The sequence below is a fragment of the Corythoichthys intestinalis genome, chromosome 16 (genome assembly GCF_030265065.1).
Source record: "Corythoichthys intestinalis isolate RoL2023-P3 chromosome 16, ASM3026506v1, whole genome shotgun sequence".
In the NCBI taxonomy this organism is placed as follows: Eukaryota; Metazoa; Chordata; class Actinopteri; order Syngnathiformes; family Syngnathidae; genus Corythoichthys; species Corythoichthys intestinalis.
Genome location: NC_080410.1, coordinates 7,366,682 through 7,627,664, shown reverse-complemented (window position 1 = coordinate 7,627,664; position 260,983 = coordinate 7,366,682). Strand labels below are relative to the sequence as shown.

The following is a 260,983-nucleotide window of genomic DNA, read 5'->3' as shown; positions in this document are numbered from 1 at the left end:
TTTTATTTTTTTTTTATAGCAGTTAGGCTTGAAAAGCTCAGAACTGTCAGACAGGGGGACTTTAGACATGTCTTTAATCGCATCAGGGGCAAGCATCTCACTGACAATGGCTTTGCAGGCAGGTAGTATTGTCTCTATTTGGAATCAGCAAAAAAATTAGCAACAAGGTAACTGGCTATGAGGGCTTGCTCATTTACCTTTGTAGTGTTTCCAAAAAAAGTTGCCTTTTTTCTCTGTTTTAATGGAGGCAAATAAAATAGTCAATTGACTCGTTATGAAACGAGAGCAAATGCAACTGCTCGCGTCACGTTCAAGAACTGCTCGGATTTCTAGCTATCAGCTACCTTGCTGTCCTCAACAATGTGTTGGAATAAAACACGGGGAGGATTGACGGTCTCACATATGGATGAAATGGAAAGGACACTTTCGTGTATATTGACACTTGACGACTCTAATCAAATGACGTTCAGTAGACGTGCTGGGGTCCACATTTTCGCAGGCAGCAAGATGGATAATGGCTAGAATCTGAGCAGTTCTTGAACGCGACACGAGCAGTACATTGCTCATTTGCACACGACCGCAACCTTCCTACGTACCTACGTGCTCCTTTCCTACTGCTACTTGTAACGCGTGGTAGGTAGGATGCGTGCATAAACATGACAAATAGGGGAGAAGCTTCCACTTATGCACATTTATTCACAAAAAAATAATAATAATAAATCCACCTTGACCACTCGTCACTTGGGAGCTCAGCGGTTCGCACACACGCGTTCGCAGATTAACTCCAACATAAACGTAAGCAGCAACAGAAGACTATATTCAATGTAAATAAAGCAGCGCCAACGCGTGGTGGATGTCGGGAGGAACACCATTTAAGGAGGTGACTGTTACAAACTCCGCCCAACGACGTAAAAAAAAAAAAAAAAATGCGATATTGGATAACTTCTCGCGGCACACCTGACGATCTCTCACGGCACACTAGTGTGCCACGGCACACCGGCTGAAAAACACAGCGCTAAATGAAGCTGCGCTAAAGTGAATGTCATGCCATGATTGACCAATACTGATCCAAATATATTGCGCATTGGATTATAAGGCACACTATCGGCTTTCGAAAAAAATTGAAGGCTTTTAGGTGCGCCTTATAGTGCACAAAATACGGTAGTTGAATCGCAGATTGATTTCCTAACCCTTTTGTCGACATATTGTGAGAAATGTTATCGTGAGCCTCGTATCGCAAATCGTATCGGGAGGTACCAAGAGGTTCTCACCCCTATTCTCAATGAGAAAACGCCATGCCAAGGGCTGAATGGTTGCAGCACCAATATTAGCACTTAAAGGGAACCCTAATTACAATGACATGTTGGTTCTGTATGTATATTATATTAATTTGATAATATACGAGCTTTGAAAATAATTTGCAGCTTAATATAGTATTAAACTATTTCGACATAAGTCGCCATTGATGTTTAAGTCATAATGTGGTGACGTAAAATACGCATTAAAAAGGCATATTCAGGCTGCGAAGGCAATTATTCGTTGCTGTGCTTTGTTTTGACACGTGAGAACTAGACCTCCGTGAAGTTGGATCCCCACAACATGCAAATTTATATTAAAATGATGTCAATCGTTTGTTCTGCTATCGCTTTTGAGATGCAGGTCATCCCCGGGTTACGAACGAGTTCCATTTCTACGTAACCCGAATTTCCACGTAAGAAAGAATTAACCCTTTAAGTACCCCCAAAATAACTATCCAAAAAGTCCAAAAGTATTGTCTTTTGTTTAATGGTGAAGGATACACTGCACTCTGGCGGCAGCGTTGGGTCTGGCTGGACTGTCGCCTTGTAGGGCTTAGCAGATTCAAACGTCTGACATGGATAAAGAATAGCTGCACTCTGGTTCAGCCCACATAAGGCTGTAAGTTGTTTCAGCTAATATATGTTTGTGTATGCATTTGTAGTCAAGTTTAGAGCAACAGTTTGTGGAGTTACGTGTGAGCGATTTGCTATGAGAATTGTAATACATTAGCATTTGTAGCATTTAAGATAGTGAAGTTTTGTCAGGCAAATTACCATAATTTAATCTACCTAATTTACATATTGATCAGACTAGATATACATTTGAACACCAATTGTTTTGTATCAAGTGTTCAATCATAAAAATGTGTGTCGTTTTGAACATAAGTGTACATTTGTGTGTTACAGCTTTACAAATTGTCAAAAGTGAATGAAGTGAAAAGCTTCAAAAAGCACAATTGCCTTCTTTGCTGTCTGTAAAGCTAAACAACAACAGAACACACCATATTAATAAAGTGAAATTAAAAAATAAGATACTGTGAGGTACAATCAGGTCCTGTTTATGAGACTGAAAAAAAAAAACACTGGAGAACAAAATGGCGGATGAGGCTCAGGCATCGTAAAGTCAAAATCACGTGAGTCAAGTACATCGTAACCCCGGTACTACTTGTAGTAATTTCATGGGATGACGTCACGCAGCCCCGATTTATTGAAAAATGGACTCAAATGGGTGCCGTTTTTTGTGCTATGTTTCTTGCTAGTTGTTGGTACACTCCCTGTAATTGAGAGAGTTGGTACGCTCCATCAACCGCAGGTTGGATACGGAAAAGCTGTGAGTGACGTCAGCACTCGAAATTAATATCTCAATGCATTTCTATGAAACGATACCAGCACAAACGATTTTTTTTACAGCACAAACATAGCATAAACGAATGGCACCATTTTGGGTTCATTTTGCAATAAATGGGGGGCTGCATGATGTCATCACACAAAATTAATATTTAATACCTATAAAACGATAGCAGCACAAACAAAAATTTTTACAGCACAAACTAAGCATAAACGATTAACGTTACTTTTAGCCATTTTTAATCAAAGTGGGGGGCTGGTTTACCTCAGATTGACCTATAAAAGAATTGTAAATATCTTAAAATGATAGCAACACAAACGAAACGTTTTACAGCACAAACGTAGCACAAACGATTGACATTTTATATGTTGTCTGAAGGGGCACCAATTTCATCAAGGTTAGAATTAGAGAATATTTCACGGTCCACCAGAGGATAGTGTCGACATGTTAAAAAGTCTACTAGGGAGAAATTATACTAGTATTTTGCTGAGACGTTAATGCGGCTCTGTTCTGATCAAAGTGCTGTGCACATATTTCTGTAGGTTCATCTATGTTTTTGTCTCAGTGTGCCAGCCATGTTCCTGTATGCACTTGTGTTATCTTCATTAGTCACGGCTTCACTTGAAAATTAATGTAAGCTATGCTAAGTGCTAAGGTGTGCTACTAGTGTGTTACTTAGATGTTATAGTGACCACTACATTATAACAGAATTCACCTAGGGAACTTGAGTGGGGCATGTTGTGTTCCTGGGGGGAACTATTTAGCTGTGCGCGTTTCCGGCTGAGTCACGAGACATTAGAGAGTTACAAGAGACACGAGCGGCAAAACAACGCGAAGCAGACTCAACAACATCATCCGCTACACTGGTGACCCCGACTTGCCTCATTGAAGTCTCAGAGGCATTTTATGAACACTTTAAGCAATGGCGGACGCTGGTTCGCTGGTTCGCGTACGCGGAAGCGCAGTTCCTCTGTGGTATTACAGACGATACCATGTGCTTCTACCACGTGGTGGCCGCGCTCGGGTACTCGACGGCGGTCAGAGTTCAGCGTTTCATTGCTTTTCCGCCAAAAGAGGAAAAATATGGGGCTCTTAAGGGGGACCTTCTCTGGTGTTTTGAACCGTCGCATGCTTTATCGACTTCAACCAGCGCCCCGGCCGTGCAACCCGACCGCTCCGTTAATTCGTGTTACGCCTGGCGTCCTGTGTGGGTGAATTCTGGGGGGACCTGTGTAGTGACCACTACATTATAACAGAATTCCCCTAGGGAACTTGAGTGGGGCATGTTGTGTTCCTGGGGGGAACAATTTAGCCGTGCGCGTTTCCGGCTGTGTCACGAGACATTAGAGAGTTACGAGAGACTCGAGCGGCCGAACAAGGCAACGCGGACTCAACAACATCATCCGCTCAATGTCATTATTAAAAAATTCTAAATGGACATTGAGAAGCGCATTTCTTCAAGAGTTGGTGAAGGTTTCCAAATATATTTGTTTCCAAAATTGCCCGTAATCAATTTGGTTTTGAACCAAAAAGCCCAAAGTCGAGCTCTGTGAGACTGGTTGACTGGCGCTAACCTACTGGGCTGTTCTACACGAACTTTTTGGGGCATTTATGTCTGCGTTGGCATTGTGAACATTTAGCACAAACACATCATCAAGTGGAATCAACTAAAAATTCCCCCTGCATGTTGTCCACATTTTTACTTTTGTCTTGGTGTGTCTTTTTTTTTCTTTTTTTTTTTTTTTGTCGTTTTGCATTCACTTGAACTGTAAAGGCTGCGAGAGCTCATCACCACAGCCCACCTTAGTGTTTTACGTCACCACATTGCAACTTAACAACGGCGCCTTTTGTAAAAATAAAGTTTTTAACATTTTATTAAACTGAATTATTTTCAAAGGTCTTATATTAACATTAAAATAAAACAGAACCGACATGTCATTTACTCCGAGTTCCCTTTAAAGTCACAAATTTTCTCCAGTCTCAAATAAGCTTCATATATTTTTTCCATAGAGACATTTTAGCACATATTCCATCACCTTTGCCAGGCCAGACAATGACGGTATAAAGTTAGATAATTGCAGAGCGGCGTTTAACCTTCCATCAAGTCTCTATTTATCAACGCAGCTTAGAGATTAAATAGGTAGAGAGATGCACACAGACAACATTCATACTCACACACACACCTCTATGTAATTGTCTTCAATTATCCAAGCATGTGGGAGGAAACCAGAGACGCACTAAGCCAACTTGCTTTCTGCGGAACGCCAATGTTTTGTCACTTTATTTTCACAGGAGAAACTAAATGAAACTATTGAACACAGTTTTGTTTGCTCCACCGTTGTTTGACCTCAAGGGAGAACTAAGTGACAGTTTAAGAACGAGCTGAACATCCTCAAAGACTTGTCACTTGAGGTGCTTTTCCCTCACTCTGTCTGACTGGTTCAGCCAGACATTTTAGCAACAAAATGACACGCCTATGAGGAATTTTCAATTTCTCCAGAACCAGTCAGTGACAATATTGAACACATTGTTCTCAAGGGTTTCACAGTTGAAAATGAGTCCCACTCTGGCCCTGGGTTGGATTGACTATAGTGATGCTTTGAGGTTGACATTTATTCAGGACTTTATATTTAAAGTATGTTGAAGGTGGTTGATATTCTACTTTACAGATTGTTCTGCTTGAGTTGCCATTTTTGTGACTTTAGAATGAGATGAGAGTGATGTATTTAGGGCTGCAGCTATCGATTATTTTGGTAGTTGATTATAGATGAACTAGTTAGTTCGAATAATCGAGTAATCGGATAAACATACAAAAAAAAATTAAAATACCTGAGCCTCGAACGGTATTTAAAAAAAGAAATAAAGAACTATGTACAACAAAAGAACAATTGGCTAAGTTACATAGCAAAAGCAAAATGCTATAAAATACTAATGTTTTGTTTTTTGTTTTCTTAAACAATGCTCTTAAGAAATGGTTGGGACACATATTCCCACAAAAATCGGCTAAATATACCTTTAAACTAAATTAATTAAAAAAAATTTGCGCAAACAAAACTTAGCTTATGTTGGTCTTAACAGGGAGCAGCTGGATTTGGCCATGTAAAATTAAGCAGGATAGAGGGCAGTGTATCCACCCAAATCAATAGAACTAAATGCAAACATTTTCAAAAGCAAACCATTACAACGCCACTTTAATTAAACGAATACTCGAAGCAGCAAAATTTTAATTAGTCTTTTTTTCTAATCGAATACTCGAGTCAATCGGTGAATCGTTGCAGCACTAGATGTATTGTTTTCTTCGTTTTTACAAAATTCATTTCAAAAAGATTTATGCACATATTACACATGCAACTATGGATAAAAGAAACCACGTGAATGTTGGCACTCTCAACTTTTAAAGTGCTGATCTGCATAGTCCTTATTTTCAGGACAAATAAACCCATTGAAGATATCAGTGAAATAGCTGATATTTAATGACTGAAATGTTTCCAGTCCTCAAAAAAATACTTAAATTTCTACCATTCAAGAAAGAAAATACAACTAGTGTCATTGGAGAGCTAGATTTACCTAGATCAGGGGTCGGCAACCCAAAATGTTGAAAGAGCCATATTGGACCATAAAAAAATATATATATATATATGTCTGAGGCCGTAAAAAAATTAAAAGCCTTAAATATACCTAATAATGAAGGCAACACATGCTGTATGTATCTGTATAAGCTATATTAGCCTATTATAAAAATGACTTAAGTCGGCTAAAAATACATAATGAGCCTTCATGATTTAATGTTTATTTTCCCTGCAATGCATCCAACGTACCGCGTGACTACTCTGTTGTATGATGCCACCTCAAGTTTAACTTCATTACGATACTAATGAATTGTTTCATTGCTTTTATGAAATTATAGCAATTCAATAAAGAAATCCGATTTTTGATCAAAAAACAACAAAATGGAACGTTTCATGTATTATTGTCACATGTACTTTAGTCATGATATTGTCTCATGTACTTTAGTGATTATAATAACTAGAAACTGCAATTTCTGGAGAAATTACTCTGGGTCTTTGCTCTGTGGTGATACAGATCTTAACCTCACCCAGTTGGCTTGGGGACATTTCGGGGACAATATCAGGTCACTTCCTGTTGATTTGGGGACATTTTTTTTTTTTTTTTTTTTTGCCATTGAAAATAAATGGGAAAATTTTTGGACGTTCATGGACGTCAATGGCAGCACCCTCCATAAGCGTCAATGGAATTGGGGACATTTGTGGGACACGTCGTATTGATATCTGGTCATTTCCTGTTGATCTGGGGAAATTGTTTTTTTTTTTTTTTTTTTTTTTTTGCCTTTGAAAAAGAATGGGAAAAATTATGGACGTCCATGGACGTCAGTGGTATCGACTTACATAGGTGTCAATGGAATCCAAGTACATTTGCATCAATAGAATGAAAAAACATGATTAAATGCCATTGGAAATGAATGGGAAGTTTGGACGTCCATGGATGTCAATGGCAGCACCCTCCATAAGTGTCAATGGATTGGACATTTGGGGGACACGTCCTATTGATATCTAATCATTTCCCGTTGATTTGTGGACATTTTTTTTTTATCCATTGAAAATAAATGGGAAAAAAAGGGGGGCGCTAAAAAGCTGCATGCGGCCCTCAAAACACGGGCTGCCGACCCCCGACCTATAGTGTTTCACAAAAGTGAGTACACTCCTCGTATTTCTGCAGATATGTAAGTACATCTTTTCATGGGACAACAGAGAAAATGAAACTTTGACACAATAAAATGTAGTCTGTGTGCAGGTTATATAATAAAGTTAATTTATTTTCCCCCTCAAAATAACTCAAAATATAGCCGTTAATATCTAAACCCTGGCAACAAAAGTGAGTACACCCCTATGAAAAAATGCACATCCCTAAATGTCCAAATTGAGTACTGCTTGTCATTTTCCCTCCAAAATGTCATGTGACTCGTTACAGGAGTGCTGTCAGCATTGCTGCAGAGATGAAAGAGGTGGGGGGTCAGCTTGTTAGTGCTCAGACCATATGCCGTGCTCTACATCAAATTGGTGTCCATGGCTGTCACCCCAGGGGGAAGCCTTTTCTGAAGACGTTACATAATTGATGTGCATTTTGCAAATTTCTGGGTGCATTCAATGACAGAACAAAAGCTGTGTAGAGAAATGCACGCTCAACAGAGAGCTCGGCGTTGCTGATATGCTGTACAGATAAGGAGGTCATGAGCCTTGCTGGTTGGCAGTTAAAAGTCCATGATTATTGTTGGCAGTTAAAGTCCATGATTATCTGAGACAAAACTAACTGTCAACGGTTTTCTGTGAAAAACAACTCAGTTTATGGACATGATTGCATTCGGCAAGATGCATACTGACTTCATACTCCACACAAAACGAGAGAAAAAATTGCCCAATGTGTACATTTTTTTTCTTTAATTTGAGTGTTCAGTGTTCAGCACGAATTGCGTCGATAGTTTAGAAGGACAGAATAAGGGGAAGGGAGCATGAATTGTGGTCATTGCGTCTGAAGTTAATGTGTGCCTAGTGGTTGCATTTCCATATGAATGGCTGTTGTCTGTCCGACAACGACTTGCCAGTTCAAAAGCACTTGGGTCATTTTGGCCACCTCTGGGTTTTCTGGGGGAAAGACCATATTGGCCATTATTTTGGACTTGTAGGAGTACCAGAATTCTCTGGGACTTCTAGTGTTAATAAAATACTGCAGGATGATATGCCTATGCATTGAGGTTGCAACCACAAATCGATTAATTGGTTACAGACGAATTTGATAATCAATTTTTGCACCGTTTGGGTCCTTGTTTGTGTGTGATGTGAGGCTGTGCGCGCGCGCGCACCAGTGATTAGGGTGAGAGAGAGAGAGTTCACTGCTGCAATTGCTGCAACTGCTGCTGTTGCTGCTGTTGGGTGGCTAAATCAATCATACTACTAAGTGCCGCGAGTTAGATTGTCTTTTGTGTCGTTAGATCCAGTGTGCTTCTGTCAGAGGTGAGTATATTAAGCCAATTGTATTGTTTGTATTCTTTGTTGATGAGATGTTACTACTTAGCATAGAGTGTTAAGCTAGTTAGCAATTATGCTAATTAGTGTCTTAAGTGCCCATTATTGTGTTTTGGAGAAGCATATTAGCACTTGAGTTATTGTTAGATAGTAAAGTTGTGTCATTTCTTTTTGTAAAGAAACCTCACAAATAACCACCTCATATAACCACTTAGTCTCCTTTCAACACAAACGCAAACTAAATTGTCATACAATAGTGTGCTTTGAAATTGGTTTTGGAATGTACTTGTAAAAGTAATTGAAAAAAGTGGCATTTATTCGAGTAATTAATCGTCCAATTAATCGATTAAAAAAAAATAATAATAATAATAATCGTTTGTTGCAGCCCTGCTATGTATTCATAAAAAAGGCAGAGGCACCAAAAAAATGCTATATTTTAGCTACAACTCAATGTAGTTTAACATGAACACAATGCTTTGATAGAGGGAACTCTTGTGTTGAAGTGTTGAAATAAAATATATATTGGACTTATGTTAGATGACACTGTACCCAAAAAAAAAAAAAATCAATATGTTTGGTGCAGCTGTATTGTACCTAAATGTTAAATACAAGTAATTTTATGTTGTATTTAATATATACACTCACCGGCCACTTTATGAGGTACACCATGCTAGTAACTGGTTGGTCCCCCTTTTGCCTTCAGAACTGCCTCAATTCTTCGTGGCATAGATTCAACAAGGTGCTGGAAACATTCCTCAGAGAGTTTGGTCCATATATATATATATATATATATATATATACATATATGTATGTATGTATGTATGTATGTATGTATGTATGTATGTATGTGTATATATATATATGTATATATATATATATATATATATATATATATATATATATATATATATATATATATATATATATATATATATATATATATATATATATATATATATATATATATATATAAACGATTAAAAAATTTAATCTAGTTAATCATATGTCAACTGTGTGATTAATCATGATTAATCACATTTCCCTCGGGATGAATAAAGTTGCTCTTCAGGAAAAAAAATAAATAGAAAAATACTATAATTGACTTAAAATTTGTCTTAAGATGAAATGTATGATGTGTGAATGAATTAATACTTAACCAAATAGAGTTTTAAAATTTTATTTAACAACTCAGCTCGTATAAAATAAAAAATAAAATAAATTGTCTGTATTATACAGCAAAGCGCTTTAACAGATTAAAGTGCCTCGGACTAACAATGTGGCTCAAGTACCGTTTGGCATTTTACCCAAAATTAACTAACAATATAAAGACCAGACAAGCACAATACAGTAACAATAGCTAGTGTTTCAAAAAATGTGTAGACAACTTGTCTGTTAAATTGAACATTTCACACAAATAAATGCAGCAATTGCAGTTTTACACTAAATGGCCTGAAAGCTGTGTGAGATATAAAAAAATAAACTAAATTTTCACACACTTAACTGAAAAACATTACACTAAACTGTGTGTCAAGGTGTTTAGAAACACTGCTTAAGTTAGCCAGTCATACTCTCTATTTTTTTAACCAACTGCTCAGGCAAACTAGCTTGTTGACATTTTCAGATAACAGAGCAGACCTTTTCTTTTGAACAATGTGCCCTGTCAAAGAAAACAATCTCTCGCAGGGAACGGTTGTGGCAGGTGTGACCAGATACTTTTTTTGCAAGGTGGGCCAGCTTACTCTGGGCACCACTGTGAGCAGATCACTACTGTACTGGACATAAGTCAGTGCTGGCGCTGCCTTGTATCTGCCTAGTAGTTTGTCATTGGTTGTTGTTGTTGTTGTTTGTAGTCATTTGATTTTCAAGGCCCTCGTCTTCGACTATGATAATGGATCTACACTGTACAGTCTCTGGCTACCCAAGTAGCGATAGCAGTAATCAACCTACTTGTTGTCTTTTTGTTGACAAGTCCGAGTGCGCACGCTGCCAGTGTAGCTTGATGACTGCGACTTCTTCCCACAGTGTTAGCGTAATTGCTGAAATGCTTTGCCCGAAGGTGGTACTTTAGGCTGGTTGAGCTTCAATCGAAGGACAGTTCATTACAGCAGTATTTGCACACAACTTTGGTTTTATCCAGATTTCCATTAGGCAGCTTTTTAAAACGGAATTTGCCATGAAGAAGTCTTATGTCATCATCCTCACTCATCGTGGGTGGCTGCATTTTGTCCTGCATTGTCGCATGGAGAATGTAAACATCAGCGTTTGGGACTACCGAAGGCAGTTGTGGCCAAACTTAATATGGAGGAATGGGCCAAAATACCAGCAGCAGTGTGTGAAAAGCTTAAGAAGAGTTACAGAAAACGTTTGGCCTCCGTGATTGCCAACAAAGGGTACATAACAAAGTATTGAGATGAACTTTTGGTATTGACCAAATACTTATTTTCCACCATGATTTGCAAATAAATTATTTAAAAATCAAACAATGTGATTTTCTGGGGTTTTTTCCACATTCTGTGTCTCATGGTTGAGGTTTAACCATGTTGACAATTACAGGCCTCTCTAATATTTTCAAGTGGGAGAACTTGCACAATAAGTGGTTGACTAAATACTTATTTGCCCAACTGTATATGAAAAAATCTCGACCACTCCTTAAAGTCTGCGATTTCTGCATCGTGACCCTTGTTATATTACCATGTTTCACCCATAAAATCCCCCAAAAATCCAGACGTGGCCATTCACAGCTGTGTCTTGACACTCAGTGATACATGCTACATTGAGTTTTTGAATCGAAACAAGGTAAGTACGTGATAATATCTCGTTAAAGTCGTGGCGTCTTTAATTATGCTCTCACGTGCTCTCACCTCCAGTTAGGGTTTTGCGGTTTAATTTTTTGTTTTGTTTTGTTTTGAATGCCCTCCTGTTCAAAATTTTCCTTCCCCCAGAAAATTGAGATTTTAAGCTTTCCAATGATGTATCACACATGCATATCGGACAATTCTGAAAGTTGCCCAAATTGGGCGTCTCAGAGCGGAACTTCAAGTCACCTGAGTGTTTCCTGCCATATGTATAGTATATCATTCATGGTGAAAATCAATAAATAGTTAGGTGAGGGTTAAAAGAATGTTAAAGACATAAAGGGGAGGATTTTTTAGTAGATTTATTCCAAGCATGGTAAATACAACACTTACAGTGGGGCAAATAAGTATTTAGTCAACCACTAATTGTGCAAGTTCTCCCACTTGAAAATATTAGAGAGGCCTGTGATTGTCAACATGGTTAAACCTCAACCATGAGAGACAGAATGTGGAGAGAGAAACAAAAAATCAGAAAATCACATTCCGTGTTGCCCAACGACAGCCCCAAAACATCACTACTCTAGAGGAGATCTGCATGGAGGAATGGGCCAAAATACCAGCAACAGGGGTTTTTTCACATTCTGTCTCTCATGGTTGAGGTTTACCCATGTTGACAAATATAGGCCTCTCTAATATTTTCAAGTGGGAGAACTTGCACAATTAGTGGTTGATTAAATACTTATTTGCCCCACTGTAATGCACCAACTAGTATGATTGAACTTTATTATGAGAACATATTTTTTACACATCTCCACAAATAAACCCTTGATCCCGATGACAAAATTATTTGTGTGGTGCATAGCTCTTTTAAATTAGGGCTAAAAACGCTTTTGTTTAGCACTGCATATCCATAACTGTCTATATATTTCAATCTACCTGCTTTCTATTCCTCTTGTGCTTATCTCCATTGCTGATTTCAATTATTATTATTAGTAGTAGTTTTTGTTCTATTTTTATTTTTGATTTTTATTTTTTTATTTTTTTATTCTGTGATTAAATGCGATCTTTTGTCTTGGTTTTTACGTTGTGTTAATTTAAATGTGATTTTTATGATCCTCATGTGATGTAAAGCACTTTGAATTGCCTTGTGTTGAATTGTGCTATATAAATAAATTTGTCTTGCCTTGCCTTGCCATAGTAAATAAAGACCCCTGGCCTCTTTCCTTTTTTTCTTAATGATACTAGACGATATTTAGCAATCAAATCCTTTGACAAGTTAAAGATAAAATTTGTTTTTCACTATAGAAAGTGAGGTATCCTAAATTCTTCAATATTGACTATGAGTTTTGAATTCATGGACGACTAACTCTCAGCGACAATGAAAGGCACCACGTGCTGACTGGGATCTAAAACGCATGCTTGCCTCTAGGCAGAACAAGCAGGAACGGATTAAATATCTAAGAAGTAGATCTGCCCTTCTTTATCACGTTCAGCCCTGTCAAGAAAATCTTAAATAAGGCTGCTGCGTTAATCCAAAATCCTATTCTAGTTCTGCTAACATCAGCTTTAATGCCTCTTGGACATGGGTGGGAACTCCATTTTAGTTAACATTTCACAAGATATTTTTAAGAAGCAAAAGAGAAAAAGGGGACTGTATGTTGTGCAAGTTGCACTAAAAGTCTTTGCTGCAGAAAAGGATCACACTGACTTGAACTGGGATGTCTCAGTTATGCAAATCTGGATTTGCATGTTTTGGGAACAAGAGGAAGATAAAATGAAGATTAGTGTGTGTTTGTTGCAAAATATAGTGATGAGTTATCATGCACAAACTCATACACACAGAGATTTCTGTCTCTGTGCAAAACCATGGCTCAGTTCCTCATAAAAAACTCGTGACTCGCTTATTAATATGGGAAATTTATACAGATGCAAGATTAAACATTTTAGAAATACTTGACTGGATTTTTGATCCTAGTTAGAGGGGAAATACTTCGCTTTCCCAAGATCACATCATTTTGTTTCTATTATTGTATTAAGGATGTACCGAGAGCAAAATTCTTGGCCGAAACCTAAAACCGAATATTGGAAACAACTGGCCAAAAAAACGAAAGGCTGAAAATTACACATGCATATAATTTTTTTTTTTTTTTTTTAATTTCATTTCATTATTTTCCAATTAATGCCCTTTGCCTTGGCATTGGTTCTACAACCCCGGAGGCCCGAGAAATTTAGTTTGAAAGGTGCCGATTCTGAAACCTCACGGGCGGGGGCGGATCCAAATGGGGTGTAACAATTAAGCCTGAGTTATGCTCCCACATTGCGGTGACGGCGCAGCAACTACGGCGTCATTCGACATTCGATGGATCTCCGGCCAGGTGATGCGTTGCTCTGTAATTCACCGCCAAGCCACTAGAGGGGTGTTGTGTTATGTTTGTTCCGTTTTAGGGCATGCTTGTTGACTTCCTCTTGTCTAGTTTAACGGAGAAAAATAAGCAATGCAAGATGGAACGCTTGAATGTGGAACTTCAGCTCATCAACATTGAATAAATGTTGATCATACACATGTTGAGGCACAGGTGACGCAGAAGACTGGGTGGTCTGTCCAACTTTTGATGCCGCATAGAGAGTTCTAGCCTCGGGTGAAAACCAGCTAGCTGTGGCGGCTAGCTTCAAACTGGTGTCGAGCACTGCGTCCAGCGTTTTGTCCGAGGTCTGCTAAGTCCTCCAGCCCGATTTGTGTTCCGTGTTCTACAACCAGTCAGTGGGAAGCCATAGCAGATTTCTGGCGTCTATGGAACTTCCCAAACTGTGTTGGAATCCTTGATGTTAACGTTATCATAAAGCACCGAGGCACTCTCAATCAGTGTGTGTGAACTGTCTATTGTTGAAAATTAAACATCAAAACAACTCTTTTGACACCAAACCTGTGCTTTATTCTTCATATAGTTGAAGGGTGACACGTAAATTAGTCACAGACTCACAGCAAACATATGTACACAATAAATGATGAAGTGCACCAACACAAAATCCAACAAAAAGTGATAGAAAGCCGACTGGGTCACCGCTTCGTATGGCCACTCGATTCCGAACACATAAGTCTCAGTGGTTCTTCCATTTTTTTAATTCAATCGCTGACCTTGCCATTTGACAGTCTTTATGATGTCTTGATGAGACTTGCTCTTTGATGATACTCCCGTCGGCTTGATCCATGTTTGCGTGTAGAAAAATATTGTTTTACAATGGCGGTGATTTCGCGCTGCCGGAAACAACGGTCTGAGCGGACCAATCACTCTCCATTTCCACCACGTCATATGCGTCGATGTGACGCTAGGGTTTGAAAAATCAATAGGTACACGTCAGGCTACGGCGCAGGGTCGTAAATCGGGTTTTCCTTGACGCCGCAGGTCTGACGCAGAAGCATAACTCGGCCTTTAGTCGATGTGGATCAATACTATATTGATTAGTTAAGCACAATTGAATGTAATTCGATCAAAATGCAAATGATTATAATTTCAATACAGTGGTACCTCGACATACGATCACTTCGACACACGATCTTTTCGACATCCGATGTATAATTTGACTCGCCATTTGTTTCTACATCCGACAACATGCTCGATATATGACGATTTATGATTTATTTATATTTCTTTGTTTTCCCGTAAGACGGATGCATGGCGGATTTTCTCGTGAGAGAAATCAACATAGGTTCCAACAATTTTAGTGCAGGTGGTGAAAAGGTAAAAGGTGAGGCTTACCATTGAAATGAAGGTGGATATTATGAAAAAAAAATATGAGCGTGGGGTGCACATCCGTGAACTGGCTCAACAATACGGCCGTAGACAGTGTATGATCTCGGCAGTCCTCCTCCATTCGCCAGTATTTATAAGGTGACAATTATTATTAATGTAACATCACCAAAAAAATCGCCAGCTTCCTTAGGTTTTTAATCATTTATTCCAAAACTTGTGCAACACAACATGCCTACTGTCAGTCATAGCTGAACATGTAAAGTGAAAGTAAAAAGCCCTCACACATCAGCCACGCGGTGCGTTCAGGTACACCTCGCAATAATACATCTGCCACATTAGAACCAGATTTGTTACATTATTACAGGCACTATTATTATTACTATTATTATATTATCATTCCAAGTTTTATTTTTATTTATTTGTTTTGCTCTGTATAAATACTATTTGGAATAGTACCAGCAGTATTTAGTAAGGATTTAGTGTAGGTTTTTTTAGGCTTCGGAACAAATTCATGGAATTATAATGTATCCTTATGGGAAAATCCTGCTCGACATACGACCATTTCGACTTACAAACAAGGTCCTGGAAAAAATTAACTTCACATGTAGAGATACTACTGTATCTCGTTTTGTCAAAAAGGTTTTCTGCATTAAAAAATTTTGATGTTTCATCAACAAAATTATTATACACATGAGAATTTATATTTTTTTATTTCTTTAGAGAAAATTGGAATTTTTTGTGTTAAAAGTGAGACGTATTAAAAGATTGATGGTACACAAGAAAGCCCGCAAACAGTTTGCTGAAGACATGTCAACAAAGCGCATGGATTATTGGAACCATGTCCTATGGTCTGATGAGACGGGCGGGCTTTCTTGTGTACCGTCTTCAGAAGAGGCTTCCTCCTGGGGTGACAGCCATGCACACCAATTTGATGTAGAGTGCGGCGTATGGTCTGAGCACTAACAGGCTGATTCCCCACCTCTTCAAATCCCTGCAGCAATGTTGAGAGCACTCCTGTAATGAGTCACATGACATTTTGGAGGGAAAATGACAAGCAGTACTCAATTTGGACATTTAGGGATGTACGTAGATTCTAAGGGGTGTACTCACTTTTGTTGCCAGGGGTTTAGATATTAATGGCTATATTTTGAGGGGGAAATAAATTAACTCTATTATAAAAGCTGCACATAGACTACAATTCATTGTGTCAAAGTGTCATTATGTCAGTGTTGTCCCATGAAAAGATATACAGTGGGGCAAATAAGTATTTAGTCAACCACCAATTGTGCAAGTTCTCCTACTTGAAAAGATTAGAAAGGCCTGTAATTATCAACATGGGTAAACCTCAACCATGAGACACAGAATTTGGAAACAAAAAACAGAAAATCACATTGTTTGATTTTTAAATTAGAGTGGAAAATAAGTAATTGGTCACCTACAAACATGCAAGATTTCTGGCTGTCAAAGAGGTCTAACTTCTTCTAACGAGGTCTAACGAAGCGCCACTCGTTACCTGTATTAATGGCACCTGTTTTAACTAATTATTGGTATAAAAAACACCTGTCCACAATCTCAGTCAGCCACACTCCACTATGGCCAAGACCAAAGAGCTGTCGAAGGACTACAGAGACAAAATTGTAGACCTGCACCAGGTTGGGAAGACTGAATCTGCAACAGGTAAAACGTTTGGTGTAAAGATATCAACTGTGGGAGCAATTATTAGAAAATGGAAGACATACAAGATCACTGATAATCTCCCTCGATCTGGGGCTCAATGCAAGGTTTCACCCCGTAGCGTCGAAATGATAACAAGAACGGTGAGCAAAAATCCCAGAATCACACGGGGGGACCTAGTGAATGACCTACAGAGAGCTGGGACCACAGTAACAAAGGCTACGATCAGTAAAACAATGCGCCTCCAGGGACTCAAATCCTGCACTGCCAGACGTGTCCCCCTGCTGATGCCAGTACACATCCAGGCCCGTCTGTCATTCTCTAGAGAGCATTTGGATGATCCAGAAGAGGACTGGGAGAATGTATTATGGTCAGATGAAACCAAAATAGAACTTTTTGGTCGAAACACAGGTTCTCGTGTTTGGAGGAGAAAGAATACTGAATTGCATCCAATGAACACCATACCCACTGTGAAGCATGGGGGTGGAAACATCATGCTTTGGGGCTGTTTTTCTGCAAAGGGACCAGGACGACTGATCTGTGTAAAGGAAAGAATGAATTGGGCCATGTATCGAGAAATTTTGAGTGAAAATCTCCTTCCATCAGCAAGGGCATTGAAGATGAGACGTGGCTGGGTCTTTCAGCATGACAATGATCCCAAACACACAGCCAGGGCAACAAAGGAGTGGCTTTGTAAGAAGCATTTCAAGTTCCTTGAGTGGCCGAGCCAGTCTCCAGATCTCAACCCGATAGAAAATCTATTGAGGGAGTTGAAAGACTGTGTTTCCCAATGACAGCCCCAAAACATCACTGCTCTAGAGGAGATCTGCATGGAGGGATGGGGCAAAATACCAGCAACAGTGTGTGAAAAGCTTCTGAAGAGTTACAGAAAACGTTTGGCCTCCGTTATTGCCAACAAAGGGTACATAACAAAGTATTGAGATGAACTTTTGGTATTGACCAAATACTTATTTACCACCATGATTTGCAAATAAATTCTTTAAAAATCAAAAAATGTGATTTTCTGGGGGGGGGGGGGGGGGGTTCACATTCAGTCTCTCATGGTTGAGGTTTACCCATGTTGACAATTACAGGCCTCTCTAATATTTTCAAGTGGAAGAACTTGCACAATTAGTGTTTAACTAAATACTTATTTGCCCCGCTGTACTTCAATATCTGCAGAAATACGAAGGCTGCACTCACTTTTGTGATACACTGTAAATGTCCTTTCCTGTAAATTTGGGACACTCAAAAAATGGATCTCACGCCTGCAATTGCTAAGCTATAAGAGATCTCGAGATACGTTTGTGTGGAACTGTAGTTCACAACAACAAAAAATTATTTAGTTCTTGCCGAAATTTGTAAAGCTCTTTCCAAGGATATTAAAGTCCCTCCTTCTCCTTAAAATAATACTCGGTGTTTTCTTGTGCAAAAACTGGAATCGAGCGAGAGCCAGGCGAGTGGGCCGAGTTCTAGCGGCGACAAAGCCGAGCCATGTCGCTCCCGGCCAGATTAAACGGCGATTGGCAGAGGGGATGTGGAATCGCAGGAAAAAATGTGACAAAAAGAGGAAGTGGTCGTGTCACGTACAAGTGTTGTACTAAACCACAGCAAATGCACATGTATGCATTTAAATACTATTTGTATAATGTTCACTTGATTAAACTCCAAACTACTCATGCACAGGCTCAAATGCACTGTACTCAATGTGACGCGGGACATCACTTAAGAGCAACTTCAGAATAAGCGTCTAGCAGCGATGAAGCAATTTTTTTTTTTTCCTTCATTTAATCATTTAGATATGTCTTTGATACCTCAAAATACTTCCAAACCGCCGACATGTTGACGGTGAGTCAGTAGTGTTGCTTCTCACCGAGTTTTGATTTCGTCATCACGAGAGAACTACAGTTCTTCACACTTTTCGGTGGTAAACTTAGGGCTTTTAACTAAAGATACACGATAATATCGGTCACCGATAATTATCGGCCGATAATGGCAATTATGACGTCACACAGATAATCCAGATAATAAAAAAATTCAACCGATAATGCAATCCGATAATTATATACTTGATTTTGCCTCCAAATTTGCGCAACCAAAGAATTCAGCACACCGCCTCCTCAACCCCTCCCCTCTCTGAAGCCCCTGAGGGAGGAGGGGTTGAGGAGGCGGAGTTACAAGACAAGAAGTAGTTGAATATTATGGCGGCTGTGACTAAAAAAACGACGCTCTCGCCATCTGCGAAACATGTACCGTATAAGTTCCACGAGGCAGAAAGAACGCGTCCTCATTCAAAACCACTAACCCAGCAGCCATTTAAAAATGCATCATAAAGAATTTTGGAACAAATACGAGGCTGCTGCTAGCAGGAATGCTAAAGCTATTGTAAACACTAAGCTAAACTACAGGGCTTGTGACGATACAGAGTCGGGCTGCTTGGGAATGCAGCCCAAGGCGGGTGGTAAATTCGCATCTAAGGCTAAACACCGGCACTACTGGAGACCGATAGTCGGCAAGTAGCCGTCTTCCGACGGAGCCCGCCGCTCTGGCCAGTCCGGCAGGCCGCCTCGCCATAGTCGGGGCGGGCCGAGCCCGGTTCCCCGGCCTCTGGACCTCCGGCGAACACCCCGGTTTCTCGAGCGTTCCCCCACGGCGTGCGAGCAGAGCCAGGACCCGAATACGCCGCGGCGAACCGGCCAGGGCGGGCGGATTATCCGGTACGAATGTAGCTGCCGCCGCCGAGACGAGACACATGTTTTTTTTTTTTTACCTTAATGACCCGAGAACCAAAGCCCTGGATAAAAGAAATAATGCAGTTTATACGACCACCATTCTTCATGAAAAAGTGATGTCCGGTAAGCAAGCTTGTCATGACGGCACAGTGGTTATAAGATCATTTAAACATGGAGAAAACGAAGTCAGCCAGTCAATAATGCATTCAGAATGTGAAATGACGAGCGGTCAGATGACTTTGTAACGCTGCCTTTATTTTCGGCTTAATAAAACTCAGGCACAAAACAACACGCACGCGGATGCGAGCTCCAACTCCGTCCAAATAGTACTGCCGTGTAGCAGTTTAGCTGCTGTAACGCAAATGTCGTGAAAGCCGCAAATGTAAACAAAGCGCTGCAGAATGGGTACATGACATCTCGCTCTTTTGAGGTAATCATTTTCACAGTGTGCAACAAAGCATATAACATTAGCAATCACTTTTCAAATTATTTAACTTATTTGTCTGCTCAATTACAGTCACAGTAGATAATAAAATTCTTAAATCAATATTCTGTAGCCACAAATATTATTCAAAATCTTTCCTTCTTCAAGTTTTTTTTTTTTTTAGGATTAAGTATAATAATGTATTGCTTAAAACAAGGCTGTTAAGATTATTTTCAGCTAGCTATTTTTCTTCCAAGAAATCTGAGAGAAATACAGTTGAAGCGATCGCAGATAATTTCACTTATTGCCAACAGATTTACACTTAAAACTGACTAGTTTTAAGGAGGTGTGTTTTGCAGCGGATTAATGTTATATATGTTAGGAATGGCTTACTTTTAAACGCATTTTTGTGTAACTTAGGTATTTACTCTGTAATTGTTGCCAAAGGTTTACCATTACACAATGTCAGACAATCTGTCATTATTTAGATGTTTGAATTGACGACTTGTTCATACTTTATGTTGAAAAAAAGAGCAATAAATTATATTTTTGCACAGTAATATTTTCTTTTGTGTATACTTTAAAATTTTACATAAATCTTTTAATAGAATTATCGGCTTGACATTATCGGTTATTGGTTGGAATGAGGAGGAAATTATCGGTTATCGGTATCGGTTGAAAAATGCATTATCGTGCATCACTACTTTTAACCAAAAACCGAAAATGCAATTTTAGCTATTTTGGGCCGAAGGTTTTCACCACCGAATTATCGATCACATCTCTATTGTATACAGTATGTATCTATCATTAAATATGTAGAAAAAACCTGTCACCCCCTGTTAAATATTGACAAAGAATCTTTACTTGCAGGTCTATTGCAAGAAATGTTACTTTTGTGGTAAGAATAAAACTGATAAATCAAGTGATATCACGTCCCGATACTCTGTTGTTAATGTGGCTCCACTTGTCGGATGTCATCTGATTGATTGGGTCTGTATAGCAACAACTAGATCACACTACTTGACGTCCTGTTGTTCCCACTCCCGCCCACAATTTTGTTTTTTTGTCAAGTTGGTCTCAAACAACATTAATAGACAAGTTTCCTGAGTGAAATATGGGCAGCACCATCTTGAAAAATGTCTGCTCCGAACTTCCGGTTTAGAAAGAACACGAATTGCGGTTGAAGTAAGCAATGTGTTGACAAAGTTAAAACTGCAAAATCAAGCTAGAGGAACCCACAGAATCTCCAAAAATGGATTCAGCATGACGTAGATGAAACTGTATGATTCTTCTTATCACTTCGATGATCATTCGTGGACAAAATTATAACAACCTGTTAGCCTGTGTTGACGTGAGGTATAAATTTATACGCTGGCCACTTGAGTGACGAAATGAGGTGAAATTTATTATATTGTTATTATTATTATACCGTTACGCTTTGGAGGCCGGAAATTATGTTACATTTGCCAAATGCAGAAGAGCTGACACGGATTTTGTGGTTACAAAGAAATACTACACGATATGTATATATCAACAAAAATAGTAGGTCGCAAGAAAATATCTGGACGACATGAATGATTCCATTTCTTGTGCAAAACAGGTCAGTAAGTCACAATTTATAAAATTAATGGAAAAATAGCATACGAGAATGTGATATCAGACAGCAGAGCTCCGGAGCCTCGCCAAACTTTCACCCGACATTACAGCCTACAGACAGGCTTTCTCCCGCTGTCCTCGGTAATTCCAGCTTCAATAGCGTATCTTAAACACTGCTGCAGTTAAAAAGCTCATTGTTGGATCTCGGGATCAAGCTGACGGTCCACCGCGAGGCGAGCCACCGCATCCAGCCCCAGCCTCTCGGCCACCCCCGGGTACAATAACATAGTCTTGATATATGTTCATCAACGTACAGTAAGTGTTGCTGTGAGGCACATCAACTTATCTTCCCTTGCCTAACAGTCTTTCCACCTGTAAACAAATGAAAAAAAAAACTAACACTAACACTTACATTAATGCGTTGACATAAGTGTGCCATCTACACGTACTGATTAGCAACAGCCTAGCAGCAGATATAGTAGTTGTAGTAAATAATATTAAAGCTCATCAATAATTAGAATCATCACTGTGATAACAATATCAAAGGAAACAAGGCGTTTCATGCGCAAGATTTTAGCTTTAGTATTTTTTGAGCACCGGACACATGACAATGCAGGGATAGGAAGAACATGCAGTACCTTCCATAACACAGGGGCAACACGGCTACAAAAACACCCGGTCTTTGTGGTGGCACAAGCTTGGTTCCACATCTACCTTCATGAACATATTGTCCTCCCCTGTCGTGATGATGGCAGATGGATACGGTACTTCCAAATTGTCTTTTTTAAGGGATTTTGAGTAGTAATGTTACTCCAGCTCCACTGTTGTTTTGGATGGAAAATTTCTAAAACGGAAGTTGCTTGCAGACAATAAGGAAGTAAAGCGGAAGTACCTCGGAAACTTGAATTCCTCGGAAGTCTTGAATTTCACTTTCCATGAGCTGTAGGAACCCTGTCAATATTTTCCATTTCCACTCATTTTTTCCTATATTACTGATAAATGCAATGCTTTAGCAACTTATTTGCGCATTGCCGCCAACAATTTGGCTTATGGGTGGAGTAGAAGTTCGTCAGCAACAGAAGAATTCAAGAAAAATAATGTTTTTTCAAAAAAATAAATCTGCAAAAGTCCTACTTGCACAGGTGCAAGTAGATGAAAAATTTGTGTCAAATTTTAGGGATGACATGCTCCCAGTTAGGAGCAGTCTGGAGACCTGAATAGAAATAAACTTATTGTTAAAATAACCCTCTGATAGTACAATAAAAAATAATCATTAATATCCTTTGCAGCAGGGCTGTTAAACTGTCAAATACGCAATAAATTGTATGATATCTGGTTTTGGAATCAGTTGCCAGTAAAACATTTTGTTCAACAAATACTTAATTTAACGGTCGATTGGATTTTTTTTTTTTTTTAATTATCTCAAAATTTTTAAAAGTGACAACAATCTGCAGTTATGGTATTTTACCAGGAAACAAAGTTAATGAACATGATTTGTGATTTGGGCCACACAAAATGATGTGGCGTGCCAGATCTGGACCTGGGGCTTTGAGTTTTGACACCTATACTTTATAGACAAGTATGTTTGCGTTTAGCAATGGTTTGCATTACACAGCATATATGCACCTAAAGAAATGGAGGGTGAGTGTAATTTGGGGAAAATTATTAAGTCCATGCCTGCCATTGACAACAATGGGCGTCCAATTCATTTCAACTGGGATAACTGGCTGGGAATGCACAAGTTTCAATGCAATTGACTGCACCAGATGTCCAACGATGACAACCATTCATTCATTCGCCCCTCCCAATCAAAAATGGATTGGAGGTCTAGCGCCGTCAAGGGCAGCCGAAAGGCCATTTTGAGTTTTATGAAAAGCTGGTCTACTGCAAAATTTAGACCAGCTCCCTAAAGCTTGCGTTATCTACAAGCACCACATTCTTGTCTGTGCTGGAGGGCGGGGATCGGTATGTACCGGTATGTATGGTATTTGTGATGAGGGACGAACTGAAAAGAAAACAAAAAAGGAATAAAAGCCATCTGTCGTTGTCGAACGATTTCCAGACCGATAAAGGTTTTGTCAAACCTGTTAAGGCAAGTAGGCAGGGCCATACTATGAGCCTCTGTTCATGTGCAGAGCAAAACACAATTCTCTTAAGTGCAAGAAAAACACATATACAGTATGTGCTCCATGATGTTTTGGCTTTATGAATGATTGGACTGTATTGTAGGGGACACTTCCCCAAATAGGGCACAGCACCCGTTCAAACGCATTTGGATGGCAACCAGCTCGCCTCCCTGAAGCTATTTATATGGAGATGAGAGACTTGGCTTCCCTATCAGGCACAGTGCACTCTCTCATCCACCAATACATACACATAGGAGTGAATGAAAACAAATTTCGACTCAGTAAAGGTGGGGTGTCAAGGGTTGTGTCACACAAAGATAAAGACAAGAACACACAAATTACGCCTTAGGTCTTGGTGTAAAGTCATCCATTCAACCACCCCTCCAAATGATTATCACAAATGATCATTCCTGACATATATTCATCCTTAGGGGGTGATGATACAACAACCACACACACGGATAACACTGCACACAATCATTGTAAACAGTTGTATCCTCTCAAACATGATATGTGTGAGAAGTCTAATCTAGTCTGTGGGTACACCAGGAAGTGTCCTAACGACAACCCCTGTGCCAACTGTGGTCTAGTTTTATTGGCACGTAGAAAATTATGACAATATCATTGAATATGGCCGTGCAAGAAGCTTGAGTTCAGACTACTTGCTGGTGCACTTTGCAGCTTCAACACTAGATGGCGTTAGTCACTTAAACAGTCCCTCTTCATTAGCAGGGGTGAAAGCATTACATTTTGAAATCACGGTATGAACGGTGTAGAATTTCAGTTAAAGAATGAAACTAGTAATAGCAGAGTAGTCCTCACAAGTCTCATTTTAATGTGATGTATAAATAAGTAATAATCTTTAAAATGAATGAAAATAAACCAATTTATGACCACCATTTTAGCAAAAAAGACTATATGGCTTGATAATTCAAACGAACACATATGCACATACATACACAGTGGGGCAAATAAGTATTTAGTTAACCACTAATTGTGCAAGTTCTCCCACTTGAAAATATTAAAGAGACCTGTAATTTTCAACATGGGTACACCTCAACCATGAGAGACAGAATGTGGAAAAAAAAAAAAACAGAAAATCACATTGTTTAATTTTTAAAGAATTTATTTGCAAATCATGGTGGAAAATAAGTATTTGGTCAATACCAAAAGTTCATCTCAATACTTTGTTATGTACCCTTTGTTGGCAATAACAGAGGCCAAACGTTTTCTGTAACTCATCACAAGTTTTTCACACACTGTTGCTGGTATTTTGGCCCATTCCTCCATGCAGATCTCCTCTAGAGCAGTGATGTTTTGGGGCTGTCGTTGGGCAACACAGACTTATTGAGATAAACTTTTGGTATTGACCAAATACTTATTTTTCCACCATGATTTGCAAATAAAATCTTTAAAAATCAAACAATGTGATTTTCTTGTTTTTTTCCACATTCTGTCTCTCATGGTTGAGGTTTACCCATGTTGACAATTATAGGTCTCTTTAATATTTTCAAGTGGGAGAACTTGCACAATTAGTGGTTAACTAAATACTTATTTGCCCCACTGTATATGTATTTTATAGTTGTCCAATAAAAGTATTTTAAAATGATGCCAGATAATATGGACATTGTTTTTTCATTATCTGTCATGTCCACTTCGTGCCTGCCTGTGTTTCTGGTGTTTTGACGCCCCCTACTGGCGCGAGGTGTAATTAGTTCCAACATTTTCTGCTGACATTGGGGCGGTTTACATGCTAACGCTACGAGATTACGACACATTTCATATTGCATTTACAAGGTCCCGTCTCCATTCGAAGGATGTCGCAATTCCACATGAAAATGACATAGTATCCATGCCAGGCCCTAGGGGGCAGTGCAGTTTTACAAGGCGACAGCCAATGATGACTTCCTTGACAACAACCTCTTCAGCCTGGAAGACATCATACCCGCCCACTCGAAGCAATGGTGTCCACGCGTTTTTTTCTTTTGCTTCAAAAGGCACAAAAGCGCGAACATAAAATGTTTAATTTAAAATTATAAAAACAGTAAATTAAAGCAGACGTTCCACCATGTTTGCTGTTTGCAATGTTTAGAAGCAGCAATTGCGTATGCCAAAAATTACGTGCGAGTGCTTACGTCATCGGAGCGTTCCATTCATACGGTTACGGAGCAATCCCCACAACTGAACCGTTCCGCTTTGGAGGCCGGAATCAAAAGTTTGCGTCTTCTACGTCCGTTTTCGCAGTCGCCATTCCGCAACACATTCGTTGAGTCTTTCTGTCGCCGCGTCACCATGTAATCGTTTGTGGATGCGAGCTCATTGCGAATAGAGAGCTAACATCTGCAGCCAATTTACCATAGCAGTTCTTGCCATCTCACCACGTTCTTCCTTTGTTTGATCATAGGTTAAGTCCACGACAGCATGTATCAGTATCGGTATTGGATATTTGGAGTTGGACAACATTGGGATATTGGTTATCGGTTAAAAAGTCATTATCGGACAACTCATATACTGTATATGTGTGTAGAGAGAGATAAAGAAAATGACAAACAGAAAGACAGAGAAACAAATGTTCAGTCGCCCCTACCAGTTAATGGAATTGGTCGTCTAGCCCCGTCAATGGCAGCCAATGAGTTAACATCGACACTGTTCTAGATTAAAATTTGGTCTAGACTAAAATTTTGTTAGCAGCATGTTGGCTCCCTTATCAAATGGTGACATCATCTTAAAAGATATATGTATTCTGGTGGGATCATATCTATAATCTAATAGGAAACCAAGTGTCACGTTACAGCGCCTAACATACATACGTACAGTACATACCAGCTCAAAGTGGGTCCACCTGTGACTGCGTGTGTGCTCAGCGGCACCTGCTGCTAGGTAGGGAAAGAAACTAGAGTGGCAGAAGTCAAGTCTCCAAACATAAGCAGCTACAATAGAAAAAACAACAGAAATAGGAGCTTGATTTTTCGCTAGTTTTTACCAAAACCAAGTGTCACTAGGATGACTATGAAAGTACAGTATTCAGTTCAACTGAAAAAAATTGAATGAATTTTGAAAAATGCCTCCCGCGGATGTGAATACGACAATATTTCTGATTCGCTCATTTCTTGGTCAATCAAAAAGCGTCAAAGAACGCCCGGGCCAGCTAAGCCCCGCCCACTGCCTATAGAACCCCAGCATCCGATGGGCGGGAAAACACAGCCTTTAGCCAATGATTCGTCTCATTTCGCTGTAGTGGAACAATGTACTCTCAACTCAGCAGACTCACAGCCTCCACACCACCATTGGTGAACACAAAACAAGTTTGCTCAAGACATCCATTAGTGTCGAATGAGTCACACTTTAATGAATGTGCTCACACTCACACTGTCCTTTGGGTGATTAGATTTTCAATCAGCCTTCTGATCATATACAGATCACACACGGGTTAGTTCAAATGTGTTCATATCACAGTGGGGGGCACAAGATGTGAAGTTTTAAAAACAACTTCCTGGTGTCTTGGGCACAAGGACATCATTTTCATCATTATGTGCGAGTCCCACACCGATCCCCCCTTAGGCTGATTTAACACCGTCACCCTTATTGTTGTCACGATATTAAAATTTTCATTTCCATATCGATACTCCAAATAATACTCAATGCCATTTTTGATACTACTTAAATCAAACTACAGATACAAAAAATAATACATGTTATTTTTCTCATTAGTGGTATTTATTTTTGACACACACGGAAAAAAACAACAACCTCAAATTGCTCCAACGTCAAAAGGAGCTATTCAAAAACACGCACACAGCAAACTAACGGTGGATTTCGGTTCAAAAAGTATGAAAGCTGTACCACATACAAACAGGAACGATTGTCTCAGGAGTGATCTGTTCGAGGATTCAAGGTATTTATTACATTTTTTGTACCATGCATGCATTTTGAAACATGAAAAAAATGGAGAAATTAGCCACTAAGGCATTGGCATTATAGTTCGCAATGTTTACGTAAAATAAATGTTACCTGCATATTTTTTTTTTTTTTTTTGCTTTTAACCAAAAATCGACCCTTTTACATCCATATCTATAAAGAATTCAGGGATTGAAACACATATTCACAAGAATTTCATGATAAAAAGCTCTTTGTTGTAGTAAGGCGACGCCACAGTGAACTTAAAGACGAGCCGCACATTCGACAAATTTACGTAAAATAAATGGTACCTGCACGGTTTCTTTTGCTTTTAACCAAGAATCGAGATTGTTGGATTGTTTTACGTGAATATATATTTATAGAATTCAGAGATTTAAGCATTTATGCACAAGACATTTCAACATAAAAAGCTCTTTGTTGTAGACTTGTGGTAAGGTGATGCCACAGTGAACTTAAAGACGAGCCGCGCATTCGACATATTTACGTAAAATAAATGCTACCTGTACGTTTTGTTTTGTTTTTGCTTTTAACCAAGAATCGAGACCGTTTTACGTCCATATCTATAAAGAATTCAGGGATTTAAGCATTTGTTCACAAGAATTTTCAACAAAAAAAGCTCTTTGTCTGTGATTCCACTCGACCAGCTTTGACGGCCTCGCCAACAATGCAGGCCCCCTATTTATCGGCCCTGCGTCCTGTGTCCCGTCAATTACATTATGAAGTCTGTGCCCCAAGATTAACAGGAGGTGACCCGAAATGTAAAGGAAGTGACCTAGAATTCTCCAAAATTATCAGAAAGTCACACAAAATCATTGAGAAGTGACCTTGAAAAGCCACAAAATCAACAGCAAGTGCGCCAAAATGTACAGGAAGTCACCCGAAACACTTCACTTCCCATTGTCCGCCACAATTAACTCGTCCAATTCATTTCAACTGGGGGGTCTGGCTGTGAATGCTCGTCTTTCAGTGCCATTGACAGCGCTAGACGTCCAATTCATTTTGACTGGGGGGGGTGAATGAACAAATCGCAGACAATAAGTTAGCAAGGAAGATGCAAAAATATTCTGTACTACTAACAAGAGGAGTGCAAAATCAAATCTACCCATGACAACAAATTTCTAGTGAGCTGTGGTCGTGCAAAAAAATAAATAAAGCAAGTAAGTATCGATACTTTTTCAATTAAATATGTAACCAGATAAAACATGTCAGTTTTCATACTTCAGACCAGTGTTTTTTTTAACCTTTTCTGAGTCACGGCACGTTTTTTTATTGGAAAAAATCTTGCGGCTCACCACAAACCAAAAATGTTCCAAAATTGCTTTCTGTGCAGATTGTTTAATTATCAAAAATTTTTATTTATACTTACTCTGTGTGAAACTTGAGCCTGTTTAGATAAACACAAAGCCAATATCCTGGCAGGAATTGAAGAAGGACACACATGAAGCTCTTCTTCAACAGCTCACAGTCTCTCTGGTATTATTTTTATAGCAGTGAGGCTTGGAAACCCCAGAGTTATCAGACAGGAGGACTTTAGCAATGTCTTTAACCGCATCAGGGCCGAGCATCTCGCTGACAATAGAATTGCAGGCAGATACTATTAATATCTCTGCCACAGTGTGGGACTTTTTAGATTTAGCAACAAGTTCAGCAACAGGGGGACTGACTTTGAGAGCTTTCTCATTTACCTTTGTAGTTTTTCTAAAAAAAAAAAAAAAAAAAAAAAAGTTGCCTGTTTCTCTATGTTTTCACGAAAGCAAACAAAATAGTCCATTGACTTGTTTTGAAACGACGGGCGTTTCGTTTGGAGATGACGTTTAAGCTTGCTTGGCACCAAGGCGCTGTGGGATAGCTACTTGTGTCGCATTCAAAAACTGCTCTGATTTCTAGCCATCAGCCACCTTGCTGTCCTGGACAATGTGTTGGAATAAAACACGAGGGGAGGATTGACAGTCCTCACATATTAATCAAATGGAAAGGACAATTTTGTGTACATCGACACTTGACGAGTCTAATCAAATGATGTATAGTAGACGTGCTGGGGTCAACATTGTCGCGGCAAGCTAGGTGGCTGATGGCTAGAAATCCGTGCAATTCTTGAATGCGACACAAGCAATACCTCGCTCATCTGCACACAACCGAAACCATCTACCTATTCCTCCTTCCTACTGCAACTACTCCTGACAATGTAAAAAAAATAAACAAAAATGTGATATTGGATAATTTCTCGCGGCACACCTTACGATCTCTCACTGCACACTACCATGCCGCAGTACAAAGGTTGAAAAACACAGCTTTAGAGAACCTTGGTCTCTCCATTAACTTACTGTAGTAGGTGCTGGTACTGTTCATGTTCTAACAGATGCAAGAAATATGTTTTTTTTTTACTGAGTACGTGCGAGTCAAAAAATAAACTTTAAAATCACACTATTGCTCTACAAAAATCTGAATGATCTCAGAAATAAACATATTCCAGAGCTTTTAATTCCTTATGAGACATCCGGATGAATTTAAATCAGGCCAGTAAACCTTGACTTGTTCGTCTTACCTTGTGAATTGTCCTATACAAATAGACTCGTCTTGCCATGATTGTGATTCCTGCGCGTGCCATTTTGAAAATAACACAAACGCAGACACCATCGTCACGCAAAGAACGGCTTTGACTTGCAGATGGTGCATTACAACAGCTGGTTTCAAGATGTGACAGGAGCAAAGATCAGCTTGCAAAGAAAGCAGTGAAGCAGCATTAATACAGTAGAACTCTGTAGACACTAATCATTGTGGTGCAACTTGCCATATATAGCTGCGGGGCTTCCACATTTGTACTGTTGGATATGGTTTTATCCCTTGATTTTTAGATGAAGATTGTACATAAGTTTAAAAAAAAAAAAAAAAAAAGCTAAAAGTGGGGAGGATCTTGCAAGATGCAGACTTCAGAAGCCCTCTCCACTCTCCAGAAGCCCAATAACAATCCTGACTATTTGACTTAGATGTTAAAGGAGGGAGACATGGAAAACATGACTGGATAGGTGGCCTCGAAGTCCAGATTTGGTGACCCCTGATCTAGTACAACACTGCTATGAAAACATGTTTTCTGGAGGACATACCTGTTCTGAGGAAGGTGGGACCGTGGGAGGTGAGATCTTTCCAACCTCTGACAAGGAAAAATGCAGGGGTGAAAGTGGGCGGGAACACTCAGAAATGCAGTTCCTTTATAAGATTCATGGCCGGAACGCTGTTCCAGTATACGGTGCTTTGATTCCGAAAATATGACACTGTCAAAACGCTACGTAAAAACAAAAAAATACAAAGCTGCCACACATGCATTTCATCTCCAAGAAGAAAACAATCTACCAACATCAGATTTACATACACAAGTGTTAACAACAAGCATAATAAAGTGCTTGTGTAGGGTAATCCATTTCCACTTATATTTATTATTTATTTTATTCCACGGACGGCATGGAGGTTTCCCCAGCTGCTGCAGTTATCTGAGTCTGACGATGACGAGTCACGTCAATGTGCGAATGCACGCAGCAAAGTAAAACGCCTGGACTCATTTATCCGTTCAATTGGCTGACATACTGACATGTGATCACCAGAGATAGTTAGCTCTGATTGGTTCAAATGTGCATGTTTTCTGAAACAGCAAAAAACAAAGGGCAATGCAACAGAAAATGGATCAAATCTTTGAGAGCAAGGAAAGAGTTAAGGTGGCTTATTTATCATATTTAGTTTTATTTGCTTTGATGGGGAGGTTCAGAACATTTTAGCTGCCAATGTGCACTTTGGACTTGCATTCATGTTAGGCTACTTATTCATTTCCTTATGATTAAAAAGTCAATGTTTGCGCGATCTTCAAAATATATTCAATTTCACTCTGCATTTGTACATATTTTTCTGAATGTACTGTATGTTACTTATATCTTTATTATTAAAAAAACAAAAAGTAAATGTTTACATTATCTTCAATTTTAATATACATCATATGTTCTTAAGTAGTTAAAAGTGAGATTTGGCATTTAGAATGTGAGGAAATGAGGGAAAATAAAAATTAGGAGATGGAGGTTGGGTTATAGCTGTTTTTGGTAACTTTTATTTTGCAAATCATTGAGAAAAAAATTTTTTTTGAATGAAAATCAGTTTTTGTAAGTGTTATAAAAATAATTGACCAAATCAGTTTTCTTTGCATTTCAGTAGTTTTGACCCCCCGCCCAAAAAAAAAAAAAAAAAAAAAATTCTGGCTCCGTGGCGACCTTCACGTCGAGGAGTTCTGGCAAGAAATTCTAACCACTTTCACCCCTGGAAAAATGTCATTGGAACGCCACTCGAACTGGGATGTTCTACTCGCGAGTCCAAATTGCACTCAAGACAACATATTGATGACACAATAATGAAATTAAATTAAGTTCTTTGAGACGCCATGTATGTTTTCCTCATACAGTGAGTTATAAAAGTATCGATTTTTTTTTTTTAATTATTGACTTTCAGCAAGGATGTGACCAAAGAAGGCAGTTTACAGTGTGGGCTATACCTCAGCCGTTGTTTTTCTTCCACTATTTGATCGCTTACGGCAGGGGTCTCCAAACCGGTTCCTCAACGGCTGCTGTGGGTCCTGGTTTTTGTTACAACCGATCAAGTACCAACAGTTTAACCAATGAAGTTTCTGCTAAAACAAGCAGCACCTGACTGCAATCAACTGATTACACTTGTAAGACACCAGATTGGTGCATAGGTGTTGTTTTGTTTTGTTGGAATGAAATCCTGCACCCAATGCGGCCCTATGTGGAATAGTTTGGAGACCACTGGTTTACGGCAAGGCAGGTTTGCAGGAGGTCAAAATTTCTGCGATGGCCAAAATAAAAAACAACTTGTCGCGATCAACTTTGTTGTTTATATTTGCTTTGAATGCTTTGAGGTTGCAAATGGTCCCATCCGAGTGGGATAAGTCTGACTTCCCACCTTCCTGGCATGCAGCATTAGTTCTTCTGTCTCACTGACTTAATGTGAGTCTTTGAAAATGGTACACAATGGAAACTATTAGGTTCTAAAAGGTAGCTTCAAATACAGAGAGCTGAACTTTGCCTTTCTGTGATGGTTTTTCTTCTTTCATGCTTCTTCCCAAGCGCTCCCGCCTCACCAAATTCTTAAATGTTACATTGTGTCATGGCCCTCCCCAGCCTGTTGTGGGTGGTTCCCCAGCAGGCAGAGGTCAGTTTATTTGATTGAAGGCACCTGGGCTTAAAAGGCCTTGGTTCCTTGTCAATCACTCTGCTTTTCCCATCAGGTACCTTGGTTGGTTGTTCATTGGGTGTGTTGGACTTTAGTTATTCACACTTTTGCTGACTTAGACCTCCATTTGCACCCACACTTCATAAACACCATTGACTTTACAGCCATACACAAACACCAGTTATTATGTTGTTTAAGGCTAAGTCTACACTAGGACGGATAATATCCTTAAACGTGTAATTAGTTAAACTATCCAGCATGTTGGCTACAATAATGTACCTCTTCTCCGTGTAAGTTCTTGCACGGAGTAGGTAGCCGGATAATATTACCCGCCACTTGATAAAGACGAGTGTCTCGGTATAACCATTGGATATAAAGGAAGTGACGTCATGTAGCGTGCCATCGCCATTTTTAGTGCAGCATGACTGCATTGTAAACAATCGAGGTGGACAATCAAGACGTGGCTTTCCTGGTCCTCTTTTCTTTTACACAGTCATTGTGTACAACAGGTGTCAGGAATCTATGTCTCACGATTCATGTCTGGCTCTTTTGATGCCTCTCCACCAAAGTGTAATTTTAAATGTGGCATCAGCCGGCTCTCTCGACTTGAACAAGCTGTAATGAGCTGATAATGCCTTCACAAATTTTTCTTGAACCTTCAAACGTACACCGCAATAATATGCTTCAATTTTGTGCCCATTGGTGGTCCTCCCATCGCGGATTACATCTCCCGTGTTAAGTCTCCAATCAGCCAGCAGCGGGGCTGGCCCCTCCCAACTCAATACCGACTGAACTGGAGTATATAAAAATGCGTAGTGGAAAATTAAACCACGAAAAGTGAACTGCCTGGTACCTCAAGTTACAGAGGCGTGAGATCAGTTTCATTTTCATGACACTTTCGCCAGTCAAAGCTGTCGCCACTTTCAGGAGCGCCACTGTTATGCACAAGTCCTCCTGTTTGCAGTTTTCACTTCCAAGAAATATATGCACACTATATGTTTTTATTTGTTATTTTCCAAGTGGTGAGTGCGCAACTGAGCATCGATTGTAACATCTGTCACACTTAGAAGGACATTTATAAACATTACAAAAATAAGAGAAGGCACTCGATTTCGTTGAACAGCTTGCGAGGAGAAGGAGGGAAACTGTACAATGCCGTTCTAGACTACAAAATGAAGTTCCCACAATCGGTCTGAACCTAAGCCCTCCTTCACCTTCCTTTTTATCTGGGATGGCTCTAGCAACAAGAGAGTGTCAAGCTTAAATTTCCAAGTAATGATGTCAGTCTTCCATTGTTGCTTTCTAAATATTTCAATCACAACTCAGCGACTGCTCGGAAAAGTCGAGTGTGCTCTCAGTCCCTTCACTCTAGCTGCTGCGTGATGCGTTCAAATCGGTTCACGAAAAAAAACAGTGATCACAAAATGGAGTTTGCAACACCTGGTCTAGAAGGTATAGTAATTTCGAAATTTCCCACCGGCAAGTAATGAGTTTCCGGTTCGGATGTAAACCGCACGGACGATAACGTAACACATGAGACTGCTCCTTTCTACGCAAGCGTAGTTTGAACAAATGCAGCCCCTTGCAGAAGCGAGGGAGCCTTAAACACACCTTAAACATAGTTTGAACAGGTATAAAAATAGTCGTCAAAATACCACAGAGAAAATTATCTGTCCTAGCGTAGTCTTCTTTTGAATAAATCATTCAAAATGGCCTATACCTGTCTCGGTTTCCCTCACTTTGTCATGTGCCTGGTAGTGTTGGTTTTTTTTTGAGCCCTTTTAATTTTTATCTTAGTCTTTGGGATGTATATATTATAACATGTTTTAGTCTCAAAATGTGTTTGTCTAGTTTTTGTTGATGAAAACTCAAGACCAATTTAGTCTAGTTTTAGTCGACGTTTACTAAAAATGTTTTCGTCTGTAAAATTAGAAAATTTTATTCCAAAAATAAAGGTTTCCAACTATATGGACAACATTGGAAGAAAAGCACATGTTGCAGTGTCTAAAAGGAGCTTGATCAGACACTGCTACGTTGGAGGCTAACTACACATTAAATGTAACACATTGTAAACATGTGACGGAACCTACTGCACCTTTTCGTCTCGATTTCGTCTCGTAAGACGAAAACTGACGGCTTATTATGTTTTAGTCTCCCAAAACACATTTTTAGCTCGTTATTGTCACGTCATGAAAAAAGTGTTCGTTGAGGAAATATTTTCGTTATCGTCATCGTTGACGAAAACGACACTTGTGCCTGGTCTTGTGACAATTTTGCCTGGCACTGCCAGACTGTTTTCCCTGTATTTTTCAAACACTGCGAGTATATTTTGGGACCCAGCCCATTAACGGCCTCTCGAGCACGGGCAAAATCAACCGTCCAACTAGATTCGTTTATTTGCGTGACGTGTTCTTAACGGGCAACGTCACTCTTCCGCGTCGGAAGTCGTCTCCACAACAACACAGATGGCGAAAAGGAGAGTTATGAATATGTTCCAATCCACGGTAAAATCAGTTTTAAATTACCAAAAACATATTGACACAAGTCCATGAAAACAATCTGTCTCGCGGTAGCCATGTTGAATAAACTCCGCTCTCCTCGTATGTTTACTTCCGCGCGCAAGTCCCTTGTCCTGCCCTCGTTGCTTTACTAACGTCACGTCCGCCCATCGCTGATTGGTCCACTACGCTGTCTGTTTGCTGTGGCTTGCTCCGCCCTGGAAATTGTATCCTCTGAATGGTGGCCAGACTCAAGAGAGTCTGGTATACCAGGGTAGTGACAATTGGCCTTGGCAAAATCTTCTACCAGTTGACTGATATGAGTGTTTTTCATTTTTCTTTTATTTTTTAATTTTTTTTGAAGTGCTACAAACATGCGGCCACATACGGCTACTGTAGATATTACATATATGTAGAACTAAATGCAAAATGACAGACGACGGCAGCGTTAGAACATGTATTAGAGAACTAGATGCGAAATGACAGACTCGTTCCGCGTTAGTAAACAGCTGCCATCTTAAAGCAGTAGACTTCTCTTAAAGGCTCTATTGTAGCGAACCTAATTAACTTTTTATTCAAAATACTCCTATATTGGCTAAATCTTGACTTGAATTTATCTTTAAATTATGAAACAGTTTTAAAACTTTGACATGTCAACAGTAGACAGAAGGGAAATTATGGAATAACGGGAGCAATTTTAACAACTTGAACAGTTGATTCACAACATTAAATAAAATGAATGTAGTTTAAAGCTGCTGATACAGAATGGGGACTTGAGTATTTCATTTACTGTTATTAACTGTTAACTTGATACTGAAATAGTAATTTGGTTTAGGCTGAGAGGATTTTTGAACAATTTTGGAACTAATGTACCAAAAAAAAGGTGGGGGTGTATCAATAATCGATTTATAATCGAATCGGAGCCTCTGAATCGTAATCGAATTGTTAGGTGCCCAAAGATTCCCACCTCTAATAAACAGGATTTTCATTATATAATGTACAGTGGGGCAAATAAGTATTTAGTCAACCACTAATTGTGCAAGTTCTCCCACTTGAAAATATTAGAGAGACCTGTAATTGTCAACATGGGTAAACCTCAACCACGAGAGACATAATGTGGAAAAAAGAAAAACAGAAAATCACATTGTTTGATTTTTAAAGAATTTATTTGCAAATCATGGTGGAAAATAGGTATTTGGTGTATACCAAAAGTTCATGTCAATACTTTCTTATGTACCCTTTATTGGCAATAACGGAGGCCAAACATTTTCTGTAACTCTTCACAAGCTTTTCACACACTGTTGCTGGTATTTTGGCCCATTCCTCCATGCAGATCTCCTCTAGAGCAGTGAAGTTTTGGGGCTGTCGTTGGGCAACACGGACTTTCAACTCCCTCCTCACCCCATGGTGAAATGATAACAAGAACGGAGGAGCAAAAATCCCAGAACCACACGGGGGGACCTAGTGAATGACCTACAGAGAGCTGGGACCACAGCAACAAAGGCTACTATCAGTAACACAATGCGCCGCCAGGGACTCAACGTGTCCCCCTGCTGAAGAAAGTACACGTCCAGGCTCGTCTGCGGTTGGCTAGAGAGCATTTGGATGATCCAGAAGAGGACTGGGAGAATGTGTTATGGTCAGATGAAACCAAAAGAGAACTTTTTGGTAGAAAGACAGGTTCTCTTGTTTGGAAGAAAAAGAATACTGAATTGCACCATACCCACTGTGAAGCACGGGGGTGGAAACATTATGCTTTGGGGCTGTTTTTCTGCAAAGGGACCAAGATGACTGATCTGTGTAAAGAAAAGAATGAATGGGGCCATGTATCGAGAGATTCTGAGTGAAGATCTCCTTCCATCAGCAAGGGCCTTGAAGATGAGACGTGGCTGGGTCTTTCAGCATGACAATGATCCCAAACACACAGCCAGGGCTACAAAGGAGTGGCTTCATAAGAAGCATTTCAAGGTCCTGGAGTGGCCTAACCAGTCTCCAGATCTCAACCCCATAGAAAATCTGTGGAGGGAGTTGAAAGTCTTTGTTGCCCAATGACAGCCCCAAAACATCACTGCTCTAGAGGAGATCTGCATGGAGGAATGGGCCAAAATACCAGCAACAGTGTGTAAAAAGCTTGTGAAGAGTTACAGAAAACGTTTGGCCTCCGTTATTGCCAACAAAGGTTACATAACAAAGTATTGAGATTAACTTTTGGTATTGACCAAACACATATTTTCCACCATGATTTGCAAATAAATTATTTAAAAATCAAACAATTCGATTTTCTGTTTGTTTTTTTTCCACATTCTGTCTCTCATGGTTGAGGTTTAACCATGTTGAGAATTACAGGCCTCTCTAATATTTTCAAGTGGGAGAACTTGCACAATTAGTGGTTGACTAAATACTTATTGGCCACACTGTATGTGATTACGTGTACCTAATTTTTTGTCCAGTATGAATACAGAAACAGAACTGACATTCACCAGCACTTTAGACTAGTTTCAGGATGTCGGCCCACATGATAAATCTTAATACATACAGCAAAGTTTCACACTTAAATGAGAGTCATGCAGTCCGCCCCCCTCCACCTCCCCCCTGAAGGGCAGACAAATTCACAAAATACTGTGGAATTTCCGAGACACTGCAAAGGGGATTTGTACGCATGGTCAGATGCACTAACAGCTGATGTCTGCAAAGATAACATCTCATGGCGATAGGGTAGTTGTAGGAGACACATTCATGCAACAGCCTGATTAAGTATTAAACTTGTTGTGATTTTCTACTTATATGGAAAAAAGTATATATTCAGTATGCACTTGCAAGAAAAATTGGGGGAAGGGCATTATTTGCATCCTGATTAGCTTCCACTTCTATTGTCTACAATGTCTTAACAAGGCAATTAATTAAGATACTTTAGAATTAAGGTGGTCTCTCACTCACATCCTCATGCATTTCTAAAAGTGACTAACTGTGGTAGATGTATACTGGGTTGCCACAGAAAAAACAGGTGTGGCATGCAGCTTCTGGAAGAATCCATCTGCGCACATTCAAACAACTGCTTGGGGATGGTAAATAATGTATGAGGAAACGTCCCTTTTGAACAGGCCCCACTATTTCATCCTGACTTTGAGGATGAAGGGACAGGTCACTATACTGATCTCTTAAGAGTCTGAAACCTAAATCACTGCAGCATCATAGACTCTCCTCATAGTACTGGTTTGCTGTATGCTGATCCAACAAGAGCAACAGGCCTACACAGAGGAGAATGACATGTAAACCAATATGAAGCATGCAATTGTAACAGTACGTTAGTTGATAAAACACACTTTTGAAAATCCAATACATTTTGACATTTGAACCCATTACTCCTTTGACTGTGATGCAAGTTCCACAACAAGGCTACAAGTGTAGCTCTTCCATTAATCGATTTTGCACCGAAACCGACTTTTCTGGTTAAAACGATGTCAAAAACGTTCAAATCCATACGTTAGAACACATTTAGGTCTAAGCCGCTGCAGTTTCCTCTGCATTTCCGCTTCCTCCCACAAGAGCTCGCGGTCTTGATAAAAATAAAAGATTTAGCTACAGTGCCTTGCAAAAGTATTCGGCCCCCTTGAACCTTGCAACCTTTCGCCACATTTCAGGCTTCAAACATAAAGATATAAAATTTTAATTTTTTGTCAAGAATCAACAACAAGTGGGACACAATCGTGAAGTGGAACAAAATTTATTGGATAATTTCAACTTTTTTAACAAATAAAAAACTGAAAAGTGGGGTGTGCAATATTATTCGGCCCCTTGCGTTAATACTTTGTAGCGCCACCTTTTGCTCCAATTACAGCTGCAAGTCGCTTGGGGTATGTTTCTATCAGTTTTGCACATTGAGAGACTGACATTCTTGCCCATTCTTCCTCGCAAAACAGCTCGAGCTCAGTGAGGTTGGATGGAGAGTGTTTGTGAACAGCAGTCTTCAGCTCTTTCCACAGATTCTCCATTGGATTCAGGTCTGGACTTTGACTTGGCCATTCTAACACCTGGATACGTTTATTTTTGAACCATTCCATTGTAGATTTGGCTTTATGTTTTGGATCATTGTCCTGTTGGAAGATAAATCTCCGTCCCAGTCTCAGGTCTTGTGCAGATACCAACAGGTTTTCTTCCAGAATGTTCCTGTATTTGGCTGCATCTATCTTCCCGTCAATTTTAACCATCTTCCCTGTCCCTGCTGAAGAAAAGCAGGCCCAAACCATGATGCTGCCACCACCATGTTTGACAGTGGGGAGGTTGTGTTCAGGGTGATGAGCTGTGTTGCTTTTACGCCAAACATATCGTTTTGCATTGTGGCCAAAAAGTTCAATTTTGGTTTCATCTGACCAGAGCACCTTCTTCCACATGTTTGGTGTGTCTCCCAGGTGGCTTGTGGCAAACTTTAAACGAGACTTTTTATGTATATCTTTGAGAAATGGCTTTCTTCTTGCCACTCTTCCATAAAGGCCAGATTTGTGCAATGTACGACTGATTGTTGTCCTATGGACAGACTCTCCCACCTCAGCTGTAGATCTCTGCAGTTCATCCAGAGTGATCATGGGCCTCTTGGCTGCATCTCTGATCAGTTTTCTCCTTGTTTGAGAAGAAAGTTTGGAAGGGCGGCCGGGTCTTGGTAGATTTGCAGTGGTCTGATGCTCCTTCCATTTCAATATGATGGCTAGCACAGTGCTCCTTGAGATGTTTAAAGCTTGGGAAATCTTTTTGTATCCAAATCCGGCTTTAAACTTCTCCACAACAGTATCTCGGACCTGCCTGGTGTGTTCCTTGGTTTTCATAATGCTCTCTGCACTTTAAACAGAACCTTGAGACTATCACAGAGCAGGTGCATTTATACGGAGACTTGATTACACACAAGTGGATTCTATTTATCATCATCGGTCATTTAGGACAACATTGGATCATTCAGAGATCCTCACTGAACTTCTGGAGTGAGTTTGCTGCACTGAAAGTAGAGGGGCCGAATAATATTGCACGCCCCACTTTTCAGTTTTTTATTTGTTAAAAAAGTTTAAATTATCCAATAAATGTTGTTCCACTTCACGATTGTGTCCCACTTGTTGTTGATTCTTGACAAAAAAATTAAATTTCATTTCTTTATGTTTGAAGCCTGAAATGTGGCGAAAGGTTGCAAGATTCAAGGGGGCCGAATACTTTTGCAAGGCACTGTATATGCACATTGTTTATTGGCTCATTCATGTGTTTGACCTGACGTCTTTTGTAAAGATGTGGTGCTCATAAACCTTAGGGATCATTCTTCATTCGTTCTTTCCTTCACTAGCATTAGGGGTGAATATTTGTATTTTTTTCAGTCAAGGTGATTGTCACCTTGCATATTGTTAACCCTTTAAGGCCTGGGCCTATTTTGCCCGATTTTGCATGCCTTTGATTTTGCCTGTATATTTCAAAGAAAAAAATTGGTCACAATAACCTGGTTGGGTCCTTTTTTTTCAGGACACCATAACCTTCATGTCCAAACTGTTGTTTTCTTCACTCACCAATTATAATCAACATTTTGGGCCCAAAAAGACAAAAATAATCCCAAACTTTTTTGTCAAAATTAGTACAGTGTATCACAAAAGTGAGTACACCCCTCACATTTCTGCAGATATTTTAAGTATATCTTTTCATGGGACAACACTGACAAAATGTCACTTTGACACAATGAAAAGTAGTCTGTGTGTTAAGTTAATTTAATTTCCCCTCAAAATAACTCAAAGTATAGCCATTAATATCCAAAACCCTGGCAACAAAAGTGAGTACATCCCTTTGAAAGAACGTACATCCCTAAATGTCCAAATTGAGTACTGCTTGTCATTTTCCCTCCAAAATGTCATGTGACTTGTTACAGGAGTGCTGTCAGCATTACTGCAGAGATTGAAGAGGTGGGGGGTCAGCCTGGTAGTGCTCAGACCATACGCCGCACTCTACATCAAATTGGTGCGCATGGCTGTCACTCCAGGAGCAAGCCTCTTCTGAAGACGGTACACAAGAAAGCCCACCCATCTCATCAGACCATAGGACATGTTTCCAATAATCCATGTGCTTTGTTAACATGTCTTTAGCAAACTGTTTGCGGCCTTTCTTGTGTACCGTCTTCAGAAGAGGCTTGCTCCTGGAGTGACAGCCATGTCTCCATTTTGTTTTGAGTGTTAAAGACTTGTTAACAGATGAATGCGCCAGATTATTCCACTTACTTGAATATTACCATTTGTTCTTATTCAGCTCGTACATCTATTTTAAAAAAAAAAGTGTCATCTTTCACCTGAATCCAGAAAAAAATCCTTTCAAATAATATTTTGAACCATACCTATTTTTGAATATAGAATATTTCTGATAAGTTTTTTTAGGATTAAGTATAATAATTTACTGCTTGAAATAAGGCTGTTAAGCTTATTTTCAGCTAGCTATTTTTCTTCAAGAAATCTGAGGTAAATATACTTGAAGCGCTGGCAGATAATTTCACTTTTTTCCAATAGATTTACACTGAAAACAAGGGAATTTAACTAGTTTTAAGGTGTTTTGCAGTGTAGTAATGTTATATGTTGGCTTACTATTAAAGGCATGTTTGTGCAACTTAGGTATTCACTCTTTAAGTAATTGTTGCCAAAAGTTTACCATTACACAATGTCAGACAATCTGTCTTTATCTAGATGTTGGAATTTACTATTTGTTCACATCTGATGTTGAAAAAAAGAGCAATAAATTATATTTTTGCACAGTAATATTTTCTCTTGTGTACACATTACAATTTTACATAAATCTTTTAATAGAATTATCGGCTTGACATTATCGGTTATTGGTTGGAACGAGGAGGAAATTATTGGTTATCAGTTGAAAAATGTATTATCGTGCATCACTAGTAAAAATGGGCATGGACCTCAACTTCCGCACTTTCAAATGAGACCAACCAAAGGCACGTGGGTGACGTAATTACAGCATGACGAGGCTACAAAGAGAATATGCGTAAACTTGTCGCCGACAACACATCCAGTGTTAAAGGGTTAATATTGAGTGAATGTAATGAAGAAAATGTAAAAAATGACAAAAAAAATTTGGGGAGGGGGGATTTTTTCTTTAATATTTTATGTTTCAGTAGGACCAAGAGTCTGTCGTATAAATAAAATGCACTTAATCCCAAGGGATTGATCTGTTTATTAACAGAATAGAAACATTAGGTTTAAATCAAAGATTCAAAATACTTTGTCATTATTTTTATTTTACAAGAAAAAAAAATCGTAATCGATATCGGAAAATCGGGCTTATTTAACATCTATATGCTTCCCCTAGCTCAGATTATGGAACAGTATGACATCTCCTATCAAACCTATGCAGATGAAACACAACTGTACATTTCTGTGTCTCCATGTGATTATAGTCCCTTAGTCTCCCTGAGTAAATGCATTCATCAAATCAATGAATGGATGTGCCAGAATTTTCTCCAGTTAAATGTGGAGAAGACAGAAGTGATCATTTTTGGGCCAAAGGAAAGGTCAAAGATAAGCAGGCACCTTAGCACACTGTTACAGCTACAAATCAAGTAAGAAACCTTGGCGTAATTATTGACTCAGACCTAAAATTTGATAGCCATCTAAATTCCGTCACTAAATCTGCTTATTACCACCGAAAAAATATAGCCAGAATCATGGGGCTTCTGACTCAACTAGACATGGAAAAACTTATGCATGCATTCATTTTCAGCAGATTGGACTATTGCAATGGTATATTTACAGGTCTGGATAAAAAATCAGTCAGGAAGCTGCAGCTAGTACAGAATGCTGCTGCCAGATTCCTCACAAATGCAAGGAAACTGGACCACATTACACCAGTTTTGAAATTGTTACACTGGCTTCCAGTGAGTCAAAGGATAGACTATAAAATACTACTGCTCTTCTACAAAACACTTAATTGCCTTGGACCAAAATACATGCTTGATTTGTTAGATTCCTATGAAACATCTAGACCCCTAAGGTCGTCTGGAACCTGTCTCCTGTATGTTCCAAGAACAAGAACCAAGCAGGGTGAGGCAGCATTTAGTTATTATGCTCCTCACCTTTGGAACAAGTTACCTGAAGGTCTGAAGTATGCTCAAACTGTTAGCTACTTTAAATCAGGGCTAAAAAAACGCTTTTGTTTAGCACTGCATATCCATAACTGTCTATATACAGTGGGGCAAATAAGTCTTTAGTCAACCACTAATTGTGCAAGTTCTCCCACTTGAAAATATTAGAGAGGCCTGTAGTTGTCAACATGGTTAAACCTCAACCATGAGAGACAGAATTTGGGGAAAAAAATAAAACAGAAAATCACATTGTTTGATTATTAAATAATTTATTAGCAAATCATGTTGGAAAATAAGTATTTGGTCAATACCAAAAGTTCATCTCAATACTTTGTTATGTACCCTTTGTTGGCAATAACGGAGGCCAAACGTCTTCTGTAACTCTTCACAAGCTTTTCACACACTGTTGCTGGTATTTTGGCCCATTCCTCCATGCAGATCTCCTCTAGAGCAGTGATGTTTTGGGGCTGTCGTTGGGCAACATGGACTTTCAACTCCCTCCACAGATTTTCTATGGGGTTGAGATCTGGAGACTGGCTAGGCCACTGCAGGACCTTGAAATGCTTCTTACGAAGCCAATCCTTCGTTGCCCTGGATGTGTGTTTGGGATCATTGTCATGCTGACAGACCCAGCCACGTCTCATCTTCAATGCCCTTGCTGATGGAAGGAGATTTTCACTCAAAATCTCTCGATACACGGCCCCATTCATTCTTTCCTTTCCACAGATCAGGCGTCCTGGTCCCTTTGCAGAAAAACAGCCCCAAAAAATGATGTTTCCACCCCCATGCTTCACAGTGGGTATGGTGTTCTTCGGATGCAATTCAGTATTCTTTCTCCTCCACACACTAGAACCTGTGTTTCTACCAAAATGTTCTATTTTGGTTTCATCCGACCATAACACATTCTCCCAGTCCTCCTCTGGGTCATCCAAATGCTCTCTAGTGAACCGCAGATGGGCCTGGACGTGTACAGGCTTCAGGAGGGGGACACGTCTGGCAGTGCAGGATTTGAGTCCCTGGCGTCGCATTGTGTTAATTGATAGTAGTCTTTGTTACTGTGGTCCCAGCTCTCTGTAGGCCATTCACTAGGTCCCCCCGTGTAGTTCCGGGATTTTTGCTCACCGTTCGTGTTATCATTTTGACACCACGGGGAAAAATCTTGCATGGAGCCCCAGATCGAGGGAGATTATCAGTGGTCTTGTATGTCTTCCATTTTCTAATATTTGCTCCCACAGTTGATTTCTTTACACCAAGCATTTTACCTATTGCAGATTCAGTCTTCCCAGCCTGGTGCAGATCTACAATTTTGTCTCTGGTGTCCTTCGACAGCTCTTTGGTCTTGGCCACATTGGAGTTTGGAGTGTGACTGACTGAGGTTGTGGAGAGATGTCTTTTATACCGATAATTAAAACAGGTGCCATTAATACAGGTAACCAGTGGAGCCTCGTTAGACCTCGTTAGAAGAAGTTAGACCTCTTTGACAGCCAGAAATCTTGTTTGTTTGTAGGTGACCAAATACTTATTTTCCACTCTAATTTGGAAATAAATTCTTTAAAAATCAAACAATGTGATTTTCTGTTTTTTTTTTTTTTTTTTTTTTTTCCACGTTCTGTGTCTCATGGTTGAGGTTTACCCATGGTGACAATTACAGGCCTCTTTAGTCTTTTCAAGTAGGAGAACTTGCACACTTGGTGGTTGACTAAATACTTATTTGGACCACTGTCTTTCAATCTATTTGTTTTTTATTCCTCTTGTGCATTATTATTATTTTTTTTTATATTATTCTATTCCTGATTAAATGTGATTTTTATGTATTTTATTTCCTATTTCGATTGTCTTTGTTTTTGCGTCCTATTGATTTTAATGTGATTTTTATGATCTTCATGTGATGCAAAGCACTTTGAATTCCCTTGTGTTGAATTGTGCTATATAAATAAATTTGCCTCGCCTTGCCTTTGAGAGAAAATAATCGGAAGTTTCTGGTCAGGCAAAATCGAATAGCCCTAGCTACAAGACAGTGATATCACTGCATGCTCCATTGAACAAGCATTTCCTAATAAAGCCTCACGAGACGTCAATGTTTCTTTTAAGTAGACCATGAAGTTATGACGTCCTGAGAATTTTTAGTAGTACTTTACGCAGTCCCCAGACATGCCTTTCCCAATAGTAGTGTACATATTTCAGTGAAAGTGATAAAAATCCAGTGTGCTAATTCTTGGGCTCAGATTTGTTGTTTCCTAATGCTTAAATCTTGTTTACCAGTGTCCTTCATTTACCTGCCTGAAACTAAGTTCTGCTCTCGTGTCTGTGTTTAACGATTTTTGGGCGTCGTCTTTTACCTGGTGTCATTGTTGGAGTCTCATCTCCACCTTCTATTGTTTCCTGTGTTGTTTGTGTCAATATCACTGGCGACTCGACAAAAATGACTGTCAGTTATTTCTCACGTCATGCACTAGCTGAAACCATTCAAACTAACGAGGTCACTTCCTCAGATAAATTCAGACAGACAAAAAAAAGTATCAACTGTACATTACTGCAAAATTCGAACGCTGATAAATTCAATAGAAGACACAGGGGATCTTCCTCGGATAAATTCAGAAGGACAAAAAAGTATCAACTGTACAGTATTCATACCTGTCAAGTTGTACGGTTTCCGCATAATTTGTACAAGTGAGCACTGATTTTTAAATGTGTACGGCGTACGTTCAAAATCTACATCTTTTGTGCATTACGTTTTTTTTTTCACCGTTTGGATTTTTTCACCGTTACGACAATGAGACAATGTGCGTTACTACGCTGGTTGAATGACGCGAGAAAAGTCAGAGACACGGAGACAGAAGAGTGTTTGTTGTGACGCTGTAGCAGACGCGATGCTAGGCTAGATGACTCCAATATTTCCTGACTGTAGCCGACAGCCTACAATCTATGCCTAGATATCACATACATATACTGTAGAACTACATGCAAAATGATAGACTCGGTGGCGTTAGTAAGCAACCGCCATCTTAAAGCAGTAGACTTCTCAGAAAGACTCTGTTGTAGTGAACCTTCCTAGCCAACCTAAATAACTTTTTATCTAAAATACTCTGGCAAAATCTTGACTTGAATCTATCTTTAAACAGCTTTAAAACTTTCACATGTCAAAAGTAGACAGAAGGGAACTAATGAAAAAACGGGAGCAATTTTAACAACTTTAGCAGTCGATTCACAACAGTAAATGACTTCCTAACATAGCAAAGGTTACTATGTTTTTTGTTTTTGTTTTTGTTTTTTTTTTGGGGGGGGGGGGGACAAAAAACACGAAAGGTAACGCCAGTTACTTCGCCAAGTAACTAATTACTCTTACAATCAGGTAACTGAGTTACTAACTCAATTAGTTTTGCGGAGAAGTACATTGTAATTGTAATTAATTACTTTTTTAAAGTAGGATTAACAACACTGGTCATAAAGAGGAAGTCTGCAGAATGAAAAGTGACAAAAGCGGAGATTTTATTCTGCCAATTTGTTGCCGAACACAATTTGCCCGCAACTATTGCTGATCACTTCTCAGAATTAGCAAAAGAAATGTTCCCTGACTCAAAGATTGCATCGGTGAGTGAATTTTATCAATTGACCTTTTTAATTTATAATTGGACGCACAAACGAACTACCTTCAAGTCAAACTGAATTGCGAGCTGAAGTGCCATGAAGTGCAGCCATCAAGATATGAGAGGAATTGCCAAAAGTGCAACATACAATTATAACAAAAGTCATTGTAAAATGTTAGTAATCATGATGTAGCTGAAGATATTGATTGTTCTTTGATTGCATCAGGTTATATGTTACAATATTACCAATAAATTCATATTATTTAAAAAAAAAAAAAAAAAAAAGTTTTATTTTTGTTTCATATTGCACGCTATATACAACGTTGTAAGATTAGTCACCAGTTTGTAAGGACATACGTCACTGTAAGATTGCCAACGGCCTCGGGTTGACAGGTATGAGTATTGCAAAATTCAAACGCTGACAAATTCAATAGAAGACAGAGAAGCACACGTCTGATTCTGTTAAGTCTACATTGCCACCTAGAGGAGAAATGGGCGCTCTGCAACCTTTACACACGTACGTAATTTGTGCAACAAAAAGCCTCTATGAAATACTAGCGCTCTTTATTTGTAAAATGTGGAGGAACATCAATTCACAATTAGCAAAAAATAAATTAATTTAAAAAATAACATTTTAAAACAAAGCAAGATTCCTTTTCAGCACAATTTGAGGAGTTAAAGTGAATATTTAAAAATAAAATTTATTTATTTATGTCGTGTCAACCTTTTGTCTGTGAAACCCTTTAGGATCTTTTGGTAATTTAGAGCTATACAAATAAACATATCATATGACTTTAACCCTTTCATGCAAATGTGATGTTTTTTTCCCCCTAACATTTTATTACATTCATACAGTGAAGACAATACAGTAAGTATTTGAACACCCTGCTGTTTTGCAAATTATCCCCCTTAGAAATCATGGAGGCATCTGAAATTTTCATTATAAGTGCATGTCCACTGTGAGAGAGATAATCTAAAAAGAAAAACCCAGAAATCACAATGTATGATTTTTTTTTTTAAACGATTTATTTTTGTGATACAGCTACAAATAAGTATTTGAACACCTGAGAAAACGAATGTTAATTGGTACTTTATCTGCCTTTTTTTTTTTTTTTTTTTTTTTTTGCAATTACAGAGGTCAAACGTTTCCTGTAGTTTTCCACCAGGTTTGCACACATTGCAGGAGGGATCTTGGCCCACCAATCAATCAGGTTTCTGGGCTGTCGCTGAGAAACACGGAGTTTGAGCTCCCTCCATAGGTTTTCTATTGGGTTTAGGTCTAGAGACCGGCTAGGCCATGCTAGAACCTTGATATGCTTCTTACGGAGCCACTCATTGATTTTCCTGGCTGTGTGCTTCGGGTTATTGTCATGTTGGAAGACCCAGGCATGACCCATCTTCAATGTTCTGACTGAAGGAAGGAAGTTGTTCCCAAAAATCTCACAATTTTGGGGCCCCAGCCATCCTCATTTTAATAGAGTTCACTTGCCCTGTCTAATGCGCAGAAAAACACCCCCAAAGCATGATGCTACCACCAACATGCTTCATAGTAGGGACGGTGTTCTTGAGATAGTACTCATCATTCTTCTTCCTCCAAACACAGTTAGTGGAATTAAGTTCTATTTTACGCTCATCTAACCACAAAACCTGCTCCCATGACTCCTCTGCATTATTCAAGTGGTCATAGGCAAACTTTAGATGTGTTGGTTTAAACAGGAGAACCTTCCGTGCCATGCATGATTTGAAACTTTGACAGACATCTAGTGTATTACCAACAGTAACCTTGGAAACGGTGGTCCCAGCTCTTTTCAGGTCATTGACCAACTCCTGTCATGTAGTTCTGGGCTGATTCCTCACCGTTCTTAGGATCATTGAGACCCCATGAGGTGATATCTTACACTCCGATTGAGATTCACTGTCATGTTTAGCTTCTTCCATTTTCTAATGATTGCTCCAACAGTGGACCTTTTTTCACCAAGCTGCTTGGCAATTGCTCCATAGCCCTTTCCAGCCTTGTGGAGGTGAACAATTTTTAGGTGAACAAACTATCATGCTAGACAGTAAGCAAATGTAGCGGCGGCCTTATGTAAATAAAGAGCTTTTCCCGTTTAAAATTCTTGTAAACGAATGCTTAAATCCCTGAATTCTTTATGGATATGGACGTTAAACAGTCTTGATTCTTGGTTTAAAAAAATAAATAAAAAACGTGCAGTTGCGCCGTGTGCGCTCCTTTCTCTGTTCGTTAATCACTTAAAATATAATCTTTGTTATGTGGTGAACATAGATTGTAGATGTAGTCTGAATCTGTAAATGTGTTTTTCACTGTATTTCCCTTTGTACTTGTAAAAGCATTACACTTAAAACAAATCAGAGCTGAGATTTATTTTTCACCAACATAAAGCTATACTGAACAACAGTAAACAGATCTACTGCATTTAGAATTCCATTACCAACACATGTTATGACAAAATATTGGATGACTTTCCTACTGCATCTGTATATATTATTTTAGGCTTACTATGTTTCTCTTCGAGGAGAGCTGAAATCCAGCATTGTATTCATTGTACAGCATCATATATGCACACACACACACACACACAAATTCAACAACAACAAAATATATATATTTAAAGGGAGTAGTATGCTGAAAATCTAGGAACAAACCTCACTGCACCAGTGAGTTTTGACCTGATTTCTGCGCATTACTCTGTGAGACATCTCCTAAATTATGTATAAAAACTCATGACAAAGACACTAGTCATTCTAATTGTGTTCAGACTGAGGCTAGATTACAGAAGCGAGTGGAATAATTGATCATAGAATACCACAAGTAGTGCAACAACATCTTATCAAGAATATTAATGTATATTTTTCTTATGCAACGCTCTTGTAAATATATCTGGCAGTCAGTTACATCAAGATGCTTGTTGGCTTTCATTTTATTTTTATCTTCTTCTCTAATTGTGCTTATTCCGCTCACATTTCTTAACAATTATATAAAAACATGATTGTAGTGGCAGTCTATGGTAAGTGTATTATATAACTCCAAAACCTCAGAGTAAACCCAGAGAGCAATATTGACTGTTAGCCATCCAGTCGGGAGGGCCCTCGTTCCTTACTTGTGTAACTATGACGCTGCATTTGCATAGATTGCTTGCAATCTTCGTTGAAGGTATTTTTCAAACACCTTTGGTTAAAAGCATTGCATGAAGAACACAAGAATATTAGGGGGGGGCAAATAAAACAAACTTAAGAACATAAATGGAGGATGCAATATTCTGTTCAAGTTGTAACCAGGGGTGGTTGGGAGAAAAGCATTTTAAAATGATATCGGATAATATCAATATCGGTTTTGGGCCAATACACAACCCCTAGCATAAGTATGGAATCACCAGTCTCCGACGAGCACTCACTCAGACATTTTATCATGTAGAACAACTCAGATAAAAAGCTTGAAAAAATAATGAATTAGTTCAAAAGTGCAACTCTTTAGCATTCAGAAACACTAAAAGAAATTAATAAAAAAAACATTGTGGTGGTCAGTAAATGTTACTTTTGTAGAGCAAGTGCAGGGAAATAAATATAGAATCACTCCATTCAGAGGAAAAATATATGGAATCAGGAGAAACAAACAAAGAAATAACAATCAAAACACATCTCTAGTATTTAGTTGCACCACCTCTGGCTTTTATGACAGCTTGCAGTCTCTGAGGCGTGGACTTGATGAGTATTCTTCATCAATTTGGTGCCAACTCTCTTTGATTGCAGTTGCCAGATCATCCTTGCAGGTTGGAGTCTTGCTGTGGACCATTTTTTTCACCACAGGTTTTCAATAGGGTTGAGATCTGGGCTATTTGCAGGCCATGACATTGACTGGATGAGTCTTTCTCCAAGGAATGCTTTAAAAGTTTTAGCTCTATGGCATGATGCATTGTCATCTTGCAAAACGTCATCTTGTGCATTTATTGAACATTTAACCACAGCCATCTCCCCAGTGCCTGTGCCTGACATGCAGCCCCATATTATCAAGGACTGAGGGAATTTGGATGTTTTCATCAGGCAGTCATCTTTGTAAATCTCACTGGAACAGCACCAAACAAAAGTTCCACCATCATCACCTTGAATCTGCATTGGACAAGGTGTCAAGAGTCAAGAATCTGCATTGGACTCGAATATCTTTCTTAACACATCAACAACGATACACGTCGAATTCATTTAGACTGGTAGGACTAGCTCTGAGTGCCGTTGACGGCGATGGACGTCCAGTTTATTTTGACTGTCAGGGGCGAACGAACATTGACTGGATGAGTCTTTCTCCAAGGAATGCTTTAACAGTTTTAGCTCTGTGGCATGATGCATTGTCATCTTGGAAAATGACAAAGATATTTTCAATTAAAGAGATAAGAAAGCTGTCTAAAATTTCAATGTAAACTTCTGCATTTATTGAAGATTTAACCACAGCCACCTCCCCAGTGCCTTTGCCTGACATGCAGCCCCATATCATCAAAGACTGAGGGAATTTTGAAGTTTTCATCAGGCAGTCATCTTTGTAAATCTCACTGGAACAGCACCAAACAAAAGTTCCACCATCATCACCTTGAATCTGCATTGGACAAGGTGTCAAGAGTCAAGAATCTGCATTGAACTCGAATATCTTTCTTAACACATCGACAACGATACACGTCGAATTCATTTAGACTGGAAGGACTATCTCTGAGTGCCGTTGACGGCGTTGGACGTCCAGTTTATTTTGACTGTCAGGGGCGAACGAACATTGACTGGATGAGTCTTTCTCCAAGGAATGCTTTAACAGTTTTAGCTCTGTGGCATGATGCATTGTCATCTTGGAAAATGACAGATATTTTCAATTGAAGAGATAAGAAAGCTGTCTAAAATTTCAATGTAAACTTCTGCATTTATTGAAGATTTAACCACAGCCACCTCCCCAGTGCCTTTGCCTGAAATGCAGGCCCCATATCATCAAGGACTGAGGGAATTTTGAAGTTTTCTTCACGCAGTCATCTTTGTAAATCTCACTGGAACAGCACCAAACAAAAGTTCCAGCATCATCACCTTGTCCAATGCAGATTCTTGACTCATCACTGAAAATAACCTTCATCCAGTCATTCACAGTCCATGATTGCCTCTCCATAGCCCATTGCAGTCTTGTTCTTTTCTGTTTAAGTGTCAATGATGGTTTCTTTTTAGCTTTCCTGTATGAAAATCCCATTTCCCTTAGGCAATTTTGCACAGTTCTATCATATACCTTGACTCTAGCTTCCTCTCATTTCTTCTTCATTTGTCTTGTTGTACATGTTCTATTTTCAAGACATATGCCCTTTAGTTGTTTGTTGTGATGTTTGGATGTCTTCCTCGGTCTACCAGTACGTTTAACTTGAACAACCTTGCCATGCTGTTTGTACTTGGTCCATATTTTTGATACAGCTGTATGTGAACAGCCCACATCTTTGGCAAACATACTGTAGCGTTACCTTCTTCAAGAAGTTTAATAATCCTCTCCTTGGTCTGAACAAACATCTCTCTTGTTGGAGCTATAATTCTTGTGAATCCACTTGGTCTGGCAGCCCTCCAAGGTGTGATAACTGCACTGTTTTTAACTGCTGACTAACGAGCAGATCTAATCTGAGTCAGGGGCCCAATTAAGGAAAGGAAATTGACTGGGTGTGTCTGTATTTTCTGCTCAAAATGGAGTGATTCCATATTTTTTTCTTCAGAAAAGAGTGATTCTATATTTATTTCCCTGCACTTGCTCCATAAAAGTAACATTGACTGACCACCACAATGTATTTTATTCATTTCCTTTAGTGTTTCTGAATGCCAAGGAGTTGCACTTTTGAAATAATTCATTATTTTTTTTTAAAGCTTTTTATCTGAGTTTGTTCTACATAATAAAATGTCTGAGTGAGTGCTCGTCCTAGACTGGTGATTCCATACTTTTTGCTAGGGGTTGTGCATATGGCAGTGCTGTCATGTCCACGTCGTGCCTGCCTGTGTGTTTCTGTTGTTATTACCCCCCTGCTGGCGCTTAGGTGTAATTACATTTGAAAATCTCAACACTTTCTGCTGTCGTAAACATATGTCGACGCGAGCTTATTGCGAATAGAGAGGCCTAATGTAAGACCTTGTCATTACCCGATCGTGATAGGCGACTTGATCGTGACGGATTGCTACTGCGAATGTGCAAACCAACGCCATTTTCTCTTGGAGGATGACAAGAGATATGTATGTGCTAGATTAAAGGATAAAAAAATGTTTTTTTCTTTATGGGGGGATGTTTTTCTTTTTTTTTTTTTTTTAAACCATCCAATGGGGGATATTTGTTTATTTTTTTTAAACCATCCAATGATTATGCCATAGATAGAAGAAAACACCATACTCTGAAGCCTTTGTTCATTTTTGGAATAACACTGTTTCATACATATATCTTATCAAAGACTAAGTAAAAAGGCTAGTTAAGCTATAGATACCTGAAAAACCTTGCATGTTAAACAAAGTCTGTAACATTTAAATAAAGTTTTTGGTTAATTTTTAACAGTGTGATTGGTTTCTAAAAGGTTTCATTGGGGTAAGGGGAGAGGAAGACGGTTAGGTAAATAGGGAAAGCAATTTTTAAATTCTTGAAAGACATTAAGTTGAGGTATAGTAGATTTTAAGGGTGAAGGAATGCAACTGAAAATTGATTATAAGAAGAATTTTAACACGCATGTGCAGTACGGCTACCTAGTTGTGACTGGCTGTTCACGTGACTACGCTACGTCACTTCCCACGTTGGCTTTATGCTGATAAACGCGAAAGATTCAGACATATAAATTAATTATTCTTGAATGTCTGTCATGTGGGTTGAATAATAATGATTTTGTATGTCTGAATTTAACATATAAATCACCTTAGGGACATCGCGATACATAAAAAAAATCTTTTGATTAATGGCGGATTGCAAGCAAATTTCAGGTGCAGTTTAAACAGTCTTCGTCTCCAGTCATCCCAATTAAACCCTTCAGAGATTATCATCCAAAAATAAAAAAGGAAAAAATATTTTAAAATATTTGTTTAATCTTTTGTAATGAAGTGGCGTGGCTCAGTGGTGGAGTAGTTGTCCCCCAACCCAGAGGATGTGGGTTCGATTCTCTCCCCTGATGAACTCGCCTAAGTATTCTTGAGCAAGATACTGAACCCCACATTGCTCCTGGTGCTGCGTCATCAGTAGGTGGATGGCGATGTAGTGTAAAGCGCTTTGAGAGCCTTGAAAGGTGGAAAAACACTATATAACTATAACACCATTTACCATAGTCTATCACATACATATCTATATCTCGCGCCATCCCTCGAGAGAAAAGCCATGAGTCGGTTCGCGCATGCGCAGTAGCAATCCGTCGCGATCTGGTAGCCTGTCACAATTGGGTAGTGACAGAGCCAACGTCTACAGCCAGTGGACAGGCATTGTTTGTAAGTTATATTCTTCCATTGTTTTATATTCAGCAGCATTTTGTAGTATCTTCGAGATGTGTATATTTTGTTCTGTTTGCATTTGTGTTAAATTTGGTGACATTATTTAATTGCTTGCAAGCTGCACTACAAGTTGCTGTTCAAATTGATACGTGGTGAATACTGTACTTTGCTTTATTTGTGACGTTATTTCATATTATTAATACAATGTTTTGTTGTATTTAGTTTTACATCAAAGTATCCATGCTCTTTTCAAGAGAAAGATGACCACAATAAAGCCAAATTTAACTTTACTCCATCGTCCGACTTCTCTTCAGAGCCTGATTTGTTCGCAATCTGTCCATTTCTGTACCGCCACACACATTGAAGACAAAATAACTGCCTAATTGGCACTTTGCGCTTGCACTTGCTCAGAAAAACGGATGTTTTTTACACTATTTTGATTTCAACAATAAAGATAGTGGTGCAATATAGGCCCTTTTTTCATAATTTCAGTTGCAGTTGTTCTTATTTTTCACAGAATGTTTATTTGGAAGACCTTGATGTTGTTACATTTAGCAGCATTAAAGCATTCAGTAGGACACCACAATACAATTAGCCATAATATGGTAAATCCACGACCGCATAAATCAGTATCGGTTTGACCTCGGGATTAGGATTTTTGGTGTTGGACGATATCAGGATATCAGTTAAAAAGTCATTATCGGACAGCTCTAGTCGTAATGCTTATTGTTAAAGAGAAAATTAAAAAATAATAAACAGAGGAGACTGGAATAAAGAGGCTTTTAACTACTATCGCTAGACTGCAATATAAATGTATATTTCAAGTGAAAGCTTTGGAATAAAAGATGTGCAAATATTTCACTGCTTTCCTATGAAGTACTGTTCAGCCAAAAATAACATTTACTTATAACACCTTCCCACCCAAAAACACATTCAACCAAAACCTATCAAGTCCTAAAGTAAAACCCTCACTTTTACGCTTTACTTTTAAAAAATGCTCGCTCACTCACTCACACATAAAAAAAAAAAAACTTCTTATAAGCGCTAAAACCTCTCACTCACACACACACACAAAATGCACCAATGCACCAAAAGAACCCTTCAACTTTGACCTTTTGGGGGGGAGGTTAAAAGGTTTTATACTAGTGTGAGGGGTCTTTTGGGTGAGCGTTTTTCTTTGGTATGTCATTGTTATTTTTGGCCAAATCCTTGTACAGTAGCTATAAAAGGTCTGCACGCCCCTGTTCAAATGCCATACTTGTGTAATTCAAAATGTGAGACAAAGATAAATCATTGGAAAACTTTTACTATCATTGATGTGACCCATACCGGTAATTTAGGAAACACATCGGGGGGGAAACTTTTTGAGAGGAAAAGTAAAAATAAAATGAAATAACAAAGTTCCTCACAAGTGTGCATACAGTCACCTCTTACCTGGGATATGTCTGTGTTCAAAATTGAGCAATAACATTTAAACTCATGTCAGAGGGGGCCTCTGATTTACCACAAATACATTTAAGAATGTTTACAAAGCCTTTCCTGGTCATGCTGGGTTTTTTTTTTTTTTTGGTGGTGGTGGGGGGGGGTTTGATGACAGTGTAGTGCCAAACATGCTATTAGGAATTATAGCTCAAGCTCAAGCAAAATCAACAATGGTTTTATCAGACCCAGAGGTGAGTAGAGTAGCAAAAAATTTTACTCAAGTAAAAGTAGCAGTACTTCTAAATAATATTACTTAAGTAAAAGTAAGTAATTCCAAAATTTACTCAAATGCAAGTAAAAAAGTATTCATTAAAAAGAATAGGTTTATCCGAGGCGCGATTATTGCTAGTTGAAACTCAAGCAATTAGTAACATTGCGAGTAACTGCTTCCATTGTCTGATTTTTTTTTTTTTAATAATAATAATTAATAATAATAATTTTTTTCTTAGCACAACTTCATATATACAAACTGTTATTGTACTGTTCTAGAGCCCTAACCCCAACCTGCTAGCTTATAACCACCAATGGTTACTTTTTTACCTTAAGTACAGATACAGGTGCAAAAAATTACTTAAGAAAAAATGTACTCAAGTAAAAGTACTTGCTTTAAAATGTACAAGTAATAAGTAGAAGTATTTTCTCCCAATGCAAAAATGTAATGAATAAATATATATGGCGGAAAACACAGACAAGACTGAAAAAGCAGTTTCTGCTCTTGCACCCCTCTGTAAAAGAAACTGTTGTATTTTAAGCAGAAACAACTGTTGCGTTTGATAGAACAATATGTCTATTTGCTGCAAAAGCAGATTCATGGTGCATTAAGCCCCCGAACAATTTTTAATTTGTCCGTTTTACCCTGAAAACCCCCGTTTACAGACATCGCGCAACCGCTTTTTTTTCAACCCAGCCATAAAACCAAGGTAATTAATTATACTTATTATTCATATTGTCTGTCATTTTTTAGCTTAGAATCATTAATTGATGTCTAATATTTAGTTTGAAAAAAAAAAAAAAAAAAAAACGATTTAAAAAAATTATTCACTCACGTTTTAAACTTTTAAACAAATTACGTCACAATGAAAACTTTGGCGTCTGTAAAAAAGTCATGGAGATCTACCTCATAACCATCGCTTAATTGCATTACTGTCGCATTTTCCCCGATATGTTAGGTAATAAATAATCGATCCAAACAAGAAATATTAAAAAATAACATTTAAAAGGGCAAATATATGAAAAAGAACATCTGGACCACTCTTTGATGTCTGCGATTTCTACGTCGCGACCCTTGTTATATTCCCACTTTTCACCCCTAAAATCCCAAATAAATCCAGCTATGTCCATTCACAGCTCTGTCTTGACACTCGGTGATACATGAAACATGGAATTTTTGGATCAAAACAAGGAAAGTACGCGATAATATCTCGTTAAAGTCAAGGCGTCTGTAATTCTGCTGCCGCGTGCTCTCACCTCCAGATAGGGTTTTGCTGTTTAATTTTTTTTGTTTGTTTTTTTTAAATGCCCTCCTGTTCAAAATTTTTCTTCCCCCAGAAAATTGAGATTTTAAGCATATCGGACAATTTTGAAATTTGGCCAAATTGGGGGTCTCAGAGCGGAACCTCAAGTCATCTGAGTGTTTTCCGCCGTATATATACACAGTATATATTGCATACATACACACATACATACAGAGATCTGAATCAATGTTAAAAGAACCAGAAAATTCATTGACTGCTCAGTTTTATCTAAAACTGTGCAGAATGGAGAAAAAAAAACGCAATAAAATTTACTGCACTGTGATAAGAAGCTTAACAAGCTCAAAAACTCCAAAATTTAGCTTAATGTCAGATTGCAAGCAACTATCTGGTGCATGTGCAAGAGTGTAAATGACTTATCTGCAGTCGTGCTGCTACACTGTTGGTTTTTATTGGTCAATATCTTGTTCACCTGCCTAATCTTGCTTGTGCTTGTGTTGCTGCCTCGTGCCGTGGAATGTAGTGCATTAAAAGTAAAAAGTACCACTTCATATTTGTACTCAAGTACAGATACACAAAAATGTACATAAGTACAGTAACAAATTAATTCGTTACATTCCACCACTGTTCGGCATCTCTGGCAAAAATAAAGCCAATATGTAGATTCAAGAGGAAGAAATGTAACGGCTAATGAAAATGCACCAAACACGTTGGGAAATGTAAATATTTTTTACAACAGCAGCAAATGAGTTGTGCATTTTAGCAGTCCTATTAATCGTAAAACGTTTTGAGCAATTCTGTTTTATATATCGTGAAAATCAAGCATTGAACAGGGATGTGCAGATTTCTTAGATCTACTATGCATAACTCTTATTCACTCAGACAACACAGAGAGACCGGAACATTAATGTTTGATATTTCAGTTTTGGTGTAATTCTCATTTTGTTTTAATCTGCTGTGTTATGAAATAAAAAATTGCCTGAACTGAGACCTACCATGCAAGCATGTTGATACCGAGCTGCTGCATACCTGTGTGTGGAGGGGTCAGCAGGACCCTTCATGAACAGGATTTGATGAAAGACCAAACAACACTTAAAATCCTCCAAGCAACACTGATTGTACGCCTCTCTAAATGCAACACACCAGACCTTTTGTGAAACCCTGTGCTACTTTCATGCTATCTAAATTACTTTATAATCATTTTGTTGTAGATGTTTCACTTACTAAGGACACATTAGGTGATGATGGCTTCTTAACCAAGGGGAAGAAGTTGAGTACAATCCCCAAATTTAAAAGAAGTTGATATGATGCATGAGAACTTAACATTTGAGGGAACACACTATATGGACAAAGGCATTGCAGCAAGCTTCATAATCACCTGATTAGTTCAAGCAAACCCACAATTATATTATCATTATCATAATAGAATTCACTGCAATCTGTCTGTCGAGCTTTATCAAGAGACTTCAAATTGTCAAACTTGGTGGTCAAGAAATGGCCTCAAAATCACATAACTCTGACATAATATATATGAGACACAAATATTTTTGCCGCCACCAGGCGTCACCATTTCCATGTGACTGGTTATGGTAAAAAAAAAAAAAAAAAAAAAAAAAAAAAAAGGTCCACATTGACTCCATGAAAGATATATTTTGTAGAAGTGATTACTAGAGAAATAGTCAGAAATCTATATAAATAGCTCAAATATAACATTCGCCAAGGAAAATCAAGAGTAACAATCCACAATGCAGTTTGCAGGAGATAAGCAACCCATCCGCCTGTGCTTTTCAAACGCGCACACCAGTCATGTTATCTAACTAACAAGCGGCTGGCTATAAAGATTATTTGTGTGTGGTCATAATGCTACGACCAAGGGGGCGGGACTGAGTGCACAGGTAAGTGTGCTTGTCTAACAGTAATTAGGACATTTCAGTCAATTTGTGCTACTTTGTGTAAACTGTGTGTCTGCATGTGTATTGAAAGGAAGATGGGTGATTAGTTTTTGTTTATTCAACTCAGTCCCAACCACTGTTAACTCTTTCATGCACCAAATACGGTGCTTGCCAAAAGTATTGGCACCCCTGCAATTCTGTCAGATAATGCTAAATTTTTCCCAGAAATTGATTGCAATTACAAATGCTTTGGTAGTAATATCTTCATTTATTTTGCTTGCAATGAAAAAACACAAAAGAGAATGGGGACAAAAAATAATTATCATTTTATACAAAACTCCAAAAATTGGCCGGAGAAAGGTACTGACACCCTTTGAAAGGTCATGTAATGCTTCTCTCATTTGTGTAGTTAACAGCAACGGTTACTTACCTGTGGCACATAACAGGTGGCGGCAGTAACTAAATCACGCTTGCATCCAGTTAAAATGGATTAACGTTGACTCGACCTCCGTCCTGTGTCCATGTGTGTACCACATTGAGCATGGAGAAAAGAAAGAAGACCAAAGAACTGTTTAAGGAGTTGAGAAGCAAAATTGTGAGGCAGCATGGACAATATCAATGCTACAAGTCTTGAATGTTCCTGTGTCTACCATGCGCACTGTCATCAATAAGTGTAAAGCCCCTGGCACTGTGACTAACCACCCTAGATATGGACGATAAAGAAAAATTGACGAGAGATTTCAACAAAAGATTGTGCGGATGGTGGATAAAGAACCTCGACTAACATCCAAACAAGTTCAAGCTGTACTGCAGTCCGAGAGTACAACAGTGTCAACCTGTACTATCTGCCGGCGTCTGAATGAAAAGGGACTCTATTGTAGGATACCCAGGAAGACCCCACTTGTGACCCAGAAACATAAAAAAGCCAGGCTGGAGTTTGCCAAAACTTTCCTGAGAAAGCCAAAAACATTTTGGAAGAATTTTAGAGCTTTTGGGGAAAAGGCATCAACATAAGAGTTTACAGGGGTAAAAAACGAGGCTTTCAAAGAAAAGAACACGGTCCCCAGATTCAAACATGGCGGAGGTTCCCTGATGTTTTGGGTCGCTTTGCTACCTCTGGCACTGGACTCCTTGACTGTGTGCATGGCATTATGTAGTCTAAAAACTACCAACAAATTTTGCAGCATAATGTAGGGCCCAGTGTGAGACAGCTGGTTCTCCCGCAGAGGTCATGGGTCTTCTGGAGAGATCTGAAAATGGCAGTTTGGAGAAGGCACCCTTCAAATCTCAGAGACCTGGAGCAGTTGGCCAAAGAAGACTGGTCTAAAATTCCAGCAGAGCATTGTAGGAAACTCACTGATGGATACCTGAAGCAGTTGTTTACAGATATTTTGTCTAAAGGTTGTGTTACCAAGTATTAGGCTGAGGGTGCCAATACTTTTGTCCGGGCGATTTTTGGAGTTTTGTGTAAAATGATAATATTTTTTTTTTTAAATGTTCCATCCTCTTTTGTGTGTTTTCATTGCAAGAAAAATGAAGATACTGTATTACTACTAAAGGGTGGCAGTGGCGCAGTTGGTAGCATGAGTTGTCCTGGGACCAAAGGGTCAGCGGTTCGATTCCGGGCTATGGCTGCCCACTGGTGAGGTACCCTTGGGCAAGGCACTGAACCCTAATTTGCCCTCAATGGATTGGCAGCGCCTTGCATGGCGGCAGCACCATTGGTGTGTAAATGTGGGCATGAATAGGTAAATGTCTGCTATCGTAAAGTGCTTTGGGCATGGTAACCATATAGATACTATAAGTACGCTATATAAATACTCTCCAAAGCATAATTGCAATCATTTTATGGGAGAGCATTTGAGCATTATCTGACAGAATTTCAATACTTTTGGCCAGCACTGTATGATGATGATGATTTTTTTTTTACCTTTACAGGGCACTTTAACTGCATTGGCTGCCATTTGACTGGGAGGGGCGAATGAATGAATAAACGTCCGTCCCAGTCAAAATGGATTGAACATCTAGTGACGTCAATGCCAGTCAATGAACTAAATGAGTTCCCTGTAAAGGTATTTAGAAAATTCACTTGATTGTTCCTAAAATTTCAATGATTTTCTTTACATACATCACATATAATGACAAGCAGAACAGATGAGCTGTTGCAATGTATAGCAGAATACACAAATACCACTGCTATATGATTTTTGCAATGCAAATTACGTGCCTTGGCCAGGGGCATCGCCAGACATATTTCACTGGTGCCTGTGCCCCGTGATCTGCAGTGCCCCAGTATAAATTTCACTGGTAAAAAAAAAAACTTTGTAGTTTTAAGTCTACATAGCATAATCTACAGCGTTTGCCAATTTAATATTGTCATATTACTCTATTGACACCATATACACAATCTGCACATGGGTCCTTATTATGGTAATTTATTCACGTAAATTTGGCTGACATACGCATATGAGTTGACTCTTCCGTGAAGAACCTTTGGGTGATATGCTGCGTTTATGTGTGTCGGGAGATCTGAATTCCCAAGTTGGAAAATCGTTCTGATGTGTTGTAAAGTCGTAATGTGGGATAAAAACATGATTGGTAGAAATAAGTGTAGCCTATTTTAATGCTCCAATGATACATCACAAGTTGAGTGACTGTTTGGTGCTTTTATAGACACCATGTAACAGAGAAATTTTTTTTCTATTACTCCAACAAGACATGAATGCAGCATCAATATTATGGTGCATGTGCCAATCATACAGTCGACGGAGCAAATTACATCTTCCCATGTGCTTCACAGGTTAGTGCCAGATTAACTGCTCATCCTGTAAAATACTCTGGTCGCAAATTGAAGTAGCAGATTAGCTGCCATCTTTTAGCTAATTGGCTATAAATACAATGACAATTAAATGTGATTTCAGTGAGAGGCTCTCACTCAAGAGCTTTGTTCAATATTGGACCGTGGAAGATTCGAGAACGATTCACAAATTCCGATTATTGAAATATGCCAAGTAAAGCAAAACTAAAACACAGTCAGCGTGGTCTTCGGGACGCAATGAGGAACGGGCCAAGAGTAAACATCATGCTCAACTGATGCCGCTAAATAAAAAAACAATAATACCTGACTGTGGACGACAACCGCCACAAACTACGCCCTCATAATGCTACGGTAGATATCACATGTATAAAACTAGATGCGAAATGACAGACTAAGCGGCCTTAGCACATGCATAGAAAACTACATGCGAAATGACAAACTTGCCGGTGTTAGTAAACAGCCGCCATCATAAAGCAGTAGACTTCTCTAGAAGGCTGTTGTAGCGAACCTTCCGAGCGGACCTAATTAACTTTTTATCTAAAATACTCCTAAATCGGCAAAATCTTGACCTAAATCTATCTTTAAATGATGAAACAGTTTTAAAACTTCCACATGTCGAAAGTAGTTAAAAGGGAAATTACGGAATAACGGGAGCAATTTTAGCATCTTTAATGGTAGATTCACAACATTAATTATTTGAATGTAGTTTAAAGACGCTGATACAGAATGGTGACTTTATTTACTGTTTTGAACTGTTAACTTGATACTGAAATAGTAGTTTATTTAAGCCGAGAGGATATTTGTACGATTTTTGTAACTAATGTACGAAACATTAAAAGCAGCTAATAGCTGGTGGGGCACATCAAAAATCGAATATATGATCGAATTGTAGCCTCTGAATGGTAATCAAATCGTTACGTGCCCCAAGATTCCCACCTCTAATCATTACTGATGCTATTTGGTGATATGACCACAAGGAATACAATCAATCTGTATGAATTAATTGCCTATCTTTGGGAAATAACCTCTAACAATGTTGTTATATGTGCTCATCATTTCCAACTATTTTACAAGCATTTTATTTGTTACTGCAGTCCCTGTAATGAGTTGTTTTTTTTTTGTTTCAAACAGCATTACCCTTGAAAATGGATATTAGGAAGTTATTTGCTCGCAGCAAGGATAAATCAGCATGGAGGAATGAGAGAGGGAAGCTAGTTAATCCACCTAGCCAACATAAACCACTTTTAGGCTACAACCTACCAGTTGAGAAACACTGATTAATTGCATAACAGTTACAGTGATATATCCCCATTTCTATCCAGATAAAGTAGAGCAGCAGACTGTAGGCAAAGGTGAACGAGCGATGGAAGTTGCCAGGTAGCAGACCAACATTGAATAAACCTTGATTTTCATCATGATCTAAATCATCAGTATGGTTGACATAAAAATTTTCGACATCAAGTGACGTAGAAACAACGATGTTTCTATAGTATGTCAGGCAATGGTTGGGTTAACAATGTTTAATCGTTGATGAACTAATGTTGACAAATAGTTGATTTATGATTGACCAGTAAATATGATTGAAAAGTCGTTGAATTATGGATGAGCGGGCGTTTTGGTCGTACATACAAACATAACATTGATTCAGCGTTGTTCCAATATTATTAATAATCGAAATGATGTTTAGGTTTTGTAAGGATTTGAACGTGAAACAACTTTAATTGAGGGTGCAAAAGTGACGTTGATTCAACGATATAAGATCGACAGCGGAATGTTGATCCAACATCTTTTCCAAGTCGGTCTGCTATCTAGAGTTGATGAGCATAAGCAGAGGTGAATTGACTATCAACAAGGGATGTCCCTATTTTAATTCTGAATACTGATGGCTGAAAAACAGAACAAAAAAAGTCCCTTTTTTATGGAAACCTGTATTTGGGTTTGATTATATATAGTTTAAAGCGCTATTTCTGACTTCTTACGATAGATAAGTGCTAAAAAATTGCTCGCTTGCCAGGATTGTATTAGGTCTAGCGATGCCCCTGGCCTTGGCTCAATAAAGGCTGGGAAACATTGGTTCAGTCGCTCCTGTCTGATGACGATGGAAGATCAACAAGATTTGAGTAAAGACAATGTGATTCTATCTATATGTTTAGATCTACTTTGTCCAAGTTTCTTTCCTAAAGCTACACAATGATTAGTCAAATCCCTCTCAGGGATGTCGTACTGCTCTGTCGGAGGCTTCAGCTATTCCCCCGGGAATTTCCCCAGATGGGAAAATGTGCTTGTCTTCGTGCGTGCGGCGCTGATCAGGTCTGACAGCAGAGTGCACAATGTACTCCTCTGCCACGGCAACAATGTGCCAAGCTCCTCATGCACGGTCGCGGACGTACATTGAATTAAAAAACAAATGTGCGTGAGGATCTCACTATGACGTACACAATCTCTGAAGCAGTTACGCTGGGACCGGCCAGCAATAACGGACGACAATCCGTGGCTTGGACACTGAATCCAAAAAGTGGGGAATGGGGGGCTTAAAAAACAGGACAAGTTTTTTCAGTAGAAAAATAGAGGACTTCTCAGAGGATGATTAAATGTCTTTGGCACTTATGAAAACACAGCATATATAAAGCGATCAACATTGAGTGAAAAGGCCAAACTTGAAAGCTCTCCAACCAGAAGATTAACATAATCTGGCTTCATCCATAAATGAGTCTGGCCAGTCCGGGGTGGATTTGAGCCTGAACCGGCCCGTATTCCACCGTCTCTCCGTCCACTGTGATCACACCCTCTGGAGAGATGGGCTCAAGCCGCAAGGCGCGCACCTTCTCGTAAACCAAGTGGGGGCAGCCGCATGCTAAATGCGCTCCCTTCTCCATGGCGAGGAAGAGGCGCAGAAGTGCTGGCCGGGAGATTCCGGCAGTCACGTAAAAGAGGTGTATGATTCCGTCGTCCGCCATGGCTCCGGGGACTGCCCACAAGTCCTCAGCCAGGTGAGACTGGTAGATCGCCAGCACCAAGACAAAGTCCTCCGACTTTACAACAGTCCAGCTTTCTGGAACCGGCTGGTCCAGTCCCGGTAGTAAAGAGTCTACGGGTGCTCGGGTTTTGCCGTCGCTAGAAATTTCGAGTTTTTTGGTGTTAATGGAGGAGTTGCTGATTGTGTTTTGGATGGTGTTTGTGTTGTTGCAATGGTGGTGCACGTTATGTGTTGGAGAGGAGTTTGGGATGAGCTGGCACGGGAGGGAAGAGCACAAAGAGGGGCGCTGTGGCGTGGATGAAAGTTTTGGTTTCTCCTTCACAGGCAGGAACGCCAACCTGCCCTGATAAACTCGAAGACCGGCAAGACGCACCAGGGTGCCCATCAGGAAGCGGATCGCGCCGACATGGCGGTACTTCTCGCTCTCGATGTCCACGTCGGCCACAAAGCCCCAAGCTAAGGACAGGAAGGAAAAGATACGCTGTTTGGACGCCAGGTGGATAGACACCAAGTCCATGGAACCGACCAGGCCCTTGCACAGCATGAAGCCACAACTCAGAAGGAGTTCTTCATTCCATGCAGGGGGGGACCTGAAACACGCAAGACGTTAGTTAGATCGAAAAAAATCGTACCTAATGTGATGAGCAGTATTGTTTTTGGCAGCCCTTTCAATTTTCGTCTTAGTCTTTTGGACGATAATACTTAGTAGTCTTAGTCATATTTTGGTCTCAAAATGTGTTTGTCTTCACTTTGGGGGTTTTTTGACAGAAAATCAAGACTAATTTCTTCTGGTTTTAGTTGACGTTTGCTCAAAATGTTTTTGTCCGTAAAATTGTTTAAAATTACTTTAAAAAATTTAATTAATTAAGGTTTCCAACTATTTCGGTTGACAGACAAGCACATACCGCGGCGTCTAAAAGGACAACGTCAACTTGGTGATAATACACACACTCAGCGGGAAAACAGTACATTATCTTCAATGAATTATACCCATCAGGACGCCACGAACTGTATGTAAAATAAAAAGTACAATAACATTTAGTGTGCGATGATCAGTCAGCACAGACCTTAAAGGCTAAATGCATATTCCCTCTGGCTAAGATAAGAAAACAAATCTTACAGTGTGTGCAAGCCTGCATGGAGACCGGAGACAACTGGTGAGTCGGGGTGGCAGAGCACGTCACATGAGTGACACAACCAGACACTGCTAAGATGTAGGCTAACAACACATTGAAATGTCATACATTGTGAACATGTGACGGAAACTTTGCATTTCCGTCTCATTCTCGTCTCGTCAGACGAAAACTGGCATTTATCCCCTTTTGTTTTTGTCTCCCAAAACCAGTTTTTAGATCGTTATCGTCTCGTCATCCTCATGAAAAACATGTTTGTTGACGAAATATTTCCGTTATCATTATCGTTGATGAAAACAACACGAGTGATGAGACATTTTATTCATCATTTTATTTCCAACTAGAGGATGCAATTTCTGGAGGGATCGTATGGGAATGTTTTGCTCTCTCTCCCATTGGTCACTTCCTATTAATTTCGGTCATTTTCGGGTCACTTCCTTATTAACTTATTGGCTGCCATTGACAGTGCGAGATGTCAAATCCATTTTGACTGAGAGGCGACATTTTTGCCCCTTCACAGTCAAAATGGATTGGACGTCTCACATTCACAGCGAGTCCTCCCAGTTTAAAGGAATTGGATGTCTATGGTTGTCAATGACGGACACTTAGTTAATTTTAGGGTACCGGGCCGCAGAGAAATAAAGAATAATTTATTAACGACCGCAATCTGGCTAGTGCCTCTTGACTAATCCGAGCAGAGATTTGTGTACTACATTGCCCTCTAGTGGTTGGCCGCCATTATGGGGTGTTTGCACACCTATAGTAGCCCACCGCCAGTCAATGTAAACAGTAATGTTAGCTGCTGTGACGGCGACGTCTTTGGGTAGCTTTTTCACTGGGAAAAGGCCACCTGCTGAGCCAGAAGAGTAGCCAACAACCATGTCTATTCTGCATAATATGTGGCTAAAAGCAACGAGGCAACAAAATGAATGCACTGAAAGCATCATACCTCGTGGCCAACCAACCGTATTGCTAAAGCCAAGAAACATTTCACAATTGGAGAAGAACTCATTATGCCTACGACCAAGGATATTTGCTGTCAAGTTTTAGGAGAGCCCACTGTTAAAAAAAGGTTGATTCAGCATATGGTGGGTTACATTTTCCCTGCACCATAGACTCCACTATCAGTTGACAAGACAGCTCCCAAGACAGTGCCACTCCTTCTCGTAGGGGTCTGACCCAGGCAGAACGTTGAGTTGGCTTTCACTGTGATAAACTCAAACACACGCTGCGTTCTAATGCCGGATTTAGGTGGAAACTGGGCCAAGGTTTTACTGCGTACAAGCAGGCAGGAGTGTCTCAAGAGTGATTTGGTTGAGGATTCAAGGTAATTATTATATTAAATAGCACCACGCATTTACTTTGAAATGTTGTGAAAAAAAAAAATCAATGGATAAAATTAGTGTAACTTTGGCTTGAAATATTTACGAAAAATGAATGATAACGGGCCGTTTTTTTTGCTTTTAACCAAGAATCTAGACTGTTTTACGGTCATATCAATAGAACTTCCACAATTTAAGCATTTATTTCCAAGAATTTTCAACTTAAAAAGCTCTTTGTTTCATGACAGCCGCCATGTTGGATTACACAATACTTTTGCTTGAAATATTTACGCAATATGAATGATAACTGCCCGTTTTTTGCTTTTAACCAATAATCTAGACTGTTCTAAGTTCATATCTATAGAAATATCTCGATTTAAGCTTTTATTAACAAGAATTTTCAACTTAAAAAGCTTTTTGTTTTGTGACGGCCGCCATGTTGGATTTTGTATCTCTACACATGACATTTAAGTTGCTATTTCTGGCAAAAACTTATATGATATATTAAATATTGCTATTGATCCTGAAAATAAAGCTGATTATTTCTGCATTTGGTGATTTTTGTGCATCTGACGTAAAATCTGAGAATTTTAAAGCCATTTTAATTTTTGCTATACTTATATAAAAAATAATTGATCAGGATTTTATTATGGAACGACTTTATGCCGCTGCTCATGGAGACTCATATATGCCTAAGGGCGGTACCTGTTTTAGTTTTAGTTCGCTAGTGGCTTTGGTTTTGAAAATATTTGAATTATAAGTTTTTTAAAATAGGCCCCCTACGGATCGGCCCCGTGTCCCGTCAACTGATAGTGAAGTCTATGCTTAAACTTAATGTTTGTTTTTAGCTCTGTCGCGTTATTTCATACTTACTGTAATTTTCTGCCACACATTGCTGCCAGTCTGTGAAAAAAAGGCCCACATCACACAGATCCATGGTGCAAAAAGTCCATGGTTGGGGACTACTGTACTAAACATCACTTCCATATTTTGGGTCACTTTTTGTCCATTTTGGGGCATTCCGGGGTGACCTCCAGTACATTTCAGATCATTTGTTGTTGATTATTGGACATTTCTGTGTCATCTCTTGTATATTTAGGGGTTTAGGGATCATTTTTTTCCCCGTTGGAAATGAATGTAGCCATTAGAAATAAAGGGGGAGGTTCTTGTCAAATTTTAATGGAAGCGTACGGTTTTGGCAATAACTGTATACAACTTTTGTGCGCTTTGAGTTACTGAATGTTTTGATGTGTAATTTATGTGTATCGAATAGCGTTGTTTTCGTCAACGATGACGATAACGAAAATATTTCGTCAGCGAACAATTTTTTCATGACCATGACGTCACGATTATGCCCTGAAAATGTGTCTTGGGAGACTAAAACATAACAACATGGATGCCAGTTGTTGTCTGATAACACGAGAACGAGATGAAAATTCACCATAGTTTTCGTCATAAATTCACAATGTGGGATATTTTCTTATTTAATGTGTAGTTAGCACGCATTTAGCAGTGTTTGGTCGCCCAAATGTTGCTTTAGCCTTTAAAAGGTCTGTGCTGAGTGATTATCACACACTAAACTAACCTGTAGCATTAGCCATAGACTTCATAACCTTCTGACATGACACGGGAAACGGAGCCGATTCGTAGGGGGCCTATTTTCAAAAACTTCGAATTCAAATATTTACAAAACCAAAGCTGCTACTGACCTAAAACCAAAACAGGCACCTAACTTAGCCATATATGAGTCTCCATGAGCAGCAGCATAAAAAAATTCGAAGTCGTTCCCTTATAAAATTCCGATTAATTATTTTTTATAAAAGTATTACACAACTTAAAATGGCTATAATAGTCTCGGATTTTACACTCGATGCACAAAAATCACCAAATGCAGAGATAATCACCTATATTTTGAGAAACAATAGCAATATTTGACATATCATATAAGATTTTGACCAAAATAGCAACTTTTTTTTATTTACTGCAAGTTTTCAACAGCTAATAAATCACTTAATTTAACATAAGAAACTTAATACTAATATTAATAATATGTAGAATCAATTATAAATAATGTGTAAATGGATTATTAATAAATTCTATATACAATCACAACTTATCATAGGATAGCCCTTTATCATTATATATACTGTTAGCAAATGAGGATAGCTGCCGCCTGGCGTAAGAGCTTTTCTGGCGAAAATTCTTGTGAATAAATGCTTAAAGCCACAAATTCTTCATAGATATGTAGGTAAAACAGTGTCGATTCTTGGTTAAAAGCAAAGAAACCGTGTAGTTAGCATTTATTTTACGTATATTGACAAAGTACAATGCTACTATGCTAGCGAATGAGGCTAGCGGCCGCCTGGCATAAACAGAGCTTCTGTGGCAAAAATTCTTGTGAATAAATGCTTAAATCCCCGATTTCTTGGTTAAAAGTAAACTCAGTTACGAAAATTAGCCGCCACTATGTGTAAACAAAGAAGAAAATTCCTGCAAATAAATGCTTCAATCACGCATGCATGGTACAAAAAATATAATATTTACCTTGAATCCTCGAACAAATCACTTCTGAGACAATACTTCCTGTTTGTATGCGGTACAGCTTTTGTAGTTAAATCCAATTGTAAGTAAATCCAAGCTTAAATCCGACATGAGCGTGTGCCGTCTTCGGCTGTTACTAAATGAAGCTCGGCCCCCTCTGATAAGGCGTCGCACAAAGAATGACGAAGTGACACATCAATAGTGATGATGACTATGTATTAGCGTAGCGTTCGCGTTGCCATTAGCGTTAGCGTTAGCATTAGCGTTTAGCGCAGTGACTCGGTGTCTTGGAAAACATTTTACATAAAGTTCGTGGCATCAAGGTGAGTTCAATTAATTGCAAATAATGTGCTGTTTTCCTGCTGAGTGTGAATAATCATCATGAAAATGGTGATGTCCTTGTAGACGTTACAGTTATGTGCTCGACTGTCATGTTCAATCGAAATTGTTAGAAAAATTTTAATTATCTGTTCATGGACTAAAACTTTTGAAGTTTATAGACGAAAACATTTTGAGAATTGTCGACTAAAACTAGACGGAGGTGAAAACATTTTGAAATGACTAAACTATGACTAAGACTAATAGGTGTTTTCTTTCAAAAGACTAAGACGAAAATTTAAAAAACTGCCAAAAACAACATTAGTATCGAATAAAAAATGTAGGACGAGATATATAATATTTTTTTTGTTTTTGCAATGGAGTTTTTGCCGCAGAATTAAACGATAGAAGGAAAATTGCAAAAAAGAGTCAGCGTCGAGTGAATTTTTGGAACATTTCGAAGTTGACGCAGTTAGGATTGGTACGTCAAAGTGTGCTGAAAAAGTAGACAGGAAAAAAAACTAATATTACCGTATTGGCCTGAATAGAAGACGGCCCTGATTAGAAGACGACCCCCTCTTTTTCAAGACTCAAGTTTGAAAAAAGACTTTTTGAACACCAAATTAATTTTTATGCAGAAAATAATTACAGTACATCTGAAACATAATTATAACAATATACTTGAGAGAAAAAGCATGTTATTTTGCCTCATTCAAATCTTAATATCTGAACATTTAAATATGTAAACTAAAGTGCAATCACATTCGTAAATGAATGGCTTCTGGTTTTTGAAACGCTAATAAAGCAATCTATTGTGATAAAACAACAAAATTGCAATAACTGCATTAACCATCAAAGCGAAGTCTAACTGTAACTGTAGTCTTGAAACAAATCTGAATAAGGAAAAACATTCCAATAAAATAATGCAAACTGTTTAAACTTGAGAGTATCTGAGATCCGTCATGACAGAACATCGCTTCAATGTTATCTGGCGCCATCTAGCGTCGTGAATGGGTATAACGTCTAGACCGCGAATATAAGATGACCCCGACTTTCTCAGTCTTATTTCAATGCAAAAAACACCGTCTTATATTCGGGCCTATACGGTATATGTAGGGAGCTCTTATTTGCAAAGCATCCCCTCAACTACGACTCAAACTAAACTCCTTGAGGAGTACGATCTGGGCCATGTAAGTTTAACACCGCCGTACTATTACATCATTCCTTCTAGGTTATCAGCTGCTTCAAGTGACCTCTGCTGCAGTGAACACATTCAGCTTGCTCCTGTGTCTCTCCTCCCTCCTGAGGAATGATGTGCCCAGTCAGCTCAGAGTATGATTACAGAGGAAGGAGATAAATCACTTTTTTTTTCTCTTATGGCTCAGCAAGTATTTTTCTTGGCTCTTCTTTTGCACTCTTAGCCCATGCATTTAAATGACTCATTAATAGACAAACTCACTGAGAGTAGTGGTGGATCGAGGCAGCCAGAGCATTGCCGGAGCCACCCGGCAGAATCCCCAGAGGGGTCTGGATGGCCTCCTGCCAGTCATCACGTTCCATCAGACCATTTATCACCTGAATGAACAATGAGAGAAGCAGACAGGTGCTGAAGACAAATAATATCCAAACATAGACAGAAATGTGTACTAGTTGGTTTTCATCCAAGCACCTCAAAGAGTAGCCCATCTCCCGACATGATAACCAGAGCGTCCCATTGTGACAAGTCTGCCTTTTTCACCAGCTCACGCGCATGGTTCTGATGCTCTGAGTATACACAAACAGAGGAAGACACGTGAGAGAGGAAAAAACAAGAGAAGAACATTTTTATCTCAGAGGGATGGGAAAACAAGACAAACAAAAAATGAGAAAGGCAAGGGCAAAGATAGACACGCTACCATAATGGCCAGGGGGGATTAAGTGTTCATTTTGCCCTTATGAGGCCAGACATGTGACATTAGGCTGCCCAGTGGCTCCTCAGCAGCTTCAAGGCCGCTTAAGTGCTCTGCAAACATCTGCGACCAACTAATGTGTGTGCACACATTGCACTTGCTGGTATGCATGCAGGTATTTAATGTACTGTAATGCAGGTGTTCATGACAACTATGTAACATTCAAAAATGCTTAATGACAAATCTAATCATAAAAAGCATAAATGACTGCTGTTGGAGAGATTTGGAGTCAGAAACATAATCTTTTAACAGCCACCGTATGTTCATTTTGCTGTGTCATTGCAACACTGCAGTGATATTTGCGGGGATGCTTTACAAAGCATTGGTTTCCACTCGGTGATGGTGTAAATATGAGTGTGAATCCGGGGTTGGAACCTCTTGCGATCAGAGGTGGGTATAGTAGCCCAAATTTTTACCTAAATAAGAGTAGCGTTACTTTAAAATAATTAAGGCTGTCAAACGATTAAAAATTTTAATCAAGTTAATCACAGCTTAAAAATTAATTAATCGTAATTAATCGCAATTCAAACCACCTCTAAAATATACCATATTTAAGATGGATATACAGTATACATTCAACATACAGTACATAAGTACTGTATTTGTTTATTATAACAATAAATCCACAAGATGGCATTAACATTATTAACATTCTTTCTGTGAAAGGGATCCATGGATAGAAAGACTTGTAATTCTTAAAGGAGAAATGTGAGTTTGTATATTGTGACTAAATATTGCCATGTAGTGTATTTGTTGAGCTTTCAGTAAATGATACTGTAGCGACTTAACTGTTCTGCCCAAATCCATGATGGGAAGTGGTGCAACCATGACTGTGCGTGGTGGCTGCAAATGCAAATATCTTCTCTGCATTGGGTACAATTCAAGGTGTTAAGAAAAGTATCAATTCTTGTCATTCTTCCCTACGTCGCTTCCTACAATATTTATAGTTGATGTGGGAGAGATGATAAAGCTTTTGCCAATGAAAATCACGGCCTCAATGAATGCTTGTATCTACTCCAGGCTTCACTAAATCCGGACCTTGGAGCCACTTTTCCTGCCATGTTTTCCATGTCTCCTTCCTCCAACACACCTGAATCAAATAATCAAGATCATTATCAGGCTTCTGGAGAGGTTGCTGATGACAAAATCATTTGATTCAGGTGAGTTAGGGGAGAGAGACATGGAAAACATGACAGGATATATGGCATCGAGGTCCAGATTTGGTGAACCCTGATCTACTCCAATCACTTGACGCTGCCGCTTACCTCTGTATATAAGTAAAACAGCGCCATTGTACGCTGTATGCGGCAACGCGTGAGTGGGTCATGTCGCGCACATGTTAATTGTGTTAAATATTTTAACGTGATTAATTTAAAAAATTAATTAGCGCCCATTAACGCGATAAATTTGACAGCTCTAAAAATAATATTACTCAAGTAAAAGTAAAAGTAGTCGTCCAAAAAATGTACTCAAGTGCAAGTAAAAAAGCATTTGGTGAAAAGAATACTCAATGTGTAACATTGTGAGTAACCGCTTAAGATGTTAGAATTTTTTCTTTTTTAAACAATGGTATTTTTTTCCTTAGCAGTTATCTATATAAACTGTTATTAGTATATTGTACTATAACATATTATATAACCACATTAAGTCAAAAAAATAAAAAATAAAACTTTGAATTCCAGCAAGATAAAAAAAAAAAATCCAAAGAGCATGAGTGCCCTCTAGTGGAGAAAACATTTCCAATAATGAACCTAAAAGGATCATATCTTCAGTTTTCCGTGGTTAATCGGTGCCAAATAAAAACTGGGAGAGAGATTAAAATCCGCGCTTTCGAGTCATGTTGACGGCGGCAAATATAGGCCTGTCACGATAACAAATTTTAGTGTGCGATAATTTATCTTAAATTATTGCGATATGCGATATTATTGCCCCCCCAATTTTTTTTTTTTTTAAACCAATTTAAAAATAACACAGTGAGAATACAGTAAATATTAATAGATCAAGAAAAACCCATTTAAATGCGATAAATGTTTACTCTTGAATTCAAAAATACTTTTTAAGAAACAACAACTAAAAACAATAGACCATGCCTCTTTTAAGTAAAAGACAACAATATTAATACCGCACAGAAAGACAGAAGAAATAAAATGTCTTTTTCAAGAAAAAAAAATAAAATTGCACTTAATAACTTAAGCATTTAGGCAAATGAAAACTTTTCCCCTCATAGCTTCTGCTATGGCGTTCCATGTGTAATATTCTGATTGGATGTTTTCCAAGGCACCCTGAAGCACACGCAATAGTAATGTTGTTTTGTTCATGTGACGGAGCAGTGAGAGACACATCCTGCTGAGAGCCACAGGTTGTGGAAGTGTTGTTAGCGCCGTGTGTAAAAAAATGTCAGCACGTCGTGTGTTTGATATCATTGCCAGAAAAACACACATAATAGGACACCATACACCTTCCTTTTTAATGTTGTCCTTGTAATGATGATTTGCTGCATCATAAATCACTTTGTGACTTTCCACCTCCATGCTCAAGCGTTCTTCGTCCATGTTCGCTGGTTAAACCGTGAATAAGCAACTGGGCTGTTGACTACAGGCCCGGCTCCGCCCATTTTGACGGATGCGTCTCCGGCGAAAATAAAAAAATAACCTAAACCATCCAGCGGGCTCCGGCACGCCGGAGATGGTCCGCAGTCAATCCAGAGCACTGACGCGTCCAGTATACGTTGAACAATAGGATATAATGGGAACGGATTGGCTCCGGCGCTATTTTTAGCCGGAGCTGGACCGAACCCGGAACGATGATGCATCTGGTGTATTTGGGCCCTAACAGCAAGTCTGCCGCACGAGCGCACGCACGTGCACGCGAGGCAATAAATCGCAGCGGAAAAATTAGCACCTTCATTTTTATTTACCGTGCTATAAATGTAATAATTGCATATTGCGGTAGGCTTAGTCAAATACTTTTTTTTTTTTTTTTTACGACGCCACATGATTGAACAGGCCAGTGTGATCATATAATGTCCAAGCTTGAGTCTGATTGGAAATGTAATGACTAGTTTAGCCCAAAGTAGTCGAGTAAGAGTAGCGTTTCTTTTTCGCAAATCTACTCGAGTAAAAGTATGGCTAAGTAAAATTATTCTTAGAAGTACATTTTTCTCAAAAGGTTACTCAATTACATGTAACTGAGTAAATGTAACACATTACTACTAGGGTCGGGCATCAATTCAATTTGAACGGTTCCGATTCCACATTTCGATTTCAGTTCCAAACGATTCTCGATTCCGATTCTTTTAAAAGGCAGGGTCGAAAAAATTGCATAGTTTATGTTAATTTCTTAACTTCTCGATTATTTTTTATATTATATCATAACTTTCAATCAATTATGAATTTCTCAGACAGATAGTGTCTCCTGCAGTGGAGAACACATGTTCACTGGGTGTAGGTGAAGCTTGAATGCATAAATATGAGAACGCGAGAAAAAGTCGCAAATATTACATAGGGGTAAGGTAGCTGTGAGCCGCTACGCACTTATACATGCACCTTAGCTGGGAGCTACGACAAAGCATTTGTATAAATTCTTCTATTGATTATAATTTGATGTAGATGAGGCAAAATACTAAGGGTATCCTTATTTGTAAAACCGATTCTAAAACAAAAGAGGCTTTTAATACATTAGATTTTAACGGAAGCCTTAAAGTACGTAGCTGCTTATACAGCTACATTAGCCCGACGTAATAATACGACTTATTCTCGTACTATTCCATCCATCATCTACCGCTTAATCCAGGGTCGAGTCGCAGGGGTAGCAGAAGACAGGCGTAATTTGTTGTTTTACTTACCTGGTTCTGATTGGTTAGGGGACCAGCACGGCACTCAGCTATGCTACTCGGCACTTGTATTCCATGAAGTTGGAGGTGTTCAATCATATTGGTCATGCAGCCACCTTTGCATGATATACCTGTGTTGCAAATGTTGCACTGAGCTGACTTGTCATTTTGTTTTGTGAGGATGAGCCAAACATTTGAGCGCCACCGCAGTGTCCATGGTTGAAATCAAGTTGCAATGCAAAAACACAAACTTCGTGTGTTGGGCAGCTTTTTTTTTCGCCAATCAGGGCATCGAAACTTGGAATCAAAATAAATAAATTTGAACGGGTCCGGGAGAGCCGGAGTGTTAGTCCCGGTTCCCATCGATGCTTGATGCCCAACTCTTACAACCCTCCCACATCAAATGGATTGGACATCTAGTGCTGTCAATGGCAGTCGTTGAGTTAAAGAATAACATTTGTTCTTCCTCTGGCATAGATGCAGTCCCCCACCAATTATCTTATTACTAGTAGATGTCCAATCCATTTGAAGCTGGAGAGTGGCAGCGTTCTTTTGCGGGAGCCCTCCAACTTCAAATGATTGGAAATCTAGCGACCGCCGTGATGTTGGCCCCCTATTAGATGCAAATTTATAGAAAAATCATTCCTTTGTGTTAGGTTTGTGCTTGTTCGTGCTGCTATTGTTTTTGAGAAATTAACATTTCTTTTATAGGTCAATCTGAGGTCAACCAGCCCCCCCATTTTTATTTAAAATGGCTAAAAATTGTGTCCAACTTTGGTGCTACGTTTGTGTTGGTTTGTGCTGTAAAAATTTTCGTTTGTTCTGCTATCGTTTTTGAGATATTGAGATATTAATTTCGAGTGATGACGTCAATCGGAGCGCCTCCATGGCTGCTGACAAAGCGTGCACACTCTCTCAATAACAGAGGGGTGTTTCAACAACTTGCGCAAATATAACACGAACAATGGCACCCCTTCGGGTCCGTTTTGCAGTAAATGGGAGGCTGTGAGTCACGTCATCACTTGAAGTTAATATCTCCAGGACCAAAAAAATTTTCAGCTCAAACCTAGCACAACCGAATGACATAATTTTTATATAAATTTGCGTCTAATCGGGGGCCAACTTCACAGAGATTAGCGCAGCCATTGAGTTAAAAAAGAAATAAAATGTGTTATTTCTCTGGCCAAGATGAACCCTCCCCCCAATTAGTTTATCACTAGTAGACATCTAATCTATTTGAAGCATCCAATCCACTTCAAATGGATTGGATGTCTAGCGCTGTCAATGGCAGCCAATGAGTTAAGCAGTGTCTGACCAATCCATAATACTCCAAATACAGTCCAAATACTGTACGTTTGAGTATCGGCATTGGTCGATACCACACAGCCGGGCATCGGACTCAATATCGGGAGGCAAAAAAGGGTATCGGTGCAACACAAGTGTGTGAGGGTGTGTGAATGGAAGCAGAGCGCTCACAATTGTCAACAATGCAAAAAAGAGTCAGACAAGACAGGAGACAACTAAATTAGCACAAATCGATGTGCTGAAGGTTTGCTTCGGAAGCAGTATTGATCATGGAAAATATTGACACACACAAATGAGAATTCCCCCTCTCTTGTATGTGTGAACAGTATGTCAGGATTCAGTCATGCAATGCTGTGTGCTGTGCTGACAGACATAGCGGCAGAAGGAGTAATGTGTGCTCAGCAGCCAACTCAGCACTTGTGGCCTGCTAGGTCTCAAGATGATGCATTAAGTCCCAGCCACTTCACTATTCAGGAGTGACTGACTAACACGATAACCCCGACCTAAGGGAAGGGACTGCTCAGTAGGGGTGAGAATAAATGCACTTCTTTTGGTGTAAATTCAAATTCAAATGCACTAGGCTCCTGTTATTTGACTGAGGTAGCACAGGACGAAGAGCAGGCTGGCCGCTGTACTGAATGCTTCATACAGTATGCAAGAGGTACATGCATACTCAGGAGGCTGCTTTACTGGTGTTCGTCCTACCTTCAGGCAAAGGCTCTGTTATAGTCTGTAAAGATATACTGTAATTGCAACTCATAGACTGCCACATGAATTTCAAACAGAGCGAAACAAGGCTTGTTCAATAAAAGTTAAGAATAATTAAGAATATATTTTATAACATACAAAACTAGGGTTGTTCCGGTCATGTTTTTTGTCTCCCGATCCGATCCCGATCGTTTTAGTTTGAGTATCTGCCGATCCCGATATTTCCCGATCCGATTGCTTTTTTTTTTGCTCCCGATTCAATTCCAATCATTCCCGATAATTTTTCCCGATCATATACATTTTGGCAATGCATTAAGAAAAAAATGAATAAAACTCAGACGAATATATACATTCAACATACAGTACATGAGTACTGTATTTGTTTAATATGACAATAAATCCTCAAGATGACATTTACATTATTAACATTCTTTCTGTGAGAGGGATCCACGGATAGAAAGACTTGTAATTCTTAAAGGATAAATGTGACTTTGTATATTGTGACTAAATATTGCCATCTAGTGTATTTGTTGAGCTTTCAGTAAATGATACTGTAGCCATTTAACTGTTGTGCCCAAATGCATGATAGGAAGTGCACCCATGACTGTGCGTAGTGGTACCAATTGATATATCTTCTCTGCGTTGGGAAATAACATAGGGTGTTAAGAAAAAGCTCAATTACTACCTTTCTGCCCCACGTTGCTTCCCACGATATTTCTAATTGTGGGGAGAGGGATTGTAAGGCTTTGGCCAATTAAAAAAATGCTCCAAAGGCTACCAAAATTCACATTACTCATTTTACGCTGCCTTTTAGCTCTATATATAGATAAAACGGTGCCATTACAGATTGAACGTGACAATGCGTGAGTGGGTCGTGCAGCGCATGCGTGAATTGCGTTAAATATTTTAACGTGATAATTTTTTTTTAATTAATTACCGCCGTTAACGGGATAAATTTAATAACCCTACCTTAAGCCTAAACCAAAGACTCTGGATGAGTGTAACATATTATGTCTGTAACGTTAAATACAATCAGAAAACGATCTAATTAAAATATAGATATATATATATATGTTTAAAAAAAGGCATGTCCTATGTTTTTTTGCCGATTCCGATACTTTGAAAATGACGTGATCTCTATACACATCTCTATACAAATCAGTCCATAAAGAGGACACAGGACCACAGGGATATTGGTTATAGTGCTCCAACGATTCAGTAATTCGATTATAAATATAATTTTGAGAGGAGTTGTAATGGTGTTTGCATTTAGTTTTATTTATTTGGCTGGAGACACTGCCCTCTAGTGGCAACAGTGAATATGACATAACTCGTCCAACGGCTGAATCCAACTACTCCCTTGTTAAGACCAGTGTTGGGAGTAACGCCGTTATAAATAACGCCGTTACGTAACGGCGTTATTTTTTCAGTAACGGGGTAATCTAACTAATTACTTTTTCCGCCATTACAACGCCGTTACCGTTACTGACGGTTAAAAGCGGTGCGTTACTTACTCTGAATAAATTGAAGAAACTACCAGCCGTGTCGAGTCGACTCTCTGCTCATTTGATTTGTCATCCAAGACTTGGGGTGCGTTCAGGTTCGAGAATAGAGCATGTACTTCTGACTCCAAGCTGTTTGTCCCTGCTCATTCAATTAGACAATGCTTTCCAAAGTTTGGTAACGTTTCTGTGTTTGCTACACCTGATGCTAGCCACGTTCCCATCTCCCACTGTCAGCCAGCAATAATTCTGCTTCCATCTTGAGGATGGCAGACGCTTTGAAGGTGACGTGAATTGTCGGGAAACGAGCCTACCTGAATGCCCCTCGAGAGATGCGATGGAAGTGATTGTGATTGGCTGAGGGTTAGAGTCATGTGTCATGATAAGCCAATCAGAGCCGGTGATTTCACAAGCAAACCAGAACAGCGGGTGCGGCAAACACACACACGCAAAACAGATGCACAGGGTCGGGATGGCAGAGTATTCAGAAGAAAAATTGTCCTTTAAGAGGTGGATATATAGACACTATTTCAAGTTCGTTGAAATTAAAGGAAAGAACCTGCATGTAATGTGTAATTTATGTCCCGGGGCAAAGCTTTTGTCGACATCTGTGGTAAGCAATTCAAATCTGCTGAAGCACCTAACAAGTTAACTACCTGTCTGTTCTTCTCTATTCAACTGACTCGAATACTGCTCAGAAAATTTCAAATTCTTTGACATACAACAAGTTCTTTTTAAAGTAACGGAAATAGTTACTTTCCCTGGTAACCAGTTACTTTTACTATAGAGTAATTGAGTTACTAACTCAGTTAGTTTTTGGAAGAAGTAGTGAGTAATGTAACTAATTACTTTTTTAAAGTAACGTGCCCAACACTGGTTAAGACCAACACAAGATTTTTTTTCTTTGAGCTGATATGTTTGTTATTGCATTCATAATTTAGTTTAGAAGTATATTTAGATTTTTTTGTGGCAATGAGTGTTTGAAGATGTGTTAAGAACGTTGTAAAAAAAATAATAATAATAAGATGTTAGCATTTTATAGCATTTAAGCTGGTGGACGATTGCTATGCTAGTTAGCCAATTGTTCTTTTGTTGTACTTAGATTCTAATTTGTTATACATAATTTTTATACCATTGGAGGCTAAGCTCACGTATTCTAATTTAGTTTTGAATGCATTTATTGCTCTTTTATTGACTCCTTGAGTCATCACCTTATCGTGGTGGAGGGGTTTGCGTGTCCAATTGATCCTAGGAGCTATGTTGTCTAGGGGGCTTTAAGCCCCTGGCAGGGTCACCCATGGCAAACAGGTCCTAGGTGAGGGGCCAGACAAAGAATGGCTCACAAGACCCCTTATGATGGAGAAAATTACAGGATCCAAGTTTCCCTTGCCCGGACGCGGGTTACCGGGGCCCTCCTCTGGAGCCAGGCCTGGGGGTGGGGCTCGAAGGCGAGCGTCTGGTGGCCGGGCCTTTTCCCATGGGGTCCGGCCAGGCACAGCCCGAAAAGGCAACGTGGGTCCGCCTTCCCATGGGCTCACCACCTGTGGGAAGGGCCAAAGGGGTCGGGTGCGTAGCAATTTGGGCGGCAGCCAAAGGCGGGGGCCTTGGCGGTCCGACCCCCGGCTACAGAAGCTAACTCTTGGGACATGGAATGTCACCTCTCTGGTGGGGAAGGAGCCCGAGCTGGTGTGTGAGGCAGAGAAGTTCCAACTAGATATAGTTGGACTCTCCTCCACACACAGTTTGGGTTCCGATACCAGTCCCCTCGAGAGGGGTTGGACCCTCTTCCACTCTGGAGTTGCCCACGGTGAGAGGCGCCGAGCAGGTGTGGGCATACTTATTGCCCCCCGGCTTGGTGCCTGTACGCTGGGGTTTACCCCAGTAGACGAGAGGGTAGCCTCCCTCCGCCTTCGGGTGGGGGGACGGGTCCTGACTGTTGTTTGTGCTTATGCACCAAACAGCAGTTCAGAGTACCCACCCTTTTTGGAGTCCTTGGAGGGTGTGCTGGAGAGTGCCCCCTCTGGGGACTCCCTCGTTCTGCTGGGGGACTTCAACGCTCACGTGGGCAATGACAGTGAGACCTGGAGGGGCGTGATTGGGAGGAACGGCCCCCCCGATCAGAACCCGAGCGGTGTTCTGTTATTGGACTTCTGTGCTCGTCACGGATTGTCCATAACGAACACCATGTTCAAACATAAGGGTGTCCATATGTGCACTTGGCACCAGGACACCCTAGGCCGCAGTTCGATGATCGACTTTGTGATCGTGTCATCGGACTTGCGGCCGCATGTTTTGGACACTCGGGTGAAGAGAGGGGCAGAGCTGTCAACTGATCACCACCTAATGGTGGGGGAAGATGCTGGTCAGACCTGGCAGGCCCAAACGTATTGTGAAGGTCTGCTGGGAACGTCTGGCAGAATCCCCTGTCAGAAAGGGCTTCAACACCCACCTCCGGCAGAACTTCTCCCTTGTCCCGGGGGAGGTGGGGGACATTGAGTCCGAGTGGACCATGTTCCGCACCTCCATTGTTGAGGCGGCCGATCGGAGCTGTGGCCGTAAGGTGGTTGGTGCCTGTCGTGGCTGCAATCCCCAAACCCGCTGGTGGACACCTGGGGTAAGGGATGCCGTCAAGCTGAAGAAGGAGGCCTATCGGGCCTTTTTGGCCTGTGGGACTCCGGAGGCAGCTGACAGGTACCGGCTGACCAAGCGGACTGCGGCTTCGGCGGTCGCCGAGGCAAAAACTCGGACATGGGAGGAGTTCGGTGAGGCCATGGAAAACAACTTCCGGACGGCTTCAAGGAAATTCTGGTCCACCATCCGGCGTCTGAGGAGAGGTGCACCATTAACACTGTGTATAGTGAAGATGGTGTACTGCTGACCTCGACTCGGGACGTCGTGAGTCGGTGGGGAGAATACTTCGAAGCCCTCCTCAATTCCACCGACACGCCTTCCTTTGAGGAAGCAGAGTCTGGGAACTCTGAGGTGGGCTCTTCAATCTCTGGGGTTGAAGTCACTGAGGTGGTTGGTAAGCTCCTCGGTGGCAAGGCCCCGGGGGTAGATGAGATCCGCCCAGAGTTCCTAAAGGCTCTGGATGTTGTAGGGCTGTCATGGCTGACATGCCTCTACAACATCGCGTGGACATCGGGGACAGTGCCTCTGGATTGGCAGACAGGGGTGGTGGTCCCCCTTTTTAAAAAGGGGGACCGGAGAGTGTGTTCCAATTATAGAGGGATCACACTCCTCAGCCTCCCCGGTAAAGTCTATTCAGGGGTGCTGGAGAGGAGGGTCCGTCGGGAAGTCGAATCTCGGATTCAGGAGGAGCAGTGTGGTTTTCGTCCCGGCCGTGGAACAGTGGACCAGCTCTACACCCTCGGCAGGGTCCTCGAGGGTGCATGGGAGTTCGCTCAACCAGTCTACATGTGTTTTGTGGATTTGGAGAAGGCGTTCGACCGTGTGCCTAGGGGAGTCCTGTGGAGGGTGCTCCGGGAGTACGGGGTACCGAGCCCCTTGGTAAGGGCTGTTCGGTCCTTGTACGACCGGTGTCAGAGTCTGGTCCGCATTGCCGGCAGTAAGTCGAATTCGTTCCCAGTGAGGGTTGGACTCCGCCAAGGCTGCCCTTTGTCACCGATTTTGTTCATAATTTTTATGGACAGAATTTCTAGGCGCAGCCGAAGCGTTGAGGGGGTCCGGTTTGGTGGCCTCAGCATCTCATCTCTGCTTTTTGCAGATGATGTGGTGCTGTTGGCTTCATCAAGCCGTGACCTCCAACTCTCACTGGGGCGGTTTGCAGCCGAGTGTGATGCGGTTGGGATGAAGATCAGCACCTCCAAATCCAAGACCATGGTCCTCAGCCGGAAAAGGGTGGCATGCCCTCTCCGGGTCGGGGATGAGATCCTGCCCCAAGTGGAGGAGTTTAAGTATCTTGGGGTCTTGTTTACGAGTGAGGGTAGGAGGGAGCGGGAGATTGACAGGCGGATCGGTGCAGCGTCTGCAGTGATGCGGACTCTGCACCGGTCCGTTGTGGTGAAGAAGGAGCTGAGCCAAAAGGCGAAGCTCTCGATTTACCGGTCGATCTACGTTCCTACCCTCACCTATGGTCACGAGCTGTGGGTCGTGACCGAAAGAACAAGATCCCGGATACAAGCGGCCGAAATGAGTTTCCTCCGCAGGGTGTCCGGGCTCTCCCTTAGAGATCGGGTGAGAAGCTCGGTCATCCGGGAGGGGCTTGGTGTCGAGCCGCTACTCCTCCGCGTTGAGAGGAGCCAGTTGAGGTGGCTCGGGCATCTGGTTCGGATGCCTCCTGGACGCCTCCCTGGAGAGGTGTTCCGGGCATGTCCCACCGGCGGGAGGCCCCGGGGTCGACCCAGGACACGCTGGAGAGACTATGTCGCTCGGCTGGCCTGGGAACGTCTTGGAATCCCGCCGGAGGAGCTGGCTGAAGTGGCTGGGGAGAGGGAAGTTTGGGCTTCCCTGCTGAAGCTGCTGCCCCCGCGACCCGACCCCGGAATAAGCGGAAGATAATGGATGGATGGATGGATGGATGGATGGATGGATGGATGGATGGATGGATGGATGGATGGATGGATGGATGGATGGATGGATGGATGGATGGATGGATGGATGGATGGATGGATGGATGGATGGATGGATGGATGGATGGATGGATGGTTGCGTTTTGTGTAATCACATTTGTGCCGGTGCATAATGACAATAAATTAAAGCCCGTCTTTTGTAACGAATTCTCACAGTTAAACAAGACTGGAAGATGCATATTCAATAAACATTTATATCTTTTATATTTGTGTCTGTTCTATCAGTGGATTTGACATTTATTTTAATCTCTTCGAGTTGGCAGAGAAAAACGCAAGTTTCTTAATGTTTAAATAGTCTACATATTTTTTATGATTATTATAAATGCATTTACACAACGAAATAACAATGGAAACGTTGATTTAATATATTTCTGGTTTGAGAGCAAAGCTCCACATTCATTTACATTCAGCGAGGCCGACACAAGTTTATGTATAGCATTTTCAACAATCAATTTGAAGCGTTTCCATACCCCACTCCTACAACTTTCCGAATCGCACGGCATACAGTGTTACTCAGATATTCAGCATCACCGATGGAATACATATATTGTCCACTGGCGAAAGAGCGCAAGGACAGGCACACAATCTGCGTGGTTGTGAGGGCCTGACTTCGGCAGGTTACATTAGTGACGTCCGCCTCGATCATCTGGCACAGGCAACGAATTCCTTCAGATGAAAATCTATATCTTTCATGTAGAACATCGTCCAGGTACGCCAGCGGAATCTGGCAGTCTCCGAAAACCCGTGCCCTCCATAGAGAGCCCCTCACAATCCGCGCGCCAATGTCGTACGGCTCTTCCAGGTACGCTGTCATTGTCAAGAGGACACATCCACGGAGGAGTGCTGTTTAAATAGAGTGTGGTTAATTGGAATCCTGGGGTTAAACAAGATCTAACTCTGAGACGACCAGGTTTGACGTGTGGCGTGTGTTGCCATGGCAACATTCCCCGGTTTCAACATATCCACCTTTCTAGTCCCGCTGGGCTGATAAATTATGCTGCACGTGATGAAATTACTCTCGAAGTTACCCTGCTAAGCCACAAAACCGGCTTCGTACTACAGGCCACCGTTCTATCACCAAACTGCCAATGGATTCTTCTGATGCTATCAATCACTACCTCTCATTGTCAATAAATTAGGTCCCCCGTTACCCAAGAACCTTAACAAATACAATTATGTTGTTTACAGTCTAAAAATGGGTCATCTTTAATGTAGAGTTGCTTGTTCCAATTAAAATATTTTGTGAAAAAAATGTTGTATTGTCTTCTTGTTGTATGTTGCATTAATATGTTAGCATTGTGAAATGGCCTGAAAAAATAAGTTTTGCCATTATTGCTTTTGATAGAACAAATTTAATTTGCAATACAAACACATTACAGTATGATACATTGAACAATATGGAACTCAAATTTAATTCTGAAAACTATTTTGATAAAAATCTGGCCCAGATTGGGTGACGTGTGACTTATCCGGGCCATACATTAATGCGGTGTCTGCTACTTTGGACCAGTTCCGGCCGAAAATTGGTTGCTGATCCGGCAAGTGACTCCTTACTGAGTTTGGGCAATTATTCAAAAAGACACTGGGGCGGATCCATTTTACTAAGTTGGGCTGAAATGTGTAGTACATCTGGCCAATGTCCTCTCCAGTTATATTTTGCTATCTGGGTCATATTTTTCTATCATTTCCATCTTCATTTCAATGGTAAGTAACTTTTTCCTTTTTTCACCACCTGCACTAACCTCCTTGGAACCCATGCTGATTTCTCTCACAAGAAAATATGCTGTATGTTTGTCTTGCGGGAAAACGAACTGCAGCGCTGTTATAAATCATCGTATTTCGAGCATGTCGTCAGATGTAGACACAAGTGGCGAGTCAAATCCGTAATCGTATTTTGTACTGTACTGCTTTCCTGCTGAGTGTGTATAGTTGGTGTTGTCCTTTTGGATAGACGCTACGATATATGCTTGTCTGTCAATGTTCATTTGAAAAAGTTGGAAACCTTTATTTATGTATTTATGTTTTTTTTTTTTGTTTGTTTTTTTTTTAGTTAAACTTTTATACTTTTACAGACGAAAACATTTTGAGTTAACGTCGACTAAAACTAGACAAAATTTGTCTTGAGTTTTCGTCAACAAAAACTAGACGAAAACACATTTTGAGATGATTAAAATGTGACTGACTAATAAGTATTATCCTTCAAAAGACAAAGACTAAGGTGAAAATTAACAGGGCTGCTAAAAACAACACTGGTTCTTTCAGATTCAGTCTGTCCTTGTTAGCCCCAACTAATTCCAGCCCAATCTACAGAATACCAGATTTTCCATGTATCTCATACATTGTGATAGTGAAGCTTGCTTGCTAAGCTATAAATAGTAAGTATATACTACATGTGTTAGATTCATGTGCTATACGTCAAGGTGAAATGGCTATATTGTTCTTTAACTCATTCACTGCCATTGACCATGACAGACATCTAATCCGTTTCAACTGTGATGCCTGGCATTTACTGATCATGTTTCACTGACATTGACGGCGAGACGTCCAATGCAATTTGTCTGGGAAGGATGGCAGTAATGTGTCACACTGTGCCATCAAATTTTCATAAGAGTTTCTGTCGAGCAACCCACATTTACCAACTCAGTTGATCCTCCTCTCCACAGATGAACTATTTCTTAATAAACCCATCATACTACTTTGCTTTTTTCTTGCTCTCGACCTTTGTTTCAACTGCTGGGGTGATTTAGCTGCACTACCAAATTGCAGTGAGGACAGGCTGCGTATTCTTGCATGTTGAGTGGTTGACACTGTCAAAACAAGGCTATGGTAGTCATAGAGGGTGTGAGAGAGATGCAGCTAGATAGGTTAATGATGCTCACCAGCTCGCCATACATAACGAGAAACGTACTGTTTCTGTGTGTATGCGGGTGTGTGTGAACCTTGATCTTGATACTTATGTCTTCAAAAAATATATGTAAATGCTGTATAACATCTGCAAGAATTTAAGCTTGTTGACACTTGGGCTAATTCTATTTAAAACAGCGTAAGTGGGAGTTTGCGTGCCCCACTTGTCAGTGCAGTGGTCTCATGCTGAGATTAAAAATTTAATTCCTCCTACCCAGGGATGCTTTACTTCTTTGACTTTATGCAAAATGCCCCCCTAACCTCAAACCCCATGTTTAAAAAGGAAAAAAATAACCCATCAAGTTTCTATTACATGTGAGTTTTTTACTCAAATTTATGGTAAAATACTTTACCTCTACTTACGAACATCTCTGCATAAAGAATTTTCAGGTTAAGACACGCTTAACCAATATTGCCTCTTGTTACGAAAGAAATTTCAGTATACGAAAGGCAAAAATACAGTATGGCTGGTACTTGTAGCTCCCAGAGTTTACTGAACGTAACATACTGATGGCTGCTCTGCCATTGGCTGTTACCTAGCGTTCCTCACATCCAATTCGCTAAGAGGGACCTCTACTGTATGTGTGTATCCCAGCGTCCTCTTCATTCACCCCTTGTGTTCCGACAGCTTTACATGAGTGGATTAACTTCTATTCTTTACTCTATTCTTGGTGTTTTACATTATGCACAACTCTCATTTTATGTTCATTGTGCAATAATGTAATTGTAACATGTATTTCTGACATGTTTCAATTAATTTTTATGCATTATAAACGATTTATGTCTGGGGGGCTTGGAACAGATTAGGGCATTTACCCGGACAACGTGTCTCTACTTACAGAAGTTAAGTTACGAAACCACTTCCAGAACCAAGTAATTTCGTAAGTAGAGGTACCACAATATTGTATTTCATATGGAATACACAGAACTGCTGTTTTCCCTCAAATTACTGTTAAAAAGTACAGGGTATAACAAAAGTGAGTACACCCCTCACATTTCTGCAGATGTTTAAGTATATCTTTTCATGGGACAACACTGACAAAATGACACTTTGACACAATGAAAAGTCAGTGTGCAGCTTATATAATAGAGTTCATTTATTTTCCCTCAAAATAACTCAAAATATAGCCATCAATATCTAAACTCCTGGCAACAAAAGTGAGTACACCCCTTAGAAACTACATCCCTAAATGTCCAAATTGAGTACTGCTTGTCATTTTCCCTCCAAAATGTCATGTGACTCGTTAGTGTTACTAGGTCCAGGTGTGGATAGGGGGCAGGTATGTTCAAATTTGTAGTGCAGCTCAGACACTCTCTCATACTGATCAGCCAGGTAGTGCTCAGACCATATGCCGCACTCTACATCAAATTGGTGTGCATGGCTGTCACCCCAGGAGGAAGCCTCTTCTGAAGACGGTACACAAGAAAGCCCGCAAACAGTTTGCTGAAGACATGTCAACAAAGCACATGGATTACTGGAACCATGTCTTATGGTTAGATGAAACGAAGATTCATTTGTTTGGTTCCCATGGTCTCAAGCATGTGTGGCGGCGACCAGTTGAAGAGTACAAAGATAAGTGTGTCATACCTACAGTCAAGCATGGTGGTGGGAATGTCATGGTCTGGGGCTGCATGAGTGCTGCAGGAGTTGGATAGTTACATTCCATTGAGGGAAACATGAACTCCAACATGTTCTGTAAAATACTGCAGCAGAGCATGATCCCCTCCCTCCAGAAACTGGGTCACAGGGCATTGACCCCAAACACACCTCCAAGATGACCACTGCTTTACTTAAGAGGCTGAGAGTAAAGGTGATGGACTGGCCAAGCAAGTCTCCAGACCTGAACCCAATAGAACATCTTTGGGGTATTCTCAACCGGAAGGTGAAGGTGCGCAAAGTCTCAAATATCCGGCAGTTCCGCAACTTAGTCATGGAGGAGTGGAAGAGCATTCCAGTGGCAACCTGTGAAGCGCTGGTCAACTCCATGCCCAGGAGAGTAAAGGCAGTTCTGGATAATAGTGGTAGCCACACAAAATATTGACAGTTGACATGTTCTATTTTAATATTTCTCAAATGGGTGTACTCACTTTTGTTGCCAGGGGTTTAAATATTAATGGCTATATTTTATGTTATTTTGCGGGGGAAATAAATTAACTCTATTATATAAGCTGCACACGGACTACTTTTCATTGTGTCAAAGTGTCTTTTTGTCAGTGTTGTCCTTGAAAAGATATACCGGTACTTAAATATCCGCTGAAATGTGAGGGGTGTACTCACTTTTGTGATACATACCTTGAACATGTCTGATGGTGGTGAGGTCTCTAAATAGACCGATTATCGGCGCCGATATTTGGAAATTTGACATATATCGTATGGGCCTTTTTTTTTTTTTTTTTTTTTTTTTTTAAATCCGACCGGCCGATATGAAAAAAATCCATTTAAAACTGGGTTATTTCGGCATAACATTTTTGCATGATTCAAATTTTTTACACCATTTTTTACACTTTTAATGCAAATGAATATCGACTCCAAAAATCGGTCCCTCTGACTACTAATAATCGGGATCGGTCCTTAAAAACCCATATCGGATGCTCTCGAATGATGCCACAGTGCTCGCTTTCTTGTTCTCCAACTAGTCTTGTTTTCATAATCCTCTACACCAGGGGTCTTTAAACCGGTCCTCGAGGGCCGCTGTGGGTCCTGGTTTTTGTTCATACCGATCAAGCACAATGTGACCACAATGTTAACCAATGTGATTTCTACTAAAACAAGCAGCACCTGATTGCAATCAACTGATTACACTTATAAAACACCAAATTGGTGAAAAGGTGTGGTCTTGTTTTGTTGGAGTTAAATCTTGCACCCACTGCGGCCCTATGTGGAATAGTTTGGAGACAACTGTTCTACACGCACAGCACTTCCACCAACTGTTCTGTAGTATCTCAGTAGTTAGCATGTTTGACTGCCAAGATGAAGGTGTGTGTTTGAATCCTGACTGGAGTGAGGTGTCAGCACCATCATGATTTTAAGTAACAAGATTTTTTTAAATAAAAATAAAAAGTTACCAAAGCACAATAGTGTTTTTACGTTATTTTACACTTTTTCGATTTTCCCAAACCAGTTAAAATATCTTGAAAATTTACAATCTGGGCACTTACAATGCAAATTACCATGCAAACCTGGTGAAAAAGGCATAACGTTTATAAAAATTGTCCAAAAAAAACGCTTTACACCTGTATGCAATGCTTAAAAATCCATGTTCATAGTAGAGAGCATTTGTGCGTGTTAGTGCATGTGTGCACATTGCCGACCTGTGATGACAAGCGTGTAGGGGACTGCAGCTTCATTCAGCATGCCCTGCAGGTGGCCGGTGAAGAGCTGGAGAGCCTGTCCCCTTCCACTGAGAGGGTTCACCAGTATCATGACTCTGCAAGGCCGTCGCACCTCTGAGTTTGTGAGTGAGCCTGAGAGTCAAACAGACATTTCATGAATGGATCTGAATATCTACACTCATTATCAAACATTAGGCATGAAAATGGGTCAGGGGCAGTGTTGTTAATCTTACTTTAAAAAAGTAGTTAATTACAGTTACAAATTACTTCTCCCAAAAAGTAATTGCGTTAGAAACTCAGTTACCTGAATGTAAGAGTAATTAGTCACTTGGCAAAGTAACTGGTGATAATTTTCAATTTTTTTTTTTCTCAAAAAAAAACAACAACAACAAATACGGTCACACAGTGTGAAGTTTAAAGGGTCTTTGGGACAATTGGCCTTAGCCCAATTCTTTACCCTAAACTTAGCTAGACACAGAGGTATTGCGGATATTGCAATAACTAGATAGAAACCTTTGCTATGTGTGGAAGTCATTTAATGTTGTGAATCAACCGTTAAAGTTGTTCAAATTGCTCCCATTATTACATTAGTCTCCTTCTGTCTATTTTCGACATTTTAAAACTGTTTCATCATTTTAAGATAGATTGAAGTCAAGATTTTGCCGTTCAGGAGCATTTTAGATAAAAACACTTAGGTTCACTAGGAAGTTTCTCTACAACAGAGCCTTTCTGAGAGATATACTGCTTTAAGATGGCGGCTGTTTGCTGACACATCTAGTTCTTTATACATGTTGCCAATGCTGCCGTGTCTGTCATTTGTATCTACTTCTATATTATGTGATAACTACCGTAGCATCATGTGGGCCTAGTTTGTAGGCTTTCGGCTACAGTCAGGTATTATTGGAGCCAGCTAGCATCGTGTTTGCAACACCATCACAACTCCCTTACCTCTTCCCCACTCCTGCTCTGCTCTCTCGTCTCCGTGAGTCCGTCTCTCTCAGACTTTTCTCGCGTCATTCAACCAACGTAGTACCGCATGCCTTTCCCGCCTCAGTAACCGTAATGGCATTGCCAAGATGAGAAAAGTAATTAATTAGATTACTCACTTACTCACTACTTAAAAAAATAACGTCGTAAGTAACGCCGTTATATTCTAACGTCGTTATTAACAACACTGGTCAGGGGTTAAAAAGGTGACAAGAGTGTGGAGGAAATATGTTCCAGTACACTCTACAACTAGGGCTGTCCGAAACAACAAATTTTCTCCCGATTAGTCAGCAGACTAGTTTCACGATTAGTCGACTAATCTAATAATTGATTTTCACCTGTTTTTACTAATTTAGCCATGAAATTTTTGATGATGCTTATTAATTCACAAAAACATTTTGGAACACTTAAATTTGTTATCAATGTAGAAATAAACACGTAAATAACAACAATAAATCACAAATAAACAATGAGGTTAAATGCTGATAGCATTAACTAGTGCAAAATAATTGAATGTAAACAGATTCAGAACACTGACTTCGCCTTTCCAACATGATTTAAAACAATTCTTTAAAAAAAATATCTAGCATTAATATTATAGTATACTACTATATATAATAGTTAGTGGTGGGAATCATTGGGCACCTAACGATTCGATTACGATTCAGAGGCAACAATTCGATTATAAATCGATTATTGATGCCCCCTCACCCCACCCCCCAAGTTATTAGCTGCTTTTAATGTTTCGTATATTAGTTCCAAAATTGTTTAAAAAATCCTCTCAGGCTAAACCAAACTACTATTTGAGTATCAAGTTAACAGTTGAAAACAGTAAATAAAATACTCAAGTCCCCATTCTGTATCAGCAGCTTTAAACTACATTCAATTAATTGTGAATCAACCGTTAAAGTTGTTAAAATTAATCCCGTTATTCCATAATTTCCCATCCGTCTACTTTCAACATGTGAAAGTTTTAAAACTGTTTCATCATTTAAAGATAGATTCAAGTCAATATTTTGCCAATTTAGGGGTATTTTAGATAAAAAGTTAATTAGGTTAGCTACAACAGAGCCTTCCAGAGAAGTCCACTGCTTTAAGATGGCAGCTGTTTACTAACGCCGGCAAGTCTGTCATTTCACATCTAGTTCTACATATATGTGATATCTACCGTAGCATTATTGTGGCCGTATGTTTGTAGCAACTAGCAACTGAGTGTTCTTTGTAGCGGCTGTCGGCCGCAATCAAGTATTATTGTTTTTGTTATCTAGCGGCATAATGTTAGCGTCCGCAAAAGCGGAAACAAGATTGGACCTCGAAGCAGACCACAAGCGGGGGATTCGTACAAGGGTTTAATGAGTACAAACCAAAAACAACACGTGGTCACGGAAGATTAGAAAGAACAAAAGGGGTCCATGACAGCAGGTCAACAGAGCTCAATACTACAAACACGAATGTGAACTAAGACGATAGGCAGCGAGCTAAAAAGCCGGAAAAAAACACTCAAATAACTGCACATGGTAGAGTTTACAAACGAGAGCAGCACGCGAACAGAAAAAAACCAATGCAGGGGTGTAACAAGCAAATGTAGCGAGACGATAGTGCTAGATGTAAAATGGCGATCAGCAAGGCAAATATCTCGGCAGCCCTCTCTGAGATCACCTGTGCTTAAATGCTGTGTTGATGAGCCGGCATTGGATTCAGGTGCGACGTCGGGCACACCCCCCACTACCAGGCATGCAACAAAACACAATCTAACCAGCAGATGAATGTGACACATGAGTTGAACATGATATTTACTCTCCGTCCGTTCCTCATTGCATTCCGAAGACGCCGCTGACTGTGTTTTAGTTCCGCTTTGCCTGGTATAATTCAATAATCGGAATTTGGATGTTTGTGAATCGTTCTCGAATCTTCCACGGCCGAATCGCGAATAATCTAAGGATCGGAAATTCCACACGCCTTCTGAAGTATGTGGGATTAACTCCAGAAATCGTTATTCATATGACGAACATGACATGCTTTTATTTTGAAATGTTCACCGGAAGTATGTTTGTTAAACCGCTACACCACTTTACACTCCACAAATAGCGTTTTCTGTCATTGCATGTGGTGTCAGTAATCAATTTTTTTTTTTTTTTTTAAATTTGCAGATGCTGTTAACCAGCTATTTTTCATTTTTGAAGTGTCACCTTTTAACCGCAAGTTTGCGTTTTGGAGAAGACTGCCAATGTTTTATAGCAAGCTGTAGTAGATGGTATTTTTCCCCATTAGCCTCAATGTAGCAATGCCAACATTTACAGTGTTTAATATAGATGTGTTTCCTTATTTTGTATGTCTGAACTTTAATTCAACGGGGTGTTGATGACCAATAAACATCTGTGAAAGGATCTGTTGTCTCATATGCCTTCAGCACGCACGCACAAATGTATGCACGCGCGCGCGGCGATAAAACACATCCATGAAAATTTTTATTTATCGTGCAAAAATGGACTCATTGCATATTGCGACAGGCTTAGCAACTTCAATAAAACAGTTAGTTAGTTAGTTAGTTAGTTAGTTAGTTAGTTAGTTAGTTAGTTAGTTAGTTAGTTAGTTAGTTAGTTAGTTAGTTAGTTAGTTAGTTAGTTAGTTAGTTAGTTAGTTAGTTAGTTAGTTAGTTAGTTAGATGGACGAACGATCTCCCAGCTTGTAATTGTCGCCTGTCATCTTCCAAAATTACAACTGGGTGACGGCGCTTTAGGTGTTTATTCACGGTCGACTTGTAGCCAAGCTTGGCATTGAAGAGACAGGACACAACAGTGTACCCTCCGTTGTTTCGTTGAAATAAGTCAATGTTTCGGCCACTCTGGTGTGCTCTTTTGGCTTTGTGCCACTTTCCCCAATTGCATACCAAGCGTCCGACATTTAAAAAAATCTCCCGACCCTCCCCTTAAAAATTTTCTTCTCGGAGCTATACAATTTACGAAGGTCACCCTTTTTTATTTTAAAACGGCGAATTTTGCTGAAAGGTGAGATATTTTCATGCCTGAAACATGTAATAGAATTATGTTACAGTACCAAGCAGAACAGATAATTCAACACTGGATTTAACAGGAATAGTGTAGAGGGCTCGCCAATATTATTTCTTATGACCAAAAATAGTCACATGCCCGATAAAGGGTAAAGCCGGTCTTGTTGTTTATGTCTGAGGTAAGTGCATTACTGGTGCAAATGGCATTCAGATGTATAAAAAGGTAGAGAAGAGTGAACTGAATGCTTGTGGTGAAAAGAGCAGCAAAGCTTTGGGCACAGAGGTATCCTTTCTCCTCTGAGTTTTGAAGGTGAGCAAGCAAGGAGTCACTCAAATTTGGGAACACAACATGTACAGGGTTGTGTTTCGTGTTGTCTGCTGGCCAACGTTGGAAATGCTCATCGACCCTCAACAGAAATCCAAGAGGTGTCCCAATTATTTTAGAGGAGACAGTCACGGTTTTCTGCTGGCGGTTTCTGTCCTAAAAGTTGTCCTGAATGCTTTGTGTGAGAGTGTAATAGATCCTCCCGAGAATTTTCAAGCTTACTCTGAAGGAACGGAACTCTTTTCGGAGATGCTGTCTCTGCTCTTTCTTCCACAGCGTTGAAAATTCTAAGTGTTGGTATGTCAATGCTGCGCTTTGGAAAATTGAGAAGTAAGAAGTTTATGATCACAACTTGGTTTGGAAGAGCAATCACAGCAGCAAGTCAAAGTTCCAATTTAAATCATAAAAATTGTATTTATCACTATTGATTGTCAAAAATAAATAAATAAATAACAGAATCACAGCCAATTCTCTCCAGCTCATGAGGAAAATGAGTATAGAAATCAAATTGACGGCTATAGGTTTCAGAACATAACCAAATAAATATGGCAGAAAATACTACTTTTTCCCCTCTCCAGATGTCAATTTGCAACATACAAATAAACAGTCGTGGATGAGGTACTCCCCCTTTTTTTTTTTTTTACTTAAGTAAAAGTACAGATACAGGGGCAAAAAAGTTCAAAAGTACTTGCTTTAAAATTTACAAGTAAAAAGTAAGAATTTTCTCCCCATGCAAAAATGTGATACGTATATACATACAGTATACTGTACACAAAGATCTGAGCCAATATTCAAAAAACCAGCAAATTCATTGACAGCTTAATTTGATTTAAAACTGCAGAATGGAAAAAAAACAGCAATAATCTTGACTGCACTGTAAACAGAAGCTTAACGAGTTAAAAAAAAACTCGCAAGCAACTATCAGATGTATACCTCCACCTACTGTACAAGAGTTTTGTCAGGGCAGGCAAGCGGCGTGAACCCAAATGCAAGGAAAGCAGAGACAAGGCACAAAAATGGGCAGCAAAGTACAAACAAAACGACCGGGGGTCAAAAAAGCAGGGGCAAAAAAAAGTCAGGCTAACAAATCAACTCAATGGGAAACAAGGCAGGACGAGGGCAATGGAACAAGCGGGTCTTAAACGATGACATTGACAGGAACAATGTTGCAACAAAGACTCAACAAAAACTGGGAGAATATATACACACGCAGACAAGGGGTAACGAGACAGCGAGGCACAGGTGGGTGACACGGGAGGAAGCAGATTGGAGGATACACAAGGAGCAGGCACAATGAAATCAATGGGCAATCACAGGAAAAAGTCACACTAGGTGGAAACAAACACAAAACCTTACATGTGTGCAGCACCCATCTGAAGGGAGAGACAACGAGAGCGAAAGTCGTATTAGACACATGGCAAAATGGCTTTTGGCATATGGCAAAATGGCTTTTGCTATATAGCAATTTTTTGGAATATGGCAAAATAACTTTTGGCATCTGGCATTTGTTGGGCATATGGCAGGTTTTTTTTTTTTTTTAATAGCATCGGTCAAAATGGCTGTCAATGGCATCGACTTATAAGTGTACCAGTTGAATATCACTGTGCTTCATTTGTAAGTGTATGGTCAAAAATCACAACTACACATGTTCTTCTGCCATTGAAAATAAATGGAAAATTTGGACATACATGGCTGTCAATTGCACTGCTTTACTTGGGTGTGAGTTGAATGTGAATATGCTGTAATGGTAAGTTTATGGTCAAAAATCACAACCACACGTCTTTCTGCCATTGAAAATGATTAGAAATTTTAACTTTCATGGCTGTCAGTGGCATGGACGTGCATGGCCTGCAAAAATACCATATGACCACAAAAAAAAAAAAAAAAAATGCCATATGCCAAAAGCCATCTTGCCATATGCCAAAGAAATTTCATACGCACCATTTTGCCATATGCCAATTACCACTTTTTGTTCTCGGACCTGCTGTCTGAACGGGCGCTGCCCTCACTGTTGGTCCATATCTTGTTCACCTGCCTAATCTTGCCTGTAATCGTGTTTCTGCCTCTAGTGCTTAATTACGGTATAGTTGCACAGTCTTATCGATTGAGCCGAAGGCATGAAAATGAAATTATCCATTCACAATGAGATAAAAACAAACAAACAAAAGTAACGTGTAACGCAGGCGTCAATTTAAAAAGTAGTGGCGTAAAAAATATAGATACACTGCTGGCCAAAAGTATTGGCACTCCAGCAATTCTGTCAGATAATGCTCAATTTCTCCCCAAAAATGATTGCAATTACAAATGCTTTGGTAGTAATATCTTCCTTCATTTCACTTGCAATGATAAAACACAAAAGAGAATGAATTAAAAAATCATTATCATTTTACACAAAACTCCAAAAATGGGCCGGACAAAAGTATTGGCACCCTCAGCCTAATACTTGTTAGCACAACCTTTAGACAATATACAGTAACTGCGGACAACCGCTTCCGGTATTCATCAATGAGTTTCTTACAATGCTTTGCTGAAATTTGAGACCATTCTTCTTTGGCCAACTGCTCCAGGTCTCTGAGATTTGAAGGGTGTCTTCTCCATTTTCAGATCTCTCCGCAGGAGTTCTATGGGATTCAGGTCTGGATTCATTGCTGGCCATTTTAGAAGTCTCCAGTGCTTTCTCTCAAACCATTATCTAGTGCTTTTGGAAGTGTGTTTTGGGTCATTGTCCTGCTGGAAGACCATGACCTCTGAGGGAGACCCAGCTTTCTCACACTGGGCCCTACGTTATGCTGCAAAATTTGTTGATAGTCTTCAGACTTTATAATGCCATGCACACAGTCCAGCAGTCCAGTGCCAGAGGTAGCAAAGCAACCCCAAAACATCAGGGAACCTCCGCCACGTTTGACTGCGGGGACTGTGTTCTTTTCTTTGAAGGACTCGTTTTTTGGGGGGGGGGGGGTTCTTGTAAACTCTATGTTGATGCCTTTCCCCAAAAAGCTCTACTTTTGTCTCATCTGACCAGAGAACATTCTTGCAAAGCCTAACCCTAACCCTTTCTGGCTTTCTCGGGTAAATTTGGAAAACTCCGGCCTGGCTTTTTTATGTCTCTGTGTCAGAAGTCGGGTCTTCCTGGGTATCCTACCATAGAGGTCTTTTCATTCAGACGCCGACAGATAGTACGGGTTGACACTGTTGTACCCTCTGACTGCAGGACAGCTTGCACTTGTTTGGATGTTAGTCAAGGTTCTTTATCCACCATCCGCACAATCTTTCGTTTAAATCTCTCGTCAATTTTTCTTTTCCGTCCACATCTAGGGAGTTTAGCCACAGTGCCATGGGCTATACACTTATTGATGACACTGCACACGGTAGAAACAGGAATATTCAGGTCTTTGGAGATGGACTTGCAGCCTTGAGATTGCCCATGGTTCCTCACAATTTTGCCTCTCAAGTGCTCAGACAGTTCTTAGGTCTTCTTTCTTTTTTCCCTGCTCAATGTGGTACACACAAGGGCACATGACAGTGGTTAAGTCAACTTTAATCCATTTTAATTGGCTGCTAGTGTGATTTAGTTATTGCCACCTCCTGTTATCTGCCACAGGTAAGTAACAGGTGCTGTTAATTACACAAATTAGAGAAGCATCACATGATTTTTCAAAGGGTGCAATACTTTTGTCCGGCCCATTTTAGGAGTTTTGTGTAAAATTATGATGATTTAATTTTTCTTCCATTCTCTTTTGTGTTTTTTCTTTGCAATCAAAATAAATGAAGATATTACTACAAAAAGCATTTGAAACTGCAATCATTTTCAGGGAGAAATTGAGCATCATCTGACAGAATTGCCGGGGTACCAATACTTTTGGTCAGCAGTGTATGTGCTCTAAAATGTAGTGAAGTAAAAGTAAAAAGTACCACTTCATATTTGTACTCACGTAAAGCACAGATACACAAAAATGTACTTAAGTACAGTAACGAAGTAGTTTTACTTCATTACATTCCACCACTAGAAATAAAAAATAATCACAACCTCTGTGAATTATAACACATCTTAAATCTCCCATCTAGCATTAGTCGTCTTGAAGCCAATTACGCGCAATGTGCTTGTGCTGCAGAACTTAGCCCTACATGACCCCACACTGGCAGTGCGGGACAGAGGTGTGATTCCAGCAGGAGAAGTGAGGAGAGGGTGTAAAAACAAACATGCACATGCCCAAACTGTGCCTCCATTCAGCAACACAGGGTTAGCATTGTTTTATTTGTATCAAAGCACAATGTGGCTTTCATTTACAAAAAGCCCCTCCACCCTTCCAGAATATTAGCAACAATGGTAGAAATTGACAGTGAATGAGCTTTTGATCAGCTTTTGCATCGCTCATCCATATATTCGATACCGGTTATCCTGGTCAAGGTCGCTAAAACCAAGTTTATCCCAGCTAACTCTAGGCAAAAGGCAGACGAGACACTGTATAGATTACTAGTTAATCACAAGGCACACGCTATTGTAATCGACAACCATTCACATTTACACTGAACGCATGTAGTCTGCATTGAAGTCAGACGAATGTACATTACACTATTAGTAATGGACAATTATATGGTACAGTGTTGCGAGGGAGCAGAGTGAGAACATGCAAACCACACAGACTGCAAAACTTCAACCTTAGGATTGCGAGACTGACATAATAAGCATTTTAAATATCAAATCCTTCAGCTACCTTTATGTCTCTATTTGCCATCTTACCAAGATGGTGAGAATGTCATTGTTGTATGATTGGGGTGGCGAGGCATAGTGGTAGAGTAGCCATTCCCCAACTCAGAGGTTGTGGGTTCAATTCTTCGCCCTGATGAACTCGTCTAAGTATCCTTGAGCCAGATACTGAACCCCACGTTGCTCCTGATACTGCATAACCAGTAGGTAGATGAGGCTATATTGTGAAGTGCTTTGAGGGCCTTAAAGGTAGAAAGGCGTTATACAACCCCTAGCAAAAAAGTATGGAATCACCAGTCTCGGACGAGCACTCACTCAGACATTTTATCATGTAGAACAAACTCAGGGAAAAAACTTGAAAAAATAATGAATTACTTCAACTTGGATAGTTAGTTCAAGTGCAACTCTTTAGCATTCAGAAGCACTAAAAGAAATGAATAAAGACATTGTGGTGGTGAGTAAATGTTGATTTTATAGAGCAAGTGCTGGGAAATATATATGGAATCACTCAATTCTGAGGAAAAAAATATTGAATCATGAGAAACAAAGAAATAATAATCAAAACACATCTCTAGTATTTAGTAGTACCACTTTTGGCTTTTATGACAGCTTGCAGTCTCTAAGGCATGGACTTGATGAGTATTCTTCATCAAATTGGTGCCAACTCTCTTTGATTGGAGTTGCCAGATCATCCTTGCAGGTCAGAGCCTTGCTGTGGACCATTTTTTTCCAATTTCCACCACAGGTTTTCAATAGGGTTGAGATCTGGGCTATTTGCAGGCCATGACATTGACTGGATGAGTATTTCTCCAAGGAATGCTTTAACAGTTTTAGCTCTGTGGCATGATGCATTGTCATCTTGGAAAATGACAAAAATACTTTCAATTAAAGGGATATGAAAGCTGTCTAAAATTTCAATGTAAACTTGTGCATTTATTGAAGATTTAACCACAGCCATCTCCCCAGTGCCTTTGCCTGACATGCAGCCCCATATCATCAAGGACTGAGGGGATTTTGATGTTTTCTTTAGGCAGTCATCTTAGTAAATCTCACTGGAACGACACCAAACAAAAGTTCCAGCATCATCACTTTGAATCTGAATTGGACAAGGTGTCAAGAGTCAAGAATCTGCATTGGACTGGAAGGTCTTTCTTAACACATCGACAATGGTAGACGTCCAATTAATTTAAACTGGGAGGACTGGCTCTGAGTGCCATTGAAGGTGTTGGACGTCTAATTTATTTTGACTGTGAGAGGCAAAAGAAGATTCATTCATTTTGACCCATTCACATTCAAAATGAATAGGATGTCTAGCGTAGGCAATAGCAGCCAACGAGTTAAAATAGACACTATTTACGTGGAAAGTCTTGGTAGCAGCAGTAACATCTTGTTAAAACGTTATATCAATTCTTGATATATTGTCACACCCCTATGGCTAAAGTAGATTATAAACGCGAAAAAATCGTTCGTGTTTAGTCCAAAAATCGCTTGGTTTTACAGGAGTTACCAGATACCGGATAATTACTACATGAATCAAAAATTCACATTTTAAAATATTTAAGATCAAATCAAGGCTGAAACGTATGGGGAACCAAATTAATGCTTTCTTCTGTTTTCCTAAAGGCTGACTATATCATTACTTTGGTCCTCCCAGTCTATTTACATTTCAAACTTCTGTACTGTCAACAAGAGTGGAGCTGCTGCTCACACTCCATTCATCTGTGTAGTCAAATCCCACTGAGGGTTTACTGTTGATGTGTGGAAAATGAAAACACAGCTTATTGCTGCAGCTAAAATTGTCTAATGAGGTCTCGTACTCCTCCGCCTCAAGAGCTCATTAGCCTTTCATCCTAGATTACAATGAGGTAGTGATTAACATGTAAACCATAGACTTCATAATGTATTGACATGACACATTCCCCATTCACTGCATCACGCCTTCCCAAAGGGGGTCTTCTAACACTCCGCTTCATTTATTAGCAGTCGGTCGCATGCAGCGATCTAACGCCGGATTTAGGTTGAAAAAGTACGAAAGCTGCACAGCATACAAACAGGAAGGAATGTGTCAGGAGTGATTTGTTTGACGATTCAAGGTAATTATTATATTTTTCGTACCATGCATGCATTTTGAAACGTGAAAAAAATCAATGGGAGAAATTAGCCGCTACAGCACTGGCATTATACTTCGCAATGTTTACGTAAAATAAATGCTACCTGCAGTTTTTTTTTTTTTTTGCTGTTAACCAAGAATCCAGACCCTTTCACATCCATATCTATAAGGAATTCAGGGATTTAAGCTTTTATTTACAAGAATTTTGAACGGAAAAAGCTCTTTGTTTACATATGGTGGCCGCTAATCCTTACTGACTAGCCTCATATTTTGCAATATTTACGTAAAATAAATGCTATCTGCATGTTTTTTTTGCTTTTAACCATGAATCGAGACTGCTTTACGTCCATATCTATAACGAATTCAGGGATTTAAGCATTTATTCACAAGAATTTTCAACGGAAATAGCTCTTTGTCTGTGTTTCCACTCGGTCAGCTTTGACAGAGATAGGCCCCCCCTATGAATCGGCCCTGTGTCCCGTCAATACATTATGAAGTCTATGTGTAAACAATATGAAGTTGTTGTTTTTTTAAAACACATCTAATTCCTCATCACCTTCTTTGGAGGAATCCACATTACACTCTGCTATATTATTATAAAGGAACCAACAGGTCGTGACCAAAATTTTCCACTAGATCAGTGCTTCTCAAACAGTGAGCGATGCCAGGGATGGCACATGTGACGACAAATTATGTTAGCATTGCTACATTGAGGCTAATGGAAAAAAAGCCTGATATAAAACATTGGCAGTCTTCTCCACAACGCAAAATTGCAGTTAAAAGGTGACACTTCAAACATGAAAACTGGATAAAAGAATTTGGAAGCCATGCAAACAAAATAAAAAAATCTGTTACTGACACCATGTGCTTGACAAGAGCGAAGTGCACTTTGTTTTGTTTTTTTCAATGAGTGTAAAGCGTATCGTTAGTGGCATAGCAAACGTACTTCCGGTGAACATTTAAAAATAAAAGCACGTCGTGTTCAGATTTCTGGAGGTAATCGCATATACTTCAAATTCTACATTAAAAATAAATTTAAAATGACAACCATTATGAAAAATCTGATTGGAAATGATAATATGACGTAATAAGTGATAATAATTTGTTGCATGCGCACTCTGCAGGACAAGATGACAGTAATTTTTGACTTCAAATTAACACTTTTAGTGGGCTCTAATTGGCAGACAACAAAAATGACATTGGGTTTCTCGCCTATATTATATTCTGCACTTAACTAGCTTTAAAATTACTCATTATGCATAGTGTGTGTGTTTTTTTTTTTTTTTATTAATACACTTTAACCCTTTAAGGTCTGGGCCTATTTTGTCTGATTTTGCATGCCTTTGAAGTTGCCTTTATATTTCAAAGAAAGAATTGTTTACGATGACCTGGTTTGGTCCCTTTTTTTGTGACACCTTGAACTTCATGTCCAAACTGTTGTTTCCTTCACTAACCAATTATAAATCATCATTTTGGGCCCAAAAAGACCAAAAATTCCAAAATCGTTTTGTCAAAATTTTTAATATTGATGTCCAATTGACAACCAAACATGCGTAACGAACCGTTTTGAAACTTTGTAATATTTATTCAACATGTTAGGATGAACATTCAACCAAAAAAATTTAGAATAAATAGTCTTATATTTGACAATTCAACATTTATATACTTTATACATGCTCTAGTCAAAACAGGTTATATACAGCAGACCAAACAGTGAAGAACAGTGAAAAAATATATACCATCTAACACAAAAAGTGTTTAGAGGCCATCTCTTTATGAGTTTAGGTATTGCGGCCCATCACCTGATGAAAACTATGTACACACAATCAAGCTTCTTGAACACACATTTATATACACAAATTGAGAATGCTGATTGTGGGGAAAAAAATATATATATAACATTGGGAAAAAAAGTATTTTCAAAAATATTTACAATAAACAAGTTAAATTTTTGTCAGGCTTGCCACTCTGAAAAGCAGTTTCGTCCTGGAATTAGACACAGGGCTACATCACACAGCTCACACTTCCATGGGGTGTTGGTCCTCTTTCCACCCTTCCATTTTCATTTCACTTTACTTTCATTGTCACTATAAATGTACATGAAAAAAGTCAGTATTTATGAAAATAATAAAGTATAAAATAAAAATATATACAGCAATAAATAATAATGGAAATCTATATGTATGACAATAGAAAGAATACCATAGCTGAATATGTGCTACATCCCTAATCTTCATATAGAAAGTAGAACACCACAAATTATAAATTCCTGCCTGGGATACCCACAGTGCACGTACGACTTTGATCTGATAAGCACATTTTATTATTATATTCACAAACACACACTTATATTGCATCAAAATTAACTTTGTCTTGCAATATAAAAAGAAACTTTCAAAAGAAACTTTTTCATCATAAAAAAAAAAAGAGTGAGTTGGCTTACCTCTGCTCGTCGATGGCGTCACCCACGTGTTCAAATCCGTCACTATCTTCACTCGAGGACTCTTCCGAAGAAGACGATGATGACGAATTTGGACCATCCTCTTCCTCAAGTTGATCAAAAAGCACAATTTCTTGCGCTAAATTTAGTTTTCCGTTCATTGTCAAAGTCACACAAAGTCGCTGCTCGAACCAAACGGCCGTCGCTCGCCACCTCGCTGCTTCAGAACACTCCTCCCCTCTCGTTCGGTAGAACCTCACGCGGCAGTTATATTTATAAACAAAAAAAACGCATTTTGTGCTTCCACTGTGACTTCGAAAGGGTTCGTTTGATTTGTGTTTTTTTCATGGAGCTTCCGTTTTGAAAAAGGACAAGAAATGATGGAAATATAGACATAAACAAATGATCCATGCAGCGTTTTAATGTTTTTTTGAGAGGACAATAAAACTATAAAACTTAAATGACAATATCTCACGTTCTAGTTGGTCGATTGACTTCAAATAATAACGAGAGTAAACCGCAACTTCCGCACTTTAAAACGAGACCAACCAAAGGCATAAGGGTGACGTAATTAAAACGTGAGGGCGCTTCAAAGACGACGTGCGCTGAGGACGCGCCGGCGCGTCCTTCGACTCTCAAGGGTTAATATACAGTGGGGCAAATAAGTAATTAGTCAACCACCAATTGCACAAGGCTGTCAAAGAGGTCTAACTTCTTGTAACGAGGTCTAACTAGGCTCCACTCATTACCTGTATTAATGGCACCTGTTTTAACTCATTAGCCGTATAAAACACACCTGTCCACAATCTCAGTCAGTCACACTTCAAACTCCACTATGGCCAAGACCAAAGAGCTGTCGATGGAAACCAGGGACAAAATTGTTGACCTGCACCAGGCTGGGAAGAATGAATCTGCAATAGGTAAAATGCTTGGTGTAAAGAAATCATTTGTGGGAGCAATTATTAGAAAATGGAAGACATACAAGACCACTAATAATCTCCCTTGATCTGGGGCTCCATGCAAGATCTCACCCCATGGCGTCAAAATGATAACAAGAACGGTGAGCAAAAATCCCAGAACCACACACGGGGACCTAGTGAATGACCTACAGAGAGCTGGGACAACAGTAACAAAGGCTACTATCAGTAACACAATGCGCCGCCAGGGACTGAAATCCTGCACTGCCAGACGTGTCTCCCTGCTGAAGGAAGTACACGTCCAGGCCCGTCTGCGGTAGACAGCATTTGGATGATCCAGAAGAGGACTGGGAGAATGTGTTATGGTCAAATGAAACCAAAATAGAACTTTTTTGGTAGAAACACAGGTTCTTGTGTTTGGAGGAGAAAGAATACTGAATTGCATCCGAAGAACACCATACCCACGGTGAAGCATGGGGGTGGAAACATCATGCCTTGGGGCTGTTTTTCTGCAAAGGGACCAGGACGACTGATCTGTGTAAAGGAAAGAATGAATGGGGCCATGTATCGAGAGATTTTGAGTGAAAATCTCCTTCTATCAGCAAGGGCATTGAAGATGAGACGTGGCTGGGTCTTTCAGCATGACAATGATCCCAAACACACAGCCAGGGCAACAAAGGAGTGGCTTCGTAAGAAGCATTTCAAGGTCCTGGAGTGGCCTAGCCAGTCTCCAGATCCCAAACCCATCTGTGAACATCTGTGGAGGGAGTTGAAAGTCCATTTTGCCCAACGACAGCCCCAAAACACCACTGCTCTAGAGGAGATCTGCATGGACGAATGGACCAAAATACCAGCAACAGTGTGTGAAAAGCTTGTGAAGAGTTACAGAAAACGTTTAGCCTCCGTTATTGCCAATAAAGGGTACATAAAAAAGTATTGAGATGAACTTTTGGTATTGACCAAATACTTATTTTCCACCATGATTTGCAAATAAATTCTTTAAAAATCAAACAATGTGATTTTCTGTTTGGGGTTTTTTCACATTCTGTCTCTCATGGTTGAGGTTTACCCATGTTGACAATTACAGGCCTCTCTAATATTTTCAAGTGGGAGAACTTGCACAATTAGGGGTTGACTAAATACTTATTTGCCCCACTGTAAATCACTAAATTTAAGGAAGACAAAAATCCATCCATATGCAAGCTGTGCAATGCAAAAGAAATACTGCGGAAACACCAAGTTGTTTTTGGTCTTTTGGCCCTGTGGTGGGTGGTATACCTGGATGCTCAAGCTCATTTTTTAATAAGTGTTTGTTATTTACATGCTATACATCCTTTAAGATGTTTGTTGGTTGGTTTGTTTGTTTTTTCATACAACCCCTAGCAAAAAGTATGGAATCACCAGTCTCGAACAAGCACTTACTCAGACATTTTATTATGTAGAACAAACTCAGATAAAAAGTTTGAAAAAATAAGGAATTAGTTCAAAAGTGCAACTCCCTGGCATTCAGAAACACGAAAAGAAATGAATACAAACAATGTGGTGGTCAGTAAATGTTACCTTTATAGAGCAAGTGCAGGGAAATAAATATAGAATCTCTCCAACCACAGCCATCTCACCAGACCCTTTGCCTTACATGCAGCCCCATATCATTAGGACTGAGGGAATTTTGATGTTTTCTTCAGGCAGTCATCTTTGTAAATCTCACTGGAACGGCACCAGACGAAAAGCTCCAGCATCATTACCTTATCCAATGCAGATTCTTGACTCATCACTGAAAATAACCTTCATCCAGTCATTCAGTCCTCTCCTTAGCCCATTGCAATCTCGTTCTTTTCTGTTTAAGTGTCAATGATGGTTTCCTTTTAGCTTTCCTGTATGAAAATCCCATTTCCTTTAGGCGATTTTGCACAGTTCTGTCACATACCTTGACTCCAGCTTCCTTCCATTCCTTCTTCATTTGTCTCGTTGTACAGCTTCTGTTTTCAAGACATATGGCCTTTAGTTGTTTGTCATGACGTTTGGATGTCTACCAATACGTTTAACAACCTTGCCATGCTGTTTGTACTTGGTCCAGATTTTTGATACAGCTGACTGTGTACAGCCCACATCTTTGGCAACCATACGTGTAGCATTACCTTCTTCAAGAAGTTTGTTAATCCTCTCCTTGGTCTCAAGAGACATTTTCTTGTTGAAGCCATGATTCTTGAGAATCCACTTGGTCCAGCCCTCCAAGGTGTGATAACTGCACTGTTTTTAACAGCTGACTAACGAGCAGATCTAATCTGAGGCAGGGACCCAATTAAGAAAAGGAAATTGACTGGGTGTGTCTGTATTTTCTACTCAAAATGGAGTGATTCCATATATTATGTATTATATATTATATTATATATTATATTATATTTACTCTCGGTCCGTTCCCCATTGCGTCCCGAAGACCGTGCTGTGTTTTAGTTCCGCTTTACCTGGTATAATTCAATAACTGGAATTTGGATGTTTGTGAATCGTTCTCGATTCTTCCACGGCCAAATTGTGAATAATCTAAGAATCGGAAATTCCGCACACCTCTAGTAGTTACCCGTAATTTTCAGACTATAAACCGCTGCTTTTTGCCCTCATTTTGAATCCTGCGGCTTATAGTCCAGTGCATCTTATTTGTTGATTTATTTGGGTTAATAGGTAACACTTTATTGGACAGCGGCATCATAAGACCGTCATAATTATGACATGACATTATCATGGGCATTAATGAATGCTGAAAACAAATGTCATTGAGTGTCATCCAGCAAATTATGTCACTAACTCCATTTATGCCCAACTCAGATCTTTTACAGCTGTTCAAAAGGGACATAATTTGGCAGATGACACAAAATGACATCTGTAATAAGCATTCATTAATGCTCATGGCAGTGTCCTGTCATAATTATAATATTATGACAGTCCTATAGCACCACTGTCAAATAAAGTGTTACCAAATTCCATGACTAGCAATGAATGAAACAACTAGAACAGTAACTGAAGAAATAATTAGCACAGAACATGAATTTTGATTTGTTGTTTACATCTGTAGCGCTGCAATACATGCTAGGAGGTATGTTGGATGACAACAGTGTTAACAGCAGGATGCAGCAAAGGTTGACTGTCTCCCTCCAAGAGAACAGTGATGGCCAAATTAAACCTTCTCGAAGCCGCTGTTAAATAAAGTGTTACCGAATTATCTTTTGGTGTAAATATTTCATAATACAGTGAGGACAGCTGCGGCTTATAGTCCAGTGCGGTTTATCTATGATCTAATGCAATTTTTGTGTCAAATTTGGTGGGTGCCGGCTTATAGTCGGGTGCGACTTATAGTGCGAAAATTACGGTATGTACCACTTGTGCACAATGTGCTATATTGTGAGATAATCGTTATCGTGAGCCTTTTATCATGAATTGTATTGGACGGTACCCAGGGGTTCCAACCCCTACTGAATACCCGACAGAGACAATGAAAGTAAAAATACTATGCTTTGCCTACCTTACCTCTACACTAGAATTGTAATGTGAAAATTCCATCACGGAGCTGAAGGATAGAATATGTTGTCAGCATATGCAACAGAGGGGAAGCCAAATCTTCCCAAGAGTTTGAGATGCAACTGATGTCAGGGGTCTTCTAGTGGTGCAATTGTGAGTCACCATATAAGACACAATGCTGTCACTGGAACTCACACATGCATGAGTTATCCTGGGGTTGAAATCTCGGCTCTGGCCATTCTGTGCTGTGTTTTTAATGCTCTTGAAAGGGTATTCAGGGTTTCCCCTACATATTAAATAGTGTAGTGCGGCGCCACACCAAAATAAAAAGCCGCCACGCCTTGCAAATGATTACAAATAAAAACACTTTAATTCATAATTTGGATAATTAAAGTGCTTGTGACACGAAAAAGCATGTTTATTTCATAATACACGCGGTATTTTATGCTCCTGAATGATATGGACCGCTTGGATGTGTGTGGAAGCGATCGCTATATTTATTTAGTTTTTTGAATCCCGCGCCAGGAAAATGAGTGACTTCCGGCTTCGGTCTCGCATTGAGGAGGAGGGCGCTGTGACGTGTACGGTAGAAGACGTCCTCTTCACGCTACAGTGTACTGTTGTGTATGAGGACGAAGGATTCAGCTGATTTTGCGGATTAATACTTTTATTTTTTGCATCACGCCAGCCAAACGGCTGCAGAAAAATCATTCTGTATGAGGGAGAGGCGTATGCGCCTTTTTGGAGTTTCAAAAGGTTCCCATTCACCGTGGATATTTACTGTGGGACCATTGGACTTACAAGGAAGTGAGTAAACATCTTGTTTTGTATTATGTCAAATACGAATACAGTGATTACAAAGTAAACACTATAAAATTCCTTTAAATAAAGGACTACTTACGTTTGATCATTGATAGGCATGTAAAAAGCTATCCTCACGCTCATTAGCAGTTAGCACGTTAGCTACACAACAATTCCAGCCACCCTCCTCCAGGGAACGAACTGTAAATTGCTCTCCGCCGGGCGGTTTGCCGATCCGCAAAGAAACTCGACAACCGGGTCGTCATGTCAAATAATCCAGGCTAGTTATGTGTGATTTTCCACTTCGAAGACTTTGAAACATCCCTCGGTTCGGGTTAGCATGTCGGCTAGCTGTCACTCCTTCTGGTCTGTTTACATTCTCCGAAGCCGGGGAAGGGAAATGGCATATGTCCGATTTAGGTGTCATAAAATATCGTTCGGCAGGTGTGACAGTAAAGGTAAAGTCGACTGTTTTGACCATTATGGAGTAATTTTGCCATGTCGTCTTGAATAAATGGATTTTTATGATTTTATATTCCATTTAGCACAAGTTATTTGTCATGACCATGCCATTTATTTAGCAATTGGGGAAAGTACTTGGGTAAAAAGAATATCCTGTAAAAATATTGAAGTAAAGAGACAGAAACAATGACATTTTGCCGCTCTCTTCGTCGCGTTTTCCTCATTGTGAATAGTTCCCCCTCGACGGGCTGACTGGTCCTTCTCAAGCCATTTATATAGCTATTGGGGAAAAATACTTGGATAAAAAGAATATCCTGTAAAAATATTGAAGTAAAGAGACAGAAACAATGACATTTTGCTGCTCTCTTCGTCGCGTTTTCCTCATTGTGAATAGTTCCCCCTTGACGGGCTGACTGGTCCTTCTCAAGCCATTTATATAGCTATTGGGGAAAATACTTGGATAAAAAGAATATCCTGTAAAAATATTGGGAGTAGAGAGACTGAAAAAAATGACATTTTGCAGCTCTCTTCGTCTCGTTTTCCTCGTTCTGAACAATTCCCCCTCAATGGGCTGAATAGTAAAACCGATGAGCCTAGTCTACCGCTGACGTCATCCACCTGTTGGGGACGCTAAAGCCCTATAATTGTAGGCGTGGCTAACCGGCAGATTAAAAGACTAATTTCTCGTCATCTGCGCTTTGCTAAATTGTTGTATATGGTCGAATCGTCTCAAAATATGATTCTAATTCACATAATAATGCCATTTAAGACTTTTTTTCTGGTGTCGTATGCTCTTTAAACAAGACGTCTAAATGAATGTATAGATCATTATTTACGCACTATTTGCCATAAGTCATCTGAAATAGCACGTACGTCAAATACAAATTGTTTATTTGCACACTTTATTTTGAAAATCAGATCGGTTCTACTACAGTAAACTTTGCGTTGACAGTGCCCATCTCAACAGTGAACTATGAGAGAGATTAGGTCAACTGTACAATGTACAGAACTGTACAATGTAAGGGATGCATGTGTGTCTTCATTTTCTATATCTCTTTTTTTTTGTGTGTGTAGGTGAAGACCCTAAAACATACAGGAAAATCAAGTGCAGGCAAGATGCAAGCTTTGCAAATAGATCTTGGTTATGGTTCCCATAGAAAAAATTTGCTACACATCTGTTGCTTAATGTCGTCTGGTGAGACGAATTTGATAATCTCAATTTTTTTCTCATTCTCTGTTTGTTTCTGAGTTTGTGCTCCCAAGGGTACCCTTAGAAGCAAGTGATGAGTCAAATTGAGCAAAGACATCATTGAGACAAAGGAGATTGATTTGACAAAACCAGATTTGAGCAATATTTGAGAAGAGAAATTCTCTTAATTAAAAATGGAGTTATACCTGTACAGCACCTTTGAGGAACTCAAAGCGCTTTGACACTATATCCTCATCTACCTGCTGGTGACACAACTACGTGGGGTTCAGTGTCTTACTCAAGGATACTTAGATGAATTCATCAGGACAGAGAGTTGAACTCACAACCTCTGGGGTGGGGAAAGACTTCTCTAACACTGAGCCACACACGGGCTCAGATACATTGTGCTCGATGTGACGCGGCACATCAATAGAAAGCAACTTCAGAAACAGCATGTAGCAGCGATGAAGAAAATGTATTATAGTTTGGTTCATTTAATAATTCATATATTTCTTTGATATTTAAAAAAAAAAAAACTTCGCAAATCGCAGACATGTTGCCTGTGAGCCAGTAGTTTTAGCGAGACATCATCAGCCAGCGTGTTGCCTGTTTTGATTCCGTCATCAAAAACAGGATTAAGGTTCTTCACACAAATTTGTGGTAAACTTTCGGTTTTCGAAACCAAAAACCGATAATGCATTTGTAGCGGCCAATAGTTTTCGGCGCCGAATTTTCGGTCACATCTCTAATTTTTACATTGAACAAGATAAACCAAATGAACCAGATGTTATTTAACTATTTGACCAATTATAATGTTTTCTCGGATTTTGGCATGAGATGAATTAAGATGTGATTGGACATGTCAGAGCAGACACTACTCTTTCTTCCAATGAAAGAATCTTGAAAACCCAAAATGAGCAATTGCAGACTGGAAAGAGATCAAATTATAATATAAGGTTGCTCCGGTAGATCATTAAAAGAGGCAACTTTGAGCTAAGTTGAAGAAATAAAATACTTTGCTCATACATATCTTTCACTGAGACATTACTGAGATCGTGACTCCAAGTAAGGAGATAAAATTGAGACACATTTGATATCGACACAAGTACTCATAGTTGTCTCTTGGTGAGATCTTGAAAGGAGACAACTGGGAGACTTTATTGAAAAATCGTGCCAGTAAAACTATTCTCAAGATCTTCTCATGTTATGCTCACTATGAGACTTACTTCTCATGAGACAAATTTAAGAAAACTGAGAAAACCACTCTGGTCTCTATGATTGCTGAATCATTTCTCAGAGATGTAAATGAGACATGAACAAGATCTCATCTTCAATTTTGCTTTGCTATGGGTAGGAGCTCTGCTATTCCCCGGCAATCAGTTCGGGGTGTCCCCTTCTCAGTCCCACCTGGAACTAACTTTAGCGCACCCCAATGAGAATAAGGCTGGGTTCATACTGCAGGACATCTAAGAAGAATGGCAGCGCGCACAGACGCAGCGGCCCGGAGCTCCTTTTACGTCTACACTTTGTTGGTGGTGTTGTGGGTAATTTCACACGGTTTATGCACATTTCAGTACACCAAAGACGAACTCTTACAACTGAGCAGAGATTATCAGCTGTCCGCCGAGAATCTTATCCCCCCAGAGATCGTCAGAACACTCGCGGGGACACCCGCTGCAGCAGGCCAAAGGAGGAGGCGCTGTGAGCGGAGGCAGAAAAGAGGCAAGCGCGGGGGCGTGTGGGCCCGGCTTAAGGCTAGCCCTTTCAAACCACCACTGCCGACCATCTTTCTCTCTAACGCGAGGTCGATCCATCACAAGCTGGATGAGATACGTTTGCAGATGGCGACGCGAAGGACTTTAAACCAATGTTCGTGTCTGATTTTCTCCGAGACCTGGCAAGACAGCTCCATTCCAGACGCGGCTATCGAGCTAACTAGCCGCTCCGCCTACCGAGCCGACAGGACCGCGGACTCTGGTAAAAAGAACGGCGGGGGACTTTGCATATACATTAACAACTCCTGGTGCACTAACGTCATGGTAATGGAGAAACTGTGTAGCCCAGAGGCAGAAGTGTTATTGTTAAAGTGTCGCCCATTCTATCTCCCACGTGAATTCTCGTGTGTTTACATCTGTGCTGTCTACATTCCACCGGATGCTAATGCTAAGCTAGCGTTAGCACAAGTGAGCAGCTGCTGCTACAACAGTCTTGCAGCACATCCAGACTGTGTTTTTATTGCAGCTGGGGACTTTAATCATGCGGATTTAAAATCAGTGCTTCACAAATTCCACCGAAATGTGAAGTGTGCCACCAGAGCAGATAGAACTTTGGACCAGGTGTACACCAACATAGCGGATGCATACAGAGCCCAGGTCTATCCTCACCTGGGTCTGTCAGACCACCTCTCTCTTCTGCTACGCCCACTGTACACACCAAAGATCAAAAGCGCTGGGATTACAGTAAAAACAGTGAGAACCTGGCCAGAGGATGCTGTTCCAATGCTTCAGGACTGTTTCCACCACACTGACTGGGATATATTTAAGGAGAACAACACAGATAATCGCACCACACTGGACAATTACACCTCCACTGTTTTGGATTACATCTGTGTTAGAACCCACTGCAGGCCTGTATGCCTTTTCCTTTTTTTTCCCTCCCAGTCATCAACACTAATTCCACACACCTGTCCTGCACACCTGGTCATTACCTCAGCCTCCCTACATAAGCACCCACAGCCCTCTAAGCCATTGCGAGTTTGTTAGCCCTCACTGCAACTTACGAGCGTTTCTAGTTACCTTGTCTTGCCGGATTTTTGATACACTTTTTGACCTTGTGGATTTTTGCCTATAGCCTGCTCCTCGTCTGTGCCTCTGCCTTTTCTCTGTGACCTGAACCCTGCTACAGGACCGGATCTAGACGCATCCTGCCTGGGCCTTCGCCTTGCTCGTCCCCCCCTGCTCGAATAGCCCTCCGTGCCTCTCCAAGGGCCAAGACTTCTTCCTCTCAGAACCATTGTCAATAAATCTGCTCTGAGCTCTGCATTATTGGGTCCGTTTGTTCTCTGAGCCGTGTCAATCTGCTTCTGTGTGGACAATGTCACATGTTGGAAACAATTCCGTGTGTTTCCTAATACACCACCATGGATGACACACAAGGTAAAACAACTTATACGGGAAAGGGACATTGCATTCTATACTGGGGACCAGGAGGCGTACAGTGCTGCTCCGGCCAATCTCAGGAGGGGCATCAATGCTGCCAAGCACCATCACCGGAGGAGTATTGAGGCCAGGTTTGAGAACACCACAAACCCGAGGCAGATCTGGGAGGGCATCAGGGCCATCACGGACTACAGGAGGAAAACACCACCACCCTCAGCTGATAGTCCCACTCTCGCTGAGGATCTAAACCTCTTTTATGCCCGTTTTAACAGGGACAATACAGACACTGTCCTGCCCCCCCTCCCCTCGTCTGACCCTGCTCCACATTAACACCAGAAAGGCGGCCGGTCCAGATGGAGTACTGGGCCGGGTGCTAAAGGACTGTGCCACGGAGCTGACAGACGTCTTCACCGACATTTTCAACACCTCACTGTCCTCCTCACTGGTCCCTGCCTACTTTAAAGCAGCCACAATTGTCCCTCTCCCAAAACAGTCCAATGTCACATGTCTCAATGATTACAGACCTGTGGCTCTCACCTCCATCCCTGCCAAATGTCTGGAGAGACTGGTCATCAAACACATCAGAGCTGCCTTACCGCCTTCACTGGACCCACACCAATTTGCATACAAAGAGAATCGTTCAATTGAGGACGCCATCGCCACGGTGCTGCACACACTTTTAGTGCACCTGGAGCATAAAAACACCTATGCACGGCTCCTCTTTGTGGACTACAGTTCGGCATTTAACACCATCCGGCCGTTCAAACTCCGGTCCAAACTCCACCTACTGGGCCTCAACACCGCCCTGTGCAATTGGACTGTGGACCTTTTAACCAACCGCACACAGAGTGTCAGAGTGGGCAAAAACACCTCCTCCACTCTCACCATCAACACTGGGGCCCCCCAGGGGTGTGTTCTGAGCCCTCTGCTTTACACACTGTACACTCATGACTGCTCCGCCTCCTCTGAATCCAACCTCATCGTCAAGTTTGCCAATGACACCACAGTGCTCGGACTCATCTCCAACAACGACGAAACAGATTACAGAAGAGAGGTGCAACATCTGGAGTCATGGTGTCACAACAACAGACTGGGCTCATCGGTTTCACTATTCAGCCCATTGAGGGGGAATTATTCAGAACGAGGAAAACGCGACGAAGAGAGCCGCAAAATGTCATTGTTTCAGTCTCTCTACTCCAATATTTTTACAGGATATTCTTTTTATCCAAGTATTTTTCCCCAATAGATATACAGTGCCTTGCAAAAGTATTCGGCCCCCTTGATCCTTGCAACCTTTCGCCACATTTCAGGCTTCAAACATAAAGATTTAAAATTTTAATTTTTTGTCAAGAATCAACAACAAGTGGGACACAATCGTGAAGTGGATATTATTTATTTATTGGATAATTTAAACTTTTTTAACAAATAAAAAACTGAAAAGTGGGGCGTGCAATATTATTCGGCCCCCTTGCGTTAATACTTTGTAGCGCCACCTTTTGCTCCAATTACAGCTGCAAGTCGCTTGGGGTATGTTTCTATCAGTTTTGCACATCGAGAGACTGACATTCTTGCCCATTCTTCCTTGCAAAACAGCTCGAGCTCAGTGAGGTTGGATGGAGAGTGTTTGTGAACAGCAGTCTTCAGCTCTTTCCACAGATTCTCGATTGGATTCAGGTCTGGACTTTGACTTGGCCATTCTAACACCTGGATACGTTTATTTTTGAACCATTCCATTGTAGATTTGGCTTTATGTTTTGGATCATTGTCCTGTTGGAAGATAAATCTCCGTCCCAGTCCCAGGTCTTGTGCAGATACCAACAGGTTTTCTTCCAGAATGTTCCTGTATTTGGCTGCATCCATCTTCCCGTCAATTTTAACTATCTTCCCTGTCCCTGCTGAAGAAAAGCAGGCCCAAACCATGATGCTGCCACCACCATGTTTGACAGTGGGGATGGTGTGTTCAGGGTGATGAGCTGTGTTGCTTTTACGCCAAACATATCGTTTTGCATTGTGGCCAAAAAGTTCAATTTTGGTTTCATCTGACCAGAGCACCTTCTTCCACATGTTTGGTGTGTCTCCCAGGTGGCTTGTGGCAAACTTTAAACGAGACTTTTTATGGATATCTTTGAGAAATGGCTTTCTTCTTGCCACTCTTCCATAAAGGCCAGATTTGTGCAGTGTACGACTGATTGTTGTCCTATGGACAGACTCTCCCACCTCAGCTGTAGATCTCTGCAGTTCATCCAGAGTGATCATGGGCCTCTTGGCTGCATCTCTGATCAGTTTTCTCCTTGTTTGAGAAGAAAGTTTGGAAGGACGGCCGGGTCTTGGTAGATTTGCAGTGGTCTGATGCTCCTTCCATTTCAATATGATGGCTTGCACAGTGCTCCTTGAGATGTTTAAAGCTTGGGAAATCTTTTTGTATCCAAATCCGGCTTTAAACTTCACAACAGCATCTTGGACCTGCCTTGTGTGTTCCTTGGTTTTCATAATGCTCTCTGCACTTTAAACAGAACCCTGAGACTATCACAGAGCAGGTGCATTTATACGGAGACTTGATTACACACCGGTGGATTCTATTTATCATCATCGGTCATTTAGGACAACATTGGATCATTCAGAGATCCTCACTGAACTTCTGGAGTGAGTTTGCTGCGCTGAAAGTAAAGGGGCCGAATAATATTGCACGCCCCACTTTTCAGTGTTTTATTTGTTAAAAAAGTTTAAATTATCCAATAAATGTTGTTCCACTTCACAATTGTGTCCCACTTGTTGTTGATTCTTGACAAAAAAATTGAATTTCATATCTTTATGTTTGAAGCCTGAAATGTGACGAAAGGTTGCAAGATTCAAGGGGGCCGAATACTTTTGCAAGGCACTGTATAAATGGCTTGAAAAGGACCAGTCAGCCCGTCAAAGGGGAACTATTCACAACGAGGAAAACGCGACGAAGAGAGCGGCAAAATGTCAGTCTTTCTGTCTCTTTACTTCAATATTTTTATAGGATATTTTTTTTATCCAAGTATTTTCCCCAATTGCTAAATAAATGGCATGGTCATGACAAATAACAGTCTTGTGCTGAATGGAATATGAAATAATAAAAATGCATTTATTCAGGACGACATGGCAGAATTACTCCATAATGGTCAAAACTGTCGACTTCACCTTTACTGTCGCACCTCCCGAACGATATTTTATGAAACCTAAATCGGACATATGTCATTTCCCTTCCCCGGCTTCGGAGAATGTAAACAAACCAGAAGGCATGACAGCTAGCCAACATGCTAACCCGGACCGAGTGATGTTTAAAAGTCTTCGAAGCGGAAAATCACACATAACTTGCCTGGATTATTTGACATGGCGACCCGGCTGTCGATTGTCTCCGCGGATTGGCAAACCGCCCGGCGGAGAGCAATTTACAGTTCGTTCCCAGAGGAGGGTGGCTGGAGTTGTTGTGCAGCTAACGTGCTGCTGCTAATGAGCATTAGGAGAGCTTTTTACATGCCTATCAATGATCAAACGTAAGTAGTCCTTTATTTAAAGGAAGTTTGTAGTGTTTACTTTGTAATCGCTGTATTCGTATTTGACATAATACAAAACAAGATGTTTACTCACTTCCTCGTAAGTCCAATGGTCCCACAGTAGTAGGGCTTGGCCAATATCCACAGTGAATGGGAACCTTTTGAAACTCCAAAAAGGCGCATACGCCTCTCCCTCATACAGAATGATTTTTCTGCAGCCGTTTGGCTGGCGTGATGCGAAAAATAAACGTACTCATCCGCAAAATCAGCTGAATCCTTCGTCCTCTTACACAACAGTACACTGTAGCGTGAAGAGGACGTCTTCTACCGTACACGTCACAGCGCCCTCCTCCTCAATGCAAGACCGAAGCCGGAAGTCACTCATTTTCATGGCGCGGGATTCAAAAAACTAAATAAAAATAGCGATCGCTTCCACACACATCCAAGCGGTCCATATCATTCAGGGACATAAAATACCGCGTGTATTATGAAATAAAAATGCTTTTTCGTGTCACAGGCACTTTAATGCATGAATCCGATTTTTTTCCCGTGTTTTTCCGATTCGAGTGAGGCATTAACTTGACGGTCTGAACGTGACAAGTCTCACAGAAGTGGACCATTTCAAATCCGATCTGGGTCACTTTCGTATGTGGTTCAAATCTGATCTGGCCCACATTTTCCAGAATGTGGCTGGCGGTCTGAACTGTCAAGTCTCCCAAGTCGGAATTCATGCCGCAACAACATCAGCAAAGAGCGAAAGCAGCAGGCAGGACGTCAGCAATGTAGCTGTGCATTAGCTTCTAGCTTGAACTCTGCTTTTAAGCACAAGGCATGAAAATGGGTCAGGGGTAAAAAAGGTGAGAAAGGTGTGGAGGAAATATTAGTGATGGGACGAAATGGGCCGAGGTTCCGAAGCTTGTGTCGAGTAATGGGAGGGGCGTTTCCACGAAGCTTGTAGCGAGGCGTGCGTCATTTCGGCAAAACCCGGAAATGATGACGTGAGAAGCCTCGCCGGCGGCCGGCTGAATCTCGTGAGCACTTCGGAAGTGATCCGACGTTTGGCGTGCATTGCAAAAACAGGACAGAATACGGTATAAATTGGCTGCAAAACACAATGGCGATCGCCTGTCATCTCACATGTTGTGGATTTTGGGCTCATGTACATGTCACATCTGTGCGCAACAGTGCAACCAGCGCAATCTTTTTTGGAGCCTTGTCCTTTGCTTGCGATGGAACCTGCGCGAAAAAAGCGATCCTCCCCTGTATGGGAACATTTTGATTTGATTGCTGTCAGTAAGGTAAGGGAGGAAAAACTACTTCATATAAATGTGAGTGTGTGTGTACCTATCTGAACCAAACATCAACAGAATGAACAATCCATTAGTGTACTGGGAGGCACAGAAGAAAACCTACCCAAATTTATATAAACTGGCACTCACATTTCTCTGCACCCCAGCTTCATCTGTGCCTTGTGAAAGAATATTTTCTAAAGCTGGTGAAATATTGTCCAAAAAAGAGAAACCGTTTAAAGCCAGCCACTGTGGGAAAGCTATTATTTCTGAATAAAAATGAATAACAAATTACCCTTAGCACTTGTTGTATTTTGTTCACATACTAAATTACTTACACAAGCACATTCATATTAGAGCCTAGTTCGGGCCTAAAAAATCTAGCCCGACCCGACACGGCCCGCTGGTATTGAGGCCCGACCCAGCCCGACCAATTAACTAGATTTGCAGGCCCGAGCCCGAAAAACCCGATTTTTTTTTTTTTTTAAATAATTTAGAGTGACGTGAAAAAATAAAACGCAGCAGCAATTTATTTTCATTTCTTCGAGTTGGCAGAAAAAAACGCACATTTTCTTAATGTTTAAATAGTCTACATATTTTTATGATCATTATAAAAACATTTACACAACGAAATAACGCTGGGAAAGTTTCATATTAAAAAAATGTGGTTTTGCAGACACACAGAGGAGAAGATTCAAAAGGATCACATTTGTGTTGCCTTTGTGTGCATAAATAAAAGTGTCTTTCGTAACGAATTTACAGTTGTCAGAAAAAAATGCAAGTTTACTCAATATCTAAATAGTCTACATATTTTTATGAGAACTATAAAAGCATTTACACAACGAAATAACACTGGGAAAGTTGGTAAATATATTTCTGAGTGTGTGGGATATTGTTCTCACATGGACGCACCACTCTGACAAGGAGAGGGAACAGCAGCAAAAAAAAAAACAAAAAAAAAACTACAAATTGACAAGGCTCAGAGAACAAACGGACCCAATGATGCAGTGCTCAGAGCAGATTTATTAACAAGGGTTCGGAGAGGTAGAAGTCTTGGCCCTTGGAGAGGCACGGAAGGCTGTTCAAGCAGGGGGGGACGAGCAAGGCGAAGGCCCAGGCAGGATGCGTCTAGAGCCGGTCCTGTAGCACGGTTCAGGTCACAGAGAAGAGGCAGAGGCACAGACGAGGAGCAGGCTAGAGGCAAAAATCCACAAGGTCAAAAATTGTATCAAAGGCAGAGGCACAGACGAGGAGCAGGCTAGAGGCAAAAATCCACAAGGTCAAAAATCGTATCAAAAACCGGCAAGACAAGGTAACTAGGAACGCTCGTAAGTTGCAATGAGGGCTAACAAACTCGCAATGGAGCAGAGGGCTGTGTGTGCTTATGTAGGGAGGCTGTGGTAATGACCAGGTGTGCAGGACAGGTGTGTGGAATGAGTGCTGATGACTGAGGGGGAAAAAAAGGAAAAAGTATACAGGCCTGCTGTGGGGCTCTAACAGAACCCCCCCCCTAGGGACGGACTCCGGACGGACCAGGCGCGTCTGGGTGGAGTCGGTGGAAGTCCCGAATGAGGTCCGGGTCCAGGATGTGAGAGGAGGGGACCCACGAACGTTCCTCTGGGCCATAGCCCTCCCAGTCCACGAGGTACTGGAAACCACGCCCCCGCGGTCTGGATTTCAGGAGTCTCGTCACCGTGTAGGCCGGACCGCCGTCTATCAATCGAGGAGGAGGAGGAGGCGGCGTGGGGGGAACCAAAGGACTCACCCTGACCGGTTTGAGTTGCCCAACATGAAAAGTCGGGTGGACCCTCATGGTCTTGGGGAGTCGCAACCGTACAGCCACCGGGTTGATGATTTTGGAGACCGGGAAGGGGCCAACAAACCGGGGAGCCAGTTTGCGGCTCTCAACCCTGAGAGGGAGATGTTTGGTAGAAAGCCACACCTTTTGACCCACCTTGTATGTTGGGTTGCCCGATCGATGGCGATCTGCCATCTTCTTCATACGAGTCGCACTCCTGAGCAGACTGGCTCTGGCTTGGTTCCACACCCTCTTCTTGCGGCGGATCCACAACAAGGCAGAGGGAACTCGGGTGGTTGCCTCAGTCTGTGGGAATAGGGGGGCTGGATACCCAAACACAACATGAAACGGGGAAAAACCAGATGAAGAGCATGGTAGGCAGTTGTGGGCGACTTCGGCCCACATGACGTTTTGGGCCCACGTGGTTGGGTGTTTGGAGACCAAACACCGCAGAGTTGTTTCCAATTCTTGGTTCATTCTCTCCGCTTGCCCGTTGCTTTGAGGATGGAACCCTGACGACAGGCTGACGGTGGCACCAATGAGCCCACAGAACGCCTTCCAGAAACGAGCCACGAATTGTGGCCCTCTATCAGACACTATGTCTGACGGAAAGCCGTGGACCTTAAACACCTCGTCGAGCAGAGCGCTGGCCGTCTCTTTCGCGGTAGGCAGTTTCGGGAAGGTGATGAATCTGACCATCTTAGAAAACCGGTCCACCACCGTCAGAATGGTGGTCTTCCCCTGCGAAGGTGGCAGTCCGGTTATGAAGTCCAATGAGATGTGCGACCAGGGTCGCGTCGGAACAGTCAAGGGGAGCAGCTCGCCCGCAGGTGGCCTCCTAGGTGTCTTGTTGGTGGAACAGACCACACACGCCGCCACATAATCCCCGACGTCGCTCCTCATCTGCGGCCACCAAAATTTCCGGGCCAGGAGAGCAAGGGTGCGTCTGCACCCTGGATGTCCTGCAAAACGGGAAGCATGGCCCCAGTGAATGACCTCCCCCCGGAGGCCCTGTGGCACAAAAAGCAACCCCGCGGGGGTACCAGGTGGGTTGGTCAGTCCCTTGGTGGCCTCTTGGACCTTCTTGACGATCTGCCACTGGAAGCCCCCTGCCAGGCATGATTTTGGAAGGATGGGTTCTGGGTCCTCTTCACGTCCCTCTGAGGGAAACACCCGGGAAAGGGCATCGGGTTTGGCGTTCTTGGAACCGGGTCTGTATGACAAGACAAAATTAAAGCGGGTGAAAAACAAGGACCACCTGGCTTGTCTTGCGTTGAGCCTCTTTGCGGTTCTGAGATGCTCCAAATTCCGGTGGTCGGTCCACACCACAAAAGGCTGATCCGCCCCCTCCAGCCAGTGTCTCCACTCTTCGAGGGCCACCTTAATGGCCAAAAGTTCGCGGTTTCCAACGTCGTAGTTTCTTTCTGCAGATGTGAGTTTCTTTGATAGGAATGCGCATGGGTGTATCTTACCGGTGAGGGGCGAGCGTTGGGATAAGATCGCTCCTACCCCTGAGTCTGAAGCATCAACCTCGACTATAAACTGGAGAGTCGGATCAGGGAACATGAGGATTGGAGCGGAGGTGAAAAGGTGTTTGAGCCTGCAGAAGGCTGCTTCGGCCTTGGAATCCCACTGAAAGCGACACTTGAGGGATGTCAAGGAGTGTAGCGGTGATGCCACCGAACTGAATCCCCTTATGAATCTTCTGTAGAAATTTGCAAATCCTAAAAAACGCTGTACCTCTTTGCGCGAGCTGGGCCTGGGCCATTCATGGACGGCTCGGACCTTTTCTGGGTCCATGCGTATTTCACCTTCAGCGATGACAAAACCTAGGAACTGAACAGACGGCTGGTGAAAAACACATTTTTCTGCTTTAACGAACAGGCTATTTTGTAGTAGCTTTTGTAGGACTGAGCGGACATGAAAAATGTGGGTCTCCAGGTCAGTGGAATAAATCAGAATGTCATCCAAGTAGACGAAAACAAACACATTCAGAAACTCCCTCAAAACATCGTTGACTAGTGCTTGGAAGACAGCTGGGGCATTTGTCAGGCCGAAAGGCATGACCAAATATTCAAAATGGCCTATGGGAGTGTTAAATGCGGTTTTCCACTCATCTCCCTCCCTTATGCGGACAAGGTGGTACGCATTGCGTAAGTCAAGCTTCGTGAAGACCCGCGCACCCTGAAGCATCTCAAAAGCGGAAGACATTAATGGTAGCGGGTACCGATCCCGGATAGTCATTTCATTAAGCCCCCTATAATCAATGCATGGACGGAGGGACTTGTCCTTCTTCTCAACAAAGAAGAATCCTGCGCCTGCAGGAGAGGAGGATCTCCTGATGAGCCCTGATGCCAATGACTCGTTTACATACTTTGTCATAGCCTGGGTTTCCGGGCCTGATAAAGAGTACAGACGACCCCTGGGTGGTATTGAGCCCGGGTGTAGGTTTATGGCGCAATCGTGCGGGCGGTGAGGAGGGAGGCTAGTGGCTTTAGATTTGTTGAACACCTGTTTGAGGTCATGGTAGCAGGCTGGAACCTTATCGAGGGCCGGGAACTCTGCTTGTTCATTTTTCTGTTCGATGAGGGTGGTGGATGCAACCTGGGTCTTCACCAAGCTGTGTGTTATGCAGGTCATGTCACATGACGGGCTCCAGGAGACCACCGTCCCGGTGTCCCAGTCAATGTGGGGGTTGTGTCTCCTCAGCCATGGCAAGCCGAGAACGAGTGGTTCGTGGGGTGAAGCGTAAACATGAAAACTGATACTCTCAATATGACGACCTGGGAATTCCATCTGGATAATGGGTGTGCAGTGTGTTACCCGCCATAGTGGGCTTCCATCCAGAGCCACGGCTTCCAGGGGAGAAGGCATCTTGATGAGCTGCAATCCAAGTTGATTAGCCAGGTCCATGTTTAACAGATTGGTGTCTGACCCCGAGTCGATCAGGGCTTTCTGCTGAAGAGAGAAGACAGGTGAGCTTAAGACCACGATGGGCTGGGCCCGAGAGGTTATGCCCAGAGAGACGGTGCGACTGATGGACACTTTCTGTTTGTGTGCGTAATCTGGCCACTTGTTGGGGCATTTGGCAGCAAAATGCCCAGGTTCCCCACAGTAAAGACAGAGTCTTGCCAACATACGACGACTGCGCTCCTCTGCAGACAACCTAGCTCTGCCGACCTGCATCGGTTCTCCCCGGGTGGGAGATGCGGCCTCCGCGATACCTCGGGGAACTGTGGGTCCAACAGATGGACTGACGAGATGGGGCCTCCACTGGGTATACTGGTCCGACACTTCTATGGCGGTGCCAATGACCTCGTCCAGCGTCGAAAACCGGCACCTGAGCGCTATCTCTCTGCCGATCTCTGGGTTAAGCCCAATTTTAAACGACGAAATTAGGGCCTTGTTGCCCCAGCCGGATTCCACCGCCAGGGAGCGAAACCGGCTGACGTACTCCCTGATGGGTTCTTTGCCTTGCCTCATCCGAAGGAGGAGAGTGCCAGCTTCCTGTTCGCGGAGTGGGTGGTCATAGATCTTTTTCAGCTCTGCTGCCACATGTTCATATGAGGCCAGAAGGGGGGAATTTTGTTCCATTAGGGCAGCGGTCTCAAACCGACTCCACAAAGGGCCGCAGTGGGTCCTGGTTTTTGTTCCAACAGATCCAGCACAAACAGTTCAACCAATGAGATTTCTACTAACATAAGCAGCACCTGATTGCAATCAACTGATTACACTTGTAAGAAACCAGATTGGTGAAAAGGTATTTGTCTCGTTTGGTTGGAATGAAATCCAGTACCCCCTGCGGCCCTTTGAGGACCGGTTTGAGACCACTGCATTAGGGCGTTGAAGTAACCCAGCGGTGCTCCCTCCAGGAGATTGGCTAGAAAGGCAATCTTGGCTGTTTCTTGGGAAAAGCGATGGGGCTGACATACAAAAATAAGCTTCAACTGGTTAAAAAACATTCTGCATGTTTTCGGGTCACCTGAGTATTTCGTGGGTGGTGGGATGTTGGGCTCAGGCCACCCTGGCGTTTCACCTTTGGCAGCGGGTCGGTTGTGAAATGAGGCAGCCATGTGGGAAAGCTGAGACACGCTCTGGGTAAGACGAAACAGGAGCTGCTCGTGCTCGTTTAAACGCTGGCCCTGGTTGTTGACGGCTTGTTCATACAGGGACGAGCCTGCTGGGTCCATGTTATGGCGAGTTTGTTCTGACAAGGCTCAGAGAACAAACGGACCCAATGATGCAGTGCTCAGAGCAGATTTATTAACAAGGGTTCGGAGAGGAAGAAGTCTTGGCCCTTGGAGAGGCACGGAAGGCTGTTCAAGCAGGGGGGGACGAGCAAGGCGAAGGCCCAGGCAGGATGCGTCTAGAGCCGGTCCTGTAGCACGGTTCAGGTCACAGAGAAGAGGCAGAGGCACAGACGAGGAGCAGGCTAGAGGCAAAAATCCACAAGGTCAAAAATTGTATCAAAGGCAGAGGCACAGACGAGGAGCAGGCTAGAGGCAAAAATCCACAAGGTCAAAAATTGTATCAAAGGCAGAGGCACAGACGAGGAGCAGGCTAGAGGCAAAAATCCACAAGGTCAAAAATCGTATCAAAAACCGGCAAGACAAGGTAACTAGGAACGCTCGTAAGTTGCAATGAGGGCTAACAAACTCGCAATGGAGCAGAGGGCTGTGTGTGCTTATGTAGGGAGGCTGTGGTAATGACCAGGTGTGCAGGACAGGTGTGTGGAATGAGTGCTGATGACTGAGGGGGAAAAAAAGGAAAAAGTATACAGGCCTGCTGTGGGGCTCTAACACAAATGCTTTGAAATAACATTCTTTATTGTAATGACAACGATACCAAAAATAAATTATTAAAAAAATACAAATGAAATAAAAGCTTTTAAACTGCGGTCTGGCCTTGACTGCAGTCTGCAACTTGCGGCCTCATGTCCTGCTCTTTATTCCTGTGAAATACGGGAAATAACTACACCGGCTCGGACTAAAAATGGCGATTTGAACAGCAGGATATTATGGCTTACTTACAGTATTTATATTTTTTTGGTCGTCGTCGTGCAGGAATAACATTGCGTCCACTGGCAGGTTGTAGTGACGTTCTCCGCTGATCTATTGTACGGCCTGCAGCGCTGAAAACTCTCTCACTGCTGCTGCTTTGCAACACTTTTTCTTGCCAACTTGGAAAGTTTTTGGTATATATTTGTTGCATTCGACGAAGCCGACACAGTTTTTGTTGCATCTTCCACGATCAATTTAAATTCTTTCCACACCTCACTCCTACCGGCGCATTCTTGCCTCTTCCATTCCCCCGTCTTCAGTTTGGTTTTAACTTCTCGATGATCCATATTGAAAAAGAAGTACCACGAGGATGAGGAGTTGTGGATTTGTGTACACGCGGAAGGCGTCAGAACATGAGAAAATGAAAAAGAGGGTGGTGCCTCGGCCGTGCGCAAGTGCTACAGCGGGAGGACAAGAAGAAAAAGCAGGCGGCGCCCCGGCGATCATGTGCGTGCGTGCACAAGCAAAAGCGCAATACAGAGAGCCTGCTCTCCATTTTTTAAATTTTATTTTTATTTATTTATTTATTTTTAAAATAATTTATTAAGTCCGCCACGGCGGCCCGGCCCGACCCGACCCGACCCGACCCGACCCGACCCGAACGTGAATGCTTAACATTTTGGGCCCGACCCGACCGTCGGGTTCGGGCACATGACTCATTCATTCATCTAACCTCTAATTCATATCTTTGTCTTAAGCAAATAGCCATTGAATTCTTAACAATGTTGACCTCTTGGCCTTCTAGACCACTTGATGGCGCCATAGGGTAAATGAAGCACCATGAAGCTTTGCTACATGTGCAAACCAATTGGCTGCAAAGCTTCATTGCTTAATGAGGCTTCATTTGGCCATCGCTAGGAAATATGTTCCGGTAGGTCTGTCCCAAACAACTAATTTTTTTCCGCTTAGTCAACAGACTATTTTTACGATTAGTCGACTAATAAAAAATTAAATTTTTTTTTTTACTACTAATTTAGCATAATTTTTTTTTGTTAACGCTTATTAATTCACAAAAACACTTCGGAACACTTAAATTCTTGATGAAAGTACAAATACACATGTAAATTAATCACACATAAACAATGAGGTCAAATGTTGATAGCATTTACTAGTGCAAAAGAATGGAATGTAAACAGATTCCGAACACTGACTTCGCCTTTCCAACATGATTCAAAACAATTCTTGAAAAAAAATTATCTAGCTTTATTATTAGTTAGTAGTATTATTATTATAGTATACTACTGTATATAATAGTATTATAATAATTATAATATTAATTGCCAATCATGTTTTTCAAAAAGGGTGTGATTTTAAAGCTATTCTAAGTGTAGAATCTGAATTCTGTAGTATTACTGTATTTACATATTATAGTATTAATTCTGAAGTACAGTATGTGGGATTAACTCCAGAAATCGTTATTTATATGAATGCAACGTGCTTTTATTTTGAAATGTTCACCGGAAGTACATTCGCTAAACCGCCAACGGCTAACAGTTCCACACTCCCCAAAAAAAGCACTTTTCGTCATTAGTTGTAGTGTCACTCATAGATTTTTTTTTCTTTCTTTTCTTTTGTTTGCAAATGCTGTTAACCAGCGATTTTTTAATTTTGAAGTGTCTCCTTCTAAACGCAAGTTTGCGATTTGGAGAAGACTGCCAATGTTTTATAGCAGGTTAATGTAGGTTGTCTGTCTTTTTAGTCTCAATGGAACAATGCTAACGTTTACAGTGTTTAATATACATGTTTCCTTATTTTGTATGTCTGAACTGTAATTCTACGGCGTGTTGATTACAAATAAACATCTGTGAAATGAACTGGAGTCTCACACGTCATCTACACGCACGCACAAATGCACGCACGGGGTGATAACACGCAGCCTTGAAAATTATCGCCCTCTTTTTTATTTACCTTGCGACAAATGGACTCATTGCATATCGCGACAGGCTCAGCAACTTCAATAAAACGTCGTTAGTTAAATGGAATTACAACCCCCCCCCCCCCCCAAACATTTTCTCCTTGGCTCTACACAATTCACGTCGGTCACCCTTTTTGACTTCAAAACGGCGAATTTCGCGGAAAGGTGAGTGATTTTCATGCCTGAAGTCTGCACGAAGTGGGCTTGACCACAGTTATAAAAAAAATTTAAATGAAGAAAAGGATAAGCCTGACAATTTTCGATTTTCATTCTGTCCGCCGAGTGAGCAAACTGACACAGCCACGTCATTTCACGCACACACGTCAAGGCTTGAGTGTGTGCGTGTATGAGTTCTATCAGTCCATATATACTTTGAATATAAGACGGGGATGATTAATGTCTGTTATTTTTTTCCTCTTTTTGGAAATCAAAATCTGATTACCCTGGAATGATATACAGATAGCATGTGTAATTTGTTTTGGTGCTTCTGCGCATGCAGGTCACTTTGCTGAGCGCACCCCGGACTGCGAATTAGTGCGCATGCGTGATACTTGAACGGGCTCAATGGACAAAGGCAGTTTGAACGGGCACGCCAAAAAACCACATATGACAAAAATCGGATTTGTGCATTAAGACCTGCGGTATGAACCTAGCCTAAGAGTAAGAGAAATTGCATGGCTGGGTATTTTTAACCAAGATACAATGGAAAAGTGTTGCTGAATATTTATTCTCAGCAGTCTTGTGCTGCATGCGAACAGTTTACATTACCACCATAGTTTAACATGCCACGCACACATGGTAAAATTTTATGCAGCTTGATTCCATCACTGTCATAGTCTGTTAGCATCCACATGACTGGCCTCAATATTTACATTTAATTCATCCCAGTGAGAACCCGACAGCAGTCAGCGAATGATAAAACCTCTGTGCCAATTGGCATAGCAGTGCTTTCACTATAATCCTTATAATCCTGTTTGAAGAAAATTCCCCCACAATATTTCATTGATTCGAAGCATGGAAGCAGAAATGAATGATATTACTCTACAAGCACCTTCAATTCATTTTCCAACAGGTCAACTGAAAGGTTTTGTTTTTTGTGTGTGTGTGTGTTAGTATACAAGTACAGTAATTAGTAGAGCTGCGACTAACGAACGATAAATGTCACTTTTTTCAATTACCTTCACAATTTAACTTCAAGTTGTCTTAGGCATGTTGTAAGTCACAATGAAGACAAAATGGATGACTATTTCCTTCATAAATAATATTTTATTACAGCTTCCTGACTGAACTGTAGTCTACAACTACTGTTTTAAGTACATAAAACGTTTAAAAACATTTTTAATAAAGATTCTGAGTATAAAACATAAAACTAATTTCTCAGTACACAAATCAGACAAAAGTCATACAAATTAAAAAAAAGTGTTGTTGAGATTTGTTTCTTTTTGGGCAAAGTGTTGATATTAATTATGCCAATGACTCATTTAATTTCTTTAAACAAACTAAACAACAAAATTGAATAAGGAGGAGGCAGACTGTAATGAATAAATTTTCTTTAGGAAACAATTGTTCATAAATACAATCCAAATCCAATTTCATAGCACACTCTCTTGTATGACAATTTACAGTTTGAATGGGAGTTTATGGTGAAAAGAGACTGTTATATGAATGGTTGAATTTTTCTTTTATCCCAGACACTTGTTTTAGGTTGTTTTATTTACCTGACATGTTTCCGTGACTACTTCCGCCTTCATCAGAGTGTCACTGATGTTGGTGTGACGCGTCATTTATCAGCCGATGGATGAAAGCGTGACTCACCTGTCAGATCAGACAGGCAAGTCACGCCCTCTGCAGACCCTTCACTCTTCCAGGATGCTGGTCCAGGTAGTATAGAGCATGTAAGTCCCCTCGTCCCTGTTGATGGTCCTCGGGCCCCGCTCGCGCATTTCAATGGCCTCCCTGATCCAGCGCTGATGTTTGTTTTCTTTGGTGCGGATGACTCTGGCCTTTTCACAGTCCATAATGTGGTTTTCCCTTTTGCAGTGGTAAGTGATGGCTGACTTGTGGTGTTCCTGTTGCGCTTGTTCTTTTATTGCCCTTGTTTATCTAATTGCTGTCTCCTTTTCACACTCCTTCTTGTGGTCTGTTTTTCTTGTAATGAAGCTCCTCCCTGTCTCTCCGATGTATGATTTATTGCATGATTTGCATGGAATTTCATATATGGAGTTGCATTTGTTTTTTTGGGTGGATTATGTCCTTTGGATGGACCAATATCTGCAGGAGTGTTGTATGTGGTTTGACCGGTGTTTTTCTGTTTGTATTTTTTCATGACTCTTTGGATACGTTCCGTGACTCATCTCATGTAGGGCAACGTCACCATATTGCTGTGTTCTTGTTTTGTTTGTTTTTTTTTCCCCCTGTGTTTTGTTTTAGTTTATAACCTGTCCTGCACCTTTTGCTATTGCCCAGTGTGGATACTGACACCTTTTTAGTGCATGTTTTATGTTTTTCCTCCCGTGTTCCGTCATTCGGGTCCATGATTATTGTCGTACGTTCATGTCATGTTCTGACTACTGACAGTTTTTGGATGGTGGGGTGTTCAGATGTCCATAGGAGGTATTGGTCGGTGTGTGTGGGCTTCCTGTGTACTTTTATTTTGATGTCTTCATTGTCTGTGTGGTGTATGTTTATGTCCAGAAAGGATTGATTGATCAGATTTCCTCTTCATGGGTGAATTTGATGCTGCCGGTGGTGACTATGGTGTTGAGGTGGTCCGTGAGTCGTTGTGTCTGTCCTGTTTTTACTTGGAGGGCGTGACTCGCCTGTCTAATCTGACAGGTGAGTCACGCTATAATCCATCATCTGATAAATGACGCATCAGACCAAAATCAGTGACACTCTGTTGAATGCGGAAGTAGTCGACGAAACGTCAGGTAGATAAAACAACCTAAAACAATTGTCTGGGATAAAAGAAAAATTCAACTAATCTATAAGTGTTGAAAAAATGAACCTAATACAACTATTATACTGTATGAATGGGTTTATGCGTATGGTTTCTTTATAAAAAGAAATGAGACAACTTTACTATCTAACAATAACTCAAGTGCTAATATGTTTCTCCAAAACACAAAAGAAACGGACATTGATTAGCATAATCGCTAAATAGTTTAGCCCTCCGTGTTAAGTAGTAAATTAAAAACTTTTGCAACTAGTCGCAAGTCGCAACTAAACCTGAGTGTAGCAGTGAACTCTGTCTCTCTCTTGCTCTCTAGCTCACTGGCACTCGTGTGCACAGCCTCACATTACACACAAAAAAAAAGACTTAAAAGGGACTGCTCATAGCTGCCGGCAAAAATAGATTATTAAATTTGTTGGCAACTAATTTATTAATCGATTTAATCGATTAGTTGTTGCAACCTTAGTGATTAACTGTTAGGTTTTGGTGTTTGTTTTCTCCTAGTGTGACTTGTCCCTGTGATTGCCCATTGATTTCACCTGTTGTTACTGCTCCAAGTGTATCCTCCCAGCTGCATCCTCCTGTGCTCACCTGTTCCTCGTTGTGTCGTTACCCCTTGTCTGTGTGTGTATATAAGCCATTCTGGGGGGGTCACGACACAACGAGGAACAGGTGAGCACAGGAGGATGTAGTTTGGAGGATACACTAGGAGCAGGCACAACAGGTATAATCAATAGGCAATCACAGGGACAAGTCACACTAGGAGAAAACAAACACCAAACCCTAACATTAGCGTCCCTTTTTAAAGTTCCATCAAGTTATTAGTAGTAAACTAAGTAAATTAACACATTTTAGATGGCAACCCTGGGCTGAATTAATTCACTTCTTGATTTGTCAGTCAATCAGTCAAGGGCATAGGTTTGGTCTCATCATTGGTAGGGACGATATAACAGCATAACCGGGGACGGGAGATTAATAAAACCAAATAGATTATTAAACAGGGGGTCAGCGCTACATTTCTCACGATTATGAACCTAATTAATTGATCCACTATATGATCAATGCAAAATAAATATATATTGATATATACTAACTTTCATGTGTATTGTTTCAGGTGAAACACATGTCCATTCAAACCTTTGTTTCCAAAAACTACTAAAGAAACAATACGAAGTACAAGTCCCTTTATTTAAAAAATGGGGAGCTATCCAAGAATGGGTCCACCTCTGGGGGACACGGGAGCACCCTAGACTCAAACTAAAGTATTGCAATATGAAAGTTATTTGGAAAAGGATTAGTGGGGAAAAAAATCTGAGATTTCCAAGAACCGATCTACATCTGAGGAATACAAGACTACCCCAAGACTCGAACCAAACTACTGTCATGAAATTCTGATGTGTGATTTAATTTCACGGATTTTTTTAATTCATGTTAATTCATGTTCATGTCAATGTCCCCATTAAGTGGACCCATCATTGGATAGCTACCCGTTTTTTTGTGTGTTTTTTTTTTTCAAATAAAGGGAATAGCACTCTGAAGCTACCGCATTGCATTACCGTAATACACATAAGGCAAACAATGATCCCAATGAGGGATGGCTTGCTTGACTCCGTTGTTCCTTGTGGAGGCTGGCCTGACAGCAGTAATTTTGCAGGTTAGCAAGTTCACACAGTTTAATGTTATGCTAACTCTGATGCAGGTCGGACTTTCAGTAGCAAAATTAATGGAGTTTCCCCAACCTCCACAACATTGACGTCTTTTTACATTACTTACAGTGGCTGTTGCTGGACAAAAAAAAGAATACCCCCCCCTCTTCGAAGGGGCCGGAGGAGGCAGCATGTTGTCAAAATGAATCTGTCGGGGCTATGAGTGTACGTGTATGTCTGTGTGTGTGGGGTGGGTCAACTCATCAGCAAATAAAATGTGCATTTGAAGATGGGGGAGGGGGTGGGGGCGTATTGGAGCAGCAAATTCAGCAAAAGAAAAGGGGTATAAGTCTGAACATAAAGAAAATAATTCCCTTAATAATGGTAGGGTCTACTCTATTCTTACAACATATGGGAAGAGAATCTAAATTACCTATATAACCGAACTTATTATATAAAGCAAATAAGGTTGCTTAAAAGTTGGTGGGGACAGGTTTGTGCATCCTGAAAAGTTGGTAGTGTCATGTCCCTACCATGCCGATGCAAACCTACCCCTTGAAATCAGTGATATGGAAGGATTATTGTTTGAAATATTCATTGTACTATATTTTGTTCAGACTTGAAGACAAGGCCATGTTTTTTCATCATTTGCCAGCGATGAAATTTGACTAAAATACAAATCTTGTACTTCTCTTGCACTTTTAATCCAACCTTACCATCTGCAGTCAGCTCAAATGTAATTAACTTTAGGATAAATACTCTATAAGGGATTAGTGATTCCAACTGACTTTCATTCACCCTCTGTAACAGAAGCAACATTATTACCACAACACTATTCTGTTCAGTGAGTCAAATTTACATGGCGGCTCTAGATTTGAAGTGCTAAACAAGATTATGAATTAAAGATGTCTGAACTGAAAACACCAGAAAAGACAAAAATCTACATCACACTCGATCAATGATAGGTGATATTCAAGACTCTACAACCTCAGATCTATGGAGCTTTCTTTTAGTAGGCCAGTAGAAGGACAGAGACAAAGTGCCACTCTGCTACCACTCAGATTACCGTCTTTCCTTCTGTCCGCCGTCAACAGCAGACCACGGGGAGGCACAACATCTTACAGTATTTAAATGTCTCATCTTTGGCAACCAGAATTCCCAATGAGATACGTCTTCAACTTCTTGTTCAACTGTGCAGTTTGCTAAAAGCGTAATTCTTACCATTTGGATTGATAAATTCCGCACTCACCAAACACTTAATTACAGCATAGTCCACTGAGATGCAATACAACACGTACTGTGTATCATAACTTCTGCCTTAATGGTTATTCATTACCTTTAAACAGCTAGTACTTAAATACATGGATAAGTGTCTCACACACACATAAAAACCCGAGCCATACAAAACTATTTAAAGGGAATTGTTCTCTGTACGACAATGTGTGTACCTATCTCCGTGTTCCTCCAGATACGATACAATCCGCGATACAAGACTCACGATACAATAATTATCAATACATGGGTCAAGATATCAATCTACGATATTCTACGATACAACTACTAAAGACAATAACGAGCTTTTTCTACCAATAAATATTCTTTCATTTGCCCCCTGTCAAAAACAATTGGACGTCTAGTGCCGTCAATGGCAGCCAGTGACTTGACATAGACCAGGGGTCGGCAGCCTTTGACGAGTCATTTCGATGGAGTTTCCACAGAAAACCAATACCAGGAGCCGCAAAAAAATTTGACACCTGAAATGAATAAGTTAGCCTATATAATTCTGAGGGGCCGTTTACATGGTGACGCTGCAACACCAAGACGTAGTGATGGTGTTGCGGAATGGCCTCCCCTTTATATGGTGCCGCCGAAAACGAAAAACGGAAGGGGAAGATGCAAACTTTTGATTCCGGCCTCCAAAGCGGAACGATTCGATTGCGGGGATTGCTCCGCAACCATATGAATGGAACGCATTCGCTCCTATGACGCCAGCACTCGCACAAGTCATTTTGGGAATGCTCGGTTGCTACTAGTAAACATTCAAAACAGCAAACATGGTGGAATGTCGGATTTAATTAATTGTTTTTATAGTTTTTTATTTTAAATATATTCAAGTTTTTGTGCCTTTTGAAGCATAAGAAAAAAACGCGTCGACGCCATTGCTTCGAGTGGGCGGTTATGTTGTCTTCCAGGCTGAGGAGGTTGTTGTCAAGGAAGTGCATTATTGGCTGTCACTTTGTAAAAGTGCACTGCTCCATATGGCCTGGCATGAATACTACATGCGGAATGGTGACATCGTTCGAATGGAGACGGACAGTGTGTCGTATTCTCGGAGCGTCACCATGTAAACGGCCCCTTAGTCTTTGCACCATTCACACTGTGACGTCACGATACACCTTGCAAGTGGCACGATGACTTTACATAAAGGCGAAATCATGACTTGGTTGAGTCTTCCCTTGACAAAGATAGAATAAAGTGAGCCACTTTTCGTGTTTGCAAAAGAGAAGCAATTGTTACTTGTCACATCTCACGAACGACACAACACATTTTATTCATTCATTCTTTTATTTTCCGAGCCGCTTATCGGCAATCGCATGGCACAAGCAGACCAGGGCCGGCCCAGGCCATTTGGAGGCCCTAAGCAAAATAATGCAAAGGAGCCCATATTTTTGGCCCACCATTTCCTCACAGTGTACTGTGAAACCCATACATGCAATCCAACCCATACGTCCATATTTTGTATGTTAATCAGATTTTGTTGCACTGCATACTTCAAACTTCTCACCCCAAATGATTGTCAGTACTTACAGTAGATAGCGCCAAACCTTTTTCTAAAAGAGGAAAGAAAGTAGTTAAGGAAGAACTTCTATTTTTTTAAGCTTATAATCAAGTATCAAAACTCACAAAAGTAAAATAAACCAAACTGTAGTAAACAAAATAGAATATAAATTAAACAATTATCAGATTGGGGGCCCTCTAGTGCTCAGGGGCCCTAAGCAGCTGCATAGTCTGCGTATAGGCTGGGCCAGCCCTGAAGCAGACAAACAACCATTCGCGCGCACACTCACACCGAGGGACAATTTAGAGTATTCAATCAGCCTACCATGCATGTTTTTGGGATGTGGGGGGAAACCGGGTACCTGGAGAAAAACCCATGCAGGCACAGGATGAACATGTACATTCCACACAGGGCGGACCCCGGGATTGAACCCTTGATCTCAGAACTGTGAGGCAGATGTGCTAACCACTCTGCAGACATTTTAATCACATACTTTTTAAAAAAAATAAAAATTTTAACTGAGCCACATCAAAGGGGTTCATAGTGCCGCAGGGTTGCAAACCCCTGACGTAGACACTATCATAGACACATTGTTTTAAAACGATATATCAATTCTTCGCATATCGACAACCTAAAGCAATACAAAGTATCGCAATATATCAACATATCGATGCATTGTCAGACCCCGAGTATTCAGTGAATTAAAATCTATTGAGTAACTGTTTAGTCTGGAGCCCTGATAATTAATTTTTTTTTTTTTTTTTTACTCTTATGACCTTTAATCCTTTATGAGGCTGGTGGCTAATTTTGGTCGTTAAAAAAACAAATACGTAGTGCTAATTTTTAAAATTATTTTTATTAATCGTTATTGTATTTATTATATACTGTATATTTTTTTAATATACTGTTATACGTTAATACAACGTTAATCAAAACTAAATTTTTGAGTTAAGTCCCAAATAACACTCTAAATAGAAATTGGCTCATTGCATGCCACTGATGGCAAAAGACATACTATTCATTTAAACCTGGAAGACTTGCTATGCTCATATATGAATGAACATTCGTGCATTTACCCCTCCTCGTCAAAATGGATTGAACTTCTAGCACCGTCAATGGCAGCCAATAAGTGCATTGAGTTCCCTGTAAGGGTTACAAAAAAAAAGTGTGTATTAAAGGATTAAGAAATGTTTACGAAGACGAAGAATTTTTTTTTTCTTTCGTTGTTTTTGTAATATTGTTATTTTTTCAGATATAGTCTTCTCATGTGGTCTCCAACCCGGTCCTCAAAGGCCAACTGTGGGTCCTGGTTTTTGTTCCTACCGATCGAGCACAGACTGTTTAACCAATGAGGTTTCTGCTAAAACCACCAGCTCCCGACTACATTCAACTGATTACACTTGTAAGACACCAGATTGGCGCAAAAGGTGTCCTGTTTTGTTGGAAAGAAATCTACCACCTACTGCGGCCCGATGTGGAAAAGTTTGAGAAAGCTGTAGGCACTAAATATTAATATGAAACTTAAACCTACAAGATATAAACCCAGACAATAACGTATTCAATTGTGTGTCATTTAACGAGGTTTTATGTTTACTTTGAGTGACACACAGAATGTACCTGTATGTGTAGGACTTCACGCTCTTGCAAACACAACAAAATCAGACTTCTCCTTTTCAAACTCTTTCCCATAACACCAGTTACAATAATAGACAAATAAGATATGATGTGTTATGTGAACTATGACTCAGTAAAGCCCATGAATCTTCATTGTTCATCTCTGCTGCCGTATCTAAAACAGCAACAATAAAGGCACAGCAACTGCTGTTTCTTTTGATGGTACAATTTGATGACCTGTGCTTCTGATAAATGTGGTGATATTTTCTAATGCACAGTACAACATGTGCTTTGGTTCAGTCATCTCTGAGAAAACCCTTAGAAATATTGATGTATTGATTATAAATTGATTAATAAGGTGTGACTAGGACTTTGGCCCATATTCTTAGCGCCGAATGCTTGCTATTCCAGAATGCTTTTCACGTAGGCAGACTGACTGAACGGATGGAACAAGCAAGTTGAGCAGGTTATTGGCTGAAAGAATGCAACGGTATACAAACAGGATTGTCGGTCTGTTTGAACATGAGTAATCTTGTTCAAAATTGCAATATAAATCAGAAAGCCGTTTACTTGGTGAAATGCCATTTGTTTTGAATGCTACCTTAAAATTTAATCATACAATATTTTACTAAGGGTTATTTCAAAGTCATTCGAACATTCTCTTCCCCCCTTAAAATTTCATACAAAATATTAAACGATTCTTGCCAAAGGATACTTTATATGCCTGCGAGTATTGTTATACAGTTTCCCTTATAATCTGTCTACATGTGCTGCTTCAGTTTGTTTACTTATAGCATCCTTCCATTCCTTTCTGGAAGTATTGCCTGTAAATTCTCAGTTAACATTTTATTTCTAGCTTTGTAGATTATTTAAGCAGTTTTAAATTGAAAAACCTTTCAGAAAAATAAGAAGCCACATGACTGGGCAGAAATGACACACTAAACCTAATTGGTCTGACCATTAGTAGACCTAAGGTCAGGTCGCTCTCAATGTTCTTGATGTTTTAAGTAACCCAGGCAAAGCAACTGAACCCTACTACTTAACCCATTCAGGGACAGTGGTCACTCCTATGGGTAGCTATTGAAAAGTTAAATTTAAGACCTTGAAGACTTGGTAGAGCAAGTGACTATTTTTTGATAATCAGGGCTCCAGATTAGGACCAAATGGTCGCATTTTGGGACTAAAATTAACTCATTCACTCCCAGCCATTTTCACCGGAGCAAGGCCCTTCGCTCCCGGCCGTTTTACTGGATTTTGACTGATTTTGCAAGGCCCACAGAAAATTTTCTATTGCTATATAAACATGGAACCCACCAAAAGAAAGATTAGACTCTCTTCTTTCAGCAGAAAAAAAAGTTCATATCTTCTACCATTCTTTAGAAACCAGCATTAGAAAATAGCTTAGTTTGAGCAATTTTCCTATTTCTGATGAAAAAACGGAGAAATTGAGCGTCTTGTGAAAGCATACATTTCAAACATAACTATGACTTTTTTTGACTATTTTTTTGCTTTAGTTACATCCCAAACATCTGTATGTATATACAGTAAATATATATATACGTATATATATATATATATACATATATATATACATATATATATATATATATATATACTCACCGGCCACTCTATTAGGTACACCTGTCCAACTGCTCGTTAACACTTCATTTCTAATCAGCCAATCAAATGGCGACAACTCAGTGCATTTAGGCATGTATACATGGTTTAAGACAATCTCCTGCAGTGCAAACCAAGCATCAGTATGGGGAAGAAAGGTGATTTGAGTGACTTTGAACGTGGCATGGTTGTTGGTGCCAGAAGGGCATGTCTGAGTATTTCAGGAACTGCTGATCTAATGGGATTTTCACGCACAACCATCTCTAGGGTTTACAGAGAACGGTCCGAAAAAGAAAAAATATCCAGTGAGCGGCAGTTCTGTGGGCGGAAATGCCTTGTTGGTGCCAGAAGTCAGAGGAGAATGGCCAGACTGGTTCGAGCTGATAGAAAGGCAACAGTGACTCAAATAACAACCCGTTACAACCAAGGTAGGCAGAAGAGCATCTCTGAAAGCACACTACGTCGAACTTTGAGGCAGATGGGCTACAGCAGCAGAAGACCATGCGGGATGCCATTTCTTTTCAGGAAAGAACAGGAAACTGAGGCTATAATTTGCACAAGCTCATCGAAATTGGACAATAGAAGATTGGAAAACCGTTGCCTAGTCTGATGAGTCTCGATTGCTACTGCGACATTCGGATGGTAGGGTCAAAATTTGGCGTCAACTACATGAAAGCATGGATCTTTCCTGCCTTATATACATATATATATGTATGTATATATATATATATATATATATATATATATGTATGTATATATATATATACATATATATATATATGTATACATATACATATATATAATGAGGCATATGATACATGGTGTACCTAATAACGTGGCCGGTGGGTGTATATATATATATATATATATATGTATATACAGTGGGGAGAACAAGTATTTGATACACTGCCAATGGGTTTTCCCATTGACTGTCTATCAAATACTTGTTCTCCCCACTGTATATGTGTGTGTGTGTATATATATATTATATATACACTCACCGGCCACTTTATTAGGTACACCATGTATCATATGCCTCATTATATATATGTATGTATGTATGTATGTATATATATATATATATATATATATATATATATATATATATACATATATGTTGACGCCAAATTCTGACCCTACCATCCGAATGTCGCAGCAGAAATCGAGACTCATCAGACCAGGCAACGTTTTTCCAACCTTCTATTGTCCAATTTCAATGAGCTTGTGCAAATTGTAGCCTCAGTTTCCTGTTCTTAGCTGAAAGGAGTGGCACCCGGCGTGGTCTTCTGCTGCTGTAGCCCATCTGCCTCAAAGTTCGACGTACTGTGCGTTCGGAGATGCTCTTCTGCCTACCTTGGTTGTAACGGGTGGTTATTTGAGTCACTGTTGCCTTTCTATCAGCTCAAACCAGTCTGGCCATTCTCCTCTGACCTCTGGCATCAACAAGGCATTTCCGCCCACAGAACTGCCGCTCACTGGAAATTTTTTCTTTTTCGGACCATTCTCTGTAAACCCTAGAGATGGTTGTGCGTGAAAATCCCAGCAGATCAGCAGTTTCTGAAATACTCAGACCAGCCCTTATGGCACCAACAACCATGCCACGTTCAAAGTCACTCAAATCACCTTTATTCCCCATACTGATGCTCTGTTTGAACTGCAGGAGATTGTCTTAAACCATGTCTATATGCCTAAATGCACTGAGTTGCCGCCATGTGATAGGCTGATTAGAAAATTAAGTGTTAATGAGCAGTTGGACAGGTGTACCTAATAAAGTGGCCAGTGAGTGTATATATACACACACACATACAGTGGGGAGAACAAGTATTTGATACACTGCCAATGGGAAAACCCATTGGCAGTGTATCAAATACTTGTTCTCCCTACTGTATATATACATATATATACGTATATATTGTCATGAATGGGACACTCCGCATCCATGTTACAGCTGGGTCCCCTCAAAAAAAAATTCCAATGTTAACCTAATTTGTAAGCGGTATACTGGTTGATGTCAAAACTGATAGAGAATAAAATATAGATTCATTAATTTGTAGTTTTATGCATGTATTATAAAAGTGTTTCTCATTTAAACTGTGAAAATTAGAGGAAAACTTTGTATGTCGATTTACAGTGTGCGCCCCTAAAGTTTTAAATTAGGGGCCAAGCTAGGTTGTGCTCCTAGTAAAAAATATTAGTCTGGAGCCCTGATAATTTAAAAAAGAAAAAGAAAAGAAAAAAAATTTTTTTTTTTTCTTTTTTAAACTATTAAGACCTTTAACACTTTATGAGGCAAGCTGCTAATTTTGGTCATTTTTTTTTTTTTTTTTAAATTATTTTTTTAAAATTATTTGTATTAATTGTTATTTTTAATATTTAAAAAAAAAAAAAAAAAAAAAAATACAGTTCTACATTAATACATTAATCTAAACTAAATTATTGAGTAAAGTCCCAAACAACACTCTAAAATGTATTTATTTTTAAATAGTATTTGGCTCAATGCATGCCACTGATGGCAATTGACTTACTATTCATTTAAACCGGGAAGACTTGCAATGAATGCTCATGCTATATATGAATGAACATGCATTTGCCCCTCCTTGTCAAGATGGATTGAACGTCTAGCCCCGTCAATAGCAGCCAATAAGTACATTGACTTCTCTGTAAAGGGTTACAAAAAATAATAATAATTCGTGCATTAAAGGATTGAGAAATGTTTATGAAGACGAGGGAAATTATTTTCTTTAGTTGTTTTTGTAATGTTGCTATTTTTCTCGAAATGGTCTACTCTAATCTATCCCTAAATTGTCCCCCAATTCTGGAATGACCCATATAAATAGCCTGAACATAAACAATGTGACCTTGCTCACCGTCTTTCCGGGGCGCCTGCTGCACGGAGGCATCCCTGATGGCACAAGCCCACCTTTCAGCCTCCCGCAGGTTTGTCCGGGGGTCCTGGACCAGCGCCACCCGAAAGCACTGCTCCACTCGTTGACGGGCCACGCCGGCGCTCATCCACCGCCGTTTTAAGGGGTAAAAATAAGCAGTAAAGTAGGCGCCGACGTCCGAGCTGTCCGTTCCTCTGTACGCCCGGCAGCCGATGCAATCCGTCAAGTTGAAGACCACCTTAGCCCGGCCGGGAGACGACGAGATCCTCTGAATGGTCAGGGCGCTCTCCGTCAGGCTCACGGAGTATCGTACCTTGTCGTCGAGCGTGTCCGTAAACTCCCCGTAAAGCATACCCACAAAGCCGTTCCGCTGGCGGAGTGGCTCCGCTTCGGGAGCCTCCTTCGCCATCCCGGCCAGGCCAGTGCGAGGATGGCGGTGCGGTACCGACTCCAGCGGAGTTCTGTTGCGGGACGCTCCAAACGCGAGGACGCCGTTCCTGGGTCAGAGTCTCTTCCTAGTGGTCAAAAGCGGGAGTGCAGACAAGAAGCGCCTACAGTACATACACACGGTTCATTTTTACCCCATGGTGCCAGGGTGAAAAACAATGCATTGGTACATAAACGGAGTTTAAGGGGAGGGCATGGGGGGCCAGGCCCCCTGGTGGCCGAAAAGTGTCAATGAGTGTAATTGACTTTCCTATATATGATTTTAAAATTAAGAACAAAAAAAAAAAATGAATGAAATGGAAAAAAAAGATTTTTATAATGGGTCTAAATTATTTTTCTAACAGATCATGTAATTAGCACCTTAGACGGTCATATGCTTTACTTAGCCAAAACCAGCCGAAGACCGAAGAGGCAAGATGGATATATATAATTTTTTAGAACCTAAGCTTAGGGCAAGGTGAATACAGTGTATTACAAATGTGAGTACACCCTTCGCATTTCTGCAGATATTTAAGTCTTATCTTTTCATGGGACAACACTGACAAAATGGCACTTTGACAGAATGAAAAGTAGTCTGTGTGCAGCTTAAATAATAGAGTTAATTTATTTCCCCCTCAAAATAACTCATAATATAGCCATTAATATCTAAACCCCTGACAACAAAAGTGAATACACCGCATAGAAACTACGTACATCCCTAAATGTCCAAATTGAGTACTGCTTGTCATTTTCCTTCCAAAATGTCTTGCAACTCGTTACAGGAGTGCTGTCAGCATTGCTGCAGAGATTGAACAGGTGGGGGGTCAGCCTGTTAGTGCTCAGACCATACCCCGCATTCTACATCAAATTGATGTGCATGGCTGTCACCCCAGGATGAAGCCTATTCTGAAGACGGTACACAAGAAAGCCCGCAAACAGTTTGCTGAAGACATGTCAACAAAGTACATGGATTACTGGAACAATATCCTATGGTCTGATGAGACGGGCGGGTTTTCTTGTGTACTTTCTTGTGTCTTCAGAAGAGGCTTCCTCCTGGGGTGACAGCCATGTACACCAATTTTATATAGAGTGCGGCGTATGGTCTGAGCACTAACAGACTGACCCCCTACCTCTTCAATCTCTGCAGCAATGCTCACAGCACTCCTGTAACGAGTCACAAGACATTTTAGAGGGACAATGATAAGCAGTACTCAGTTTGGACATTTAGGGTTGTAGTTTCTAAGGGGTGTACTCACTTTTGTTGCCAGGAGTTTAGATATTAATGGCTATATTTTGAGTTATTTTGAGGGGAAATAAATTAACTCTATTATATGAGCTGCACACAGACTACTTTTCATTCTGTCAAAATGGTCATTTTATCAGTGTTGTCCCATGAAAAGATACACATAAATATCTGCAGAAATGCGAGGGGTGTACTAACTTTTGTGATACACTGTATATGTATTTTTTTACAAACCCAAGCTTTCAAAAGTGAAAACAACTACTAAGCAAGAACCAAGGATTGAACATGTGGACCATGAAACACAAGAGAACACCGTCAAAATGGTGAGTGGAGTTTCAATTTTCCTCATTAAAGATGCTAATTGTACAACAGAGCCACCACCGGTGTCTTGCCAATGTAGTTACCTCTGGCAAAAATTGTGTCCCCTGGCCACGGGAGAGCACACACAAATAAGTTATGAGTTATGTCGACATAAACAATTAATTCAAGCCAGAAAAGAACCACAGTTATATTTTTGGACACTGACGTTTATTAAACTGGAGAAACGCCATACAGGACTTTTATTACAGTAATAACAGTTATAGGTCATCCTACGGGTAAAACAGTGAAACATTTCCTTTTTTTTTTCGTTCAGTACGTATGTTACGTTATATGACAGACAAAAAAGTTGTTGTTTTTTTGGTGGAAGGGCCATGTTTTAAAACCTCGTACACCTACATCACCAAAACACGGAAATCAAGCAAATCGGTGCAGCGCAGCGGCTCCGCCCAGGGGATACAATTTTTGATAGGGGCAACTACATTGGCGCAACACCGGCGGGCATACCATATCCAAAGTATGACGATTTTGGCGAAAAGTAGCTGTCCTAAGCAGCCTGATTTAGAATTCTCCTCATGAATAATGGGAAACAAAAAACGCTCATTTTCAATTTATTATAAATATCCTTGTAAGTTAATTTTATTGTTGACACTGCGTTTCGGGGTCAACATGCCCCCTTTGCTCCATGTTAAACTCCGCCTATGGGTACAGATTACTAATCTGTTCCTACAGTTTACAATCTGTGGGTACAGACAATTTAAGTGTACCCATAGATTTGTCATCTGTACACGCAGTTTATTAAACTGTAGTCACAGTTTACTAATGTATAGCTTAGTAAACAGTGGGTACTGACTACCTATATATTTTTTTCGACCCTAGCACAAGGGTAATTTTACATGTACCATGCATATAATATTTTAACAATAACTCTCCACACCAAATTAATAAATATTTTCTAAACATCGTTAGCCAATAGAGGAATTTTAAATTGGGAGCCACTGTACTCATAGTAAAAAATATAACAGACAATTATGAATGATGGCACTTCAGGAAATCTAATTTCGTAGTAGAAAAATATTCCATCATCTAATTATGATTGTTTTTGTTTTTATTTAATTCGATATTTATGTAAATTCAGATATGTGATTACATAACATATCTATATAGATTATTATATTAAAGAAATATTTCATTAAATTCCATTTTTTTCGTAGATTAAGAAAATTACAGTGACTATTTAATGATGCATAATCATTGATTTGATTCATTTAATCCCTCCAACCTGCATGTCTACTCAAAGGCGACATCACCGGGTAAACAAACGAATTTCATGAAAAGAAAATTCTATCGCTGTCAATCAATTTTTTATTGATTACAGTGGTTTATCGAAAGCTGGTCGTTGATTGCTTCGTTGTAATACTGATTTTTCAATCTCATATTTTTGCCACGCCTTTTCTTTCGCGACGGTGCAGTGACGTCAGCGCCAAATAAAACCAGATCACGCGATACTTCCTGTCTCTTTTTCTCGCTTCCAGGCGTCAGAGATGAATGCCGAGGTCGTCTACGCTCACGTGAAACAACTTTTTATAGCTCTCTGCTCAATTATACAGCTAATGTACGTATACATTCCTCCTTGAATAGAAGAAGTAATCAACAGTTTTTAAAGCCTGGATGTCGAGTCGAAGCTCGCTACAACGTCGCTAGCTTGTTAGCGTTTAACTTCAATGAAACCAACACGTGGTGGAGGAGCATGGTCTCGATAAGAACCAGGACTTAGAAGGACCAGACTTACGACGGGTAAGGTTATGAAGGTTGCTTGGAGATAGCTTTATTATGAAATATGTTGTGTGTTTGTGATGAGTTTTGTTATCCCTGTCCGAAGACAACGTGTGGAGGACAAAAAAATCTGATTACCAGCAATTGGCAATATGGTTCTTGTAGAAACACGTTTCAGCACTCATGAACTATTTTTTTTTTTTGCCTTGTTACAGGTGAATTCTTCCCCACTTGCTTTCAAACAAAGACGAGGAGAGTTCAAAGGTGGGTGCTACACTATCTGGTGCCTTTGGAGCAAGGGTGTAGGTTGGGTCTCAATATTGGTAGGGACGATATAACAGCATAACCTGCATGTACACTTTTTGCTGGGGACGGGACATTAATAAAATCAAACAGATTGGGTGAACAGGGGTCAGGGCTACATTTCTCACCAATATGAACCTAATTAATGGATAGGGCGGAAAACACTGAAGTGACTTGAAGTTCCGCGCAGACCCCCAATTTGGCCAACTTTCAAAATTGTCCGATATGCATGTGTGATACATCATTGGAAAGCTTAAAATCTCCATTTTCTGGGGGAAGGAACATTTTGAACAGGAAGGCTTTTTTTCTCTAAACAGCAAAACACTTATATGGATGTGACCAGAGCTGGGAATCTTTGGGCACCTAACGATTTGATTACGATTCAGAGGCTCCGATTCGATTATAAAACGATTATTGATGTACCCCCCTCCTTTTTTTTTGTTTTGTTTTTTTGTTTTGTACATTAGTTCCAAAATTGTTCAAAAATACTCTCAGGCTAAACCAAACTACTATTTCAGTATCAAGTTAACGTGTAGCAGTAAACAAATATACAAAAATAACAGTAAATAAAAAACTCCAGTCCCCATTCTGTATCAGCAGCTTTAAACTACATTCAATTAATTTAATGTTGTGAATCAACCGTTAAAGTTGTTAAAATGGCTCCCGTTATTCCATAATTTCCCTTTTGTCTACTTTCGACATGTGAAAGTTTTAAAACTATTTTAAAGATAGATTCAAGTCAATATTTTACTGATTTGGGAGTATTTTAGATAAAAAGTTAATTAGGTTCGCTTGGAAGGTTCGCAACAACAGCCTTGCAGGGAAGTGTACTGCTTTAAGATGGCGGCCGTTTACTAACGCCCGCATCTAGCTTTTTGTAGATGTGCTGCTAACGCTATCAAATTTATAATGCATCTAGTCCTATATAAATGATATCTGCCGTAACATTATGTGGATGTACTTAGTAGCAGCTTTTCGGCAGCAGTCAGGTATGTTGTTGTTTTTTATCTCGTGGCATGAGTTGAGCTAGAGCCGTGAGTTGAGCATTGGCATTACCCGAGGGGCCGGGTAATGAGAAGCATGATGTTTAGCTACTCTCGCTCAGTTCTTCATTGTGCCGGTTGTACTTTCGTTTTAGTTGGCATATTTCAATAATCGGAATTTGGATGTTTGTGAATCGTTCTTGAATCTTCCACGGCGAATAATCTAAGAATCAGAAATTTTGCACACCTCTAGAGGTGACCGCATGAAAGAGCAGAATTAGACGCCATTACTTTGAGTTATCTCGTACTTACCTTGTTTCGATCCAAAAACTCCATTTGGCATGCATCATTTTAGAATCCTGAAAAGTTGGTAGTGTTATGTCCCTACCGTCCCTATGCAAACCTACACCCTTGCTTTGGAGTGCTTGATTCTGTTCAGTGATGATAAACACTGCATATAGGAAGTGCCGTCTGATGCGAGAACTGACGATAGCAATGACCAGATCTGAGAAAATGCCTGCAAACTTGTTCTTCATATACAAACTGATCACAAGAGCTTAACTGACTCGTCTCTTTTAGGTGCCATGTATGGAACATCTGTGGAAAGGAGATTGATACAGGTACATAATGTGTGACCTGTGCAGAATCAAGCCAGTGATGATACAAGTTATCCCTGTCTGAACAACACTGTTGAGTCATGGTAACCTGAGGCTTGATTACAAACTCACCGATTGATATTTGCTTTCTATTAGAGTACGGTAACATCGCAAGTTAATTTTTTTAAAATTTTTTTTTAAATGTTTTCAAATCAGACCTTGACCTTTTTCCATATGTGAATGTAAATCTGATATGTATCAGATGCCTTTGCACTATGAACTAGGGCTGCAGCTATCAATTTAGTCGATTCATCAACTTGTTTGAATTGGGTTAGAGACATTTAATGCGCTGCAGAATAGATTTTAGATGTAACACGCTTGCTGAGATTGCACTTTCACAAGCGCATTGAATGCGAATTAAAAAAAATTGAGTATTTCTTCAAATTATGCAGAATTAGCCTGGAACTCCAGACTCACCGCTGTCCCAGCTCCTTATTGGCCTCTTGAGCCCAATCGAAATCGGCCGTGCAACGTGTTCTTAACGAGCAACAACACTCTTGCGTGTCAGTAGTCTTCTACACAGCAAGACAGATGGTGAACGGGAGAGCTGAGAATGTTCCTATCAGTGGTAAATTTGATTTTAAATGACTAAAAACACATTGAGTCGCGAAAACCAACTCTCGCACTAGCCATGTTGAATAAACTTCTCTGCTCTCCTTGTATGTTGAAGTCTTCGCGCTAGTTTGTCGCTTGACCGTCACGTCTGCCCGTCGCTGATTGGTCCACTCCACTGTCGGTTTGCTGTGGCTTGCTCCGTCCTGGGAATTTGACCCGCTGAACAGTTGCCAGACTCTATAGCTGGAACTGCGGTGAGTCAGGAGTTCCAGGCTGATGCAGAATTGCATTTTCAAAAATAACTGCGCTTGGCCTCAAATGGTATAAAAATGAGGATCTAAGCACAACAAAAGAACAATTGGCTAACTTGCACAGCAAATGTGCTAGCTTAAATGCTTTTTTTTTTTTTTTTTTAACAATAACACACCACAAAAATGACAAAATATACCTCTAAACTAAATTACGAATGCATTAAAAACCATTAGCTCAAACAAACTTACCTTACGTTGGTCTTAACAGGGAGCAGCTGGATTCAGCCATGTTAAATGAGTTGTGATATTCACCATTGCCACTAGAGTGCAGTGTAGCCATCCAAATGCAATACAATGCAAACACTTAAAAAAAAAAATTACAACACAACTAATTGAAGCAGCCAAATTTGATTTGAAGCTTTAATCAAATTAAGCAAGTTAATTAATCGTTGCAGCATTGCTATGAACGCTCATTTGTACACAGTAGATCTATACATCACCACTGTTCAACAAAACTGATGCGATTGGTGGCACAAAAATAGTCCGCTTGATCTCCCAAGTGAAGCTAAGAAAAAAAATGCTGGTTTCAGTAGAAAATCTTCAATCATTTCCATAAGCACTGATAAGTGACGTTAGACATGTTCCCGTCACACTGTGACTCGCATGTGTTTGTGTGCCATATGAATGGCTAAAAAAAAATCCATTGAGCACCATGCCCTGTGGTGTGAACCTAACCTTACTGTAATTTTGTCATTTTCAGGTAAAATGCAGGTGTTTGAGTGAATGACTCTTAAGGAAAACTATTTAGAAACAAGGTTGTTGCACACACAAACTGTGCTTGCATCATAATGCTAACGTCCAATTTGACTTCTGCCTGCAAGACTTTTTCTTCAAGTTTTCAAGGAAGATCTGCTGCTCTTCAAGGTAGTCATGGTCCTGTGTGCATAAGTAACTCAATTTAGTGGACCAGTCAAATGAAATGCATACATATTTTCCTAATGTTGGTACTTTAATGTGAAATTTGTAATAAACATTGAAGCATCAGCATATGACTTGTGCTTATTGTGTACTCAAAGTCTATGGAATGAGGATGAATAGTGTCTGCTCATTTAGACTTTGGGGCAAACATTTGTTCATTCGCCCTTGCTCTGTCAATGGTACGCAGACATGAGCATCTAAAGACACATTTAAACTTCGTCAATGAATCAAGATGTTGCAGTAACATACCTCTCAAGTTGTACAAGTGGGCACTGATTTTTAAATGTACGCCGTGCGTTACGTTGGTTGAATGACACAAAAGTTAGGCACGGAAAGAGAAGTGTTTGTTGTGACGCTGTAGCAAACGCAATCTTTGGCTAGGTGGCTCCAATATTTCCTGACTAGCCGACAATCTACGCCTAGATATCACATGCATATAGAACTACATGCGAAATGACCGACTCGGCGGCGTTACTAAACAGCCGCCATTTTAAAAGCAGTATACTTCGCAGAAAGGCTCTTGTCGTGAACCTTCCTAGCTAACTCTTTATCTAAAATACTAAATAGGCAAAATCTTGACTTGGATCAATCTTTAAATGATGAAACAGTTTTAAAACTTTCACATGTCGAAAGTAGACAAGAAAACTAATGCAAAAACGGGAGCAATTTTAACAACTTTTAACGGTTGAGTCACAATAAATGACTTCCAAACATGGCAAAGCTTACTTTTTTTGAAAAAATGAAAACACATTAAAGGTAACTAATTACTTACATTCAGGTTACCAACTAAACTTTTTGGGAGAAGTAATTTGTAACTAATTACTTTTTAAAAGTTAAATTAACAATAATGGTCATAAAGATGAAGTCTGCCAATTTGTTGCTGATCACTTCTCAGAATAAGCAAAAGAAATGTTCCCTGACTCAAAGATTGCATCGGTAAGTTCATTTTATCAATTGACCTTTTTAATTCATAATTGAACAAACTACCTTTAAGGCGAGCTGAAGTGCAGCCATCAAAAGACATGATCGAAATTGCCAAAAGTGCTACATAGAATCATAAAAAAAAGTCACTTAAATTATATTAATCATGATGTAGCTGAAGATTTTGATTGCACCAGGTTATATGTTACAATATTACCAATAAATTCATATTATTTTACAAATTGAGTTTTATTTTTGTTTCATATTGCACGCATTATAAGACGTAAGATTAGTCACCTATTTGTAAGATTACCAAAGGCCTCGGGTTGACAGGTACGCAGTAATAGTTATGTTTATAGAAATACTGTACTGATAGATCTTCAGTCTGAGGAAGCCCAAGGTTTTTGAAACTGTCCACAACAGTGCAAAAATTTAAAAAAAAATTTACATTTAAAAAGGGCTTTTCTCTTTGATAAATGGATTGCCAAATTGGGAATTTTTTAACAGGAGGTTCTCACTCCTAGTTGGTGCATCTCTCCATACATTAGAATACCAGATTTTAAAAGGTAAGAAGTGAAATGCACAAATGTATAGGGTTACCAACTCCCTGGGGGGGGGGAAAGGGACACCTTGGTGGTGGGGCCAAGACACCCCGGCCAACCAAAGCAACACCCAAGAACTAAGTTTGATAGCGCGATGCCTCTCAGATGTCAAGGCAGGCCCAACCTCCCACATCAGTTGCCTCATTATTCATGGCCCAGCAATGGCGACACACAAACTAAACAGCCCAAAACGCGATAGAAGATTATCCTAAACACACCCTTCCTACCCACGGCCCGCCCCGCTAGAGCCTTAATGTTTAACCAAACATTGTCATTTTTTCTCGGGAACCTTTTGTTGTCTTGTGATATGGTGACCTTGGAACGAGTCTGCCTTCTCGCCTGAGTCTGTTTCGCCTTGCTGTTTGATCGCGGTCGACCTGAATACATTGTCAACTTGAGCTTCGAAGCCTTTTTCCAGCTTTCAAAATGGAGTTAGTACAAGGGGATAAGACAAAGGTGAACGTGCAGAGGTTGGCCTTTTGGCCGGGGTCTCGCCGGCCCAGGTCGCTGGAGCTGCGCCAGCGTGGGTTCGGCTGGCGTGAATCAGGTAGTCTGGCAAATAGTTCAGATTACTTCAAGAGTGATTAAAAGTATGGCGTTAAAGGTGATGCAATGAAAAATGTGGGTACGCCTACATTTTGTGCTGGTTCACCTGAAGAAAAAAATTAGGTGCAACCATGTAAAAAGTAAGTGTGGAGCTTTGGCAATATATATCGCAATGTTAATCTTTTCTAATATCGTTTAGGCTTATCCCAAACAGAGCTATTCAAGTTATCCGGTGAAAATTCTTCCAGTTTTATCAATATAATATCGCAACCCCCCCTCAAAAAATTGCAATGATAGTTTTTTCCAATATCCTTCGGGCATACTTCAAAGTACATTCAGCAATAACTTTCGCAAATGATCAGAGTTCGATGATAAAAAGGGACGCATACTTTTGTTTCAGAATACCAGACGATTCCATTTTTCAAGGGACGGTTGGCAACCCTACATGTCAGTGTACTTGTGTGCATGTACTTGTACTACAAGTACAGTGAAATACTGCAGAAGTAAATGCAGAAGTATTAAACATGTTTAATTGTTTACATTATTTTACTACCTGTAAACGAGGGCTTATGTTGAAAACAGACTTTTAAAATTGAATCTATTGATTTTAAAATTTTATTAGATAAACTAGTATTTGTGTCATGCACCTGTCCAACCAAATGGATACACAATTGTGAAGCTTACCCTTCGTGCATTGTACTTCCATATAGCCAGGCTTGCCTGAAGCGCCATTGATTGAGAATTTGGTAATATCTGAGAGGTGTTTAGGATTGGTGTCATCTTTGGGTCAAGCATTGCTGAACCTGTGTCTACAAATGAATTCAAAGATCATGGTCCTAATTAGCGGAAAATTTGTGAAAATGAATGTGCTGACATTACCTGGTAGAATGGGACTTGTTTGTGGCAAAGAGCCACTGGGAGCCTCTTGTTTAGGGTTCTCGGTTCTTTCCTGCGGATTAAATCGTGTTCGCTCCTATGATAGAGAGTGACGGGTTGATTGCCTATAATTGATCTTGTTATTTTTAAGGTCGATATACACATTTCTAATGACATACTTCAAGAGCACGTTGTTCAAGATGCCTCAGCCTCTCAATCTGGGAATGAATAGTTTTCAGCCTTGCCTGGTGTTCAGACTCCACACGTTTGGCTTCCTGCAGTGCTTGTTCTCCTTCTTCATACTTTTCTGCTGCCAGCTGTGCACGTCAAATGGCAAAGTTACGCAAAACATCCTCTAAACTTGGGGCAGACAAACATTCATTTTCAAACACGAACCGTTTCATGCATGAATTATGTATCTCACCTTACAAGCCACTCATTTAACTCAATGGCTGCCATTGACGTCCAATCTCCCAGTCAAATTGGATTCAATGTCTAGTGCCGTCAATGGCACTGAAAAATGAGTATATACAGCTCTACTTCCCAGTTTAAATGAATTGGACATCTATTGCAGTCAATGGCATGCAATGAGTTAAAGTGCCATGACAGCAAAAAGCATGTGTATTTCATATTTCACGTGGTATTTTATGCTCCTGAATGAAATGGACCGCTTGGATGTGTATGGAAGCGATCGATTTATATATTCAAATTTTTTTAATCCCGCGCCATGAAAATGAATAACTTCCGGTTTTGATGAGGAATGCGAATGTGACGTCACCCGGGTCAGCATCTCACAACACAGAATTGCTTTATAGCATGCAGATGGACTATGGATTCAGCTGATTTTGTGGATTAATTTGTTTATTTTTCACATCACGCCACCCAAATGTGCTGCAGGGTTTTGTCGCTGCTTCAGGGAGAGGTGTGTGAGCCTTTTTGGGTTTCAAAATTTCCGGTTCACCGTAGAGATTGGCCAAAACAAGTCTGACAACTGTGAGACTATTGGACTTAAGAGGAAGCAAGTAAACATAGTTTTGTATAATGTCGAATACTGGGATTATGGCACACGGTTTAGAACGGAGGTGGCTTGCATTTTGTGGCTGACAATGCTCCTTGTCCACCGAGAATGCCACTCGGCCGACCACCTCTTCGCGTGCCCGCCGGGAGAGCCATATCGTCCAGATTTCCAGCCCCCTCTGCCCTCTTCGTGTGCCCGGCAATAGACCACTATCCTCGGGTTGGGCTCAGGCAGCTACGCGCTCTTTCGATGTCGGCCAATTTGTCCGGCGGTCATTCTCCAGCTGCTTCCCCGGCAAATGAGCTCTCCTGCCAGCAGCAGGGGATCGACGAACTATAACTTGCTTGCCGATCAGTGAAGACAATCAACAACCCCGCCGCCGTGTGTTATGATCCAGGGTAGTTTTGTGTGATTTTTCGCTTTGAAAGGTGAGAATGAGACTTTGAAACGCCGCTCGTTTCGGGTTAGCGTGTTGGCTAGCTGTCACGCCTCCTGGTTTGTTTATGCTCTCCGAAGCTGGGGCAGGGAAATAACAAAAGTCGGACTAACTCCGGTGGCATAAAATATCGTTTGGGAGGTGCAAGAAGTCGATAGTTTTGACCATTATGGAGTAATTTTGCTGTGTCTTACTGTATAAATGCATTTTTAATATTTCATATTCCACATATCACAAGCAGGGTTAAACGGCAGATTAAAAGACTAATTTCTCGTCACCTGTGCTTTGCCAAATTGTTGTATACAGTCGAATCGTTTCAAAATATGATTCTAATTCACATAATAATGCTATTTAAGATTTTTATTTATGCTGTCACAGGGACTGTGGGTAAAAAAATCAGCTTTAGAGTTTCTTGGGGCCGTAATCAGTTTGTAGTTCTGTTTTTATTCATTTTAATTTCATTAAATTAGCTTTTTAAACATGGTATTAAGGTATACATGTATTTAGAATGTTATATAAATAAAAAATACAATATTGATTAATAATTAAAATATACACATATATAAACAATTGGGGAAAAAAACACGTAAGACCCTTGGCAACTGACTATTTTTGAGCACTAAAAATTTTAAGTCATAATTCGTGAAATTGTTAAATGTCAACTTTTGAATAGCTTTCCACTGTAGTGACCACTGTCCATGGAAGAGCTACATTTCTTTGTGAGTAATGCATGGGTAACTAAGACAAAAATCTCACATATAGACATTGGTTTCCAAAAAAAAGGATATTTACCTTGCTGAAGGCATCTACCTCTTGCGCTCGGATTTTGAGCCTCAGAGCAGTGCTGCTTATTCTCTCTTTTTCTCTCTGCAGTTCTGCTTTTAGCTGTTCTAGTGCCTCTCTCTCCTGTGCCACAGCTGTCTCTTTCAGTTTCAGCTCTCCGCTGCGAAGCTTCAAATCAGCTTGTTCCTATGACCCAAAAATATAATATTTAGAATCTTCAGTTTTGCTCAAAACTACCATTGTACCGATACCATTTTTGGCTCCCAATACAGATTCTGACACATGGTCGTGTGATATTCATTAGAGGAGTTCCAAAAAAATCGATTATCACACGCATTGCGATTCGACATGTGACTATTCGATTTCGATTCATAAAGGTTCAAAACAATGATTTTCACACATAACTTTATGACAGCTGCTCGTAGCGGAACGAAATTCAAGAAACGTCTGCCGCCCGGACACCATTAACGGACGCACGCACAACATTATGATGGCGTATGAATGGCGACAAGTGCCTATTTTTTTATGGCGGCGTGTGTAGCTGGCGGCCATCTTGGGTAGAGCAAATAGTTATTGGAAACTAAATCTCAAAAAATACATATTGCTTATCATTGATACGTTATTTCTTAGTACTCCCTAATACAAATTACGACATTTTAGAGCAATGTTGATATTGGTGCAACACTACTAGAAACCAGGTTAGGCTTACTTGCACGAGACTCATAATGGAGTCCTCCCTTTTCTCCATGAGAGTGCTGACATCTTGTTCGACCCTTTCTCGTCGCTGCTTCTCCTGGACATGAAAGATGTTCCACTCTGCCGCCAACTTCCTTCTCTCCTCTGTGCACTGCTGCATCACTGCCTTCTGTTCCTCCAGTAATGCACCCTAACAGGCAGCGAGAAAAGCAATCAAAAGGAACGACATTATCACATTTTCGTCCGTGCAAAATTTGCCCACCAGGCGTGAAAGTGGGCCGGAACAGTTCGGAACACCGTTCTGGTATAAAATTTGGGGACGGAACAGTGCTTTAATCCTGAAAATATGACGGCCACCTCCATGTTAAAAAATAAAAAATGCCAGGCAGGGCATTTTTTTTTTTTTTTTCCTCATCCCTGCATTGCTGAGGACATTGAAGAGGTGGGGGGTCAGCCTGTTAGTGCTCAGACCATACGCCGTACTCTACATCAAATTGGTGTGCATGGCTGTCACCCCAGGAGGAAGCCTCTTTTGAAGACGGTACACAAGAAAGCCCGCAAACAGTTTGCTGAAGACATGTCAACAAAGCACATGGATTACTGGAACCATGTCCTATGGTCTGATGAGACGAAGATTAATTTGTTTAGATCCGATGGTCTCAAGCATTTGTGGCGGCGACCAGGTGAGGAGTACAAAGATAAGTGTGTCATGCCTACAGTCAAACATGGAAGTGGGAATGACCCCCCCCCCCCAACTCTTCAATCTCTGCAGCAATGCTGACAGCACTCCTGTAACGAGTCACATGACATTTTGGAGGGAAAATGACAAGCAGTACTTAATTTGGACATTTAGGGATATACGTAGTTCCCATGCGGTGTTCTCACATTTTGAGTTATTTTGAGGGGAAAATAAATTAACTCTATTATATAAGCTGCATACAGAATACTTTTCATTGTGTCAAAGTGTCATTTTGTCAGTTTTGTCCCATGAAAGATTTACTTAAATATATGCAGAAATGCGAGGGGTGTACCGACTTTTGTGATACCCAGTATATTCCATTTCACTGTGCATAATGTAAGTCATTTTTAGTTATTTAATTAATTATGATTACTAGTTAATTATGTTACTTTTTCTTTTTAAATAACATGTCAACATTTACATTATATTCAATTTTAAAGACCAAATGTGAAGTAATTTCAAAAAATGCCAAATACGTTCAAAATTAAAGTAATTAAACATTGTTCAACAAATAAAGCATGAAAAAATAATTTATATGTTGTATATTTGACAAAATAATTGCGTTTCCGGAGTTCGAGCCTGAAAGTGGACGAACCCGGAAGTGATGCGTCACACCGAGAACAGTGATGGCAGCGCTCCATACAGCCGCCATACAAAGCCCTTCAAACAATGATTCAAACAGCGATATAAGGGATAGCTCGAGCGCAAGTGAGGAGATCCAAGTTTTTGAAGAGTTGGAGGAAGAGGAGGAGGTTGGAATTTTATGTTGGACCTTACATGTATTAGCCAGATGCTAATCAGGATGCAAACAATGTGCCCACACAACCTGACATGGAATGGGACAAGACCCATCGAGATTACAAGATTGGTAAGATATAGCCTGTTATTATTTCTATGTTTTGAAGATGCAGGTATTTGCACATAATTTTATTTTTTACATTATTACTCATCGCTGATATGAATAGCATCGATTGGGGTTTGCCTCGAGACGAAAGCTAACGTCGATAGCTTCTACTGTTCATTCCACAACATGATCGGGGATTCGTCAAAACTTTTCTTTTATCCCAGGCAATGGTAGGTTGTTCATTTACCTGACATGTTTTGGTGAACACTTCCGCCTCTGGGGGATTCGTCAAAACATTTCTTTTATCCCAGGCAATAGTAGGTTGTTTATTTACCTGACATGATTCGGCAAACACTTCCGCCTTCGGACCCTCTGACGAACGCGGAAGTGTTCGCCGAAACATGTCAGGTAAATAAACCACCTAATATTGCCTGGGATAAAAGAAAAGTTTTGACGAATCCCCGATCATGTTATGGAAAGAACAGTAGAAGCTAGCGACGTTAGCTTTATTTACCTGACATGTTTCGGCGAACACTTCCGCCTTCGGACCCTCTAACGAATGCGGAAGTGTTCGCCGAAACATGTCAGGTAAATAAACCATCTACTATTGCCTGGGATAAAAGAAAAGTTTTGACCAACTTATAAGTGTAGGCAAAATTAACTCAATACAACTATGATCGGGGATTGCCACGAGTTAGCTTTCGGCTAACGTCGCTAGCTTCTACTGTTCATTCCACAACACCATCGGGGTTTTGCCTCAAGTTACTTTTCGGCTAACGTCGCTACCTTCTACTGTTCATTCCACAACAGTTGGCAGCTCTGCTTTGACAAAGTCATCAGTCATCTATCCAAAAATCACACTTACTTTTTGGCAAATCCTTGATCATAAGCAGACCGGTTGAGGAAGCAGGCATCTTCGAAGTGTTTGCAGCAGAGAACACTCCACGATGATGGCGAGAAATTCATTCGCTTCGTGCGAACAAAAGATGTCCATTTACGTGCCCTGCTATCCTTTGGCCACTCATACAACGTTTCTTTAGATTGAGAACAATACATCGCCACACACCGCTGTGGCATCATATCGAGAAGCAATGCAACAATACTGTTCTATGGCGGCCTTCCCTCGCAGTTCTCTGTGTGACGTAATTTCCGAAGATTGTCGAAGAAAAGCATTTTCGTTGCTATGGGTTAAAGAATCTGGAAGGGTTGCATTAAAAAAAATAAAGAAAATATGCTTATAATTGTTTAGCCATTGATATTATTCAAAAACATGGTTGGCCAACCTTACTTCACATTTGGTCTATAATATAATGAACATCCTATGTTCTTTAGTAGTTAAAATTGACGTTTTGCATTTAGATGAGAGGAAATGAGGGAAAACAAACATCAGGAGATGGGGATTGGGGTTACTGTATGGTGTTTTTGTTTACTGTTATTTTGCACATCATTAAAAAAAATAGTATTTTGACTGAAAATCCGTTTCTCATGTATGCCTTGATACAAGTAGTACTGTAGTCTAATGCATGTGTAAAGCCTTTTGTGTATAGGTTTAACTGCCATAAGCAGTTTTCTTTGCATTTATGTGTTTTTAGGACGTTTGACCACCCCCTTATAAAAAAAAAATAATAATCTGGTTCCGTGGCGCTCTTTGTGTCAGGGAGTTACGGCAAGAAATTGCAGCCACTTTTACCCCTGCTGTCCACCCTACCTTGGCTCTTTCTAACTCCTCTCTCTCCATGTTCATCTGCATGGTCATGGAGCGTCGTTCTTCTTCCAGGCTTTTAAGTGAAGACTCTACCTTGGCCTTCTCTGCGGTCACATTCCAGCGCTCCTGAAAAATGCACAATTGTGTATTCATTGTCTTAACATGGAAACCAAGTTTTAGTTTACATCAAGTAAAACTTACCCATATTACCTTAAGATCTTGAATTCTTATTTTATTTTACTCTGGAACTAAGTTGTAACTCAATTTACTCATATTGAATGATAATGCTACTTTTTTCCCCCTTACTTTGAACAAAGTAAGATGCCAATACAGTGTTCCCTCGCCACTTCACAATTAAACTATCGCGCCCTCAGTGCATCGCAGATTTTTAAATCTTGTTATTAGTATCTTGTTAAAAGAATAAAACAATTCTAAAAGCAAATATATATAAAAGTTCTTGGATGGTTCCTCCATTGTTGGATGTATTACAGATGACAAAGAGGAGCAGTAAAGAGGACTGCTTGAGAGCTTTATTACATGGTGCAGCAGCAACCATGTGACAGGCATGAAAATGGGTCAGGGGTTAAAAAGGTGAGAAGGGTGTGGAGGAAATATATTCCAGTACACTGTATTGTATACCCCAACAAAATATTGAGCTCTGTCGACCCACACTGTGTTTCAGCAGGGCCATGCAGAGACCGGTGGAGGGGTGGGTGCTCGTAGATCAAAAGGGGCACATGAACAAGTATTTAATACACCTTAAAACAACGTAACTTCAATTTTAACCAGCTTTAGATAATAATTGGCTGCGACTGTGACATACTTTAATTGGGAGGGGGCAACAGTGAATAGAAATCAAAACTGTCATCAACACTTTCTGGCTGTGACTCAGTCAGTCTGCCTCTTTTCTTCCTTCAACCTCTGCATCAAAACTTCCTTCCTCAACTTGTTCATCTGAGAACAAACCACATCAGATGGTCACTGAGCCACCAACAGCACAGTTTTCTTAAAACTATTATTTCATTATTATCCATATTTAACAACTCTAGCACCTAATGATTAATAAAGCAATGACATAAAAATCTTATAGAAAAATAACATTGTAATTGTGTTTTAAATTGGATTTAATACCCGACTATCCTTGCAAACTTGTTCTTACCAGGTCTGCTATTCACCCAGCTGATGAGGTATCCACTGCCTTTAGCAGCCTCATCTAACTCCTTTTTTTTATCCCTCAATCTCCCTTCCCTACGACGCATGTCTATGTAATGAAATATAAATATTTAAAAAAACAAACAGACTCCCCGGTGGCTTTTAGTTTTAAAGCTTTCTTAATTTCTTTCTCACTCAATAACGATGGAGTTAGATTTGTGTTTTTATTATTCAATCAAAAAACAAAGTTACTTCTATCAAAAACAAAGTTGCTTCAATCAAAATACAGTATATACTTTTAATCCCAAAAAGTAGCTTCAATAAAAAAAAAAAGTTTTTGATTGCAATAATAAATTTGAGACAAAAAAAGCATTTGAAAACTATTTTTCTTGATTGAAACAAATGTTTCCATTTAAGTAATGTTTTGCGTTTGGGCCACATTTTGGCTAGGACATTTGTGTCTTTATTATTCAATCAAATAAGTTGCTTCAAACAAAAAAATATATATAAAAAGAAAAACTTTGCACATGTGCCAATCACCGTTTACCAAAGCCTGAGAGGGTTTGAGTAGACTCACTATGAAGCTTTTAATAAAGCCAAGCATTTTCTAACTACTTTATTCTTGTTTAAAAATAATTCGGTGGGGCAGTATGTATCTTTTTTCCAATGTAAAAGCTGAATAAATGCATTGAACACGCACCAAAAAAATGGGGGGGGGGGGGGGGGCGCTACTTCGCGGTTTTCACTTATTGCGGCGGGTTCTGGTCCCCATTAACCGCGAAAAACGAGGGATCCCTGTATTTCTGAAAAGCTTTAAGAAGCAGGACTCATTCCCACCACTCGTCGGGCCGCTGTTGTGCCGACACCGGCCGTCAGCTCAAATCCAAGCCGAAAATAACGCGTCTCCGGCGGACGACGGGAGCGATGTGAGGCGCCCCCTCCATCCGAGAGAATGCCGCTTAATTTGACTCAACAGTGTGTTTCTTCGTTTATATTACCGTTAAATACACAAGCTTGACGCCAATTTAACGGGAGCTATTTTTTTTCATGGGAGATTTGGCTAGCTCTGGCAGTGTTCAACGCAAGCTGCAACGAATGGCAGTAACTTTTTTATATCGCAAAACGTGAAAACGATTGAAACCATTACTCACCAAATTCAATCTGCTGGCAAATACAGGCAAGTGTGTATGCTGCGCTCTGGTCTGCCCCGATGTGGATAAGGCCTGCTTTTTAGCTTTGCAATGCAACCGAAGGCTCTCCGAGCACTCCATGTACACGCGTAAGGAGTGCGCGCGTTTGGAATAATGGAACGCAGCTTGGGCCGATGATTGGTTCTCGTCAGCGAAGCATCTAGAAGGATTTGCTGACTGTGTTCTTAAGTGCTCAGTTTACGTAATAAGTTAATCACATGATGATAATAATAATAATTAAATAAAACCTCCCAGCCCCCCCCCCTCCTCCCAAAAAGAATTTCTCCTCGGATCTACGCAATTCACGTAGGTCGCCCTTTTTGACTTCAAAACGGCGAATTTCGCCGAAAGGTGAGAGATTTTCATGCCTGATGTGAGACTCAATATCAGGAGGACCAAGGAGTTGGCGGTAGTCTATAGGAGGAACAGGGGGTCCCCTGCCCGAGTCATCATCCAGGGGGAGGAGGTATAGACAGTGAACTCATACTAGTACCTTGGGGTTAAGCCTGTCACGATATGCAATAAGGCAATTTAACGCAAAGGTAAATGAAAAATTACGACGGTATTTTTCCCAGCTGCGATTTATCGCTTCGTGCGTACATACATTTGTGCGTGCGTTTTTGCATGTGTTGCATGCACTCAGCACACGTGCATGTTGATTTCATATGAGACTTCCAGTTCCTTTCACAGAGGTTTATTGGTCATCAACCCCACCGTAGAAGTAAAGTTTTCCAAAACACCAACTTGGTGACACTTCAAAGTTCATACACAAAAACACTCTGGTTTACAGCATTTGCAAACGATGCGATGAAACGAAAAAAATCTATTACTGACACCACATGCATGACGCAATTGAAGACAATCGTAATTTTTTTTTTTTTTACCTAGTGTAAAGCCTACAGTTAGTGGCTTAGCAAATGTACTTCTGCTGAATATTTAAAATAAAAGCATGTCACGTTCAACATGTGAATAAAGTTAATCATGAGTTAATCTCATATAATTCAGGCATATGGAAGATATATGGAGAATGTCATTGTGAGTGACGTACGGCAATGTTAGAAAGAAAAAAACACCAAAAAAATGTCGATAAAAAGCTACCTCTGGATCAGGTAGGCTCTTTTTCCCCGTCTTTTTCAGCCCTCTTCACTCAAGCCATCCCTTTAACTGAACATTTGTATATTCTTCACATCTTTACCAGTGAATTTTGCACCAGGGACATAGTTTTCAGACAGAATTGGTAGGCTTAGCACAGTAGACATCTCGTTCCTACACAATTTACATGCGTCTAGCATGAGTGACACGGGCGAGTTTGACCCCCGTATCAACAGTTGCTAGTTTCATGAATGAGCAAAAGTGACGTGTTACATGCGGTACGCCATTGTTCATGAAACAAAGTCTATGACGGTCACATTGTCACACACCCCTTTTTCTCTCGTGACTCAATTTTGGGTCATAACAGAAGAAAACAAACCAAGGCAAGTGAGTCATGGTACAACAAGACTTACCTTCTCAATTTGTCTCTGCTGTTCATTGATCTGAGTGTCCATCCTGGAGATGATTTCTTTAAGATATGCCTTCTCCTCAGCCATCACTTTCTGCTGTTGAGTCAAACGCTCCTGCATTACTGAAACAAAAAGTTTGTGATTAAACAGTAGTTTTAAGTGCACCTTGAAGGTTGTGGGTGTGAGGTGCATACTTTGAAGCTGCTCATCTCTGTGCCTCGCCCCTTGCTCCAAACCATGGGTTGTGTGTTCATGCCTGCTCTCGACCAAAGAGGAAAGATCTCCAAGACGACAGGAAAACTGTTCCATCTTCTCTATTACTAGTGTCAGAGACCTAGACAAACGTGGCATATTGTAGTCTTAAAATCCTGCTCACCATAAAAATAAAAATTACTTTTAAAACAGTACGTAAATACGTACTATTGTCACAATGCTACAATATTCAACTCTAATTTTTAAAACTCTTTTGAAAGATTTTATCATTGGTAGAAGTACATCCATTTGAACTGGGAGGTCACCCTCCCAATTCGAATGGATTGGACGTCTAACACCATCAAAATCAGCCAATGAGTTAAGATGGAAAATTAAAAACATCCTCCAATACTATGAAGAGTACTGCAACATCAAACTAACGGAGTATCAATAATTTTGCGATCAAATATCGTGTCATTTGTGTTTTGATACTTCGATATTTTTCGACATTTCTGACGCTATGCTTAAGTAAAATATTAATACTCAGGCTTGGAAATGGTTACCAATTTTAATCTCGATCGTGTGAGATTATTATTATAAAGAATGCAATTAATCACAAACTCAAATGTAGTATTTAGCAACAGTTTTATTTTAAATGTACTTCAATATTAATAAGATAATGAATATTAACTCATGAACTTAAACAGTTCATTTAACACGAACAGTGTCAAGATGTGTGCAGTCCCGGACAAAAGTTTTGTCCCTTATCCATTTTGTAGAAACAATTGCTAATAACCTGACTTTTAATTATTCAATTGGTTTCAGAAATGGCTCATATGAAAGCTAAGACCCTCCCAAATGATGATGAATGTACAAAAATATATTTGTTTTACTGAAAAAAGATTTATCATTTAATGAAGACATAAAGGTCAAATTTTGGAAAGATAAAAGTTTTGTCGCCTACAGAAAGTAGTGTGAAAATTAACAAAAAATGTACTTCAAATACAAAAATATGTTACATAACATAAGCGAATTAAGTAGTGGTGCTGTGAGATCCAAATTTAATATTTTGTACGACTTCCATGGGCTTTGGCAAGGATTCATACTATTTATTGATGAAGTCATCAGGAACATCAAAGAAAGCAGTCTTGCATTCCTTCCAGAGTTCATCAACATTCTTGGGTTTCGTCTTCAATGTTTCCTCTTTCATCCTAACCCAGACACGCTCAATGATGTTCATATCTGGTGACTGTGCTGGCCAGTCCTGGAGGATCTTGATCTTCTTTGCCTTGAGGAACTTTGAGGTAGAGATTGAAGTATGCGATAGAGCACCATCCTGCTGCAGAATTTGTCGCTTTTTATGGTTAGGAATGTAAGACGCAGCTAAGATTTTTTTTTGATATGTCAGACTATTTACAGTGCCTTGCAAAAGTATTCGGCCCCCTTGAACCTTGCAACCTTTCGCCACATTTCAGGCTTCAAACATAAAGATATAAAATTTTAATTTTTTGTCAAGAATCAACAACAAGTGGGACACAATCGTGAAGAGGAACAAAATTTATTGGATAATTTAAACTTTTTTAACAAATAAAAAACTGAAAAGTGGGGCGTGCAATATTATTCGGCCCCCTTGCGTTAATACTTTGTAGCGCCACCTTTTGCTCCAATTACAGCTGCAAGTCGCTTGGGGTATGTTTCTATCAGTTTTGCACATCGAGAGACTGACATTCTTGCCCATTCTTCCTTGCAAAACAGCTCGAGCTCAGTGAGGTTGGATGGAGAGTGTGAACAGCAGTCTTCAGCTCTTTCCACAGATTCTCGATTGGATTCAGGTCTGGACTTTGACTTGGCCATTCTAACACCTGGATACGTTTATTTTTGAACCATTCCATTGTAGATTTGGCTTTATGTTTTGGATCATTGTCCTGTTGGATGATAAATCTCCGTCCCAGTCTCAGGTCTTGTGCAGATACCAACAGGTTTTCTTCCAGAATGTTCCTGTATTTGGCTGCATCCATCTTGCCGTCAATTTTAACCATCTTCCCTGTCCCTGCTGAAGAAAAGCAGGCCCAAACCATGATGCTGCCACCACCATGTTTGACAGTGGGGATGGTGTGTTCAGGGTGATGAGCTGTGTTGCTTTTACGCCAAACATATCGTTTTGCATTGTGGCCAAAAAGTTCAATTTTGGTTTCATCTGACCAGAGCACCTTCTTCCACATGTTTGGTGTGTCTCCCAGGTGGCTTGTGGCCAACTTTAAACGAGACTTTTTATGGATATCTTTGAGGAATGGCTTTCTTCTTGCCACTCTTCCATAAAGGCCAGATTTGTGCAGTGTACGACTGATTGTTATCCTATGGACAGACTCTCCCACCTCAGCTGTAGATCTCTGCAGTTCATCCAGAGTGATCATGGGCCTCTTGGCTGCATCTCTGATCAGTTTTCTCCTTGTTTGAGAAGAAAGTTTGGAAGGACGGCCGGGTCTTGGTAGATTTGCAGTGGTCTGATGCTCTTTCCATTTCAATATGATGGCTTGCACAGTGCTCCTTGAGATGTTTAAAGCTTGGGAAATCTTTTTGTATCCAAATCCGGCTTTAAACTTCTCCACAACAGTATCTCGGACCTGCCTGGTGTGTTCCTTGGTTTTCATAATGCTCTCTGCACTTTAAACAGAACCCTGAGACTATCACAGAGCAGGTGCATTTTATTTATCATCATCGGTCATTTAGGACAACATTGGCTCATTCAGAGATCCTCACTGAACTTCTGGAGTGAGTTTGCTGCACTGAAAGTAAAGGGGCCGAATAATATTGCACGCCCCACTTTTCAGTTTTTTATTTGTTAAAAAAGTTTAAATTATCCAATAAATGTTGTTCCACTTCACGATTGTGTCCCACTTGTTGTTGATTCTTGACAAAAAAAAATTAAATTTCATATCTTTATGTTTGAAGCCTGAAATGTGGCGAAAGGTTGCAAGATTCAAGGGGGCCGAATACTTTTGCAAGGCACTGTATGTTGCCTTCCACCCTGCAGATCTCTCGCACACCCCCATACTGGATGTAACCCCAGACTATGATTTTGCCACCACCAAACTTCAGTTTTCTGAGTGAATCTCGGATCCATGCGGGCTCCAGTAGGTCTCCTGCAATATTTGCGTTGACTGTGGTGTAATTCAGTGGAAGATTCATCTGACAAATCCACCTTTTGCCACTTTTCCAGTGTCCATCCTTTTGACAGGCTGTTTGGCCTTGGCAATTACCACACGGTTTTTTAATTGTCTGCACCCTGAGAGATTTGCAGGGTGAAATATCAACAAATCTTAGCTGCCGCTTACATTCCTAACCATAAAAAGGGACAAATTCTGCAGCAGGATGGTGCTCCATCGCATACTTCAATCCCTACCTCAAAATTCCTCATGGCAAAGAAGATCAAGATCCTCCAGCACTGGCCAGGCCAGGCCCCAGACATGAACATCATTGAGCATGCGTTTGTGGTATATCTCCTGCCTTTCACTGTTAGCATTTTGACGAGGCAGCGAGGCTATGTTGCGCTCGCATGGTAATACACGTGACCAGTTTTTTTTTTCCCGATGAGCAAACGTGAGATGTGATGTCACTCCCAAACTCAAGAGCAATATTATCTATTCAAATGCTCTTCGTACATGACTACAGTATTCTTCATTCTACATACAATATGAGGCAAAAACAAAATAGTAACGCACAGGCACTAAGGAAACTAACTTTAATCAGATTACTGACTTGGATAAATGGACTTGTTAGATTGGTCGTTACTGAAAGAAAGTAGTCACATTACAGTAATACGTTACGCGTTACGCGTTACTGACAACACTGATGATAATGAAGTCAAAAGTAGTATTAGCATACTTTGATTATAAACTTACCGTCATATTAATGAAATATTAACTCACTATGAGTTGAAAGGAATAATCCATACATACTAGGGATGTCCCGATCCAATCACATGATCGGAAATCAGGCCGATCGTACCATTTTTCAGAGGATCGGAATCGGGCAAAAAAGATGGGGTTTTTAATTTTAAAAAATATATATATATTTATGTTTTTCTGCTTCATGCTCGTACAGCCTCTCACCCTCCCTCCTGCTGCTTTTCTTGCTCACCAGTGGAGCTGGCTTGGTACTTTAAGTTAAACATGATTGACAGGTGTGTGGCTTTGATCTGGTGAGAGAAAGGCTCGGTAGCTCTACAATCAAAGGCAAAAATGTGTTAATGATTGTTTAGTCAATCTTCGTTGTCATGAGGCTGTTCGTGGCAGCGTGAGTGAATTTGAGTGAAGCATCTAATAAAGACAAGCATTTTTCTACGTTATTCTTGTGTGTGTAAGCGTGTGTTTTCTCTGGATTCCGGCAACATCCCGAAAAACATTGCATGGTATGCTGATTGAACATTCCAAATTGTTCGTAGGTGTGAGTGTTTGCGTGAATAGTTGAAGGTCTATATAACCCCTGCGACTGGCTGGGAACATGTTCAGGGTGTACTCCGCCTTCTGCCTGGAGTTAGCCGTAATAGGCTCCAGCACCCCCGCAACCAGTGTTTTTAATCTTACTTTTAAAAAAGTAATTCATTAAAGTTACAAATTACTTCTCCCAAAAACTAATTTAGTAACTCGGTTACCTGAATGTAGAGTAATTAGTTACTTGGCAAAGTAACTGATTTTACTTTTGATGTTTTTTTTCCCATTAAAAAAAAAACCAACAAAAAAAACAAGTCACATTATGTGAAGTTCAAAGCCTAGCCCAATTGTTTACCCAAAACTTTACACAGGAGTATTGTGGATATTGCGATAACTAGATAGTAACCTCTACTATGTTTGGAAGTCACTTAATGTTTTGAATCAACCGTTAAAGTTGTTAAAATTGCTCCCGTTATTGCATAACAGTAGTTCCCTTCTACTTTCGACATGTGAAAGTTTTAAAACTGTTTCATCATTTAAAGATAAATTCAAGTCAAGACTTTGCCGAATGAGTATTTTAGATTAAAAGTTATTAAGGTTCGCTAGGAAGGTTCTCTACAACAGAGCCTTCCTGAGAAGTCTACTGCTTTAAGATGGCGGCTACTTACCAACGCCGGCAAGTCTGTCATTTCGCATCTAGTTCATATACATGCGATATCTAGCATAGCATCATGTGTGCGTAGTTTGCACAGTCAGGCATTATTGGAGCCACCTAGCTTAGCATCGTGTTTGCAACGGTGTCACAACTCCCTCTTTCCGACTCCCGCTCTTCTCTCTCCGTGTCTGGCAGACTTTTCTCACGTCATTCAACCAACGTAGTAACGCAAAGTAACACACGCCATTACATCCTCAGTAACTGTAGCGGCGTTGCAAAGAGAAGAAATGTAATTAATTAGATTACTCACTACTGAAAAAAATAACGCCGTTAGTAATGCCGTTATAATCCGTTAATGCCGTTATTAACAACACTGTCCGCAACCCTCGTGAGGATAAGCAGTTCAGAGGATGAATGAATTACATGAATGTTATGGAGAGTGATTATTATTATGGCATTAAATGTGATGCAATAAAAAATGTGGGTGCACCTTAAGAAAAAAGTTAGGCGCACCTGTGCCAGCAATGCTACAAGTGTGGAGCCTTGGCAATATATACTATATCGCAATAGTAATTTTTTCCAATATGGTTCAGGCCTAATTTATATTTTTTGTTACTTTTCAAGGGCTAAAACATAACAAAATAATCCAGAAATACAATAGCATTGCCAAAAGATACAAAAATATATACATTTTAGACTGCAAGATTCCTGGAAAAAGCAAAAGTGGAAGTACTGTAAAAAGTACAGTACTGTAACATGTTTGGAACTTTTGTTAAAGTAAAAAAAAAAAACTTTTGGTTTCGGATCAGGATTCAGTCTCGGCAGATTCTCAAAATCAGGTGAATGATTCGGACGCAAAAATATGCGCTCAAGACATCACTAATACATACACACATATACATTTATACTTGTCCTAATAAATACAGTACATGCCGGACCTGGTCTCAGATGTTGCACTTGTTACTGCATCAATCTCTTCTTCTTTTAGCCTTTTCAGCCTATTGACATGGTCTTCATGGTCTTTCTTCATCTCTGTGATAGATTTCCTAAATATAAAAAAAAAGCAAATGTTAAGAAGCAACATGAAAGAGGTACTACAATGCAAATCAAGCCCCTTCAACATCTGGGTACCTTCCGAAACTAGAGATCGACCGATAGTTTTTCAGGACCGATACCGATTATTAGTAGTTAGAGGGGCCAACAACCGATTTTTGGAGCAGATATTCATTTGCAGTAAAAGTGTGAAAAAAAAAATAACAATGCAAACACTGAACTTCATTGAAATGACTAAATCATGTTTATTGAATCACACCAATAAAAAACAATAGCTCCAGAAGTGCAGTGTTTGGGTCGTGTCACTCATGTGAGAAGTGCTGCGCCGCTCTCTCTCTCTCTCTCCTCACGGTAGTTTCAGATGGAACTCAAACTAGGCTGCCCTCCATCTTGCTTGTTTGGAAACACGGTAAGATTTGTTTTCTTATCTTGGCAAGAGAGAATATGCAATTCCTTTAAAGGTCTATGCTGAGTGATCATCAGACACTAAATGTAACTCCATGCATTAGCGTAGCATTCGGGTTAGCATTGGCCACTTGGCTTTTCTGATCAATATAAATCAAGAGGACAGCTACAGACCCTGACAAAAGTCTTGTTGCTTATGCATTTTGTAGAAACAATTGCTAATAACCTGACTTTTAATTATTCAATTGGTTTCAGAAATGGCTCATATGAAAGCTAAGACCCTCCCAAATGATGTTGAATGTACAAAAATATATTTCTTTCCCTGAAAAAAGATTTATCATTTATTGAAGACATGAAGGTCAAATTTTGGCAAGACAAAAGTTTTGTCGCCTACAGAAAGTAGTGTGAAAATTGAACAAAAAATGTACTTCAAATAAAAAAATATGCTACATAACATAAGCGAATTAAGTAGTGGTGCTGTGAGATCCAAATTTAATATTTTGTATGACTTCCATGGGCTTTGGCAAGGATTCATATAATTTATTGATTAAGTCATTAGGAACATCAAAGAAAGCACTCTTGCATGCCTCCCAGAGTTCATCAACATTCTTGGGTTTCGTCTTCCATGCTTCCTCTTTCATCCTAACCCAGCTCAATGATGTTCATATCAGGTGACTGGGCTGGCCAGTCCTGTAAAATCTTGATCTTCTTCGCCTTGAGGAACTTTTGAGGTAGAAATTGAAGTATGCGACGGAGCACCATCCTGCTGCAGAATTTGTCGCTTTTTATGGTTAGGAACGTAAGAGGCAGCTAAGATTTGCTGATATTTCAGACTTTTTATGTTGCCTTCTATCCTGCAGATCTCTCGCACACCCCCATATTGGATGTAACCCCAGACCATGATTTTGCCACCACCAAACTTCAGTGTTTTCTGAGTGAATCTATGATCCATGCAGACTCCAGTAGGTCTCCTGCAATATTTGCGGCGACTGTGGTGTAATACAATTGAAGATTCATCAGAAAAATCCAACTTTTGCCACTTTTCCAGCATCCATCCTTTTGACAGGCTGTGGGCCTTGGCAAATGCCACACAGTTTTTTAATTGTCTGCACCCTGGTGCATAAAAAGTCTTGAGTATTTGGTGAAATGGCGTTTATTAGATGCTCTTTATAGTCGACTATTGGATGCTAATTGTAGCCAGCAGAGTCGTCACCTTGGAATGTGTTCGCCAAATATCTCTGACTAGACTCTAAGCATAGCAACAACAACAAAAAAAGCCAGACTTTTCCTGTGTTAAATGCTCGGACTGCTGTATATAAATATTTTTTTTTGTTTGTTTAACATACAGTCTGTGGCTTCTAGGTGGTTTTAATTGAAAATAATGTACTGATTTTCTTGCTGAGTGTGTATGATTATCACCAAGTTGGCGTTGTCCTTGTAGACGCTAAAATATGTGCTCGTCTGTCTATGTTCATTTGAAATTGTTGGAAACCTTTTTTGTTGGATTAAAACAACAACACATTTTTGAGTACGGTAATTGTCGACTAAAACTAAACGTAATTTGTGTGAGATTTCCTCGAATAAAACTAAACGAAGATGAACAAATTTTGAAATGACTAAAATATGACTAAGACGAATATGTATTTTCATCCAAAAGACTAATACAAAAATTAAAAGGGTTGCCAAAAACAACACTGTGATAAAAGAATGCTCATAGTTGTACATACTACTATTGTTGTTCTATATGACTCCTTTGCTCTATAAAAATGACTTTCTTCTGTGAGTGTGTGATGTGATACACCCCCGGATGAGTAGCTGAAGCGGTGCAGTACTTCTGCAAATGGGGATCTTAAATAAACATGAACATCTTTTCAAGACGGCAGCATATTAATAACCTATTGGTATATAAAGTATCGCGATTTATCACCTCATCTATTTATTGTCACGCCCCTAATTGAAATGGTCCAAATTTTTGCTTGGCATAACCAATTATTTATGAGGACATTAGTTCTAAGGTTGTTATCCATATAGTCTACTGATAATTTTGAAACAAAGCACACAAATTACCTCTGTAAATCTCGCAGTCTCTCTAAATCACGGTCTTGGTCTTGTTGGAACTGGGCCAGTTTTCGCTGGTAGTGAGCATGCAGGTCTGAACGTTCCTTCTCATTCGCTCGTGTTAGCGCGGCCAAGCGTTCAATTAGGTCTTCGGTCTCCTGCCGCATCCGTGTCTCCCTCTGGACTGCCGATTCCTCAAGAAGCTTCACGCGTGTCCTGCAAGCAGCACATGAAATGTGTGAATTTCGATTGACACTCAGGAACAAATACATGCATCGAGTTATTTTCTCATGTGGAATTATTACTTGTGTGTATTTTCCATGAGTTCTATATCCTGTGTATATCTCTGCTGTATGCTCGCCAGCAACATCTGGCTGTGATCTCTCTCCAGCTGCAGAGTCTTCACCTTGACAAGAACACATAGCACTTTGAGCTTATGCCGCCATCTATACTGTACAGTGGTATGAAAAAGTATCTGAACCTTTTGGAATTTCTCAGATTTCTGCATAAAATCACCATCAACTGTGATCTGATCTTTGTCATAATCACACAGAGGAAAAACAGTGTCTGCTTTAACTAAAACCACCCAAACATTTATAGGTTTTCATATTTTAATGAGGATAGCATGCAAACAATGACAGAAGGGGGAAACATAAGGAAGTGAACCCTCTGTTTTGGGAGACTTAAAGGGCAATTGAAACCAATCTTTACCAAACAATTTAAGTCAGGTGTGTGCCCAATCAATGATGAGTGGTTTAAAGCTGCCCTGCCCTCTATAAAACACACACCTAGTAAGAATTGTCTTGATGAGAAGCGTTGTCTGATGTGCATCATGACTCTGTCAAAAGAGCTGCCTGAAGACCTGCGATCAAGGATTGTTGATTTGTATAAAGCACAAAATTTTAGATGTGATGGTTCACTTACTTATTTTTCCCCCTTCTGTCATTGTTTGCATACTATCCTCATTAAAATAGGAAAACCTATACATGTTTGGGTGGTTTTAGTTAAAGCAGACACTGTATTTTCATCTGTGTGATTTTGACAAAGATCAAATCACATTTGATTTTGATTTTATGCAGAAATTTGATAAATTCCAAAAGATACTTTTTCATACCAATGTATACTAGAGTATTATCCGAGTTCAAACTATAGGAGGATTTTTTGTGTCGTCATTGTTGACATTTCCCACATTGCAACATGGGTATCTTTGGCAAGAGCCACTGTTGGGTGCCTGATAAAAAGGTTTTTTAAATTCCCAATTCAAGGGAAAGCGAAATATGAAATGAAAAGCTGCGAGCAATCAGGAGATTCAGCGCAGTTTTATCATAATATCATGCATGTTTCATTATTTATCACTTTTCTACATATTAAATGTTGCTCAAATACTTTAAAATTATACAATTGTTAATTTATGGACGTAATTGTGGACTCAGTACATTTGGCATACACTGAACTGCCTTTCATTAAGTTGTGTGGCTAATGAAGGACTAGGAGTGCCTAATTAAATAAATACAAAATTAAATAAATTCTTAAATTTGTCATTAAAGTGTTTCAATATTTATTCATTTATTTCAATATTTATTTTAATCTGTTGTTTTCGTCAACAATGACTATCAGGAAAATATTTCGTCAACAAATTATTCCTGACGATGACGTCACGATGACGCTCTGAAAACGTGCCTTGGAAGACTAAAACATAACGAGATGGATGCCAGTTGTCGTCTGAAGACACGAGAAAGATGAAAATTCGCTATAGTGTCGGTCATAATTCACAAAGTGTGATATTTTCTTATTGTATGTGTAGTTAGCACGCATTTAGCTGAGTTTTGTCATGTCACTCATGTGACGTGCTGCACGTTCCAAACGACCCCCCCACCCCACACACACACTTACACACCAGCCGGTGAGTAAGCCTGTGCCCATTCCAGGCTCCTTTTGTGAAAGGTGTTGCTTGGTAAATTTTGTTTTCTTATCTTGGCTATAAGGCTTGGCTCTGCTATATGCCATGTTGCTTCAGCCTTTAAAGGTACAGTGTATCATAAAAGTGAGCACACCACTCGAATTTCTGCAGAGACTTATATCTTTTCATGGGACAACACTGACAGAATGACACTTTGACACATTGAAAAGTAGTGTGTGTGCAGCTTATATAATAGAGTTAATTTATTTTCCCCTCAAAATAACTCAAAATATAGCCATTAATATCTCACCCCTTAGAACAGGGGTGTCCAAACTTTTTGCAAAGGGGGCCAGATATGGTGTAGTAAAAATGTGGGGGGCTGACGTTCGCTGACATCCTTTACGTAGACAATATATTTAAGCAAATTTTAGCAAGTCATTCTGTGTGTCACATTTGCTTTAAAAAAAAAAAAAAATTAATAATTAATTTAAACAATCTCGCAACTAGCCTCTGTGGCGTTCTCTTTCAACTCTCGGGCTCTTGCGAAGCGACTGTCTCTTTGCAAATCAGGCACACACAGTTGCGTATTTTAGTGAAGAAGTAGTCCAATTTTCACCTATCCTTGAAGTGTCGCCCGTCGCAGTCAACTTTTTTTGATTGTCGCCATTTTTGAAAACTGAAAGTAAAGGGTCACACGGGGTAACATTGCTTAGAGTGCTGCTGCCTTTTAGTGGGTAAATGAGGAGCAGCATTTAGTGTGTAAGCTCCTTCATATGCTGGTAACAGTACTGCTGACCAATTTATTAAGTTTGTGTGCGGGCCAGACGTTATTGATTTTATGACAGAGGCTGGGGGACGGATTAAATTTGACCACGGGCCGCATTTGGCCCCCGGGCCGGACTTTGGAGGCTGGACATGTCTGCCTTAGAAACTACATCCCTAAATGTCCACATTGAGTACTGCTTGTCATTTTCCCTCCAAAATGCCATGTGACTCGTTAGTGTTACTAGGGTCAGGTGTGCATAGGGAGCAGGTGTGTTCACATTTGTAGTGCAGCTCTCACACTTTCTCATACTGGTCACTAAAAGTTCAAACATGGCACCACATGGCAAAGAACTCTCTGAGGATCTTAAAAGACATATTGTTGCGCTAGATGAAGAGGGCCAAGGCTACAAGAAGATTGCCAACACCCTGAAACCGAGCTGCAGCACAGTGGCTAAGATCATCCAGCGTTTTAAAAGAGCAGGGTCCACTCAGAACAGGCCTCGGGTTGGTCGTCCAAAGAAGCTAAGCGCACGTGCTGAGCGTCACATCCAAATGCTTTCTTTGAAAGATTGTCGCAGGAGTGCCGTCAGCATTGCTGCAGAGATTGAAGAGGTGGGGGGGGTCAGCCTGTCAGTGCTCAGACCATATGCCACACTCTACATCAAATTGGTATGCATGGCTGTCACCACAGGAGGAAGCCTCGTCTGAAGACGGTACACAAAAAAGACCGCAAACAGTTTGCTGAAGACATACATGTCAACAAAGCACATGGATTACTGGAACCATGTACTATGGTCTGATGAGACGAAGATTAATTTTTTTTGGTTCCGATGGTCTCAAGCATGTGTGGCGGCGACCAGGTGACGAGTACAAAGATTAGAGTTAAATTCCATTGAGGGAAACATTAACTCCAACATGTACTGTGAAATACCGCAGTGTTTCTGAATGCTAAAGAGTTGCACTTTTGAACTAATTCATTATTTTTTTTCACGCTTTTTATCTGTTTGCTCTACATAATTAAATGTCTGAATGAGTGCTCGTCCTAGACTGGTTATTCCATACTTTTTACTAGGGGTTGTACTTTGTGCCACCAATACATATTTCAAGATTCTAAATCTCCTCCTGTCTTCAGACCTTAAAGTGTTTATATATTGGAGATTTTGCCTGCTTCATAACGACAACATTATAAGGGTAGAGATTTCTTCCCACCCAAACAACAGTGCATATGCCAAAAATATGTCAACAAAGATCCTCCTATAGCATTCGAGTACCTGTCCCTCAAGCTGAATGATGCGTGCTTGTAAATCTTCCCCATTTTCTTGGTGATGCTGCTCATTACGCTTTCGCAGAGCGCCAACATCCAAAGCACCCTGGAGCCCCATTAACTGTGACTGCATCATCTTTCGGACAGGAGCAGTAATCATGTGAAAACAACATTCTTAAACGTATTCCATCAGTCCAAGAACTTCATAGAATGAAATTGGAGCTGAAAACTTTGCTAGGGTGAGCACATCCTTACCTGCTGTTGGACTAACAATTGCTGCAGGCTGTCAGTTGAAAATGGTATCTGCTCACAGGGCAAAATAATTAAAACATAAAACACAGTAATAATAAATAAAAACTATTATAATAAATAAATACCAGTTGCTCGACAGCAGTTGAAGACTTTGGCATTAGGTTTGACTGTGGGAGCCCTGGGGAAAGGGAAAAGTCAATACTGTCAAAGACAACATACTGGCCAGGAATATGAGAAGTAGAAGTAGACAAAAAGTGTTGTCACAATACTAAAACGACCAAAATTTATTTTTAATGAAATCTTTGACGTCCGATCATGTGGCTCTTAAAAACTTAATTCAAACTATTTAAATTAGTTAATCACGAGTAGACGTCCAATCTATTTGAAGTGGGAGGGTGGGAGCGAATGAACGTTTGTAGATCTAGCACCGTCAATGGCAGCCAATGAGTTTAAAAAGAAAACGCAAAAATATGCTTCATTTTTATCAAGAGTCGTTCAAAATCAAATTAACCCCATGACAATAATTTCTGTTGCAAAAATAAATAACTGCATATCAACGGTTTTGCAATCAAATATCATATCCGGAGCCAACATTTCAGTATCGATTATGGGTGAGAAAATATATTGAAATGGTGATGTATCACGATATTTTGTCTCCCAAAAGGTTATTGGTACGTTCCTGCCAAGAATCGATTTATTGTTTTAAAAATGTTTCACTGCATGAAAAAAAGGAAGAAAAAAAGGAACCAACAGGTTGCTACCAAAATGTTTGACTAGAATAGTGTTTGCGTTAGCTCATTGGCTGCCGTTGATGGCCCTTAGACATCCAATCCATTTTGACTGGGAGGGTCAATGATAAATTGGACGTATAGCACCATCAATGGCACTGAAACAGAGTTTTCATAGCCAGTCTTCCTGGTTTTGGGGACATTTATAGGTCACTTCATGTTCGCTTTAGTGCATTTATAGGTCACTTCCTGTTGATTTTGAGTTACTTCATATCCATTTAGGGAAATTCCTGGGTCACTTCCTCTTCGGTAATCAAAAATCAACCGGAAGTGATCTGTAAATCAGTGTTGTTTTCGTCATTGATGACCATAATAAAAACAATTTGTCAACGAAGACTTTTTTTCATGACGGTCACAAGACCATAACGAGCTAAAAATGTGGTTTGGGAGATTAAAACGTAGCAAGCCTAATGCTAATTTTCGTCTGACGAGACCAGAACAAAACGAAAATGCGCAATAGTATCCGTCAAATGTTCACAGTAAGTGACATTTTATGTGTAGATAGCATGCATCATAGCAGTGTCTGGTTGTGTCACTCGTGTGACACAACCAGACTGCTGCACCTCCCCTCACCAGTACAGTGTCCTCTCCACTCTCAAGGCTTGCATGGCAAGATTTGTTTTCTTATCTTGGCCAAAGAGGATATGCAATGATGCTTTAGCCTTTAAAGGTCTGTGCTGAGTGATCATCACACATTAAATGTAACTGGTAGCATTAGCATAGCCTACGCGTTAGCATTATGCTAATGCTAACGGCTAGCGTCCTCTTAAACTCTTGGACAACTTTTTTTCCATACACTTTGTGGCATCCAGGTTGTATAATTAATTGAAAATAATGTACTATTTTTCTGCTGAGTGTGTAATATCACAACGTTGTCCTTGTCGACACTACAACATGTGCTCGTCTGTCAATGTTCATTCGAAATAGTTGGAAACCTTTATTTACTTAATTTTGGAGTAAATTGTTTTAATTTTACAGACGAAACATTTTTAGTAAACGTCGACTAAAACTAGACGAAGAAAAACACATTTTGAGAATACCAAAATATTACTAAGACTAATAAGTATTATCGTCCAAAAGACTCAAATTAAAAGGGCTGCCAAAAACAACACTGCTGTAAATGCCTCAGACTCAACAGGAAATTACCTAGAAATATTGTATATTTAAAAATAATTTCTTGACCCATGTATCAATAATTGTTGTATCGCCATATCATGAGATAATATTTATTATGAGCCTTGTATCGAAAATCGCATGTTAACTTGAGGCACCCAGAGGTTCCCACCCCAAGTATTGATACTTGAATACTTTTGACAACCCTACTCTGTTAAGTCAAATAGTAAATACACTCGTTGACGGGAGTAATACAAAACTGAGTATGTGTTGTGGTAGTTAGCAAAAGAAAACGTTAGATCGAAATTAGCCGTTCTTTTCATTTCGCCCCCCCCCCGCCAGCCAAAATGAATTAGACGTCTCACGCCAGCAATAGACGCCAATGAGACAACAAGGAAAATATAAAAATGTCCTCCATTAACATTTCAATAAAGAGTACTGTGAATTCTAATTTACCCCAAGACAACAAAATTCTGGTAAACATTTCCACAAAACTGTATTTTGAACCTTTATAGACAAGTTTCCAGGGCGAAACATGGGTGGCGCCATCTTTGACAATTTCTGCTCCGAACTTCCAGTTTAGACAGAACAACATGAAGTGCGGCTGAAGTAAGCAGTGTGTTGACAAAGATAAAAAAAACTGCTAAATCAAACCAGAAGAACCCACTGAATCTCCAAAAATGGATTCAGCACGATGTAGATGAGACTCAGAGACTTTCTGTGCTGTGCCTGAACTACTGGAAGCGCATATATGTATTGTTGGAAGTGGAATGTTTTAAACAGCGTCCAGCTTCAAAGCCCCAGTGTGGATCTACCTCGCCATACGCCTTAAATGGAAACCAGCTGCAGACAATAAGTTAAGATGTGATTTAAACCTAAAGATCTACCTAAAATATTGTATGTTTGTTCTTATCACGTCGTTGATAATTCATGGAGAAAAATTATAAACTATGCAGCCTGTGTTGACATGAGGTGTAGATTGATATGCTAGCCACCTGAGTGACCAAAATGAGGTGAAATTAGAAATATTACAGTTGCCGAATGCAGAAGGGCTGACACGGATTTTGTTGTTACAAGGAAATACTACAAGGTATATACGTATAAACAAAAATAGTATGTCATTCTTTTTTATTGCAGATATTGATCGCAATAAAACATTTGGACAACATGATTCCATATCTTGTTTCATTTTAAACAATTGGTGCATGTGCAAAACAGGTCAATAAATCACAATTTCTAAAATTAGAAAAATATAAATGAAGGTGGAGCAAAAGTGAAGCCTTCCCTCATCATCAAAGTAGAATGCATCTAGCCTCGATATATGTGCATCGATGTACAGTAAGTGTTGTTGTGAGGCACATCAATTTGTCTTCCCTTGCCTAACAGCGTTTTCCACCTGGTAACAAAAGAACAAAAAACTTGCACTTACACTTGCATTTATGCGTTTACATAATTGTGCCATCGTACACGTACTGATTAGAAACAGGCTAGCAGCAGCTACAGTAGTTGTAGTAAATAATATTAAACATCATAATTACAATCATCATTGTAATAACAATATCAAAGGCAACAAGTCGTTTCATGCGCAAGATTTTAGCTTTAGTATTTTTTTAGTACAGCATCGGACACACGAAAAAGCAGGGATAGAAAGAACATACCTTCCATAACACCAGCGGCTACATAAACACCTGGTCTTTGTGGTGGCACGGGCTTGGTTTCACATCTGCCTTCATGAACATGTTGTCCTCCCATGTCGTGATGATGGCAGATGAATGTAATATTTCCTAATTGTCTTTTTTAAGTGATTTTGATGAGTAATGTTACTCCAGCTCCACTGTTGTTTTGGTTAGAGAAAGTGTAAAACGGAAGTGTCGAGCAGAAATGCGGAAGTAAAGCGGAAGTACCTTGGAAACTTGTCTATATTTATTTAGGAACAGTTTGGGGAATGCCAATTTCTATTTTGGCACGACTTTGACCCAATGTACAAGGTCAGGACATGAACCACATCAAAGACTCTACAAATATTTTTGGGGATGATTAATACTGAGGGAAATGGGTAAAGGTCCTCCAATCTTTTGCCACTATACTAGAAATGTAGAATAATCCAATCATTGTAAGAAAAATATAACAATACAAGTACCTTGCTTTCCTCTCTCTTCTCGTTTTGGACCATGTTGTGCAGCAAGGCTAGGATGTCCAAGTAACATATGTATAATATATAAAATAAGAAAAAAGGGAAACATTTATTTAGGGGATGATGATGATGAAGAAAAGCAGAGAATCAGATAACTTTATTCGATGGTCAAAGCTTACCCAGCATCCTTGGAAGTTGGCAATTGTTTTTCATGGATGTTATTTCTACCTCTGAAGACTTGTGATTGGGTATCCTTACTGAAAACCATATTATTTAATAGTTCTTTATTCCAAATCTTCCAAAACAAGGCCCATTCAAGGTATGAACTAAGGATATCCCGATCACATATCCGGTACCTCGGAAGCGTATTAAAGAGGTCAAAAAGCATATTTGATGTCTTTTTTTTACCACAAATTTGAAGAAAACTATCCTAACCTAATAACCATATAAAAGGGTTATAGGTAGAGTTGTCCGATGTTATCAGGGTGGCGGCACTTTGCACCGATGTTTGTTGTCAACTTGTGGCGCTTTGGGGTTTATTTGACTAAAACTGATGTTTGAACCATTTTGAGTTGAATATTAAATAGAGTGGTGCAATAATGGAACATTTTCCATTAGAGGTGGGAATCTTGGGGCACCTAATGATTGGATTACGATTCAGAGGCTCCGATTCGATTATTGATGCATCCCCCCTTGGTTTTAATGTTTTGTGCATTAGTTCCAGATTTGTTCAAAAATCCTCTGAGGCTAAACCAAACTACTATTTCAGTATCAGGTTAACAGTTAAAAAGGGGAAACAAAATTCTCGAAGTCCCCATTCTGTATCAGCAAACTACATTCAATTAATGTTGTGAATCAACCGTTAAAGTTGTTAAAATTGCTCCCGTTATTTCATAATTTTCCCTCTGTCTACTTTTTCATGTCAAAGTTTTAAAACTGTTTTATCATTGAAAGATACAGTTGTGGTCAAAAGTTTACATACACTTGTGAAGAACATAATGTCATGGCTCTCTTGAGTTTCCAGTTATTTCGACAACTCTGATTTTTCTCCGACAGAGTGATTGGAACAGATACTTCTTTGTCACAAAAAAACCATTCATGAAGTTTGGTTCTTTTATGACTTTATTATGGGTTAACAGAAAAAGTGATCAAATCTGCTGGGTCAAAAATATACATACATGGATCTGAAAAAGCGAATCATTGACTTGAACTTGGAAAGTCACTTGGAGCCATTTCAAAGCAGCTGCAGGTCCCAAGAGCAACAGTGCAAACAATTGTTTGTAAGTATAAAGTGCATGGCACTGTTTTGTCACTGCCACAATCAGGAAGAAAACGCAAGCGATCACCTGCTGCTGAGAGAAAATTGGTCAGGAGGGTGAAGATTCAACCGAGAATCACCAAGAAGCAGATCTGCTAAGAATTAGAAGCTGCTGGAACACAGGTGTCAGTGTCCACAGTCAAGCGTGTTTTGCATCTCCATGGATTGAGAGGCTGCCGTGCAAGAAGGAAGCCCTTGCTCCAAAAGCGGCACCTTAAGGCTCGACTGAAGTTTGCTGCTGATCACATGGACAAAGATAAGACCTTCTGGAGGAAAGTTCTGTGGTCAGACGAAACAAAAATCGAGCTGTTTGGCCACAATGCCCAGCAATATGTTTGGAGGAGAAAAGGTGAGGCCTTTAACCCCAAGTACACCATGCCTACCGTCAAGCACGGTGGTGGTAGTATTATGCTGTGGGGCTGTTTTGCTGCCACTGGAACTGGTGCTTTGAAGAGAGTAAATGGGATAATGAAGAAGGAGGATTACCTTCAAATTCTTCAAGATAACCTAACGTCATCAACCCGAAGATTGGGTCTTGGGCGCAGTTGGGTGTTCCAACAGGACAATGACCGCAAACATACATCAGAATGTGGTAATGGAATGGCTAAAGTCCTGACTTAAACCCCATTGAGAACTTGTGGACAATGCTGAAGAAACAAGTCCATGTCAGAAAGCCATCAAATTTAACTGAACTGCACCAATTCTGTCAAGAGGAGTGGTCAAAGATTCAACCAGAAGCTTGCCAGAAGCTTGTGGATGGCTACCAAAAGCGCCTAATTGAAGTGAAAATGGCCAAGGGACATGTTACCAAATATTAGCGCTGCTGTATGTATATTTTTGACCCAGCAGATTTGATCACTTTTTTCTGTTCACCCATAACAAAGTCATAAAAGAACCAAACTTCATGAATGTTTTTTGTGACAAAGAAGTATCTGTTCCAATCACTCTATCAGAGAAAAATCAGAGTTGTAGAAATAACTGGAAACTCAAGAGAGCCATGACATTATGTTCTTCACAAGTGTATGTAAACCTTTGACCACAACTGTAGATTCAAGTCAAGATTTTGCCGATTTAGGAGTATTTTAGATAAAAAGTTAATCGGGTCAGCTACAACAGAACCTTCTAGAGAAGTCTACTGCTTTAAGATGGCGGCTGTTTACTAACGCCAGCAAGTCCGTCATTGTTACAGATGGAGAGTAATTTATCTTTTGTTCAGGTATGTATGTGTTCCCTTTCACTTTATACTGGTTTATGTTGGTTTTCACCTGTATTTTTCATTTGCAGTAGTTTCCACCTGTGATCTCAGAAGGCCTCCACAGCTGGAACCACTTCCTCATTAGTCAATCATCCAATCATCTGTTCGTCCTGCCACTATATAAGTTGAATTGTTTGCTCTGTTCAGGAGAGGCGGTGGCAGCTCTCACTTTGGTTGTATTGGTTTGTTGAAGCCTGTTATGTTTTGACTTTGATTCCGTTTGTGAAGTTTGCTTTCTGCCACTTGTTTATTAATGATCTCTTTTGTCTTTTTCTTTAGGTTGGCGCAGAGCACAGAGGTAGGGACTTTAGTTAGACACCTGCAGGTCTCCATCGTGTCTCCCACCTCAAGTAGGTACCAACTCTCTGTATTAGTCCATTAGATAGAGCGGCAACACCACCCATGTATTTTGGGGCACAATAGGTGCCTGTCACTGTAGTGTTTTAGTTTGGGGGTTGTTTTGGGTTCTAGGTTCAGTTGGGGTTTTTGAACTGTTTATTTGGTGTTTGCTGCATAGTGCAGGGGGTTGGGTAAATGTTTGTGTGCTCTGTGTCCATTGTTTCTTTTCTGTTAAATACACTTTTTATTTGCAATTTTGACTTGTCACTGCCTCCTCATTGCACACCTGCCGTCTTATGTTACGCCGCGGCCCCTGACCACCAGGGGTACTCGTAACATTTGGGGGCTCGTCCGGGAGCTGTGTGGTTCCGCTGAGGCGGCAGGTGTGTTGGTGTGCAGTGGCGGTTGGATTGCGAGTTTTTGTTTATTTGACTTTTTTGGTAATTCCCTGCGCGCCCTGGTAGATAATGGCCACGGGCTTTAGAGTTGGGGATTTCTTGGTGGGTCCCACAGTGGGGCAATTGGACCAATTCAGAAAAGCAGATTTTTGTGCGATCGGTGCGCATTTTGGAGTTGAGCTTCCCATGTCTAAATCTTGGGCTCAGCTGAAGGCGTCGGTCGTTGACTTGCTGGTCAAGGAGGGCGTGTCTATTGAGGGGTTTGAGGGTCATTCGGATTCTCAGGAGGTGATTCCTCCCGTTTTTCGGGGTGTGAGGAGTGAGACTCCTCCCACTAGCCGTAGGTCCTCTTTAGATGGAGCCGGTTCGTCCCCTCGGTTAAGGGTTCGCTTAGCTCGTTTGAAGCTTGAGAAAGAGGAGAGGGACCGTGAGCTCGAGTACAAACATCAGCAGGCCATGTATAAATTAGAACTTGAGGCTAGAAATGCTGTCCGCTTAAAGGAATTGGAACTAGAAATGAAAAGGCTTGATGTAACGTCCGGAACTCATTTGGTCGCAACTCAGGGTGATAACTCATCACATAAGCCATTTGACGGTAGTCGGCAGATTGGTCTCGTCCCCGAATTCCGTGAGTCGGAGGTGGACGAGTATTTTGATACCTTCAAAAGAATAGCCACGGCTTTTAAATGGCCACCAGAGGCGTGGGCGCCCTTGCTACAGAGCAAGTTGATTGGGAAAGCTTGCGATGTGATGAACAAAATGCCTCTGAGGGATAGCATGGTTTATGCTACATTAAAAGAGACTGTCCTGCGTTCGTATAGCCTTGTTCCTGAAGCATACAGACAGCGTTTTCGTGTTCACAGAAAAGCACCCGAAAAAACCTTTGTAGAGTTTGCTAGTGAGAAGCAGACTCTGTTCAATCGTTGGTTAAAGTCAAGTGAAGTCACGGATTTTACATCTCTGTGATTTAATTTTGATGGAGGATTTTAAAAATAGCCTATCGGATCGGTTGGCCACTTATTTAAATGAACAGAAGGTCACTAATGTGTCCGAGGCAGCTGTGCTGGTAGATGAGTATGTGATTACTCACAGGCAGCATGTTGATAAAAAAGATGACTTTGAGAAACGGGACAAAAGTAAATCGAGTTTTAAAAGCCGGTCTTGGTCAGGGCGGGGGTCGTCGCCTCCTTCGGCAGAACGTCGCTGTTTTCTTTGTCATAAAAATGATCATTTAATAGCCAACTGTCCAGAGCGAAAAAATGATGACTGTAAGGCTGAATCTTCCCCGATTGGGTTATGCGCTGTGCGCTCTGAACCGGTTCGAGTACATGAAGGTGGGGGTTCCTCTTACGAACCTTTTATGCTCGACGGTTGTGTTTCTATAGGCTCGGGCGAAAAGTGCTCGGTTCGCATCCTTCGTGACACCGGAGCAGCACAATCTTTTATCTTGAGTGATGTATTGCCTTTTAATGAAGAGTCTTCATGTGGCTCGAGTGTATTGGTCCAAGGAATTGGAATGGAGTACCTCTCTGTACCTTTACACTGTGTAAACTTGTCTTGTGATCTCTTGGCAGGCACGTTTTCGGTTGGGGTTCGCCCATCATTGCCGATGCCAGGCGTCACTTTTCTGTTGGGGAACGACATCGCTGGTGGTAAGGTCACATCGGTGTTGGAAGTCGTGCAGCAACCTGAGTCGCAACCAGACGAATTGGGGCAGGCTTACCCTGACGTGTTCCCAGTATGCGTCGTCACTCGTGCACAATCGAAAAAGCTGGGTAATGTAGTTGATTTATCGAACACCTTTTTCGCGGACGGATTAGTTAACCCAGAGAGGAGTACGACTACTGAGTCTGTGTTAAAAGGATCAGCGTTTGATGTAGTTTCTTTAAAAATGACTCGCGATGACCTTATTGCTGCGCAAAAATCTGACGCCAGTCTAACCAAATGTTTTGAGGCTGTTCAGCACCTGCATGACCTAATGAATAAGGATGCGAAGTATTTTATGGAGGACGGGTTGCTTTTAAGAAAGTGGAAGTCTCGGTTGGACACAGATTTTAGCATTGTTCAAGTGATTGTCCCTGTACGTTACCGCCATGCAGTCTTGTCGTTGGCTCATGAAAATGCATGGGCGGGTCATTTGGGGGTGACAAAAAACGTACGATCGCGTATTGGGACATTTTTTCTGGCCAGGTTTGAAAAAAGATGTTGTGCAGTATTGCCGAACATGCCATACGTGCCAAGTGGTGGGGAAGCCGAGTCAGGTGCTTAAACCAGCCCCTCCTACAGCCTATCCCTGTGCTGGGCGAAGCATTCGAACATATCCTTGTCGATTGCGTCGGCCCGCTACCCATGACGAAGAGGGGTAATCAATATTTAATCACTATGATGTGTGTAGCGACAAGATATCCTGAAGCCATACCACTCGGGGAAAAATAACATCGCAGTCTGTAGTCAAGGCTCTGATCAAGTTCTTTTCTACTTTTGGGCTGCTGAAATTGGTACAGACTGATCAGGGTACCAGTTTCCTTCCTGGTGTTTTTTTAGCAGGTGTTAACAACATTGTCTCACACATCGAATCCTCAGTTATGTGAGCCGGTTTCGTGAGCTGCTACGCAGCGTATGTAGTTTGGCCAAGGAGTGTTTGTCGGGAGTGCGGAGCGACATGGTATGAGTATAAGTCTGTCGTTCGTTTGGGCCGGGTGACCAGGTACTGGTCTTGTTACCTGTTCCAGGTTCATCATTGTCTGATGACTGTGTTGATGCAGTGGCTCGGCACTTTGCGTGGGAGAGGTGTCGACAGGTGTTCGCGGATGCCCTGTCTCGGTGTGGTCAGTAGCAGGGTTTTTATTTATGATGTGGCATCTTTTATTTTGGTTCAAAGCCAGTTTAGTTACTTCGCCATAGCTTTGCTACCCTTTTGAAATTTCGCTTGCATTGGCTGGATGGGCTATTCCGGATAGGCCTGTTTATCAACTGGAAGTTGATATTTTAGGGGGGGAGTGTTACAGATGGAGAGTAATTTATCTTTTGTTCAGGTATGTATGTGTTCCCTTTCACTTTATACTGGTTTATGTTGGTTTTCACCTGTATTTTTCATTTGCAGTAGTTTCCACCTGTGATCTCAGAAGGCCTCCACAGCTGGAACCACTTCCTCATTAGTCAATCATCCAATCATCTGTTCGTCCTGCCACTATATAAGTTGAATTGTTTGCTCTGTTCAGGAGAGGCGGTGGCAGCTCTCACTTTGGTTGTATTGGTTTGTTGAAGCCTGTTATGTTTTGACTTTGATTCCGTTTGTGAAGTTTGCTTTCTGCCACTTGTTTATTAATGATCTCTTTTGTCTTTTTCTTTAGGTTGGCGCAGAGCACAGAGGTAGGGACTTTAGTTAGACACCTGCAGGTCTACATCGTGTCTCCCACCTCAAGTAGGTACCAACTCTCTGTATTAGTCCATTAGATAGAGCGGCAACACCACCCATGTATTTTGGGGCACAATAGGTGCCTGTCACTGTAGTGTTTTTGTTTGGGGTTGTTTTGGGTTCTAGGTTCAGTTGGGGTTTTTGAACTGTTTATTTGGTGTTTGCTGCATAGTGCAGGGGGTTGGGTAAATGTTTGTGTGCTCTGTGTCCATTGTTTCTTTTCTGTTAAATACACTTTTTATTTGCAATTTTGACTTGTCACTGCCTCCTCATTGCACACCTGCCGTCTTATGTTACGCCGCGGCCCCTGACCACCAGGGGTACTCGTAACAGTCATTTCGTATTTAGTGCGCTATACATGTTCTAACGCCGCCGTCGTCTGTCATTTCGCATCTAGTGCTACAGCCCCTAGCAAGAAGTATGGAATCACCAGTCTCGAACGAGCATTCACTCAAACTCAGATAAAAAGCTTGAAAAAAATAATGAATTCAAAAGTGCAACTCCTTGGCATTCAGAAACACTTAAAGAAATGAATAAAAAACATTGTGGTGGTCAGTAAATGTTACTTTTATAGAGCAAGTGCAGGGAAATAAATATAGAATCACTCCATTCTGAAGAAAAAAATATGGAATCACTTCTTTTTGAGCAAAAAATACAGACACACCCAGTCGATTTCCTTTCCTTAATTGGGCCTCTGCCTCAGATTAGATCTGCTCGTTAGTCAGCAGTTAAAAACAGTGCAGTTATCACACCTTGGAGGGCTGCTGGACCAATTGGATTCACAATAATCATGGCTCCAACACGAGAGATGTCTGTTGAGACCAAGGAGCGGATTATCAAAGTTCTTGAAGAAGGTAACGCTACACGTAAGGTTGCCAAAGATGTGGGCTGTTCAAAGTCAGCTGTATCAAAAATCTGGACCAAGTACAAACAGCATGGCAAAGTTGTTAAAGTTAAGCGTACTGGTAGACCGAGGAAGACATCCAAACGTCATAACAAACAACTAAAGGCCATATGTCTTGTAAACAGAAGATTATTTTCAGTGATGAGTCAAGAATCTGCATTGGACATGGTGATGATGCTGGATGCCAGTGAGATTTACAAAGATGACTGCTTGAAAAAAAAACATCAAAATTCTCTCAGTCCTTGATGATATGAGGCTGCATGTCAGGGAAAGGCACTGGTGAGATGGCTGTGGTTAAATCTTTAATAAATGAACAAGTTTACATTGAAATTTTAGACAGCTTTCTTATCCCTTCAATCGAAAATATGTTTGTCATTTTCCAAGATGACAATGCATCATGCCACAGAGCTAAAACTGTTAAAGCATTCCTTGGCGAAAGACTCATCCAGTCAATGTTATGGCCTGCAAATAGCCCAGATCTCAACCCTATTGATAACCTGTGGTGGAAATCGAAAAAAATGGTCCACAGCAAGGCTCCAAACTGCAAGGATGATCTGGCAACTGCAATCTAAGAGAGTTGGCACCAAATTGATGAAGAATACTGTTTGTCACTCATCAAGTCCATGCCTTAGAGACTGCAAGCTGTCATAAAAGCCAGAGGTGGTGCAATTAAATACTAGTGTTTGTGTTTTGATTGTTATTTCTTTGTTTCTCATGATTCCATATATTTTTCCTCAGAATGGATTGATTCTTTATTTCCCTGCACTTGTATTATAAAAGTAACATTTACTGACCACCACAATGTTTTTTTATTCATTTCATTTAGTGTTTCCGAATGCTAAAGAGCACTTTAAACTAAGTCATTATGTTGTTAAGCTTTTTATCGGAGTTTGTTCTACATAATAAAATGTCTGAGTGAGTGCTCGTCCGAGACTGGTGATTCCATACTTTTTGCCAGGGGTTGTACGTATATGAGATATCTACCGTAGCTGTATGTTTGTAGCAACTAGCAACTGGGCGTTGTTTGTAGCGGCTTTCAGCCGCAGTCAGATTTTATTGTTTTTTATCTAGCGGCATGAGTTGAACATGATATTTACTCTCGCCCCGTTCCTCATTGTGTCCCGAAGACCGCGCTGACTGTGTTTTAGTTCCGCTTTACCTGGTAAAGTAATCTGAATTTGGATGTTTGTGAATCGTTCTTGAATCTTCCATGGCCGAATCGCGAATAATCTAAGACTCGGAAATTTCGCTCGCCTCTATTTTCCATAGCTTCAGTTGAAGTTGTTCTCTTGATTTTAACAGAATGTTTATTTGGGAAACCTTGACGTTATAACATTTATCATTATTGAAGCACTCAGTGGGGCATCACAATACAATTAGCTATAATAACCCTAACCACAACCGAATATATCGGTATCGGATTTTTGGAGTTGGACAATATCAGGATATTATATATTCATAGTGAGATATATATATACAGTATATATTTATAGTGATATATACACACACATATATACAGGGGTTGGACAAAATAATGGAAACACCTAGCATTTTGGCATCATAATCATTGAACATAATTGTTACAGAATGCATATGAGGAACATTCTAATGAAGTTGAGCATCTCGTATGGCCGGCACAATCACCAGACCTCAACATTCTTCAGCATTTATGGTCAGTTTTAGCGATTCAGTTAAGATGTCGATTTCCACCGCCATCATCTCTAAAAGAGTTAGAAGGTATTCTAACTAAAGAATGGCTTAAAATTACTTTGAATCAAAAAAAAAAAATTGTATGAATCAATACTTCACAGAATTGAGGCTGTAATTGTCGCAAAAGGCAGACCTACACCATGTTAAATTAGTTAATTGATTTTTTAAAGGTGTTTCCATTATTTTGTCCAAGCCCTGTACATATAGTCATGTGAAAAAATTAGGACACCACATGAAATATTCAGTTCTTTATTAAGAAATGTTCACATATCAATGTCTGATTTTTTTTTCTTTATCTATGGAATAGAAAGTGATTTAATTGCAGGTAAACAACAAAAATTAACATTATTTTACTCATTAAACCAAATATATCAACGAAAATGCATATTCTAACTGAGGAAAAAGTTAGGACACCCTACAACCTGATAGCAAGTGTACCCCCCTTTGGCTGAAATAAGCTCAGTGATACGTTTTTTTGTAGCCATCTATCAGTCTTTGACATCGGTCTGAAGAAAGTTTGCCCCACACCTCAATGCAGAATACTTTCAACTGTGAGGTGTTTGAGGGATTTCTTGCATGTACAGCCCGTTTCAAGTCACCCCTCAGCATCTCAATGATGAAAATCTGGGCTTTGACTCAGCCATTTCAGGACTCTCCATTTTTTCCTTTCAGCCAGTCCTCGGTGGATTTGTTATGTTGCAGGGTCAGTGTCATGTTGGAGGGTCCAGTTTCGCTTCAGCTTTAGTTTTTCCACAGATAATCTCACATACTCTTCAAGCACCCTCTGATAGACGATAGAACTCATGGTGGATTCTATGATGGTCAGCCGGCCCGGTCCTGCTGAAGCAAAGCATCCCCAAACCGTGACACTTCCACCTCCATGCTTCACAGTTGGTATGAGGTTCTTGTCCTGGAATGCTGCATTGGGTTTCCCCCAAACATGTCCTCTGTCCTGGTGTCCAAATAATTCAATTTTAGATTCATCTGTCCAAAGAACATTATTCCAGATGTCTTTGTCAACATTCACTCTGGCAAACTTCAGTCTAGCTTTCATATTCTTCTTGGAGAGCCCAGGCTTCCTCCTTGCACACCTCCCATGAAGGTTAAACTTCTAAAGTCTCTTTCTGATTGTAGAGGCATACACTTTCACTCCACCAGTAGCAAGAGCGTGCTGTAGGTCCCGTGATGACATTACAGGGTTTTTGGAGACTTCTTTGAGCATCTTGCGGTTTGCTCTCGGGGTGAACTTGCTTGGACGGCCAGAACTGGGCATACTGGCAGTTGCTTTTAATGTTCTCCACTTGTAGACTATTTTCCAGACAGTGGAATGGCTGATTTTATATTCTTTTGAGATCTTTTTAAATCCCTTACATGACTCAGAAGCGTCTACAATCTTATTTCTGAGGCATCAGACAGCTCCTTTGATCTCACCATGGTGTTTTTTCTCACTTCAACAATCAGTCACTGTTGAAAGTATTCTGGTAACACGACCTATTAGGTGGGAGGGTGTCCTAACTTTTTCCTCAGTTAGAATATTCATTTTGTTGATATATTTGGTTTAATGAGTAAAACAATGTTATTTTTGTTGTTTACCAGCAATTAAATCACTTTATGTTCCAGAGATAAAAAAACAAGATCAGACATTGATATGTGAACATTTCTTAATAAAGAACTGAGTATTTCATGGGGTGTCCTAATTTTTCACATGACTGTACATACACACCTGGATTATTTTGTTGCTTGTAGTCCTTAACTTGTTCACTGCTATTGACAGTTATAGACCAAAAATCCATTTCAACTGGCAAGGCATTGCGTGGTTATGTTTCACTGCCATTGACGGCGATCGGCGTCCAATCCATTTTGACAGGGAGGGCTAGCAGCAATTGACTGCTACCATCCCCCAGTCAAATTGTATTGGACTTCTATCGTCTTCAGTGGCAGCCAATGGAGTTCTAATGAAAAACACAATCCTTTTTACCCAATTCAGATTCTCTGGAAATTATATGATCGGGCCAGAGTTCCAATCACACGAACAGATCGGGGACATCCCTAGTATAAACAATGAAAGATTTTGTAATCATGTGAACGTTACCTAACAAGTGACTCCAGATCCACTTCTTCTCCCAGGCCTAAAGCTTGCTCCTGATTGGAGATTTTGGCATCAAAGCTTGATCCTGTGAAAGACTTCTTCCTGCTAAGAGCGCCTGTCAACCAGTCATTATCATCCTCCTCTTTCTTTTGGATTTTGGTAGGATCTGACCTTAGTGATTTGGGTTCAGCCAAAAGTGAGGCGTTAACTCCCACTTTGGCAGCTGATGTATTATGGTCACTAGTCAAAGAGGGCTTTTTCTCAAATAGAGGAGTAGGAGATTTTGGAGAGTCTGTAGTCCTCCTCTCGTTGGTGTCTTCTTCGCGGTGGACCTGGTCGTCGTCTGCTTTGAGACAGAGCCAGTCGGCTGGGTTGCGGGGTCGTGAGGGGGTGGTGGCAATGGGGGGCTTCTTCTCCAAAGTGGAAGCACTGACATCCTCTGTAGAGAATCTTTTTTTTTAAATTTAAATAAAAAAGAAAGGGCAATGCTTTGTTACAGACTTGGTGTAAGCCTAATTGAAAACATGCAAGCATTGGAACCTTGAATTATGAGTGCAATTTGTTCCAGTTCACAACAAAAACCAACATGACTTGACTAAGTGATGGTTCGCAACTCATTCACTGCCAACTAGGGATGCAACGATACAGTTAAGTCACGGTTCGGTACGATTTTCGATACAAGGGACACAATTTTCGATTCAATTCAATACATTTAATGCTCTGAAACAAAAATATAAGTTTTTTTTTTTTTTTTTAAATGTTTTATTTTGCTAACAAGCAAAAATAACAATGATATCATATAAACATGCATTACAGTGCATGATATTTATGTGTTTGCTTCTTACTGATCTGAAGAAATTTTGTATAAAAGTGCTGAAAACAGTCTTTACTGTTTGTAAAGTGAGGCTGAGAACACTGTTGATTGCTATTACTCTCTTAGCAGGTATGTTTACCATATGAGAAAAACATCCTATGTGTGGTCCGAGCCTATCTGTGTTATGTACTGAATTAACAATATTTGCAGCATTATCTATAGTCACTGGTATGGATTGATTTGGCTGGCTTAACTTCCGTTCAGTCATGGCGGTTTTTAATTCATCAATGTAGTATATGGACTACGCGTCCCATGATCACTCTGGGCACACGCACCCAAGGGCATGGGATCTAACGTAGCACACCTAGTTTGCTGTTTGAGGATATCTACTGTATGCATGCGAGTGTTGTCGGCCATTAAAAAAGTTAACAAACGCCCCAGAAGTCATGTCTGCTATTACTGCACAAGACCAGCATTTGACAATCGACTTTCTTAAACAGGACGAGTTTGAAATACAGCGCTCTTAAATTGCCACTCATTGTTCATCATGTAACCTTGAGTTAGTTCTCTGTGACCCACGGTCTTAACCTGTCTGTTGTCATAGCAAGGTTATTTGTAGCAGCCAAGTCGGCAACAATATATTGGCGGTCTTTGTTGAACGTATCCGAAAAGACAGTCTTTCTTAAATATGTATGAGTGGGGATAGCATAGTAGCTCACCCAAAATGCTGCCAAACAACTGATCTGTATGATATTAAAGCCGGCAAGCCACCTCCATAGGATTCTGGCTTACCTCACGAGCAAGGATCTGCGTGCGCCACAGCTCCCGCCTTTCATGCAGTTTTGGGGGAGAAGTGGATGAAGGGGGCTGCTAGTGGCAGAGTTTGTTTTTTCAAGAAAAAGCTGCGCCGGACATTTTAGCGAGAGAGACGACAAAAATAAATTTGGAAAATACATTTTGGGAGCTTTTCATTTGGATCGAATGTTTTTGCGTATTGAATCAAAGAGGGCGTATCGAACAGTTCAATATAAAACCGAGTTGCATCCTTACTGCCATACCAGGTACAATATATATATAGTATATAAAAAAAAGAGAGTATGTGTGGAAATTTGAGGATATAAGAAAAAATTAACAGCTAAAAATATCCCTTTCAAATGGATTGGACATGTGTCGCCATCAATGGCAGTCAAAGAGTTGAGATGAGTTAAACTTTTAGTGTAAATTAAGGCACTTTTAGGTCAAGGACGTCCACTTCACACATACTTGATGGACTGCCTACGAGAATGGCGCCCTGATGCGGTTTCTCCAACTGTGGGCTGATAGGACACAGTTGTTGGGTCATCTTCTAAATGGGCATCTGAGAAATGGACAAAAGTGTTCTTCAATATATGTATTTTTTTAAAGACGTCATACCAATCACCAAGTAGGACCAGATTAGGCACATTGATATTTTACCTTTTGAATTGTAGTTCTTCTCCCGAGACAGAAGCTGGTCCTTCTTATCACTTGAGGATGGCCACTCAAGACGTTGCGATTTACAGTTCTCCAGAATCTCATCGAGTTTTGTACGAGCTCTCGGTGGTTGCGCACTAGAGTATTGAGATACCAGTTGGATATGTAAGATATGAAAGGATTTATGTAGCGTTGCAGGGTTGATATCAATCCTAGCGATGTCCCGATCCGATCACATGATCGGAAACCGGGCCGAACGCGCCATTTTACAGAGGATCAGAATCAGGTAAAAAGAATCGGGTTTTTAATTTAAAAAATATATCTGTTTTTCTGCTTCATGCTCGTACAGCGCCACAGCCTCTCACCCTCCCTCCTGCTAAGCAGTGCGGCCAAACTGTCTAGCTTGCACTTGGTACTTAAAGTTAACGAGGATTGACAGGTTTGTTGCTTTGATCTTACCAGAGAAGCTTGGTAGCGCTACGATCAAAGGCACAAATCTGTCACTCATCCTTAAACTTGCATAAGTGTGCTGTGGCAACTCATTGAGTAAGTAAGAGGCTGTTCTTTGCAGCGTGAGTGGACTTTATCGAGCATTTAAGAAAGAAAAGCATTTTTCTCCGCTTTTCTTGTTTAAAAATAATTCACATTATGAAGTCGGCCTGGTGGGACAGTAATATGTTTGGAACTTTTGTAAAAAAAAAAAAAAAAAATCCCGCCGTTATCGGATGACTCTGACTCCGGTGCAAAAATGTGCGATCCGGACATCCGTAATGAAAACGGCACCAAAATGATGTCATCTGTGACAGCAAGTCCAAAGAATTAATGTGCTAATGCTGCGCAACGTGTATTCTTCTTCTACACAAGATGGCTGCCAGCTACTCACACCACCGGGGAAAAAAGGAGCACTTGCCGTCCTTCCCAATCATCCAATCATGTAGTGTCTAATCATCCTTATAGTGTGAATCTAAATGAGTGTCTCACTAATAGACGTCCAATCCATTTGAAGTGGGAGAGATGGCAGTGGATTAACGGTCGTTCATTCACTGGCAATCCTCCCAATGCAAATTGATTGGACATCTACCGCCTTCAATGGCATCTATTGAGTAAATGGCAAATGCTTTCAGATTGATAAAAAAATCTTTTAAAAATTGGTAGAGAAATGCCCACCAAGAAACATGTCTCTCATTTATATAGAAAACTACTGATGGATATAGTAGATAATACTTTTTATATCAAAAACAAATTGGAGCTTGAGATGAATGTTATAATTGAGGATCAGGAATGGGGAAAATATGTACTAGTTTGGTCATGCAGTGATTAATAGCAACACATGGAAAGAGTTTGATTGGAAGACAAAAACAAGGTTCTTTAGGACTCCCCTGGCTGTCTCTAAATTTGTAAAAGACCCAAATGCAATGAAGTGCTGGAGGGACTATGGGTTGATTGGTGACCATACGCATATATTTTGGGACTGCCCGAAGTTGCATGCTTTTTGGAGGGGTGTGAAGGATGTAACTGACAGAATCCTGGGTGTTGTCTTGGAACTTACCCCAAAACAGACAACCTGGACTTAACCCCTGAGGAGGTCTAAACTAGGGAACAAAAGTATCACCTACACATACTATTAATGGTGGCCAGGAAAATGATGACTATTAAATGGAGGAGTCCACAGCCTCCAACGATGATGCAGTGGAGACTAGCTATAAGCTAAGCTATAAGTGCCAGGCTACAAATGAGGTATATTACTTTCCAGAAAAGACTGAGGCCTATTGAACAGTACTTATCTTCTTGAACAGAAACCCAGAACATGCTGTATTTATGTGAATAATGAGTCATATGCAAATGTGTCTGCTTTTCACTCACCAGGTCTAATTTGTTTGTTTGTCCCGATTTATGTACGCATTCTGTATAATACTGATGACGTTGTCAAGGATTGTTTTGTGTTCTAATGTTTTGTGTGTTAAATAAAAACAAAGTTCCAAAAAAGAAAAAACTGGTAGAGCAATAAGATGGTTATGACTTGATTTTATGTCCATGCATAGACTTTGATGGGAACGTCACACCTACCAACATGGCTGCCCTGAGGCTATTTTGTTTGGGGCGATGAAATGTCTCTTCATGCTTGTGCCGTGAATTAAAATGAATTTATCACTTGTAGACGTACAGTCCATTTGAAGTGGGATGTGGCAGAGAATTAACATTTGTTCAGTCACTGACAGACCTTCCAGTTCAAATGGAATGGACCTCTAGTGCAGAGGTGTCCAAAGTTTTTGCAAAGGGGGCCAGATTTGGTGTGGTAAAAATGTGGGGGGCCGACCTTGGCTGACGTCCTTTACATAGAACAATATATTTAAGCAAATTTTAGCAAGCCATTCTGTGTGTCACATTTGTTTTTTTTGTTTTTTTAATTAATAATTTCAACAATCTCGCAACTAGCCCTTGTGGCGTTCTCTTTCGACTCTCGGGCTCTTGCGAAATACTGCTGCTGTGAAATTAAACTAGTTTCAAGTTGCTTCAATTGCTCGCTGAGCCTCACATTGAACTCTTTAAAAATCGCGACTGTCTCTTTGCAAATGAGGCAGACGCAGTTGTTGTGTATTTTAGTGAATAAATAGTCCAATTTCCACCTATCCTTGAAGCGTCGGCGTCGCAGTGAACTTTCTTTTTTATGTTGATTGTTGCCATTTTAGAAAATTGGAGGTAAAGGGTTACACGGGGTAATTTTGCTTAGAGTACTGCTGCCTTTTGGTGGTTATATGAGGAGCAGAATTTAGTGTGTAAGCTACTTCATATGCTGGTAGCAGTACTGCTGACTGATTTATTAAGTCTGTGTGCAGGCCAGACGTTATTGATTTTATGACAGGGGCTGGGAGCCAGATGAAATTTGACCACGGGCCGCATTCGGCCCCTGGGCCGGACTTTGGACATGCTGCTGCATGTCAGTTCCGCTCTGAGACCCCCAATTTAGCCAACTTTCAAAATTGTCCGATATACATGTGTGATACATCATTGGAAAGCTTAAAATCTCAATTTTCTGGGGGAAGAAAAATTTAGAACAGGGCATTTTGAAAAGAAAAAAAAAGTTTTTTAAACAGCAAAACCCTATTTGGAGGCGAGAGCACGCGAGAGCAGAATTACAGTCGCCATGACTTTAACGAGATATTATCGCGTACTTACCTTGTTTCGATCCAAAACCTCTATGTAGCATGTATCACTGAGTGTCAAGACACAGCTGTGAATGGCCAAAGCTGGATTTTTGGGGGATTTTATGGGTGAAACATGGTAATATAACAAGGGTCGCGATGCAGAAATCGCAGACATCAAGGAGTGGTCGAGATTTTCTTTTTCATATATTTACCTTTTTAAATGGGTTTTTTTTCCCCAATTTTTCTTTGTTTGGATCAATTATTTATCATCTGACATATCGGAAAAATGCGACAGAAACAAATAAAATACAATTAAGCGATAGTTATGAGATAAAGATTTGTGACTTTTTTACAGACTCCATTTTTTTCATTGTGACGTAATTTGTTTAAAAGTTTAAAATATGCGAGTGAATAATTTTTTTTTAATAGTTTTTTTTTTTTTTTTTTACGAAATATTAGACATCAATTTATGACTAATCTAAAAATGACAGACATTTTGAATAATAAATATAATTAATTACCTTTGTTTTATGGCTGGGTTGAAACAAAACCGGTTGTGCGACGTCTGTAAACGCGGGTTTTCAGGGTAAAACGGGCCAATTAAAAATAGTTCGGGGGCTTAATGCGCCATGAATCTGCTATGGCAGCATACAGAAATATTGTTCTATCAAACACAACAGTTGTTTTGGCTTAAAATGCAGCAGTTTCTTTTAAAGAGGAGTGCAACAGCAGAAACTGCTTTTTCAAAAAAAATGAAAGTTGTCACCTTTCCTTGTTGGACCAAAGCACATTGTCTTTTTTCTTGGGATTTTCACAGTCCAAGCCAAGTTCATCAATCAAATCATCTTTCGCATCATCAAATGTAAGTTTGTTTAGTATTTTTGCTGCATTGGCTGGTTAAAAAACGAAACACAAAAACACAAAAGAGTAAACCTCAGCACATGAGGATTATAATGAAAAATTGAAGATAAGAGATTCTGATACATGTAATTCTTACTTGTTTCCTTTTTTGATACAAGTGATGTTAGTTGTGAAGGTACCGATTTTTCAGGTTTGGTCGGCTGTGAATTGGATTTGGATGATCTTTTGTTCATATTTTGTGGTAAGCCATCCAGTGGGTCAATTAGGCCATCCATATCATCCTGGTCATCTAGATCTGTAGTGGTAAAATAGACAAGAAAAAAGCACTTTCACTTTCAAATTTTTTGGGGGGGGAGGGGCGCTACTTCGCAGTTTTTCCACTTATCACGACAGGTTCTGGTCCCCATTAACCGTGAAAAACGAGGGATCACTCATTTTATCTGTCGTTGGCTCATCAAACTCGGTGGGGCGTGAACCAGGCAGGTTTGAGTTGATCGAGTCAAGCTATTGCTCCTTCCCTCCCAACAAGGCAGCAATTTCTGAGGTTCTGCATGAGCTTTCTCGGGATTTAATAACAGACATGTTAGACTAAGCAGAACACGTTGACGCAGGAAATTCAGACCCTGCGCACGTGGATTACAAAACACAGCGGTTTACTGCGAGAGAGAGAGCTCATGCAGATCCTCAGCAATCACTGCAATGCTTCCATCTTGGGAAGGAAGGAAGCATGTTTTGTGATAGTAAAAGAAAGAAGTTGATATTGAAAACACCCAATGTCGGCAATTAAGTTCTAATCAATTTCAAATGGGAGGGGCAGCAAGCGATCCAGCCCCTAAGAGTTAAAATGGACATCTATTGTTGTCAAACTTACCAGAGAAGCTGAACTTCTTGTTAGTTGCAAAAGATGGGTTAATCTTCTTCCCTTCAACGGCAGCTTCATCTAAGTGTGGTTGGGAAGACAAACCTCTCAAGTCATTCAATATATAAATAAACGGCGTAATGATACTAAGAAACCTGCTAAATTACCTTCTTCCCTTGGCAAAAAGCCTTCATTGTCACTTTGTTTTTTTTCTACTGCGGGCGAATTACTTGTTTTTTTTAACGATACACTCAGATCATCTGGACCCTGTAAAATTGCACATGAAAATCCACAGATACAATCAGTTACAGAGAAAAATACACAACCCTCTGAAGGTTTTTCTTTGCGAAAATTAAGGTAAAGGTGATTTCGTTCTGATAATTCTATTAAGTGCGTAGTCCGTATATCCAAAAATCGGATTTGGGTACGAACTTATAAATCTGTCCAAATATAGCTCGAACCGATTACGTTTTTTCACGATTGATAACACACAAAAATCTCAACTTTAGTACAATTTGCACAACCTTAACTTCACGGAGCATTCGTTCAACCCGAACTGTCACTAGTTCAAAGCTCAACACATTCAAGTCTGGTGAGCAAATAGCAATCATGACTGCACCATATAAGTGCCTTGTACCTCCTCCTCTGTGATTGGTGAACAATAGAGACCCTTGAGGAGAGCAACCAGAGAAGTGTAAAAGTGAGAGGAGTAAGAAGATGAAGAGGAGCAGGAACACGAGGAGCACAAGGAGAACAGAAAGGAGGAGAAGGAGTAAGAAGAAGGATAACTATTATATCTCATTAGATTCGGACCACTGTGATAGACCATGTCCTGAACCATGGTTTGAGCATGAAGGCGGCTGGCTTGAGGGTCCGGCCCAATCTCAGCCGAAGGCCCGATATACAGTTGGTGCCATCATAAGAACATTCCGGAAGGGGAATAGATAGATCTATGTGTGTCTGTTATACTGTAAATCAATACAGCATTTGTGTACCATGTATTTGTGTACTATATACCTTACATTGTCTTGTATATACTGTGTACTGTAATACAATACTGCATTTCAATGTACTGTAATACAGTGTGCTCACAGTAGTTCTAATTTGCAGGCCTGAAAGACACCCACACTTTGGGGGTAAAAGACGTTTTTCACACCAGACCAGAAGACCCTAAACCCAAAGACAAATTAAACAAATTAGGGATGTCCTGATCGTATATTTTTGCACCAGAGTCTAAGCCTGTCGCAATATGCAATACAGTGGTACCTCTACATACGAAGTTAATCCGTTCCAGGACCTTGTTTGTAAGTCGAAATGGTCGTATGTCGAGCAGGATTTTCCCATAGGAATACATTATAATTCCATTAATTCGTTCCACAGCCCAAAAACCTGCACTAAATCCTTAAAAAATACTGCTGGTGCTATTACAAATGGCAATTACACGTAGCAAAACAAATAAATTATAAATCAAAATTGGAATAATGTAATAAAAAGAATAATAATAAGTCCTGTAATAGTGTAACGAATCGGGTTCTAATAAGGCGGACGTTTTTTTGTGTACCTGAACGCACCGCGGGGCTCACGTGCCAGAGACGGACCAGTGAGCTTGAGTTTCACTTTCACTTTGAATGTTCTCTTGAGAACACCATCAATTGCGGCAGACAGCAGGCGTTTTGTGTTGAATAAGTTGTGAAAGAAATGATGAAAACGTGGCGAAGCTGGCGATTTCTTTGGAGACAATAAGAATTGTCAGCTTAATTTATAAAGACTGGCGAACGATGGTCGGAGGAGGACCGTGGAGATGTATTGTTGAGCCATTTCACGGATGCCCACCCCACGCTCATATTTTTCTGTCATTTGCATCTTCATTTCGAAGGTAAGCATCAACTTTTTCCTTGTTTCACCACCTGTACCAACCTTTTCTGAAACCTGTGTTGATTTGTCACACAAGAAAATCCTCCGTGCATTCGTCTGCGGTGCTGCCATTGTCGTCGTATTTCGAGCATGTCGTCGGATGTAGAAACAAATGGCGAGTCAAATTTTACGTCGGATGTCGAAAAGTTCGTGTGTCGAAGCGATCGTATGTAGAGGTACCACTGTAATTCCATTTATCGCACGATAAATAAAAATGAAGGCGGTAATTTTTCCGCTGCGATTTATCACCTCGCGTGCACGCGCGTGCGGCAGATGTGCTGTTAAAAGTTCGGATTCCTTGTTACCAACTGCGCAAAATGCATCTTCGTTCCAGGTGCGGCAAAAACTAGCGCCGGAACCAATCGCTCCCATTATATCCTATTGTTCAACCTATACCGGCCGCGTCAGTGCTCCGGTGTGACTGCGGACCATCTCCGGCGCGCCGTTGTTGTTGACGTGTGGGCGCTCCAGTCAGGAGTGACATTTCACGCGGGGCGGCTATTTTTCGGCACAACACCGGTTATTTACAACAAAGTCCACCAAAACATTGTTACCGACTTGGCTGCTACGAAGAACCTCGCTTTGACAACGAACAGCTGAATGAACATTGAGTGGCAAATTAAGAGCGCTGTGCTTCAAACTCGTCCTGTTTATGAAAGTCGATTGTCATATGTTGGTGTTGTGTAGTAATGAGCAGACGTGACTTCAGCGGCGTTTGCCAACTTTTTTAATGCGCGCACACACTAGATATCATGAAATAGCAAACTAGATGTGCTGCGTCCCATGCCATTGGCTACCTGAGCCCAGAGTGATTATGGGACACGTAGTCCATATACTACACCGATGAATTCTAAACTGTCATGACTGAATGGCAGTTAAGAAGGCCAAATCAATCCATACCAGTGACTATAGATAATGTTGAAAATATTGTTAATTCAGTACGTGACACAGATGGATTCGGACCACAACTAGGATGTCTTGCTCATGTAAAGATTGTTCTCAGCACTTTTATACACATTTTTTTTTTTTTAGATCAGTAAGGAGTAAGCACAGAAATGTTATGCACTAAAATGCATGTTTATATGATGGCAATTTAATTTTTGCTCGTTAGCAAAAAAAATACATATATATATATATATATATATATATATATATATATATATATATATATATATATTTTTTTTTTTTTTTTTTTTTTTTTCCAGAGCATTAAATGTATTGAATCGGATCAAAAATCGTGTCCCCTGTATCCAAAATCGTACCGAACCGTGACTTAACTGTATTGTTGCATCCCTATGGAACACCATTGCAGAAGCTATGACAGGAAAAGTTTTGATTTGCCTAAATGCTTAAAGTGCCTGTGACACGAAAAAGCATGTTTATTTCATAATACACGCGGTATTTTATGCCCCTGAATGATATGGACCGCTTGGATGTGTGTGGAAGCGATCGCTATATTTATTTAGTTTTTTGAATCCCGCGCCATGAAAATGAGTGACTTCCGGCTTCGGTCTCTCATTGAGGAGGAGGGCGCTGTGACGTGTACGGTAGAAGACGTTCTCTTCACTATACAGTGTACTGTTGTGTATGAGGACGAAGGATTCAGCTGATTTTGCGGATTAATACTTTTATTTTTTGCATCACGCCAGCCAAACGGCTGCAGAAAAATCATTCTGTATGCGGGAGAGGCGTATGCGCCTTTTTGGAGTTTCAAAAGGTTCCCATTCACCGTGGATATTTACTGTGGGACCATTGGACTTACAAGGAAGTGAGTAAACATCTTGTTTTGTATTATGTCAAATACGAATACAGTGATTACAAAGTAAACACTATAAAATTCCTTTAAATAAAGGACTACTTACGTTTAATCATTGATAGGCATGTAAAAAGCTATCCTCATGCTCATTAGCAGTTAGCTGTTAGCACGTTAGCTCCACAACAACTCCAGCCACCCTCCTCCAGGGAACGAACTGTAAATTGCTCTCCGCCGGGCGGTTTGCCGATCCGCAAAGAAACTCGACAACCGGGTCGTCATGTCAAATAATCCAGGCTAGTTATGTGTGATTTTCCACTTCGAAGACTTTGAAATGTCCCTCGGTTCGGGTTAGCATGTCGGCTAGCTGTCACTCCTTCTGGTCTGTTTACATTCTCCGAAGCCGGGGAAGGGAAATTACATATGACCGATTTAGGTGTCATAAAATATCGTTCGGGAGGTGTGACAGTAAAGGTGAAGTCGACTGTTTTGACCATTATGGAGTAATTTTGCCATGTCGTCTTGAATAAATGGATTTTTATTATTTTATATTCCATTTAGCACAAGGTTGTTATTTGTCATGACCATGCCATTTATTTAGCAATTGGGGAAAGTACTTGGGTAAAAAGAATATCCTGTAAAAATATTGAAGTAAAGAGACAGAAACAATGACATTTTGCCGCTCTCTTCGTCGCGTTTTCCTCATTGTGAATAGTTCCCCCTCGACGGGCTGACTGGTCCTTCTCAAGCCATTTATATAGCTATTGGGGGAAAATACTTGGATAAAAAGAATATCCTGTAAAAATATTGGGAGTAGAGAGACTGAAACAATGACATTTTGCGGCTCTCTTCGTCGCGTTTTCCTCGTTCTGAGCAATTCCCCCTCAATGGGCTGAATAGTAAAACCGATGAGCCCAGTCTACCGCTGACGTCATCCACCTGTTGGGGACGCTAAAGCCCTATAATGGTAGGCGTGGCTAACCGGCAGATTAAAAGACTAATTTCTCGTCATCTGCGCTTTGCTAAATTGTTGTATATAGTCGAATCGTCTCAAAATATGATTCTAATTCACATAATAATGCCATTTAAGACTTTTTTTCTGGTGTCATATGCTCTTTAAGTTAATAAGTGCAATTTTATTTATTTTTTTCTTGAAAAACACATTTTATTTATTCTGTGTTTCTGTGCTGTATTAATATTGTTGTCTTTTACTTAAGAGGCGTGGCCTATTGTTTTTAGTTGTGATTTCTTAAAAAGTATTTTTGAATTTAAGAGTAAATATTTATCGCGTTTAAATGGGTGTACTTGATCTATTAATATATACTGCATTCTTACTTATTGTAAATTGGTTTTTAAAAAAAATCGGGGGGCACAATAATATCGCATATCGCAATAATTTATGAGATAAATTATCGCACACTAAAATTTGTTATCGCGACAGGCCTACCAGAGTCCAATTCACCTGATTTTGAGAATTTGCCAATATGGAGTCCCGATCGGATACCGAAAGAAAAAAAAAAAATGTTTTTATTTGAACAAAAGTTCCAAACATGACATAGCACTGTACTGTTTACAGTGCTTCCTCTTCTGCTTTTTCTGGGGGTGTTGCGGAGTATTGTAGTGCAGTACAGTACTGTACTGTTTCAGTTTTGCGCTACAATGTGCTGTAAGTGCTTGGTAGTGTGCTGCCAAAGCTTAGCTGTCTATAACCCCTAGCAAAAAGTATGGAATCACCAGTCTCGGACGAGCACTCACTTAGACATTTTATCATGTAGAACAAACTCAGATAAAAAGCTTGAAAAAAAAATAACGAATGACTTAGAAAGTGCAACCCTTTAGCATTCAGAAACACTAAAAGAAATGAATAAAAAAAAACGTGGTGGTCAGTAAATGTTACTTTTATAGAGCAAGTGCAGGGAAATATATATGGAATCACTCCATTCTGAGGAAAAAAATATGGAATCATGAGAAACAAACAAAGAAATAACAATCAAAACACATATCTAGTATTTAGTAGCACCACCTCTGGCTTTTATGACACCTTGCAGTCTCTGAGGCATGGACTTCATGAGTATTCTTCATCAATTTCACGCCAACTATCTTTGATTGCAGTTGCCAGATCATCCTTGCAGGTCGGAGCCTTGCTGTGGACCATTTTTTTCAATTTCCACCACAGGTTATCAATAGGGTTGAGATCTGGGCTACTTGCAGGCCATCACATTGACTGGATGATTCTTTCTCCAAGGAATGCTTTAACAGTTTTAGCTCTGTGGTATGATGCATTGTCATCTTAGAAAATGACAAACATATTTTCAATTGAAGGGATAAGAAAGCTGTCTAAAATTTCAATGTAAATTTGTGCATTTATTGAAGATTTAACCACAGCCACCTCCCCAGATCCTTTGCCTGACATCCAGCTCCATTTCATCAAGGACTGAGGGAATTTTGATGTTTTCTTCAGGCAGTCATCTTTGTAAATCTCACTGGAACAGCACCAAACCAAAGTTCCAGCATCATCACCTTGTCGTCCAAAGCAGATTCTTGACTCTTGACACCTTGTCCAATGCAGATTCTTGACTCTTGACAAGGTGATGATGCTGGAACTTTGGGTTGGCTGTGGTTTAAGCTTCAATAAATGCAGAAGTTTAAATTGAAGTTTTAGACAGCTTTCTTATCCATTCAATTGAAAATATGTCATTTTCCACGATGACAATGCATCATGCCACAGAGCTAAAACTGTTAAAGCATTCCTTGGAGAAAGACTCATCCAGTCAATGTCATGGCCTCCAGACAGCCCAGATCTCAACCCTATTGAAAACCTGTAGTGGAAATTGAAAAAAATGGTCCCCAGCAAGGCTCTGACCTGCGAGGATGATCCGTCAAGTGCAATCAAAGAGAGTTGGCACCAAATTGATGAAGAATACGCATCAAGTCTATGCTTCAGAGACTGCAAGCTGTCATAAAAGCTAGAGGTGGTGCAACTAAAAACTGGAGATGAGTTTTGTCATTTCTTGCTATTTCTTGTTATTTCCCTCCACTTGCTCTATAAAAGTAACATTTACTGACCACCACAATGTTTTTTATTCATTTCTTTTAGTGTTTCTGAATGCTGTTAATCAATCCATTCTTTTTTCAAGCTTTTTATCGGAGTTTGTTCTATATGATAAAATGTCTGAGTGAGTGCTCGCTCGAGACTGGTAATTCCATACTTTTTGCCAGGGGTTGTATACTTAATGAATGGTATGTGTCATTGGAAATACGAGTGTGTGTAGCAAATGAAAACACAAGTGAACACAATGTAGCGATATGATGGCAAGAGTCTTCTTGCAAAAGAAGTTTAAGGTTTAGCTTTTTTTGTGTGCACTATTGAGAAAGCTGTTATCATATTGAGAAATGTGTCTTAACAATCATGAAAAATTATAAAGTGAAAAAATGGTTGTATGGTTGTGGTCAATGTTACCACCATGCAGGGATGAGCATCATTACGACCATGAACATACCTCAATGTTGTCTTCGTCCATCTCAAAGTCATCCAGCAAACTTAAGATATTTTCAATGTCAGGTGTGCTGAAGGAGGGAAAAAGTACTGTATTTATACACAGAAGTAGCATTATTGCCAGCGTATTTTATGGTCAAACATACCCATGTCGCAAACCACCACGTCCTGATTTACTTCCTACTGGCAGTTCTGCTGAGTACATTGTCAAAATACATCACTTAAAAGCATGCAATTCACAGAAATCACTTACTGTTAGTATCAAACGAGCTGTCAAGGATACCTCCATCACGAAACATACCTTGGGAGAATCATGAAAATAATACGTTTTGTTACAGTTGAGGCTACCTTAATCATTTGCAGGGATTTACCCAATTTAATCCACTAGTATTTCTTTCAAATTACAGAACCCATCTACGTGAAATGAAAGCACACAACTGCTGTCATGTAAATGAGTGTGTATGTATATATATATATATATATATATATATACAGTGGCTTGCAAAAGTATTCGGCCCCCTTGAATCTTGCAACCTTTCGCCACATTTCAGGCTTCAAACATAAAGATATGAAATTTAATTTTTTTGTCAAGAATCAACAACAAGTGGGACACAATCGTGAAGTGGAACAAAATTTATTGGATAATTTAAACTTTTTTAACAAATAAAAAACTGAAAAGTGGGGCGTGCAATATTATTTGGCCCCTTTACTTTCAGTGCAGCAAACTCACTCCAGAAGTTCAGTGAGGATCTCTGAATGATCCAATGTTGTCCTAAATGACCGATGATGATAAATAGAATCCACCTGTGTGTAATCAAGTCTCCGTATAAATGCACCTGCTCTGTGATAGTCTCAGGGTTCTGTTTAAAGTGCAGAGAGCATTATGAAAACCAATGAACACACCAGGCAGGTCCGAGATACTGTTGTGGAGAAGTTTAAAGCCGGATTTAGATACAAAAAGATTTCCCAAGCTTTAAACATCTCAAGGAGCACTGTGCAAGCCATCATATTGAAATGGAAGGAGCATCAGACCACTGCAAATCTACCAAGACCCGGCCGTCCTTCCAAACTTTCTTCTCAAACAAGGAGAAAACTGATCAGAGATGCAGCCAAGAGGCCCATGATCACTCTGGATGAACTGCAGAGATCTACAGCTGAGGTGGGAGAGTCTGTCCATAGGACAACAATCAGTCGTACACTGCACAAATCTGGCCTTTATGGAAGAGTGGCAAGAAGAAAGCCATTTCTCAAAGATATCCATAAAAAGTCTCGTTTAAAGTTTGCCACAAGCCACCTGGTAGACACACCAAACATGTGGAAGAAGGTGCTCTGGTCAGATGAAACCAAAATTGAATTTTTTGGCCACAATGCAAAACGATATGTTTGGCGTAAAAGCAACACAGCTCATCACCCTGAACACACCATCCCCACTGTCAAACATGGTGGTGGCAGCATCATGGTTTGGGCCTGCTTTTCTTCAGCAGGGACAGGGAAGATGGTTAAAATTGACGGGAAGATGGATGCAGCCAAATACAGGAACATTCTGGAAGAAAACCTGTTGGTATCTGCACAAGACCTGAGACTGGGACGGAGATTTATCTTCCAACAGGACAATGATCCAAAACATAAAGCCAAATCTACAATGGAATGGTTCAAAAATAAACGTATCCAGGTGTTAGAATGGCCAAGTCAAAGTCCAGACCTGAATCCAATCGAGAATCTGTGGAAAGAGCAGAAGACTGCTGTTCACAAACACTCTCCATCCAACCTCACTGAGCTCGAGCTGTTTTGCAAGGAAGAATGGGCAAGAATGTCAGTCTCTCGATGTGCAAAACTGATAGAAACATACCCCAAGCGACTTGCAGCTGTAATTGGAGCAAAAGGTGGCGCTACAAAGTATTAACGCAAGGGGGCCGAAAAATATTGCACACCCCACTTTTCAGTTTTTTATTTGTTAAAAAAGTTTAAATTATCCAATAAATGTTGTTCCACTTCACGATTGTGTCCCACTTGTTGTTGATTCTTGACAAAAAATTAAAATTTTATATCTTTATGTTTGAAGCCTGAAATGTGGCGAAAGGTTGCAAGGTTCAAGGGGGCCGAATACTTTTGCAAGGCACTGTATATATATATATATATATATATATATATATATATATATATATATATGTATGTGTGTGTGTGTGTGTGTGTGTGTATATATGGCGAAAAACACAAACAAGACTTAAAAAGCAGTTTCTGCTCTTGCACTCCTCTTTAAAATAAACTGCTGTATTTTAAGTCAAAGAAACTGTTGTGTTTGATAGAACAATATGTCTATATGCTGCCATAGCAGATTCATGGCGCATTAAGCCCCCGAACTATCTTTAATTTGTCCCTTTTACCCTGGAAACCCCCGTTTACAGACGTCGTGTAACGGGGGCGGATGTATGGGGGGGCCGTGAGTCGTTCCCACCCAATCAAAATGTCGGGAATATCTATTATAGCGTCGCACTGGATATAGAGAACGCACGGAGAGTTGGTCTCACCTACTTTTTTATTGCAGGATTAACGGTTACTGTTGGCCGCAACCACGGCGAACAATCAATCACCAAAACAAGCTGCATTTTCCTCTCTCTCCTCCAGACACATTCTCGCAGTCGGACACCCGGGCATTAATGACGTCACCAGCCACAACAAAGCGTCGCCATATTCAAATGGGGGCAAAACACAAGTCATAAGCAGGTGCTCTGTCGTGCACTGCAGTACAAACACGTTGAACTTTTGTCTTATTTGCGGTCTTTTTTTCCGTCGGAATGACTAAAAGTTGCCGTGTTGCGGGTTGTAACAAAAGGAAGAGTTCGGAGCCGCATTTGAAGTTCTTCATTCTTCCTCGTGAGAAGAAAAGGACAAGCAAATGGCTGAAAGCAAACAATCAAGGAACAGTAAAAGAAGATTGTTCCATGGACCATTCTCGCCAGTGGGAACCTAAATCCAGGCACATTTACGTTTGCAGCCAACATTTTATTACTGCTGAGTAAACTTTAATCTATGTTTTTTTTGTTCCAATTAGCTGCTAGGATTCAATAGACTAGGCAGTGGTTATTATTACCGTAACCGACAACTCGCAAAGCGTTATTTTTCTTTTGCCGTGAATTGCTCTGATTGGTCAGTCGCTATATTATTGGCCTGGTGGGAATTGGTTATTTTGCCGTGATGTGTTCACGGCTAAATAACGCTTGGATGCGAATTACCGGTTACGGCAGAAATAATCACTCCATATATACTACCAGTTTTCTTAGTTTCAGACAGTACATATTCCACGAATTGATAAAGGTCAACTTACTGGGTGACTTTATGAGGCAGTTGTAGAGGTTTCCGAACTCCACTGCAGGCAATTCCTTTGGATTTTTTATCCAGCTATCAGCTACGACATTGTATGGGCAGATTTGCAGGCCAATACACGCTAATTTTAAGTTGTATCGCCTCCTTACGTCTGTCAGCAGTGACTCGTGATAATAATAAGTCATGTTTAATACGTTTTTATGAAAAAAAGACACAAAAGACAGCTGAAATATATGAATTTCAGACGTTTGTCAACAGATGTTTACCTGTGCGTGCCCCAATCTCAAAATGGCGACACGTTGCTATGCAAGATGACGTCATCGTGACATCACGCCGACTGCGAGAATAAGTAGATAGATGAAAAAATAAAAAATAAAATAAATAAATAAATAAATAAACCCCCCAAAAATTAATGCAGCCTCAACGGGACACAAGCCAGTGTCCTACTTGCACCGGTCCCAAGCACACAGAAATGCAGAGGATAAAAAAAAAAAAGCCTGCATCGGGGGGGCCCCCTCAAGATTTCTTAGTGCCCACTCTGGTGGGTAAACATAAATCCGGGCCTGTTGCGCAACCGCTTTTGTTGAAACCCAGCCATAAAAAGAAGGTAAGTAAATTATATTTATTAATCAAAAATGTGTCATTTTTATCTTTAAATCCTTAATAGATATATTTTTTAAATACTTTAAAATATTATTCACTCGCATATTTTAAACTTTTAAATAAAAACATGTTAGAAAAAGAAAAAAAAAATTGTGCATTAAAACCTGAAGTATGAACCTAACCACAGTGACCTGTTAGCGCCCCAACAATATATCTTATCAATAAATCAAATCAAATCAATATATCTTTTTATGGGACAACACTGACAAAATGACACTTTGACACAATGAAAAATAGTCTGAGTGCAGTTTATATGAGCTATATAAATTTGTATATAAGTTTTATAAGTTTGTATATAAGCTGCACTACTTTTCATTGTGTAAAAGTGTCATTTTGTCAGTGTTGTCCCATGAAAAGATATACTTACATATCAGCAGAAATGCAAGGAATGTACTCATTTTTATGATACACTGTATCACCATTTCGATATTTTGTCAAATCCCCAGTGGAGATCACCATTAAAATCAGCTAATGTTAAACATTTAGGTCTGTGCGGTCGAGAAGGCATTGATGGCCCCAACACCACACCTCTCCTGCATACAGTTATAAATGTCACTTCTGCATATGTCAACTATTCAAAGTAGACTACAATATATTGTAGTACACAGTATTCCCACATTACGAAGACATGATGACTTTAAGGAACTTACTTCTAGGTGGTTTCCCTTTTGGCTTGGAAGCCTGCAAAAAATTTATTTATGGTCAGTTCAACTACACTAGTTCAATGAACTCGCTCCAGATTGGCGCAACATTCTGGTTTGTTTACCATCACAGCAGCTACTTTAGCATCAACTTGATAAGGCATCTCACGTCTCCAGCGGTGATCACAAACACTCCGGTGGCCATTAGAGTTTTACCATTTAAAAAAAAAAAGGAATTTATAGAAGACTGAAAACTATTGGAAGAGCCAGGAGATTTACGGGTTGTTCGCAAACTCAGCTCGATTTCAAGATTGGTGCCGCGAACGAAGGAAGTACGTTTCCTGTATTATCGGCCCCTTTGAATTGTGGGTAATGTAGTTTCCAGGGACTCAAAAGGCAACTCTTACAATATTGTACGTTCTAATAATTCTCGTTGCAAACACAGCGTATGATTTTTGAAATAGCTACAGATTCAGATTGCCATTCAATTCCCCGTTCTGCTGGTGCACATTTCTTTCTTTATTCATTATTCATCAATATTAAAAAAATATCATTAAAAAAAAAAAAAAAAACTTCAAATGTTCATAACATTTTAAACAGACATCTGATTTGTAAACACAATTGGTAATCTGCCAGGTTCTATACAAATGTAGTCAATATTAGTTAAAATTTTAATAAAATCGTAATTGGAAAATAATATATATTTAGTATAACGTCAACATGCCATATACAGTGGGGCAAATACGTATTTAGTCAACCACTAATTGTGCAAGTTCTCCCACTTGAAAATATAACAGAGGCCTGTAATTGTCAACATGGGTATGCCTCATCCATGTGAGACAGAATATGGGGGGGGGGGGGGGGGGGACAGAAAATCACAATGTTTGATTTTTAAAGAATTTATCCGCAAATCATGGTGGAAAAAAAGTATTTGGTCAATACCAAAAGTTCATCTCAATACTTTGTTATGTACCCTTTGTTGGCAATAACGGAGGCCAAACATTTTCTGTAACTCTTCACAAGCTTTTCACACACTATTGCTGGTATTTTGGCCGATTCCTCCATGCAGATCCTCCTCTAGAGCAGTGATGTTTTGGGGCTGTCGTTGGGCAACATGGACTTTCAACTCCCTCCTCACCCCGTGGCGTCAAAATGATAACAAAAACGGTGAGCAAAAATTGCAGAACCACACGGGAGGACCTAATGAATGACCTACAGAGAGCTGGGACCACAGTAACAAAGGCTACTACCAGTAACACAATGCGCCGCCAGGGACTCAAATCCTGCACTGCCAGAACGTTCCCCCTGCTGAAGAAAGTACACGTCCAGGCCCGTCTGCGGTTCGCTAGAGAGCATTTGGATGATCCAGAAGAGGACTGGGAGAATGTGTTATGGTCAGATGAAACCAACATTGAACTTTTTGGTGGAAACACAGGATCTTGTGTTTGGAGGAAAAGAATACTGAATTGCACCATACCCACTGTGAAGCATGGGGGTGGAAACATCATGCTTTGGGGCTGTTTTTCTGCAAAGGGACCAGGACGACTGATCTGTCTAAAGGAAAGAATGAATGGGGCCATGTATCGAGAGATTTTGAGTGAAAATCTCCTTCCATCAGCAAGGGCATTAAAGATGAGACGTGGCTGGGTCTTTCAGCATGACAATGATTCCAAACACACAGCCAGGGCAAGAAAGGAGTGGCTTCGTAAGAAGCATTTCAAGGTCCTGGAGTGGCTTAGCCAGTCTCCAGATCCCAACTCCATAGAAAATCTTGTGGAGGGAGTTGAAAGTCCGTGTTGCCCAACGACAGCCCCAAAACATCACTGCTCTAGAGGAGATCTGCATGGAGGAATCGGCCAAAATACCAGCAACAGTGTGTGAAAAGCTTGTGAAGAGTTACAGAAACCGTTTGGCCTCCATTATTGCCAACAAAGGGTACATAACAAAGTATTGAGATGAACTTTTGGTATTGACCAAATACTTATTTTCCAGCATGATTTGCGGATAAATTCTTTAAAAATCAAACATTGTGATTTTCAGTTTTTTTTTCCCACATTCTGTCTCTCATGGTTGAGGTTTACCCATGTTGACAATTACAGGCCTCTCTAATATTTTCAAATGGGAGAACTTGCACAATTAGTGGTTGACTAAATACTTATTTGCCCCACTGTATTCTATTTTTACATACTATACAGTGGTATGAAATAGTACCTGAACCTTTTGGAATCTCTCACATTTCTGCATAAAATCAACATCAAATGTGATACATGCCCTAACATGGTCCGAGTTCAGTGCTACAACTAAATTAATTTTTCACCGCCACCACCTTCTGAGGCTAAAACAACACAACTACTTTCAAAATGCTTGCGTAATGTATCAGGTCATCCATAAACTAAACAATAAATTAAGTGATCTCATCCCAATCTGTACTCCTCAGCACACATACAGTATACTACCAGAAGAAAAAAATCACATCACTGGGAAAAACAGAAGGCTAAAGTATACAAGCTTTGGCATTGTGTGCAGAGGACCACAGCTCTGGAATGAACTTGACGAAACACTTAAAAATGTCATACTCTACCTCCATTTTTAAGAAAAAACTCAAAATTCACCTCCTTGCAATGTATGTTTAATATGCTTATTCTTTGAATAACATTACTAAGGTATCTCATATCAAATCCAATGTAACCAGAATGTATAAATTTTCCATAGTCAATTGCACAGTGGTATGAAAGTATCTGAACCTTTTGGAATTTCTCACTTTTCTGCATAAAGTCACCATCAAATGTGATCTTTGTCAAAATCACACAGATATAAAAGCAGTGTCTGCTTTTATCAAAACAAAACAAAATTTTATAGGTTTTCATATTGTAATGAGGATAGCATGCAAACAGTGACAGATGGGGGAAATTTAAGTAAGTGAACCCTCTGCCTAAGGAGACTTAAAAGGCAACTGAAACCAATTTTTACCAAGCAATTTAAGTCAGGTGTGTGCCCAATCACTGATGAGTGGTTTAAAGCTGCCCTGCCCACTATAAAACACACACCCGGTAAGAAATGTCTTGATGAAAAGCATTGTATGATGTGCGTCATAGCTTGGTCAAAAGAGCTGTCTGTATACCTACGATCAAGGATTGTTGATCCCCTTGGCTGATGGGGGACGGGTTTCGATAAGCATCTGCTTTTCCCGTCTTTCCTTGTCTGTCTTCGTCTTTCCTTCGGGTAAAATTCCACACTTTGAAACTGTCAATGATTTTTGATGATGATGACAATGACAATTCATTCATTCATTCATTCATTCAAAAGAGCTGTCTATATACCTGCGATCAAGGATTGTTGATTTGTATAAAGCTGGGAAAGGATACAAAACCATCTCTAAAAGTCTGGATGTTCATCAATTGACAGTCAGAGAAGTGGTCTACAAATAGAGAAAGTTTGGCACTGCTGCTTCTCTCCCAAGGAGTGGCCGTCCACCAAAGATGGAGTAAAGTATGGCTCCAAGGGCTCTGAAACCTGAGGATCTGGTTGAAGTCAAATCCTCCATCCAGAAAATAGAGGCCTCTTTAGCCTCCCTGACCAACCTGGAGGCGGCTATGAACGTGATTCAAAGCCAGAATCGGAAAGTCATGAAAGAATTACAGCTGATGCGCGCTGAAAACGAGAAGCTCAAACAAGTGGTTGAGGAAAAGGAGGCACGCATCAAAAGGCTGGAAATTCTGGCTGATGATCTCGACCAAGGAAGACGCGCAAATGATCTCATCATTTCTGGATTACAACTGGCGCCCAGATCAAATGCCGAGGCCGTTGGCCCACCTGTGGCTCAACAGGCAATTGACAAGCTACAAGGATTTGGAATAAAAGTGGACCCGGAGGACATCCGCCACTGCTTTCTGCTCCCAGCTGGGGGGAGAGGACCGGCGACGATGGTCGTGAAGTTGGCGGACCACAAGAGCAAGGTTGCCCTGCTTGAACAGCGCCACCACCTGAAGGGAACGAAGATCTTTCTGAATGACAACCTGACTCGCCGAAATGCTCAAATAGCGAAAAAAGCACGTCAGCTCAAAAAAGAGGGGAAAATTGCCAGCACCTGGGTCTCTGATTGCAAAATCCTTGTCAAGTCACAAGACATGAAGATAAGAGTTGTGCGAAGCTTGGAAGAGCTGACCCCATTTGAATATTAATGATGACACCTATCACCAACTTTCTGGATGACCAGATTGATGAGTCCCATGATGACCCAATTGATAGTCTTGATCCTGACCTCAACTTTTACAATAACATGTCGAACAACTGTAAGTACTACACAACAGAACAGTACAACAATTCTATGGATGCGGACGGTAAGCTAAAACTAATCCACTTCAACGCCAGGAGTCTATACAAAAATGTTGAAAACATTGAAGATTATCTACAGAGCTTCAAAAACAAGTTTGCTGTTATTGCCGTCTCTGAAACCTGGCTCAATGTCAACAAAGGATCTGACTTTAAATTGCACGGATACAACATTGCCCAAATGAATCGGACATTGAAGTGATGGGGGGTGTTGCCATATTTTTAAAAGATGTGTTTAAGTTTGATGTCCTACATGACATGTCAACTGCGATTGAAGATTTGATGGAATGTATCACAAATGAGTTAAGTATCCCAAACTGCAAAAGCATTACCATTTGCTGTGTCTATCGTGCACCTGACTCAAATGTCCAGCTTTTTACTCAGCATATGGAAAAGATATTGTTTAAAACGAATAACAAACATGTTTTTGCTGTGGGGACACAAATCTGGATATCTTGAACCCTAAAAAAAAATCCGCATATAGACGACTTTGTTGCCTCCATGTATTCTCAAGCCCTACGGCCTCTGATTACGCAACCATCACATAACGACACACAGTGCAACACTCATTGATAATATATTTACAAACATTCTAAATCAGACTCATAGTGGCTTGCTAATCTGTGATATCGCTGACCATTTTACAAACTGCACCCTACGAGAGGAAACAGACTGTTTTCCTATCAGACCATTAGGACTACAATGAAATCGTTCTCGATTGTAAACACTGGGGCTCGCCTATGGAATACATGTGATGCAGCGCTAAAACATTACATTGACCAAAATCAGTCATAACCGCAGAGCGCACACACATCATAGATGTGATGTTCTCACAGCAAAGGATGATTAAATGTCAGGGTCAGAGAATAAGACATAACAATTGCCCTTAGGATATGCCCTGAAGCGGATACAACGGACACGAGCCTCCATGGCACCCCCGGCCTTCCCTCCCTACACCTACTTGGACATCAACTGATACAATGAACCCACTCGAACTGACAATATGTGAAAATCCATGGCAATCAATGACTTTTGAACGAAATGTGAAGATTATGACTGGACTGTTACACAATATGCTGTTTGTGCATCCCTGGCTGATGGGGGACGGGTTTCGATAAGCATCTGCTTTTCCCGTCTTTCCTTGTCTGTCTTCGTCTTTCCTTCGGGTAAAATTCCAGGCACAAAATATTAAATATGATGGTTCACTTACTTATTTTCCCCACCTTCTGTCATTGTTTGCATACCATCCTCATTAAATTATGAAAACCTATAAATGTTTGGTTTCAGTTAAAGCAGTTTTTTCATCTGTGTGATTTTAACACAGATCAGATCACATTTGATGGTGATTTTATGCAGAAATGTGAGAAATTCCAAAAGGTACTTTTTCATACCACTGTACATATTTAAGCAGAGGCTTTTGGGAAAACAACATAATTTAGGATTATATATATATTTTTTGCTTTTTGTTCGTTTGTTTTAAATTGCTAATTAGTTTAATGGATTGAAGTATATGTGTTATTTTTATCAAAAGATCACATTGATGGTGATAGATGTCCAATCCATTTCGACTGGTAGGGGCGAGTGAAAATGCCCAGAGTATGTGTTGTTGTAGTTAGTAAATAAGAAAATGTTTTATTAAAGTTTTTTTTAACTAATCTAAAATAAATGTTTTTTTCCCTGATATATACATATTTTTTTAATACGCACCAAAAAATTGTATCCCTCGTATTGAGTTTTTAGACATCTTATGTTTTTGCAAATATTTTCATTTTTGTAATTTTTTCCCTTAATACTGAAGTAGCTTTTGTGATTTAACAGAAATTGTTGTAATACCCCATTTTTTTGTATCTATGGAAACCTTAATACTGTTTAAATTTTGTTTGTAAAAAAAAAAAAAAAAAAAGGAAAGAAAATGCTTTTGGCATGTTCTTGAATGTTTCAGTGTCTTTGACGGCGATGCACATCCATTCCATTTAGGTTGGTAACGATCGTGAAGTAGCTGAATGATCCTTTTCTCTTAACTCCTTTGTAAATAGTTGCATTTTATATAAAAATACATTGGATTCTTTATTTTTAGATCTATTTGGCAATATATACAGTCATATTGTACAACACTGGGTGTAGGCTATTAGATAGAATGAGAGAATCACACATGCAGACAGATTTCAATTTGGCTCTTAAACTTTAATGTGTATGGATAAAACATAGCAAGTAAATCAACCTGATTTAAAACACAAATGTGTTTGGTGTTCAATATTTTACAGTCGGGCGCCCAAGTCCAGTCCTCAAGACAAGAGCCCCTATCCAGCTAGTTTTCCAGGTCTCCCTCCTCCAACACACCTGAATGAAATAATCAGGATCATTATCGGGCTCCTGCAGAGCTTGCTGATGAGCTGGTCATTTGATTCAGCTGTGTTATAAAGGAGGGAGACATGGAAAACAAACTGGATAGGGGCTCTCGAGGACTGGACTTGGGCACCCCTGTATTTACATGATGATTGATGACATGAAATAAAGTCAATTATACTTATACTTATGAAGCAGGAAACCTTTTATTAAGGTTAAAATTGATTTGGAGCTTCCAGTGAGTTTTAAAGCTTGGCAAAGCGGCGACAAAAAACAAACAAACAAAAAAACACAGTTGAACAAAAACAAAAAACCTGCTCAGACCAAAACCCATCTTGATCTGACGGTGTAGAGCATGTCTAACCGCATCATTTAAAAAATACACATTTGCACATCAGAAACCGCATCAGTCCAACAACAAACATCAGCGTCCGAGTTTACAGCTCAGGGAGGCCTGGCATGGCAAAACGACCAGCGAAAGTTTCAACCTCTGCTCTAATATCAGTCACACGCTGCTGGAAATTCTCTTTCTGGGCCAACGCCTGGATGAACTCCTTCAGAGTAGCCTTGGGATCCAGACTTCTCTGCACCTCCAAGGTTAGTTCAATTCCTGAGGGTTTAGAAAAGAAAATTTCCCATTTTAATTCAACTCCAGACATACCATTTTCTAATTCATCTGGGACTTAACTCGCCATTTTGTGCAAGTGCAAGTTGGTTTAGTACTTTCAGCTAGCAGGTTTAGTTGTTCAGTCATTTTTGCTGTAGGTTTGTCACTAGTAGCTGTCCAATCCATTTGAACAACTTGGACTTCTATCGCTGTCAATGGCTAGCCTGGCAAGCCACCCCGACTTAGGCCATTAAAAAGATACATGTCTGGTCTTCTGTATATTGGGCTGGATTTCAAAATCGATGCTAGAGGCGAGGCTAACAAGCACAGACTGAATCTAAAAGAACCAATCACTGAAGCACAGAGGTGCCATTAAAAAAGGCGACTCACACTGTCAGTTGTAGTCAAGTTGTAGTTCACTTACTCTCATCGTAATACGATACGATTATTTAAGATTTTTCCCACAGAAACGGAACTTTATAGCTTAATCTTAAAAATTTTAGCGAACAGAAACACTAAAAGTCTGTTAGATAGATTTTCAGAGTTAAGTCTGCCTTTGACACGGTCTGACAAGAAAGGTTTGGTGTTCTATATCATGATTCTAACTTTACTGCTTGCTTTTCTGAACTCGCCATCTCTTCTTTCTGTCAAAATGTACTGGTCGTAACACGTAACCTAAGTTGTTCGTGTGTGTGTGTGTGTGTGTGTGTGTGTGTGTGTGTGTGTGTGTGTGTGTGTGTGTGCGTCGCACAAAAGCTACGCTAGTGTGTGTGTAAATAGGGCTGCAGCTACCGATTGTTTTAGTAGTCGAATAATCTATCAACTAGTTAGTTCGAATAATCGAGTAATCGGATTAGGAACATTTATTGCTTTGCAGAATAAATTTTAGGCATGCCAAACAAAGGCTTAGTAAGATTGCACTTTCAAAATAAAATTCCTGAGTTTTTCTTCAAACTATGCAGAATTGCACTTTCATTTAAAAATAAATTAAAATACCTGAACTTAGCCTCAAATGGTATAAAATAAATAAATAAATGAGGATCTTCGTACAACAAAAGAACAATTGGCTAAGTTGCATAGCAAAAGTCCGCTAGCTTGAATGCTATAAAATGCTAACATTATTTTAACAATGCTCTTAGCAATTCGTTAAAACACATATTCTGACAAAAAACGACTAAATATAGCTATAAACTAACTTACGAATGCATTAAAAAAAACATTAGCGCAAACAAAAACCGTATGTTGGTCTTAAGAGGTAGCAGCTGGAATCAGCCATGTTAAATGAGTTATGTAATATTCACTGTTGCCACTAGAAGGCAGTGTATCCACTCAAATCAATAAAACTAAATGCAAACACTTTCAAAACGAATGCTTGGAGAGCAAAATTTAATCCAAAGCTTTTTTTCCTAATCAAATTACTCGAGTTAATTAATTGTTGCAGCACTAGTGTGTAACAAATTCAGTGATGCCTTGTGACGTAACTCGCATTGTCGTGGCCGTGGTATTTCAATACAGGCCTTTACAGTTCCATATCGGCAAATAATGACATGACATCACAGTCTAATTCTTTGTATCTATCAAAAATCTGACTTAAAGCAACATTAGGCAACTTTTCAACCTTTATGAAATATTTTCATAACATTTGTGATGATACTGTACAGTATGTCGACTGACAACTAGTTGAATGACACCTCTTTTACTGGACTGTCTCAGGAAATTAGAATACACAATATTCTAATTTTTTGAGACAGTCCTGTGTATATATACAGGACTGTCTCAGGAAATTAGAATACACAATATTCTAATTTCCTGAGACAGTCAGGAAAAAATTAGAATATTGTGTATTCTAATTTCCTGAGACAGTCCAGTATATCTTGAGGGGGTCTGCATCTTTCATCTGCAATAATTAACTTTGACTAGGGTGGTAGGAACCCTGCCACACACAAAAAAAAAAAACAAATATGCTGACTGTTTTTCGGAATAAGTAGTTTCCCCCTTTCCCCATTCATTATAAAGACAAAAGTCGATGCGAACGCTTTCAGGCAAAATCTGCAAAGATGGCAGAGCAACAAGAGACAAAATGTTTTGTCCCAGGAGGAAAAAAAAAAGGGAGGCTACCAAAACACTCAAAAATAGACATTGGCCCGGCTTTCACTTGCTGGCGTGACGCCCCCCTCCCCTCAACCAAACTCGTCAACCCTGATGAGTTCAGGTGAGCTGTGGGGGTTAGCCACACTAAGCCACACGGTTGCTAACCGTCATATGCTACAGTTTAGCCACAACTGGATTCATGACCTTATTACTATTCATCCTTCACACAGCTGCTGGAAACAGAAATGTCTTATAATGTGGAAAATACGTTACTCGCTACTAAGGAAAAGAACACCGTTAGGTAGCGCAATTTATTCAAACGCTGCTAGCCTCAACATTGATTTCATTGTTAGCTTACATCACTATACTGTTACCATAGCCTGTCATTCACCTTTGTGAAGGAAGTCTGCCACCTTCCTGAAGTCGTCTTCCACCAAGCCTCTGGAGGTGAGAGCAGGGGAGCCAAATCTCAGTCCACTGGGGCGCAAAGCGCTTTTGTCCCCTGCATGAAAAAATATTGTAATATTCTATGTACATGTATATTGATCAACACCCTAAGAAAACAACAAACCATACCTGGACAAGTATTCTTATTACAAGCGATCGCACAGGCTTCCAGAACCTTCTCAGCTCGTCCTCCATCTGTTCCTTTGCTACGCAGGTCCAACAGGATCAGATGATTGTCAGAACCACCTTCAAACAGAAATATACCGTATTGGCCCGAATATAGGATAGCCCTGATTATAAGACGACCCCCTCTTTTTCAAGACTCGTTTGAAAAAAAGACTTTTTGAACACCAAATTAATTTTTATACAGAAAATAATTACAGTTCATCTGGAAAAAAAATGATTATAACAATATATTTGAGAGAAAAAGCATGTTATTTTGCCTCATTCAAATCTTAATATCTAAACCTTTAAATATGTAAACTAAAGTGCAATCACATTCGTAAATGAATGGCTTCTGGTTTTTGAAATGTAAATAAACCTATCTATTGTGATAAAACAACAACATTGCAATAACCATCAAAGTGAGGTCTAACTGTAACTGTAGTCTTGAAACAAATCTGAATAAGGAAAAACATTGCAATAAAATAATGCGAACTGGTTAAACTTGAAAGTAGCTGAGATCTGTCATGACAGAACATTACTCCTCAAGTTTCGCTTCAATAATATCTGGCGCCATCTAGCGTCATGAATGGGTATAATGTCTACACCGCGAATATAAGACGACTCCCACTTTTTCAGTCTTATTTCAATGCAAAAAATAAAAAATACAGTGGGGAGAACAAGTATTTGATACACTCACAATGGGAAAACCCATTGGCAGTGTATCAAATACTTGTTCTCCCCACTGTATATCCGGGCTAATACGGTAACTTTCAACATTTTAAAAAATTTGAAAACTTTAAGCTTACAGCCAACACGCTGTGGCGAGTGCGGTTTTCTTGCTCTACTTAGGGGACGTGGCAGATTGGCACTTGTAGAAAACAGTGGGTGGTTGCTGGCTAGGCCTCCCCTTGAGTAAAGCACCTGACACCTACCAGTGACAATCGTGTAGCCGTGCTCAACGAGGGCAGCCGACAGAGCTTTGCAGTTGGCAAGAACCTGGATCTGGTAAGCTTTGAACTCTGGTGTCATGGCTTGTTTCAAAGCCACAGCAACACCTGGACATGTACAACAAAAAGATAAAAAAATGAAATGCTGCGATGAAAAGATTGTAGGTATCATTTATTTTTGCCAAAACCTGCTTTTTGTCATGACAAAAAATTCTACCTCTCAGGTTTCCACATTCCAATGCACACACAACCAAAACAAACCTATTATTTATTATTGTTATTTATTTCTTGACAGTAACACAAAAAATAAAAATTACAGGTAATCCCCAGATTACAATTTACTGACGTGATTTCGACTTTACGACAACGGAGTCTCGTCTACCATTTTGTCAGCAGTATTTTTTTTGTTTTTTTAAATAACGTTGACTTTTGTTTTGTTATTCATGCTTTTATTTTGGCGCAGGAAGCACAGAGCAGGTAGTACTTCCACACGCGAGTAAGGGCTCATGTGCACACGAAGAAGAACATATTTGCGCACACAAAGAAGAGCGGACGCGCACACACGAGGGAGAGAGCATTAGCTCCAGCAACAGAGTGGGAGAGAGAGAAGGGAAAGATGCGCACATTTGTTGCTTGTTAAGCATCCACAGAGGCAACACCTGTATTGTTTATAGTGCGTTTTCAATTGTGGTGAAATACTTGGGGAGAGTTTGTGATTGTTTTTGATGAACGAACGCTAACTGATACTGTACATGCTAATCGTTTGCGTGGATTGTTATTGCTGAATCAGCAGCTAGTTGTAAACGCAAATTTGAATTGCTGTTATTGAAGATAAAACTGATGTCATTTTTATTTTCGTTTTCTTTCTGCAAGTGTTGATGTCATGAGCAGCTGAATAAAGTAAGCCAACCACAGGGACGTCTGACATCGTCATTTTGGAGCTCAGCTCCCTGTCTAGCTAGGATTTAGCTGTAATGTCTTGGCGAGGACAGTACAATGACGTATAATACATGTTTTTGGATAGTTACAGTGTATCACAAAAGTGAGTACACCCCTCGCATTTCTGCAGATATTTAAATATATCTTTTCATGGGACAACACTGACAAAGTGACACTTTGACACAATGAAAAGTAGTCTGTATGCAGCTTATATAACAGTTTTAATTTATTTTCTCCTCAAAATATAGCTATTAATATCTAAACCCCTGGCAACAAACGTGAGTACACCCCTTGGTGAAAGTTGTCAATATTAACATACAACATGTCAACTGTCAATATTTTGTGTGGCCACCACTATTATCAAGAACTGCCGTTACTCTCCTGGGCATGGAGTTGACCAGAGCTTCACAGGTTGCTACTGGAATGCTCTTCCACTCCTCCATGACGACGTTGCGGAGCTGCCGGATATTTGAGACATTGCGCACCTCCACCTTCCACTTGAGGATCCCCCAAAGATGTTCTATTGGATTCAAGTCTGGAGACATGCTTGGCCAGTCCATCACCTTTACCCTCAGCCCCTTCAATAAAGCAGTGGTCATCTTGGAGGTGTGTTTGGGGTCATTGTCATTCTGGAACACTGCCCTGCGACCCAGTTTCTGGAGGGAGGGTATCATGCTCTGCTGCGGTATTTCACAGTACATGTTGGAGTTCATGTTTCCCTTCAATGGAATTTAACTCTCCGACAACTGCAGTACTCATGCAGCGCCAGAACATGACATTCCCACGACCATGCTTGACGGTAGGCATGACTGGTCGCCGCGACACATGCTTGAGACCATCGGAACCAAACAAATTAATCTTCGTCTCATCAGACCATAGGACATGGTTCCAGGAACCATGTGCTTTGTTGACATGTATTCAGCAAACTGTTTGCGGGCTTTCTTGTGTACCATCTTCAGAAGAGGCTTCCTCCTGGGGTGACAGCAATGCACAACAAGGGGTGTACTCGCTTTTGTTGCCATGGGTTTAGATATTAATGGCTATATTTTTTAGTTATTTTGAGGAGAAAATAAATTAACTCTATTATATAAGCTGCTCACAGACTACTTTTCATTGTGTCAAAGTGTCATTTTGTCAGTGTTGTCCCATGAAAAGATATACTGCAGAAAAGCAAGTGGTGTACTCATTTTTGTGATAAACCGTATTTTGAGATTTAGAGGGTGTTTAGGGGTACTTAAAGGGTTCATTCCGACTTACGCAGAAATTCGAATTACGTCGTCTGTGTAGGAACTGAACTCGTTCGTAACCCAGGGACTCCCTGTATTTATCGTTTTTGTAGTTAAGGTCAGACTGATTTTGGCATCTAACAATAATGTACTTTTACAAATGCCTGTTGCCCAACTTTTGGGCTATGCATACGCAACACATTACACATGAAAATTAAATCCAGTCTTCTGGCCCATTTTTCCTATTTAATATTTTTTCATCTCATCCTAAATTACGAGTTTGAGAAATATAGCATTTATTTATTTATGATACTTATTGATTGCCAATTTAAAATGGAAAGAACAAATGATATATAACCGTCACTTGCTGCAGCTTTCTTTGATATCTTGGTTTCCCTTGTTACTCAAATGTAAAAACAAAATGTTGTGTTACTAAAATGTAAAAACAAAATGTTCAGATTTTAAAATGTTCTGATACGCTTGACTTCTGAAGTTAAACACTACTTGCCAATTTTTGTTTTAATATCAAAATGTCAGTTATTCATTGCACTATATTTGCGCTATTCATACTGCAGTGTAATTGTGTAAACGGAGGGTGGATTACAAATTGAGTGCAGTAAAATGCTGTTAATTCAAAGAACAATTTACATACAAATTTTTCAGCATTTTTATTCCCATACCGTCATCACAAATTTTTATTGAAAAACCGTGCTATAATTTCGAGGCTATATCCCCCACCCCTAATATACGGATTGGTGCAATGAAATAAAAACTGAGCAAAGTGTCGGTTTTAAACTGTATTCAAACCAAAATTTAACCATTGCACTACAATGCAGGGGCCATTTGGTTAAAATGGTAACATAGCATTACGCTGGACGCACATCAACAGTCGCCAGGCCGCCTTGTTGCCCTTCAACGTGCAATTGACCTTTCGCAAACTCCGCCCCCCATATTGGTCATTGGCCAATCATACATCCTAACAACAGTTGATAAGTGAGCTTGATCAGACAAACTCAATATTCCCCAATTGTCCCTTATTGATTATTTTGGTGATTACTGTTAGTGTTATCCGACTGCCATACAACTTTACTGAAGCTTTACTGAACTTTACTAAACTAACCCCAGAGGCTGACTAGCTAGCATGCTTGCTTTAGTAGAGCCAGTTCATAAAACTGGATATAAGTTGTAGTTACTGTTTTCAAATATTATATCTTAATAAAAAGTCATTGCTGTCTTACTAACTAAAGTTAGTTAACGTCATGTCTTCGTTCGCAGTTGCTCGGGCTCAGCTCTATGAGTGCGGTAACATTAAAGCGATGCTTCCTCTTAAGTAAACATAGCTATAGACTTCATAATGATTGACGGGTCAGATTCCACCTTCACTGCGCAACGCCTTTAATTTAGGGGCCGCGCTACAGTCCGCTTCAGTTATTCACAGTCGGTCGCAGAGTCAACACATCCAGTGATCCAACGCCTGATTTAGAATTGAAAAAGTACGAAAGCTGTACCACATTGAAACAGGAAGGATTTTCTCAGGAGTGATTTGTTCGAGGATTCAAGGTAATCATTATATTTTCCGTACCATGCATGCATTTTGTAACGTGAAAAAAATCAGTGGGAGAAATTAACCGCTACGGACTAGCATCATTCTTCGACATATTTACGTAAAGTAAATGCAAACAGCCCGTTTTTTTTTTTTTTTTTTTTTGCTGTTAACCAAGAATCGAGACCCTTTCATGTCCATATCTATAAAGAATTCAGGGATTTAAGCATTTATTCACAAACATTTTCAATGTAAAAAGCTCTTTGTTTACATATGGCGGCTGCTAATTTCCTTACAGACTAGCCTCATAGTTCGCAGTATTTACGTAAAATAAATGCTACCTGCACGGCTTTTTTGCATTTAACAAAAAATTGAGACTGTTTTACGTCCATATCTATAATGAATTCAGGAATTTAAGCATTTATTCACAAGAATTTTCAGAGGAAAAAGCCATTGTGGCAGCCCCCTTATCACAACAAAGAGCTGAGAGACTTGCATCATTCTTCGACATAGTTACGTAAAATAAATGCACGTTTTTTTGTTGTTGCTTTTTTTAACCAAGAATCAAGACTGTTTAACGCCCATATCTATAAAGAATTCAGGGATTTAAGCATTTATTCACAATAATTTTCGGCACTAATAGCGATACAAAAGCTCCGTACATATAGCGGCTGCCTCATTGAGTAACAGACTAGCATCGTACTTCGACATATTTACCTAAAATAAATGCTAACTGCATTTTTTTGCTTTTAACCAAGAATCGAGACTGTTTTACATCCATATCTATAAAGAATTCAGGGATTAAGCATTTATTCACAAGAATTTTCAACGAAAAAAGCTCTTTGCTTGTGATTCCACTCGGTCAGCCCCGTGTCCCGCCAATACATTATGAAGTCTATGACATAGCGTTCTAATAAGCACCTTGACTTATTTTTCATGTAACATTTTGTGAATGGACACCTTAGTATCCCAACCCTTTGCTTGCTCTAAGTTTTGAACCTGTATGTGTTTGCCTCAATAGCTTGGTACAATTTGTTTATATTTTCAGCATAATCCTGCGCTGCAAATTGTAAACCCTTTTGCCTCAGTTTGGAAGACATTCCACTGCTATTACACTAAAATAAATCACTGAAAACACTATGAGTCTGCCTGCAATGGCTTGTGCCGTTGGAGTCATGAAGCTTGTCGGCTTAGCAACCGTAACTAAAAAAAGGGGGCGGGGGTCTATTATTATTAGCTACACATCTTAAGTAGGTGGAGAACCTGCAATGGCGTGGTTGTGTGGTCCACCTTGGAGCCCTGGGAAAACAGCCTGATTGATTAAAGACTCGAGATTATACAGAGTCTCCTTCCCCTTGGCATCAACACTGCGGACACCTGGAGAAGAGCAGACAAGAATAAAACAATCTTCAATAGCTTCAAAGACTTAATGACAATGAGAGCTGACGACCTTTCCTGAAGAATATCAGTCCAGCTCGGCAGCCACGCAGCGTCTTGTGGGTTGTCGTGGAAACAATGTCACAGTAGTCAAAGGGTGAAGGAACGACTCCAGCAGCCACTAGTCCACTGATGTGCGCCATGTCGCCCATCAGATACGCTCCGTTCTCGTTAGCAATTTGCCTCATGCGGGCGTAATCAATGTTACGGGAGTAGCAGCTTGTTCCTGTAAAAAAAAGGAAACATTTGTTTGATTATTTCATTGATGAGTTTATGTGCAAAAGTTTCCGCAACGATTAAGATAGATAGAAATTCAAACTTTCAAGCTTAACCTATGCAACATGAGTGCATTTTTACTCACCACTGAACTTGGATTAAACTCAAATTCAATGTGAGTATTGTATGTCGAATATAACTTAAAAACTTAAAAGCATAAGATTGCACAAACAAAAACAAAAATGTAATGCATGTGCATTTGCTAGATTACCTGCAATGATGAGTTTGGGATGGAAAAGACGTGCATTTTCTTGCAGTCGGTCGTAGTCGATATAACCAGTTTCGGGGTTTACCTGAAACCAAACCACTTTGAACAACTTCTCACCAGAAACTTCTATATACATACAGGCATGAAAATGGGTCAGGGGTTAAAACGTTTGTTAAGCTTATTTTCAGCTAGCTATTTTTGTTATTTCAAGAAATCTGAGTGAAATGTACTTCAAGCCCTGGCAGATAATTTCACTTATATTGAGTAAATTTCCACTGAAACCAAGGGAATTTAATTAGGTTTAAGGAGGGGCGTACAATTCATAACAGTGTTGACATGAATGTTTGCTTATCCGACTAAGCATTTTGGTGTTCTGTACTCAAAACAATGTGTGTAATTACCTTGTATGGCATGGACTCAAAAAAGATGGACGTTGCGGAGATTTTTTTCTTTTCAGTCATGAAGCCGTGCGTCAGGTGACCGCCATCCGGAAGGTCCAAGCCCATGATTCTACCATGTGGTTCCACGATGGCGGTGTAAACAGCAAAGTTGGCAGGGGAACCTACACAGAGAAGCATTGACATTTCTTCTCAATTTGAGAGACATCAATCCATTTTCTCTTTATCCTTACAGTCATGCGTGAGGTGGCACCTCTCCCAGCATGACTTGTTGCCAGCCAATTTCAAGGCAAATATAGAACAACTTGACACTAATTGACAATTTGGAGACATCAATTAATCATGCTAAAGGCAAGCCATATAAACATGCAAAACCACATTCAAACACCATATCTCAGAACTGTGAGGTAGACATGCAAACTGCTCATCATTAGTGCTTCTCTTAATTAGGGATGGGAATTGATAGGATTTTTACGATTCCGATTCCATTATCGACATTGCTTAACGATTCGATTCTTTATCGATTCTCTTATCGATTCTAATTTGGGGGAAAAGAAGAACAAATGTTTTGATTGGCATCGAGTTTGTTTAATCAGAAGTCACAACCTTACAAACTCACAACGAGGTCAAAAGAGGCCCAAAGCCTCAATGTTAACTGTGGCAATTCGTGGCAAATTTTACTGAAACCTTTTTCTAATAGAAATAAAACATATTGGTATATATTGGCATATAAGCTGTTGTTCTGCCTTTGGCAATATGTGTTAAACTGCAGGGGTCCCCAAACATTTTCCTGTGAGGGCCCCATAACTTTTCTCTTCCCTGATAAGGGGCCGGGGTCAGTTTGTAACAGAAAAAGTGTGACGATTATAGGAGTGCCTAAATGTAAAAATTTATTGTTTTTGAGAAAGCCACAATGTCTTCTGCATCGTCATTTGGGAGTTTAGCTAGCTGTATAGCCAGGACTAAGCATTAGCGTCTCGGTGAGGACAGTACAGTCTTATTCCCTCTTGATGGAGTTATTTCAACCTTGCAATGACTGCAAGTCGCTTTGTTGTAATATTTCCTCGTGAAGTGATGACACACCTTCGAGCGTTTAATCCTACGTGCTGTCATTGTTATGTTTATGGCTGCAATACTCGTGCTAAACCATCGTAACCTTTCATTTTCACCCTCTTTCCTGGTGAAGTGTAGCCAAACTTTGGAGCGAGTGGTTCTTGGTGCCATGCTAGTCTGATGCGTCTGGACAACAAGACACGTCACGTCACGAGGCAATGCGCAACTTTAGGAATCGTTAAAGGGATCGTTAAGGCTTTTGCAATGTGATGTCGAGGCCTCGAAACACTAGGAATCGGTTCGGAATTGGAATCGGATTTCGATTCCCATCCCTACTCTTAATAGAGATGTTTAAACAGATTGTTACCGGAATAAGGCTGCACATTCACGCCCCATTTGTCAGAGTCCAGACCATAGGCCTCAAGCGCTCTCTTCTGGCAGAGTCTCTCCAGCTCGTCTACATGCTCTGTTCCACCGTAATACCTAAAATTCAGAGATTATGGAGAATATAAAACCCAATTTTATTAGCGAGACTCAATCTAACTGCACTCATGATTCTATTTCACAAGAAGGAGTGGGAACCTCTGGGTACCTCCTGATATGATTTGCAACACAAGGCTCACAGCAACGATTATCTCACTATATAGCGATACAACAATTACCAATACATGGGTCAGGAAATTAAATCTATGATATTCTATACACACTTTTAAAGAGAACATCAAACCATTTCTAAATGTAAAAATGAACTTTTATGTTTTGCACTGTCATGGACAATCTGTCACAAACTGTCCTTTGTAGAAAGAACATTTCAGTGCAACATTTGTGTAAACAAATACAGCAGCACTATATTATTGCATCATTCTTGTAAAAAAAAAATTGTGTCTTTCTTCACGCATTGCCTGCCATTGAGAACGATAGGTGTTTGATTTATTTAAACTGATATGACTGGGTTTGAACACTTATGATTGACTGCCGTTGACAGCAGTGAATATCTAAATAATTGAAAATGAATTGGACATCTACCGCAATCCATAGATTTCATAATTGTATTGACGGGTCACATCCGTCAGTCACTGTGCAACGCCTTCAAGTAGGGGGCTGTCCTACAGTCTACTTCAGTTATTCGCAGTCGGTCGCGGTTAGTCAACACATGCAGGGATCCAACGCCGGATTCAGGTTGAAAAAGTACAAAAGCATACAAACAGGAAGGATTGTCTCAGGAGTGATTTGTTCGAGGATCCAAGGTAATTATATTTTTCGTACCATGCAAGCATTTTGAAATTTTGTGAAAAAAAATCAATGGGAGAAATTAGCCGCTACAGCGTTGGCATTATACTTAGCAATATCTACATAAAATAATTGTTAACGGCACGTTTTTTGCTTTTAACCAAGAATCGAGACTGTTTTACGTCCATATTTACAGTTTATAGAATTCAGGGATTTAAGCATTTATTCACAAGAATTTTCAATGGAAAAAGGTCTTTGTTGACTCATGTCGGCTGCTAATTTCCTTACTGACCAGCCTCATAGTTCGCAATATTTACTTAAAATAAATGCTAGCTGCACGTTTTTTTGCTCTGAACCAAGAATCGAGATGGTCTTACGTCCGTATCTATAAAGAATTCAGGGATTTAAGCATTTATTCACAAGGATTTTCACCGGAAAAGCTCTGTTTACATTTGGCGGCCGCCACATTGACTAACCGACTAGCATCGTACTTTGACATATTTATGTAAAATAAATGCGAACTGCACGGCTTTTTTCTTTGTTTTTAACCAAGAATCGAGACTGTTTTACGTCCATATCTATAAAGAATTCCGGGATTTAAGCATTTATTCACAAGAATTTTCAACGAGAAAAGCTATATCTCTGTGATTTCACTTGATCAGCTTTGACGGCCAAGCCAACAATGCAGGCCCGCTATTAATCGGCCCCGCAGCCCTTGTCCCATTGATATCATTATGACGTCTATGCGCTGTCAATGGTAGCCAATGAGGCAACATAGAATTCTAGTGGAAATTTTTTGTATAGTGGAAAAATTCATTCCTCTCCTTCTGAAAACAATTTATCGATTCTTGGCAGGAGCATATTGATAACCTATCTGGATATAGTATAGAAAGACTGTATATCACCATATTGTCACACATCTATTCACAAATGTGTTGATTCTCATACCTCTGACCAGGATACCCTTCGGAGTACTTGTTATTCATACAAGATCCAAGTGCCTCTAAAACAGCTCTGCTGGTGAAGTTCTCGGAAGCAATCAGCTCAAGCCCGTATGTCTGCCTGTGCTTCTCTTTTTTAATGATAGAGAACACCTGAAACACAGATGTATCCTGCCTCAGATTCCTCTTTTTTTTCACAGAACACTAAAACATAAACTCTGCAGAAAGATGATATTATTGTTGCAGTTGCAAAAGTATAGACTATGTATAAAATCAAGTTAGTGAATATTTTATGGACAGTGTAGCTATACTGTAATACCTATAGCTATACCTTATTATTATGGACAGTGTAGCTATACTGTAATACCTATAGCTATACCTTACTATTAGCATTGCACCAATACAATTTTTTGCCGTCCGATTCAGATATCGAAAGCCAATGCTGATACTTTACCGAATACCATGTTTCTTAAAGAAAAAAAAAATTAATACTAAATTATTGCATACTCAGTTGAACGTAAGGTAATTGCTATCATGGCTTAGTCAGACCGTGCTTAACTCGTTGACGGTGGCAGGCGTACAATCCATTTGAAATATGAGGGCGAAAGGATGATTGGACGCCCATCATCATCTTGGGAAGAGGCAACAAACGTTGCGCTTCATTTTTTAGGACTGTGTGCGTAGATGGCCAACATCTTTGGTAGAGCAACCAGGCGCTTGGAAACTACATCTTGAAAAGTACCATATTTTCCGCACTATAAGGTGCATCGCAGTATAAGGCGCACCTTTAATGAATGGTTTATTTTAAAACTTTTCATATATAGGGCGCACTGCATTATAAGCAGCATCAGCAGCAGTATTAGTAGTCGTAGTAGTAGTTGGGGTTGTGTTATGCATCCATTAGATGAAGCTGCACTAAAGGTAATGTCATGCCATGATTAACCAATATTGATCCATATACAAGGCGCATTGGATTATAAGGCATATTGTTATATTTGAGAAAATTGAAGGCTTTTAGGTGCGCCTTATAGTGCAGAAAATACGGTATATATTTCACAGCATCAGCACGTTATTTCTTAGTACTCATCGATACCGATTATGTCATTTTAGTGCTGTATCGGTACAGATATTGGTGCAATACTAATAACAATTGAAACTCAATTTGGTATATTTGAATTTTTCCACAGTCTGAGATCCACACATTGAAAAATTATGAAGTTCGATTGACACAAGACCACCGACTTTGTTCAAACTATGCAGTATTGATTGCACTTTCACTTAAAAATAAATTAAAATACCTGGGATCTAAGTACAACAAAAGAACAATTGGCTAACTTGCATAGCAAAACTCCGCTAGCTTAAATGCTATAAAATACTTTTTTTTTTTTTTTTTTTACACTGCTCTTAACAAATCATTCAAACACATATTTACACAAAAAAACCTCTAAATATACCAATAAATTAAATTGTGAATGGATACAAAATAACATATTAGCTCAAACAAAAACTTAGCTCATGTTGGTTTTTACAGGGAGCAGCTGGATTCAGCTATGTAAAAGGAGTTATGTCATATTCACTGTTGCCACTGGAGGGCAGTGTATCCACCCAAATCAATAAAACCAAATGCAAACACTTTCAAAATAAACCATTACAACGCCACTCTAATTAAACGAATACTCGAAGCAGCAAAATTTGATGCGAAGCTTTTTTCCTAATCGAATTACTCAAATTAATGGATTAATCATTGGAGCACTACATCAAATGTAAACAGGAAAAAAAAACAGCAATTGAGGTTAATACTGAATGATGAGACTGTGACAGCCTCATTTAGCATTAATTTCAAACCAGAGTATGATAATGTTCCAATAATAGTCAACATAGTTCCATAATTACTGACCTCAGCATCATTGATAGCCAGTGGCTCCAGCATCATCTTGTTGTGAGAGTCCCATGAATCCTTTGTGATATGATTGCCGTTTATGAAAGACATTGTTGTTGTTCTTGCACAGTGCTGATCTAATAATGAGGATAAGGATTCCATTCTTAATCCATGAGTTTGAGAATAAATAGCAGTGTTCTGATGTCATCATCCAATCTTGACAATGCCAACCAGATTTGAATTGGAAAACATTAATGGTTCTAAATTGGACTGACATTAGAGGTGCACTATAATTATCGGTCCAATAATAGGAATTAGGACGTCATCCAAATAAATCCAATGACATTATTACCGTATTAGACAGCCCTGATTATAAGACGACCCCCCTCTTTTTCAAGACTCAAGTTGGAAAAAAGACTTTTTGAACGGCAAATTGATTTTTAAACAGAAAATAATTACAGTACATCTGAAACAAATGATTATAATATATTTAAGAAAAAAACATGTTGTTTTACCTCATTCAAATGTTAATATCTGAACATTTAAATATGTAAACTAAAGTGCAATCACATTCGTAAATGAATGGCTTCTGGTTTTTGAAATGTAAATAAACCAATCTATTGTGATAAAACAACAAAATTGCAATAACTGCATTAACCATCAAAGTGAAGTCTAACTGTAACTGTAGTCTTGAAACAAATCTGAATAAGGAAAAACATTGCAATAAAATAATGCAAACTGGTTAAACTTGAGAGTAGCTGAGATCTGTCATGACAGAACATCGCTTCAATGATATATGGCGCCATCTAGCGTCGTGAATGGGTATAACGTCTAGACCGCGAATGTGAGACAACCCCCACTTTTTCAGTCTTATTTCAATGCAAAAAACACTGTCTTATATTCAGGCCAATACGGTAATAGGCCGGATAATACATAATATTTTTGGCACGGTGTCGGTGGATTGGAATATGTGCATTTGTTTCCACTCCTGTTTTGCTACTGTTCTAGAAGCCGCATTTTTCCATCACTGAGTTATATACCTTACTATGGCAATTAGCAAATGTTTGCATTTTAAAGTGTTTACAAGTTCTTGAGAGGCCATTGCCAGGTTAAGAAAGTTGTTTCATGGACCAAGACCACAACAGTAGTCTGTAGTCCTGTAGCACCAAATGTTTTTATCTAATGACAAAGCACAATACCTGCTGGGTTTATGTTTTAGTTCAGACCTCATTGTTTAGGGGAACACATTGTCCACGATATTGACTGATTGATTGTGACTGACTCAAATTACATTTATTTGAAAAAATGAATATGGGCACTTTATTAGAAGTCAAAACTGTTCTTGTCTTTGTTTTGTTCATCATAATAACTTTCATGTCATCATGAAAATTCTGGTCAGGTCAAAGGCAAATCTATGCTGAACCCACCACTAGGATTTTTTACCGACAGGTGTTCAAAAACTCAGGTGAATGTACATTGAGAAATTACATATATATTACCGGTTATCGTATCGGTATCAGCCTTGAGAAGCAGGAAGTTATCGATATAGGTATCAGTTTCAAAAATGGATATCGTGCACCCCTAACTGAGATTAAAGGAACTTGTGTGATTGTTACATCTGTTCATCTACTATCTTCATCCGGGGGACACTTTAATTCTGCACACATTTGGTTTGAAACGTAAAGAATTTCAGTTAATCTGAGATTATGTCAATGGCCAAAGAGCAAATAATCATGTCTGTATAAATTTATGACTGTCTGATTTCACTTTTGACAATAAAAAGGATTCGGATTGTTTTCTCCCAGATATTACAGTGAAAATGACATCTGGCAATATCTTATAAAATAACAATATTACTGTTAACGCATTGAAAACGTAGATGTAAAAATCATTTAAACTGGGAAGACTGGCTGTAAATGCTCATCTTTCAGTGCCACTGACGTCGCTAGACGTCCAATCCATTTTGACTGGGAAAGGCGAATGAACATTCGTCCATTGGACTGGACGTCTAGCGACGTCAATGGTAGGCAATGAGATAATTTCAAAGGAAATATTTATTGAATAATCACAAGTTTAAAGATAAACGTTGCTTGTTGCGACACTTGGGGCTCCATGGAGTAAACTTTGGACCGTTGCATTGGCAAAACAAATACAAGAGTTAAAAACAATCTTAACCCACGTTCACTGGTGGCTTACATAATGTGTCCTCGTAAATGTCAGGTTCACATAGAATAGACAAATTCCTAGCTGTACAACTCATATCCATGAAGCGTTTTATTTTTATTTTTTTTAGATAAATATCGCAAATTACTTGCTAACCAACGCGTCATTACCAAGATTATTAAAACGCATTCCTTCTTAAAAGCTATATGAAGACAGCCATAAACAATAAGGCATGCATAATTCACATTGCATTTTAAAATACACGTTCAAAATGCAAAACGGGGTCTAAGCAGACATAAATATTAACTTTGAGATCGTTATTGCAATGTTTAGTGACAGTCGAAGCTGAAAACTCACCAAAAAGAAAGACAAAAGGCGACCCACGCTGTCACACTCAACCAGCAAATACCAAACTGTAAAATCACGAGGCCTTCTCAAGTAATGTAATTAAAAAAAAAAACCAAAGTGACGAAGTCTAAAGTCCGCCAAAGTTTCGACCTATCATATTCCTAGTTTTTTCTTCTTTTATTTTATCTACAACTTGAACACTTGAGCGCCATCTTTTGCCTGGCATCTGGTCACACATGTGACCTTCTGCTTCACTGTTCAAAAGTGTCAAAGGCACTCCCAGAAAATAGCGAATCAAGTATTTCTCAATTTGAAAATTTAATACATTGGTATGAAGTGTTTTTCATAAAAACTATTAAATCAAACACGATGTCATTCATCTTCTGTACCACTTATCCTCATTATGATTGCAGGGGTGCTGGAGCCTATTCCAGCTAATTATGGTCAAGGAGCAGGTTACACCCCGAGCTGGTTGCCAGCCAATTGCAGGGCAAACAACCTTTCACACTCACTATCAGATCTTTGAGAGAATTTAGGGTGTTCAACAGTGGTGTCGCTAGGGGTGTTTTTAGGGGGCTTCAATATTCTCAAGCCCCCCCTAAGTAATTTTGGTGTTGTTTTATTAAAAATAAATAAGATTACATAAAAATGCTGACATATTTACTATTAAGTTGCCAGAATATTTTTTATTATATATATATGTTTAAATCAATAAAATATAACCTTTCTTTAGTAACTTAAATGTGATCATGAATCTGTCAGTTTTCCTTTACTTCATAGAGTAAGGGTTCCCAACCTATTCCACTAAGGCACACTGTGGGTGCAGGATTTCATTCTTACCAAACAAGATGACAACACTTTTTCCCCAATCTGGTGTTTTACAAGTGCAATCAGTTGATTGCAGTCAGGTGTGGCTTGTTTTAGCAGAAGCCTCATTGGTTCAACTGTCTCTGCTGGATCGGCTGGAACAAAAACCAGGACCCACAGTGTGCCTTGAGGACTGGGTTGAAAACCCCTGAAAGGTAGCGAGCCCCTTCAGTGTGTCGCTATCCAATCCATTCCACTTGTTCATATAGCGAATGCCCACATCTCTGAAAATCCAGTCCGCATTTTCCCTATGATCTAGCTATCAGTTGGTACTACCTTTTTATTTTTTCCACAGTCGGTCTTTGCGCACGTCTTTTACCTTTGTTGTTTGCGGTCAAAAGTTACATCCCAGCTCTAAAATAACGCTGCTACTTACAGTGTATCACAAAAGTAAGTACACCCCTCGTATTTCTGCAGATATTCAAAATAACAAAATGATACTTTGACACAATGAAAAGTAGTCTGTGTGCAGCTAATATAATAGAGTTAATTTATTTTCCCCTCAAAATAACTCAAAATATAGCCATTAATATCTAAACCCCTGGCAACAAAAGTGAGTACACCCCTTAGAAACTACATCCGTAAATGTCCAAATAGAGTACTGCTTGTCATTTACCCTCCAAAACGTCATGTGACTCGTTAGTGTTACTAGGTCCAGGTGTGCTTAGGGAGCAGGTGTGTTCAAACTTGTAGTGCAGCTGTCCCACTCTCACATACTGGTCACTGAAAGTTCCAACATGGCACCACATGGCAAAGAACTCTCTGAGGATCTTTAAAGACGTATTGTTGCGCTACATGAAGATGGCCAAGGCTACAAGAAGATTGCCAACACCCTGAAACTGAGCTGCAGCAACGTGGCTAAGATCATCCAGTGTTATAAAAGAGCAGGGTCCACTCAGATCAGGCCTCGGGTTGGTCGTCCAAAGAAGCTGAGCTCACGTGCTGAGCATCACATCCAAATGCTTTCTTTGAAAGATTGTCGTAGGAGTGCTGTCAGCATTGCTGCAGAGATTGAAGAGGATGGCGGTCAGCCTGTTAGTTCTCAGACCATACGCCGCACTCTACATCAAATTGGTGTGCATGGCTATCACCCCAGGAGGAGCATGTCTCCAGACTTGAACTCAAGAGAACATCTTTGGGGAATCCTCAAGCGGAAGGTGGAGATGCACAAAGTCTCAAATATCCGGCAGCTCCGCAACGTCGTCATGGAGTAGTGGAAGAGCATTCCAGTGGCAACCTGTGAAGCTCTGGTCAACTCCATGCCCAGGAGAGTAAAGGCAGTTGTGGATAATAGTGGTGGCCACACAAAATATTGACAGTTGACATGTTGTATGTTAATATTGACAACTTTCACTAAGGAAGTACTCAATTTGGACATTTAGGGATGTAGTTTCTAAGGGGGGTACTCACTTTCGTTGCCGGGGGTTTAGATATTAATGGCTATATATTTTGAGTTATTTTGAGGGGAAAATAAATTCTCTGTTATATAAGATCCACACAGACTACTTTTCATTGTGTCAAAGTGTCATTTTGTCAGTGTTGTCCCATTAAAAGATATAGTTAAATATCTGCAGAAATGCGAAGGGTGTACTCACTTTTGGGATGCACTGTAATAGAGTTAATTTATTTTCCCCTCAAAATAACTCAAAATACAGTATAGCTATGACTTCCTTCTGGAGTATCAGTTGTGTTTCTCACTTTACACAGATGAGTAGAGGAGCTCAGCTGATTCATGCATGATTATCATTAGTGGATAGTCATAATAATACACTAATATTAATCACTCCACCACCTTTATTGACCTGTAGCAGTCAGAGCATAGGAGCAAAGATGGGGGAGAGACCTCTACTTTAAGGTAAGTAGGAGAGTAATGATTAGTAAGTGGAGAAAGCTGGGAAGTTGATTATATAGAGCATACATAACCCCCCCACACACACACCCATATACTGTACAGGCCAAAATTTTGGACACACCTTCTCATTCGTGCGTTTTCTTTATTTTCATGACTATTTACATTGTAAATTCTTACTGAAGGTAATACAACTATGAATGAATATGTGTGGGATTAAGTACTGTGCAAAAAAAAACAAACTTATAATATTCTAGCATCTTCAAAGTAGCCAACCTTTGGTCTGATTACTTTTTTTGAACACTCTTGCCATTCTCTTGAACTTCCCCCTTGCAAGCCATGTAAAGGTCTGTAATTTGTATCATAAATTCTCTTCAACTGTGAGGGACGGAATCTAATACAAAAATCCAGAAAATCACACTGTATAATTTTTAAATAATAAATTTGTATTTAACTGCATGAAATAAGTATTTGATACATTACCAACTAGTAAATATTTCGGCTCTTAGTTCTTTTTTAAGAACCCCTCCTGTTCTCCACTCATAACCGGAAGTAACTGCACCTGTTTGTCAATAGAAAATGGAAGAAGTTCAAGTTGACGGTCAATCTGCCTCATTCTGGGGCTCCATGCAAGATCTCACCTCGTGGGGCATCACTGATCGTGAGGAAGGTGAGGGAACAGCCCAGAACTACACGGCAGGACCTGGTCAATGACCTGAAGAGAGCTGGAACCACAGTCTCGAAGAAAACCATCGGAAACACATTACGTCGTCATGGATTAAAATCCTACAGCGCACGCAAGGTCCCGCTGCTGAAGCCAGTGCATGTCCAGACACGTCTGAAGTTTGCCACTGACCATCTGGATGATCCAGAGGAGCAATGGGAGAAGGTCATGTGGTTGGATGAGACCAAAATTTAACTTTTTGGTCTAAACTCGGCTCGTCGTGTTTGGAGGAAAAAGAAGGATGAGTACAACCCCAAGAACACCATCCCAACCGTGAAACATGGAGGCTGCTTCTCTGCCAAGAGTACAGGACGACTGCACCGTATTGAGGGGAGGATGGATGGGGCTATGTATCGCCAGATCTTGGCTGACAACCTCCTTCCTTCAGTGAGAGCCCTGAAGATGGGTCGTGGCTGGGTCTTCCAGCATGACAACGACCCAAAGCACACAGCCGAGGCAACTAAAGAGTGGCTCCGTAAGAAGCATCTTAAGGAACTGGAGTGGCCTAGCCAGTCACCAGATCTGAACCCGATAGAAAATCTATGGAGGGAGCTGAAAGTCCGTGTTGCCCGGCAGCAGCCCCGAAACCTGAAGGCTCTGGAGAAGATCTGCATGGAGGCAAACCTTGTCAAGGACTACAGGAAACGTTTGGTATCTGTAATAGCAAACAAAGGTTTCTGTACCAAATATTAAGTTCGATTTTTGTGACGTAGCAAATACTTATTTCATGCAATTAAATGCAAATTTATTATTTAAAAATCATACAACGTGATTTTCTGTTTTTTTTGTATTAGATTCCGTCCCTCACAGTTGAAGAGAACTTATGATAAAAATTACAGACTTCTACATGCTTTGCAAGTGGGAAAACCAGCAAAATCGGCAGTGTATCAAATACTTGTTCTCCCCACTGTACATCCTGTGAAACTCCTGAGGGCTAAGCCCCCCCTGTTCTTAAAACCTAGTGACGCCCCTGGTGTTCAACAGAGGTGGGTGGCAATGTTGTTTTCGTCAGTGATGACTAATATGAAAATATTTTGTCGACGAACATTTTTTTCATGACGATGACAAGTCGAGAACATGCTAAAAACGTGCCTTGGGACACTAAAACACATGTAAGCATTAGGCTAATGCTAACAGCGAGCCTCCTCTTAAAACTCTCGGGCAACTTTTTTAACTACAGTTCCTCGGTGTGATTAATTGAAAATAATGCATTGTTTTCCTGCTGAGTGTGTATCATCATCGAGTTGGCGCTACAATATGTCCTCGTCTGCGATTTTTCATTCGAAATTGTTGGAAACCTTCATTTATTCATCTATTTTTGGAATAAAACTTTTGAATTTTACCCACAAAAACTCAACTAAAACTAGACGAAATTAGTCTGTTTTCCTTAAAAAAAAAAAAAAAAAACTAGACAAAGACACATTTTGAAATGGCTAAAATATGACTAAGACTAATAAGTATTATCGTCCAAAAGACTGAGACAAAAATTAAAAGGGCTGCTAAAAACAAGACTGGTGGGTAGTAACGCATTACATTTACTTGAGTAATTTTTAGAGAAAATGTACTTCTAAAGTAGTTTTACTAAGCCATACTTTTTACTTTGACTTAGATTTGTGAGGAAAAAAATGCAACTTTTACTCCTCTACTTTGGGCTACACTAGTCATTACATTTTCCTCTTTGTTCTACATATTAATTTCACTTTTTTTTTTTTGCCATAGATGCCAACAGTGGTTCTACCAGTTTCGCCAATGAGACGTCGCAAAAATAATCACATGACTCCATTATACCAATCAGATTCAAGGTTGCCGTTCTATAATCACGCCAGCTTTTTCAATCACGTGGCAGATTTAGCGATAGACTGATTATCGGTGCCAATATTTGGAAATTTGACATATATCTGTATCGGCCCCTTTTTTTTTTCACTCGACCGGCAGACATGAAAAAATCTATTTAAAAACTGGGTTACTTCGGCTGAGATAGCAGCCGTGCCTGTCTCCTGCAGTAGTATTCTGTCCTCTGATTGGTTAAATGGTAATGGTAAATGGAGTTACACTTGTATTGCGCCTTTCCACCTTTTTAAGGCCCTCAAAGCGCTTCAAACTATCTCCTCATCTACATACTGGTGACGCAGCACCAGGAGCAATGTGGGGTTGAGTATCTTGTTCAAGGATACATAAACGAGTTCATCAGGGCTTTCTTTTCTGTGGAAAATGTTCCAAGAGCTATTTATTTAACCTTTTATTCAACTTTATAAGAGATGTTTCTGAGTCTAGGAAATTCAGGCACTTCTGGATTTATTATTTTCTATTTGTGTGATTCAATAAACATGCTTTATGCATTTCAATGAAGTTGTGTTTGCATTATTCAAGTATTTTACGCCAGTTTATACACTCACAATGTATCACAAAAGTGAGTACACCCCTCGCATTTCTGCAGATATTTGAGTATATCTTTTCATGGGACAACACTACAAAATGACACTTTGACATAATGAAAAGTAGTCTGTGTGCAGCTTATATAATAGAGTTAATTTATTTTCTCCTCAAAATAACTCAAAATATAGCTATTAATATCTTAACCCCTGGCAACAAATGTAAGTACACCCCTTAGAAAAAATGTACATCCCTAAATGTCCAAATTGAGTACTGCTTGTCATTTTCCCTCCAAATTGTCATGTGACTCGTTACAGGAGTGCTGTCAGCATTGCTGCAGAGATTGAAGAAGTGGGGGGTCAGCCTGTTAGTGCTCAGACAATACGCCGCACTCTACATGAAATTTTTGTGCATGGCTGTCACTCCAGGAGGAAGCCTCTTCTCAAGACATTCCCGTTTCATCAGACATGGTTCCAGTAATCCATGTTCTTTTTTGACACGTCTTCAGCAAACTGTTTGCGGGCTTTCTTGTGTACAGTCTTCAGAAGAGGCTTCCTCCTAGGGTAACAGCCATGCACACCAATTTGATGTAGAGTGCGGTGTATGGTCTGAGCACTAACAGGCTGACCCCCCACCTCTTCAATCTCTGCAGCAATGCTGACAGCACTCCTGTAACGAGTCACATGACATTTTGGAGGGAAAATGACAAGCAGTACTCAATTTTGGCATTTAGGGATGTACGTAGTTACTATGCAGTGTACTCACTTTTGTTGCCAGGGGTTTAGATATTAATGGCTATATTTTGAGTTATTCTGAGGGGAAAATAAATTAACTCTATCATATAAGCTGCACAGACTACTTTTCATTGTGTCAAAGTGTCATTTTGTCAGTGTTGTCCCATGAAAAGATATACTTAAATATCTGCAGAAATGCGAGGGGTGTACTCACTTTTGTGATATACTGTATACTGCAAATGAATATCTGCTCCAAAAATCGGTTATCAGCCCCTCTAACTACTAATAATCGGTATCCGTCCTGAAAAACCCATATCGGTCGATCTCTACATTAAAGCACCGTAAAAAATTTGAGTATTTGACATAGAGCGCTGCCGTCAACATGACTCGAAAGCGCAAATTTTAACCTCTCTCCAAGTATTTATTTGGCACCGACTGACCACGGAAAACCGAAAAATATGATCCTTTTTATTTTCTAATAGGAAATATATTTTCTCCACTAGAAGGCACTCATGCTCTTTGGACGAATGGCGCTTTATTTGTGTATTTTTTTTTTCTTTCACCAGAATTCAATGTTCTTTTTTTTTTTTTTTTTTTATTTCTTTGGCTCAATGTGGTTCTGTAATAGGTTATAGTGCAGTATAAAAACAACAGTTGGTAGAGATAATCTTGTGCTGAGAAAAAAAAAGCACCGTTGTTTAAAAATACATATAATCAAACATCATAAGCAGCTACTCACAATGTTACCGATTACTTTATTTCTTTTCACCAAAAACTTTACTTGTACTTGAGTACATTTTTTTGATGACTACTTTTACTTGAGTAATTTTATTTAAAGTAACGCTCCTCTTACTTGAGTCAAATTTTGGCTACTCTACCCACCTCTGGTGTTCAATCAGCTATCGATTCAGGTCTTTAGGATGCGGGAAGAAGCCTGAGTACCCAGAGAAAACCCACGTAGGCACAAGAAGAATATGCTAACTCCACACAGGAAAGCCGGATTGAGCCCTTGCTCACACAACCGTGAGGTGGGTGTGCCAGCCACTGAAGCGCCATGCCGCTTCAATAATGTGTGTGGCAAAATACTCTATTTTAAATACTAAATAATGCATGTTGTAACGTTTTCATCACATTAGTGTGAAATACTTTAATGATTTGGTTATGTACAGTGTAAAATTCAGACGAAACAGCTCGAATGTTCAATAAACCAAGGGGACATTGCAAAATGATCAGTCTGATTGGATTCATATCAAGTAAAAGCTCATAACTTCATTCCAATTGTATGTGATCCAACTGCAGCTCTACCAATCCAAGCCATTATTCCAGTGGTAAGGTGAATACTCTCCATAGCAGTTTTTTTCTTTTTAAGTCTATTTCATATTGCCTCAGTCCATACAAGTGGAGAAATGGTTCCGATGAATACTTCGCATCATTTTAGTGAAAGGGAGTTTAATCCTTTAGCTGCCGCTGCTGCTGCTTCTCTCGCCTCTCTTGCTGCAAGGGAAAAAAAAGAGTTTATGAGGATATGCAAGTTTCATATCTTATCTGTTATTCATTAATCATACATGGTTATACAAAATGAAAGAATCAATTTAATCACCTGCAGGTGGTGAAAAAGGTGACTCTTTCATTGAAATTAAAAAGGAAATGACTGACAAATATGAGCGTGGAGCAGCATGCAAAAACGCAGACGCCACATTAGAACCCGATGTTACATTATTATATTTTCATTACTCCAATTGGTATTTATAATCTATTTGCTGTGCTACATGTAATTGCTATTTGCAATTGTACCAGCAGAATTTATGAAGGATTTAGCATAGGTTTTTGGGCTGTGGAACGAATTAAATCGAATTATAATGTATTCTTTTGGGAAAATCCCGTTCGACATACAACCATTTCGACTTAAAAACCAGGTCCTGGAACTAATAATTCGTATGTAGAGGTACCACTGTATTCTCTTAGTGCACCTGTGGCAGCCATTCAAAATATAAGGCTAGGTTCCCATCACAGGACGGGATGCCCAATTCAGATTTGTAGTTAATTCTGATATTTTTGTGTATCTGCTAATATTGCGCAAACTTTGTGACTAGTAGCTTGAAGAGAACACTGCCATGACGTCACAAGCATGAGTACTGTGACACATCATCACGTGTCGTACTGTTTACGAAAGTAAATATGGTCCATTTGGAAGATTTCAACCATCACGATTTCATGCTACCGGAGGCAATGTTTTTTTTTAGCCTAATAGCTTCATGTCCGGTATCAAGAAGCAAAAGGTATTTTTTGCGCCTTTATCTGCCATTGCTCATACGCATCTGTTTCTTTTGCCGAACAGTCGTGACATATTTCACTTGTTAATGACGTATTGTTCGGATGTGAACTGATGAGCGTTAATAATTCAGAGGTATTGGATACATATCGGAATTCTATCCAAATATGAGAAATGCCTAGGTAGGATTGGAAAACGTCAGAATTGGACTGTTCATAGTATAGGGTTGGCACTTCAAATGGATTGAATGTCTATGAGTGATAAACTCATTTCAATTCAAAATGTCCTCTGTACGGCCATGTTGGTAAGGGCGACATTCCCATTAAAAATCAATGCGTTGACATTAAAATTAGGTCATATCTAACTGCTATTTAGTCAGCCACTGAACAGTCGTACAATCGCTGCCAGCCTTTACACTTTAAATTGCTAAACTAATTGGCGGGAGGGTGCATTGGCCAGAGGAAGAACTTATTTTATTTTTCAACTCATTTTGCAGTCATTGACGGCGCTAGACATCCAATCTATTTGAAGTGTAGGGCTATGTTCGTTATACACTTATTGAAATTCTTTGGTGCAAATATCTCCAACTTACCTTTTTTCTCTTCCTCTTTCTTTCTCGCCGCTTCCTCTCTCTGTTTCTTGATGATGGCGAGGCGGGCGAGATCAGCTTTGGCCTGATCCGTCTTCCCTGCTAAATGCATCTTCATGTAACGCTCTTTTGCTTTCTGCTTCTCAATTTCCTCTCTGTGTGTACAAAAGTGGCAAAAAATATTAATTAAAAACAATTCAACCTGACCCACCTCATGCATATCCTTTATCGATTTTTAGCAGATTTTTGAAAAAGGGGACAATCAGCGTTGTTTTCGTCAACAATGATAACGAAAATAATTCGGCAACGAACACTTTTTTTTCCTGACAATGACGAGACGGTAACGAGCAAAAATCGTGTTTTGAGAGACTAAAACATCATAAGCCTAATACCAGTTTTCGTCTAACAAGACGAGAACGAGACCAAAATGTGCAATAGTTTCCCCTCACACGTTCACCATATGGGACATTTTATTTGTAGTGAGCCTATCTACTTATGTCCCTTATGTGACGTACATGCTGCGCCAGTGTCCTCTCCACTCTCAAGGTTTGAACACCCGGTAAGTAAGGGCGCGGTATAGGGGTGAAAAGTGATACTGATTCCAAGGGCCCATGCCCTGATAGGGGCCCACAAAGAAAATTTGGACATTAGGTAGTCGTTTACAAATTTAAATATTAATCATTATAATTTTAATAGGAATAAAACAAAGGGTTTCTTTTTCTTGTTTTGTTTTTGGCAAAAAGTAAACACCCAGAGAGCATATGTATTGCCAGCCCCCCCCGTATTTTCATTAAATGGTTTGGTCCACCCTTCTTTTGATCAGGCCGGGAGCAGCGGTGCACATTTACACCAGTCAGTGGGTAGGAAAGGCCAACAGGATGTGACAAAGTACTTCACAAAGGAAGGTGTCTTGTGTCAGTGTAGTGCTGAAAATTAACCTGTTATCTTAGCTCGCAAGCGAGGTCCCAGCTCACTCCGTAAGAAATACGGGATTTTCCCGGCCTCAATGAGCGACATTCACCTATTGAAAAACATGAATTCCAAATAATGACAGCATTTTTTGGTATCCTACAGATCTAAATTGAAAGTTGGTGTGGAAATTTTCTTTTTTAAATCGGCTTGAATCCAGTTTGTCAAGAATTTATTGAATTTAGTTTGTCATCAATTGAATTTAGTTTGTTAACAAGGGACCTCGCTTCGGAGCTGCAGCCTATAGTGGAGATCGGGAGTTTCCAGGTGAGGCTAAGCCTACTCCATAATGAAATACTGTAATTGTTTGCTAGCTAGTGTTTGCTCCAATTTTAGCTTACATTTAGTCAGTACAGTAGGCAAACCCTTAGCAATCTCTTCATACTGAAACAGTTGTATACTGCAATGCATACTGTAGTATAGTTAAAACAAAACATTTATTCTAAGTCATTCATTATGGTACTTGCTTTGAGAATATTTCTAATAAAAATATATTTAGATTGTAAAATATGGCCTTCAGTACATTTCCTATAGATGATATCAGTCTATTCATTATTGCTCTATACGATGTATGTTTACATAAATATATTTTCATCTTAAATTAATGCAGAAAATGCTCAAATTAGTGTGTAAAGATTCACCAGAATGCAGGAAATTACGTAGTTGATACTCTAAATGTGTGTGTGTCCCCTGGCCCTGGTGGTGTGGCCCAAAGTGATATCTTTTCATGGGGCCCAAAACCCCTGGCAGCGCCCCTGCCGGTAAGATTTGTTTTCTTATCTGGGCTAGAGAAAATATGCAATGTTTCTTTAGCCTTTAAAGGTCTGTGCTGAGTGATCATCACACACTACATGTAACTCGTAGCGTTAGCATAGCATTCAGGTTTGTGTTAGCATTAGGCTAATGCTCACAGCGAGCATCCTGTTATTTTTTTTTTTTTTTTTTTTTTTTTTTTTTACATAGTCCGTCGAGTGCAGATGGGTATAATTAATTGAAAATAATGAACTGTTTCCATGCTAAGTGTGTATTATCACAAAGCTGGCGTTGTCCTTGTAGATGCTACAATATGTGCTCGTAGGTCAGCGTTCATTCCAATCCAAATAGTTGGAAACCTTTACTTATACGGATACTAAGCAGCATTCCTGTTAAATACTTTCAGGGGTAAAAAGAAAATGGGCAATGCACCAGGAAAACTTCTTATTTTAATTCTTAAGTGTCATTTTAGGAATAAAATGTGATTGACTCGTGTGGACACACACCTTTCTCTCCTCGATAATTGCTTGGGCTCATCCAACTCGATGTGCGTCACTTTCTTGGACTTCTGAGCGATTCTGTTGGGGTTCTCTATTTCTATCAAGCCCTCTACACCTACTCTTTTTCTCTGCAAAAAATATTACAACAGCTGAGATCAATAATGATTGGAGATTAATAATAAAGATTAAAATGGTAGTACCTGTGAACCCTCATCATCACTGTCATCTGATCCCGATGCCTGTAGCTTCTCTGTTATGTCAGTCTGAGCTGCACCCTCATCCTCATCCTGGAAACAAAAGGTACATGAAGCCATGCATTTAGAACACAAAGTACGCAGGTAAATATAGTAGTAGTATTTACTAGGGATGCAACGACACAGTTAAGTCACGGTTCGGTACGATTTTCAATACGAGGGACACGATTTTTGATTCGATTCAATTCATTTAATGCTCTGAAACCAAAAATATACGTTTTTTTTTTTTTTTTTTAACCAATGTTTTTTTTTTATTTTGCCAACAAGCAAAAATAACATTGCCATCATGTAAACATGCATTTTAGTGCATAATATTTATGTGCTTACTTACTGATTTAAAGAAATTTTGTAAAAAAGTGCTGAGAACAATCTTTACTGTTTGCAAAGTGAGGCGGGGCACACTGTTGATTGCTACAGCTCTCTTAGCAGCTAGGTTTACCAAATGCAAAACATCCTATTTGTGGTCCGAGTCCATCTGTGTCACGTACTGAATTAACAATATTTGCAGCATTATCTATAGTCACTGGTATAGATTGATTTGGCCTGCTTAACTTCCATTCAGTCATGACGGTTTTTAATTCATCAATGTAGTATATGGACTACGTGTCCCATGATCACTCTAGGTTCACGTAGCCAATGGCATGGGACTTGGAGCGGATCTAACGAACCACATCTAGTTTGGTATTTGATGATATCTAGTGTGTGTGCGCGAGTGTTGTCGGAGCATTAAGAAAGGTTAACAAACGCCACAGAAGTCACATCTGCTCATTACTGCACAACACCAGCATATGACTATCGACTTTCATAAACAGGGCAAGTTTGAAGTATAGCATTTTTAATTTGCCACTCATTGTTCATCATGTAACCGTTAGGTACGTAGCTCTCAGTGTCCAGCTGTCTGTTGTCAAAGCGAGGTTGTTCGTGGCAGCCAAGTCGGTAACAATGTTTTGGTGGACTCCGTTGTAAATATCTGGGAAGACAGTCTTTATGAAATATGTGAGACGGGGGATAGCGTATCAGCAAACCCAAAATGCTGTCACACAGCGGATCTGTACGACGCTGAAGCCACCTCCTCAAACTTCTGTCTTTCCTCGCTGGCCATGATTGTTGTCTTTTACCTCTGCCACAAACAAAAGCAACGTGCTTCACTCCGCCCTCCACGCAGTTTGGGGGAGGACAGGAGGAGGGCTGCTCGCGGGGAGGAGCTGTCTCAAAGCTTTTCAAGGCACAGCCCTCAATTTTCGATGCTCCCCGGGCAGATTAGCGAGCGCATGCAAGAAAAAATTTGGAAAATAAATTTTGGGAGCTTTTCATTTGCATCAGATATTGTTGCGTATCAAATCAAAGAGGGCGTAAGAGGGCGTATCGTACAGTTCAATATAAAACCGAGTATTGTTGCATCCTTAGTGTTTACCGATACGACTCTAAAATCACATCACGGTATCGGATAGTACTAAGAAAATAACGTGCCAATGCTGTGCAGTATGTGCTTGTCAAGAGCTAGTTTCCAATCGCTTGTCACCCTACTCAAGCACACCAACGTTAAAAAAAAAAAAGGAGCAGTTGTCGCTCCTCCCATAATGATGACAGATGTCCAATCATGTATCATCAATCATCCTTCTGCTGTGAATTTCAATGAGTTTATCACTAGTAGATGTTCAACCCATTTGAAGCGAGAAGATGGCCACCCCTCACACCTCAAACAGTTTGGACATCTAGCATCATGAGTGGCAGAAAATGAATTAAGCAGTGTCTGATCAAGCCATGATAGCACTTTATCACTCAAGTGAGTATGCAGTAATTTAGTATTTATTTATTTTAAAACCTGTCCTGTTCAGCTGTTTGACACGGAGAATGGAAGTCTAAGTGTCCGGTTAGTCTGAACAGTTTTAATGTTTCACATTGAGAGTATGACATACTCCCATTGTGATCATTCAACATACCTCATTTATTATGACAAAGCAGCGAACAGGAAGGGGTTATGGGGGAAAAGAAAAAAAGAAACAAGAAAAGAAAGAAAAGCAACAACAAGAAACACATTAATATGTTGGTTCTATCGTCAGCTAGATGTATTTCCGGTTGATACCGTGGGGGGGGCTGTTGACCAGGGAAAGAAGGGGAGGGGAGTTACACAAATCAGCACTGAGATCTATAACCCAGTAATCATGTAAATCCCTTGTGAGTGTAAGCCCGTTGGCAACCGACCCTACGCCGCCCCCACCGCCAGGCACCAGGACCCCCCACCCAAGCGCGCTCACTCACAAACAGACGCACGCAAGCCCAACCAAATACGCGACAGCCAAGCGGTAACGCCGCGTGGGCGCCAACCCAGGGGCAAGGCCCCCACCAAGCCCGAGGGCGGGGGCAGCACAGCCCAGCAAAGGAGCCATCGTCACCCCCCTCCAGGATCCAGGGTGGTCCCCCGGGCCACCCGCCGTCCCATCAACCGGCCTTCAGGGATGGCAAGAGGGGACCCACCACCAACCCCACGACCACCCCCACCCCCGTCCGCCCACCCAGCCCATGAGCTGCAGCCCCCCAACCGGCACAGCACACCACGGGACCCCAGTAATCTAGTATTTAAAAAAACAAAATAAATTGTATATTTTTTCAAAACGTGGCATTGATACCACACAGCTAGTTGTCGGAACCGGTATCAGGAGCTAAAAAATGGTATCGGTGCAACACTATTAACTAGTCATACTTTGAACTGCTGAAAAGTCTGTGGACAAGCAATTCAGTTGTGGTCAGGCAACTTTTTCCAAGCGTCATTGGGTGATTCGTATTTTATAGATTTACCGTCTTCCTCTCCTTCTCCGCCTTCATCTGGGCGTCGATCTCCTCTGGACTTGTGTAGGTACGCATGCGACCCTTGTGGCCACCCTTCCTACCTACAGAAAAAAAACAGACGTGATCAGATTTTCGGTGTTTACTATTCACAGGAAAGACGGAAATTGATTAGACACATATGTAGGGCAAACCTGCTTATTATGTACAGATCATAACACCATCAAGCAAACATAATTGTAAAATGATCACACTCGTTGTAATGGCATAAATTGTGACCTGCTTATGTGTGGCTAACGCACGCTAAAATATATTTAAACGAGTTCATAAAATAATTGTTAGTCTACACAATTCACTTACCTCCTTTGGGCATTTTGATGAACAAATACTATGTAGCAATAGGTGACAGACAATAAAAACAGATAAAACAAGTAAGGCCGAAAACGGCTGACAGCTGGCTAAACTCGGAGCAACACAACCCAGCAATAGTTGGCAGCCGTGGATATGCCTGTTCAAATGTTTTTAAAAATTAAATAACGTGTCGGAGTTATCTCAAGCCATTCTCCCCAGAAAACGTTTACAATATTTTCACCATGTTTTGAATTGATTATCTGTACACTATGAGTTATAAATACAAAATTTTACCCCCTTATTTTCTTAACGGCATTTAACTTGTAGCCTAAAGTGATGCAATATCACGAAAACAACTAATGGACTTTTTGCGTCATTTATTCGTAGAAAAAAAACTTACAATTACCTAAATGCATGTAGGGGAATAATTAAATACCAAGATGGAATGGAACGTAATTTTAAAAGATATATTTAAAAAAAGTTATGGTGTCGTGACGTCAAATGTTAGGCCAGCTTTCAATGGACCCCGATGACGGCTAACTCAAGGGCCTCAAACGGTTTGCGACCCAAACAGGAAAACATTCGGATCCTCAGGTCGATTTCAGACAAATTGTGGGAAAATGCCAAAAGTTAAGAGAAGTCGTAAGCCACCTCCAGACGGCTGGGAACTCATTGAGCCTACTTTGGATGAGTTGGATCAAAAAATGAGGGAAGGTAAGCTAAAACAGCGTTATCTAGCTATTGCGCGGTTAAGTGTATCAACCTTTTAGCCAGCGACCAGCCAGCGATGCTCTATTGAAATAAAAAATAAATGCAATTTTGGGGGAAAAACATGCAAATATCTAAGCGTTAGACTAAAAATATGGTCTGTCTTGTTGCTTTCCACCTTTCGATATGTTTTCTGATCCTCAATCTGTTCTGTTTGATATCAGCTGAAACGGAACCTCATGAGGGTAAAAGAAAAGTGGAAGCGCTTTGGCCGATTTTCAGACTGCATCATCAGCGGAGCCGATACATCTACGATCTGTTCTTCAAACGAAAGGCTATCAGCAGAGGTAAGAACTATCTCGAGGGCAGGTCAACCAGCGCAAAGTTTGACCTGACTCTCAGGCTTAATTCGAGACACGTTCCTATTGTGTAGCTGCTTTTGCGTTGCAAAGAATATTGCTACAATGTATGAGATGCCAAAAAATGTTTGTTTTTACCGTGTGCGTGTCCTTGGCAGAGCTGTACGAATATTGCATCAAAGAAGGTTACGCTGACAAGAACCTGATTGCCAAGTGGAAGAAGCAGGGCTATGAGAACCTTTGCTGCCTCCGTTGCATCCAGACACGAGACACCAACTTTGGAACTAACTGTATTTGCAGAGTTCCAAAAAGCAAGCTGGAAGTTGTAAGTCTCAATTTTCAGTAACTTCTATACATCATTCATAGAGGTGGGAATCTGGGCACCTCACGATTCGATTGCGATTACGATTCAGAGGCAACGATTTGATTATAAATCGATTATTGATGCCCCCCCCTTTCTTTTTTTTTTTTTTTTTTTTTAAAGCTGCTTTTAATGTGTCGCATATCAGTTACAAAAATAGTACAAAAATCCTTTCGGGCTTAAATAAACTGCTATTTCATTATCAAATTAACAGTTCAAAACAGTAAATAAAATACTCAAGTCTTCATTCGGTATCAACAGAATAAAATGGTTGAAAAAAGTGCTTTTCTGCTATTAAATTATGTAAGCACGGACATGTAAACTTTAAGTACAAATAATTTAAAAAAAAAAAAAAAAACTCATTTTGCATCCAAACCTCAACAATATGCAGGATAGGTCAAGTGTGTTTAGCTACTGAGAAAATTCTGTGTTCTTGTATAAGAACACGAGTTGATCGACATACTCGGATGAAAGTGCTCTGCTCTGCATTGACTCCTGCAGTTGAAAAAACAAGGTTCTGTGTGTGGGCGTAGCATGTCAGATGGCTAAAGTTACCCAGCTGGGCAGCAATAACCATATTAGCTGTGTTGTCTAAAACAACTAAAACGTCTTTTTTTTTTTTTTTTTTTTGCGATGTTCCACTCATTTACAGCACCACTTAGCAGCTCAGCCATATTAGCACCTGTGTGGTTTTAATGCATTGCGTGTAACAATGACTCGGTCTACATTCAACAGCTATGGCATGATTTCTACCTTTGTCTGCTTGTAGAGCCAGTGTGCCGTGTCAGTGAAATAGCGTCGGGATGGGATGACGTACCTCGGCTCTATTCCTTTCAACATTCTTCAAATCCTTTATTGTCTAAAAGAAGATTTTCTAGTCGAATCCAAAATAATTCCACACGTCTGCTTTAAAATTTTTGGAGCACGTCTGATCTCACGAAGAAGTTGGTTGCCATGCTTGTTGTTGCTGTTTTGTATCTAAGACGCGTGAGTTGTGGATGTTTACTCTAGGTCCATTCCCCATAGCGTCCGGAAGACCACGATGACTGTGTTTTAGTTCAGCTTTACTTGGCATATTTAAATAATCGGAATTTGTGAATCGTTCTCAATCTTCCACGGCCGAATCGCAAATAATCTAAGAATCGGAAATTTCACACACCTTTAATCATTCATACTTATATTTTTTGGTAGTGCTGTACGATATGGAAAAAATATCACGATACGGGCCATTTTTAGACGTGTGCAAAATTTCCGATTCTTAGATTATTCGCGATTCGGCCGTGGAAGATTCGAGAACGATTCACAAACATCCAAATTCCGATTATTGAAATATGCAAAGTAAAGCGGAAGTACAACACACTCAGCGTGCCGCGCGGTCTTCGGGACAATGAGGAACGGAGCGAGAGTAGCTAAACATCATGCTTCTCATTACCCGGCCCCTCGGGTAATGCCAATGCTCAACTCATGGCTCTAGCTCAACTCATGCCACGAGATGCTGCCGAAAAGCTGCTACAAAGTACATCCACATAATGTTACGGTAGATATCATTTATATAGGACTAGATGCAATATAGATTCGGTAGCGTTAGCATCACAGCTACAAAAAGCTAGATGCGGGCGTAGTAAACGGCCGCCCTCTTAAAGCAGTACACTTCCCTGCAAGGCTGTTGTAGCGAACCTTCCAAGCAAACCTAATTAACTTTTTATCTAAAATACTCCTAAATCGGTAAAATATTTACTTGAATCTATCTTTAAAACAGTTTTAAAACTTTCACATGTCGAAAGTAGACAAAATGGAAATAATGGAGTGACGGGAGCAATTTTAACAACTTTAACGGTTGATTCACAACATTAAAAATAATTGAATGTAGTTTAAAGCTGCTGATATAGAATGGGGACTAGAGTTTTTTATTTACTGTTATTTTTGTATATTTTTTTACTGCTATATGTTAACTTGATACTGAAATAGTAGTTTGGTTTAGCCTGAGAGTATTTTTGAACAATTTTGGAACTAATGTACAAAACATTAAAAAAAAAAAAAAAAAAAAAAAAAAAAAAGGAGGGGGGTGCATCAATAATCGTTTTATAATCGAATAGGAGCCTCTGAATCGTAATCGAATCGTTAGGTGCCCAAAGATTCCCAGCTCTAGCCATTTTATGTCACAACCTCGATATGCCACGGTATTATACAGTGGGGCAAATAACTATTTAGTCAACCACCAATTGTGCAGGTTCTCCTACTTGAAAAGATTAGAGAGGCCTGTAATTGTCAACATGGGTAAACCTCAACCATGAGAGACAGAATGGGGAAAAAAAACTGATAACATTATTTGATTTTTAATGAATTTATTTCCAAATTAGAGTGGAAAAGAAGTATTTGGTCTCCTACAAACAAGCAAGATTTCTGGCTGTCAAAGAGGTCTAACTTCTTCTAACGAGGTCCAACGTGGCTCCACTCGTTACCTGCATTAATGGTGCCTGTTTTAACTCATTATCGGTATAAAAGACACAGGTCCACAATCTCAGTCAGTCACACTCCACTATGAAAATCCACTATGGCCAAGACCAAAGAGCTGTCGAAGGACACCAGAGACAAAATTGTAGACCTTCACCAGGCTGGGAAGACTGTATATGAAATAGGTAAAACGCATGGTGTAATGAAATCAACTGTGGGAGCAATTATTAGAAAATGGAAGACATACAAGACCACTGAGAATCTCCCTCGATCTGGGGCTCCATGCAAGATCTCACCCTGTGGCATCAAAATGATAACGAGAACGGTGAGCAAAAATCCCAGAACCACACGGGGGGACCTAGTGAATGACCTACAGAGAGCCGGGACCACAGTAACAAAGACTACTATGCTATCAGTAACACAATGCGCTGCCAGGGACTCAAATCCCTCACTGCCAGACGTGTCCCCCTGCTGAAGAAAGTACACGTCCAGGCCTGTCTGCAGTTCGCTACAGAGCATTTGGATGATCCAGAGGAGGACTTGGAGAATGTGTTATGGTCAGATGAATTCAAATAGAACTTTTTGGTAGAAACACAGGTTCTCGTGTTTGGAGGAGAAAGAATACCGAATTGCATCCGAAGAACACCATACCCACTGTGAAGCATTGGGGTGGAAACATCATGCCTTGGGGCTGTTTTTCTGCAAAGGGACCAGGACGACTGATCTGTGTAAAGGAAAGAATGAATGGGGCCATGTATCAAGAGATTTTGAGTGAAAATCTCCTTCCATCAACAAGGGCATTGAAGATGAGATGTGGCTGGGTGTTTCAGCATGACAACGATCCCAAACACACAGCCAGGGTAACAAAGGAGTGGCTTTGTAAGAAGCATTTCAAAGTCCTGGAGTTGCCTTGCCAGTCTCCAGATCTCAACCCCATAGAAAGACTGTAGAGCAGGGGTGTCCAAACTTTTTGCAACGGGGGCCAGATTTGGTGTGGTAAAAATGTGGGGGGCCGACCTTGGTTGACGTCCTTTACGTAGAACAATATATTTAAGCAAATCTTAGCAAGCCATTCTGTGTGTCACATTTGCTTTATTATTATTTTTAATTAATAATAATTAATAATATCAACAATCTCGCAACTAGCCTTTGTGGTGTTCTCTTTCGATTCTCGGGTTCTTGCGAAATACTGCTGTTGTGAAATTAAACTAGCTTCAAGTTGCTCTAATTTCTCGCTACGCATCCTCCCTGTAATCTTGTCGTACATGTCACCGTGTCTTGTTTGGTAATATCGCCTCACATTGAACTCTTTAAAAACTGTCTCTTTGCAAATAAGGTAGACACAGTTTTTGCGTATTTTAGTGAGGAAATAGTCCAATTTCCACCTATCCCTGAAGCGTCGGCCGTCGCAGTCAACTTTCTTTTTTGTGTTAATTGTCACCATTTTAGAAAATTGGGAGTTAAGGGTCACATGGGGTAATGTTGCTTAGAGTGCTGCTGCCTTCTAGTGGGTAAATGAGGAGCAGCATTTAGTGTGTAAGCTACTTCATATGATGGTAGCAGTACTGCAGACCAATTTATTAAATCTGTGTGCGGGCCAGACGTTATTGTTTTCATGACAGAGGCTGGGGGCCGGATGAAATTTGACCAGGGGCCGCATATGGCCCCCGGGCCGGACTTTGGACATGTCTGCTGTAGAGGTAGTTGAAAGTCCGTGTTGCCCAATGACAGCTCCAAAACATCACTGCTCTAGAGGAGATCTGCATTGAGGAATGGGCCAAAATACCAGCAACCGTGTGTGAAAAGCTTGTGAAGAGTTACAGAAAACGTTTGGCCTCCGTTATTGCCAACAAAGGGTACATAACAAACTATTGAGAGGAACTTTTGGTATTGACCAGATACTTATTTTCCACCATGATTTGCAAATAAATTCTTTAAAAATCAAACAATGTGATTTTCCGTTGTTTTTTTTTCCACATTCTGTCTCTCATGGTTGAGGTTTACCCATGTTGACAATTACAGGCCTCTAATATTTTCAAGTGGGAGAACTTGCACAATTAGTGGTTGACTAAATACTTACAGTATTTGCCCCACTGTATATCTTTAATTATTTTATTAAAAAATACAACAGCTTTCTCCGCACTCACTTATTTTTTAATTGACATTATACTGACCTGCCACAAATGTCAAGTCAAGTAGTGCTGCAACCTAAAACCCCCCAGTGTAAACAGAAGCAGCACAGCAGCAAACCTATTTTTGAAAAAATGTAATTATCTACTAATACCTGTAATGAGTGATTGTAACTTTTAAGACTGTTGGATATTAAGTTAGCACAATATAATGAACAGTAAATTAATTTTGATGTTCCAACAAATTTTATTAGCTGTGTGGATAATGTGCTGCTATTTTCAATTTCATATACGGTTGGCAGGGGGAACCACCACTATTGAGTGTACATAGCGACATCTTGAGGCCAACTGGTGGCACTACTATTGCATATGGACTCAATGTAGCAAATAATGTGTGTAAAATGTGTATTGCAGGAACAGGTCTATTTATGACGATAATGAAATACATAGAAAATGTCGATAGAGAGTTTTATATCGTTTTAGCGATAGATAATGTCATATCGTAAAACACTAATGTATGGTAAACACTTACTCACCTAATGTATGTACTTCTCGTTTCTTTGTAGGGAAGGATCATTGAATGCACCCACTGTGGATGCAGAGGATGTTCAGGTTAAGTGTAGGACATCAACACTTGTCTAGCCTCCATCTTTGCTGTCACACCTGCTTCAAAAATGTTTCCTTATTTTGGACAACGTCATTCCCAACAGTCGTAACCGGCTCAGTTCACTGAAAGGGGCCTTTCTGTATTTGCTACAGCTGTTTTTATGACTGTTTTATTGTCTAAAACCCTTATCTTCAATACCTCTGAAGATTGTTGTCTTTAAGTGTTTCAGTAGTGATCTGTGTTTTCATTCAAAGAGAGCGGGATGTGAATTGATTTTTGTTTTTAAAACCTCTTTTGTTGGGGATAATTTGAATAAAAGTTCTGAATAACCTCCTGTCATTCATCTTTTCACCTTCAATACGTTGACTTTTTCATAATAACCAGTCACTTAACGCATTCACTGCCATCAGCAGTAATCGCCTTCAAATCAATTTGAACAGAGATACAGTAGCTGGCATCGAGTGATCGTTTCACTACAACTGGCGGTGATAGACATGTGATCCAATTTGTCAAAATGGTTCCCATTGATTCAAAATCTGTCAAAATGCATATAGATCCTAAAGTAAATTCTTAAATTTAATATCACTTCTAGATTAAGGAATGTAAACGAAGTGACTGCTGCTGCTCATTAATTATAATCGGTACTAGGGATGTCCTCGATCCTACTATGTGATCGGAAATGGGCCTTGGTGACATCACAGGATCGTCTGGAAAAAGGCCTTTTAAAGGCTAAAAGCAACAAAATCGAGACATACAAGAATATTGTCAAAAACACACTGCTGGTCTAAAGTATTGGCACCGCTGCAATTCTGTCAGATAATGCTCAATTTCTCCCAGAAAATGATTGCAATTACAAATGCTTTGGTAGTAATATCTTCATTTATTTTGCTTGCAATGAAATAACACAAAAGAGAATGGGAGAAAAAAAATCATTATCATTTTACATAAAACTCCAAAAATGGGGCAGACAAAAGTATTGGCACCCTCTGCCTAACACTTGGTAGCACAACCTTTAGACAAAATAACTGTGAACAACTGCTTCCAGTATCCATCACTGAGATTTTTACAATGCTCTGCTGGAATTTTAGACCACTCTCCTTTAGCCAACTGCTCCAGGTCTCTGAGATTTGAAGGGTGCCTTCTCCAAAATGCCATTTTCATAATTCTCCATAGGTATTCTATGGGATTCATGTCTGGACTCATTGCTGGCCACTTTAGAAGTCACCAGTGCTTTCTCTCAAACCATTTTCTAGTCCTTTTTAAAGTGTGTTTTGGGTCATTGTCCTTCTGGAAGACCCATGACCTCTGAGGGAGACCCAGCTTTCTTACACTGGGCCCTACATTATACTGATGAATTTGTTGGTAGTCATCAGACTTCATAATGCCATGCACACAGTCAAGCAGTCCAGTGCCAGGGGTAGCAAAGCAACCCCAAAACATCAGGGAACCGCCGCCATGTTTGACTGTGGGGACTGTGTTCTTTTCTTAAAAGGCCTGTTTTCTCCCCCTTGTAAACTCTATGTTGATGCCTTTCCCAAAAAAGCTCTACTTTTGTCTCATCTGACCAGAGAACATTCTTCCAAAATGTTTTTGGCTTTCTCGGTTTTTGCCAAACTCCAGCCTGGCCTTTTTTTTTTTAATGTTTCTGGGTCAGAAGTGGGGTATTCTTGGGTATCCTACCATGGAGTCCCTTTTTATTTAGACGGATAGTACGGGGTGACACTGTTGTACCCTCGGACTGAAGGACAGCTTGAACTTGTTTGGATGTTAGTTGTTCTTTATCCACCATCCGCACAATCTTTCATTGAAATCTCTCGTCAATTTTTCCTTTTCTGTCCAAATCTAGGGAGGTTAGCCACAGTGCCATCCGCTTTACACTTATTGATGACACTGCACACGGTGGACACAGGAACATTCAGGTTCTTGGAGGTGGACTTGTAGCCCTGAGATTGCCCATGCTTCCTCACAATTTTGCTTGACAAGTTCACATTTCTTTGGTCTTCTTTCTTTTTTCCATGCTCAATGTGGTACACACATGGACGCAGGACAGATGGTGAGTCAACTTTAATCCAGTGTAGCTGGCTGCAAGTGTGATATAGTTACTGCCACCACCTCTTATATGCCACAGGTAAGTAACAGCTGTTAATTACACAATTAGAGAAACATCACATGATTTTTCAAAGGGTGCCAATACTTTTGTCCGGACTGTTTTTTGAGTTTTGTGTAAAATGATAATGATTAAAAAAAAAAAAAATCCCATTCTCTTTTGTGTTTTTTTCATTGCAAGCAAAATCAATGAAAATATTACCAATATATAATATATATATATATATAATATACCAAAGAGTTGCAAATGCAATCATTTTCTGGGAGAAATTGAGCATTATCTGACAGAATTGCAGGGGTGCCAATACTTTTGGACAGCAGTGTATGTTTTGTACTACTCAACATTGAAACACAACCAAATCAGGTGTTAATACAGCCTGTATGATGCTAGCTGTTGCCGGAGCTAATGGTAAGATAGCATCATGCCATAATTTATCTCATTTTTGGGCCAAAAAAGGAAAGGTCAAAGATAAGCAGGCAACTTAGCACAATGTCACTTACAGCTACAAATCAAGTCAAAAACCTTGGCGAAATTATTGACTCAGACCTAAAATTTGATAGCCATCTAAAGTCCGTCACTAAATCCACCTAAAAAATATAACCAGAATTAAAGGGGCTTCTGACTCAACAAGACATGGAAAAACTCATGCATGCATTCATTTTCAGCAGATTGGACTATTGCAATGGTATATTTACAGGTCTCGATAAAAAAAAATCAGTCAGGAAGCTGCAGCTAGTACAGAATGCTGCAGCCAGAGTCCTCACAAATACAAGGAAGCTGGACCACATTACACAGGTTTTGAAATCGCTACACTGGCTTCCAGTGAGTGAAAAGATAGACTATAAAATACTAATGCTCGTCTACAAAACACTTAATGGCCTTGGACCAAAATACATGCTTGACCTGTTAGATTCCTATGAGATATCTAGACCCCTAAGGTCGTCTGGAACCGGTCTTCTGCATGTTCCAAGAACAAGAATCAAGCAGGGTGAGGCAGCATTTAGTTATTATGATCCTCACCTCTGGAACAAGTTACCTGAACGTCGTATATGCCTGAAGTATGCTAAAACTGTTAGCTCTTTTAAATCACGACTAAAAACGCTTTTGTTTAGCACTGCATATCCATAACTGTCTATATATTTCAATCTACTTGCTTTCTATTCCTCTTGTGCTTATCTCCATTGCTGATTTCAATTATCATTATTATTATTAGTTTTTGTTTTATTTTTATTCATTTATTTATTTTTATTCTATTTGTGATTAAACGCGATCTATTGTCTTGGTTTTTACGTTGTATTGATTTAAATGTGATTTTTATGATCTTCATGTGATGTAAAGCACTTTGAATTGCCTTGTGTTGAATTGTGCTTTATAAATAAATTTGCCTTGCCTTGCCTAATGTGGAAATATTTGTCATTTTTTTCCTATCAATGCATTGCCGAGGACCAGTCCTTGATATCAGAATAGTCTCAAAATCAAGTGACTTCGAGTCAGCTTCAGGTGCAAAGTTATGTAAGCAGGAAAACTCTAATCAGTAGTTTTTACCTTAAGCGGATTTTAAGGGGGGGCCAGCCCCCCCCCGGTGGCCGAAAAGTGTCATTGCAAGTAATTGACTTTCCTGTATATAATTTTAAAATTAAGAATTTTATAAATGTCGAAAAGAAATAAACAAGAAAAATGAATGAAATGAACATATTTTTTTAATAATGGGTCAAAATTATTTTTCGAACAGATCATGTGACTATTGTAATGATATGAGCAAATCGTATCTGCATGTTCGATTAGTAATGTCTGCTCGTCACAGCACACGGAAGTCAGACATACGCAGCGAGCTCGAGACAGCAGATAAAATGCCCGCCAGTGGACAGTTAATGTTGTTGATGCCTCTCTTCTGTTCTGCAACTAAAGCTCTGTCAATAAAAACCGTCAACCCATACTGTAAGTTGTCTTATTTGAGAAACTCACAATTACAAAGTAACACAACTAGCACCTTAGATGGTCATTTGCTTTGCTTAGCCAAAACCACCTGAGGACATAGGCGGAGTTTGGGGCAGGGGGGACACAACATGTTGATGACCCTGAAACGCAGTGTCAGCAAAAAAATTTACTTGCAAGAATATTTATAATAACAAATTGAAAATTAGCGTTTTTTGTTGTTGTTGTTTGTTTCTCATCATTCTTGAGGGGAATTCTAAATCAGGCTGCTGGCAGGACAGCTATACTTTTCACCAAGATCATCATCCATTGAATATGGTACGCCCGCCGGTGTCGTGCCAATGTAGTTACCTCAGTCAAAAATTGTATCCCTTGGAAGGAACCATATGGAAGTAGATTTGTGTCTTAATGATTCGATCAAAAAAAAAAAAAGTGTTTGAATGCAAAAATAAAGTTGAAATAAAAAAAAATGCATTTGAAAGCTATTTTTATTTGAATTTCTTTGATTGAAGTCAATTTTTTTGATTGAAGCAACTTTTTTGATTGAAGCGATGTTGTTTTGCGTTTGGGCCACATTTTGGCTAGGACATTTGTGTCATTATTAATCAAAAAATAAGTGGCTTCATATAAAAATATATTTATTTTCATAAGAAAAATCTTATCGATCAAAAAAAAAAAATTCTGATCATAGAAAAAAATTTTTTGAATGGGAAAAAATATTTGAGACTCAAAAATTTGCATTTGAACACAATTTTTCATTAAAAAAAAGTTTTCATTGATTTTAGCAATCCTTTTTGTGTTTGGGCCATATTATGGGTAGGGCATTTGTGTCTTAATCATTCAATCCCCCTCGAAAGTTGCTTCAATTATAAAAAAGTATTTTAAATCAAAGGAAAAAATCATTTATTAAAAATGAAATGCCCCTTCCCATTTTTTTTTTTTTTTTTTTGAAAATGAAATGCAAAGCAAATGACCATCTAAGGTCCTAGTATCATGATCTGTTCGAAAAATAATTTAGACCCATTATAAAAATATGTTTTGGTTCATTTCATTCATTTTTGTTGTTTGTTTTCTTGCTTTACAACTTTTACATATATAGGAAAGTCAATTATATGCAATGAAACTTTTCGGCCACCGGGGGGGGGGGGGGTGTCCCCCCCCTTAAACTCCGCTTATGCCTGAGGAGCGAAGAGGCATGATGGATATCCTTTTTTTTTTTTTTTCAAACCTAAGCTTTCAAAAGTGACAACAACTACTGAGCAAGAACCAAGGATTGAAAATGTGGACCATGAAAAGCCAAGAGAGCACTGCCAAAATGGTGAGCGGATTTCAATATGCCCCACTAAAGACGCTAACTGTACAACAAATTTTGCACCCTTAAAATATTTTGCTCCCAAGGCTGTTGTGGCGGTGAATAAGCCCTCTTTTACATGCAATTGGATTCTCAATATTATCCACAGGTGCTAAACAAGTAACATGGTAAACATACAG

At 40.0% G+C, this 260,983-nt stretch overlaps 5 protein-coding genes, 1 long non-coding RNA gene and 2 other non-coding genes across 9 annotated transcripts; 4 read left to right on the top strand and 4 right to left on the bottom strand.

Moving 5' to 3' along the window:
* Positions 1-47,390: 47,390 nt before the first annotated feature.
* LOC130904368 (sphingosine kinase 1-like) lies at positions 47,391-141,955 on the bottom strand. Its single transcript, XM_057817089.1, has 6 exons — positions 141,951-141,955; positions 141,352-141,866; positions 90,652-90,804; positions 72,217-72,311; positions 72,007-72,122; positions 47,391-65,823 (listed from the first exon to the last, which is right to left on the bottom strand). Exons 1-6 carry the CDS (start codon positions 141,953-141,955, stop codon positions 64,953-64,955), a joined length of 1,755 nt encoding a protein of 584 aa, XP_057673072.1. The 3' UTR covers positions 47,391-64,952.
* A 2,931-nt stretch (positions 141,956-144,886) lies between these two features.
* Positions 144,887-148,927, top strand: LOC130932157 (uncharacterized). The gene is made up of 4 exons (XR_009067361.1): positions 144,887-145,153; positions 145,348-145,396; positions 146,998-147,038; positions 148,641-148,927. It is a non-coding gene; the product is annotated as an uncharacterized LOC130932157 (long non-coding RNA).
* Positions 146,853-146,929, top strand: LOC130904990 (small nucleolar RNA SNORD49). The gene has a single exon (XR_009060993.1). It is a non-coding gene; the product is annotated as a small nucleolar RNA SNORD49 (small nucleolar RNA).
* On the top strand, positions 147,065-147,134 carry LOC130904989 (small nucleolar RNA R38). The gene has a single exon (XR_009060992.1). It is a non-coding gene; the product is annotated as a small nucleolar RNA R38 (small nucleolar RNA).
* LOC130932156 (fas-binding factor 1-like) lies at positions 148,278-209,572 on the bottom strand. 2 transcript variants are annotated; one of them, XM_057861600.1, is made up of 29 exons: positions 209,360-209,572; positions 209,244-209,274; positions 204,860-204,907; positions 204,753-204,801; positions 204,611-204,677; positions 197,611-197,710; positions 197,456-197,524; positions 196,721-196,879; positions 196,490-196,616; positions 192,581-192,714; positions 192,389-192,482; positions 190,315-190,761; positions 179,060-179,137; positions 178,887-178,933; positions 174,971-175,023; positions 174,849-174,896; positions 174,601-174,729; positions 170,970-171,070; positions 170,674-170,880; positions 168,087-168,194; positions 162,063-162,202; positions 161,872-161,990; positions 158,028-158,150; positions 154,750-154,926; positions 154,050-154,226; positions 151,983-152,120; positions 151,807-151,900; positions 151,612-151,736; positions 148,279-148,816 (listed from the first exon to the last, which is right to left on the bottom strand). In XM_057861600.1, exons 1-29 carry the CDS (start codon positions 209,396-209,398, stop codon positions 148,724-148,726), a joined length of 3,321 nt encoding a protein of 1,106 aa, XP_057717583.1. In that variant the 5' UTR covers positions 209,399-209,572; the 3' UTR covers positions 148,279-148,723. The 2 variants fall into 2 exon arrangements, with proteins under 2 accessions (XP_057717582.1, XP_057717583.1); XM_057861599.1 differs by having other exon boundaries at positions 148,278-148,816; positions 161,872-162,202.
* A 6,159-nt stretch (positions 209,573-215,731) lies between these two features.
* Positions 215,732-233,936, bottom strand: shmt1 (serine hydroxymethyltransferase 1 (soluble)). Its single transcript, XM_057860523.1, has 12 exons — positions 233,820-233,936; positions 231,318-231,436; positions 229,428-229,573; positions 227,617-227,732; positions 226,200-226,360; positions 225,802-225,883; positions 225,328-225,540; positions 225,141-225,254; positions 220,155-220,277; positions 219,187-219,303; positions 219,002-219,112; positions 215,732-216,522 (listed from the first exon to the last, which is right to left on the bottom strand). Exons 2-12 carry the CDS (start codon positions 231,408-231,410, stop codon positions 216,350-216,352), a joined length of 1,449 nt encoding a protein of 482 aa, XP_057716506.1. The 5' UTR covers positions 231,411-231,436; positions 233,820-233,936; the 3' UTR covers positions 215,732-216,349.
* A 6,638-nt stretch (positions 233,937-240,574) lies between these two features.
* pdap1b (pdgfa associated protein 1b) lies at positions 240,575-249,043 on the bottom strand. The gene is made up of 6 exons (XM_057817703.1): positions 248,842-249,043; positions 248,494-248,585; positions 245,641-245,727; positions 245,447-245,568; positions 243,222-243,373; positions 240,575-241,851 (listed from the first exon to the last, which is right to left on the bottom strand). The coding sequence occupies exons 1-6, from the start codon at positions 248,852-248,854 to the stop codon at positions 241,787-241,789; spliced, it is 531 nt and encodes a 176-aa protein (XP_057673686.1). The 5' UTR covers positions 248,855-249,043; the 3' UTR covers positions 240,575-241,786.
* Positions 249,044-249,343: 300 nt separating this feature from the next.
* Positions 249,344-255,781, top strand: bud31 (BUD31 homolog). Its single transcript, XM_057817704.1, has 4 exons — positions 249,344-249,546; positions 249,765-249,887; positions 250,058-250,224; positions 255,410-255,781. The coding sequence occupies exons 1-4, from the start codon at positions 249,453-249,455 to the stop codon at positions 255,458-255,460; spliced, it is 435 nt and encodes a 144-aa protein (XP_057673687.1). The 5' UTR covers positions 249,344-249,452; the 3' UTR covers positions 255,461-255,781.
* Positions 255,782-260,983: the final 5,202 nt, after the last annotated feature.

Bases quoted from the DNA above. Each gene is read 5' to 3' on its own strand.
- LOC130932156 (XM_057861599.1), bottom strand. From the start codon at position 209,398: ATGCCTTATCAAGTTGATGCTAAAGTAGCTGCTGTGATG. The intron at 197,711-204,610 runs GTATGTTCATGG...GCAATTTTACAG, and splicing joins TGGACGAAGACAACATTGAG to GGTCCAGATGATCTGAGTGT. The intron at 154,927-158,027 runs GTAGGGTGGACA...GCTGCCTGTTAG, and splicing joins AGGAGTTAGAAAGAGCCAAG to GGTGCATTACTGGAGGAACA.
- shmt1 (XM_057860523.1), bottom strand. From the start codon at position 231,410: ATGTCTTTCATAAACGGCAATCATATCACAAAGGATTCATGGGACTCT. The intron at 227,733-229,427 runs GTATGAGAATCA...TCTGAATTTTAG, and splicing joins GAAGGGTATCCTGGTCAGAG to GTATTACGGTGGAACAGAGC. The intron at 219,304-220,154 runs GTAGGTGTCAGG...TTCTGTTTGAAG, and splicing joins CGGCTACACGATTGTCACTG to GTGGTTCTGACAATCATCTG.
- pdap1b (XM_057817703.1), bottom strand. The intron at 245,569-245,640 runs GTACTACCATTT...TATTTTTTGCAG, and splicing joins GTGATGATGAGGGTTCACAG to AGAAAAAGAGTAGGTGTAGA. The intron at 243,374-245,446 runs GTGTGTGTCCAC...TTGTACACACAG, and splicing joins CAATTATCGAGGAGAGAAAG to AGAGGAAATTGAGAAGCAGA.
- LOC130904368 (XM_057817089.1), bottom strand. The intron at 90,805-141,351 runs GTGAGCAAGGTC...TTTGACTCTCAG, and splicing joins GCAGGCGCCCCGGAAAGACG to GCTCACTCACAAACTCAGAG. The intron at 72,123-72,216 runs GTGCTTGGATGA...TTGTTCATTCAG, and splicing joins GAGATGGGCTACTCTTTGAG to GTGATAAATGGTCTGATGGA.
- bud31 (XM_057817704.1), top strand. From the start codon at position 249,453: ATGCCAAAAGTTAAGAGAAGTCGTAAGCCACCTCCAGACGGCTGGGAA. The intron at 249,888-250,057 runs GTAAGAACTATC...TGTCCTTGGCAG, and splicing joins ACGAAAGGCTATCAGCAGAG to AGCTGTACGAATATTGCATC. The intron at 250,225-255,409 runs GTAAGTCTCAAT...GTTTCTTTGTAG, and splicing joins CAAAAAGCAAGCTGGAAGTT to GGAAGGATCATTGAATGCAC.